The sequence below is a fragment of the Rana temporaria genome, chromosome 4 (genome assembly GCF_905171775.1).
Source record: "Rana temporaria chromosome 4, aRanTem1.1, whole genome shotgun sequence".
Lineage (NCBI taxonomy): Eukaryota > Metazoa > Chordata > Amphibia > Anura > Ranidae > Rana > Rana temporaria.
The window spans coordinates 37825596-38113953 of NC_053492.1; the positions used below are offsets into that span (position 1 = coordinate 37825596).

Sequence of the window (288358 nt, forward strand, 5' to 3'; positions counted from 1 at the left end):
GGAAGGCCGCTGGCTCTGATAAACACTTCCACACAGCCAACCAGCTGCCGTTTTTCAGGTGGCCGGCGCTCACCATCTGGCCATCTGAATAGTCGGCGGCAGCGGCAACAATAACATAGATTCATGCAATGCATGAATCTATGTTATTGTAATCAGTGGCGGTGTGAGAGTCAGAGGTGGCGGCGCTCCGGCGCCCTCTATAGATGCCCCACCACTAAAAAAGTGTCACCTGCATGTCACTGGGAAAGCCTGGGTTTTCTCTTGTGTCAGAGGGGGACGGGGTCACATGACGGGTGGCCCCGCCCTCACCTACATAAGAGCTGTCACTGGCTCCCGCCGCATCATTCCCGGAGTGTCTCCGGTTGAGACAGGTGATGCACTGCGCTGCGGACATCTCATCGCTGGATCCTGGACCTGGATAAAGAGGAGATCTTCTCTTTGCTGGCCCCCGGAGAGGAGATCACCCATCGCAGGATACCGACAGCATTGGGGCGGAGACCGAGAGAGGCTTAACACCGCTGGAATCTTTTATTTTTTATTTTTTTATTTTTAATAAAGGACTTTCCCAACAGTGTCTGTGATTTTTTTTACAATTTGTTACACATTCTGTGTGAAATGGTAGGGGTACAATGTACCCCATTACCAATTCACATAGGGGGGGACGGGATCTGGGGCTCCCCTTTGTTAAAAGGGTGTTCCAGATTCCGATAAGCCCCCTGCCCGCACTCCCCCACAACCACTGGGCAAGGGTTGTGGGGATGATGCCCTTGTCCCCATTAACATAGGGACATGGTGCTTTGAGGAGTCACAGACCCCCAAAGCATCCTCCCCATGTTGGGGGCATGTGGACTGGTACGGTTCAGGGGGGGCGCTCTCTTGTCCCCCCCTATTTTCCTGTGACCTGCCAGGTTGCGTGCTCGGATAAAGGGTCTGGTATGGATTTTTGGGGGAACTCCACACCATTTTTTTTTTATTTGGGGTGGAGTTCCCTTCAAAATTCCATACCAGACCCTTCATGTCTGGTATGGAATTCCATACCAGACCCTTCAGGTCTGGTATGGATATTTGGGGGGAACCCCACGTAATTTTTTTTTAAATATGGGGTGGAGTTCCCCTTAATATCCATACCAGACCTGAATGGCCTGGTAATTGAATCTGGGGGGACCCCCACACATTTTTTTTTAATCAATGACTTTTCTCTGTATTACCAGGAGCCAACAATTCATTATAGCCACGAGTGGTTTTAAATGACTTTTTTTCCTTCATAAATTACACTTTGTGCAGGGACAGTTCTAAGCACGGGAAACAAGCGCTGCTTTACATGCATACTATACACACCCCCTAGGTTCAGAATTTAAAGGAATATTTCACTTGTATTGTTTCACTTTAAGCATTATTAAAATCATTGCTCACGAAAAAAACGCAGTTTAAAAAAAAAAAATTTGCATTGATACATGTCCCATGGAGCAGGACCCCGGGTCCCCAAGCACTTTTTATGACAATAACTTGCATATAAGCCTTTAGAATTAACACTTTAGATTTCTCCAATAGACTTTTACAGGGTGTTCGGCGGGTTTTTGAATTTGCCACGAACACCCAAAATAGTTTGCTGTTCGACTCGAACTCGAAGCTCATCCCTATAGGCAAGGTATTGTCAAGAAAAGGGCACAGGTAGCTGGGCACTGCCCTATGGTACATGGATCATTTCCAAAATACATTTTATTAAATATTGTTCAGCTGGCATAGGGTAAACCTTTTTTTGCAATTTCAAGGGCTACATGGGAAAAACACCAATCATTTAATTGCTTTCTTGGGAGATGTCTTTACACTGTATGTGGTATTACAAAGCAGAACCCTTTTCACAGAGTGTCTGTGGCCCATGTTCTGGCATCACATATTTTGCACGTGTAATACATTTTTTTTTATATTTCAATCTATTTGTTTTTATTTTTTCCACAAACTAACAATAGAAAACAGTAATATGTATACATGTAGCGGATGGTTGTTACTAGTTACTAACATCCACCATATCACCCTACTGCCAGACCTCCCTCGATTACCTCAGACACTGAATAGTCATTTGTGTTGTTTTGTTTTTGTTTATTGGGGGATATTACTTGGTTGGTGGAAAGGAAATATGAGATGCCCATAGAACATGTTACTTTGGCATCATATTTAAAGCGGGGGTTCACCCATAAAACAAATTTTTAACATTAGATTGGGGCTAATTGTGGGAAGCACAATCTGGTGTTTTGTTTTAAATCAATGCAGTACATACCGTTTTAGAGATAGATGTTCTCCGCGGCTTCCGGGTATGATCTGCGGGACTGGGCATTCCTATTTGATTGACAGGCTTCCGACCGTCGCATACAGCGCGTCACCAGTTGCCGAAAGTAGCTGAACATCAGTGCTCAGGCGCCGTATAGAGCCGCACCAACGTTCGGCTTCTTTTGGCAACTCGTGACGCGCTGTATGCGACGGGCGGAAGCCTGTCAATCAAATAGGAATGCCCAGTCCCGCAGATCATACCCAGAAGCCGCGGAGAACATCTATCTCTTAGGCTGTGTACACACGGGCAAACATGTACGATGAAACCGGTCCGCCGGACCGTTTTCACCGTACATGTCTGCCCGGGGCTTTCTGTACGATGGCTATACTAACCATCGTACAGAAAGCCGCGCGTAAACAATACGCGGGGCGTGTCCGCGGTGTCGCTGCGTCGATGACGCGGCGACGTGGGCGGGCCTGCCAGTTAAATGCTTCCACGCATGTGTCAAAGTCATTCGACGCATGCGAGGGATGGCGGGCGCTCGGACATGTACGGTAGGTCTGTACAGACGACCGAATATTTTCGAGCGGGCAGGATTCCAGCGGACTGTTTTAAAACAAGTCCAGGAATATTTGCCCGCTGGGAAAAGGCCCGGCGGGCAAATGTTTGCTGGAATCCTGCACGCTCGGGCCTACACACGACCGAACATGTCTGCTGAAACTGGCCCGCGGACCAGTTTCAGCAGACATGTTTGGTCGTGTGTACGGGGCCTAAAACGGTATGTACTGCATTGATTTAAAAAAAAAAAAAACACCTGATTGTGCTTCCCACAATTAGCCTCATCTAATGTTAAAAAAAAAATTCGGGTGAACCCCTGCTTTAAGAACTTAGTAGAATAGGTTGATCCTTAAAAAACTGACGAACTCTAATATTTACAGTCACTTTCCCTGCATAACCCATGCAGACTATTGCTCCTCCTCTGCATCAACACCTGCAGACTGTTTCTCCCAGGACTTCTCTCCTCTAAGTTAGGGCGGCTCATGCATGAGAACATGTGGTTGCCATCATCCCTTGGAAGTTATAAATTATATTGGAAACTCTATTATTGGGATTATATCAGCAACAAACAACAAAATTATAGAAAAAATACATTTATTTATACAAAGACATAATAGTATATCACATAATTTGGTTGAAACATTAAAAACATGAAGTTTGTCAAGAAAAATAGATACAAATGATACAATAGCCAGAATTAAAAAACCTCCCGGTCGACCCGGAGACAGAAGAAGAGCAGCTTACCAACGCGTTTCAAACAGTTAAAAACATTTCTTCATCTGGGATATTTGTTTGTATCTCTGTGTCTGTAATAAATCATAAAATCAGCCCTCAAAATTTCTACTCGCCTACTAGCATTTGGCGAGTGGATTTAAGCTGGGGGTGAGTGATGACAGGGCTACATGACCAATCTCCCTCCAATCTGTGCCTACACTTAGAGTCCCGATGAGATTGGCGTCCGAAGAGGAAAGGTGCATGCTCGGAAAAAGTAGTCTGGTGAGCCACACACAGGCAGAGCAGTACACAGGTGCTCTCTTTACAATTCTTATTAAGCCATGGGACCCAACAGTATGACCTCTCTGAGCCTGCCCCCCCTCCCCCGACCAATGTAGCTGGAGAGCAGAAAGTAATGAGTGAGGTGGAGGATTGCGAAAATTACCACTCCGGTGTAGCGCTCACTGAAAGTTGCCCTGACATGACAGCGGCAGCCTTCCAGTTTGTACAGTTTTCTTCTCATTGTGCTCTATGTAAGTGTTCAGCAGTTCAGCCTGAGCACTGTGAACAGACTGGTCTCAATGTGTGTTGTGCGGTGTCAGTGTGCGCTGTGCTATGGTGTCAATGGCTGTGCAGTTGTGTGGATCTCAGCGCTGGATTGTACTCCCTCCCGCTGTGCTGCACCTCCTCTCCTCACTGCCAGCCTGAATAAAAGTGGGAAGTGGGGACATGCAAGCGTGGAGCCGCACACACAGGCTCCTGATGATGAGATGAATGGGAGAGAAAGAGAGAGGATGGATGGGAGTTGCAGAGGAGACAGCAAGAGAATGGGGAAGAGACCCAGTTCTAGTGCCCTGTCCCTCTGATCTGCCCCCAGTGCCCTGTCCCTCTGGTCTGACCCCAGTGCCCTGTCCCTCTGGTCTGACCCCAGTGCCCTGTCCCATTTTGTTAAAGTTGTTGTTGGTAATATTTAATTTTGTAACTTGATTCTGCATAAAACATTTAACAGTGTCATTCCATGAGACAATCTACGAGGGCGTGTTTACGGGTGCAATTAGGCGCAGGGCAGTGTATGAATTAGGTGGGGCAACTGGTGGCGAGTAACTCTTGAGGCCTGGCTAGTAGCTCAGGACTTGAAATTTTGAGCCCTGATAAAATCATTAAGTAACAACAGGTATTGATTCACATCTCCCACACCCCTACCGGTGTAAGTAAATTGTGACTCACTTCTTTAAATTCTTCAAAAACAAATGCACTTCCCATGCAGGATGCGGTGTTGATATTGGGTTCCCTTTTCTAGCATACCTCATTTTTCCCTAAGCTCCATGTTATTGGATAGTCATCCTGTTCCCCTATAGCAGTGTTTCTCAATTCCAGTCCTCGGGCCCCCCCAACAGGTCAGATTTTCAGGATTTCCCTCAGATGAAAAGGCTGTGGTGATTACTAAGGCAGTGAAACTGATCAAATCACCTGTGCAAAATAATGGAAATCCTGAAAACCTGACCTGTTGGGGGGGCCTGAGGACTGGAATTGAGAAACACTGCCCTATAGGAAGTGAGGGGTCCTGGGCATACAGAGAGATCAAAAAGGGAAACCAATATCAACACTGCAGCCTGCATGGGAAGTGCATTTGTTTTTGAAGAATTTAACCACTTCATTACTGGGCACTTAAACCCCCTTCGTGCCCAGACCAATTTTCAGCTTTCAGCGCTGACGCATTTTGAATGACAATTGCGCGGTCATACAACACTGTACCCAAATTATATTGCTATAATTTTTCCCCCACAAATAGAGATTTCTTTTGGTGGTATTTGATCATCTCTGCGTTTTTTATTTTTTGCGCTATAAACAAAAACAGACAGAAAATTAAAAAAAAAAACACTTTTTGTTATAATAATATCCCAATTTAAAAAAATAAATAAAAATTTCCCTCGGTTTAGGCCGATACGTATTCTATATATTTTTGTTAAAAAAATCGCAATAAGCGTATATTGATTGGTTTGCGCAAAAGTTATAGCGCCTACAAAATAGGGGATAGATTTATGATTTTTTTTTTACTAGTAATGGCGGCGATCTGCGATTTTTTTGTCAGGCCTGCGATACTGCGGCGGATATATCGGACACTTTTGACACAATTTTGGGACCATTCACATTTATACAGCGATCAGTGCTTTAAAAATGCACTAATTACTGTATACATGTGACTGGCAGGGAAGGGGTTAACACTAGGGGGTGAGGAAGGGGTTAAATGTATTCCCTGGGTTCTTACTGTGTGTGGAGGGGGACTGACTGGGGGAGGTGACCGATGCTGTGTCCCTACCGTGTTTTCCCGAAAGTAAGCCCAACCCCGAAAATAAGACCTATATGGATTATCAGGGTGGGCTGCAAAATAAGCCCTACCCTGAAAATAAGCCCTAGTAAATCTTATTAAATACCCTGTAATGCTTTTGTAAATAGCCGTTGTCTCCGTTTGCAGCTGAGTTCAATGTTTTTACATGTTTACAATCACCGCTGACCCGCCGGAGATCCTCTTCTCTCCTCCCGTATGATGTCTGTGCCCCTTCCTCTTCTGCGCATGAAGCGGGGTGACGTCAGCCGATATCTCGGCTGTTCTCTATCCTCCACTCCTCCCACCTGGCGGTGGCCCCTCTGTCTTCAGTACACAGATGTCAGCGGCAATCGTGGCTCTTCTTTTTCCCTCCTCTCCTCCCGCTGACGTCTGCGCCCTCTCCCTTTTTACCGTAGTGCACAGAGCGCGCAGGCGAAACATTCTCTTTTCTCATCTTTCCTCATCTCAGAGAGATTTTAAGGTACTTTTATACAGTATTAAACAGGACTGACTGAACCGTAATAGAACTGATTACTTAACTATCAATTCAGAATGATGTAAAAAATAGACTTCTGACCTGACAATGTTGTGGTGGGGGGGGGGGCTGGGTATGCAGGGGGTGAGGGGAAGACGGAGGACACAGAATTTTTTTATTTTAAAGCGGAGTTCCGGCCACAATTTCACTTTCTAAATATAAATACCCCTGTAATACACAAGCTTAATGTATTCTAGTAAAGTTAGTCTGTAAACTAAGGTCCGTTTTGTTAGGTTGTTACAGCATTTAAACACTTTATAAAATAGAAATTGACTGGGGCCATCTTAAGTGTGGGCATCATGAAGCCAGACTGTATGACTTCCTGGATTTCAGCCTTTCAGATCTAGCACATGCTCAGTGCTGCACAAGCACCTGTGCTGTCCAAGTCACATGATTCTTTGAGACTGGGGAGTGCACAGACTCCTGGAAAGTTACACACACTACATTCCCAGGAGTCTGTGCGGTGTAGGTTAGGAAGCATTAAGCACCTGGGTGCAGGAAGTGGGAAGATTTATTCTGCCTAGCAACAACACTTTGAAGGCATCTAAAAAAAAAAAATTTTCATAAAGGACTAATGACATTTTTTTAAAACTACTGATGTAATGTTATATTTATGGGTGGAACTCCACTTTAAGAGGGAAATTGAGAGGGATAGATGACACTGCACAAACACTGGGGGTTATTTACGAAAGGATAATCCACTTTGCACTACAAGTGCAAACTACAATTGGAAAGTGCACTTGAAATTGCATTGGAAGTGCAGCCGCTGTAGATCCAAGGGGGACATGCAAGGAAAAAAAAATAGCATTTTAGCTTGCACATGATTGGATAATAAAAATCAGCAGAACTTCCCCTCATTTCAGATCTACCCCTCAGATTTACAGCGACTGCACTTCCAAGTGCACTTTTAGTGCAAATACAAGTGCACTTTGCACTTGTAGTGCACAGTAGACTTGCCTTTCGTAAATAACCCCCACTGTGTTGTCTATCATGTTTTAACCACTTGCCCACCGCGCCATAGACATTTTACTGCTACAGTGCGGTGGAGTTATTCTGGGAGGACGTCCCTGGGACGTCCTCCCAGAATCCTTCACTCGCGCGCCCCCTGACGGAGCGATCACTTGTAAACAAACCGGCGTCATGTCATGACACCGGTTCCTCCCTCTCCTCTCTGTACCGTTCGGTACAGTGTGAGGGGGGGGGAGCGGGTGTCAGCAGCAGCACTGACGGCTGGATCTGTGACAACTGCAGTCACAGATCCAGCCATCCCAGCTCAGCTATCCCTGCGCAATACTCTGCAATACCCCAATACTCTGAAATACCCTGCGCGATACTCTGCAATACCCCAATACTCTGCAATACCCTGCGCAATACTCTGCAATACCCCAATATTCTGCAATACCCTGCGCGATACTCTGCAATACCCCAATACTCTGCAATACCCTGCGCGATACTCTGCAATACCCCAATACCCTGAGCGATACTCTGCAATATCCCAATACTCTGCAATACCCTGTGCGATACTCTGCAATACCCCAATACTCTGCAATACCCCAATACTCTGCAATACCCCCCATACTCTGCAATACCCCCCATACTCTGCAATACCCCAATACTCTGCAATACCCAAATACTCTGCAATACCCATTTTTTTAAAGCGCCCCTGTCCCCGTGTGCTCGCATGCAGAAGCGAACGCATACGTAAGTCCCGCCCACATATGGAAACGGTGTTCAAGCTACACATGTGAGGTATCTCTGCGAACGTTAGAGCGAGAGCAATCATTTTGGCCCTAGACCTCCTCTGTAACTAAAAAAATGTAACCAATAAAAGTAATTAAAGCTTTCACATTATGAAAAAAACGTTTTTTTTTAAGCACAAAACATTTTTTTTTAAAAACACGCGTTCAAAAAAATTCTGCGAAAAAAACATGCGAGATAAAAAGTTGTAACGACCGCCATTGTATTCTCTAGGGTCTTTGCTAAATAAATGATGATTTTTACATGTAGGAGAGCAATGTCAAAATTGGCCTGGGTGCTCCAGAACGCCTGAAGGTGCTCCCTGCATGTTGAGCCTCTGTATGTGGCCACGCTGTGTAAAAGTCGCACACATGTGGTATCACCATACTCGGGAGGAATAGCAGAATGTGTTTTGGGGTGTAATTTGTGGCATGCATATGCTGTGTGTGAGAAATAACCTGCTAATATGACAGAAACTAGATTTTTTTTTTTTTTTACAGAATTTTCAGTTTTTCTTTTATAGCGCAAAAAATAAAAAACCCAGAGGTGATCAAATACCACCAAAAGAAAGCTCTATTTGTGTGAAAAAAAGGACAAAAATTTCAAATGGGTACAATGTTGTATGACTGAATAATTGTCATTCAAATTGTGAGAGCACCGAAAGTTGAAAATTGGTCTGGTGAGGAAGGGGGTTTAAGTGCCCAGTGGTCAAGAGGTTAAAGAAACAGGATTTTTTTTGAAGCAACAACCAGCCAGACAAGACCGTAAATAAATAAGCTCTACCCTGAAAATAAGCCCAAGTGTGTTTTTTGTGACCATAATTAATATAAGACCCGGGCTTATTTTCGGGGGAAACTCGGTATGTACAAGGGACACAGCATCGGTCTCCTCTCTCCCTGACAGGATGTGGAGCTCTGTGTTTACACACAGAGCTCCACGTCCCTGCTGTCACCGCCGATCGCGGGTACCTGGCGGACATCACGGCCGTCAGGCCCGCGCATTGGCTTCCCAGCGATGCGCCGGGCACAGTGTTTCCCCGCTGCGCGCCCCCAGCAGCGTGCATGGGGAATGTAAACAACAGGACGTCCAGGGACGTCCACCCGGCACTTGAGAGCCGCGCTGTGGACGTCTTTAGTCTACAGCGCGGATCTCAAATGGTTTAAGAAGTGAGTCACAATTTACTTACTCCGGTAGAGGTGTGGGAGATGTGAATCAATGCATGTTGTTAGTTAATGATTTGTTGATTTATTATAGACAGAGATACAAATATCCCCGATGAAGAAATGTTTTTAACTGTTTGAAACGTGTTGGTAAGCTGCTCTTCTTCTGTCTCCGGTTGATCTGGAGGTTTTTGAATTCTGGCTATTGTATCATTTGTATCTGTTTTTCTTGACAAACTTCATGTTTTTAATGTTTCAACCAAATTATGTGATATACTATTATGTCTTTGTATAAATAAATAATTGTTTTCTAAAATGTTGTTGTTAACTTCTCTCCTCTTGCACAAAACTTCCACTGTAAACTATTATGGCGCGTACACACGGTCGGAATTTCCGACAAAAAATAACTTGCTTGTAGGCTCCTTCGGACATTTGCTGTCGGAATTTCCGACAACAAAAATTTGAGGGGTGGTTCTCAAATCTTCGGACAACAAAACTTGTTGTCAAAAATTCCCAGCGTGTGTACACAATTCCGACGCACAAAATTCCACGCATGCTCGGAATCAAGCAGAAGAGCCAAACTGGCTATTGAAATTAATCTTTCTCGGCTCGTCGTACGTGTTGTACATCACCGCATTCTTGATGTTCACAATTTCCGACAACATTTGTGTGACCATGTGAATGCAAGATAAGTTTGAGCCAACATCCTTCGGAAAAAAATCCACGGTTTTGTAGTCGGAATGTCCAATCGTCTGTACGCGGCATTAGTCTTCCTTTCCCATCATCTTCACTTGACAAAATAGATCACTCTGAATAACCCCACATGTTGGCTGTAATTGGCTGTGCAGTTACTAGGCCAGAGGTCTGCAGTACCTCTCCCCGGTGGCCTAGTAATTTAGCAGCTTGTATTAGTTGGTGGACTACTGATCCCAGCTAGCCCGACCTGCATCGATTTGACACAAATCCCACAGTCTCTCCTCGCACCCAGCTCCCCTGACATGTCTCTTCCAGAAATCCACTGTGTCACACTCACGACCTTCTCCTGCCCCAAGTACATGATGGAGAACTTTAACTGGACATGCGTTCCAATAGCTTCTCCAGTCCCTCTGTTCTAGGACACCTCCTCCATGACCATGTAAGGATGAGGCTCCCTCCCAGCTCTCCCGGGCTCCTCCTCTGGGCCACGCACCTCTTAGATGGGGATGGGGCTCTTGCTGCTATCTAGCACTACATTCTCCACGTCTCCCGATCGACAACTCCCCTGCAGTGGGCTGGACCTGAGCTTATATGGGAGGCCTACCCCCTGCCAATTCCAGTTGGGGATTGGTCAGAGCTCCTCACATGAGCTCCCTATCACTCCAGTCCTGTGAACTGACCCTCTTCCAGAACATTCTCCCTGGAAGCAGGGGGCGCCCAAGAACTAAATCACAGGTGGTCACACCCACTGCTACACTAACCACTACCTGCCCCCAGATCAAACAAGCAAGCCTAGCCTGAAGCATAGGGCTGCCTAAATATACCTGCACTGGCAGCTTACCTCACAATAATCCTCACTCTAGCACCTACCTATGGTAGAGGGTGCTACATACAGTAAAGGAGCCACAGCTCCAAGATGTATACCACTGTGACAGATGTGAGAGGGTCGCCCTGGTGTAAAAGGGAAAGATTTGGGTTTCTAGAGAACTGGGCTGACTTTTCATTGGGGTACAACCTATATGCTAACCACTTTAGCCCAGAAGGATTTGCCCCTTAATGACCTGAGCACTTTTTGCAATTTGGCACTGCGCTACTTTAAATGCTTAAAGACTGGCCACCATCACAATGGCTCTCCTACGCGAATCAGCCTATGTAAAAGAGGCATTTACTCGTTCTGACAGGAGACATGACATGGATCTACTATTCCCGGTGGTCGGGAACAGTGATCTCTGTCATGTCCCAATAAGCCCATCCCCCCACAGTTAGAAACACTTATAGGGAACACAGTTAACCCCTTGATCGCCCCTTAGTGTTAACCCTTTCCCTGCGAGTGACATTTACACAGTAATCAATGGCTATTTTCAGCTTCTGATTGCTGTATAATTGTCAATGGGTCCCAAAAAAGTGTCAAAAGTGTCCGATCTGTCCACTGCAATGTCGGATTCCCGATAAAAATCGCAGATCGCTGCCATTGTTAGTAAAAAATAATAATAATCAAAATTACATAAAAATTCCATAAATCTATTCCCTATTGTCGACGCAATATTTTTTGCGCAAACCAATCAATATATGCTTATTGCGATTTTTTTACCAAAAATATGTAGAAGAATATATATCGGCCTAAACCAGGCATGTCCGAAGTCCGGCCGCGTTCCAGTTTCATGTGGCCCCCCTAGTAATTTGGAGATGGGGGCCACAAAAGATATATACTGTTTTTATCTATAAATCAGGGGCGGGTAAAGCATGCAGAGTTTCACGCATGCGCAGTGTATATAAAGCAAAAAAAAGCATGTTTCGTAACTACATTCTGTGTGCGGAAGAAGGAGTAAGCAACGAACGTGGGATCGAAGGTAAAACATTTTTACTTGACTCATCAGTGATGAGATTGTGGCCTATATATGGTGATAAAGATTAGTAGAGACTTGACTGACATTAGTATTTTTGGCTTCTGTTTTGACTTGCAGAAAGAATGAATTGTTTCTAAGAGCCAGATTTCATGGGGGAGTTCTTGGACAGGTGGAGGGAGCTGCCTGCTCTTTGGGAAACAAAAAATCCACTAAATAAAAAAAAAGGAACAAGGAAGGCAGCACTGGAGACCCTGCTTGCATTTGTGCAGACACGGATCCCCACAGCAACCATCCGTGAGGTGAACACCAAAATTCAGACCATTAGGGGCACATATAGGAAGGAGCGCGGTAGGGTCCTAGAATCTGAGAAGTTAGGAGCAGCAGCAGACAAAATATTTGTCCCCAGTCTGTGGTACTACAGCAAATTTAGCTTTCTGGATGACCATCTGGAAGTGAGGCCATCACTGTCTACCCTTCCCTCCAGACTTCGCTCCAGCCTTCCCTCCAGCCAACCCTCCACCATTCCCTCCACCCCAGCTGAGCCTTCTTCGGAGGAACAACCTGAGTTCCTGGATGAACCGGATTTGGAGATATGGAGCCCGGTATAGTATTTTGCAAAAGATTTCTTGTACTAATATAAGTTGAAAGGTTCTGTAAGGTTCGGTTATGGTTCCGTTGCCTAGGCTGGACTTTGGACAGGTGGATGTATAGCCCCCCTCGCCGGCGGGGCAATTAAGACACAAACGAGTTATGCTGTATCAAGATTGCAACTTGCTATATTTGTCACAGAGTTTATATACACATACAGAAGTTCCCCCTTTTTTACATGTTCAGAGAAAAGGGGAACAAGTTCACAAGTTTCAGCTAGCCGTTTAACACATAATCTATTTGTATCTATGACAAAAACCACAAAGCTTAAATGGTAGAAGAAAAACAAGAATAAAGTACATATTGCAATGTCTCTAAGAGACCTATGTTATACAAAATGGAACCTTAAATCTAAAATGGAGTAGCCAATGTCAAAACATATAATATTTCATTATTTCATATTCCTTATAATCCCTCCTCTGATCCCAAAGAATGTTTACTTTCTTGGGATCACTCACTATACCAAATCTGCCTTTTTTAAACGTGACACCAGTGTTTTAGTTACCGTATGCTCCCTGGGAATACAGAACCTGAGCGGTTTCCCTGCTGTGTCATTATAGAAAAACATGGTTGCTTTAATTTTACAGGTTAGGTCTGTCTCTGCATAACCCGTTATGGGGCCTTTGGGAATACTCCTCACCCAGTCAAATTGGACACAACAAAGCTTCCAAATATTACCTTTTGAATCCCAATATTGATCTCTGGTTCGCCATCTAAATGGTATGAATCTTTTCCTTACTATGACTAATTTTGGGTCTTGGCCTTTTCCTATCTTATGTATCCCATGTATCCCATGTATCCCATGGCAACCTGGGGCGAAGTAGCAAACCCCAGAAGCGGTCACCACAAACAGTATAAGCAATAGTCCACAATATTTCCCTCCTCGTATCATTCTATTGTACACCCCTGACCGTTGTCCCATACAGTTTCTATTCTGATTGGCAGTTAAGTGCTGGTTTTCCCGGACCCTTGCTCTATGGGAGGAGCCATCAGGGTCTCTGGCTTTACGTCCTCCTTGTTCTTGAGCCCTCGCTCCAAGGGGGGAGCCATCGGGGCTTCTGGGGTCTTTATCTTCAAGGGACCCTTTTTCAATCTGCTCGCATGAATCCATGGTCCTAGGCCTTCAACCTTTACGGCTGTTCGGGAGACCTTTTCCACCGTATATGGATCTTGGTAAATGGGGCCCGTCTTTCTCCTTATGGCCAATTGCTTAACCAATACCTCGTCTCCAGGTATGAACGGGTGAGTCGGATCTGTGGAAAGAGGAGAAAAGGTGACAGCAACTTCTTCTTGGGTATGTTGGATAGTACTTACCAGATGTTGCATCCAAGTTTCCTGTTGAGAAAACAAATCATTATCCTTTCCTACACTATTCTCAGCTGGAGGGTGTCCCATGAGTATCTCAAAAGGAGAGTACCCTCTAGAATTAGGGGTAACCCTTATCTGGTAAAGCACACCTGGAAGATATAAGGACCAATTTTTCATAGTACCTTGAGTTGCTTTGTTTAGTTTGTCCTTAATGTTTCTATTCATTCGTTCCACAATCCCAGCACTCTGAGGGTGATAAGGGATGTGCAATTTCCATTGTATCCCCAAAGTCTTGGAGAATTCCTGTGTGAGTTTAGAGGTAAAAGCTGGTCCCTGATCAGACCAGATATTCACTGGGAGTCCAAATCGACTCACCCAATTATTTATAATAGCCCGTACCGCTATTCCTGCTGTTTCCCCAGTAGTAGGTACTGCCTCCACCCACCCGGAAAATTTATCCACAATTACCAAAAGATATTTGACATTTCCTTTCTGTTTTGGCATATGTGTAAAATCTATTTGTAAGTCTGTGAGGGGACCCAATGGGGGGGGCAGGTTCCCATGTCTTCCCATTGCTTTGCCCTGTACATTATTTTGTGCGCATGTAACGCATGAGCCTGTGAAATCTTGTATTATTTTTGTGAGTCCCTCCGTTTGAAAATGATCTCTATACTGTTTTTGGATGGCCTTCTGACCTATATGTCCTGGACCATGAATGTATGAAATGATCAATGGTGCCGCAGACTTAGGAATACCCATGATTCCCTCCTTATTTGTCCAAAGACCCGAAGGATCTTTGGCCAAATTATGCTGCATCCAGTCAGAAATATCAATAGGCGAAGCCATGGACTGTAAAAGCATAACCGTAGTTTTGAAGTCTGGTGCACTAAAATCACTCATGTAAAACATAGAGGTTACAGGGGTGTCATGTGCAGGGATAGTATCCGCTGCTTGTTTGGCTACTCTGTCAGCAAATGCATTGCCAAGTGCTTCCGTGGTCCTACTCGTAGTATGAGCTTTCACTTTAATCACTGCAATCGCTTTAGGAAGGTGTATGGCATCTAGCAATGTTTCGATAAGGGTTTGATGTGATATAGGTTTCCCTTCTGCGGTTAGATATCCGCGTTGCTGCCAAATCTTCCCAAAATCGTACACAATTCCATGAGCGTACCGACTGTCGGTATATATATTTATAATTTGGTTTGCAAACAGCTGACAGGCGCGTATTAGCGCAGTAAGTTCAGCCTCTTGCGCAGATTTTGCGACTAAGGGTTTTGCTTCATGAATAATGTCAGGAAGTTGGACAACTGCATAACCAGTACGGTAGGTTTTATCATCGGGGCGCGTACAACTACCGTCCACGTATATGTCAATGCCCCCTTCTAGGGGTTTCTCCTTTAAATCAGCTCTTGGGGAGGTTGTTTGGAAAATTAGGTCTTCGCAATTATGTTCGGGCACTGGTTCTGATTCAGGCATTAGTTTAATGAGGGAGTGCAGAAACCGTACTATAGGAGTTGTGGATGGACAAGTTTTAATTTCAAAATTTTGTGTGTTTAGGAGAATTATCTCATACCTACTTAACCTCTGAGCTGTCATATGTTGCGTGTTCATGTTTTGCATCAGTTGTGTGACGCTGTGAGTTATGAAAAGGGTCATGGGTGATGCCAGAACAAGTTTCTCTGCCGCCTGTACTGCTAAGGCACAGGCGGCCAGTGCTTGAAGACAAGCGGGCATACCTTGAACTTGAAGAGGTAGTTTCTTTGAAATATACGTTAGAGGTCTTTGCTTACCACCATGCTCTTGGGTCAGAACAGCAGCCATGGTATTCCCCACAACGAGGCAATACAGTGAGAAGGCCCTACCATGTTGTATCAACCCCAAAGCGGGTGCATTACGAAGTGAACGCACCAGCGTGTCATAGGCAGTGACCATCCCAGGGGTCCAGGTAATTTGTTTGGGGGCTGTGGCGAGTGTAGCCTTCCTAAGGACTGAGTCATGAAATGAACAGTCTGGAATCCATTGCCTACAGTACACTATTGAGCCTAGGAAAGACAGCAGTGAGCGCTTGTCGCTCGGCCTGCTTAGTGCCGATATGGCCTCTACTCTGGCAGGGGATACCCCACTTCTGGTACCAGTTGAAAGGTTCTGTAAGGTTCGGTTCTGGTTCCGTTGCCTAGGCTGGACTTTGGACAGGTGGATGTATAGCCCCCCTCGCCGGCGGGGCAATTAAGACACAAACGAGTTATGCTGTATCAAGATTGCAACTTGCTATATTTGTCACAGAGTTTATATACACATACAGAAGTTCCCCCTTTTTTACATGTTCAGAGAAAAGGGGAACAAGTTCACAAGTTCACAAGTTTCAGCTAGCCGTTTAACACATAATCTATTTGTATCTATGACAAAAACCACAAAGCTTAAATGGTAGAAGAAAAACAAGAATAAAGTACATATTGCAATGTCTCTAAGAGACCTATGTTATACAAAATGGAACCTTAAATCTAAAATGGAGTAGCCAATGTCAAACATATAATATTTCATTATTTCATGTTCCTTATATAAGTAATGATGTAAAATAGATGTTACTATTGCTAACAATGCTGGGGTCAGAATGATTGTCTTTTCTATTTGTTAGCATTCAATTTGCAACAGTCATGAGCTGAAAAATGTGTGTGATTGATGAAGCAAAAAATATATGTCCCTTTTTATACACAGAGAGAGCTCAGCCAGGATGAGGGTGGAGAAATTGGCAGCCAGGAGGAGGCAGGGGTGAGTATCAGCCAGGAGGAGGCAGGGGTGAGTGTCAGCCAGGAGGAGGCAGGGCCCAATGGCAGCCATGAGGTGCCCAGGCTCAGCACAAGATCCCAGATACCTCCCCTCTGCATTGCAATCAGAAGAACACTTACCCTCATTAGAAAGGCTACTGCGGCACTCAGAGAGCCCCCCATAACTGAAGAGGGCTATGGCGCCCTAATGGCAGACAAATTGTCAAAAATGGAGATGGGCTAACGTCTCCTGAGTAAAACCCTCATTTTGAAGGTAATAAACAGGGGGTTGATGGGCCAGCTTAACCAATCCACTGGCCTCCTCCTCCTCCTTCTGCCACAAGCTCACCTCCAGAGACACAGTCTCCGACAGAAGTGTCTAACAAAGGGTGCAGAGAAGACTGCAGAGAAGGCTGGAGGGAAGGTTACAAGGAAGACAAGGAAGTGATGGCCTTGCTTCTGGATGGTCTGACAGAAGGCACAGGCTGGTGTAGTATCACAGACTAGGAACATATATCTCACCTGCTGCTGTTCCTGACCTCTGGGAGTCCAGGACTAGATTGTGCTCCCAACTATATGTGCTTCTCCACAAATCTCAATTTTGGATTCATATTATTTGATGTGTGCCCTGGGGTCCAAAGGATGCACAAATTGAAGCAGGATCTCCAGCATTGCCTTCACCTTTAATTTGTTATTATGAGCTAGAATAAATAGAATTTTTGTTTATGGTAAATACTTGACCATGTGTTTTTATTCAAAAAGGAGAGTTTGCTAGAGAGTAGGCAGGGACATTTCAAAAATACAATGTCAAATTAACAATGGACACCATACAACCTCCTTGAGGGTAAATAATACTAAATCATAATGTTGTTGTAGTAACTTGACACACTAAAAATAAAAAATAAAATATGGAGATCAGTAGAAAATATTTAAAAATAATAACCAAAAAATATTTATTATGGAGAGCTGGCTTTCAAAAACAAAAGATTATTCATGAGATCCCGAGAAATAATAAATAAACAAGTTTCTCATAGCTCTCTGTGAATATCAGCAGCAAAAAAAGTTAATTATTGTAGCATTATAAAGAAAAGAATGCGCTGCATTAAACAAGGCAATAATTTACAGTGTGACGAATGTGCCATCTCCATTACGAATGCTAGTTTTACTGGAACAAGCTCTCCCGTCTCATACTTGATTTTGAGCATGCATGTTTTTTTCCCTCGGAAAATCATACACACCAGCAGTTTTCGCGACGAGAAAAAGACTGACGGGAAACACAACGGGAAAAAATAGAGCAGGTTCTAATTTTTTTGGCAGGCAGTTTTCTCGTCGGGAAAACTGCTATGGAGCATACACATGACCAGCTTTCCCGACCAATCTAAAAAATGGCAGTTTTCTCGTAAACCGCTCGTGTGTACGAGGCATGACTCATTATCTTCACAGAACAAAAAAAATGGTGGACTCTAATCTTGACAGACTCTTCACCTTCTCCAGCCTCTGCACTTTCCCTGCAGACTTCTACCTCCAGGCCTCTTCACTTCACCCTCACCTTAACCGCTTTAGACATCCTGTCCTACCATCTTGAACAGGCTAGGCCTCACTCTGAATAATTCCTAGCCAAAACTTCACTTGATGAATGATAGGCCAGGGGCCTGTGGTACCCCTACTTGATGGCCTTGAACGTTTAGTTAATAAAGCATACTTGACGATGGACTACTGATCCCAGCAAGCCCAACTTGCAAATCCTGAGTCCTCAGACTGCAGCGACTTGACACTAAGGATGAGCCGAACACCCCCCAGTTTGGTTCGTATCAGAACACGTGAACACCATTAACCACTTAAGACCCGGTCCTTTAGGCAGCTCAAGGACCCGGCCAGGTTTTGCGATTCGGCACTGCGTCGCTTTAACAGACAATTGCGCGGTCGTGCGACGTGGCTCCCAAACAAAATTGGCGTCCTTTTTTCCCCACAAATAGAGCTTTCTTTTGGTGGTATTTGATCACCTCTGCGGTTTTTATTTTTTGCGCTATAAACAAAAATAGAGCGACAATTTTGAAAAAAAATCAAATTTTTTTACTTTTTGCTATAATAAATATCCCCCAAAAATATATAAAAAAATGTTTTCCCCAGTTTGGGCCGATACGTATTCTTCTACCTATTTTTGGTAAAAAAAAATCACAATAAGCGTTTATCGGTTGGTTTGCGCAAAATTTATAGCGCTTACAAAATAGGGGATAGTTTTATTGCATTTTTATTAATTATTTTTTTTACTACTAATGGCGGACACTTCGGACAATTTTGACACATTGTTGGGACCATTGTAATTGCATTTATAAAAATGGGGGGAACTAATGCGCAAACCAACCTAGCAAGGGCACAGAGAACTAAACCAATAAATGAAATAACAATTAATGTACAGGCATAGCCCACTTTTAAGTACACAATGGGACCGGGGCATATATGTAAAGCGAAAATGTACTTAAAGTGAAGCAATACCCTTTTTCACTTGTGTGCACTGCATTGCAATAGTCATTTACAAGCATAACTGATATGAATAATGCATTGATTGGTACTGGCTGGCGGGCACCTCTGGGCTGGCAGGCACGATAGGTACCTGTAACAATGAAAATAACAGTGGGGGGGGGGTCAGGGGCTGTAGTGTGGGTCCAGGGCTGGTAGTGGGGGGTCAGGGCCAATAGCAGGGGGGCTATACAGTACAGTACTGTACTTACGTTTATGCAGACTGTGGCTGGTGAACAGCTCTGGGCTGGCGGCACCTCTGAGCAGCGCTGGGATTGCTGACAGAGAATGCTGGGCACCTCTGGGCCGACAGGCAATGCTGGGCTGGCTGGCAGGTACCTCGGAGCCGAAGGGCAATGCTGGGCTTGCTTGCTGGCAACTCGCAGGAAGTTTTGCCTCTTCCCTCACAACTCTGGGCGGTAGCTCCGCCCCTCCAGATCATACTGCAGCTGCGCGGCGCGGGAATGTCCGTAATTGTGAGGCACTTTACGTACACTCGCGGGCATGTCTGTACTCGCGAGTGTACGTAAAGTGAGTGTCCGCAAAGCGGGGTATGCCTGTATCTACTAAGCAGCAGCCACGACTAATAGTGCTCACACACTGATAACAGATTAAGAATAGGGGGGTGTAATGGCACTTGCTAATAATATAATGAATAATACTAAATAATCATAACAACAATTCCTGTTGATAAAAAGAAAGTGTTTCCAAGAATAGTAATACGAACAAATACCAATTTCTAGTGAGTAAATACACCAATTCCTGTGTGTCTAAATGTGTACCACTCCAGATGTAATCCAAACCACCCAGCATCAATCAAATAATGTGGAGGGTGATGGGAGTGAAATAATAACGTGCCAATAAAAGCACAGTGTTGATGGGGTGAGAATAAACAGTAAAATAATCATGAAAGATATGATAATTATAGCAATAATTCTTCATAAACCATAAATAAAATAAATGGTAATTAAATGTGAATAAGCAATAAAATCCAGAAAGTGCTCCATCCACTAAAAGTGCATTGTGCAATAATATGTGAAATAAATAGTAAATATAGTCCAGTAAAAATGGTCTTGTAAGCAAAATTCCTTAATAATGAAATAATGAACTGTTCAATATCATGCATGGGTGAAGAGGACCCAATCCATAAAATTCCTGCAGTGAAGGTGTCCCATACAATCCACCACGGGATCAAACAGAAAAAAGTGACATAAATATTAAAACATGCCTATAAAAAAAACGCCTATAAAAAATGTGTCCAGTGCACAATCGTGCAGAATAAAACAAATCCAATGTTTGGAAATTAATGATTGAAATTTCCTTTCTAAAGTGCATAAGTGCTCCACTACTATTCAAAATCCACAAATGATGCTTCAGTGCATGATGATAAGCGTGCACACGTGCTTGCAAACACAGAAAAAACGCTAGGCTTTCCACAGTGTAGATGTAAAGATGAGTGTTTCTGCAAGCCCCTTACCTTAAAGAGGCTTGTAATAAGCCTATAGTATTGCTGATAGGGCTAGGAATGCATGTCCCACAGCCAGCCTGCTGCTCCAATCCCACAAATGAAGGCTCACAAGGTCACAGTGATGGCACTCAAACAAAGAACAGGGAAGCCTCCATAGCGTAAAACCATTAACAATTTATTAAAATAAAAAACAAATTTCACTCACAAACAGAGCTGTAGCAACAACTTGTTAAGTACAGAGATTGTCTCCGCTCTGCGGCCGTGAGCGGATGATGTCACCAACAGCCCTCCTTCTTCCTCACGTGTATCATGACCACACACTTCACTTAGTCATAGGATCACATCATCATGCACTGAAGCATCATCTGTGGACTATGAATAGTAGTGGAGCACTTATGCACTTTGGAAATTAATGATTGAAATTTCCTTTCTAAACATTGGATTTGTTTTATTCTGCACAATTATGCACTGGACATGGATTGGGTCCTCTTAACCCATGCATGATATTGAACAGTTCATTATTTCATTATTAAGGAATTTTGCTTACAAGACCATTTTTACTGGACTACATTCACTATTTATTTCACATATTATTGCACAATGCACTTTTAGTGGATGGAGCTCTTTATGGATTTTATTGCTTATTCACATTTAATTACCATTTATTTTATGGTTTATGAAGAATTATTGCTATAATTATCATATATTTCATGATTATTTTACTGTTTATTCTCACCCCATCAACACTGTGCTTTTATTGGCACGTTTGTCTACCTTAACAGGTAATTTTTTATTATTTCACTCCCATCACCCTCCACATTATTTGATTGATGTTGGGCGGTTTGGATTACATCTTGAGTGGTACACATTTAGACACACAGGAATTGGTGTATTTACTCACTAGAAATTTGTATTTGTTCGTATTACTATTCTTGGAAACACTTTCTTTTTATCAACAGGAATTGTTATTATGATTATTTAGTATTATTCATTATATTATTAGCAAGCGCCATCACACCCCCCTATTCTTAATTTAAAATGCATTGTTTACTGTGAAAATGACAATTGCAGTTTGGGAGTTAACCACAAGGGGGTCGCTGAATGGGTTATGTATGACCTAATATGTGTTTCCAACTGTAGGGGGGTGTGGCTGTAGGTGTGACGTCATCAATTGTGTATCCCTATAAAAGGGATCACACGATCAATGACGGAGCCACAGTTAAGAATGGGGAAGCTGTGTTTACACACAGCTGTCCCCGTTCTTCAGCTCCAGGGACCGATCGTAGGACTCCAGCGGCGATCGGGTCCACGGCTGGACACTAGCACAGCACGTACCTGTACGTGCATGTGCCCAGCCGTGCCATTCTGCCGACGTAAATGTGCAGGAGGCGATCCTTAAGTGGTTAAAATCAAAAGTGCCAATTTTAAAGGCTTGCATGGTATTGTCATAAAAAGTTTTAAAAACTTGAGTTTTTTCAGGAACAGTGATTTTAATAATGCTTAAAGTGAAACAATAAAAGTGAAATATTACTTTAAATTTCATACCTGTGGGTGTCTATAGTATGACTGTTAAGTGGCGCATTTTTCCCGTGTGATGAAAAGTTTGCAGAAATTTAGAAATTTTGGCATTTATCGTGAAAATATGACTAATCATGCCAAAAGAACAGTCTTTTTTTCAAGGATAGTGATCACATGAAGCCATTTATTTTTGTCTCCTTTTAACTACTTATCCCCCGGACCATATTGCTGCCCAAAGACCAGAGTACTTTTTGCGATTCGGGACTGCGTCGCTTTAACAGACAATTGCGCGGTCGTGCGACGTGGCTCCCAAACAAAATTGGCGTCCTTTTTTTCCCACAAATAGAGCTTTCTTTTGGTGGTATTTGATCACCTCTGCGGTTTTTATTTTTTGCGCTATAAACAAAAATAGAGCGAAAATTTTGAAAAAAATGAATATTTTTTACTTTTTGCCATAATAAATATCCCCCAAAAATATATAAAAAAACTTTTTTTTTCCTCATTTTAAGCCGATACGTATTCTTCTACCTATTTTTCGTAAAAAAAAATCGCAATAAGCGTTTATTGATTGGTTTGCGCAAAAGTTATAGCGTTTACAAAATAGGGGGTATTTTTATGTCATTTTTATTAATATCTTTTTTTTACTAGTAATGGCGGCGATCAGCGTTTTTTTCCGGTACTGCGACGTTATGGTGGACACTTCGGACACTTTTGACACATTTTTGGGACCATTGGCATTTTTATAGCGATCAGTGCTATAAAAATGCATTGGATTGCTATAAAAATGCCACTGGCAGTGAAGGGGTTAACACTAGGGGGCGGGGAAGGGGTTAAGTATGTCCCTTGTGTGTTCTTACTGTGGGGGGGTGGCCTCACTAGGGGAAACACTGATCTTCTGTTCATACATTGTATGAACAGAAGATCAGCGTTTCCCCCGCTGACAGGACCGGGAGCTGTGTGTTTACACACACAGCTCCCGGTCCCCGCTCTGTTACGAGCGATCGCGTGTGCCCGGCGGCGATCGCGCCTGCCGGGCACACGCACGGGAGTCGGGGGCGAGCGGGGGGCGCACGCGCACGCCCCTAGTGGCGGCTCAAAGAGCCAACGTAGAATGACGTGGTCTCGCCCAGGAGAGCCGACCTGCCGCCGTAGAATGACGGCGGCTGGTCGGCTAGTGGTTAAAATCATAATGATAACAGAAATCACCCAAATGGCCCTGATAAAAAGTTTACGTACATTCTGGCCTTGGTACAGACACAGAAGGTGGCACACACAGGTTAAAATGTCAATTAAAAGTTAACTTCTCACATTTGTGGCTTTTTAAATCACAATTAATGTCTGTGTATAAATAGTCAATGAGTTTGTTAGCTCTCACATGGATGCACTAAGCAGTCAAAAGACCTGCGTAACAAAGTAATGGAGCTTCATAAAGATGGAAAATATAAAACTATATCCAAAACCTTGAATATGCCAGTTAGTACTGTTTAATCCCTTATTAAGAAGTGGAAAATTTGGGGCTCTTTTGATACCAAGCCAAGGTCAGGTAGACCAATAAAGATTGCAGCCACAACTGGCAGAAGAATTGCCCAGGATACAAAGAAAAACCCACAGGTAACCTCAGGAGAAATACAGGCTGCTCTCCAAAAAGACGGTGTGGTTGTTTTTAAGGAGCACAATTCAACGATACTTGAACAAAAAAGAGTTGCATGGTTGAGCTGCCAGAAGGAAGCCTTTACTGTACGTGCCAATGCCACAAAAAGCCCAATGAGGCATGTCAAGGTGTTGTTCGGCATATTGTAACCAGGCTTTTTTTGTGGAACTTGTACAGTAAAGGCTTCTTTCTGGCAACTTGACCAAGCACCTTTTTTTGTTCAAGTATTATTGTATTGTGCTTCTTAAAAACACCCACACCATCTTTTTCCAGAGCAGCCTGTATTTCTCCTGAGGTTACTTGTGGGTTTCTATTTGTATCCCAAACAATTCCTGTGGCAGTTGTGGCTGAAATCTTTCTTGATCTACCTGACCTTGGCTTGGTATCAAGAGATCCCCTAATGTTCCACTTCTTATTAAATGATTGAACAGTACTGACTGGCATTTTCAAGGTTTTAAATATCTTTTTATATCCTTTTCCATTTTTGTAAAGTTTTATTACCTTGTTACGCAGGTCTTTTGACTGTTCTTTTCTGCTCCCCGTGGCTTAGTATCTAGCCTGCTTAGTGCAGCCATGTGAAAGCTAACAAACTCATTGACTATTTATACAAAGAAACTAATTGTGATTTAAAAAGCCACAAATGTGGGAAATTAACCTTTAATAGCCATTTTAACCTATTTGTGCCACCTTCTGTGTCTGTACCAAGACCAAACATTCCAGGGTATGTAAACTTTTGAACAGGGCCATTTGGGTGATTTTTGTTATCATTATGATTTTAAAAGGAGCCAAAAAACTATCAAGAGGGTTTTATAAGAAGTTGTAGCTTGTGGGGGTTTTTCATTCCGTGGAGAGCTGCAGGAAAAAACGCCATACTTTTCTCCAATGGATGTTTGTTGTCCGTGTAAACTTGAAGGATCCAGGGCACCTGTATGGTTCCAAATACATACTGGTGGAAGATAGGAGTCTTTCCTCTATAGTGGCAATACATACCAGCCCCAATTGAAGACAGGAGATACCATTTGCATGCATAATTACAGTTGTATTTAAAGCTTCTTTCTGGTGAGTGGGGACCCAGGAGGGGAGCACGGAAAGTCACCTGAGAAATATTCCAGCTTGTCACACAAGTCCAGCACACCATATTTGATGGACTTTAAAATTATTGCATTTTATTTATTTGCACTGTTTAGCATTGATCACTTTATTATGCCACCATACATGTTGGTATGGGCATTTTAATGGTAGATTGGTTTAGGACAAGTGAATGTTAGAAGTTATATGGTTTACAGGAGCAGCGCTGAGTTTAAATTTATATCTTTTTATCACATGGGGTTTTTCACCTTACGGGATGTTGGCGCTGCTTATACTTGTTGGTAAATGTCCACGAGATGTCCTATGTATTGTAAATTATTTGTAGGGGAGCTTCAATTACTAGGAGAGACCAATGGGGATGGGTCTCCTAGACCTGTGCGTTATTGTATCCAAACGTCCAGGTGCTACCCCCTATTAATGCTTCTAATCAACACTGGTGACCCAATGGTCTGTTGGTTCTTCCAGTGAGAATAATATATTTGTATTCAGAGGGTAGGAAAGCATCCGGTAAAATTAAATTTCTGAGCTAACAACGTCCTGTATATTTGATCTATTTCGAATGCTTAATTCAAATTATAATGAAAAAAGATTTTTTCGGTGATTCCGGTGTGTAACCCCAAAATACAGTGTGCAATGGGTGCACAAATCCAAATGATGGATACAAGATATTATAGATCTCCACAAATAATATAAAAAGAAAGAAAATAATGATTGTGTTGAATGATTAGGTGTCTCCCAGGACACCGTGCATTGAGTGATGTTCCAAGTCTAAGCCCGTATTTAACTAAATAGATAGGTGTGGTAAAAAATATATGTAACAAAAATATTATATTAGAAATGCATAGTCCAGGACCCTGTGCAGGCCAGAAGGGTACTGTGTGTTTAAAGGCTCCCGTGTAAATCTGCTCTGCCAAGGAGCGTGTTTAAAAAAAGTAAGTGTTAGGAAAAAATAAAAAGAGAAATGACAGCAATAATTATGACCAACAATCAAAGTCGTCGGGTAATGAGCAAAAATATGTGCAAAGCAACAAATGATTAATATATATATGTGCCGTCCCTAAATAGGGAAATGAGAAAAAATGTATATATCTTTGCAAGACATATGAATACTAATATATAGTGGAAATCCAAGTATATATGGAGAGAAACAGCATCAATAAATAAATAATCATATAAAAAGTGATATAAACCGTCCAGGCTAAACCATATAAAAATAAATGAACTGGGAACCCTCACTGGGTAATTGTTACAAGTTCTCTTAGTTAGCCAAGGTCTCATGAACTAATCAGAAAGTTCAATGTGGAAACAATGTATCACTGGTGACAGAGTGCATGTAGAAAGAAAAATAGTGACTTCATGTGATTTTCTTCTTGATGGATTTTAGCGTGACTTTTGTGCTCCCCCTGCTGGGTCCCCACTCACCAGATGTTGGCACCCCAAAGGGCAAAAGGCAGTGGTGGTGGTACCTCGTTGTTAGTTGTTGCGCTGGTTGTTAATTCTATAGCGTAGATGCCAACATCTGGTGAGTGGGGACCCAGCAGGGGGAGCACAAAAGTCACGCTAAAATCCATCAAGAAGAAAATCACATGAAGTCACTATTTTTCTTTCTACATGCACTCTGTCACCAGTGATACATTGTTTCCACATTGAACTTTCTGATTAGTTCATGAGACCTTGGCTAACTAAGAGAACTTGTAACAATTACCCAGTGAGGGTTCCCAGTTCATTTATTTTTATATGGTTTAGCCTGGACGGTTTATATCACTTTTTATATGATTATTTATTTATTGATGCTGTTTCTCTCCATATATACTTGGATTTCCACTATATATTAGTATTCATATGTCTTGCAAAGATATATACATTTTTTCTCATTTCCCTATTTAGGGACGGCACATATATATATTAATCATTTGTTGCTTTGCACATATTTTTGCTCATTACCCGACGACTTTGATTGTTGGTCATAATTATTGCTGTCATTTTTATTTTTATTTTTTCCTAACACTTACTTTTTTTAAACACGCTCCTTGGCAGAGCAGATTTACACGGGAGCCTTTAAACACACGGTACCCTTCTGGCCTGCACAGGGTCCTGGACTATGCATTTCTAATATAATATTTTTGTTACATATATTTTTTACCACACCTATCTATTTAGTTAAATAAGGGCTTAGACTTGGAACATCACTCAATGCACGGTGTCCTGGGAGACACCTAATCATTCAACACAATCATTATTTTCTTTCTTTTTATATTATTTGTGGAGATCTATAATATCTTGTATCCATCATTTGGATTTGTGCACCCATTGCACACTGTATTTTGGGGTTACACACCGGAATCACCGAAAAAAACTTTTTTCATTATAATTTGAATTAAGCATTCGAAATAGATCAAATATACAGGACGTTGTTAGCTCAGAAATTTAATTTTACCGGCTGCTTTCCTACCCTCTGAATACAAATATATTATTCTCACTGGAAGAACCAACAGACCATTGGGTCACCAGTGTTGATTAGAAGCATTAATAGGGGGTAGCACCTGGACGTTTGGATACAATAACGCACAGGTCTAGGAGACCCATCCCCATTGGTCTCTCCTAGTAATTGAAGCTCCCCTACAAATAATTTACAATACATAGGACATCTCGTGGACATTTACCAACAAGTATAAGCAGCGCCAACATCCCTTAACCCCATTTCTTTACTATTTCCAGGTCTCTTTGAGGCTTGTCAGGGAGGCAGCAGCTTAATATTATTTATTCCTAAGCGCGGATCCCTTCCCCTTATTTTTCACCTTACACTATAGCAGCAGCTCTATCCTATATTTATATATACTTTTTCCCATCACATATTTCATTCCCATGGCGCGGGTTTTCTTTCCTTTAATTTTTTTATATTTTGGTGACAGCTGTCTGTGAGGGCATTTTTTTAAACATTGGAGACTTCCTGTTGTGCCTCTAGGACAGGTGCATTCACACTTTTGAATGCACCATAGTCTGCATCCAGGCCTATCACTCGGATGTGATCACAGCATGTGAGTGGGAGTGGTTAGCTGCCATAATCGCAGGCAGAGAGGATACACAAGTGTGAATGCAGCCTAAAGGGAATACTCATCAAAAGGAAACGAGAAAAAAAAAAAAAGCACAGGTAAATTATTTCCCATTTTGTTCTAAGCTAAAAGTTTAGCAGCAGATACACTTTGGGGTGGATTCAGGTAGGGGCGCGCAAAACTGCGGCGGCGTAACATATGACATTTACTTTACGCGGCCGCAAGTTTTACGGGCAAGTGCTTGATTCACAAAGCACTTGCCTGTAAAGTTGCGGCGGCGTAGCGTAAAAGGGGCCGGCGTAAGCGCGCTTAAAATTCAAATGATCCCGTAGGGGGCGTGGATCATTTAAATTAGGCGCGTTTCCGCGCCGAACGTACTGCGCATGCGCCGTCCCTAAAATTTCCCGACGTGCATTGCGTTAAATGACGTCGCAAGGACGTCATTGGTTTTGACGTGAACGTAAATGGCGTCCAGCGCCATTCACGGACGACTTACGCAAACGTCATAACATTTTCAAATCGCGACGCGGGAACGACGTCCATACTTAACATTGGCTGCGCCTCCTAATAGCAGGAGCAGCCTTACGGCGAAAACGACGTACGCAAACTACGTAAATTACGACCGCCGGCCGCACGTACGTTTGTGAATCGGCGTAAGTATGTAATTTGCATACTCTACGCTGACAACTACGGGAGCGCCACCTAGCGGCCAGCGTCAGAATGCATCCTAAGATACAACGGCGTAAGAGATTTATGCCAGTCGTATCTTAGGCTACAGTCGGCGTATCTACCTTTCTGAATACAGAAAGTAGATACACCGGCGCTACTTAGCAATTACGCGGCGTATCTATGGATACGGCGGCGTAATTGCTCTCTGAATCCACCCCAGTGTTTTTAGAAAATTGAGTCAAGTTTGATTACTATAAAGCTAAACTAAAAAGTTATTTTATTACATGTATATCCATCTATCTACTAATCGATGTATCGATCCTACCAACATGTAGCCCAAGACCTCACTTTTTACGGCATCTTCTGGCTTTCGTGTTTGCTGTAGAGGAAATAAACAGAAGATCAGATATCTTACCTAACATCACCCTTGGATACATGATATACGATGCCTGCATGTTAGAACATAAAGCCATACAGAGCGTGCTGAGTATATTATCTGGGATGGAGGAAGCCGTTCCAAAATACAGCTGTAACCAGAAGAACAGAGTGATGGCTTTCATTGGACACTTCACTTCTTCTTCATCACTTGCCATAGCTAGAGTGACTGAGATCTACAGATACCCCCAGGTAAGATTACTAACATGCCATTCAATGATCCCTACTTTAGATATGAACCCTACTTACACTGACTAGTAGGAGGGTGATAGGCAGTGTGTGGGTGTGGAGACACAGACATAAAAATGTAAGTTCACTCTGGAAATTGTTGACATTTTAACAATATTTGAACAAGTAAACATTAAACACTTCAGCCCCCTTAATGACCAGAGCATTTTTTGCGATATCGCACTGCGTCGCTTTAACTGACAATTGCGTGGTCGTGCGACGCTGTACCCAAACAAAATTGACGTCCTTTTTTTCCCACAAATAGAGCTTTCTTTTGGTGGCATTTGATCACCTCTGCGTTTTTTTGCACTATAAACAACACAAAAACATTTTCTTTTTTTTACTTTATGCTATAATATATATCCCCCAAAAAATATATATAAAAAAACGAATTTAGTCATCAGTTTAGGCCGATATATATTCTTCTACATATGTTTGGTAAAAAAAATCGCAATAGGCGTATCTTGATTGGTTTGCACAAAAGTTATCGCATCTACAAACTTCGGGATAGATTTAGGGACTTTTATTTATTTTTATTGTTTTTACTGGAAATGGTGGCGATCTGCGATTTTAAGCAGGACTGCAACATTGCGGCGGACAAATCTGACCCCAAATTTGGGGAGCAGTGACATTACTACATTGATCAGTGATATAAAAATACACTGATCAATGTAAAAATTACACTGGCAGGGAAGGGGTTAACACTAGGGGTGATCAAGGAGTTCCTTCAGCGTGTTCTAACTGTAGGGGGGATGGGCTTACAGAAACATGAGAGATCACGGTTCCCGATCACTGGGAACAATAGATCCCTGTCATGTCTCTAGGCAGAATGTTCTGCCTCTCCATGCCGCGACCGCGGGCCGCCGGCGGCAATAAAGTCTGCGCGCGCCCGATATACTGCTTTTATGGACTGACGTACATGTACATGTACATGTACATGTACGTCAGTTTGTGCAGGAGAGCCAACCTGCCGCAGTATAGCTGCATGAGCAGGTCGGCAAGTGGTTAAATATTTTCCTGAACAGTGCCTACAGATAAAGGGGGTTTAATTGAATAAAAAACTGACAAAGGGAAAAACTGCCTTTTCAATAATTTTTCACAAAAATATGAATAGATGTTGGTGCACTATGGAACAAGGAAGGCCCACTCTTGGTCTCAGAAGCTGGTATTGCCCTCTTTATCAGAACTGGTCTCTGACATCAACTGAATTATTTGACAACTTCATGCAAAATGTGGGTTTCTGGGCTACTGGCCTCATGGACCTCCTTACAGATTTCCTGGTTTGGCAGGATACATGCTCTCCACATGACCTACTTACCAAAACTCCTCTATTTGTTCCAAATACTACCGGTTTTGGTCCAGAATCACATTGTATGAATTGAGCAACGCAAATTACTGCATGTCATTTGTCAAAGTTTGCTCCCCTGGTTTTTCTCCATGTTACTTCTGAAATGCCAATCTCTGTTCATTTTGCTGGAGCTCCCTTTCCATTCTATAATCTTCTCTGGACACCTCAAACCTATAGACCCAGGATTCATGACCCAATCTTGCTGCATTCCTTACATGTAAGGGACATTGAAATATTCCTGCAAACTGATCACTTCTTATGTACTTCTTTCTGGTGCCCTAAACACTCCGCAGTTCCACTCTGCATATGAGCCTTCGGATGGTGGCGCAGAAGAGGACTCAAATATGTCTATGAACTTGCTCTTGATGGAATGAAATTTTTCCAATACTTACAGAAACACTGACAACTGCCAACAAACAAGTCCTATCAGTATATCCAACTTAAGTACCATGTCCGTAGCCTGCTTCGTTGCCATTCACCCGAACAAACTCCCTTTGAAAATCGTTGTTGAGAGGGTCCCCATTTGAAAATGCAGAAGTGGGCAGTTGACCTAGGCAAGACCCCTGACCATCCTGCAAGTACTAAGATCTGGTTAGCTGCTTCAAAATCTTCCCAGAATATCTTCACTCAGGAAAATGTCTACAAGCTACTTTCTCAATGGTACATGTGCCCCGGACCACGTTTCTAAATATAACCCAACAGTATTCCCCATGCACTTCTGAAGCTGTAGGAAATTAGGCATTTTATTTCATATTTGGTGGCCCTGCCCCAAGGCAATTAGGTTTTGGGGACAGGTATATAACATGATCAGATCGGTCCTTAAAGCGGGGGTTCACCCTATCGACGGGAAAAAATATTTTTTTTTTCTTTTACCTTAAAATCAGGCATTGTAGCGCGAGCTACAGTATGCCTGTCCCGAATTTTTTACCCCCGTACTCACCTTGTAGTCGTCCATCGAAGATACCGGGGAATGGGCGTGCCTATGGAGACGGAGGATGATTGACGGCCGGCTCTGGCGCGTCACGCTTCTCCGGAAATAGCCAAAATAGGCTTGGTCTTCACGACGCGTGCGCATAGCCTGTGCGCAGGCGCCGTGAAGAGCCGAGACCTACTCCGGCTGTCTTCGGGGAGAGTGACGTGCCAGGGCCGGCCGTCAATCATCCTCCCTCTCCATAGGCACGCCCATTCCCCGCGGGAGCCGAAATCTACGATGGACGACTACAAGGTGAGTACGAGGTTAAAAAAATCGGGACAGGCATACTGTAGCTCGCGCTACAATGCCTGTCTCGATGGTAAAATGTGTCGGGGGGGTGAACTACCGCTTTAAAGTAGTTGTAAATAGGGTTGAGCGAACCCGAACTGTAAAGTTCGGGTTCGGTACGGACTTTGGGTTTTTCCCGAACCCGGACCCGAACCCGAACAATTGGAAAAAGTCTGGGTTCGGGTTCGGAGTTCGGGTATGTTTTGGCGCGCTGCACGGCAGCCAATCGCCATTCGTGTTACTACTGTGACTGGGAACTGATCACAGCCATGCCTACTTATGGCATGGCTGTGATTGGCCAGTGCAGCATGTGGCCCATCATGTGACGTGCCTCTATATTAGATAGAGGCACACAGCACAGATCGTCACTCTGCTTCACTCATGATAGGGAAAGGATGCTGGAATCTGCTGCTTAGGGAAAGTGTTAGTTGTATCTGGCTCGTTTTCACTGTGCTTCACTTATGTCAGGGAAAGGCTGCTGAATCGGATCAGGGACAGTGTTAGGTCTATGCTCCTATGCTGCTCCAGAAATATCAAGAAGCACACTTTATTTCTTTGATATCTGCATCATCTTATGGCATCTGGCTCGTTGTCACTGCTTCACTTATGTGAGGGAAAGACTGCTGAATCTGGGACAGGGACAGTGCTAGGTGTATGCTGATCCAGAAATACGAACAAGCACTCTATTCCTGTGACATCTGCTGTGCTTCATATAGTTTAGGAATTTTGTTCAGCTATAGGGGCAGTTTGCAATCTATAGGTGACTGAGTATTTCAACAGCAGTACACCTGCCACACCACCTGTGATATACTGTGTTTCTGGCAAGTACATAGTCAGGCACAGGTTCCTGAAATATTTTTCCTATAGGGGCAGTCAGCACTCTATAGGTGACTGAGTATTTCAACAGCAGTACACCTGCCACACCACCTGTGCACCTGTGATATGCTGTGTTTCTGTCAAGTACATAGTCAGGCACAGGTTCCTGAAATATTTTTCCTATAGGGGCAGTCAGCACTCTATAGGTGACTCTGAATATTTAAACAGCACTGCACCTGTCCCCTGTGATATACTGTCTGTGCAGTACATTGTTTAGGGCTGGGTTCCTGCTTCTTGACATAGGTGGAGAAATATATAGGTGAATCTCTGCCTATTTCACCAGCTTACACTATTTTTGTATTTAAAATTTCTCAAAATTAGGGCAAGACCCTAAATTTGAGAAATATGAGGAAAACGTCAAATAAGGGACATGGCTGCGGTCGTGGTGCTGCTGGTGGAGCTCCTGTTACAGGGAGAGGACGTGGTCGATCTGTGCCAGCTACAAGCACAAGTGAAACACCTTTCTCAGGTGCGAGTAGCCGACAGAGCCTGCAGCGGTATTTGGTTGGGCCTAATCCAGCTCTACGAATGTTGAGGCCAGGAGCAGAACAGGCGGTAGTAGATTGGGTTGCTGACAGTGCCTCCAGTTCCTTCACATTGTTTTCCAACCAGTCTTGTGCTGAAAGCTCAGAGTTGGCGCCTGCAGCCGATGTCCACCATCAGTCTTTCACCTCACCCCCTTGCAAATCAGCCAAGCAGTCTGAGCCCCAAAGCATGCAGCAGTCTCTTCTTCTTTTTGATGAGTCTGTTAGCATGTGTTCCCAGGGCCATCCACCTAGCCCAGCCTCAGAAGGGGAAGAGATTGAGTGCACCAATGCCCAACCACTTATATTTCAGGATGAGTTCATGGGGGGACCATCACAGCATGTCTTGCATGATGATGATGAAACACAGTTGCCAACTGCTGGTGCTTTTGCAATTGTGCAGACCGACAAGGAGGGCAGTGGTGAAGACTGGGTGGAAGATGATGTGCAGGACGATGAGATCCTCGACCCGACATGGAATCAACCTCATGCAGGTGACCGATGTAGTTCGGAGGAAGAGGCAGTGGTCGCACAGAGCCACCAGCACAGCAGAAGAGGGAGCAGGGTGCCAAAGCAGAGCGTCCGTCCCCTAGACAGTACGCCTGCTACTGCCCAACGCAGCAAAGGACCGAGCACACCAAAGCCAGGTCCAAGGAGTTCCCTAGCATGGCAGTTCTTCACACAATGTGCTGATGACAAGACACGCGTGGTTTGCACGTTGTGCAATCAGAGCTTGAAGCGAGGCATAAACGTTCTCAACCTGAGCACAACCTGCATGACCAGGCATCTAAGTGCAAAGCACGACCTGCAGTGGAGTAGACACCTCAAAAACCAAGAAAGGTCTGTGGCTCCTCCTGCTTCCTCTTCTGCATCAGTCTCGGGCCTCTCTGCCTCTTCATCCACCTCCGTAGTGACAGTGCCACCTGCCACCCCTCAATTAGAGGACCGGCAAGCAACAATACCACCTGGGTCACCAAACATCTACACAATGTCCCATGGAAGCATTCAGCTCTCCATCTCCCAAACACTGGAGCGTAAGAGGAAGTACCCCTCTACCCACCCGCGATCCCTGGCCCTGAATGCCAGCATTTCAAAATTACTGGCCTTTGAAATGCTGTCATTCCGTCTGGTGGAGACGCAGAGTTTTAAAAGCCTGATGGCATTGGCTGTCCCACAGTACGTCGTGCCCAGCCGTCACTACTTTTCCAGGCGGGCCATCCCTTCCCTGCACAACCAAGTGGAGGACAAAATCAGGTGTGCACTGTGCAACGCCATCTGTGCCAAGGTCCACCTAACTACGGATGCGTGGACCAGTAAGCACGGTCAGGGACGTTATATCTCCCTAACAGCGCACTGGGTAAATGCAGTGGCGGCTGGGCCTGAGGCGCATAGCAGTTTGGCGCATGTCCTTCCACCACCGAGGATTGCAGGGCGCTTCAGTTTGCCTCCTGTTCCTAACTCCTTCTACTTCGCTTCCTCATCCTCTACCGCCTCCTCATCCAGTCAGCGTAACAAATTCACCACCAACTTCAGCACAGCCATGGGTAAACGCCAGCAGGCAGTTTTAAAACGTTCCTGTTTGGGGGAAAAACCACACACCGCGCAGGATTTGTGGAGGGACATGGAACAACAGACCGATGAGTGGTTGGCGTCAGTGAGCCTCAAGCCGGGCCTGGTGCTGTGCGATAACGGGCGAAATCTCGTAGCAGCTCTGGGCCTAGCCGGTTTGACGCACATTCCTTGCCTGGCGCATGTGCTGAATTTGGTGGTGCAGAGTTTCCTGAGAACTTACCCCGATATGCCACAGCTGCTGCAGAAAGTGCGGGCCGTCTGTGCGCACTTTCGGAGTTCTCACCCTGCTGTTGCTCGCCTGGCACTTCGGCCTTCCCGCTCACCGCCTCATATGTGATGTGCCCACAAGGTGGAACTCCACCTTGCACATGCTGGACAGACTGTGCGAGCAGCAGCAGGCGATAGTGGAGTTCCAGCTGCAGCACGCACGCGTGAGTCGCTCTGCGGAACAGAACCACTTTACCACCAATAACTGGGCCTCCATGCGAGACCTGTGTGCCTTGTTGCGATGTTTTGAGTACTCCACCAACATGGCCAGTGCCAATGACGCCGCTCTCAGCGTGACTATCCCAGTACTATGTCTCCTTGAAAAAACGCTACGGGCGATGATGGAACAGGATGTGGCACAGGAGGAGGAGGAGGAGGAGGAGGAATCGGGATAATTTGCAAGGCTTTCAGGGCAGTCATTCACAAGTGGCTCCGAGGGTGGGTTCATGCACCAACAAAGGCCAGGTACACAATTGTCTAGCAAGGGCACAGTTCTGGAGGATGACGCGGTGGAGGATGAGGAGGAGGAAGACATGGAGGAGGAGGAGGAACCATGTTCACAGCAGGATGGCATCCAGACCAGCTCATGGCCATCACTGGTGCGTGGCTGGGGGGATACAGAGGACACAGATGATACACCTCCCACAGAGGACAGCTTTTCGTTGCCTCTGGGCAGCCTGGCACACATGAGCAATTACATGCTGCAGTGTCTCCGCAACGACCGGCGTGTTTCGCACATTATGACAGGTGCTGATTACTGGGTGGCCACGCTGTTGGATCCCCGTTACAAGGACAATGTACCGTCCTTAATCCCCTCACTGGAGCGTGAACGCAAGATGCGCGAGTACAAGCGCACGCTGGTAGACGCGCTGCTGGTGCAATTCCCACCTGGCAGCGGGGGCACAGTGGAAGCAGAAGGCGAAGGCAGAGGAGGAGGAGGAGGTTGCCAACACAGCAGGGGCACCGCCAGCACCTCAGAAGGCAGGGTTAGCATGGCCGAAATGTGGAAAAGCTTTGTCAGCACGCCACAACAAACAGCACCACCAGCTGATATGGAATGTTTTAGCAGGAGGCAGCATTTCAGCAACATGGTGGAGCAGTATGTGAGCACACCCCTACACGTACTGAATGACGGCATTGCCCCCTTAAACTTCTGGGTCTCCAAATTGGGCACATGGCCTGAGCTTGCCCTTTACGCCTTGGATGTGCTGGCCTGCCCTGCGGCCAGTGTATTGTCTGAACGTGTATTTAGCACGGCAGGGGGCGTTATCACAGACAAGTGCAGCCGTCTGTTCAGAGCCAATGTGGACAAGCTCACGTTCATTAAAATGAACCAGGCATGGATCCCAGAGGAGTTGTCCGTACCTTGTGCAGAATAGACACCGGGCCGGCCTTACCCAGCCATTGTTTTTTTCTGAGCTTTCTAGGGTTGCTATCTCATCCCTTTCAAAGCAAAAACATATTAATTACACAGGTTCTCTGGCTGATTAAGGTGCTGCTAATTAAACTCACTTGGTGCCTTATCGACATTAAATTAGTCCCAGAACCTGTGTAATTACTGTTCAGGTTTAAAGGGATGAGGTAGCAACCCTAGATCTGTCTCACTCTTTTGGGGTTTACCCTAATTTAAAAAATAAATCAATTAAAAACCAAAACCTGCTGTGTTGGCTACCTCCTCCTCCTCCTCCTCCTCCACCGCCGCTTCCACCTTCAGTCACATTCTTAGGCTTGCGCACTGCAACTGCTTTATTTAAGTCCCACCAGAGGTTCTCAATCGGATTTAAGTCTGGTGACTGCGATGGCCACTCCAAAATGTTCCAGCCTTTAATCTGCAACCATACTCTAGTGGACTTGGCGGTATACTTGGGATCATTGTCCTGTTGAAAGGTCCAACGTCTCCCAAGCCTCAGGTTTCTGACGGACTGCATCACATTGTCATCCAATATCTCCTGGTACTGAAGAGAATTCATGGAACCTTGCACACGCTGAAGCTTCCCTGTACCTGCAGAAGCAAAACAGCCCCAAAGCATGATTGCCCCCCCGCCATGCTTCACAGTAGGCAAGGTGTTCTTTTCATCATAGGCCTTGTTCTTCCTCCTCCAAACATAGCGTTGATCCATGGGCCCAAACAGTTGTAATTTTGTTTCATCGGTCCACAGAACACAATCCCAAAACGTGTGTGGTTTGCCCACATGACTTTTGGCATACTGCAATCGACTCCTATTCTTTGGAGACAGCAAGGGGGTGCGCCTGGGAGTTCTGGCATGGAGGCCTTCATTACGCAGTGTGCGCCGTATTGTCTGAGCAGAAACTTCAGTACCCACATCTGACAAATATTTTCTCAGTTCCTCAGCAGTCACACGTGGACTTTTCTCCACTCTACGCTTCAGGTAGCGCACAGCAGTGGAAGTCAGCATCTTCTTTCTGCCACGACCAGGTAGCGTTTCAACAGTGCCTTTTGCCTTAAATTTTGCATTTACTACTGTATTACAAAACCAATTGATGCCATATTAGTTGCATATGGTTCTTTATGAAGTCCTTGTAGGATTTCATTCTGAATACAATTACAAATGTACACTAAATTCCCTAAAACCCTTTACAGCATTGGGGGGTTCAATAATTTTGAACAAAACTGTATGGACCTCGTCCTCAAAGGTCAAAAATCATTATATTTTTTTTTTTATGTTATTTTAAGTTATTTCCCTATCCACATTTATTTCCAGAGTACTTGCCATGCTCTTCCTGACATTTTGCTGCCATTTTCAGCCCTCCAGCCCTTTCCCTTAGTTTTTTAGAGACATTTTTGTAGTCAAAAGTCCGGGTCCCCATTGACTTCAATGGGGTTCGGGTCAAAGTCCGGGTTCGGGTTCGGTCCCGAACCCGAACTTTTTTTTCAAATTTGGGTTTGGGTCCGAACCCGAACATTCAGGTGTCCGCTCAACTCTAGTTGTAAACCTCAGCCATGAAATGTGAACAAAGCACATGCTGTATATTTGCAGAAAGCACATGCTGTATATTTGCAGAATACTTTTTTTTTAATCAGCATTTCAGAAGGGGTGTACAAAAGAGAAGACTGCAGATAAACAAGTAAAACATATGTAGGAGGATTTGTTTCATCTCTGTGTATCATATGAAGCTATTTACTTCACTGGATATATGAGAAGGTAACAACCACTTTACTAATAATTTAACCTGAAACTCCTGGGAGGCACTTTTGCACGGATTGATCCCATCATTGACAAGGAACCAGTGGAAGCTGGTGGGACTTGTTTTTCTAGCTGCCTGCCCACCCTCGGTTAGAGCATGGAAACATCCATTTCTCTATTTTTATAAAATGCAACTAAGGCTCATGGGCAGGATGGTACACAAGAAGTTCACCTCCATTCTAGATGGACACCCCCGCCCACTTTCTCAAAGTTTGGGATCCTTGGATCACCTATAATACCCAGGTGACCGTTCACAGGACAATGCTCCTAAGGGTCCTTTCACACGGAGCGGACCGTTTTCGTGTCCGCTCCGTGTGTGTCCGGCAGCTCAGCGGAGATCATCCGTAATCCCCGCTGAGCTGTCGGCGGATAGGGCGTAAACGGACTTGTAATAAACGGACGAACGGTCCGCTAGTGTGTAAGAGGCCTAATTTGACCTTATTTAGCAACTTGATGGTGCAATCTTCTGGCTGAACCCTGTAGGAGAGACTCCTCTTTTTTCCTCTCTCTTCCTTCCTCCCAGGCAAGCCTCCTCTGTAATGTTTCTTACTCTCACCTCTTATTTCCCCCCCCCCCCCTTTTTTTTTCCTCATCTTCTTTGCACATTGTGTTTTTGGCTATTGTCAGCAGGAGCAACCCTGATCACCTGAGATATCATACCTTCTCAACCAAGATTTTCGTGCATACTGTTGGGTACTGTGTTTTACCTCTAACTTCGCTGATATGGGCAATTGTGTCCTTGCAACCCATTCTTGTCTAAAATCTTGTCCCATTATTAGTACCATTTTCCTGTATTATTGCTTGCAGTTAATGCCTTTTTCTATTGTAAAACTTGGAAAACCTAATACATTTTTTGTACAACAAAATGTGGGTTTCCTTGCATGTCATCAAAACCCTCTCATCTAAACCTCGTCAAATTTTTTCTACCCTTAATTCCTTACTACACCCCCCACTGCCCCCACCCATCAACTTGCTTACTGCTCAACAGATTGCCAACCATTTCAAAGGCAAAATAGACACAATTCGCAAAGAGATATCCAGCATTCAAATTCCTCCCCTACCCAACACAGTGGGTCCAACACCACATTCAATACTCTCCTCCTTTTGCCCAGTTACCACAGATGAAGTTGATAAACTCCTCTCCATGGCCCACCTCACTACCTGTCCCCTGGACCCTATCCCCTCTCAATTACTGCGACCACCTTCCAGCTCTATCCTTAACTCCCTAACCCACATCTTCAACCTCTCCTTTCTCCTCCGTCACCTTTCCTTCCTAGCTCAAACATGCACTGGTTACACCCATACTTAAAAAACACTCACTAGACCCCTCCTGCTTGAATAACTTAAGACCCATCTCCCTGCTCCCGTTTGCCTCCAAGCTCATCGAACGCCTTTTCCATGACCGAATGAGTCGCTACCTCACGGACAACAACCTTCTCGACCCTCTACTGTCTGGCTTCCGCCCACAACATTCTACTAGAACTGCCCTACTAAAACTCACCAACAATGACCTACTTACTGCTAAAACCAATGGCAATTACTCCATACTTATACTTTTAGACCTCTCTGCTGCCTTTGACACAGTTGACCACCTGCTCCTCCTCACCAACAATCAACAAACAAAAAACAATAAACTTTTTATTTCAACTTTAGTATAAACATTTGGTACATTAATGTACAAACATGAAAATGTTGTGCCAGCATTTGACAATATAGTTAGAAGGGCCTTGCTCAAATGAGCTTACAATTTACAAGGGCAAGACACTAAAAATTTGACACATTAAACAAAACACATTAGAAAAGCAGGGATACAAATAAAGCTAACAACAAGCATGACTAACCTTTTTTGTGACCGGAAGTCCTCACCCCAAACCACTCTTGCAAAATCACCCCCCCAAAACACATACTCACAATCTTCCACACCCTCACAATCTTCCACACCCTCACAATTCCCTTTCCGACACACATCAAAAGTGTACAAATCCCTCCTCTTCGTAAACAATCTTGTAGTCAAACACTCTTGCAAACCCATCCATACAATCTCTTTCTGTTCATTCGTCACCCCACGCACTCTCATCTTCCACACTTCTGCCGCCACTGTCACATTCTCTTCTTTTAAATTACATACACTCTCCCTTTCCATCAACCATTTGTTAACCCTTCTCTTATCCCTTTCTCCTTCTCCTAAGTCTGCCAACTTCAACTCAACCCTAAACCTTTCCAATACCAAATAGTCATGCGATACTACACAAGCTAACGGTACTCTTGATTCCCTCCCCAACAACCCCCACCTCTTAACTAACCAGTTCCCTGAAAACACAATCATTCTAGCACACAACCCTTCATTCTTCAAAATGAAAAAACAGTAATGCATCAACAGAAATACTCTCAGATCCACAAACCCCAGTCCCCCGCTACACTCCCGCTTGCACACATCTTCCCTCTTTATCCTATCCTTTTTAGATCCCCCAAAAAAGGTAAAGATCAACTTATTCATTTTTCTCAGTCTTCCTGGAGGGAAGATATTACTCTTATATAAGACCACAGGCAAAATTACCGCTTTACTAATCAATCTTAGGTTTTTTTTGCTACGTTCTCGCCCCAACTCATTCCAACATACATCCCCCTTTCATCCTTTGATCAAACACAATCCCAAGAACCCTCACTCCCTCCTCAACTCTCACAATCTGCTCCTCCAGACATTCCACCTGCCTTCCATACACACTCATACTACATCTACTCCAATTTACACTCATTCCTGAACACACACAAAGGATTGATAAGAGCAACTTCACTCTCCTAACCCACACTACTGACATCATCTATGTATCCTAGACATGTAACTTCCCTCCCTCCACTTCCCGGCGCCAAAAAGTCCTGCATCACTTTATCCCCCTGTATGAGTTTTAAAGCGGAGTTCACGCAAGAAAAAAAAAATATTAAAAGCCAGCAGCTACAAATACTGCAGCTTCTGACTTTTAATAAAAGAACACTAACCTGTCCAGTGCACCCGCAACATCTCTCTGCTACCCCACCGCCATCCTCGGTGAGGGAATCAGGAAGTGAAGCCTTGCGGCTTCACTGCCTGGTTCCCTACTGTGCATGCGCAAGTAGCGCAGCGTGTTCCCAGTGGTTCCCGCTGTCTCCTGAGACCAGTGTGTTTCCCAGAAGACCGCAGGGGGATGAGAAGTGAAGCGACTCCCATGGGAGTCATTCCCTTAAGTGGGTGCAAATACCTGTATTATACAGGTATCTGCACCCCCTCCCCCCTGAAAGGTGCCAAATGTGACACCGGAGGATGGGGGGGGGTTCTGAAAAGCGGAAGTTCCATTTTTGGGTGGATCTCCGCTTTAACAAGGGGTGTATAAAACAATTAAACAAAATAGGGGACAAGGGACAACCTTGCCTAACCCCAGATTTCACAGGGAAAAATCTACCAAACCTCCCATTAACTAAAACCCTACTCCCAATCCCACCATATAACCCCTTTAACCCCCTGAGTGGTATTCCCAAGTCTGGCTCGGGGTGAAATTTCAGCACCAATAGCGGTATCCCCAAGCCAGACTCAGGATCGCATTGCAGTATTCACAGGCAGAGGTTACTTACCTTGTCCCTGGATCCTGCGATGCCTCCCTGCTGTGTGATCGAGCTGTGTCTCCTCGCTCGATTCACACAGTGCCGAGTGCCGCCGAGCTCTGTTCCCTGCGGCGTTGTGACGCACGATGGCAGAGATCGGCGCCAAATTCAAAAAAGTAAATACATAGTACACATACAGTATACTGTAATCTTACAGATTACAGTACTGTATGAAATAAATAAACACTGGATCTGGCCAGTGGGACTAATAGGAATCTGTCTCCTGCTCTACTTAAGGCTTTATCTGATTTACAAAATCACCCAAACCTGATTTTAAAGCCGGCTGATAAGGGTGGAAATGTGGTTGTCATGGATGTCGGGGCATATGAATCTATGTGCCTCGACATCCTTGACAACAGAGATTGGTACAGACTAGGGATGAGCCGAACACCCCCCTGTTCGGTTTGCACCAGAACTTGCGAACACACCAAATGTTCGTGTGAACTTTAGAACCCCGTTAAAGTCTATGGGACTCGAACATTTGAAATCTAAAGTGCTAATTTTAAAGGCTAATATTCAAGTTATCGTCCTAAAAAGTGTTTGGGTACCTGGGTCCTGTCCCAGGGGACATGTATCAATGCAAAAAAAAGTACAATGTACCCCATTACCAATTCACATAGGGGGGGGCAGGATCTGGGGGTCCCCTTTGTTAAAGCCCCCCGCCCGCAGACCCCCACAACCACCGGGCAAGGGTTGTGGGGATGAGGCCCCTGTCCCCATCAACATGGGGACATCCTCCCCATGTTGAGGGCATGTGGCCTGGTACGGTTCAGGAGAGCGGGGGGCCGGACTCTGTCCCCCCCTCTTTTCTGCGGCCGGCCAGGTTAACGTGCTTGGATAAGGGGTCTGGTGTGAATTTTTGGGGGGACTCCACGCCATTTTTTTTAAATTTGGGGTGGAGTTCTCCTTAAAATCCACACCAGACCTGAAGGGTCTGGAATGGATATTTGGGGGGAACCCCACGTCATTTTTTTAAAATTGACGGCGGGGTTCCCCTTAATATCCATTCCAGACCTGAAGGGCCTGGTAATGGAATTTGGGGGGACCCCCACTCTATTTTTTTTTTTTTATGAATGAATTTGCTCTGAATTGCCAGAGCCGACAATTCATTATAGCCGCAAGTCCGGTTTGAAAAGACTTTTTTTCCTTTCAGAAATGACACTTAGTGCAGGGACAGTTCTATGTACGGGAAACATGCGCTATTTCACATGCTAACTTTACATCCCCCCTAGGTACGAAATTTAAAGTAATATTTCACTTTTATTGTTTCACTTTTAGCATTATTAAATTCACTGCTCCCGAAAAAACGGCCGTTTTTACAACTTTTTTTTGCATTGATACATGTCCCCTGGGACAGGACCCAGGTCCCCAAACACTTTTTAGGACAATAAATTGCATATTAGCCTTTAAAATTAGCACTTTAGATTTCTCCCATAGACTTTAACAGGGTGTTCCGTGGCTTTTCGAATTTGCCGCAAACACCCCTAATTGTTCGTTGTTCGCCGAACAGGCGAACAGGCAATGTTCGAGTCGAACATGAGTTTGACTCGAACTCGAAGCTCATCCCTAGTACAGACCCATCTCTAGAACACTGATTGATAATTTCATTAAAGAGTATGTCAATTTAAATTTTGGAGCCTATCAGAGAGGCATTATTGATTTGAGTACCTGGGATTTTTTAAATGTCAAGGAATCTAAAATCCCTACATTCTATGCTCTCCCCAAAGTACATAAGTCTCTTGAACATCCTCCAGGACGACCCATTGTCTCTGGATGTCAGGGTTTGATGGAAAATGCCAGCGCTTTGATATACAGATATCTGCTTCCCCATGTAATTTCCCTTCCCTCCTATGTGAAGGACACAATCAATCTACTTCAAACCATTGATGGCAAATCCATTCCTTCTGGAGCCTGGCTGGTGGCTCTCGATGTAGAGAGCCTCTATAATTCTATCCCTCATGTGAGAGGTTTGAAGGTTATTTCCATCGAGCTCAAAGCACGTGGCATCTCTTTTGATTCATACAATGATTTTGTTCTGAAGTTATTGAAGTTTATTTTGACTCGAAACTTATTTATGTTTGGCCCCCCCCACTTCCTCCAGATACAGGGAGTAGCTATGGGGACCAAATGTGCCCCTAGCTATGCTAACCTGTATCTGGGGGGGTGGGAGAAGGAGATCTTTTCAGACTGTTGCCTGTCTAATTTGCTTTTGAATGTCATTGAATGGCATAGATATATAGACGACATTCTCATCTTTTGGTCCGGTACCAGGGATGAGCTCACACAGTTAATGGATCTGCTGGCAATTAACTATTACAATATGAGGTTCACTATGGAGTGTGGCCAGTCCATGGTGAGCTTCTTGGATTTGCAGATCCATGTTGACTCAACTGGTCGTTTGCATTTGTCCCTATATCGTAAGCCCTCAGCGGGCAATACCATTTTTCATGCAACTAGCACACATCCTGAACCTCTTTAAGACAGCATCCCATACAGCCAGTTTCTCAGACTCAAGAGAAACTGTACTAGGGATACGGACTTCCATGTCGCAGCAAACAAACTGCATTTGAGATTACACTCTCAAGGTTACAGGCGATCCCTGCTTAAACGTTCCTTTAACAAGGCCATTAAACTGGATTGATCTGCTCTTATTCATTCCACTACAAAAAACAGAAGGACACCAACTCTGTTAAAATCATGATGCAGTTCTCACAACAACATGTGCAAATGAGAAAGATTTTCAAGAAGTTCTGGCCCCTGCTCACAGCTGATAACATTATTACAAAATATGTTAAACCCTACCCTGAAATCACCTCCAAGCGAACACCCTCTCTTAGGGATCGTCTTGTAAAAAGTCATTATACACCCAGATACCCAGATGTCCATCTCTACTGGTACCTTTGCCTGTGGACATTGTGACATCTGTCCATTCATCAGCAATAATAATGTCACTCCTTTACCAAACGGTAAAATTCACAAACCCAAATTTCGGATTACTTGTCAATGTATAGGTGTTGTCTGACTAGTTGCCAATGTGGATGCTTCTACGTTGACAAAACTAAAAGGCCCTTTCTGAAACGCATTAAAGATCACGTCAACCCGTTGTATAAAAGTCTGATGACCACTGCTCCCAACAGACATGTAGGCTGCTTACATGACTTCGATATTAACTCCATAAACTTTGCAGCATTAGAACATGTACCCTTGCATGTCCGTGGCGGAGGCATTGATCAGACCTTGCTTCAGCTCGAAACCAAATGGATACATGTGCTAGATGCCGTTAAATTCCCTGGTTTGAACGAATATATTAGTTTCAAGCCCTTTTTATGATAAAATTGTGTAAATCTATTATTTTCACTGCATCTGGTAATTTGTCCGCATTTGGGAGTTGTGTGGTCTGGCCATTCCATCCTCCCACACATTTTTCCACCTTGTTCCCTTCCCCCTCATTTGACCATTGGCTCGCCCCCCTTTAGTGACCAACCATGCCCCATTTTCCACCTCTGGGGTACACATTAGTTTAGGCTGACATAACTGACTAATCCTCATCACCTTATTAAATCAATATTTTTATTTTATATAACATTTTCATATATTTGCTAGACTCTTGACTCTGTTTAAAATTGGTACAATCATTGTATATTTGATGTTCCTGTGATGGTATTAGAATGATATCTCCGTCAAACATTCCCTTCTTCCCATAAAGAAAGTCACCCAATATTCCACGAGGAGGAATATTCCTGGAATCGCCCAATAAGCCACACATGAGTCAGAGCTTACTGCTGGAACAAGACACTTTAATGGCAGCATGCTGCTGGTATATATGCAGTTTACAAGATAAATCCTCAATCACAGAACAATGAACTCTCCACCCCCTTTCCACACACAGTGGGGGCTCCTATACAGATTATAGGCAGACACTTTGGCGCCGACTCTGAAGACACATTTCTTTAGATAATGACATCAGTGAAGGTAATTACTAGTTGTAACAGAATACGTTATCTAGAGAGCTTGGCCCCGCATATAGAAGAGGTAATTACCACAATGAAGCAATCAGAATACTTAACATGAGCCCCTTATCTAATCACAGTAAACAGTAAACACAGGTCTCCTTCACACACACAATAGATCAATTACCCTTTCAAATAGGGAGCTGGCTGAGGAAGGGACATTAACATTTCAACAGAGGAATGAGTCACACCTGAAATCACCTGTTACCTCTAACACACACACAATTACTAGCAGGGAGAATTACACTGAAGCATATCCTTCATAGTTCCTAAGTTATATTATTCATTGTAGTATTTCATTACTGTCCTGTCACTTTAATAATTGTCTTCTTTTGCTCCTACCGGAGCTACTCCATACGCTTGAAGACGCATTTGACTCGGGTACCTTACCTAGATCTATGTATGAAGCTGTAGTGGTGGTAATATTGAAACCGGGAAAGGACCCTGAAAAAAACGATTCATACAGATCTACAGTTGTGTTCAAAATTATTCAACCCCCCAATGCTGTAAAGGGTTTTAGGGAATTTAGTGTACATTTGTGATTGTATTCAGAATGAAATCCTACAAGGACTTCTTAAAGAACCATATGCAACTAAAATGACATCAATTGGATTTGTAATAAAGTAGTAAATGTGTATTTTGTGAATTCTTCATTTACACAATTATTCAACCCCTTAAAGACTACCACTCTGAAGAACAGAGGTTCATTGAAGTGTTTTCAATCAGGTATTGAAAACACCTGTGGATGTCAGGGAGCAGCAATAAAGCCTAATAAGCACCAATCAGGCAGCTTTAAAATGACTGTGATACTCAGATCCTTCTAGACATTTACTGGTGTAGTTACAAACATGGTGAAGTCAAGAGAATGGTCGGGGAAGACAAGAGAAGAGGTGATTACTCTTCACAGGAAGGGCAATGGCTATAAGAAGATTGCAAAGATGTTAAACATACCAAGAGACACCATAGGAAGCATCATTCGCAAATTCAAAGCAAAGGGCACTGTTGAAACGCTACCTGGTCGTGGCAGAAAGAAGATGCTGACTTCGACTGCTGTGCACTACCTGAAGCGTAGAGTGGAGAAAAGTCCCCTTGTGACTGCTGAGGAACTGAGAAAAGATTTGTCAGATGTGGGTACTGAAGTTTCTGCTCAGACAATACGGCGCACACTGCGTAATGAAGGCCTCCATGCCAGAACTCCCAGGCACACCCCCTTGCTGTCTCCAAAGAATAAGAAGAGTCGACTGCAGTATGCAAAAATCATGAGGACAAACCACAGAAGTTTTGGGATTGTGTTCTGTGGACTGATGAAACAAAATTAGAAGTGTTTGGGCCCATGGATCAACGCTATGTTTGGAGGAGGAAGAACAAGGCCTATGATGAAAAGAACACCTTGCCTACTGTGAAGCATGGCGGGGGGTCAATCATGCTTTGGGGCTGTTTTGCTTCTGCAGGTACAGGGAAGCTTCAGCATGTGCAAGGTACCGTGAATTCTCTTCAGTACCAGGAGATATTGGATGACAATGTGATGCAGTCCGTCACAAACCTGAGGCTTGGGGAGACGTTGGACCTTTTAACAGGACAATGATCCCAAGCATACCTCCAAGTCCACTAGAGCATGGTTGCAGATTAAAGGCTGGAACATTTTGGAGTGGCCATCGCAGTCACCAGACTTAAATTCCGATTGAGAACCTCTGGTGGGACTTAAAGAAAGCAGTTGCAGTGCACAAGCCTAAGAATGTGACTGAACTGGAGGCTTTTTCCCGTGACGAATGGGCGAAGATACCCGTAGATCGCTGCAAGACACTTGTGTCAAGCTATGCTTCAAGTTTAAAAGCTGTTATAACTGTAAAAGGATGTTGTACTAAGTACTAAGATTGAATGTCAATTGGGGGTTGAATAAAACTGATAATGATGTGAGCACAGAAAAGACATTTGTGGTTATTTCATTATAAATGTTATGTTATATTTGTCTGACCTACACGTGCCTCATTGATTTAATTGTAAGCAGGATGACTGAATGATCAAAATCAATGTCAAACTGGGCAAAACAATCAATTTCAGTGGGGGTTGAATAATTTTGAATACAACTGTATTTCACTGTTGAATACGGACTTGAAACTCCTCACGAAAGTAATTGCTATGCGACTTTCTGCGGTGGTGGCTGCACTGGTGCATCCGGATCAGTCCGGTTTCATACCAGATAGATCTACGGCAAATAATTTGCGACGACTTTTTCTTAATATGCAGATCCCCACTGACAATCATGGACATAGAGCGATACTTTTGCTGGATGCCGCTAAGGCTTTTGATAGTGTGGAGTGGGAGTATCTGTGGAAAGTGCTGGAGAAGTTCAGACTGGGCAAGAATAATATCTCTTGGATTAAGCTGCTGTATAAAGCACCTAAAGCGTGTATTCGAATAAATAACACCCTTTCACCCTCCTTTGAGTTACATAGGGGAACGAGGCAGGGTTGCCCCCTGCCCCCCCTGCTTTTCGCCTTGGCCTTAGAACCTTTGGCGGCGGCTATAAGGGGGAATCCAGAAATACAGGAATTTAGGCGGGGAGAACTAGAGGACAAATTGGCATTATATGCAGATGATGCGCTGTTGTTTCTAGGTGACACGTCTACATCCCTGACCCACCTTATGGAATTGGTTCATACCTTTGGAACCTTCTCCGGTTTTAAAATTAATTGGGATAAGTCTACCCTTCTTCCACTAGATCCGCTCTTGGGACCTTTACCGCAGATTGCTGACCAGATTAAAATTGTAGATAAATTTAAATATTTAGGTATTATGGTTCACCCTAATTTAGATCAATATATCAAACTGAATGTGGAACCCATTCTTAAAAAATTTCAGGAAAAAACAACGAGCTGGATCAAGCTGCCGCTGTCTGTTGTGGGGCGCTGTAACTTGATCAAAATGATCTGGAACCCTCAGCTACTCTACGTGCTCCATAATGCTCCTATATGGATCCCCGCCCAAGTGTTTAAGAAATGTAACACTATATATCGAGCATTAATATGGAGGAAACTGATTCCAAGAATTAAATTAGAAACCTTACAGGAGAGGAGGGACTTGGGAGGCTTAGCAGCACCAAACCCATTTCTTTATTTTATCGCGGCACAGTTACAACATTTGGCAGGATGGTTGTGCCCGGGATCCTTGGACCCCACCAGAAATATGGTGAGAGCCCAGGTAACCGGAGATAACTTGGTGGAATGTATAGAGGCGGGGGAACTGGGGGCTATCGACCAGTACCCCACACTTATACTTATAGACAAGATTTGGAACAAAACTAAACACCTGCAATACAGTATATGGGATACACTAGCTGGTCACGTATATGGGGGAATAGTAATTATCCAGAACTTAATAAATTACAAAATTTTATTGATTGGGAGAAATGGGGAGTAAAATATATTTCACAACTATACGATGGAAGGGTGCTTAAGGACTTTCAGTCGTTACGTGAGGAATTTGACCTACCTAATACACTTTTCTTTCAATATTTACAACTGCGACATGCTATTTCTGCGCAGGCTACAACAACTACATGGGAGCTTACTAGGCTGACAATGCTTATGAAGTTAACTACGGCACCCTCCAGGAAAGGACAAATTTCGTCCTTGTATAGTGCCCTTCTTGGACATGTTGCTACGGCGATGACGCTGAAGTGTAGAGCTGGCTGGGGGGACGACATAGGATATATTACTGATGACGAATGGAATACAATACTAGGTAATGTCCCCAAGATAACATTATCATCAACTCAGCAGCTAACTCAGCTTTTTATTATTCATCGTACATATCGTACACCTGAAAAGCTATATAAATGGCATAGAAGGGAGGACCCACTTTGCCCCCGATGTCTAGTGGACAACGGGACCCTTGTTCATATGCTCTGGAGATGTCGGAAGCTGCAGCGCTATTGGAGGGCGGTGGTGGACACCGTTAATAGCATATGGCACCTTCAACTTCCTATGGATCCTAAGATATGTTTGTTGGGGTGGCTGGATGGAGAAAGGTATAGCCCAGATACCCTTATTGCTATCCTAAGGTCCCTGTTTTTGGCCAGGAAGCTTATTGCTAGGAAATGGTTGTCGGTAATGGCCCCCACACACACAGAGTGGATAGTATCGGTTAAGGAATCTCTGGTTAGGGAACAACTTACATACAAACACAGGGGTAATGTGGGGAAGTTTGAGAAAATATGGGATCCCTGGCTGAATACTCCAGGGCTGGCACCACTGCGGCTGATGCAAAGTAGAACCCCTGAAGATAGAGATGCAGTGCCCATTAGACCGGCGTAGAACAAAACAGGTTTGAAGGGTAGTAGAAGGAAGGTAGAGAAAAAGAAGGGAAAAGGGGGAGGAATAGAAATACCTATGAAGGGTACACTTAAGGTTCTTAGATATAATGTACCCAATATAGTGCTGAAGAACATAGAGGTGCGGAATGGTTATATATGTGTTCATGAAGACAAGTGAAACCTGTAGTGTAATATAATATGTAATATTCTGAACTGAATTTTAAAGAAAAAAGTTGTGTCCTACTAAGTATGTTTTGTATGTCAAAAACTTAATAAAAAAGTATCTGATTAAAAAAAAAAATTGTCTTCTTTGGCTCGGATCTCTGGTTAGGCATTAATACCTACATACAGATCCCACCACAAGTGGGAGTCGGATGAATCTCAACTGGCCCCATTTTGGTGCACAGTATACCCCCTTTCCCCACCCCTCATATATCCCTTCCTTTTGTCCCACATGTTTTAACCTGGTCATCCCTCGTTCTGGTGCGTTCCTATCCCCTTAGCGAATTATGTGGCGGGTGGCAGTGTTTACATTTGGCCATGAGCAATTTTATGTGCAGCCTTGTCAGCTGTGGTCATTTTCTAGCACGGATGCCGCATTTTCCTTTCCTTCTTTCATCCCTATATAATGGTTATTGTGCTTGTTCTGCTTTCCCTTCTTTTCCACCTCCTGGGTGCGTGCGCCTCCTTGTCACCCACAGCCCTGCCTTACACGCTGGCTAAACGTCAATCCGTGACGCCGCTATGCGATTGCAGGGGAGTATGGGGCTTGTAGGCACGATGTGCGCACACGCGGCCTTTAATCCGATGTACCTGTGACATCATCACGTCACCGTCGGACGCCGCGGGGGGCTTTAAAAAGCCCTCCCTCTCATATCCTCACCGCTGCTGGCAGGGACACTGACACCTGGACACGCATCTTGTGCGGTAAGCTTCGTTTTTGCCACACAGCTATTTTTCATTGTAGCTATGTCTGGCATTTCATTAACAATATTGGACTTATTTATTTTCCCTTTTACCTCTCTCCCCCTTTTTTTCTCCCTAAGGAATCCCTTTTCATCTCCATATACGGGGCTGTTCTGGTGCTGTTGCCATCCAATGCACATTACAACTCTGACCCTGCTCTGTAATTAGGCCATCTGTGACCTGACTTGTAAGTTCTGTCTCATACAACTGCAAATAGACAGGTCTTGCCATCATTTTGCTACCTCACTCTCATTAGTGATTATGATATATCTCCCTTTTTCTCTCTCTCTCTCTTTTTTTAGACACTAACTGTCTACTGTTAGTCCAGTGTCCCTGCAATCGTTCCTTGTTTGTGTTTTTAATCACTAACTCCCTGAGGTAGGTTCTGGCCATGGTGCAATACATACTCCCTCTTTATATTATGACTAATATTGTATTCAATGAATTTTTCTCACATTATGTGGTATGTGGCCCTATCCTCATTATTACCCATTTTACTGTCCACCTTAGCCGCAGCTTTGGGATACTGGATCCGTACCCACTCCGAGGGGACACCTCACCAGGCTGCATGGGGAGCAAAGGGTAGGTTTTTTCATTCTATCTATCCCATAGGGATATCCTGTGACCTTGGTTCTTGATGCCGCGCCACATGTCCTAGCCAAACTATTTATGTTTTGAATTGTTACTCAAAAAATAATTAAAACGTACTGTATTCTATGTAATTGATGAAATTGTTAAACTATTTTTGTTCTATCTCTTTAGAGCCTTTCACTGAGATGGTCTAGTCTTAAATCCCCTGACGAAGCCAATGATTGGCGAAACTAGTTGGGTAGACTTGATCTGTGACCTGTATCTCTATGTACTGCTCCCAGATCTGTTTTGCTCTATTGTCATTTGAACCATATTTTATCTTTTTGTAACTCAATAAAAAAAAAATATTTTTATAAATAAATCACATTGTTTGGTTTCTATTTTGGCACCGCAATAATCCTGTATCCTCCAAATCCCTTAATTTAAATACACACCTCCTTTGTCCCTAGTGGTCTGCCCAGTGTCCTACATGCACTTTTATATTATAAATGCTGTTCTTTCTGCCTGGAAACTGGAGATTGCCCATAGCAACCAAAAAGTGTCCCTGTATGTCAAAAGTGGTCTTAGACCAGCTAGAAAACAGCTATAATAAATTTGAATCACTTGAAAATTCGTCATAAAAAAATAAAAGTAATGACAGAGACAATTCTGCAACTGAGCAAATTTCAGTGTTTTGGATTTGATTATATTATTGTACACTTTTTTTTATAATTACATTATTATTTGTTATAATTATTTATAGTTATTTATTATATTATAATTTATGATTTTGTTTTTCAAACGTTATCATACCCGGGATGTCTACTAGACTCTTGTTTGGACAGATTTAAGTGAGTTATTCCTAAAAATTACAGGCCTGCAATATAAAACGCCAAATTTCCCTGCAAAATAATTGTACCGCTTTCAGCACCTAAAATCTGACATAATCATACCGCCAGGGAGGTTAATAACTCTATTCACCTGATGAGGTACACCCATCCTATTTAATACTATTCAATACTTCCTACAAGAACCCATGATTGGCCTTATCATACGCTTTTTCTAAATCAAAAGATGTAAGAATCACCACATTATTCCTATCCTTAGAAAACATGAGAATGTCCCTAATCAAAATTAGATTCTCAGTAATCATCTGCCCAAGCACAGCGCATGTATGTGATTCACCAACCATTTTACCAAACACTAGATAATCTCCTGGCGATAACTTTTGCAAATACCTGATAGTCTGTATTAAGGAGGTAGGTAGGAGATACAGTTTTGTTCAAAATTATTCAACCCCCCAATGCTGTAAAGTGTTTTAGGGAATTTAGTGTACATGTGTAATTGTATTCAGAATGAAATCCTACAAGGACTTCTTAAAGAACCATATGCAACTAAAATGACATCAATTGGTTTTGTAATACAGTAGTAAATGTTTATTTTGTGAATTCTTCATTTACACAATTATTCAACCCCTTAAAGACTACCACTCTGAAGAACAGAGGTTCATTGAAGTGTTTTTAATCAGGTATTGAAAACACCTGTGGATGTCAGGGAGCAGCAATAAAGCCTAATAAGCACCAATTAGGCAGCTTTAAAATGACTGTGATACTCAGCTCCTTCTAGACATTTACTGGTGTGGTTACAAACATGGTGAAGTCAAGAGAATGGTCCAGGAAGACAAGAGAAGAGGTGATTACTCTTCACAGGAAGGGCAATGGCTATAAGAAGATTGCAAAGATGTTAAACATACCAAGAGACACCATAGGAAGCATCCTTCGCAAATTCAAGGCAAAGGGCACTGTTGAAACGCTACATGGTCGTGGCAGAAAGAAGATGCTGACTTCGACTGCTGTGCGCTACCTGAAGCGTAGAGTGGAGAAAAGTCCCCGTGTGACTGCTGAGGAACTGAGAAAAGATTTGTCAGATGTGGGTACTGAAGTTTCTGCTCAGACAATACGGCGCACACTGCGTAATGAAGGCCTCCATGCCAGAACTCCCAGGCGCACCCCCTTGCTGTCTCCAAAGAATAAGAAGAGTCGACTGCAGTATGCCAAAAGTCATGTGGGCAAACCACAGAAGTTTTGGGATTGTGTTCTGTGGACTGATGAAACAAAATTAGAACTGTTTGGGCCCATGGATCAACGCTATGTTTGGAGGAGGAAGAACAAGGCCTATGATGAAAAGAACACCTTGCCTACTGTGAAGCATGGCGGGGGGTCAATCATGCTTTGGGGCTGTTTTGCTTCTGCAGATACAGGGAAGCTTCAGCGTGTGCAAGGTACCATGAATTCTCTTCAGTACCAGGAGATATTGGATGACAATGTTATGCAGTCCGTCACAAACCTGAGGCTTGAGAGACGTTTCAACAGGACAATGATCCCAAGCATACCTCCAAGTCCACTAGAGCATGGTTGCAGATTAAAGGCTGGAACATTTTGGAGTGGCCATCACAGTCACCAGACTTAAATCCGATTGAGAACCTCTGGTGGGACTTAAAGAAAGCAGTTGCAGTGCGCAAGCCTAAGAATGTGACTGAACTGGAGGCTTTTGCCCATGACGAATGGGCGAAGATACCCGTAGATCGCTGCAAGACACTTGTGTCAAGCTATGCTTCACGTATAAAAGCTGTTATAACTGTAAAAGGATGTTGTACTAAGTACTAAGATTGAATGTCACTTGGGGGTTGAATAAAACTGATAATGATGTGAGCACAGAAAAGACATTTGTGGTTATTTCATTATAAATGGTATGTTATATTTGTCTGACCTACACGTGCCTCTTTGATTTAATTGTAAGCAGGATGACTGAATGATCAAAATCAATGTCAAACTGGCCAAAACAATAAATTTCAGTGGGGGTTGAATAATTTTGAATACAACTGTAGGTACACACCTTTTTAAGCACTTGCCATGCTCTATATAGTAAAATGACATCAGCAAAGTGGTTGTGTTATCCTGACTGGATGTCATACGATGTGGTCAGGATAACAAGCCTCTGTGCACCCCCTGGGGTGCGCATTGTGGCGATTGTTGTTGCGGCGTGTCAGTCTGACTCACCGCAACTCCAATCTAGGTAAAGAGTCTGTCAGTGAACAAAACAGGAACCCTCTATTATCTGCTACTGAAAAATTAGCCAGCGGGTGGCGCACTCCACCAATCCCCTGCGGTTCAACTTTTAATTTGACCAACAATTTCAACTTACCGTTTTATAACCCCATAATGGTTGGTTACCCTGAAACCTTCTTTCACAGAGGAACAGTACCTTCTCAAGAAAGCCACAATCAGTGCAATGTCTGTGTAAGGGTTAAAGAGATGAACCACCAAAGGCTTCCCCTCCATAGCATATTATAGCAAATCAATCTGGAAGGGCCTAATAAGTTCATTACTTTCTTTTTCTATTTCCCTGCAGACATCATAATGCCTTGGTGTTGCATGATCTTGAATGCAAAGATATGGCGTACCTCCACTCCAATGGTCTTCACCAGCAATTCCTCCACAAGGCAATCCAAATTCACCTTCCGAATATAATCAGGCCAGACCTGAAAGCACAGGGTATTCTGGATATCATCTCTCTCCATCAGCTGATTGAAACTTGGCTCCTTTCGACAACCTGAAGCCTTATTGCAATCTACATAGTGCAAAGAAAAATTCAGGTCTGTTCTTACCCGCCGACAAATGCAGGTCTTCAAATAACCTAGCTAGGATTGCTCACCCGCCCAGTAAAGGACACACCCACCGATGTAATTGTTTCTGTCTCTTGAGGTAAGCCTCAAGTTCTCACACCTGTTCATTAGGAATAGGGATGAGCTTCATGTTCGAGTCAAAGTCATGTTCGACTCGAACATTGTATGTTCGATCGTTCATCGAAATAACGAACGTTATGGGCCGTTCGCGCCAAATTCGAGTGGCGTGTCACGGCCCATAATTTAGTGCGGCATTGCAGTGCATTACTGGCTGATTGGCCAAGCATGCACTATGACCGCATGCTTTGGCCAATCACAGCGCGAAAAAACTGAGAGACTTAATTGGCCAAAGCCAGGGTGGCTTTGGACATTTATGGCTCAGGGGGTTTAGTACACGCCCCACACTATATAAGGCCACCTGGAAGTTGGCCTTGTGTAGTGTGTTGCAGTGGTGGCGGTGGTGAGGAGATGGCCGTACTAATCTCAACAAGAGCCTGTCTTCAGGTAATCCGCGTACCCGGAGTGTCACCGTGGGGGAGAAAGGACGGGATCATCCGATGAATCCACCAATTGGGGACACAGCACAATGAGGTCTGGAAGGACAGCCGCTCGTTCCGTCCAATCGTGATGACGTCACATGTCTGAGACGCCGCTCTTCGATCGAAGCAATGAAGCAGAGTTGTAATTGCTGCCCTCTAGTGGAAGATCCATAGGTTGCACACTCACATGCAATATAGTGGAAGCTGCCAGCGGGAAAACAATGTTTAAAATTAAGTTGATCTTGAAAAATTGATGGATGGATTAGACTTCCATTGCTATAGGGGGATCAGGTGATAGCCTTGACGACGCGTTTCGCGCTTCAAAGCGCTTTTTCAAAGTCCTTCCAGACCTCATTGTGCTGTGTCCCCGATTGGTGGATTCATCGGATGATCCCTGCAGGCCATTAGTATGTCTGAAAGGACAACAAGGAGAGGCAGAGGGTCATAGCCGATAAAAGAGGGTAAGCAGGCTCTGCGTCTAGAGGCAACAGTGCTGCTGGTCGTGGACACGGTGCATCCTCATCAGCACGTGGCGGTGGGACACACTCGTCCTTTTTTCGGCAGCTGCCCGTGTTGAGCCGCAACATGCCGAAGACTTGGTAGAGTGGATGACTAAGCCGTCCTCATCCTCCTCATCCTCTCTTACCCAGGCTCAGGGTACTTTGTCTGGCAAAGCAGATGCCAATGCGGCCTCTTCCCTCTGCTCAATGGCATCAGTCACTCTTTCCCTAGCCCCACCATGTCCTCCTGAGGAGTCCCCCGAACTGTTTGACCACAGTGTTGGGTATATGCTGCAGGAGGATGCACAGCGTTTTGAAGGCTCTGATGATGGTACACAGCTAGAGGAAGGCATTAGTGTGAGCCCAGAGAGAGGGGGTGCCCAAGAAGGACAGCAATCTGGCAGTCATGTTCCCCCAGCTGCAGCATACTGCCAGGTTTTCTACAGTGATGAGGAGGAAGGGGATGATGAGGTCACTGACTCCACGTGGGTGCCTGATGAGTTCCAATGAGGCAGGATGTCCTCCAGGGGCCAGCTTAAGGGCAGCACGCCGACTGCATCACAACGCAGAGCTCCACATGTGCAGAGCGCTGCTGTCTCTCCACATTATTCCAAAAGTTCTTTGGTGTGGGCCTTTTTTGAGATGAGTGCATCAGATCGCACAGCTGCTATTTGCAACATATGTCGCAAAGCGTATCTCGCGTGGCCAAAACATCACCCGCTTGGGCACCACATGCCTGACCAGACATATGTCGATCTGCCATGCAGTTCATTGGCAAGCGTACCTCAAAGACCCACACCAAAGAACAAAGCGGACCTCTCCTTGCTCCTAATCTGCTGGGATCTCCAACCCCACTATACCTTCAGTCCTCTCTGAAGCCTGCACTGATAGGACTGAAGATGTAGAATTAGGTGTGTCACAGCCAAGTACTTGCGGGCAATCTACTATCAGTACACCAACGTCTGATTGTACCAGGCAAATTTCCCTGCCCCAGCTTCTGCAGGGCCAAAATAAGTTCTCTCCCAGCCATCCACATGCCCAGCGGTTGAATGCTAGCTTAGCTAAATTGCTAGCACTTCAACTGCTGCCTTTTCAGTTGGTAGATTCTGCCCCCTTCCGTGAGTTTGTGGAATGTGTGGTACCTCAGTGGCAGGTTCCAAAACGCCACTTTTTCTCACGGAAGGGGATTCCGGCTCTCTACCGGCATGTGGAAGACAATGTCCATGCCTCGCTAGACAGGGCGGTCAGTGGTAAGGTGCATATTACCGCTGACTCATGGTCCAGCAGGCATGGACAGGGACGTTACCTATCTTTCAAGGCGCATTGGGTGACTCTGCTGGCAGCTGGGAAGGATGCAGGACAAGGTACAGTAGTGTTGGAGGTTGTTCTGCCACCATGCCTCCAAAATGCTACTACTGGTGATTGTGATACACCTCTCTCCTCCACCCCCTCCTCTTCTTCTTCCTCTGTGGCCTCTTCCTGTGCTGATGTGTCCTCAGAACCAGCGGTGCTCCCTAAGCGTTCAAGGGGCTACGCAGGAATGTAGGCAAAGAGATGCCATGCAGTGCTTGAGCTGGTGTGCTTGGGGGACAGGAGCCACACTGGGGCAGAGGTTCTGTCAGCTCTGTAGGGGCAGGCTCAGAGGTGGTTGACGCCATGCCAGCTTAAGCCAGGAATGGTAGTTTGCGACAATGGCACCAACCTCCTTTCCGCCCTGCGACAGGGACAACTGAGCCATGTGCCCTGTTTTGCTCATGTCCTTAACTTGGTTGTGCAGCGGTTCTTGGTCAGGTACCCGGGCTTACAGGATGTCCTGAAGCAGGCGAGGAAACTTTTCCTGGCGGTCATATAATGATAGTGCTCGGCTGGCAGACCTCCAAAAGGAATACAACCTGCCCAAGAACCGCCTAATCTTTGACATGCCCACCAGGTGGAATTCTACATTGGCCATGCTGCAGCGGCTGCACATGCAGCAGAGGTCCATCAATGAGTATCTGTGCCAATATAGCACCAGGACAGGGTCAGGGGAACTTGTTTTTTTATTCCCCACGCCAGTGGGCGATGATTAGGGATGCATGCACTGTCCTGTCACCATTTGAGGAGGCCACGAGGATGGTGGGCAGTGACAGTGCATGCATCAGTGACACTGTCCCTCTTATCCACCTGTTGGAGCACACGCTGCATGGAATAATGAACAGGGCCCTTGAGGCAGAACAGAGGGAGGAAGAGGAGGACTTCCTTACCTCTCAAGGCCCCCTTTATCCAGAAAGTGTTCCTGCTTGCCCGCCTATCACACAGAAAGAGGACGAGGAGGAGGAGGATTGTGTCAGCATGGAGGTGGAGCCTAGCACTCAGCATCAGCAGCAGTCTTCAAGGGATCAATTACAGTCACAAGAAACCCATGGACTTATACATGGCTGGGACGAGGTGGCTGCGGATCATGTCATCCTCAGTGACCCAGAGGACTCCGCACCGAATGCCTTAGCAAACCTACACTGTATTGCCTACCTGATCCTGCAAAGCCTGTGGAAGGATCCTCGTATTCGTGCTATCAAGGAGAGGGATCATTACTGGCTGACAACCCTCCTTGATCCATGTTGCAAGGGTAAGGTTGCGGACCTTATCTTGCCGGTGCAAAGGGAGCAGAAGATGAAACATCTTCGGGAGGCCTTGCAGAAGCGTCTGTGCAACGCGTTCCCAGAGACTGGGAGGTTACAAAATCCTGGTCCTGGACAACATGTTGCTGAGGCTTCGGTCAGTCACAGAAGGAGTGGTGGAGAAGGTGGCCGTCTTTGACCGATGCGTTCAGACAATTTTTTAGTCCGCAGCCACAAGGTATGACCGATTCCAGCAACCATCGCCAGCATCTGTTTTACATGGTGCGGGAATACCTAGGGGCAAGATCAGACTTGGACACCTTTCCCACCGAAAATCCTCTGGCTTGCTGGGTCTTGAGGATGGATCACTGGCCAGAGCTTGCACAGTATGCAATTGAGCTACTGGCCTGTCCTGCATCCAGCGTTCTTTCGGAACGCACATTCAGTGCTGCTGGAGGCTTTGTAACCGATCACAGGGTGCGCCTCTCCACCGACTCAGGCGATCGACTGACCTTCATAAAAATAAATCAGGCATGGATCACCACCAGCTACCAAGCACCTGATGCTGATGTAACTGAATATTTTTTTTTTAAATGTCAGATCCCTTCAAGACTGCCTATGGTGATGCTGAGTGACTATCCTGTTATGCTGGGTGACTATTCTTTTCCTCCTTAATGATCATGCTGATAGCTTGTAAGAACATTTTTGGTTCTGGGCACCGCCACCAGTGTCTAAGGCCCAATTTTTCTGCCCTTGTTTAACAGGGGCGTGCAATTGCAATTTTTGATGTAATACTTTGCAGCAGGGCTTATTCCTGCGCTCCAACTAGAGTATCTGTGAGGGGTTGCAGTGTTGTGGCACCAGCACCTAAGGCCTAATTTTTCTGCCCCTGTTTAACAGGGGTGTGTAATTACAATTTTTGATGCAATACTTTGCAACAGGGCTCATTAGTGCACTCCAACTACAGTATCTGTGAGGGGTTGCTGTGTTGTGGAACCAGTGCCTAAGGCCCAATTTTTCTGCCTTTGTTTAACAGGGGCATGTAATTACAATTCTTGATCTAATATTTTAAGCAGGGCCCATTCCTACGCCCACCAAAAGTAACTGTGAGGGCTTACAGTGTTGTGGCACCAGCACCACCACCACCAACAAAGGCCCAATGTTTCTGCCCCTATTCAACAGGGCCATGCAATTACAATTCTTGATGCAACACTTTGCATCAGGGCTTATTCCTGTGCTCCAACTAGAGTATCTGTAAGGGGTTGCAGTGTTGTGGCACCAGCACCAGTGCCTAAGGCCTAATTTTTCTGCCCCTGTTTAACAGGGGTGTGTAATTAAAAATGTTGATCTAATATTTCACAGCAGGGCCCATCCCTGCGCCCACCAAGAGTAACTGTGAGGACTTACAGTGTTGTGGCATGTAATTACAATTCTTGATATAGTAGTTCACAACAGGGCGTTCCAGCGCCCACCAAGACTTAGGCCTTGTACACACGATCAGTCTAAACCAATGAAAACGGACTGAAGTTCAGTTTCATCGGTCCAAACCGACCATGTGTGGGCCCCATGGGTCTGTTATCCTTCAGTCGAAAAATTTAGAACTTGCATTAAAATTGAACCGATGGACGCCTAACCGATCGGTCAAAACCGACGGTTAGTACGCAAAAGCATCGGTTCAAAACCCGCGCATGCTCAGAATCAAGTCGACGTATGCTTGGAAGCATTGAACTTCAATCCGTTTTCATTGGTTTAGACTGATCGTGTGTACAAGGCCTAACTGTGAGGGCTTATAATGTTGTGGCAACACCAACACCTAGGGCCCAAATTTCTGCAGAGAATATACGGCAGGCCCCTACTTTCAAACATCCAACTTAGAAACGACTCCTACTTGCAAACGGAAGAAGACAACAGTAAGTGAGAGGAAATCTACCCCTAGGAAGGGAAATTCTCTTCTGTAAGAGGTGTCTCCTGTCCACTGATGCTTTATCACCAATTCTTGTTTCACAAAAAAAAAACACAGACAGCAAAACAATGTTACAGGGGTGATAACCATTCTCTATGTTTTCCAAAAAGCTTAAAAATAGATTTTTTTGGCTGGAGCTACACTTTAAAAAAAGTACCAGTTCAAAATTACAAACAGATTCTACTTAACCACTTCATTACTGGGCACTTAAACCCCCTTCGTGTCCAGACCAATTTTCAGCTTTCAGCGCTGACGCATTTTGAATGACAATTGCGCGGTCAGACAACACTGTACCCAAATTATATTTTTATCATTTTTTTCCCACAAAGAGCTTTCTTTTGGTGGTATTTGATCATCTCTGCAATTTTTATTTTTTGCGCTATAAACAAAAAAAGACACTGAAAAAAATAATTTGTGCAAACATGCAAACACTGTTAAAGTCTATGGGACACAAACCTTAAAAATGAAAAGTGCTAATTTTAAAGGCTTATATGCATGTTATTACCATAACAAGTGTTTGTGGACCCGGGTACTGCCCGAGGGGACATGTATCAATGCAAAAAAAAGTTTTTAAAACTGACATTTGTTCAGGAGCAGTGATTTTAAGAATAGTTTAAGTGAAACAATAAAAATTATAAAAATGAAGTATTCCTTTAAATATCGTGTATGGGGGGGGGGGGGTGGGTCCCCTTAGTCCCCCTGTAAAGTAGCACATTTTTCCCATGTTTAGAAAAGTGTAATTTTTTTATTTTAAATTGTTCACGGCTTTAATGTATTGCCAGATCCCGGCAATATAAATAAAAAAATATTTTAAAAAACCAGCGTGGTTTCCCCCCAGTCCATACCATGCCATTTGGGTCTGGTATGGATATTAAAGTGGAGTTTCCATCCCAATTTTTTTTTCATTATTGTGCTCATTAGACCTAAAAAAGAAAAAAAAAAGAAAATGTTTTTTTTTTTTACTCATCTGGAAATGCCTGTTGCTATGCGGTCCCACGAAATATGCTCCTGGGAAATGTGTGTCATTTAACAGGATGCAGTGCGCTACCCAATTATCACTCCCCATCCAAGACTTCCAGGAAGTATGTGCTTGTGGGCTTCACAATGCCCACAAGCAAAATGACAACGGTGTGGACATAGGGCCAGATTTAGGTAGGAGATACGATGGCGTATTTCCAGATACGCCGTCGTATCTCCGAGTGTGAGGCGTTGTATCTTGGCGCTTGATTAAAAGAATCAGATACGCCAGAATTTGTCTAAGATATGACCAGCGTAAGTCTCCTACGCCGTTGTATCTTAACTGCATATTTATGCTGGCCGCTAGGGGCGTGTACGCTGATTTACGCCTAGAATATGTAAATCAGCTAGATACACCTATTCAAGAACGTACGCCCGGCCGTCGCAGTACAGATACGCCGTTTACGTAAAGCTTTTTCCGGCGTAAAGTTACCCCTGCTATATGAGGCGCAGCCAATGTTAAGTATGGATGTCGGGCCAGCGTCGAATTTTCTGTCGATTACGTCGTTTGCGTAAGTTGTTCGCGAATAGGGCTGGGCGTAATTTACGTTCATGTCGAAAGCATTGGCTTTTTGCGGGTTAATTTGGAGCATGCGCACTGGGATACTTTCACGGACGGCGAATGCGTCGTTCGTAAAAAGCGTCATTTACGTGGGGTCACGATGATTTTGCATAAAACACGCCCACATCTTACAAATTTGAATTAGGCGGGCTTACGCCGGCCAATTTACGCTATGCCGCCGCAACTTACGGAGCAAGTGCTTTGTGAATAATGCACTTGCCTGTCAAAGTTGCGGAGGCGTAGCGTAAATAGGATACGTTACGCCCGCACACAAATACGCGCTCCCTACCTGAATCTACCCCTTTGTTTATAAGACTATCTTTTTTGAATAACAATGTGGAGCGGCGGCGGATTGTAAAATAGTAAGTGACCGGATTTATATTATAAAAACGCAGGATTAAAGGACATACATTTAAAAAATGCTAATTTTGTTTGGAACTCCACGCCAATTATTATTATTTTTTTTAATGCTGTTTTTTTCTTAATTATGTCATAGGGCTCCCCTTAGCCACTTCAATACACTATATTATATATTGTACACTGCACTATATACCCTGCACTGTATTATATATACCGTGTTTCCTCGAAAATAAGCCCGGGTCTTATAATTATTTTGGCAACAAGACACAGTAGGGCTAATTTTCAGGGTAGGTCTTACCATGTAATGTGATGTCTTCTCTCACCCTCTCCCTGCCTGTCAGGAATCCCCAGTGGGAGTTAAAATGCTTGTAAAATGCTATAATCCACTCTATTACAGTAATATATAATGTACAATGTGTGTTTCTGTAATATACTAACTGAAAATTGAGTACTGTCCGAGGCTACAATCACATCAAGTAAAAAAATCTTCACAAAGGTAGAAGAAAATCTTCAAAAAAGGGTCCACAACAGGGCCAACAATAGCGTCCAACTTTTTTTAGAACTTAAAACTATTCACACATTTAACTTTGTTTCTGTGAAGAAAGACCTGTAATATAGAAATGTTTATATATATTAGCATGGTTTATTGATAATAGCAAGCATTCAACTCAACTGGTTAGTTTAACTTGGAACCAAGCATGCAAGGTTCAACCATAAAAATGGGTTAGTGTAACTGGTAACACAACTGAAAAAGTGTTTAGGGCAGCCTTTCTCAACAAAGCTTCAGAGAAACCCTAGAGTTTCCACAGAGGTTGGAAATGAGCTGTGGCTGATTGACCTCCTATATGATGGCATTTGCTTTGATCCAGGGCAATTTGATCTATTTAGCCATCTGAAAGGTGGCATTCTGACCACCAATGTAAGAAAGACATTCTTCCCACTGACCACTAGACATGTGCATTCGTTTTCGTTAGAATGCATTTTCGTCCGAAAATCTGTTTTTTTCGTTATCGTTTTAACAAACGATAACGAAACTGCAAGAAACGAAAACCGAAAGAACCGACATAAAAAATGCTTTTTTTTCGTTTTTGTTGCGGTAAAAATTCGATATAGAGAGATTCGACATTATAGGGAAAAGATTCGACATCATAGAGAAAAGATTCGACACTATAGAAATAATAGATTCGACATTACAGAGAATAGATTTCGATTTATGAGAAAATAGATTCGACATTATAGAGAATAGATTCGACATTATTACTAGTCATACAACATTAGAATTCTTGTAGGCGGAATATTCGAACAGAAATGTACGATTCAACGTAAAGATTCGACAGTCCGTTGAATATTTTTTGACCATTAGACAGGAACCAACAAAGATTCGACGTTCCGGCGAATATTCTTTTGACCATTCGACAGAAACCAAGTATTATTGGATTTTCGGACGAAAGCTATTCCCCAACGAAAAACGAAATAAATCAAAACGATTTTCGGGAGTAACTAAATAAATTTATTTTCCAAACGAAAACGAAAAAACGAAACAAAATATTCCAGTCTGCACATGTCTACTGACTACCAATATAGACTTCATTCCTCCCAATGACCCCTAATGGATAGGTTTTAGTAAAAGTTCCCCAAGACCTGAAAATGTATTAAAGGATTCCTCTGGGGTAAAAAGGTTGAGAAAGGCTGGTATAGTGTAACTTATAACAGAACAGATATAACTGCAAACTTACTACGGTCATTAAAAATGACGACGCCTTGCTTTTGCTTCAGCAAAGTCATCTACAATGCTTTCAATGTTGAGTCTTCTAGCTCTCTCATTTTCTATGCTTAACAAAGCAAGTCCAGTGAGTCTTTGTTGAGACATGGTGTTTCTCAAATAACTTTTAATTCGTTTTAATTTTGAAAAAGACCTTTCTGCAGTTGCTACGGTTACTGGGAGTGTGAGGAACAGCAGTAATGCTATGCAGACATCTGGGACAGTAGAAGACAGTGCACTGTTTTCAACAAGTAGTAGGTGAGCAAGATCCTTTACAGTGGAACAACTGCGAACCTCTTCTTGAAGTGCTGAACGGAATGAAAGAAGCTGCCCAGGAAAATCTGGTGATAGATCCTCCTTATAAAATTCATGCAGTTTTGATGCTGCTGCAATCAGATTGTCATCAGATTGAGAAGCAAGAATGGCAGGCTGAACTATCTCAAATCTATGATGGACTGCATTCATTCCAGTAAATCGGTCTGACAGCTGGTTTATAATCATATCCAAACATCTATAAAATACAGTTGTTTTAAAGCGTTCCTCTGGATCAGATAATCTTTCATCAATACACAGCTCATCAAAGTGGCACTTTACTTTTTTTAATCTTTTATTTGAAAACTTTACTTCAATTCCCCACTTTTCTGCAAGTGTCACTGCAGTTTCTTTGGCTTCTTCGAAATGATCCCTGTAGCTGGAAAGGGCTGTAACCGCATTCTGAATGAGCTTCACTGCTCCAGACAGATGTCTTTTGATTGCAAGGCTTTTGAAATTGCATTCACATGGTTCAAGATTTTAGTTTGCAGGGCGATAAGAAGCACAAACTCAAAAGATTCAATTTTCTTTTTTAGATTTGCAGCGTCAGCTCTTTCTTTTGGTTTTGACGAAAGAAGGATTATTTTTGACAAAGCTTGCATAATGTCTAGAAAACGGAAACAAAGTGCAAGCAGGGAATCATGTCTAGAAGACCACCGTGTAGGGCAAAGCCGTTTCAGTGTGACAGAGGATTCAGATGTGAATGATGAGAGAAAGGCTCATCTGCGTATGCTTTCCCCAAAGAAGGTGTATAAATTATGCACCACATCAAAAAATCTAGAAACTTCCGGTATGTCAGAAACAGCATCCTGAATGACAAGATTTAAATTGTGTGCTGCACAATGAACATAGAGGGCATTTTTTTCCATATTTGCTATCCTAGCCTGCACACCAGAATAAACACCACTCATTGTTGCTGCACCATCATACCCCTGACCACGACACTTTGATATTTCAAGGCCCTTGCTCTCGATGCAGGCAACAATATTGCTAGCAATCTGTGCTGCACTCTGATCTTCAATGGCATGGAACCCTAAGAAAGCCTTATTTATTGTTATACTGCAGGCTCGCCGATTCGCATCTCTTTCCACAGACACATATCGAAATATCTGACTCATCTGATCTACGTTGGATATGTCCTGGGTTGTGTCCATTATTATAGAATAAAATTGTGTTTTTTTTATTTCAGAAACAATTTCACTTTGCACTTTATTGGACAGAATTTCTATTAACTCATTTTGTATTTTGGGGCTCAAATATTTAAATGTGCCTTGGGGTAACTGTAGAAGTTCCTTTAAAATTGGGTCATATTCGGCAAGTAGCTCTATGATGGAGAGAAAGTTTCCATTGTTAACCTCTCCCAGGCGCTCTCTATGACCAAGAAAGGCTAGATTAGCCATTGCCATTGTTAATGTTACATTAACAATTCTTTGTAGGACCTGCCTCCAAAAGTTTTTTTGCTGTCATATTTTTTTTTCATTTTCCTCATCAATTGTTTTATTACACCTCCACTGATCGTAGAGTACACATGCTTCCATGTGAAGTTGTGAAGACTCATGGATCTGAATTTTAGCAGACAGCCTCTGCCACTTCTGGATCCCTTTTGCCCATGCAGGTTCAAATCCTCCTTTTTTACGGTCTGCAAACAGCCAGCATGGTTCACAGTACGCTGCATTAAAGGGGTTGTAAAGGAAAACATTTTTTTTTCATAATAAGCATCCTTTACCTGCAGACATTCCTCTTTTCACTTCCTCATTGTTAGTTTTTGCTCAGAAGTTGCTCTATTTCTTCTCTGTTCTGTTCACTTCCTGCTTGTCTGATTTTACTGACCACCGTGACGGGAGGGTTTACTGCGGTGGTCAGTAACATGCTCACCCCCTCCTGGGAACTACATCTGTGCGGCAGGATGCTATCTATGTGTTAGACTTCAAGGAGGTGTGAATTACTTGGCGTGCCGCAATTCATACTGGTAAATGTAGTTCTTACATGAACAAGCGCCGCAAACCAGGAAGTGAATGAGATAACAGAAACTAGAATGCCGAAGGTGATATAGATGAAGGAATTTAATGGTTATTTACTCATTTTTTTTAACAGAATCATTACACTTTTCTGTCTGTCAACCTTGCAGACATTAATTTTAGGCAAAAAAATGTTTCCTTTACAACCCCTTTAAGCTTTGGAGAGTAACAAAGCCACATTAAAGGTAGTTTAAGCCCTGTCTTGGTGACTCGCTCAAAATAGCTTTCAGAAAAGCATCTCTTAGTATCATTATCCCGGGGGAAAGGTCCTGGAGGTCTGCATGGACCATGAGCCAATATAACCCTTTTAACATTTGGATCCGTTATTGTGACTAGGTAATGTCCCCTATCAGTCACATATTTCTCACCAACAATACTACTTTCAATAGCACCACCTGAAGATGCTCTACTGCTCTCCAAATCGTCATCTTCACTAGTATTTGGGGTGGTGCCAAGAGGTTGGTCTTGTGTAAAGCTACAGCCTTCAAGTGGATTACTGTTGTCCTCTCCTAGTGAAAATTCAGTAGAGCAAGTTTCTTCACTGACTGTCACCTCACTGATCCGTGCGATATTTACACTTTCCGGAATACTTTTTTCAGTTTCCTCACTATCTCTAGAACCTTCAGCCACAGTTTTAGGGGTGGAAAAGAAGCGACTTATTTTATGCAGTTTTTGAATTTTTTATTGCTCTTCCTTAGCCTTTTTACGTTTCTGAGCACCACTCTTGGACTGTGTGGATGACATTATGATGGAAACGTTTTTTGTTTTTTTCTGTAAATAAAAGTATAATAGAGTCATATTATACAAGCTCTTCAGGAAAGGCACTCCATATATAATACCTAGGATTACATGAGATGAACAGATACACATTTTATAGTCTAGCATTGTTCAATATTCACAATGAACAGGACAACTAGGGTAGTATTAACCGATATGTTGTAAACTATTATTAACTTTTGTATATAGTCATAGTTCAGCCCCAGTACAGCTATATTTCTGGGGCGGCACAATGAATTTTTCAAAACATTTTCAAAATTTATGTATGGAGCCATTAAATCACACTTTCATAGAAGTGACCCAGAATTAGCCTTGGTCATTCCAAGTAAAAACTAGTCAAATTAGACAAAGCTTTATAGTAAATGGACTCCCACCATGGTGCAGCATGACCATTTTCTGGGATTCTATTCCATATTCAGTCTTATGTCCAAGTTAAGTGCTCTATCTTTTTATCTGCAAATTGCCTAAATTTGTGCGATAGTGCATAAACTCTCTAGTTAGGTTTTACTCTGCATAAAAGGAACTAAGCTGTGGTCACTAAAAGCACACAAACACCAAAGAAAAATAATGCTTCAGTATTCAGTATCACATTGTTTTTTTCCACAGTACAATGCTAGATAACCATTGTCACTCTATTTTGGATTACCTTTTCCCATAAAGCATGGCTGGCTGAGCATCATGGAGAATACAAACAGTCCACAACTGCCATTGTTTAGTCATTAAATTAAAAAAATATATATTCTGTATAATTTATTTAGTTTTTTTACTATTTTGCCCCCCCCCCCAATAAAAAATGAGATATCTAATATCCTTTACTAACTAAATAATGCCCAATTCATGCTGAAAAAAGGTATAATCCACCTGGATACACAAAGTAGTTGTGATGATATGTACAGTTTTACTAACACATGTCAAAGGTGCAAAATTAGGCATTAACATTTTTTCCCCCTCAGTCATTAAGGGGTTAAACATATTCATCAACTTTTTGTGTTTCAATTATAAAAGAATTGCTATGCAATTTTTTAATTTCCTATGTCGCCATAATGCAGTATTTTCCTGAAATACACCGTTATGACCACGAGATGGAGCTGATCATCAGGATTAATCAGGTCTTTTAGTAAAGTGGCTGTAAATCCCGTTTGCTAATTTTTACCTACCGATAAGCCTATAAGGCCTATAATAAGGCTTACCTGTAGGTAAAAAGAATATCTCCTAAACCTGTACAGTTTAGTAGATATTCCCCTTGTAATGCGCCGCTGACTTCAGCGGTGCATGAGCATCGGGTATTCTTGGCTGAAAGCCCAGCAGACGCCGGACCTTGCTGCAAAGGAGTTGCATGCGCGCGGGAGTGACGACATAGCGGCTCCAGCCACTCACAGCACTGGAGCTGTGATATCCGGAAGACACGCCGAGGCAACATGTCATCTCCCTCGGCGTGGACCGGCTGAGATACCGACGCCTCGTTCTAAGGCATGGGTGCTCAACCTGTGGCCCTCCAGCTGTTGCAGAACTTCAAGTCCCATCATGACTCTGACTTTGGGAGTCATGATTGTAACAGTCAGTAGCTTGCAATGCCTCATGGGAATTGTAGTCCTGAAACAGCTGGAGGGCCACAGGTTGAGCACCCATGTTCTAAGGTAAGTATTTCATAATGAGCTAGTATGCGGTGCATACTAGCTTATTATGCCTGTTGCCTTACAGGTGTAAAAAAAATAAAAAATAAAAAAAACTGTCAGCGGGTATACAACAGCTTTAAAGTGGAGCTCCACCCTATTTAAAGACATTGGCTTAATCAAAAAACAGACAAGAATGCAGAACGGAACAGAACTTTATTTTTTTTTCTGTGACAGTACCTTTGTTAGCAGCAGCTGTCACTCGGCTTCCTGTCTCTCCTTTGCGGGTTTTCTTCGGGCAGAGCATCATACCCTGCAGAGGTTTCCTCGGAGTTATCGCGGGATTTCCTAAAGCGCGACGCTGGCTCGTCACATCAGGCTCCCCATCACAGATTGATCTGGAAGTGACGTTCCGTCGCCGCCATCTTGCTACACCCCACACTCATGCACAGTAATGATAGAGTGAGAAGGGTCAAGCGGTGTAGCAAGATGGCGACGACAATGGGACGTCACTTCCAGAGCAATCTGTGATAGGAGAGCCGAATGTGACGCCCGTTTAGATGGAAATCCGGAAGTCGACGTGCTTGTGGGCTTCACATTGCCCACAGGCAAAATGGAAACTGCATCTATTGCATTTTATAAGTTCTTCTTGTGCACAAAAACGGACAGGGGATATTTACAGACACCAAATAAGTGAGTATTACTTTTCATTGCAAAATACAATTGAATGCCCCAAAAAAATAAAAAAAATAAAAAATTGGCCGCGGGACATCCGCTTTAAGAGGGAAGTTTTAGGGGGAAAAAAACTTAAGATTTTAAATAAAGAACTGTGAAGCAAAATAACGGTCAGTGACCACCTGAAGACCCCCAATTGCCATGAATGCAGCACCCACCATTGCCAGGAATGCAGCACCCGCCATTGCCAGGAATTGCCAGGCATGCACTCACCATTGCCATCAGTGCAGCCTTGGAGGGGCAGGGAGGGGGCAGGACGAGCCCCAAGGATTACATACAGGAGAATTTCCTGTTTACAGGGCGGCCTCTTTAATAGAAAGTCCCACCTCCTTTGATGGACAGATCAGTCATCCAATGGCAGTGCCGGAGAAGGGACTTCTTATTACAGAGGCTGCCGTGTAAACAGGATATACTCCTCCTGTGTGCACGTTACTCATCCCGCCTCCTCCCTGTCCCCTCCGAGGCAGCCAGCCTATATATCTTTTGTGGCCCCGACGCTGGGAGATCGTCAGGGGCCACAAAAGATATATATGTTTAGATACCCAGAGGGGCCGTTCAAAACCGGACGGCCCACGGGCCGGACTTTGGACATGCCTGGCCTAAGAAATAAGAGTCTATAACATAGTCATATGAATCTGGTACGGATATTGGCTCATCATACCTGCAAATCTGCCCGTTGCAAGTCTTCAAGCGGCTTGTGAGGGTCCACCAGAAAGGCGAAGCTCTACCTGACCTTCCAGGAATTCTAGACAGAGAGTTGAAGTTGGTTACTTGAGAAAATGTAAACGAGAAAATGTAAACGATCATCTTGTAAAACAACCCATTCAGTTTAAAATGGAAATGAAAGGCAAAACCTTTGTATATAGATATATATTAAAAAAAAATCCCCTTTTTTTAACAAAATTATCACATTCCCTCTGTTCTCAACTGCATAAGATCTGGGGAAAGGAGAAGCAAAAGCACCTTGATCTTCCCAGTGTATGGCTGTGCGGGGGGGATGTGTCAGGACAATATTGATCATTGGAGGAGAGCACACTCAGTTACCAGCCTAACTAGAGTACTGACCATGCTGTACGCTCCTGCCTAGTGTGGTAAGTTTTTAATAGGAAAACAGAGGGACTGGCCATATCACCAGCGATTTCACGTAAATTAAGCAATACATTGGTTGCTGATCCTATGAAGCAATCATAGGATCAATTAAATCTGACCTGGGGAATGTGATCAGGAACAGTGCTGATGGGGAGGAGGGATGGGATCAGTGGAAGTGCTGGTGTTGAGGGGGGGGGTGGGGTTGTATTTGAGGGGGGGTGGCTGCGGTGGTGCCATCCTCTCCCACCACCACCTGTGCCTCTTACTGATCCCATCCCCTCACCACTGATCTCATCCCTATCCCCCTATCACCTCTGTTGTAGAAGGAATGAGGGGTATAGGGATGAGATCAGTGGTAGGGGATAGGATCAGTAAGAGGCACAGGTGGTGGTGGGAGAGGATGGCACCACCACTGCCATCAGCCTCAAGTACCACCACTACCACCCCTCTTTAAGTACCACTGCTGCCACCCCCCCTCAAGTATTACCGCTACCACCCCCATCAAGTACCAGCGGTGGACTGGTAGTACTTGTGGGAGGTGGCAGCGCTGGTGCCATCCTCTCCCACCACCACCTGTGCCTCTTACTGACCCCATCCCCCACCACTGATCTCATCCCTATCCCCCCATCACATCTGTTGTAGAAGTAATGGGGGGATAGGGATTAGATCAGTGGTGGGGGGATGGGATCAGTAAGAGGCACAGCCAGGAGGTGGAGGAGGATGGTATCAATTGCTGAGCTGAGTGATCTCTGACTGTCACTTTTGATTGACTTACCGTCAGTCTATCCCCCACTTTCTGTTCTGTGGCCTGGGTCACTCTATCACCGTCACTGTGCGGCTGTGCTGTGCCTTCTCCCGCCAGGATGCCTTGCCTCATGCCTGGGACACCGGGTAGCTACACGCGCGCACGCTGCTGCAGAGTCCGCCCCGCCTCCCTACATCTGTCTGTGTCTCTGGATAGGTGGGGGCGGTCCACAATCTCAGTCAGTGTGAGACGCTGCCTCAGCCTCTGCATTGTTTTTCTCAGGCTCAGCGGCAAAAGCACGCCCCGTGGCTGAACGAACAGCACGCAGTGCGCACCGCATCAGCCAACAAACACTATGTGTGACAGTCACGTGGGCCCCCCGGACTTACAGGGCCCGGTCGCTGCTGCGACTATGAAAATTCCGCCACTGGCACCACCACTGCCATCAGCCTCAAGTACCACCACGGCCACCCCTCTTTAAGTACCACTGCTGCCACCCCCCCTCAAGTATTACCGCTACCACCCCCATCAAGTACCAGTGGTGGACTGGTAGTACTTGTGGGAGGTGGCAGCGGTGGTGCCATCCTCTCCCACCACCACCTGTGCCTCTTACTGACCCCATCCCCCACCACTGATCTCATCCCTATCCCCCTATCACATCTGTTGTAGAAGTAATGGGGGGATAGGGATGAGATCAGTGGTGGGGCCTGTGGGGGGATGGGATCAGTAAGAGGCACAGCCAGGTGGTGGAGGAGGATGGTATCAATTGCTGAGCTGAGTGATCTGACTGTCACTTTTGATTGACTTACCGTCAGACAGTCTATCCCCCACTTTCTGTTCTGTGGCCTGGCTTGGTCACTCACCGTCACTGTGCGGCTGTGCTGTGCCTTCTCCCGCCAGGATGCCTTGCCTCGTGCCTGGGACACGCTGCTGCAGAGTCCGCCCCGCCTCCCTACATCTGTCTGTGTCTCTGGATAGGCGGAGGCGGGGGCGGGGATGGTCGCACGGTCCACAATCTCAATACAGTGTGAGACGCTGCCTCAGCCTCTGCATTGTTTTTCAGGTCTAGCGGCACGCCCCGCGGCTGAACGAACAGCACGCAGTGCGCACCGCATCAGAAACAAACACTATTGTGTGACAGTCACGTGGGCCCCCCGGACGCGACCGTTGCGACTATGAAAATTCCGCCACTGTACGGATTGCACTATATAATCTGAACTGCAGTATACAAACTATACAGACTGCACTATATACTCTGCTGAAAATTGGGCCTTAGGTGTTGGTGGTGGCAGAACTCGGGCCCTTACCACGTGATCAGCAGACAGCCAATGACAGCTGATCACGTGATGTAAACATAAGATCGGTAATCGTTGCACCCCTGGGAAAAAAAGCTGATCGCCGCCTTCTGTGTAAGGGACATCGGTCCCGAAGAGGAAGAGGCACAACTGCCTCATCTGTGCCCAGCAGTGCCACCTGCCAGTGCCCACACAGTGCATATCATTGCCCACCAGTGTATATCAGTGCCACCAATCAGTGTCAACTATTAATGCCCACGAGTGCCACCTAGGAATGCCCACCAGTGGTGCCAATCAATGCTTAATCAGTGCCACCTAGCAGTGCTGCCTATGAGTGTCACCTACCAGTGCCCATCACTCTCCATCACTGCCACCCAAAAGTGCCCGTCACTGCCACCTATCAGTGCCCATCAGTGCCAGCTATCAGTGCCTTCTATCAGTGCCTATTGGTGTCCTTCAGTACAGTGTAGCAATCAAAGTGTGACAGCGCTGAAAGCTAAAAATTGGTCTGGGCAGAAGGGGGGTTAAAGTTCCCAGTAAACAAGTGGTTAAATATTATTTTAGAGGTTGCTTGCCCCCTTTTAGTGGCCTATGAGCATCTGCCTCTCCTTGGAGGCCTTCCAGGACTAGACAGGCAAAGCAAGCAACTGCTTGGGGCCTCGAGCTGGCCAGGGGCCCCCAAGCAGGAGCCTGTTCATTCCGCTGCAGGGATGGGGGCTTTCGTTTGCTGAGGGGAGAGAAGCAGGGGGGAACTGGGCTGTGTGGCTGCTGGATATTTCCTGCGATGTCTGTTACTTTTAACTTTTTTTTTTTTTTTCGTCCCTCTCCGCTTGCTTGAGCAGATCAGCGTCAGTGTATCAAAGCTCCTCCCCTCCTCAGTCCATTCTGTAAACAGTACACACACACGAGGAGGAAGAGGAGGAGGGGGAGAAGGGACGCTCTGATCTCAGGTCTGCTCTAAAGTTTTTATTATGCTTTGCTTTGTAGCTGGAGGAGGAAGGGGGGAGAGTGTCTACCCCCTACCCATCCCCCTTGCACTGGTTCCTTTCTCTTACAAAGCCCCCCCAGCACATACAGTATCTGACCCCCCTAGCACATGTGGGCACAGAGGTTGTATATGATGGACACAGTCGCTGCATTTGATGGGGCACAGTGGCTGCATATGATGGGGCACAGTGGCTGCAATTAATGGGGCACAGTGGCTGCAATTAATGGGGCACAGTGGCTGCATTTGATGGGTCACAGTGGCTGCATATGATGGGGAACAGTCGCTGCATTTGATGGGCACAGTCGCTGCATTTGATGGGGCACGGTGGCTGCATATGATGGGGCACAGTGGCTGCATATGATGGGGAACAGTGGCTGCATTTGATGGGGCAGTCACTGCATTTGATGGGCAAGGTGGCTGCATTTGATGGGCAAGGTGGCTGCATATGATGGGGAACAATCGCTGCATTTGATGGGCACAGTCGTTGCATTTGATGGGGCAAAGTCGCTGCATATGATGGGGCACAGTGGCTGCATATGATGGGGAACAGTCGCTGCATTTGATGGGGCACAGTCGCTGCATATGATGGGGAACAGTCGCTGCATTTGATGGGCACAGTCGCTGCATTTGATGGGCACGGTGGCTGCATTTGATGGGCACGGTTGCTGCATTTGATGGGGCACGGTGGCTGCATTTTATGGGGCATGGTGGCTGCATTTGATTCGGCAAGGTGGCTGAATTTGATTTGGCACGGTGGCTACATTTGATGGGGCATGGTGGCTACATATGATGGGGCACGGTGGCTGCGTATGATGGGCAGGAGACCATTTGTGAGGTCAGGCACTGATGTTGGACAAGAAGGCCTGGTTCGTAGTTTCCAATCTAATTCATCCAAAAAGGTGTTCTATCGGGTCGAGGTCAGGACTCTGTGCAGGCCAGTCAAGTTCCTCCACCCCAAACTCACTCATCCATGTCTTTATGGACCTTGCTTTGTGCACTGGGTGAACGTAAACTGTATCGCTATGCTGTGGTTCCTGTAGGCTTTGCGTGCGGGGGGGGGGCTGGGGTTTGGGGGCCTCCATGTCCATTTTGCTTGGGGCCCCCAAATTCCTTCAAACGGCCCTGCTTTTGCGGAGGTGAAAAACCTGGTCAGTCAAACCCAAGGCAACATCATCGACCTTAAAGAAAAGAAAAAACTGCGCCAACACTAAAAACCAGCGTTGAAACTGGAAAAATTGTTCAATATAAATTGAAACATAAAATCAAATATTGAAAAAATTAACTAATAAATGAAATAGTCCAAAATAAGGTAAAATTAAATGTCCTGATGAAAAAGACACTGAATAATGCAGCAATGGACTGTACAACTGGATTCTGATGACACCACGGTGAGAGGTATTAAAAATCAGTGAAGCCACCACCACATAGATAGCCTCTTACCAGATGGCTAAAAGGGAATAGCCTTAAACCAGATACACCATTCTCCAGAGGAATCCTAATCACAATCATCCACGGGGAAGATCACCAGGGGAGAGGAGCCTGCTATCAACGAATCCAATCCTCCACACAGAGACAGAGTGGCAGCCCTTCCGCTCAGAGATCACATATTCCCCAGAATAAAAAACAAACTGATAGTGTGATACCGTTTTGGGGGTGGTTATTAAATAAAAAAGATTGTACTTACAATGTTCTAAAAACAACAGGCGTAAAAACAAAGTGCCGGCCGGCAACGAGAGCCCTTCCTCGTACACATAGAGCGCATAGAGCGCGGTAGCGTCACTGAATGCACGTCCCAGACTGAATGCACGTCCCAGACACGTTTCGTCATAGGCTGACGTTATCATTGATAACGTCAGCCTATGACGAAACGCGTCTTGGACGTGCATTCAGTGACGCTACCGCACTCTATGAGAACGAGGAAGGGCTCTCGTTGCCGGCCGGCACTTTGTTTTTACGCCTGTTGTTTTTAGAACATTGTAAGTACAATCTTTTTTATTTAATAAACACCCCCAAAGCGGTATCACACTATCAGTTTGTTTTTTATTCTGGGGACTAGGTGATCTCTGAGCGGAAGGACTGCCACTCTGTCTCTGTGTGGAGGATTGGATTCGTTGATAGCAGGCTCCTCTCCCCTGGTGATCTTCCCCGTGGATGATTGTGATTAGGATTCCTCTGGAGAATGGTGTATCTGGTTTAAGGCTATTCCCTTTTAGCCATCTGGTAAGAGGCTATCTATGTGGTGGTGGCTTCACTGATTTTTAATACCTCTCACCGTGGTGTCATCAGAATCCAGTTGTACAGTCCATTGCTGCATTATTCAGTGTCTTTTTCATCAGGACATTTAATTTTACCTTATTTTGGACTATTTAATTTTTTAGTTAATTTTTTCAATATTTGATTTTATGTTTCAATTTATATTGAACAATTTTTCCAGTTTCAACGCTGGTTTTTAGTGTTGGCGCAGTTTTTTCTTTTCTTTATGGTATTTTTTTGTATATGCACTGTTTATTGCTGCCTTCGGTATTAACATACCTACATAATTTTTCATAATTTATTCTGTTTTTGGTTAGCGCGAATTCTTTTTGTCCTTAACATCATCGACCTCATCCCATATGCAATTTTTCTGGAGTGTGCCCTGTGAAGAGTGCTGGATCACGCCGTAGATGAGCATGAAGAGGAAGAGATGTGCTCACCATCACCACCAGAAGCAGCCTTGTCGTCGTCGATTGCTGGACCTGCGGCAACACACATTGAGTGAGTGAGGAAGAAACTTATATAGCGCAGCAGCATGCGAACTGAATCGCCTCTGGGTGCTCGTTGTCCCTTTCTCCTTTGTCCTCAAAAGAGATGGGTTTTGATCTTTCTCCTAAAGGCCAAGTGATTCTCCTACAACCGAATGCTGGTTGGTAAAGCGTTCCATAGTCTAGGTCCTTGGACCGCAAATCTTCTTTCTGAGAGAGAGGAGTCTGAAGAAGAGGAGTCAGAGGAGGAAGGTGGCTTTGAGGAAGTGGAAGACCAACCATAGCAGGCGTCCCAAGGGGCTTGTTGTCACCTTTCAGGGACCCTTGGTGTTGTACATGGCTGGGTGGAGGAAGAGATATTCAATGACATCAGTGAGGACAAGGAAGGGGACATGGCTAGCTTGGTATCCAACCTTGTGTAAATGGGGAGTTTGCGGTTGTGCAAATGGACTGTTTGCGGTTGTTTGCTGTGTGTTAAACAGGAAGTTTGGTCTGCCATTGTGAACCCTAACCCTGTTACAGACAGGGTTAGGGTTACAGCTAGGGTTAGGGTTACAGACTGGGTTAGGGTTACAGACTGTAACCCTAACCCTAACCCTATCTGTAACCCTAACCCTGTCTGTAACCCTAACCCTATCTGGAACCCTAACCCTAACCCTGTCTGTAACCCTAACCCTATCTGTAACCCTAACCCTGTCTGTAACCCTAACCCTAACCCTTACACTGCCTGATCGATACAACATCATACCTGATGTTTTAAAGCACGTTATTCCAAACAATTTATGAATGTTAGGTGATTTATGCCCTTTATGGATTATAAAAGGACTCTGCGACAACTACGTAATTTTCCATGGGAGTTTTGCCATGGAACCCCCTCCGGCATGCCACAGTCCATGTGATAATCCCCTTGAAACAACTTTTCCATCACTATTGTGGCCAGAAAGAGTCCCTGTGGGTTTTAAAATTCGCCTGCCCATTGAAGTCTATGGCGGTTCGCCCGTTCGCGAACATTTGCGGAAATTCGCGTTCGCGAACCAAAAATTTTAGGTTTGCGCCATCACTAATGAAGACCTGGCCGTCCCTCTAAACTTTCAGCTCATACAAGGAGAAGACTGATCAGAGATGCAGCCAAGAGGCCCATGATCACTCTGGATGAACTGCAGAGATCTACAGCTGAGGTGGGAGACTCTGTCCATAGGACAACAATCAGTCGTATACTGCACAAATCTGGCCTTTATGGAAGAGAGGCAAGAAGAAAGCCATTTCTTAAAGATATCCATAAAAAGTGTTGTTTAAAGTTTGCCACAAGCCACCTGGGAGACACACCAAACATGTGGAAGAAGGTGCTCTGGTCAGATGAAACCAAAATCGAACTTTTTGGCAACAATGAAAAACTTTATGTTTGGCATAAAAGCAACACAGCTCATCACCCTGAACACACCATCCCCACTGTGAAACATGGTGGTGGCAGCATCATGGTTTAGGCCTGCTTTTCTTCAGCAGGGACAGGGAAGATGGTTAAAATTGATGGGAAGATGGATGGAGCCAAATACAGGACCATTCTGGAAGAAAACCTGATGGAGTCTGCAAAAGACCTGAGACTGGGACGGAGATTTGTCTTCCAACAAGACAATGATCCGAAACATAAAGCAAAATCTACAATGGAATGGTTCACAAATAAACATATCCAGGTGTTAGAATGGCCAAGTCAAAGTCCAGACCTGAATCCAATCGAGAATCTGTGGAAAGAACTGAAAACTGCTGTTCACAAACGCTCTCCATCCAACCTCACTGAGCTTGAGCGGTTTTGCAAGGAGGAATGGGCAAAAATTTCAGTCTCTCGATGTGCAAAACTGATAGAGACATACCCCAAGCTACTTACAGCTGTAATCGCAGCAAAAGGTGGCGCTACAATGTATTAACTTAAGGGGGCTGAATAATTGTGCACGCCCAATTTTTCAGTGTTTTATTTGTTAGAAAAGTTTGAAATATCCAATAAATTTCGTTTTCTACTTTACTTTAAATTACAGTTTTATACATTTATGTTTGAAGCCTGAAATGTGTCAAAAGGTCGCAAAGTTTAAGGGGGCCGAATACTTTCGCAAGGCACTGTATATACACACACACACACACACACTAGTTTGACTGTAATTATATATATATATATCAAATACACTGCCACTAACTGACCTGCCTGCCTAACCTAGCTCAATCTCTCTATCTCTGTCCACTAAAACACACTATACGGGTGCTGTGTAAGCAGCCTTATATAGTCTGGGGTGTGGACTTAGTCCCCCTGAGCCATGATTGGCCAAAGGAAACCTGCCTTTGGCCAATTATGGCTCTTGCTGAGGAGTGTGCTGTGATTGACCAAAGCATGCAGCTCAGGTGTTTGCTTTGGCCAATCATCATACATCAATGCACTATGATCTTGCAGTGCATTATGGGGCACTCAAATTTACCACAAATGCCCCATAAAATTTGCTGTTCGGCGAATGGGCAAATGACCGATGTTGGACTTGAAATCGAAGCCCATCCCTATTTACAAATGAAAAAAATGCCTCAGCATTGATATCTGTGCAGGGTAAAGTTCAAAATAACACCACATGTCCAAGGATCTGCCCATGATCAGTGATCCCAAAAATCTTCAAATCAAACACAATTAAAGTATGTGTGGAGCACCACACCAGACTTAGGCATCCATATCTGGGCTTGCTTGATATATAATGTGATTTCTTGGGGTTCCATTATGTGAAACCCATCAAAAATGTTAGCACTGGTGAAAAAGAAACATTAACACCACCACATCAAACCTCTAGCCAGGTAGCAGGATTGGGATTTGAACTCAGAAACTCAGGGCCAAATCCTCAGCCAGGCGGCGTAACTTAACTTTTTCCATTTAAGTTACACCACCGCAAATTTCCCAAGTTAGTGCCCGATCCACAAAGCACTTACCTGGGAATTTGCAGCGGTGTAACTTAAATTCCGCCGGCGCAAGGCGTTCCTCTTCAAATGGGGGCGATTCCCATTTAAATGAGGCGCGCTCCCGCGCCGGCTGTACTGCGCATGCTCGTGACGTCATTTTCCCGACATGCATAGCGCGAAATTACGTTACGCCGAGCTTTGTGGATCGCGACGGGTCAATAAAGTTGCGTCGAAAAAAAAAAAAAGATACGGCAAAAAAAAAAAAATTCAAAACAAAAAAAAAATCGCGTCGCTGGACAGAAAGGTCTGCTTTTACATGGTGTACTAACTTTACACTTTGTAAAAGCAGCCCTAATTTTGCGTTTGCAAACTAAATCTTACGGAGAAAAACGAAGCTGAAAAGCTTCGTGGATCTCCGTAAGTGCTAATTTGCATACCCGAGGCGGCATTTCGACACGAAATGCCCCCAGCGGCGGATGCGGTACTGCATCCTAAGATCCGGCAGTGTAAGTCCCTTACACATGTCCGATCTTCTGCCTAACTATGGGAAACTGATTCTGTGGATCAGTTCCATAGTTAGAAACAGGGATACGACGGCGTATCAGTAGATACGCCGTCGTATCTCTTTTGAGGATTTGGCCCACAGTTCTGCTAGGCAGAAGTGCTAGCCTGTTAACCACTGTTGCTGCAACATGTTTTTAGGCTGCATCTCTGGTGTAAAACAGTCCTAAGTCCCAGGGGTACAAGAAGTTAATCAATGCAGATGTGCTGTGGAAGGCCAGAGAGCAAGTGACCAACCTGTTTCTGGCATATGCCACCTGTTTTGAAGGCTGGTTATGGCTAATTACTGTCAGCATGCTGAGAGCTAAACAGCTGTCACTGTGTGGGTTTTGGCTTGGTAAGAGACTGCATTTAGTGCTGATGGGGAAAAGTTAAGGCTGATTAGAGTCCTAGTTGTAAAACATATGACACAATTTGCAATGGTGGTGGAACCCTCCTACACATAAATACTACATTTAGACATGTGTAAGGACCTGAGTCAGGGGTTATGTTTAACAACATAGGGAGATCAGACAAATTCTCTACATTAATGGATGAAAAATATGGACAACAGTGGGACTGTAGCGGTGCTATATATCAAAAGAAATAACAGGAAGTTTTTAATAATTTAAAAAAAATATATCATAGACACATGATACATTACATAGCCAAAGCATTTGGTTAAAAACACATTGGATTAAACATGCATTTTCCGGGTCGCTGGGGATCCCGTATAGATACAGATAGCTGGTTATAAGATGGGATCACAACCAAGATGATACTGCCCAATATATTTCGCCTTTTAAGGCTTCCTCAGGGGTGAGGTTGAGATCAAACACAGCCAGCTCTATTAATAGTAAAAAGATACATGTTACAAACAAAAAAAGGTAAAGTCACAAAAATACAGAGATCAAAACAGTTCAATTTGCTTTCACATAGAGCGAGTATGCTGACGTGCTATCCCGGGGAGAGGGGAAAAGAAAGAGAATTCTCCTTGATCCTGCCAAACACTGGGAAGCCGATATTAAGCCACAGCCACAGGAGAGGGGGAAGCGGCGTGGGGCCTAAATCCAATCAATGCTGCGTGCAGAGGCAAAAGGTTCATCCACAGGAGGGGAGAAGGAGACCCAGCTGTAGGAACACATAGCACCTAATGAGCATAGTGGGCCTAATCCACAGCCAGCCGGTGTAACTTAAATATTCGGATTTAAGTTACACCGCCGGAAAATTTCTACCTAAGTGCCCGATCCACAAAGCACTTACCTAGAAATTGTCGGCTGTGTAACTTAAATCCGGCCGGCGCAAGGCGTTCCTAATTTAATGGGGCGAGTCCCATTTAAATTAGGCGTGCACCCGCGCCGGCCGTACTGCGCATGCTCACGACGTAATTTTCCCGACGTGCTTTGCGCCATTTTATACGTTGCGCCGGGTTTTGAGAATCGCGACGGGCGTAAAAAAAAATACGAGTTGCGGCGGGAAAAAAAAAAATTGAAAAAAAAAAAGACGGCGACGTGGGATAGAAGGGTCTACTTTTACAAGGCCTAAACAGTTTAGGCCTTGTAAAAGCAGCCCTAATATTGCGACTCAAACTAATACTTACGGAGAAAAAACGAAGCGTAAAAGCTTTGTGGATCTCCGTAAGTGCTAATTTGCATACCCGAAGCGGCATTTCAACGAGAAATGCCCCCAGCGGCGGCTGCGGTACTGCATCCTAAGATCCGACAGTGTAAGTCCCTTACACATGTCGGATCTTCTCCCTATCTATGTGAAACTGATTCTGTGGATCAGTTCCATAGATAGAAACAGGGATACGACGACGTATCAGTAGATACGCCGGCGTATCCCTTTTGAGGATCAGGCCCCGTGTTCCATGATAAAAAGTTGACCAACAAGCAAAGTGTCCAATAAAATCACTTACTCAATTCAATGTATGAAAGCACCTATGGGGGCAGCCAAAGGGACCAGCACGGTCGGCTCAGCACAAATCCTGGGCCAAACCTGTTCAGTCACTGGGTAAATATATAGAAGGAGATAGAGGAAAGGACTTGTCAATGTATAAATAAATATAGGCATGAAAAACATATCGGGGCAGATCCTAAAAGAAATTACACCGGTGTATCTCTTGATACGCCGCGTAATTTCAAATTTGGCGTGTCGTATCTTTGTTTTGTAATCCACAAAACAAGATATAACGGCATCTGTGCTAGATCCGACAGGCGTACGTCTTCGTACGCCGTCGGATCTTAGATGCAATTTTTCGGCTTCCGCTAGGTGGCGTTACCGCCACCCGTCGTAATCCGCGTCGAGTATGCAAATTAGCTATTTCCGACGATCCATGAACGTAACCGGCCGTCGCATTTTTTTTACGTAGTTTCCATTCGGCTTTTTCCGTCGTATAGTTAAAGCTGCTATATGGTGGCGTACTCAATGTTAAGTATGGCCGTCGTTCCCGCGTCTAATTTTGAAAATTTTACGTCTTTTGCCTAAGTCGTCCATGAATGGGGCTGGACGCCATTTACGTTCACGTTGAAAACAATGACCTCCTTGCGACGTCATTTGGAGCAATGCACCCTGGGAGTTTTTACGGACGGCGCATGCGCAGTTCATTCGGCGCGGGGACGCGCTTCATTTAAATGAAACACGCCCCCTACCCGCCCAATTTGAATTCCGCCGCGAGAGATACACTACGCCACCGTACCTTACGGCGCAAATTCGTTGAGGATTCAAACCAACTCAAAGTAAGTTACAGCGGCGTAGCATATTTGATATCTGTGCCGGGCGCAGCGTATGTATGTGGATCTGCCCCATCATGTCCAATTAATAACACTAAAAAATAAAAAGGGATGTCAGACAGTTGGTGCAAGGCACAGAGCAAGCCAAGAACCCCAGTCCCAAAAGGGAAGTTGAGATAGGGTCACTGAGAAAGGGAAAACAAGCGGATCATTACCTAGATTCCAGATATTTAAGGAGAGGCTGTCCCCATGTATCCATGCAGCACAGCAGATGGAAAGTGCTGGCTCCTTTTAAACCCCCTCCCGCACGCCCGAGCGTCTGACGTCATCGGGCGTGCGCGGACACAACCCTTTCTCTTTCCCCTGAAATTTTGCCCTGGAGTGGGTCCCCCTCCCCATGCCCCCCCTCCCTCCTCCCCCATGCCCCCCTCCCTCCTCCCATCCCTTTCCTACACATTCCAAGGTATCCCCTAGGGCAGGGATATGCAATTAGCGGACCTCCAGCTGTTGCAGAACTACAATTCCCATGAGGCATAGCAAGACTCTGACAGCCACAAGCATGACACTCAGCGGCAGAGGCATGATGGGACTTGTAGTTTTGCAACAGCTGGAGGTCCGCTAACTGCATATCCCTGCCCTAGGGGCTAGTTTGGTGACCGGTTCCTCTACTACCATACTTTCATTCACTCCTCCTACCCCCCCCTCCCCCACTCCACCCTCCTCCCACCACTCACACCATCTCTCTTGGTATTCCACTCTAGACCCATTTCTCCCATTCTTGTGAGTGCAAGCCACCCTCCCACCCCCCCACTACTTCAATGAATTGATCCCCTTAATCCCCCCGTCTTTACTTTTAGTTATAAACTAAGTGTCCCCTCCTTCCCCTGCTGATAATTGGTCTTTTTTTCCCTCCATCCATAGTACTGCACCCTCTGGGATGTCAAAAAAGAATGTCCTGCCCAGTGCTGTCACCCGTAGCCACGCTGGGTATAATAAAGCGTATGAGAGATTGACCTTCTGCATTTTCCGTTTAACCTCAATAAAACTCGCCCTCCGCTTCTGTAAATGAGGGAAGAAATCAGGATAGAATGAGACCTTAGAACCTTCAAAGAAAACATTCCCCATCTCTCTACTTTTTCTCAATAAAGACTCTTTGTCACGATAATTTAAGATTTTCAGTAGCATCGATCTTGGTCGCCCTCCGGAGGGGGGTGGTTTAAAAGGAACTCTATGCGCTCTTTCTATCATAAACGCCTGCGAAAAGCTCTCTTTACCAAATAATTTTATAAACCAGTTTTCTAAAAATTCTATAGACTTAGACCCCTCACATCTCTCTGGTAGCCCCACCAACCTAACATTATCCCTCCGAAGTCTATTTTCTAATTCGTCCATTTTTTCTTCAAATTTGTCTACTTGGGTCTTCGTGTTCTTAACATCTTGTTTGACAGGGTGCAATTCGTCCTCTATTTGGGATATCCTCCCTTCTGCCTCCGATATCCTTTCATTAGTTTTCTGTTACTCCTGTCTCACCGAGACCAGTTCCTCTTTTATACCCGTCACATAATTCCCCCAATGTCTTTTTACATTCATTCACCACCAAAAACACATCTTTTATTGTGGGGACATCTTCTGGCGGGGAAGTTACAATTGGGTCTATATCTGCCGCGGCTGAAGTTTTATTAACAGATGTTTTGATTACTGCTGCACCTACTTGGCCCTGGCTTCTTCTATCTGCATTTGTTTTAGCGTGGGGCCTGGGGTGCCTGAGATGATGAGCTGCTTTTACTTGGGGTTTGCTCTGTTGAATGAGCGTATTTTTCTGGTTTAGTCGCTGCAACGGCAGCTACACCCCCCTTTTCCTTTGCCGACCTTAGTGATTGCAGGCCCGACATTATTATGGAAAGAGAAACAGACTCCTTTCTCTTCCTTTAATTTATTAAGGGTAAATTCCAGATGGAAAGTGGTCCTCAAATACAGTAGGTGTTTGTGATATTGTGTTTTCCCATCGGGATCATGCTCTGTACCTACCCATGTGATACCTACCCACGTGGGTGGGTATCACATGGGTAGGTACCAGAGCATGATGGGATTGTGAGGTCTATATAAATCCGATGCAAGCCACGCACTTGTCATTGCAGCGAGGAAAGGCGACGTGTCAACATCGGGAGAAGAAGAGAAGTGAAGAACATGACGTCACAGCACGGAAGAAGAACTCACAGCACGGAAGGAGAAGAAGACGTACAGCACGGAAGAAGACACCGGACAGCGAGAGGAAGAACCGGGGTGCGCCGAGTCAACAGCGGAGAGCGGCGAACATAGAAGGAGACCCCCGGAGAGTTGAGAAGACCCCCCGGATAGCGGAGAAGACCCGTCGGGATAGCGGAAGAAGAAGCCCCCCTGCCGAAGACGCCGGAGGAAACCCACCGGGGGGTGGGGGCTTTTTTAAAAGCGACCCCCCCCCGGCGGTGGAAGAGAACCAGACGGCGGCCCCCACCCACCCGAAGACGTCAAAGAAGAAGCCCCCCCTGGTAAACAGAGCTAATAAAGAAGACAGGGGGAGCCTCCGGAGCAGAAAAATAAATTATTTTAAAAACCCTTGTGTGGTGTGTTTATTAACTTTGAAATTTTTCCTACAGGTGAATGGTTAGGGGTACGATGTACCCCATATCCATTCACTTAGGGTGGGGGGCCGGTATCTGGGGGCCCCCTTATTAAAGGGGGCTCCCAGATTCCAATAAGCCTCCCGCCCGCATACCCCGACAACCAACGGCCAGGGTTGTCGGGAAGGGGCCCTGTCCTCATCAACATGGGGACAGGGTGCTCTGAGGTGGGGGGGCCGCAGTGCACCCCCCTGCCCCAGAGCACCCAACCCCCCCATGTTGAGGGCATGCAGCCTGGTATGGCTCAGGAGGGGGGGGGGGCGCTCGGTCGTCCTTACTCCCTTCCTGGCCGGCCGGGTAGCGTGCTTTGGATACGGGTCTGGTATGGATTGTAGGGGGACCCCCTACGCCGTTTTTTTCGGCGTAGGGGGGGCTCTCCTTACAACCCATAACAGACCTAAGGGCCCGGTATGCTCCTGAGGGGGGAACCCACGCCGGATTTTTATTTAAAATCCGGCGGGGACTTCCCCCTCAGGATTCATAACAAACGCTGCACACGTGTAGAATTGGCGGGAATCCAAGTCGGATCTCCCGTCGCTTCTATGACGGCTCTGTCTCCATCGCGGCAAGCCAGCTCGGCGCTGGCTCCCGCGATGGGGCTCGTAGGTGGTCAATCTCGCCGAGAAAGGGAGCGAGATTGACACAATATCGCGTTCACCTACTGTAATCCTTGAAAGAGACTTAAAGGTATTTAGTAGTCATATGGTAGCTGTATGCTAGCTGTATGTTAGCCTTGTACCCGACTGTCCCCCAAAAAAAGGAGGGAAATGGGCGACAAAAAGGAGCAGCAAAGTGTACCCAAGAGAAAAAAAAAAAGAGAACAATTAGCTGGTCCCGACCGTTTGGTTTTAACTTTGACTTTGGCTTTGGCCCGCCAGGTCTTTATTACTACACACTCAGAGGGAGAAAAAACAGATCTTTCCCTCTCACCTCTTAAAGAAATGCTTGGTGCAGTTTTTAGTTTGATCACTCAATCAGTTAATTGGTTAACGGACCATCACACAGTGCTCGGTGCAGTTTTTAGTTTGATCAGTCACTCAGTTAATCAGTTAACGAATCTACACACAGTTCCATGCATAATACACCCCCGCACCAGTATTTGTATTGTGTTACTCAGGGGACAAAAAAAGTAGCGGAGTATATCATGTATATGACAAAGAGAATTAATAGTCCCGGCTGTTTTTTTTTCTGGGCAACCCTTTTTCCACACAATCAGAGGACAGAGCAGTTCTTTCTTTCCCACTTCCATGTACCGAGGGAGGAAGAAGTAAAGTGCATAGTGCAGATTTAATCGGTTAGCAGATTGCTACTACACAGTTCCGTACACAATGCACAAGTACTATAGTGGATTACTCACTCCGTCCATTCCCAGTTGTCTTTCCACGGCTCCACCACTGTCAAGCTTGTCTCACTGCTATAGGAACCGTCCTCTTTCTTTGCTCACACACTCCTCCATTCTATAAGCTGCAGGGTCTCAAGCACCCCTCTTTATCTTCACCCGAGCCTGTGCCCACTTACGGCGACAGGACGAGGGAGGCAATGAGGAATCGATAGAGGAAACCTCGGTAACCACCGACGCCGGCTCCTCTGGCCTCCGGCTTACGCATACCGGGATTTGCTGGGCCGGTCATGTGGTCCACTCAGCTGACCGCGGTCCTCCAATCGCGGGCTCCCGTTTCGTCTTGGATCTGCTGCCGGATCTCCACGGACTTCCAGGGGAACACCAGGGCAGCCTCCCGCAATTCAGAACGGGGGACGGGGACCCTCCCGCCCGACACACCACCAAACCAGAAGGTACGTCCAGCCAGAAGGTACAGAAGCTACGTCCAGCCAGCTTTCAGTCGGCGTCAATACCGACAGAGGGACAGAGGGATTCACACAGGAGGCACATGCGGCACATGTGGGGGATTAAGGCAGTGAACTTAGCATGCTTGGGATAGGCAGGTAGGAGCCTTCTCGCCTCTCACCACATCTCACATGTCGGCCTCACCCCGCACACCTCCACACCTGCATCCGGTCACGCCCCTCCCCCAAAAAAATATAAATACACATATATAGCCGGATTCAGAAAGACTTACGCCGGCGTATCTAATGATATGCCGCGTAAGTCCATGGATGTGCCGTCGTATCTATGCGCCGTATTCTTGTACTAAGATATGCCTGAATTTCGGCTTCCTACGACCGACGTAAGTCTCCTACGCCGTCGTATCTTGTGTGCATATTTACGCTGGCCGTTAGGGGCGCTTCCATTGATTTACGCATCGAATATGTAAATGAGCGAGATACGCAGATTCACAAACGTATTTGCGCCCATCGCAGTAAGCTACACCGTTTACGTAAGGCGTAACCTATGGCGTAAAGATAAAAAACCTCTATAGGTGGCGCAGCCAATGCAAAGGTATGGACGACGAGACAGCCGTCGGATTTTACGTTGTTTACGTAAGTCGTACGTGAATGGGGCTGGGCGTAGGTTACGTTCACGTAGTTGCCATTGAGCCGTCGTATATTAGGGCGTAAATTTGACGTGATTCTGAGCATGCGCACGCATGCGCCGTTTGTTCGGGAATTCATTTACATGGGGTCACGGCTAATTTTAATACAACACGCCCACTACCTTCCTAATTTGAATTAGGCGGACTTACGCCGGCCCATATACGCTACGCCGCCGTAACTTAGGGAGCAAGTGCTTTGTGAATACTGTACTTGCCTCTCTATGTTACGTCGGCGTAGCACATATGAGCTGCGCTATGCCTGCTTAAATATACGCCGCTCTACCTGAATCTGGCTCATACTGCATTTCTTTCGACATATAGGTGATGGAATTTCATTGTGAAATGTGTGTCACCAGCGAAAAAATATATAAATGTGTAAATGTGTCTTTAAGTAGCAGATTTGCTGCGGTCATAGGTTTCCCACCAATAATGTGAGGTGAACAATATTAGAGGAAAAAGAATAACTGTGCTAACCCTAATTGGTATACATATCTTACCACATATCTACAACAGTAAATAATATTAATCAATAACCCATCAATAATTAATCATAAAATCAATCAAGTGCATATTGAGTGAACTACAATGATATAGGAAAAACAAAAATTCTTCCACAATATAAAATATTGGTGAATAAATGAAAATCGTGTGTTTAACAAAGGAGAGTCCCAGTATTCCTCTTCAAGAACTGGTTATCCAAATCGTGAGACACCACCACCTTCTAAAATGAACACTCACCAGAAACAAAATGAAAAAAAAAAAACGCCTTTGGTTTATGCCTGGGTTAACCAGTACACTCATAAGAATATATCTGAAGACTTCCAAACGGTATGACAGTAATCACTCCATGCATCTCCACATTGGTTGATCTTAGGATCTCAATAAAAGAAAACAGCCATCATTGCTCAACATATTATACTTTATTCCATCAATTAAATAGATGTAACAAATTATCACTCACAAATATAGTCTTTCCAGCAATACTTTTGGAGCTAACATGCGCCGTTCCTTCCCCAGCACGCGATCCAAGCCTTGATATAGTGCGGGTTGGGGCAGGAAGTGATGTTGGTGTTACCCAGAAGCCTCTACACATTTTGCATGCAATCATGTGTCTTCAGGAAGCTATAACCACCATCTTAGTTTAGATATTTATGCCCTTACTTTTGATTAATTGGCCAATCAATTTGCTGCGGAACCGGAAGTACTGTAAGTTTACCGCCATCTAAATTACTGGTGTTCTATGCCCTTTATTAGATATAATAGTTTCCTCATATTTCCTTTTCTTATGAAATCGGAACTTAATGCCCCAGTCAGTGCTCATCTGTTCCTTATCTATATTGTTGTGCAGTAAATATATACTCGCCCCAAAGGGATGCTGGAAGGACCTTACAATCTTAGCACATATATCATACTTTACAAATCATTAAAACTCTAATACAAATTTAATAAAACTGCCAAAACCTTTTTTTATTTATTGGTTTCCTTGCGTATGCTACCATTATTAGAAATATGTCTATTTAAACTAAGCTGAAGCACCAATAATACTCAAGAGGTGACCATTAATATAAAATAAATTAAATCCAATAAAAATTTTTTTTATATATATATATATATATATATATATATATATATATATATATATATATATTTAAAATGATGATGGAGCTATAGATTTATAATCTATTAATCGTCTATAAAACAATTGATATCCAATTCTACATTCAACCCATTAGGTTTCATCGTGTTCAATTAAGAAATCCAATATGTTTTGTTACGGGACACCTCCCTGCGTAAATTAGAATTTCTCCAATTTTGATCTACTTTGTTTATAGCATAACATTTAAGGTGTCGTGGTTCTCTATTATGTGTGTTTCTAAAAATGCTTTGAGTCACTATGATGCCTGAACCCCTTCATTATGTTTTTAATATGTTCCCCTAGCCTAATGGAGAGTTTTCTTGTTGTTCTCCCCACGTACTGCAGCCCACAGCTACATTCCAATATGTAGAGTGGGTACTACAGCACGTGATGAGTTTTTCAATATTATATTTTAACATGGTTGTGTTTGATTGGAATTCCATTGTTTCTTTTGTTCCTTTTTTACTAGTTCTACAGGGTTTACATTTGCCACACTTAGAAAACCCCTTCTGGTCAAAGAAGGTTGTCATTAATTTAGGTGGGTTGGGTACATTTTTCACAATCCCATCTTTAATTCTCCTTGCCTTTCTATAAATGAACTTAGGTTTGGATGGTAGAATCGTGCTTAAATGGGGGTCATTACAGATAATTGACCAATTTCTCTTTACAATTCCCTCTAGGACTCTGTACTCAGTGTTGATGCCTGTCACAAATGGCACTTGATTTCTCTCTGCCTTTTTCATTGTTTTTTCTTGTAGCATAATATCTATATTCAGACTTTCTACTTTGTCTCTGGTGCGCTCCAATTCTCTCCTTTCATAACCCTTGTCCACAAATCTTTCGATTAGGACGCTTATTTGTGTGAGATAGTCTCCCTTCAGGTCACAATTATGCCTAATTCTGATGAATTGGCCTTTGGGTATAGCTCTTTTCCACTGGGGATGATGGCAGCTGCTGAAAGGGATGTAACCATTACGCTATGTATCCTTAAATCGGTGGTTCACCTGAAAAAAAAATGTTTTAAAAGCCAGCAGCTACAAATACAGCAGCTGCTGACTTTTAAAAAATGGACACTTACCTGTCCAGGTCGTCTGCGACGTCGGCAGTCGAATCCGGGTGGTAGCTCGCTTTCGGCTTCCCCCATCCTCGGTGAGGCAATCGGGAAGTGAAGCGCTGCAGCTTCACTGCCCGGTTCCCTACTGCGCATGAACGAGTCGTGCTGCACCGTTCCCACTGGTCCCCATTGTGTTCTGGGAGCCGAGTGTTTCCCAGAACACAAGGGGGGGGGGGGGGTGACACGGAGGGTCCAGACTCCCGTGGGAGTTTATACGAGGAAGTGGTGCAAATACCTGTTTTATACAGGTATCCGCACCCCCTCCCCCTGAAAGGTGTCAAATGTGACACCGGAGGGGGGGAGTGTTCCGAAAAGTGGAGGTTCACTTTTGGGTGAACCTCTGCTTTAACCACTTGCTGACTGCCGCATGACTATTTACGTTGACAGAATGGCACAGGCAGGCAGATTGGCGTACAGGTACTCGATGTTCCCGGGAGTCCCACGATTGCGGTCGGCAAGTGCAGAACAGGGGAATGCCTTTGTAAACACTGTCACTGTCACTGATGACCGTTCCCTGTGATTGGGAACGGTCATCAGTGACATGTCACATGTAGCCATGCCCCCTAAAGTAAGAATCACTTCCTAGGGAACACCTAACCCCTGCAGCGCCACCTAGTGGTTACCCTGTCAGAACCATTGACGTATCTCGGCATAGAGCCTACACATACCGTCAGAATGTTTATTCTGAACTATAAAATATTATCATATTTATGAAAATATGTAAATCTGTGCTTTGGGAGATATACAATTTTCCTACCATACAAGATATCAAAATTCTTTTATCCGTGCTATTTTGAGGACAAGCAATACAAATGAATATTTAAAATATATATATTTATTAACTAAAGATATGGTGCAAAAACTAAAATCAGGTACAATTTGTGTTAAAACAAATACGATATGCTTCTACAATAGAGATACATAATGTTTAGATATTTACATTATATGACAAGGTATATTCATAGCTCTTATTTAAATCATCTTGGCGTATTTAACCACTTGACCACTGGGCACGTAAACCCCCTTAATAACCAGACCAATTTTCAGCTTTCGGTGCTCTCACAATTTGAATGACAATTACTCAGTCAAACAACACTGTACCCAAATGAAATTTTCGTCCTTTTTTTCACACAAATAGAGCTTTCTTTTGGTGGTATTTAATCACTGTTGGGTTTTTTATATTTTGCGCTATAAGAGAAAAAAGACTGAAAATTCTGTAAAAAATAATAATTTTTCTTTGTTTCTGTTATAAAATTTGGCAAATTTAGTATTTTTTCTTCATTCTTTTGCTTAAATGTGAAAGATGAAGTTACGCCGAGTAAATAGATACCCAACATGTCACCCTTCAAAATTGCACACGCTTGTGGAATGGCGCCAAACTTTGCTACTTAAAAATCCCCATAGACGACGTTGCAGGGTATTGTGGAGTATTGTGGGGTATTGCGGAGTATTGTGGGGTATTGTAGAGTATTGTGGGGTATTGTAGAGTATTGTGTGGTATTGCAGGGTATTGCGGAGTATTGCGGGGTATTGTGGGGTATTGCGGGGTATTGCGGGGTATTGCGGAGTATTGCAGGGTATTGCGGGGTATTGCGGGGTATTGCGGAGTATTGCGGGGTATTGCGGAGTATTGTGGGATATTGCGGGGTATTGTGGGGCATTGCGGAGTATTGCGGAGTATTGTGGGGTATTGTAGAGTATTGTGGGGTATTGTAGAGTATTGTGTGGTATTGCAGGGTATTGCGGAGTATTGCGGGGTATTGTGGGGTATTGTGGGGTATTGCGGAGTATTGCGGGGTATTGTGGGGTATTGCGGAGTATTGCAGGGTATTGCGGGGTATTGCGGGGTATTTCGGGGTATTGCGGAGTATTGCGGGGTATTGCGGAGTATTGTGGGGTATTGCGGGGTATTGTGGGGCATTGCGGAGTATTGCGGGGCATTGCGGAGTATTGCGGGGCATTGCAGAGTATTTTGGGGCATTGCAGAGTATGGGGGCATTGCAGAGTATGGGGGCATTGCAGAGTATGGGCGCATTGCAGAGTATGGGGGCATTGCAGAGTATTGCACAGGGAGGGATGGATGGATGGCTGGATCTGTGACTACATGTGTCACAGATCCAGCCCGCAGCAGCAGCAGCAGCTGCTGCTGCTTCCGCTCTCTCCCCTCTCCTCTCTCACACTGTACCGTTCGGTACAGAGAGGAGAGGGAGGAACCGGCGTCATCACATGACGCCAGTTTGTTTACTAGTGATCGCTCCGTCATTGGACGGAGCGATCACGTGGTAAATCGCCGCTATCAGCGGCGATTTACCGTGATCAGCCGGCGGTCACGGAGACTCCCGTGTGCGCGCCCCACAGGGCGCGCGGAAGCGCGATTCTGGGAGGACGTACATTGACGCCCTCCCAGAGTTAAGCAACCGCCTTGTAGACGTATTTCGTCTATAGGGCGGTTGCTAACTGGTTAAAACCTTTTAGTGACATAACCTTGACCTTGTATTATCTCTTCTCAATGACAAACAGATCTCTTGCTACTGCTTCTTAAAACACAAGGACAAGATGTCCTGTGGACAGTTCTTGGTAATTTGGCCAAGAATGTATTTTTAACACACAAGGCTATCTCTACTGCATCACCTGTTTAAACATATCCCAACATTAGGCCGTTCACTAGGACTCACAATGATATTGTGATCGATATATGTAACAAGTGTCTATATACAGTACGTCTATTTGTTACTTCTTTAATTGCCTCTGAAGAATCTTATACTCCAGTTAAAGATCTCTCAGATCCAATTAACACTTGCTAAGATAAGTGGCCACATTTGGTATCGGTTTAAACTACCTATTGCATAGAGGATGTCAGATCATACTTTACCAGTATGTAAGAGTTCTGCTTGAGAAGGGAAAGTGAGAATCCTGATGAAGGATTCTCTGTGAACCCCTTACATGTTTGCGGTCACTCTCTGCCTTCCAGCTTCCTTCAGAGATCAGAGCAGCTCCAGCCATCAGCCCTCCAGAGCTCAGCTCCCATCAGCCTTGCCATCTCTCTCCCACCAAGCTTTTTCAGAGATCCCCCTCCTGTCTTGTGTAATCACTTTTTATCTCCCCAAAGAAGTGGGTGTGTATATCACTATCACATGACTGGCGATGTCACATGACAATATGTTTTGGTGGGTGACCATCTTGAACCATGCCGATATTAACCTGTTGGGGGCAGTGGTGTCTAAGGAATAATTCCTAATTTTCGGGTCAATCAGAGTTGATCATGACTTACGACCCCCTTGACTTTATCTTGGTATAGCACCATCATAAATTGTCCTGTATGTCAAACAATTGTCAGACATCTTGGCACTTCTAGTGAATTGTGGGTTGGGAATGTTTACATATCATTAGCTCATACATCTGTTTAATTCTTAAGACAAGTGAAAACCTTTGAAGTATCTTTACAGGAGAACCTTTTGCTTCCCAGATATAGATTCTCAATGCCAAGTGATCTCACATTTGTGTATGTATATGTGCTTAGCGAGTTATACTACATGAACTACTAATACACATATATTGTTATGGCATTATAAAGACACAATACTATTTAAGATATACAATTCCACCGGGATTGTGAATGAGCCCCTTTGGTCTCATCGTACAAAGACCAGACTGTGTAGCTTGTATCGTGCTGTGCCAGGCTTTTCATCTCACATCTCATCAGTGTCAAGCCTTCTAATTTATGATCTGGGAGATGGCACATACAAGGTTTCTACACCCCCCTGTGAACACAGGGCCAGATTCACAGAAAAAGTATGCCGGAGTATCTGCTGATCCTCTGGCATACTTTCAAATTTGCCGCGTCGTATCTTTATTTGTAATTCACAAACAAAGATACGACGGCATTTGGCTAAGATCCGACAGGCGTAAGGCTTCGTACGCCTTCGGATCTTAGGATGCAATACTTCGGCGCCCGCTGGGTGGAGTTTGCGTCGTTTTCCGCGTCGGGTATGCTAATTAGCTGTTTACGGCGATCCACGAAGGTACAAGCGTTCGTCGCATTCTCTTTTTTTTTTTTTTTTCCTCCTTACTTCAGGTTCCACCTCGTAGAGTTTCTTTAGAGCGCTCAGCTTGTTTATGCCAGCCCACATAGCGTCTCTATTTGGTTTTACATCATTAGTAAGGGTGTGCTTTTGACTATATTATACTCATTTCTTTTTTTCTTTTTTCTTTTTTTTCCTTTCTTTCCTTTTCCTTTGTTTATCACTTACATTATTTTATTTGAGTTTTTTTTTTTTTTTTCAAGTTTAAATGTATGAAAGAGTACAAAATGTGCTGTCCTATTTAATTTCCCCTAGCCTCCCCCCCCCTCACCAGATATAGCCTCTTTATAAAGTTCCTCCAGGAACTCCTATGTCAGCCCTCAGATTTTCAGCATAACTCCATGACCTCTTGAAAGCCCTCCAGTCTTCCCATTTCTTACTTTGACTTATACTATTCCCCTCTAGCCCTTCCCTTAGTTCTTCCATCGTGTATGTCTCTTCGACTGCGTCGATCCACTCCCAAATCGTAGGGCATTCTGTCTCTTGCCATTTTATGGGAATTAGCCTCTTAGCTGCGTTCAATAGGTGTGGGACCATTGATTCTTTATATTTTCTTAGCCCTACTTCACCTCCATGGAATAGCACCGTCCATGGGTCTTTTTTTATTTTATTTTTTGTAATCTCTTCTACGAACTCCAAAATCTTCTCCCAATATGTCTTTACTTTGGGACACTCCCGCCATAGGTGGGCCATAGTACCTGGGGTCTAGCATCCCCTCCAGCAATTTTCTGATTGACCCTCTTTAAATTTGCTTAATTTGTTCGGGGTTATATACCATCTAGCGATGCATTTGTAATTTATTTCCGCCGTTCGGCTATCTACTGCTGAGGAGTGTATCAGTTTCAAGATTTTCTTCAATTGGGATCCATCGTGCTGTGTTTTAAGTTCCCTCTCCCATTTTTCAATAAATGGTGGTATCTCCCTCTCGTCGGTCTCTATTAACATCCTATATACCTTTGATATGGTACCTTTAGCGCTTTCCGATAAACATAATTTTTCCATCTCTGTTAACTGTTCCCCTGATCTCAATGGGGTTGGTAATTTCTGGACGAACCGACTAAGTTGTTGATATCTCCATTTATTGATTTCCATCAAACTCTTTTCCTGTGTTAATTCCAAATATGTTACCAAGTGTCCATCTTTAATTATATCTCTTAATTGTGCCGATTCTTTCTTTATCCAATTTCCTCCCACTTGTGTTTTCCCTGGTGCAAAATATTCATTGTTTTTCAGTGCTATAAGGGGTGAATTGAATTCCCTCTCCATTTTTTTGTTTACTGTGTCCCAGATTCTAAGTGCGTTTTTTGTTATCCCGTGTATTTTCGTGCTTAATTTTCTAAATTGGGGGGGGGGGGGGGGTTCCATATTATTGTGTCTAGTCTCACCTTGGATAGTGCATTTTCCAGATTGACCCACCTTTTTTCTTTGTTGGCCCTGGCCCACTCCACTACTCACGATATGACAACTGCTTCGTAGTATTTTTTTATGTCCGGTACAGCAAGTCCACCTTTATTTTTTGGTTGTTTTAGAGTCTGTAGGGAGATTCTGTGTTTCTTATGGTTCCAAATGTAGTTCATAATCAATTTTGTAAGCATATTGAGCATGGGCTTTGGTAGGGCCATAGGGATCATTTGGAATTTGTATACCATTTTAGGTAATAGGACCATTTTACAAAAATGTATTCTCCCGATCCATGAGATTGGTCGATTTTTTACTCTTTTGATTTCAGCCTTTATTTTGTCCAGTAAAGGTAAATAATTAATCTCGTAGATTTTCTTATTTGTATTTGCCAGACGGATCCCTAAGTATTTGAGTTCCTTCACCCACGGGAATTGAAACACTGTTCTTAATAGTCTTTCTTCTATCCTATTGATGTTTACATTCAGGATTTCTGTTTTAGAGAGATTTAATTTAAAGTTTGAGATTTCCCCATATTGCTCACAAAGAATCATCAGCTTGGGAATTGATGTTATGGGGTTCACTACGTAGAAGAGGACATCGTCCGCAAATTCAGATAACTTGTGTTCCTCTTTCTCAATTTTGACTCCTTCGATGTTTGGATCTTTGCGGACCCTGGCCAGTAGAGGTTCGAGAGACAAAACAAACAGGAGAGGGGACAAGGGACACCCCTGCCTTGTACCGTTCTTCATCACAAAGGGTTCAGATAGGCTACCATTTATTTTTATCCTGGCCGTTGGAGACCTATAGAGGGCCCCGATCCATTCTAGCATCCTCTGACCGAAACCCATATTTTCCAAGGTTCGTGTCATGAGTCCCCAGTCTACCCTGTCGAATGCCTTCTCAGCATTGATCGACAGGAATAGACCTGGGGACCCATTCTCCCTCATTTTCTGGAGGATCAGCAAGGCTCTAACTCCGTTATCCCTTCCCTCTCTTCCTTTGATGAACCCCGTCTGATCTGGGTGGATCAGTTTACCCATCTCTGTTTTGACTCTTTCTGCCAGTACTTTTGAAAACAATTTAATGTCTGCGTTTAGCAGAGATATAGGTCTATAGCCTGAGCAGCTTTTTATATCTTTGCCTTCCTTGGGGATAACTGTGATAGTTGCCCCCGAGGCTTCTCTGCTTAAACTGTAGTCTTTTCCAAGACCATTAAAGTATCTGCAAAGTACTGGGAGAAGGATCTCCTTAAATTTTTTATAGTACAGGGCTGTAAGGCCGTCCGGCCCTGGGCTTTTACCTGGAGCACTGCCTGCCAAAGCTGTTTGGATTTCTTTAACTGTTATAGGCCGGTCCATCAATATCCTGTCGTTTTGATTTATTTTTTGTCAGTCCAGCTTCTTCTAGGAATTTTGAAGTCTTGTCTCTTTTTTCCTCCTCTGGTCGGGTCGCCTGTTCTACTGCATACAGTTTTTCATAGTATGTTCTGAAGGTTTCTGCAATTTCTTTTGTTGTGTGAACCTCCTTTCCTTTCTCATTTTTGATCTTCTCAATGTAGTTCCTGGATTTCTTTTTCTGTACCATCCTGGCAAGGTGTTTATTTGTTTTATTTCCCCACATATATCTTTCCTTAGCAATAATGTTAAACTCTCTTCTGGTTTCCTGATCCATAAGTTCTTTAAGTTCATTTCTTTTATTCACCAGGTCCTGGTATAGTTCTCGTTTCGTTTCCGCTGTTTTATGTTTTCGTTCCAATTCGTATATCTCCTTTATTAATTTTTCCCTTTTGCTGTTTTTCTCTTTTTTTCCCTAGCTCCTTCTGATATTAGGGTCCCTCTAATTACTGCTTTGTGGGCTTCCCACAATGTTGCTGTTGATATTCCCTCTGTATCGTTTAACCTGAGGTATTCTTCTAGGTCTTTTTTTACCCTTGTTAAGCTAGTTTCCTCCATCAGTAACCCCTGGTTGAGTCTCCAAATCTGGATCGGCCTCTGATTTCCCGCAATTCTCAGGGATACACTAATTGGAGCATGGTCGGATACTGTGATTACTTAAATTCTTGTTTCGACAACCATCTCCAGTATACTGTGGTCTACAAGAAAATAGTCGATCCGTGAGTAACCTCCATGTACCGGTGAATAGAAAGTATAGTCTCTGTGTCCAGGATTTGAGATTCTCCAAACATCGATCAGTTGGCTTCTGTGTAGGCTATTTTTTTTATCTTCCTGATCTGTGTGTTCCTGGTTTCCTGTATATGTGAGGTCTTGTCCATTTTTGGGTCCATACAGAAATTTAACTCTCCTCTTAGGATGACCTTTCCTGCCCTGAAATCGCTTAGCCTTCCCAAGATCTCTACAATATATTTTGTTGGGCGGTCATTTGGGGCGTATATGTTCACGAGGGTGCATTCCATTTCTTCTATTTTCCCCTTTAAAAAAAGAAACCTCCCTTCTGGGTCCGTCAATCTGTCGAGTAGTTTAAAACGTGTCCCCTTGGCTATCCCTATTGCCACTCCTCTGGCTCTTTTAGAGATCGTATCTCCATAGTACCAGATTGGATGCTCTTGGGAATATAACCTAATATTGGATTCCCTTGTAAGATGGGTCTCTTGTAGAAATGCTATGTCTGTTCTATATCTTTTCAGTTCCTTTAATATTTTATGCCTCTTGACCGGACTATTAAGGCCTTTTACGTTATAGGATAAGCATTTAACTACTGGCATTTAATTTTCTTCCTTATCTTCCTCCCTGTGTCTGACCTTTCGTTCTCTCTAAACTTTCTCCTTTTGGCCAATCTGGTGAGGGCCCCCCCTTCTCCTTCCCGCCCCCCCACACCTCCCCTCCAAACCCTCCCTCCTCCTCCCTGCACCCCCCCGTCCACCCTCCCACCCCCCCACACCTCCCACTCCCCCCTCCCCCCTTTTGGCCACCAAATGACCTCTGAACCAGCTAACATATCCTGGCCCAGATTTCTCCCGGTGGGGTCTGGGATTGCCTCCTACCGCTCATTTTCTTCGAGCGATAGGGATAAAGGTCTTTCTCACCCTCTAGGAAGGACACGGACCATTCTCCCCTTTTTTTTCTCTCTTCTCCCTCCCTTCCCTTTTCCTTTTTCCCCCCTATTCTTTCCCTTTCCTTTTCAGCCCCTATCCGAGCTCTACACCCAACCAGGCAGGTCAGGGGTCTGAATTTCTAATTTATTGCAAAAATCTTTCAGGTCTTCGGGAAATCTCAGAGTTGCGGACCTCCCATCCTTTGCTGCTATTAGACAGGCTGGGAACCCCCAGTTGTACTTTATTCTCTGACTTACAAGCTGGTTTAACAGTGGTTTTAAGAGCCGTCTCCTTGCCAATGTATCAGGGGCAAGGTCCGCGAAGATCTGGAGCTCCATGCCTTTGTACACTAATAAGGATACCCCCCTCAATTTCTTCCAGATCTTATCTTTATCTTCATATAGCTGGAACCTTACAATGATGTCTCTAGTGCGCTCTGTCTCGGCTCTTTTAGGGTTTCCTACTCTGTGCACTCTTTCTATCCCGATTGGCTCTTCTGGTGTTCGTTCTAATAGGGGGTTAAATATTTCTTGTATTATTATGTTAAGTTCCTCCCCTTTCTCTTCTGGTAGCAATCTTATTCTCAGGTTCTGTCTCCGGTTTCTGTTTTCCTGGTCCTCCAGTCTGTACATAATCTGTCTCTGTTGTAATTGCATCTGCTCCATTTGCTCTTTTAAGATGTTTGATTCTAATTCTTGCTTGTCTGTCTTCTCCTCCACTGACTCCAATCTAGAGAGAAGAAATCCGAGATCCGTCCGTAGGGTCTGTATTTCCCCCTTGATCGCATTCTCTAGTCTCAGCAACATCTCTCCCATTTCTCCCCTCGATGGGATCTGTAAAGCTGGCCGCTGTTCATCCATCCTGCTATTTTCTGCGTCGCTTTCTATAGCCCCTTCTCTTGAGTCCATAGATATTTCTCTCGAGTCTCTGCCCTGAGGTTTCCTGTTTTCAATTTTTTTTTCCTTATCTTTATTTATCTGTTGTTGCTTTGTTGCTCCTTGTGTTCGTGGGCTGTCTTCTTTGACCATGAACGATCTAATGGAACTTGTTGCTGCTTTATCACTTGGTGTCTTCGGGGGTCCCCCTTTTGTAGATCTGCTCGCCATCCTGTTCATTATTCGTCCTCCTCTTCTGATTCTCTTCCCCAGCTTGACCCCCTGTTTCCTCTCCCCTTATCTATTTCTGTTCTACTTTTTCTTCCCCTTCCTCTCTTTTCCTTTTCCCTTTTTTAGTTGGTTTGACCCCCTGTATTTTTAAAACGCCCTTACGGGGATAACTCTCATACCACCTCCCCCACGACCTTGTCCACGTATTTCATATTAAAAGGAGGGGGGGAAGATGGAGGGCCTCCGTTCTATTCCTATATGCTTTTCTAAGGCTGGGGGTACCCCTCCCCCTCTTACACTTCTCTCACTCCACCTGCCCCAGTTCCACAATTGAGTTGACCCCAAGAACCAGGGTGGAGATCGGGTAGGTAGTCGTGGGAGGGAGAGCACTGATGAAAGCGGGGGAAAATAGTAGTCAGGTGGACAACCAGCCAAGGAATTAACAGCAATGTCACAAGACAAAGAAAAAAAAAAAAAAAAAAAGAAGAAGAAAAAAAAAAAAACGGGAGAGAGCCGTGAGCCCCTTTCCCTCTGTATATATGTATATGTCTAGCTGTACTCTTATATTCCCATGTATGGGGTGTCCTATTTATCTCAGGTGTATCGCATTTGTTTTCTGGGTACTTAGTTCAGGATTTCAATAGGGCTCGGGGACCAATTTGCGTATTATTGCGTTCAATGTCCTACCAGTCCCATAGGTTTTTGTTTTGGGTTTTCCAGCGGTGCAGAGTTAGTACTTAAAATACCTTGTTCTATGGGGTTACCTTTACCCCCTTCTTGCCCCCTGGAAGCGATCCAGATCCGGGTCTTCTCTCAGATATACCTCCTGAAATGCTTTACAGAGCAATTTACCAATAAACTTGTTTTCATTATTCGGATCACAGTCATTTACCTTCTATTATGACAATTTGTAAATTTAGGTTTAACCAGGTTTAGAGACTTGCCAATACTTTTTCAGATCCTGCTTCTCCCCTTGTAGATGTCTCCTACCTTACCTCCGTGCTTCCATCTTCCTCCTTTCCTCTGTATGGAGAGTGGCTGTGCTCTGGGAGCTGGCCTTATTACCTGTGTCATCCGTGTTACCGTGTTACCGGAGTTGGAGCTGCTCCATGTGAGCCCAGCAAGCTCAGTCCGTCCACAGCATGTCCCGCCTCCTGTCTCGTGCCGTCCGTCCCACCCTGCTCCTCACCAGCTGTTTTGAAGACTCCCTGGTGTGGCAGCGCAGCGGTACACAGCGTGTGTCTTTAGGCTCTCACTCCTTCTGCTGCGGTGGAATGCTGCCTTTGGAGCGGTCCCCGGCGTGTGGCGTGCTGGGGTGAACACCGGCGTCTCATCCCTTCAGGCATTCATCCAGCGCTGTCCTTCCCAGCGGCCGAGCAATCCCATAGGTGTCCACTCCCCCCACCTACTAAAGCACGCGCGTCCTCACGTGCACGTGCGCGCCATGGATGCTTCGTCGTCGCATTCTCTTATGTCGTCGCTAGTCGGCTTTTCCCGTCGTAAAGTTGCGATTGCTATTTAGGTGGTGTAAAATTTGACAGCCCATGTTAAAGTATGGCCATCGTTCCCGTGTCAAATTTCAATTTTTTTTTTTGCGTAAGTCGTCCGGGAATACGAAAGTACGTAACGCACGTCGCCGTTCAAAACATTATGTCGGGTGACGTAATTTCGCGCAAAGCACGGCGGGAAATTTCAAAACGGAGCATGCGCAGTACGTTCGGCGCGGGAACGCGCATAATTTAAATGGTACACGCCCCATTTGAATTAGGCGGGCTTGCGCCGGATGGCTTTACACTACGCCGCCGCAAGTTTACAGGTAAGTGATTTGTGAATCAAGCACTTACGCTGTAAACTTGTTGCGGAGTAACGTAAACGGGATACGTTACGCCACCGTAATTCTACATGAATCTGGCCCACAGTGTCTATTCATGCCTGAGAACCTATGTTTAAACTTTAACAGGGAAAAATGGCTGTGCTTCAGTTCATCATATCCATGTATATGGAATACTATGAAACATATATTATGTGCGACTTTATATGTATTCTTTTAACCCCAAATGTTCTGACAACCTCTTCACTGCCAATGTCATTTTTACTGTAATCAGTGCATTTTTTTATCAATAACAGTTTTATTTAGAGATTTTCAATACATGTATACAAGCAAGACCATCCTCGTAAGCAACAATTAGTGGAGTGGCCATTAACATATTTGACAATATCCAGAGCTCTGTCTGACCAACTATGTGTCCTCTCACGAGGGAGCGAATAGTTCGTACTGAGGAAAAGCTACATAAACCAGTTAAGTGCATGGACTGAAATAAACATTTCAGTGCAACAGTGTACTAATGAACAATCTCGAGTCACTAGTGGGCTCACGGGAAGAGAAAAGAATAAGAAGAGAAAGGAAACAGCAAAAAAAAAAAAAAAGTGAGGAAAGAGAAGAAAGGCAGAGAAGAAGGGGGAAAGGGAATGGGATGGGAAGTCACCAGTGTGGTTCAACTACCTGGTCAGGATGCCTCCTCCCGACGGTGCCACAGCTCCCAGACCTTGTCGTGGGCCTCCAGTCTGTCCTGCATTCTGTCTGTCATCTTCTCCATTAATTCCACATCCTTTATCCTGGCATATAAGGCCTCAGGGGGGGGGGGGGGGGGGTGGAGCGCTTCCAGTGTAAAGCCACCAGACAGCGCGCCGCTGTGAGGATATGCCGGGTCAATTTCTTGTAGGGTGCTGGGATGTTCAGTGGAGGTAATCCTAATAAGTACAATTTTGGAGCACAGGGGGAGCGTCCTGTCTAGAAGTCGGCCCAATAACTGCTGGACCGAGTTCCAAAAAGGGATGACCAGTGGGCAGCTCCAGTAAACATGGATATGGGTTCCCTTGTCTCGCTGACAGCGCCAGCAGCGGTCTGAGGTAGTCGGGTATATGGTGTGGAGAACGTCAGGTGTCATGTACCAGAAGTAAAGGATTTTATATGCGTTCTCCTTATATAAAGTGCAGATCGAACTTTTTGCTGCTTGAGACCAGATCACCTGCCATTGTTCCATGGAGATCTCCTCGCCTAGGGCCTTTTCCCACTTAATCATATATAATCAGTGCATTTTTATAGCCCTGATCGCTGTAAGAATGACAAGGGTGTCAAAAGTGTCCAATGTGTCCCCATAATGTCGCAGTCCCGATAAAAATCGCTGATCGCCGCCATAACTAGTAAAAAAATCAACAATAAAAATGCCATAAAACAGTCCCCTATTTTGTAGATGCTATAACTTTTGTGCAAACCAATCAATAAACCCTTATTGCGATTTTTTTACCAAAAATATGTAGAATATGTATCGGCCTAAAATGTGGGAAAAAAAAAAATTTCTATATATTTTTGGGGGATATTTATTATAGCAAAAAGTAAAAAATATAGATTTTTTTTCAAAATTGTTGCTATTTTTTTGTTTATAGCGCAAAAATTGTAAATCGCAGAGGTGATCAAATACCACCAAAAGAAAGCTCTATTTGTGGGAAAAAAAGGACGTAAATTTTGTTTGGGAGCCACGTCGCACAACCGCGCAATTGTCAGTTAAAGCGACGCAGTGCAGAATTGCAAAAAGTGGCCTAGTCTTTGACCACCAAAATGTTCCGGGGCTTAAGCGTTTAAAGTGCTTTCTGCTATTCAACTGCCCTCTATTTGAAAAAATCTCCAGGTCTAGAAAGTTAATAGTTGTTTGATGTACATTTACAGTACACCTGATTCCATATTAATTTGTGCCTATATGTTTTACAAATTTGTTTAGGTCATCCTGGCTGCCTTTACAGACAATCAGTATGTCATCTATAAATCTTTTGTATACCTTTATGCAGTGTTGCAAGTAATGGCGTTTAAATAAACGCCGTTACGTAACGATTGGCCTCCTGCAGGTAACTAGTAATCTACCTGATTACTTTTACCCTCTCGGCAACGCCAGTCCCACTACATGGGCAGCGTTACCGAGATTACCCCCCGTCGCCGTCGCCACCGCATACCGCAACGCCGCAGCCTAGTTAATTAGGGTGCAGGGAATATTACAGCTTTCATTTGAATAGCTGTGTGTTCCCCGCCACGCCGCGTATAGACACTCCCCCTTGCTCGGGATTGGATGGGTGATCTGTCTATCAAAGTGCAGATCACCCGTCCAATCCCGAGCAAGGGGGAGTGTCTACACGCGGCACGGCGGGGAACACACAGCTAGCCTATTCAAATGAAAGCTGTAATGTTCCCCGCACGGTGATTAACGCGGCAGCGGAGCGTCGTCGTCGTCATCTAGGTATGGGGACATCATGGCTGCTATATGTGGGGGACATCATGGCTGCATCTGTGGGGGACATCATGGCTGCATATGTGGGGGACATCATGGCTGCATATGTGGGGGACATCATGGCTGCATATGTGGGGGACATCATGGCTGCATATCATGTGGGGGACATGGCTGCATTACATGTGGGGGACATGGCTGCATTACATGTGGGGGACATGGCTGCATATCATGTGGGGGACATGGCTGCATATCATGTGGGGGACATGGCTGCATATCATGTGGGGGACATGGCTGTATTTGGGGACAAAAAAGTATCGGTATTCTTTTTTTTATTTTTATTTTTTTTAAATGTGGTCCACCTTTAAAATCCTTTCTAGATTTCTAGGTTTGGTATAGATTTAAAAAAAAACATGCCCTGCAGTAGAAAAGTCACACAAAGAAAAAAAAGGCATATGATTAACCATAATTGCATTGTCGAATATAAAAAAAATCTCAGTTACTTTTCCGAGTAACTAGTTACTTTGCCAATAAAGTAACTGAGTCACTAACTCACTTACAATTACAAGTTACTTGTCTGAAAAAGTAACTAGTTACTTTTTTAAAGGAAGATGAACAACACTGCCTGTATGTGTGGCCAACACTTACCAAATATTTCCTCCTTCTCCCATTTTTTTAGGAATATGTTGGCCACACTTGGAGCATATTTATTACCCATACCCACCCCCTTTATTTGTCCGTAATACTTGTGTTTGTGCCAAAATAAATTGTTCCCCACAGCCATCCTTATGACCTCCAATATGAATTTTCTGTTTTAGCTTTAGATCTGGCTGGTTCTGTAATGCCCATGCTACTGCTGCCAGTGCATCGGTTTGTTTTATATTGGTTTATAACAATTCCACGTCTATGGTCACCAATAGTGTGGAATCGTCTACACTTACCTGCTTAACTGTGTTAATGACATCCTTGCTATCCTTAATGAATGCATGCCCTTTCCCTGCTAGGGGTTGTAGGAATACATCCAAGTATTCCCCTTGTCTGCCGGCCTTACCACTATATCTTTCAGTTTTTCTAATTTCTTAATACCCTGCCACACTCTGACCTTCTTTTTAGCTTGTTTCGGTTTGAAACATTTAACTTCCTTTTCCACCATTTTCTTAAAAACTTCTATATACTGGTTAGAATTGGATTTTGGGTTGAACGTAGATTTGTTTTTTAACTGACTATGTGTATAGTCTGTACTATTCTGTTGTTTTATTGCTTCACCTTTTAAAAAAAAAAATAAAAAATTCTAATTAAATTTCTAAACAAATGTTTGTAGATCTATAAAGGCTTCAAATTGATTAAAATATTAGCTTGGTGCATACTTAATTCCTTTGTCTAAAATGAATAACTCTTCCCGTGAAAATCTTATATTTGTTAAATTAAACATAACCTCTCCTAGTTTTCTTTTTGCTTCCCCCTCTACAGCCTCTCCGTCTTGTGGGTTTCTTTTCCTTGGTTGGTTGGCATGGGTGGCTTGTAGGGCTCCCTCCAGTCCTTCCTTTCCCCTTGCCATTGTGGGGGTCTGTAATGTTGACTATAATAGCCTCTACCGCTGCCTCTGGGACCTCCTCTCCAGGGTCTAGAGTGGGGACCCATCGGTGGTTGATAGGTATAGTGGTTAACTACAATTCCCCCTACTTCTATTTTGTATGGGGGTGGCCTTATTCTGAGCTAATGTGGTTTGGGTAATTGTGCTGGGTGTGGAGTCTGATGTTTTATTTTTACTAGTAGTGGGTATATTTCCTGTTGCAGTATTTGCTCCTTCTATATTGGGCCATTGTACTTCCATATCTTCATTCAAACAAGTTTTGTTTGAATTAATTGGTATGTCATCTTCCTGCCATTTGTATACCTTTCCCACTACATAATCTTTTTTGTCTCTTTGATATTTGACTTTTTTATTTTTTACCTCATTATCCAATTTCACTAGATACTCTTGTAGTTTTCTGGCTCTAGTTTTATAATCATTGGTTTCCACGTGTGGTACCATACTGTAACAGGCGACATCATCGCCCGGCGCCGCGTGAGTTCCACTGTGGAACATGAAAGTGCGCTGCAAATTAGTGCCTTATGCACTACAGCTGTCCTTCTCCTTTAAACAGAACAGGGTGCAGACTGCACACTGTTCTATTATTGTCAGTACTAGCCACGCTACAATACTGGTACCTTTGCTCCCACACTGGACATCAACTCAGGCTGCAACATTATGGCCAGCTAGCAAAGGTCTTCACTACGTCCAGGCTGCCATTGCTGGGGACAACCTAAGAGATTTTCCTTGCTGACACCCTACACTACGGAATCCCTTGCTGCTAAACTCAAGCCCTGCAAAATGGATAAGTAACAATTGTTTCACTTGTAGTGCCTTAGAAAGACCTGCTACGTATATTGCTTCTAAACATTGCTGTATTTAACTCTGGCTTATTAGATACTAAGATACTGCTTGGGACTGACTGTTGTGCCTGTTGGCTGTTTGTATGTCCCTTTAAGATACTCCACAGCACTCTCAAATTAGCTGAGTTATATTTGCCTCTCTTACGCAACTATTAGTTGCCTACACTATCCTCATTTACTACATGCTTGACATACGTTTTTACTTGTTTATGGGCCCATAACCCCTTTACTGAACATGTTTGCCTTACCTTTTCTATGATAAGGGTTAAAGGAATTTCATACCTGCACCCTTAATGGCCCAATGCATTACTTTATGATTAAAGTGATATGATGTAGAGAACCCCCAAACTCCTGTTCTCTGATTGGAGTGACGCCTGGTGTCCCGTACTGATAATCACTTGCATAAGAGAAGTACAATGGAATCTTTAATACAGTTGTGCTCGTTGATTTTCATTGTAATCTTTCTATGCTAGTGGTTGGAGGCATGTTGTAATACCTCCGCCCTTAGTAGCTCAACACATTCCTATATGTGAGAGAGATGATGTAGTGACCCCCGAAACTACTGTTCTCTGATTGGAGTGACGCCTGGGGCCTAGTACTAAAATCTCACATAACATAGGGAGGTGCATTGAATTCTTTCCCTATCCGCAGTTGTGGTTCACTCCCGTTCAATGCAGTCTGTGACACATACTCTCCTTAATACTATTGATGTTGCTCTCTATTTTGGTAAATGTTTTCCTTCTCCTTTCGATTATGATGTCCAATAGTCTGTTCTCACATCCATTGAAAAAACGATACCACGTTTTGGCAAGTTCCTCATCTACTAACCCATCATTGGGTCTATTTTTAGATCTATTTGATTGATGGAATAAAGAAGAATATTTTACGCAATGATGGCTGTTTGCTTTTTGTGAGATTCTAAGATCAACCAATGTGGAGATGCATGAAGTGATTACTGGCATATCGTTTGGAAATCTTCAGATATATTCATATGAGTGGAGTGGTTAACCCAGGCATAAACCAAAGGTGTTTTTTTTTGTTTTTATTTTGTTTCTGGTGAGTGTTCATTTTAGAAGATGGTGAAGTCTCACAAATTGGTGGAAGTTTTCCAGTCTTGGATATGGATTTGTGCATGTGGGATTCGGATAACCAGTTCTTAAAGAGGAATACTGTGACTGTCCTTTGTTAAACACAAGGGCCCGGATTCACAGAGAACGGGCTCACATTACACCGCCGTAGCGCATCCCAATGTATGCAGCGCAGAGAGGCAAGCATGGAATTCACAAAGCCAATGCTTCCCAAACTGCGCTGTTTCGAAGACGTAAGTCCGCGTAGGTGGAAGTGGGCGTGACCCCATGCAAATTATGGTTGAACGAACTGCGCATGCGTCGTGTCGTGGACGCATCCCCGTGCGCATGCTCATAACCACGTCGGAACAACTACCCAAGATATGCCGGATCACTGCCTACACCATGAACGTAATCTACGCCCATCCAGACACACGTCCAACGTAAACTACGTAAAAAACGCCGGCTTCTGTTCCCTGATGCAGACCTTTACATGTCTGCTGCTGAGTTACACTTCCTTTATGGGGCTTAACTTTACGCCGGACGTACAACTTACACGCACCTCTCGTAGCCTGCGTCGGGCGGGCGCAGGTTCGTGAATCGCCGTATTTTCCTCATTTGCATATTTGAATGGCTAATCAATGGCAGCGCCACCATGCGGCAATCGTAAATGTGCACCCACCCTACGCCGCAGTAGGCAAGTTACGTCGGCGGGATTAAGCCTGTTTTTAGGCGTATCTTAGTTTGTGGGTACGGCGCACAGATATGACGGCACATATTTGCACTTACACTGCGTATCTGAAGATACGTCGGCGCAAGTGCTTTGTGAATCCGGGCCAAGATTTTCATTTATTCACCAATATTTTATATTATGGAAAAATGTTTTTTCCCTATATAATGGTAGAATTTCATTAGTTAGGAGTTCTTGATTTATTCTGTGAAGTTTGGTGGTTCTTGGTGTGTGAGTGTAGAATAGTGATGTCATCCTCTGATTTTTGGGAATTTCATTTTTATTTCTGATGTTGGTACACATTACATTTTTTGGGCTCAAATTGTGATAATTTGGAAATACTAAAAACACAAAATTGTGACTCTTTTTAAATTAGCATCAGCAATGATATTGTTTGTGGTTTGTGTGAGTTTGGGTAAAGATTTTTGTGAGATAGACAGCAACCAGTGAAAGTGACAGTTCTATTTCTACATTCTAGCATTCTTAAAAACAATAGATGATGAAGAAGCATCATTGTTGCTAAGACAATTTCTTTGAGGGAAAGATACATTTCATCTCAACATGAAAAGGATTTATTTTGGGAAGTTACATTTGTACTAATAACGCTCTTTAACTGCTTGCCGACCAGCCGGCAGGTCGGCTCTGCTGGGCGAGATCACGTAGATCTATGTCATCTCGCCGTTCAGCCAATAGGGGCGCTATAAAAATGCCAATGGTCCCAAAAATGTGTCAAAAGTGTCCGAAGTGTCTGCCATTAGGTCGCAGTACCGATAAAAATCGCAGATCGCCGCAATTACTAGTAAAAAAAAAATATTAATAAAAATGCCATAAAACTATGCCCTATTTTATAGACGCTATAACTTTTGCGTAAACCAATCAATAAACGCTTATTGCGATTTTTTTTTATGAAAAATATGTAGAACAATACGCATCGGCCAAAACTGAGGAAAAAAATATTTTTTTTAGATATTTTTGGGGATATTTATTACAGCAAAAAGTTAAAAAATATTCATATTTTTTTTTAAATTGTCGCTCTATTTTTGTTTATAGCGCAAAAACTAAAAACTGCAGAGGTGATCAAATACCACCAAAAGAAATCTCTATTTGTGGGAAAAAAAAGGACGTAAATTTTGTTTGGGAGCCACGTCGCACAACCGCGCAATTGTCAGTTAAAGCGACGCAGTGCCGAATCGCAAAAAGTGGCCCGGTCATTGAGCAGCAATATGGTCCGGGGCTTAAGTGGTTAACCCAGCGCTCATTTTGGTATTTACTATAACTCTTGGTAAAAAAGCCATGGGAGTTAAAATGAGAGTAGTTTTCATGTCTGAGCATGCTGAGTTGTGCTGGCACCTAGTTGTAGAGAAGGGAAAATTGTCTCTTATATTTCATTATAGAAATCCCTTTTTCACACACTTTAATAGCAGATTATGTTTAGACAATATACTGCATATTTCGGTACCATTTAGGCAAATATATCATACTCTAAACATTATTTCCATGTACAATTCTCCAGGTCCTAGCAAGAGTAAGGGTTTGGTTGCAATTTGTTTTCTGGGAGCTATAGTAAATTCTATTTTGGAAGTATTTTTTTCACCAGCGCTATAGAGAATTCTGTTTTAGCGCTAATTACCACGTTCACTGTAATTTGACCGCCAATTAGAGTGCAGCGCTATAGAAAAATGAACCCCACTATGTAGCCCTTTGTGACTATTGAGCAATGATTTGTCTTTATATAGAAGTCAAGTGTGGTCTGTTATCTGAAATTGCACATTTCCAATTTGTATTGTCCTCCTCAGGTCAGCTATGGAGCAATGGATCCTATATTTAATGACAAGCTTCGCTTCCCCTCCTTTTACCGCACAGTTCCTGATGAGAAGTCCCAGTACAGAGCCATTGTCCTTCTCCTCAAACACTTTGGCTGGAACTGGGTGGGAATTGTGACAACATATGATGAGACCAGCCAGAGACTCAGCACAGAGCTACACAATGTGATCATACAGAGCGGGTTATGTGTTGAATTCAATACAATTGTTTCAGTATTTGAAAAACCTGAAGTATTTGAAAAAAAGTTATATGAGATTGAAAAATCAAAATGTAACGTTATCTTATTTTTTGGAGAAAATGATTACCTAACGGGTATTCTGATGTTGAAAAACTATAGCAAAGGGAAAGTTGTCATCACTTCCCCAATTGTCACCGTGAAATTGTCTGTCTCAGATATTGTAAATGGCTCATTACATATTGCCCTACACAAGGGGAATATCCCAAAATTCAAAGATTATCTGCTGAGCGCCGGTCCTAGGAAATATCTAAATGGAAAATTTAAGTATAATGTCTTGAGGAGCTATAAAGATGAAAACAATTATTTATCTTGGCGCTACTCACCTGATCAGGTAGAAACCATTATCCAGGAAGACCCTGCTCTTTATGACGTAAACAATTTCCGTTACACATTCAGTGTTTACTCTGCAGTGTACGCTGTGGCTTATGCATTGCATGACTTGTATTTATATAAAAGTCAAGTACGGTCTACTTCATTGGCAACCAATCAATTAATCAAACCATGGGAGGTAAATATTTTGAAAGAAACATGCAATACTTTGTACTGTAAAAATCAAGCAATTAAACTATCAATAAATAAATAAAAATGTATTTACACAGTTTAAACATCAGAAAGTCCTAATTTAGTCATGAAAATTATATTGTTTCCAGAAATAATAGTGATGATATGCATTCAATTATATGAATCTTATAGGTTAAAGCTGGGTAAATGTTACGTTTTTTTTTTTTACTCAACAAAAAACAAAAAAAACAAAGAGCCTTGTACCAATGCAATGATGTGTGATGCAACAATCTCTCCCCATAAGACATTGTTTTCTGAAAGAGAGGACTCCCCCCCCACCAGAATACACTGATAAGGGGTCGCAGCAATCGGCTGCAAGTGCTGATTGGATCCTGGCTTCCAGCATGACCGTTTGACAGAAGCCCATCATTAGATTCTGCTGAACAGAGCACCGTACACACATACCAAACGTTGTATGGGTACTTCTGAACCAGACAATATCCACTCCGTGTGTACCAGGCTTAGGGTTATGTAGCGGGTACCCGCTCGACCCGCACCAGGAATGACACAGGCTCTCAGAAGGGTGAGAAATCTGTCAACTAGTGGGGGATATCTCCCCCTGCCTCTACTCACTCTGCAATGTGAGAAAGCGGGACTTGCTGGGACCCAGCTGCTCACTCTCTCCCCTCCCCTGTTTCCTTATTGGCAGGAAGAAAGCAGCCAATCATCAGCCAGCAGGATTGCAGCAAAGGATTGTGGGACATATCATCTCTGACACAAACCATCACATATCGCAGGGTGCCTTTGGCCAATCATAACTCAGGGGGCTAATTCCATGCCCCACACTATGTAAGGCTACTTACACAGAATAGTGTATAGTGTGATAGTAATGTGGAGGGGAGAACTTGAGCTAGATTAGGCAGGTTAGTTTGTGGCGTGCAGGCGGTTTAGTATAGATATATATATATATATATATATATATATAGGGGCAGATCCACGTACATCGGCGCATATATAGACCGGCGTAGCGCATCTCATTTACGTTATGCTAGCTCAATTTAGAGATGCAAGTACCGTATCCACATGGTATTTGCGCCCGCCGATGCGCCGGCGTAATGTGAATTACGAGGCGTAAGCCGGCGTAATTGAAAGTGGGAAGGAAGTGGGCGTGTTCCATTGAAATGAGCCGTGACCCCATCCAAATGAAGGGCCCAACGGACGGCGCATGCGCAATGATGCTGACTATGTTCAGCGCCTCTCTGCGCATGCTCAGAACTCCGCCCGGCGTAATTAGTGAGATACGCCCAGGGCATAAATAGGCCCAGACATGCGCCCCTCCAGTGCAAAAGTACATCCGTTTGTTTCCCCCCCCCCCTGAAGCAAGGTACCTTTGTCCTTTTTTGTGCAGGTATTTGTGCAGGTGATTGTGTTAGAGCCATGTCAGCTCCAGCAGCAGAGAGGAAGCACAAACACAATTATACCCGACAGGAAAAGGCCATCATTGTCAGGGCCATTTCCCTGAATGATCGTTATCTCCATGGGCCAGAGAGTGTCCACACCACGCAGGCCAGGAGGAGGGAGATCCTGCAAGAGATCGCAGATGTGAATGCATTGGGGAGGGAGACCAGGACCCCCAATGAGATCTTGAAAAAGAACAATGATCTGCAGCGCGTGGTGCGTGGTAAGATGGCGAGGATGGCCAGTCATGCCAGGGGCACTGGAGGGGGACCAGCCACTAGGGAGACGCTCAATGCTGAGGAGCGGGTGGTTGCCCAGTGCCTCCACAGGCATCAAGTGGACGGAGTGCCTGGATTTGACTCCATTGAGGAGGCCTTGAGGACAGGTAAGTAAGTTTTATTTCCTATCTGGTGTGTAGCATGTGTGGAGAGGAAGGGAACATGTGACAAGTGTGTGGATCCTCCAACCTGTGAATGTTTTGTGTCATCCACAGATGTGCAGGAGGGTGCTGGGCCATCTGGCAAGTCCTCACCATCCCCCGGACATCAGGCTGCCTCTGACCACCTGGAAAAGCCAGGAGTCCTCAGGGTAGGGGAGTGACCACACTTCTCCTCAGGCCCCGTACACACGAGAGGATCCATCCGCTGGAATTGATCCGCGGACCGGCTCCAGCGGATAGATCCCCTGGTGTGTACAATCCAGCGGATCTGTTTCCACGGATTTTTATCCCCTGGGATGGATTCCCAGCGGATAAAAATTTGAAGACATGCTTTCAAATCTATCCGCTTGAATCCATCCCAACGGATTGATCCGCTGGTCTGTACAGACTCACCGGATCAATCCGTCCGAATGAATCCCCCGCATGCGTCGTAATGATTCGACGCATGCGTGGAATTCCTTATATGACTGCGTCGCGCACGTCGCCACGTCATCATCGCGGCGACGGCGCGACACGTCATCGCGATGGGATTTCGGCGCGGTTTTCGATCCGATGGTGAGTACACTCCATCGGATCAAAATCCTCGCAAATCCTAGAGAGGATTTATCCGCGGAAACGGTCCGGTGGACCGTATCCGCGGATAAATCCTCTCGTGTGTACTAGGCCTCAGGAGGAGGTTGAGGAGGAGGAGGAGGTGATGTCTGCCAATGAGGCGAGGCTCCATTTGGAGTAGTCTTCCCCTGGTGCTGGCACCAGTCAGGCCTCCATCAGGGGTAGCCCCTCCCACTCCTCCCCCAACAGGGCTTCCCCCCCAAGGATCTCCCCTTCTTCTAGACCCCAAGCCTCATCAGGACCCAGGAAGGCGACCCGGAAGACAAGGGGGGTGGCAGAAGTTCTGCTGGAAAACATCCGGAGGGACCAGGCCCGCCAGACCCGCCATCTGGGTGAGGTGGTGAGGAGAATGGGCTACATGTCAGACAGCATGGCCTCCATAAAGGAGTCTGCGCAGGATCTGGCCTGCAACTCCTCAGTTCTGGTCACTCTCACAGCAGGTTTGGGTGAAGATGTCCGTGCCCTCACCGAGGCTGTCAGGGCCAATACGGCAGCCATCCAGGCGGGGTGAGGCTGCATGAGGACACCAATGTGGTCCTCACCCGTATCGCCCTTGCGTTGGAGGGCAGGCTGCCAGGTGGGCTTAGAGGTGCTTCTCCTGATGTCCCCCCCAATGAGTCTCCCCTGAGGGGCCGGGGCCATGGCAGGCGTGGGGCACGGCAGCGCCGGTAATTTTTTGTTTTGTTTTTGACTCAGGTTATGAGTTTTTTATGTTTTTTTTGCTATTTTGACTCAGGTTATGAGTTTTTTTATTTTTTTGTAGCCCAGGCAGGCTACAGTGTATGAATGTGGGGGTGACATTCCTGCCGGAAAAGGGGTGTCGCCCTCGGGTTGTGGAGAAGAAGGGATCCCCAGGACCAGGGAGAAGTGATCCCTAGGTCCGTGTGAATGGTGTATGAATGTCCAGCAACATAATTGGAGCCTTGTCGTGGCGTTGCTGCTCACAAGTCCAGAATGGGCTTGAGCTAATCCAATTTGATGTGGATGTGGGGTGGGTGTGCTAGGGACCACAGTGGTGTGCATGCATGCATTCTCATTGTGCCATGATTAATGTGTGGGTTTAACGTGCAAAGATGCCTACTGCGAGGCATCTCCTGACTGCTCTTCCCTCAGAAGACGGGGTAGCCTCGGTCAGGGGGAGATTGTCTGGTTCGGGGGTCAGGTCATCACGTATGCCAATCTCCAGGCCCTTTCTCATGGCGAAGTTGTGCAGCATGCAACATGCAGCGATGATCTGGCACACAAAGTTTGGGGAATACAACAGGGTCCCCCCGGACTTATCCAGGCATCGGAAACGGGGCCAAAGATGTGTTCCACCACTCCACGGGTACGTGCGTGTGCATCATTGTATCTTTGCTCTCCTGGGGTTTCAGGATTCCGGAATGGAGTCATGAGATGGGGTCCAAGTGCATATGCAGAGTCACCTGGAAGGGAAAAGACAGGAGGATGTTAGTCGTGCATGTGCCCCTCGTGATGTTTGCATCATGGGGGGGACAGACATGCCTGACACCCATGTCACTTACCAACCAGCCAGCTGTCCCCATACGCGTTCTGTTCAAATTCTGTTGGGATGGGGCTTTGACGGTATATGTAGCTGTCATGGCTGGACCCTGGGTGTTTGGCACGGACGTGCCATATGAGGCATTGGGCATCGACTATCACCTGTACGTTGATGGAATGCCAGTGCTTCCGATTGCGGTATATGTGCTCTGTGTCACGGGGGGGCTGTAGTGCCACATGTGTGCAATCAATGGCCCCCACAGTGCGTGGGAATCCTGCAATTCTGTAGAAATCTGACATTGCCTTCACCCGCAGGTCCTCCTGGGTGGGTCTGATGATTTGGTTGGCCATGCGTCTGAGGATTGCGGGAATAACCTGGTGCACACATCTGCTAATGGAGGATTGTGACATCCCAGCCACAACTCCACTTGTCCGCTGAAACGAGCCACTGGCAAGGTGTAACACTCCTGTGATTAATTTGATTGGAATAGGATCTCAATTGCGGAGGTTTCTCAGATATAACCACTACTTCACTCTTTTATATGGTTGTGATACATTTGCCTATATGTCTCAGTTTACTGCTCCCTGCTAGCCAGGTTATTGATGTGCTAATGTCCCCTCACTATTTCTAAAGGTTAATTGATCTATTGTGTTGTGTGAAGGAGAGCTGGGTTTAAGTGGCTTGGGTTAATTATTCTGATTGCTTCATTGTGGTAATTATCTCTCTATATGCGGGGTCGAGCGGTCTGGTTGATGTATTCAGTACAGCTAGTGCTCAGCGTCATTGATGTCATTGTCTAAAGAAAATGTGTTTCAGCATCGGCCCCGTCCTGTCTACCTAGTCATCTGTATGGAAGCCCCAGTGTGAGGGGGGCGGAGATTTGTCATTGTAACAGTTTTGGAAATTACATATAAGCTGTGTGATATAACATTAAAGTCTGTGTTGTTCAAGCAGTAAGCTGGTCTCATGTGTGGCTTTCTGGGCGATTCCAGGGATATCCCTCCTCGTGGAATATTGGGGTGATTTTCGTTATGGGAAGAAGGGAACGTTGACGGGGATATCATACCGATACCGTCACAATTGGTTGGTAGCAGTGGGATTTTTCCCTTCTATTCCCCTTCACACCCGGATTCCAAGCAGACACTGGAAGAACTACTGGAAGTTCGTGGAAGGATTGCTAGCAACAAAACCAAGCGGGTCATCATAGCAGAATCAATGGAGATAGACCAGGAGGACGGGATTGCAGCAACGCCAGCAGTACAAGAGATGGAGACACCAGTGATTCAGGAGGAGGAATCGCCAGCCAACAAGCTAATGAGAGAGAAGCTAGCGTGGTTCGGCCCGAACCCAACGCCAGATGTGGTACTGAAAGTGATGGACATGTTAGTAAACGCAGAGCTACAGAAGGATAAACAAATAAGGGACGCAGAACTACAGTTAAAACTGGCAGCAGTCCAACAAGCAGCCGCACCTTCTACGAACAGTGAGTACAGCACAGCAGACGCAAGGAAGATTCCGTTTAGCGCTTTTAAAGCTTTTGATGAAAAGGACTGTGAGATTGATAACTTCCTGGCGGATTTTGAGCGACAATGTAACCTGCACCGAATAGCTAGAGGAGACTGGGTTGCAATATTGTCAGGCAAACTGTCAGGCAAAGCTTCTGATGCTTTCCGGACCGTGCCAGATCAGGATATTCATAGCTACGCCCGGGTTAAAGAAGTGCTCCTGGCTCGTTATGCAGTAACCCCAGAGTCCCACCGACAGAAGTTCAGGGACTCACGCAAAACCACGAAAGACTCTTACGCAGAATGGGCATGCCAATTGTCCCGGTCGGCCTCTAACTGGGCTAACAGCAGCCAGGCCACCACCGCAGAGGACATTTTGCAACTAATGCTCCTGGAGCAATTTTACAATCACATCCAGACGGACGTCAAGGATTGGGTGAGAGATCGCAGGCCCATGACTCTACCAGAGGCCGCGAAGTTGGCGGATGAATATGCAGATACTCGCAAGACGAACCAGGTCACACCACAGGAACAACCTCCACCACAAACGGTGCCCTCACACCCACCAACCGCTAGATACCAACCTCCTAACAGACCGGTGACATCTAGCCCTCGCTATCATCGCCAGGAGGGCAACGAACAACGCTGCTTCCGGTGCAAACAGCTGGGTCACTTCAAGCAGAATTGCCCCATGAATGACAACACCAGGTCAAATTGGTCTCAACCTGGGTACCGCCCACCAGCAGCAGCCCATTGTGTAGACTCGGCTTGGGATCCAAAGGAGCTGGGTCAGGAAGAACCATTGGGCACCCCTTACGAAGCCCTCATGGTACAATCTGTTATTACGGACAACAGGGAACACCATTGTCAGCTGGTCATGGGCGACAGCCCTGAGCCGGAGGGGCCCTGGAGGGAGCTGGGCAGAAAGAGGCACCGCCGGCCACCCTTCAAGAAGAAGAGGTCCTGGAAGCCGTATAACAAGCTGACCTGGGAGGAGAAGAAGCGACTGGAGGAGAGGGAGTCGCAGCGGGCGTCCCAGATGCGTGCCGAGATGTTCGCCAAGGGCCCACCGGTGGCCCCTTACACCACCACCCAGTTCCTGATGATGAAGGACCACGTGGAGAGCCTGCAGGACATGAGCAAGCAGGAGCTGATCCGTGAGTACATAGAGCTGGAGGAGTGCATAAGCCGCATGGAGGAGGAGAACAACCACCTGAGGTCACAGCAGCATGAACTGGAGATGGAGCTGGAGAAGCTCCAAGAGGAGAACCGGCGGCTGCGGAGGGAGCAGGGGGTGGCTGACCTTATGGGGCTCTGATTCCCCTCCCCCCCCCCCGGACTCTGAGCACCAGTGCTACAGCATTTGAACAAATATAACTTTTTCTTTTTATGAATCTCCTGGGATTGTCACTTCAGAGCCATAACCTGCCCCCTCCCATAGTGGGACACCTAGACGGCGGCGCACAGACCCATTCGCTGTCTTCACACTGACTTCTGGTGACTTTGCAGATCGCACAAAGACTTGGGGACTGACCGGCGTGTGATCTGACGACCCGGTGACATACCTGAGTCTGAAGCAGTTGCCAAGGGAGGTCAGTCATGCCAAACGGAGTTAACCTCTGACTAATAGCTCTGAACCCGTCAACCCTACTGGACCAGGGAAGGTCCAACCGGGTTTGCCGGAGCAGGGAGCAAAAGGGGGGCCATTGTGATACATTTGCCTATATGTCTCAGTTTACTGCTCCCTGCTAGCCAGGTTATCGATGTGCTAATGTCCCCTCACTATTTCTAAAGGTTAATTGATCTATTGTGTTGTGTGAAGGAGAGCTGGGTTTAAGTGGCTTGGGTTAATTATTCTGATTGCTTCATTGTGGTAATTATCTCTCTATATGCGGGGTCGAGCGGTCTGGTTGATGTATTCAGTACAGCTAGTGCTCAGCGTCATTGATGTCATTGTCTAAAGAAAATGTGTTTCAGCATCGGCCCCGTCCTGTCTACCTAGTCATCTGTATGGAAGCCCCAGTGTGAGGGGGGCGGAGATTTGTCATTGTAACAGTTTTGGAAATGACATATAAGCTGTGTGATATAACATTAAAGTCTGTGTTGTTCAAGCAGTAAGCTGGTCTCATGTGTGGCTTTCTGGGCGATTCCAGGGATATCCCTCCTCGTGGAATATTGGGGTGATTTTCGTTATGGGAAGAAGGGAACGTTGACGGGGATATCATACCGATACCGTCACAATGGTCAAAGAGTTTAGGGTTTTATTCATCACAACCTCTATATGAGAATCACAATGTATAACAAAGCTTATTACTGCATAAGCTATCATATGTGTGTGGAAGCAATAGAAAGGTCTATGGTTAGCAATAGTAAGAGAAACAGCAGCAATGTCTATGGTTTGCAATAGCACAGAAGCAGCAGCAATGTTAATGGTATCCTGTTTGTTAGAGTTAGTGTCACAAGTATGCAGCATAAGGGTTAATAAGCACAAAGTCTATAGATGAGTACTGCAGGAATTAACTTAGTAATGTTATGCTCATATAGGAATACTTGCGGTTCTGTTGCAATCTGCGGTTGTAGAAGATTGGATAGAATCCTGGAGTAGGTGTGTGGACTCTGAGTAATGGAGATGCTTTTGCAGGGAATTCCTGAAGTTTGCAGGATTTGCTGGGAGCGCTGTAGCCAGGTGGAAGTCCTGTTCCTATTAGGTGGTGAGGATCCGGTAATGAGGCTCATAGACTGAGCTCAGAGGCATCAGGGGTACTTGGCAGCAGATCGAGGCGTGAGGCAGAAGGTCCCAGGTGACGGCAGGGGTCCAACAAAATAGCGGAACACCCTGCCGTCATCACTGCACGTTTAAATAGCCCGTGCGACGCAGGAAACTCGCTGGGGCGCGCTTCCGCGTTCCAGCGTGGAACGCAAGCCGCGGCGCACAGGGAGTGATGCTGCAGAGTCAGGGAGATGAGCGCAGCTCTCTGTATCAGGTGAGGCTGCGCTCGTTTTGCTCAACATAACGCCAATAGCGTTACACAAGGAAATGGAGTGTTGCCAGTACCTTGACCAGTGGCTTCACTGCATGTGATCATTTTGTCTGGCTTGTGATGTCATCTTTCAGGGTTGTGGTTAATTCCATGATGACAGCAGGGCTGAATCTGTAGATGCGATACACCTCCGAATCACCCATGCCAAAGACGTTTATGCGAGGTCGGTATATCCTCTCCCGTGCCCTTCTCCTCCTCCGTGCCCTCTTCCTTCTGCACGCATCTAAAGCCAGTAGTATAGCTATGACCATGGATGCCCCTGGCATGTTGGCATACAGATTGTTGTCCTGCAAGTGTGGCTGCTCAGCTCGTCCCTAACGGTGCTGCTGAAGCTGACCTTTAAACGTCTGGTGCAAAGATAAAGCTGCTTTTATGAGGGGTAACTTTAGACCGGACGTACAGCTTACGCGCACCGCGCGTAGCCTGCGCCGGACAAACGTACTTTTGTGGATCGCCGTATCTCCCTCATTTGCATATTTGCATAGCAAAACAATGGTGCGCCCAGCGTATTTTTGCGCCCACGATGCGCCGATGTAAAAAAATGACGCTGGACGGAAAAACCTATTTTTCAGGCGTATCTCGTTTTGTGGATACGGCGCATAGTTACACTTACGCCGCGCATCTCGAGATACGCCGGCCTAAGTGCTTTGTGGATCTGCCCCATACAGTGTAGTCAGTGTAGACTATATATACAGTGTAGGCAATGTTTTAATATATATAAAGAGTTGAAAAATATGCGCTAGAAAACACGAGACACCAAAACTAAAATTTTCATGTTAATCACTCTTTAATGCATGTGATTCACTTTTCAGAGTTGTTTAACTAAATAATGTTATAAAGTGTTAAGCATGACCAAAAACAGTCAACCAAACTAAATAAACATATTGGACATCAGGTGTGGCAAGTTAAACCCCCAAAACATTTTGAAAAAATTTGTGATTACAAATGTGACTCGCTTGAATAAAAAGTCAATACCAGAAAGTCTTTGCAAAAAAATCAACACAATAAAGTTCAAAAGTAGGTTGTGTGTATCACTCATTGAAAGTCAACACAATAAAAGTGAACAGTATAAATCACTCTTTAGGTGACTAAATTACTTTTCATATCTTCTTAATGTGACAGTGATTCGCAAACAAGACAATTTACCCGATACCCATTCACATAGGGGGGGCAGGGATCTGGAGGTTTCCAGGGGGCTTCCAGATTCCGATAAGCCCCCCACCCACAGACCCCCACAACCACCGGCTCAGGGTTGTGGGGACGAGTCCCTTGTCCCCATCAACATGTTGAGGGCAAACGGCCTGGCATGGTTCAGAAGGGGGTGGGCACGCTGTTTTTTTTATATTTTGGTGTGGAGCTCCCCTTAAAAATCTATGCCAGACCCAAAAGGGACTTATTTAACATCTATATTGCCAGAAGCCGGCAATACATTGCAGCCGCGAGCAAGTTTAAATGACATTTTTTCCTTCAGAAATGTAATTTTGCTGCGGCACTGTTGTACACATCACACAGATGCACCACTTTACAAGTAGACCAAGGGGACCCCCCAGGCATGATTTCCCCCTGGGGGACTCCCCAGGAATATTTCATTTTTATTGTTTCACTTTAAGCATTATTAAAATCCCTATCCTGAAAAAACTGTTGGACATAAGCCTTTAAAATTGTTATTAATCTGTCGATTGTTAAAGTGTCTGCCTCTGCACTCTGGGTTACTCGTCTTGAGGAGTCCCCTGAAAGCAGCCAGATAGTACCATGGTGTTCTATTGCCTTTGATTCTCGGTCATCATTCCAGTTAACCTACTTGAAATATATTTGTCTACTGTTCAGCTACAGTATCTCACAAAAGTGAGTACACCCAACACTGTATCAAATTGGTCCCAGAAGGAAGCCTCTTCTAAAGATGATGCACAAGAAAGCCCACAAACAGTTTGCTGAAGACAAGCAGACCAAGGACATGGATTACTGGAACTATGTCCTGTGGTCTGATGAGACCAAGATAAACTTATTTGGTTTTGTGGTGGCAACAGGTGAGGAGTACAAAGACAAGTGTGTCTTTCCTATGGTCAAGCATGGTGGTGGGGCTGCATGAGTGCTGCCGGCACTGGGGGGCTACAGTTCATTGAAGCAACCATGAATGCCAACATGTACTGTGACATACTGAAACAGAGCATGATCCCCTCCCTTCAGAGACTGGGCCACAGGGAAGTATTCCAACATGGTAATGACCCCAAACACACCTCTAAGATGACCACTGCCTTGCTAAAGAAGCTAAAGGTGATGGACTGGCCAAGCATGTCTCCAGACCTAAACCCTATTAAGCATCTGTGGGGCATCCTCAAACGGAAGGTGGAGGAGGGCAAAGGCTCTAACATCCACCATCTCTGTGATGTTGTCATGGAGGAGTGGAAGAGGACTCCAGTGGCAACCTGTGAAGCTCAGATGAACGCCATGCCCCAAAGGGTTATGGTAGTGCTGGAAAATAATGGTGGCCACACAAAATATTTAGGGGCAGATCCTCGTACAGCGGCGCATTTGTGCGCCGGGCGTAGCGTATCTAAGATACACTAGGCCGCCGTAACGTAATTTTTTTTTTCAAATCCTGAAAGAATCCCCGGCGACGTAGTGTATCTTTGCCGGCATAATGGCGCCTAATTCAAATGGATGTAATGGGGGCGTGTTTTATGCAAATACGTCGTGACCCGACGTAAACAACTTTTTTTTTAACTGCGCATGCGCCGTCCGTGGGGGTATCCCAGTGCGCATGCTCGAAATTAAACCAGAACCAGCCAATGCTTACGACGATGACGTCATTCTACGCAAATTCCTATTCGCGAACGACTTATGCAAACGACGTAAAAAATTCAAAATTGTACGTGGCAACCACGGCCATACTTAACATTAAGTACGCCTCATAACAGCAGCTTTAACTATATGTAAAAACAACGTAAAAAAATTCGCCGGCCGGACGTACATTCGTGGATCGGCGTAAATAGCTAATTTGCATACTCAACGCGGATTTAGATGGAAACGCCACCTAGCGGCCGGCGAAAAAATTGCATCTAAGATCCAACGGCGTACTAAGATGTACGCCTGTCGGATCGATCCCAGATGCCGTCGTATCTTGTTTTGTGGATACAAAATAAAGATACGACGAGGGAAATTTTAAATTACGCCGGCGTATCAAGAGATACGCCGGCTTAATACTTTTGTGGATCTGCCCCTTACACTTTGGACCCAATTTGGACATTTTAACTTACAGGTGTACTCACTTTTGTTGTCAGCAGTTTTGAATGGCTGTGTGTTGAATTATTTTGAGAGGACAGCAAATTTACACTGTTATACAAGCTGTAAGGATGTAAGGGGTGTACCCACTTTTGTGAGATACGTATTTCTTGCATGATTTTCCCATCATTGATTAGAAATTTGTCAATTTTCTTTAACATTTTCAATTTTCTTTAACATTTTCAACATGCCCGATCACTCAAATTTGATGGCCGCATGAAATTCGGCTGTTGCTGTGGCCCCACTAATGGTAAAAAAAAATAGAAGATCATTCAAAGGTGCGATTTTCAAACAAAAAATCGTTCGGAATTTGACTTGTGCATGAACGGCCTTAGCTATTATGTGTTTATCAAGCTTTTTCCATCTTTTTTCTCCTAGCTCAATCGATTCTTGAAAAAAAAAAATGTTATCACACCTGGAGGAGATCCCATCTACTTTGACAACAAAGGAAAATCACCTGCAAGATATGAATTGCTGAATTACATTGTTTTTCCCAATCAAACTGTAGAAGCAAAACAAGTTGGCTACTTTTCTGAATCGGAAGGTGGTTGCCAGTTTCTGATTAATGACAGTGCAATTCACTGGGATCCAATCTTTTTGCAGGTATAAAACTAAAGAAAAACATGTCCTTGAAACATTAGCACAATAAAATTCCATAGACCAAAAAGAAACGCAAATCCTGCACTTATGAAAAAGGAACAGCAAATAGATATCATAGAAAAGTCAGAAAACAAAAACCAAATCAGCGGGTCCCCTGCAGATTAATGCCATAATGTGCTAGAGTGCACAGCATACTAGCACATTATGGTAGACTTACCTTTCAAAGAAACCCTCCACCGGTGCGCTGTCTGCACTGCCAGGGCTTCTATCTTCACCTGGTCTACCTTCTAAGTTTGTGTGTCGTTTAAATGGCCAGCCTGCGATGACGTACAGTATGACATTATGTTTTTTTTTATGCTGTACATACCTTGGTACAGCTAATTCACCCGTGGCTTCCGGGTTGCGAGTCCCGCCGGAGTGGGCATTCCTAACATGCTGGTGATTGACGTGATGACAAAAAACGAGCTCCCCCGTCACGTAAGCTGCGTCACGATTGGCGAAAGGAGCCGAACGGCGAGTCGGCGCTATACTGCGCCTGCGCACCGCCGTTCGGTTCCTTTCGGCAATCGTGACGCAGCTTACGGGACGGGGGGAGCTCGTTTTTGGTCATCATGTCAATCACCAGCATGTTAGGAACGCCCACTCCCGCGGGACTCGCAACCCGGAAGCCACGGGTGAATTAGCTGTACCAAGGTATGTACAGCATAAAAAAAACATAATAGGCATAATTGTATTGTAATGTGGGGGGCCAATGTAATACTAGAAAGTCGTTTTTTAGGGTGAACCTCCCCTTTAAGTCTTTGTTCACTTCTGTGACCAGCCGGCCACACCATCGGATTGTTTCTCGCTCTCGCAAGTGAACATAGTAAGCCCAAGAAACACTGGTCTATGAGGCGTGGGGGGGCAGTATGCACAGCAGAGGAGTGTGGAGGGTATGACAGAGGGTGGTATGTATCGGAGAGGAGTGTGGAGAGTATGACAGAGGGTGGTATGTACCGAAGAGGAGTGTGGGGGGCATAACAGAGGGTGGCATGTACTGGAGAGGAGTGTGGAGAATATGACAGTGAGCAGTATGTACAGTAGAGAAGTGTGGAGGATATGACAGTGGGCAGTATGCACAGCAGATGAGTGTGGAGGGTATGACAGAGGGTGGTATGTATCGGAGAGGAGTGTGGAGAATATGACAGTGGGCAGTATGTACAGGAGAGGAGTGTGGAGGGTATGACAGTGGGCGGTATGTACAGTAGAGGAGTGTGGATGGTATGAAAGTGAGCAGTATGTACATGAGAGGAGTGTGGAGGGTATGATAGTGGACAGCATGCACAGGAGACTAGTGTGGAAGGTATGACAGCTGGCACTATGTACAATAGAGGAGTTTATGAATGTGGGCAGTATGTACAGGAGAGGAGTGTAGATGGTATTATACTGAGCAATATGTACATTAAATGGGTGTGGAGGGTAAGACAGTGAGCAGTATGTACAGAAGAAGAGTGGGGAGGATATGACAGTGAGCAGTATGTACAGGAGAGACGTGTGGAGGGTATGACAGTGGGCCCTATGTATAGGAGAGAAGTTTGGAGGGTATGATGGTGGGTACTATGTATAGGAGAGGAGTGTGGAGGGTATGACAGTGAGCAGTATGTACAGGAGAGGAGTGTGGAGGGTATGACAGCCAGCACTATGTATAGGAGAGGAGTGTGGAGGGTATGACAGTGGGCACTATGTACAGGAGAGAAGTGTATGACAGTGGGCACTATGTATAGGAGAGGAGTGTGGAGGGTATGACCGTAAGCAGTATGTACAGGAGAGGAGTGTGGAGGGTACGACAGTGAGCAGTATGTACAGGAGAGAAGTACGGAGAGTATGTACAGGTGAGGAGGATGAAGGAATCTGGGAAAGAAAAATGTAAAGGTTTGTGGAAGTATATTTAGGAAATGCGTAGTGGTTAAGCGGTACATACATGGATTGAAATTACGCCAATTAAGCAGAGACCAGCCATAGTCGATCTATGTATGGGCTAGCTGGTTTTACACAGGTCAATCTATTATCTGACTTGAGTACAACCAGCCTGTCATGTTTTTCCCAAAACAATCAGTGCTGCCAGCTATAGTTAACAACACTGATCATTTTATTCACAGCCAGAACACAATAACACTGCAGGAGTGATTCCCCCATCCACAGGTCAGCAGGTGAGAGGGTGTGTGGGGACAGGCTGGGGAGAGATACTAGTCAGTCCCTGGGAAGGCCCTGGCTAGTATCAGAGCCAGATACACTCAGGTTACATACGTCACGATCGTTAGAGCGAGAGCAATAATTCTAGCACTAGACCTCCTCTGTAACCTGTAAAAAAAAATAAAGCATCAGTATTTTTAAAAAAAATTTTTTAAAGCATCCGAGTAATTTTCTAGCAAAAAACATATGATATGATGATTTTTACATGTAGGAGAAAAGTGTCAGGCCTGGGTGGCAAGGGGTTAATTACCATAGGTAATATACAAATAATTATTATAAGCCCTGTGATCTAATTTTCTCAGTCTGCTGCTGCAGTAGGGTGCCCACGTGTCCCGGATTGCACGGGACTATCCCGCAATTGCTATGTATGTCCCAGGTCCCGGACAGTTTCATTCCGGGACAATACAGTATCCCGGAATGAAATGGAGGACACAGCCTGTCAGCCAGTGCAGCCACTGCATTTCCTGGACTGGTTGCTAGGGCCGGCCCCGCTTGGCGTCTAGTAAACAGTGCTGCACAACTATCTGTGGCTCCACCCCTCCTCCGGCGCCCAGCGGCATTTAGCAGGGAATGGTATTCGCTCTCCAGTGACTGATCTGAAGCTTCACACTGGCTGCACACTGGCTGCTAACTTCTCTCTCCCTCCCGCACTTCTTTGGGCATAACAGCAAGTAGAAGAGCCGTGCCAGTGAGTACACTTGATATCACAGGGATCCAGCCTGAGCCTGACAGCCACAGAACAGATGCCTCTAATGCTTCCAACGCATTCACCCATCCTCTCCCTGTGCTTGATTATGGAGGTGAAGTCCGCTCCAGCCAGCTACTGTCTCTGATGTTTTTCCAACCACTGCACAGTGCCTCTCTGATCCTCCCCCGTGCTCTCCCCTTCCTCTACTTGGGCTTGATAACAGAAGTCACTGCAATGGCTCCTTTTCAGCCTCACAGACTGCACACCTCCTGTCCCTGCTTTCTCTGCATGCCTGGTTGCTGTGAATCTCTCTAAAACACCACAGTAGAAGAGGGGGCACATTTAGGTCTGGTTCACACTGCTGCAATGTCAAACATCACATGTGATTCGCACCGCACTGCTGTGCAAATTTCATGTGATGTTTGTGTGATGCAAATTCAGCCATACAGATTGTATGGCTGAAATCGCATTCGGACCAAACTCACACAGGACCCATTTTTTGGCCCGCACCAGAATCGGATTGCATGGGTGTGAACACCCATGCAATCCGATTCCTGTCCGAATTCACAGTTCGCACTCAGGGCCGAACCTAGGGTCACAGGCGCCTAGGTACAGAAAAAGGGATTTTTAATACAGCTTACCTGTAAAATCCTTTTCTTGGAGTACATCACGGGACACAGAGCGGCATAGTCATTACTATACGGGTTATATGGAGTACCTTCAGGTGATGGACACTGGCAATCTCAAACAGGAAGTCCCCTCCCTATATAACCCCCTCCCATAGAGGAAGTACCTCAGTTTTGTAGCAAGCAGTATGCATCCCAAAATCTTCCCCATAAGAGGGGTGGGAGCTCTGTGTCCTATGATGTACTCCAAGAAAAGGATTTTACAGATAAGCTGTATTAAAAATCCCTTTTTCTTTATCGTACATCACGGGACACAGAGCGGCATAGTCATTACTATACGGGATGTCCGAAAGCAATGCTTTAAGGAGGGGAGGGAGACATCTCAACCAAGAAGATTTAATTCAGAAAGTAACCATTTTAAAATCATAATAAATCCAAATTAAATCCAACGAAAAAATAATTAATCTGATTAATTTAATTAATTCATTAATTAACCAAGGGTGCCCCAGATCCCGAGGATCTCAAATTGCAGCCTGCAGTACTGCCTGACCAAAGGCTGCATCTGCACTCCTTCTAACGTCCAACTGGTAAAATTTTGTAAACGTGTGGACTGACGACCAGGTTGCCGCCTTGCAAACCTGAGCCATAGAGATCTGGTGGTGTGCTGCCCAGGAGGCGCTCATGGCCCTGGTAGAATGGACCTTAATAGACAAAGGAGGGGGCAACCCCTTCAAGCCGTAGGCCTGACTGATTAACTGCTTAATCCATCTAGCGATGGTAGCTTTAGCTGCCGCCTGACCCATCTTGGGTCCTTCCAGCAGGATGAACAATATATCCGTCTTTCGAATCTTTTCTGTAGCCTTGAGGTAGGCCTTCATGGCCCTGAAAATATCCAAGGTATGCAGCAAGCCTTCCTTTCTAGAAGTGGGCTTTGGAAAAAAGGATGGTAGGATCAAATCCTGGTTTAAGTGAAAACTGGACACAACCTTTGGCAGAAAAGACGGATGCGGACGGAGAACCACCCTGTCTTTATGCAGAATGAGGTATGGTTCTCTACAATAAATAAATGAAAAAGATGAGTTGGGGGATGGGAATTAGTTTAAGAAAAAACCGAAGAATATAGTTAAGAGGGTTACTATTAGTAGCAGTAATTGACCATGAGACTTAATTAGAAATATATCAAAAGTATGAAATTTATTTAACACAGTTCATACGGCTATAAAAGATTTTTTAATAGTATTATTATCAGATATAAGATCTAATAGATATTTAAAGTTCCTGAACACATGTAACGAGACTGACAAGACTAACAATGACTACAATTAACGACGCCCGACTGCGCGTGCTAGAAGTTCACACAACAATGACATGCATCATCAATTTATAGCAGTTTTAAATAGCCCTAGCATGAATCATGGGGACTATATAGTAAGTAATCATACGTGGGAATCCATAGCGGTCTCACCACATTAATGATATTTGAAATGCCAAATAGATGCAATATATGGTGGGTGAACCTAAGTTTAGGGAGAAAAAGGAGAGAGGGGGAAATGTGTAGTGTGTCTTATGTCTGTCAATACCCAGAATGAATTGAATATATAATGCAATATTGTTTACAAATATAGTGGAAGTCCATACGTAATATTAGGCAGAAAATATGTGATGTGATACTAAATAACTTTTGAAAGTTCCTGCTAAATTAGTATCCTCTAGAGCAAATTGGACAATGATACTTTGTTGGTAAAGTTGAGTACTCAGTATCAATATTGGCTTGATCAAGCAAAGTAATTTATATATATATATATTGCTGAGAATGTCCAGTTAAGTTTCCATTTCTAAATCAATTTCTGGTAGTGCAATAATAATGTTAGTATTATTTGAACGACAGGCAAAAAATCAGGCATCATGGGGAACTGCTGTCCATCACGTATATTGAAGTGTCAGTATAATTTATACTGCTTGCAATTAATCACCCATTCGTTACCTTAGTATAGATGTAGTTTGGTCTTTGATCATCCGATCTTATATAGGTAAAATTACCGACCTTTATTTGTTGTTCATCTATTTTGTAACGATATCCATGGTTGTGTTGTAGCAAGTTTTCCAGCAGAATTCAAATGGTCCAGATGGTCATTGCTGACCTTGATGCGCTGATTGTAATAATACAACTACCTAAGTGTACAAAATTACAATATACCAACATTTTACATAATACCTAAGATCCACAAGGATCTTAGAGAACCACCAGGTAGACCTATTGTCTCTGCCTGCCAGGGACCTCTTGAGTGCACAGGAAAATACCTTGATGGACTACTTAAAGAGATGGTCAATAACCTACCATCATTTGTCCAGGATACACAGCACGTACTAGGTAAGCTCCAGGACCTCAGTGCTGAACCAATACCGCCGAGCACACTTCTTGTTAGTATCGATGTGGAATCATTGTATACCTCGATACCACATGAAATAGGAATTACAGCGGTACAGACTTTCTTGGATGAAGCCTACCCATTGGCAGGCCCCCAAAATGAGTTCATCGCTGAGATGCTGGAGTTTGCTCTGAACAATAACAACTTTCAATTCATGGGCACATACTATCGCCAGATAAGAGGTACGTCCATGGGTGCAGCATGGGCACCTGCTTATGCATGCCTGCACTTAGGACTCTGGGAGGCAGAGGACGTATACACGACGTCGATGTACCGCCGCCATGTAATCACCTGGTGGCGGTACATCGACGATGTGCTCATGTTGTGGCGAGGCACTATTGAACAGCTTCGGCTGTTCATGTGTGAACTAAATGATAATCAACGAAATATACGCTTGACATACACCTCACACATACATGAATTATCGTTCCTCGACTTGAGAATTAGACTAGAGGATGGACACATTAATACCAGCACCTACCGTAAGGACACAGCCGCGAACACGCTGCTTCATGCCACAAGTCACCATCCTGCCTCGCTTAAAAATGGTATTCCAATAGGACAATTTTTGCGCATCAAGCGCAATTGTTCCAAATCAAGCGACTACTATCGCGAGAGCCAGGATCTTTACAATAGATTTCGCGAACGTGGGTACTCTCACAGACAAATAAAAAATGCCCGCAAAAAAGCAGCAAATAGAGAGCGCAATGAATTACTTACAATTAAAAAAGATTCAACAGACAAATTGCCCCAAAATTCAATTCAACCTATACGGATTATCACTCCTTTCGGAACACAGTGGGAGGAAGTACGAACTGTCCTCGAAAAACATTGGGGCATTCTAACTAATGCCCCATTACTAGCAAAAATAGTGAGTGACAAACCAAAGCTTGTGGCACGCAGAGCCCAAAACATTGGCGATAGGCTAATTAGATCAGAATACATACGGGCCTCTGATCCCACATGGCTTACAAATTATCCTCGCTCCCAAGGGATGTTCCCTTGTACCAAGTGCCACATTTGCCCATATGTCGACCGAACGTCCAAATTCCAGGATTCTATGGGAGAAAAATCTTTCGAGATCAAGGGTCTAATCAATTGCCTTACGGAACGTGTGATCTATATGATCACATGCCCCTGTAATAAAATTTACATTGGGAAAACCAAACGCCCATTGAAGATACGAATTGGCGAGCACTTGAGGGAAATAAATGAGAAAGAAAAAATTCCAGAAAAGCCCCTAGCAAAACACTTCGCCCAATTCCATAACCGTGACTCCCGAGGATTAACAGTAAAAGGCATTTACCAGCTAAAACTATCGAGCCGACGTGGCGACTTTGACAAAATACTGTTACAAAAAGAAAAATTCTGGATCTATCGTTTAAAATCGCTTATGCCGGCCGGCCTAAACACAGAATTAAATTTACAGGTCTTTTTGAACCCATAGTTTTTCAACTATAAACGTATTTAAAATCAAAATTAAAATTAAATTTAACATCTAATAATACCGTCGCGCAATCCGAATAAATCACAAATTTACTGGTTATCTAATAATCCAGTTGATATTATCCTCCTAGTATCATAATAATAGCTCTTTCTAGTTTCTTTTTCTGATTGCATGAATAACTGCACCATCTTACTCTATGTCTATAATCTTTCAATGTTTATTTCCAACTGCATTTTCCAACACTGACACTTATTAACTAGATAATTATCCCTACTGACAGAACAGCTTAAAACTATTTCCCAAAAAAAAGGACAATGCCTGTCAGCATTGATGAATACATGTCAGATGTTTATGACTTCGATTCAGTAGTGCAAATTTACATTATAGACTGTTTCATTTAAAATTTAAAGTTCCTCCACAACAGTGTACCGCATTGTGCCAATCATTGACACAAACCTGAGAATGATTGCGATCTCAGTTTGACACCAATTAAGACATCAATACAAAACACCCATTGACTAACTGTGTAGCACGTCCAGGAAGAAGCTACGCCACTAAGCACGGCGAAACGCGTCGACGTCACAGCTAGACGCCCGCTACGCCTATACCGGCGTTCAGCCGACTGACGGGAGAAGGAGAGAACGGCTCTCTTGATAGAACAACCAACAAGCCGTCGAACGGAAGAGACGGCCCATGACAGACAAACTACTCGCAAGTTTGCTTCAAGGCACAGATGCAATCTAGTGCCAATAGAGCGGCCTCCTCAACAAAACACTGAAAGGAAAACAACATCCCGGGAAATTATTACAATCAGCGCATCAAGGTCAGCAATGACCATCTGGACCATTTGAATTCTGCTGGAAAACTTGCTACAACACAACCATGGATATCGTTACAAAATAGATGAACAACAAATAAAGGTCGGTAATTTTACCTATATAAGATCGGATGATCAAAGACCAAACTACATCTATACTAAGGTAACGAATGGGTGATTAATTGCAAGCAGTATAAATTATACTGACACTTCAATATACGTGATGGACAGCAGTTCCCCATGATGCCTGATTTTTTGCCTGTCGTTCAAATAATACTAACATTATTATTGCACTACCAGAAATTGATTTAGAAATGGAAACTTAACTGGACATTCTCAGCAATATATATATATATAAATTACTTTGCTTGATCAAGCCAATATTGATACTGAGTACTCAACTTTACCAACAAAGTATCATTGTCCAATTTGCTCTAGAGGATACTAATTTAGCAGGAACTTTCAAAAGTTATTTAGTATCACATCACATATTTTCTGCCTAATATTACGTATGGACTTCCACTATATTTGTAAACAATATTGCATTATATATTCAATTCATTCTGGGTATTGACAGACATAAGACACACTACACATTTCCCCCTCTCTCCTTTTTCTCCCTAAACTTAGGTTCACCCACCATATATTGCATCTATTTGGCATTTCAAATATCATTAATGTGGTGAGACCGCTATGGATTCCCACGTATGATTACTTACTATATAGTCCCCATGATTCATGCTAGGGCTATTTAAAACTGCTATAAATTGATGATGCATGTCATTGTTGTGTGAACTTCTAGCACGCGCAGTCGGGCGTCGTTAATTGTAGTCATTGTTAGTCTTGTCAGTCTCGTTACATGTGTTCAGGAACTTTAAATATCTATTAGATCTTATATCTGATAATAATACTATTAAAAAATCTTTTATAGCCGTATGAACTGTGTTAAATAAATTTCATACTTTTGATATATTTCTAATTAAGTCTCATGGTCAATTACTGCTACTAATAGTAACCCTCTTAACTATATTCTTCGGTTTTTTCTTAAACTAATTCCCATCCCCCAACTCATCTTTTTCATTTATTTATTCTATGCCTTAAAAGGTTACGGTAACAGCATCGATATTTATCGGATGACCCCACTTAAGTATCCTCTATCTGAGATACTTAGTACACTAGTGACTTTACTTGCGCTTTCCCATCCCCCCCCTTTTTCCCTAAAAACATTATTTTTGATGGTTCTCTACAAGACAAGGCTGCCAGCTCTGATACTCTTCTAGCAGAGGCCATAGCAACCAAAAATACTAACTTCCTAGTCAGTAACACCAACAGAACCTCTGCCAGAGGTTCAAAGGGCTGCTTTTGTAGAGCCGACAAAACAAGATTCAAATCCCACGGGCAAAGTGGAGATTTGATAGGGGGATTAATGCATAAGACCCCCTGCAAAACAGTTTTAACTAGAGAGTGAGTGGCCAAATGCCTCTAAAACCACACTGACAAGGCTGAAAATTGTCCCTTGATAGTGCTTAAGGCCAAGTTTTTGTCCACTCCTAGCTGGAGAAAACTTAACACTCTGTCAATGGTGTACTTGCGAGGGTGCCATCTTTGGGACTCGCACCAGACCACGTAGGCCCTCCAAATCCTGCAATAAATTACTCTGGAGACTGGCTTTCTAGCCTTAATCAGAGTAGAAATCACCTGGCTGGATAGGCCTCTACCCCTGAGGATCAGGGATTCAGCCGCCAAGCCGTCAAATTTAGATGCCGTAAGGCAGGGTGGAGGATCGGGCCTTGCGAGAGTAGGTCTGGCCGAAGTGGAAGGGTCCAGGGCTCCCCTACTGACATTCTCACGATTAGTGAGAACCATGACCTCCGGGGCCATGCTGGGGCTATCAGAATAACTGGCTTGTTCTCTACCCTGATCCTGCGCAGCAGGCGGGGCAGCATCTGCAACGGGGGGAAGGCATACAGTAGATTGAACTGATGCCAAGGGCAAACCAACGCACCGGTTCAACAGGCCAGAGGATCCCTTGTCCTGGACATGAACCTGTTCAGCTTCTTGTTGAACCTTGATGCCATGATGTCTACGTCCGGAAATCCCCATTTCTGGCAGATCTCTTGAAAGACCTGGGGATGGAGCGACCATTGCCCTGGAACCAGCTGCTGGCGACTTAAGAAGTCCGCCTGTAAGTTGTCCACTCCGGGAACAAAAATCGCCGAGATGCATGGCACATGTGCCTCTGCCCACAGGAAAATTAGATTCACCTCCCTTTGGGCGGCCCGACTCCTCGTGCCCCCCTGGTGGTTTATATATGCCACAGCCGTGGCATTGTCGGACTGCAATCTCACTGGAGACCCTTGTAGCTTGGGTGTCCATGCCTTTAAGGCTAACCGTGCAGCTCTGATCTCCAGAACGTTGATGGGCAGAAGTCTCTCTGATCCTGCCTACGTCCCCTGCTGAGTCTGCCCATCCAAGACTGCTCCCCAGCCCTTTAGGCTGGCATCTGTGGTCACTATCTTCCAGATGATGGGACTGAAAGATTTTCCCTTCATTAGATTCTGAGGGTTTAGCCACCAGCAGAGACTTTGACGGACCTTTGACGAGAGGGTCAAGGGAAGATCCAGGGCTGTTGGATCTTTGTTCCAAGCTGACAGAATGGCCGCCTGTAGGACTCGAGTGTGAACCTGAGCATAAGGTACTGCCTCGAAGGTGGCCACTAGCTTGCCCAGCAATCGCATACATAAGCGAATAGTTGGTTCTCTTTTGCTCTGAACCAACCGGATTAACTCTCTGATACCTTTGGCCTTTGCTAAAGGTAGGAACACCCTCTGCCGTTCCGTGTCTAGCAGCATGCCAAGGTATTCCAACCGTCTTGTGGGTTATAAGGCCGATTTCTCTTGGTTTAGAACCCAGCCGAATACCTCGAGGAACTGAACCGTAAGGGCTACTGCTCGATTTAGGCTGGAAGCAGAGTGGTCTATGATAAGGAGGTCGTCCAGGTAAGCTAGGATCGAAACACCTTGGGTCCTTAGATTGGCTAAGATGGGGTCCAGGACCTTCGTGAACACCCGGGGGGATGTTGCTAGCCCGAAGGGGAGAGCCACAAATTGGTAGTGGCGTCCTGCGATTGCAAAGCGCAGGAACTTTTGATGCCCCTGAAAGATTGGTACATGTAGGTATGCATCCTTTATGTCTATTGAGGCTAGATAATCGTCTTGCTGCAAGGCAGCTGCTGCCGACCGTACGGATTCCATCCGAAAGGAGCGAACCCTTAGGTAAGAATTCAGGCCCTTTAGATCCAGGATTGGCCTGACGTCGCTGTTGGGCTTTGGTATGATAAATAGGTTGGAGTAAAAGCCTAGCCCACATTCCTGGGCTGGTACCTCTATAATTACCCCCTGGTATAGAAGACGATCCAAAGCTGGCAGCAGACATGCCTTCTTTACCTGATCTTTTGGAACTCTTGATTCCTGAAAATGAAGAGGAGGAAACTCCAGAAATTCTATCTTGTAGCCTGTGGCGACCAAGGAAAGAACCCACTTGTCGGGGATATTGGCTTCCCAAATTTCTGCAAAGAACCAAAGCCTTCCCCCCACCCGATTGAGTGGGGGCGCCCCTTCATAAAGCTGATTTGGGGGCTGATTTTGCTGGCTTACGAGACCATGGTCTCTTGCCACCTGAGGCCTGTCATTGCGACTTATTACCAAAGTTTGATCGTGCAGGAGGCCGTCGATACTGCCTGGAGGTCGAAGGCCCCGGAGTTGGCGACAACTGCTGCTTAAGCGTGGGGCCTCGAGATCTCTTCTTGACCGGCAAAAAAGTGCTCTTGCGACTAGATATCGTCTGAATGTATTTATCCAGATCTTCTCCAAAAAGTCTTCCTCCGTGAAAGGGGAAGCCTGCGAAGAGTTTTTTACATGGAGTCTCGGCCGACCAATTCTTTAGCCACAAGAGCCTTCGCATGTGTACCAAGAACAGTGACAAACGGGAAGCCTGCTGGATGGAATCTTTTATAGCATCCACCGCAAAACACAGGGCTCTGGGGAGGTCGGCATATTCTCGTGCCTGCTCGGCCAGAATGTCCTTTAACATCTGTTTTGTCTGGTCTTTTAACGCTTGACAAATGCCAATAGCAGCTACTGCAGGCTGCACCACTGCTCCTGTCGTAGTAAAGGAAGCCTTCAAGAGAGTTTCTAGTAATTTTTCGACCGGGTCTTTGAACATTTGTATGTTCTCCACCGGGCAAGTCAAAGATTTATTTACGCAGGAGATGGCTGCGTCCACAGCTGGGAGCGCCCATCTCTTGGAAATTTTTTCTTCCATAGGGTAGAGGACAGAAAACCTTTTAGGAGGTATGAATATTCTGTCCGGCCGTACCCAATCCTTAAATATCAGATCCTCCAAGAGAGGATGGACTGGAAACAGAGCATTACTCAGTGGCGCTTTTAAGGAGCCCAAAGAAGATACCGTAGGGACTTGAGGCCCTAGCAGAGGCCATTTAAATGCCGAACGGACCATGTCTGTTAAAGACTGGATCCACAGACTCTCCGCTTGGGAGGCTGAAAATGTTTTTTCTATGGTGGACTCTTCAATATCTGAACCTTCCAGGTTCTGCTCCACTTGATCCTCCTGAGATTCGTATTCCTCAGGTGAAAGAATCTCAGCATCCGAGGATACGAGTTTAGGCGATGGGGATCTAGCCCGTTTTTTGCCTGGAAAAGAATTTGCAAACATAGCTGTCAATCTTTGTTCTAGTCCCCCCAGAGAGGTAGCTAGCATATCCTCTGTGATGAACACAGGGTTGGGTAGGTTAGGGCCAGCCGAAGCACCAGACGCACCCGATGGCTCATCCGAGGCAATCTCCTCTGGATTATTAGACAAGGATAGATCTGGCATAGCCTGACTGAGATCCTCAGAATCAGAGGGGAAACCCTTTTGTTTTTTAGCACCTTTTGCAGCCCTGGTTCCTGAGCCCTTGGGAGCCATGATACAATACCGAGGTACCCCGCAAAACAACAACCAACTGTTGTAGCAAGGAGTAAAACAAATAATATAGCTAGGGTAAATAGGTATTTCCTAATGTCCCTGAGCTGCTGGGAAAAACAGTCTATATCTTTTTTTTTTTTTTTAAACTGTTCCCAATATTGTGCTGCTTGCCAGCTGCTGCAAGAGTCTAGGCTTTAAGGAAAAAAACTGTCCTTGGAGAGCAAGCTCCGGACCCGAAGTACTCTTCTTATGCCACTGGGTGTCAGCCTACACCCTAGGAGCACCACCGCTCTGTGTCCTTCCTTCAGCCCTTCAGCTTACAACTGAGCCGAAGAAAACATCGAGGAGGGGACGCCACCTTCCTCCTGACGTAATTGACGCCTCCCCCCCACCGCGCATGCGCACAACGGTGCGCATAAATATGAGCACCATGCGCACCCGCACGTGCGTGCACCCGCACCTGCACGCGCGCGTCGCAGCATGGAAGGAAGCATGTCAACGCTGGAGGATCCACTGAAAGTGAACAGCACAATCTGCGGTGGAACAAAACCCTGGCAGGTAAGACAACTCAGGCCAATAGACCTTTTGTCATGGGTAGATGCAGGGTTGCAGCAGAAAAAAAGCACACAAAAAGGGGGACCAGGTACTGGGGTAACTAAGACCATCCTGTCTTAAACAGACATAGTGGAGCTAATTTGCCAATGCAGAGCATACCCAGGCTGAACCTCCAGAATCTCCCCCGGGGGGCCTGCCGACTGACCAAGTCCCGCAAACCCCCCCCTTACCTGCTCCAAGCTGCAGGACAGTTGCATAGCAAGTGATCCAATCTTCCCCCTTCTCCGTGGGTAGCGTACTAGACCTTCAGGTACTGGGGTCGAAGAAGGAACACCTACTGCCCTGGACCTATACAGCACCCTGGCAACAGGAAAAACTTTTGATTTTTAACAAAACCAAAGCCCTGGGCCCAGGGTCCAGCCCTCCAAGGAGAGCATTATAGGCAACACCCCACGACTTGGGGCCCGGGTACTGTCCACTTTAGCTCTGAGGCACTTTGGACAGATCCGTTTAGCCTGCCTTGGTCCTAAGGACGTGGAGCAAAGCTAAATCGTGACCAACACCTAAGACACTGGCAAAAAAACTGAGGTACTTCCTCTATGGGAGGGGGTTATATAGGGAGGGGACTTCCTGTTTGAGATTGCCAGTGTCCATCACCTGAAGGTACTCCATATAACCCGTATAGTAATGACTATGCCGCTCTGTGTCGCGTGATGTACGATAAAGAAATATTTCTGGCGCCCCCACATGGGTGTGGTCATTTTACTAACTCCTCCCCTTTACAAACATTTCTATGCAATGACTCAACCACAGAAATGCTCCCCCCACAAAGTCTTCATTACGATGGGATCCTTACATGATCTCTTAACAATAAAGAAAATACCGGAAGAGAAGCAGAGTACTTTATTGGGACCTGGAGGGGGGCCTCTCTGATGGATACAGAGAGGGCTTCTGTTAGAGAGTGTGTTAGAAAGACCCCCAGACATACTACAGACATGATACAGGAGATGGTCAGAGACTGCAGACATGATACAGGAAATAGTCAGAAAATGCAGACATGATACAGGAGATGGTCAGAGACTGCAGACATGGTACAGAAGATGATCAGAGACTGCAGACATAGTACAGGAGACAGTCAGAGACTGCAGACATAGTACAGGAGATGGTCAGAGACTGCAGACATGATATAGGTGGTGGTTAGAGACTTGCAGACATAGTACAGGAGATGTCAGAGACTGCAGACAATAGTACAGAAGATGGTCCATCAGCTTTAGCGTTAAAAATAGCACCTGAAAAAAGCCTCATTTGCAATCCCAGTGTGATAGCCCGGGTGCTTTCACACTGGAGTGATGCGCTTGCGTGATGTCCAAAAATTTCCTGCAAGTAGCTTCTTTGAAGCACTTTCGTGTGTGTATACACTTCGGCGCCCCCACCTCTGCAGGCGCCTGGGTGCAAAGCACCCTGCCTAGGATCGGCCCTGTTCGCACTGCAATATGCAAACTTTACTGGAGGTGTGATTAACATTGTATTAACACCCCCAGCAGTTCGCAAAGGGCAGTGTGAACTGCAGTGTGAACCGAGCCTAAGAGTACCTGTCTTGCTCAGCAGTAGCCTGGCCTGTCATCACAAATCCTGCTACCCGCACCTGCGATTTCTGCGGGGAAGCAAGCAGCGAGTACTTCTGGCTCCCTTGCCAGCCTGGCCAACCACAACTCACAAATGGCCACCAGTAAAACACTTTGGGAAAAAAAATTGTCTGTGATTCTGAACTGTGCATGCGCAGTCTGAAGCAGTGGTGTATTTAGGTTTTGTGCTGCCATAGGCCTGACTAAACTCGTGCACCCCCTTATTTAAATATGATCCACCCCTTCCTGTATAGGCCACACCCCTTTCTGTTTAAGACCCCCTGAAATTTTCGAGTGGGGACACTAGTTCTGTGGGCCTGGGGGGGGGGGGGCAATGGAGTCCCTTAATTTTCATACATTTCCTCTCACTTCCTGTTTGGCTATGGGGCAGGAAGTGAAGGGAAATCTCCGCAATGGGACAGGGATGGTAAAAAAATAAACTGACAGTTGCTATAACCCTCCCTTACTTAAAAGTTGTTGCCTATAGTTCTACTTTAAGCACAAGTGTCTAAGAATTTTATGGAGAGGACTAAGAAGATGTAACCATGCCAATGGTGCAGCAGAAAACATATAGGATAGTGAGGAAGGTTTGTGTTTCAGAATGATAGGGCAGTCAAATTTAGAAACCGCGCCCCCCCCTCACAGAATGCGGATAACCGATCGTGTCAGAACGCGGTGACGTAAAACACAACGACGTGCTAAAAAAAATGTTCAATGCTTCCAAGCATGCGTCGACTTGATTCTGAGCATGCGTGGATTTTTAAACAATGGTCGTGCCTACTTACGATCGGTTTTGACCTATCGGTTAGGAATCCATCGGTTAAATTTAAAGCAAGTTGGCTTTTTTTTTAACCGATGGTTAAATAACCTATGGGGCCCACACACGATCGGTTTTGACCGATGAACCGTTTTCCTCTATTTAACCTATCGTGTGTACGAGGCCTTACAGTGTAGCGCAAGCCGGCGGGGACTCTTTCCGTGCTGCCCCCCTGAAAAGTGCTGCCCTAGGCCTGGGCCTTGTTGGCCTAGGCCAGGATACAACGTTGGTCTGATAACGTCTGGTTTAGTGAACTGCTGGGCTCAGACTCAGATTAGGCAGTGGGATGTGGTTTAAATTCACACACCCCACCACACAAGTAGAGACCGAGCCCAGCAGCTCACTAATCGGCTGGCTCCAGACTGCACATGCACAGTTCAGAATCATGAGTTGTGACCAGGCTAGGAGGTATTTAACCACCTGCAAACCACACTAATTTCATGATACTCCCCTGTCCCAAAAATCAGCCAAAAAAAATCAAAAAACATATTTGGGGGGGGGGGGGGGGGGCTGGTGTGTGTCTGAATGGCAGTTTGGAACTGTGGTCACCCTATGCTGCAGAGTGTCAGCTTGTAATTCAACTGGCCGCTCTGTGTGTGGCGTCTGACAGGCTGCGCAAGCAGCCCTGTATCTCTGGAACCATAAATGGGAGCCCCATATTTTAACCAGTGGTGGGGAGGGTCTTCAGCTACATACCCCCCGAATGTGGGGTCTCTGTGACCACTGGTCGCCGAGCTACAATCCTCAAAGTCAATTTATTTTTTATTTTTTTGGGCAAATGGGCGTATTTCGAGGAAGGGGCCTGGAGCTGCAGCTCCAATTGTCCCTATGTTAATCAGGCTCTGACTCTAGGTCCTTCACACACCTAGCAACGCCCTTTCTGAGAGGAGTGACTGCAAAGTAACTTCCATCAGAAGCAGTGCCGTGTAATGTTGGTTGGACCTGGGCAAACATTTTTTTTGGGCCCCCCAAAGCCCCCACTCTGAGACATACAATAAATAGCAGCTAGACTCAAAAACAGTTCACTGCAGCAGATCAGGCAGCAATTGGTTGTCAGAGGTTACAGCACATATTACAGGTCAGTGATTAGTTGCTAGAGCTTACAGCACATAATTTCTGCTTGCTGATTGGTTGTTAGAGGTTACTGCACATTATTACTGCTCACTGATTGGTTGATAGAGGCTACTGCACATCCTTACCACTCACTGATAGGTTGCTAGAGGTTACTGCACATCAAGTGCAGTGATGAGGGGTGTGCTATGTACAGAGTGCAGGGTTGAGAAGTGCGATATGCATGTAGTGCAGGGCTGAGGGTGCATTGAGTGCAGGGCTGAGGGGAGCGATGAGTGCGGAGTGCACGGCTGAGGGGTGTGATGTGCATGGAGTGCAGGGACCCCAGATGATGCAATCTTTTGTGAAACGCGTCGGGACTTTGCTGCTGCCATGCGCTATCTTTTATTGACGTCCTATTTATACACCTTAACTGTAAGTGTTTTTAACCGTTATTAAATTTCAACATTGTTACGGTATTACACTATGTGCCTTCGTCTTTTCTTTATGCATTTTGCATACGGTCTGATCGTCTGAGTTGCCGTTACTCCCCCTTGTGCTTGTGCATGTGATGTCTTCAGGATATCCCCACAAGTTTATATCCAGATCCGGTTGATGTGGTTTCCATCCATTTACATTCAGCTTGTATTGACCATTTAGGCGTACGCTTATTTGGGTTCAATACCTCTGGTAAGCCTCCGCTTCTGGTGGTGGTTTTTTTTCACTTTTATCTATTTTGATTCACCGTGGTGTTTGGAATTAATTATTTATTTGGTCACTCATCTATCAACCATTTATCACCATTTCATCACATAGGGACTTTTTCATTTGCTCATACTGTTAATTGGTGTTGACACAGAATTTTATTATTTTATTTTAGCGCCACAAAATTGTTTTTGTATACTGTACCACTTTCTTGTTTCACTAGATTGTTTGTGGCTGCTTATTAGTTGGATAGCGCAGATTTATTTTTGTTTCAGGGATGAGGGGTGCCTGTGTATGAGGTGCGCTGTGTACATCTCCCCCCCCCCACAGTACAAAGCTCTCTTTCCCAGTTCAGAGCTCCCCCAGTTCCTCCCCCCCACCTAGAAAATTCCAGAGTAGAGCTGCAGAGTACTCACAGTGTGTCCATACAGGCTGCCAGTCAGGAGGAGCTTCTCTCTGTGTAGCTTCCCTGCCCCTCTTTCCCCTGCTTTCCTACAGCGTTTGGCTCTTGTGTAGATTCCCCGCCCTGGGCAGCTGTCCTTTTTGCCCTGCAGTAAAGACGGCCCTGATCAGAAGGAACAGGCACCTTACTCTGCGACCAAAAGTGTTAACCTTTGGGATCTAACACAAAAGATACAGCTTCAATGGTACTTGACTTCACTCTGACTTTCCAAGTTTGATACCCCTACTTCTCCACTCTGTTGGAGGAAATGCAGAGCTATAGGCACATTATACCACATACTGTGGGATTGTCCACATATACACACCCTCTGGAACAGAGTGTTTGACTTACCAGCGCAAATACTACACTTAAGAATTAATATATCCCCAGGATTGGCTTTACTATCCTTGGGAATAGAATCCCTTCATATAACCAATAGAACAATAGTCATTCATAACCTACTGAGCGCTAGACTATCCATAAAGAGACATTGCAAAAATTGTGAAATACCCACGATAAAAGTTATAACAACAACACATACACACACCACATACAAATTAATGTTTTCATCATCTCAGGGCAGATATCACATTGGCCCAGATTGCTTCCAAAAAAGGACATGGGGTTCCCCCCAAATATCCATTCCAGACCCTTCAGGTCTGGTGTGGATTTTAAGGGAAACTTAAAGTGGGGGGATTTATCTAAGTGGAAGCAACTATCCTTACCCCCTATCTGATCACTACCTTATTAACTTCACTCTCTCCTTCTCCTCCACCTCCTCTCCACCCAAACGCCTAACGGTTTCTCGTAGAAACCTTCACCATATCAACCCTTCTCTTCTATACTCTGCGACTGACCACCTCTACGACAAAATCGCACCCCTGTCCTGCACTGACCTAGCCACTTCTGTCTACAACACTTTACTTCTAGCATCACTGGACAGACTTGCCCCCCTCACTACACGCAGAATAAGACAACGCCCCCTTCAACCCTGGCAAACAGATGATACCAGAAGTCTGAAAAAACACAGCCGTGCTCTTGAGCGCCAGTGGCGCAAGAGCAAGTCCAAGGAAGACTTCGTCCAGTATAAATCTGCCCTCCAAAAATACAATTCCAGCCTCCTCACTGCCAAGCAGACCTATTTCATCACCCTCATTAAAAACTTATCATCCTGTCCCCGCCAACTCTTCTCTACCTTCAACTCTCTACTTCGTCCCCCACTGCCTCCACCCACCAACTCACTCACTGCCCAGGAGATCGCCAATCACTTCAAACAGAAGTTTGATACAATGCCCAAGGAGATCTCTACTGTTCAGATACCCTCCACACTTCCCATCTCATGCCCACAGGTACAATCTTTACTTCCCTCTTTCAACCCCACCACTATAGACGAGGTCGCTAAATTACTTGCCAACGTCCATCTTACCACCTGCGCTCTGGACCCTGTTCCCTCGCAAATGCTACGTTCACCCTCTGACTCTATTCTACATTCTCTAACCCACATCTTCAATCTCTCCCTCTCTTCTGGCATCTTCCCTAACTCTTTGAAACATGCACTAGTCAGCCCCATACTTAAAAAGCCCTCACTGGACCCATCCAATCTTGACAGCCTACGTCCCATCTCCTTGCTCCCCTTTTTATCCAAACTCCTTGAACGTCTAGTCTACAACCGACTGAGCGTACACCTTGCTGATAATAACCTTCTTGATCCCTTTCAGTCTGGATTTCGTCCTCAACATTCCACAGAAACTGCTCTCCTAAAACTTACAAACGATATACTAACGGCAAAAACTAAGGGACACTATTCTGTGCTCCTACTCCTGGACCTCTCTGCCGCCTTCGATACGGTTGACCACCCACTCCTCCTCAAAAAACTTCACACCTTTGGTCTCCGTGACTGTACTCTTTGCTGTTTCTCTACTTACTTATCCAACCGTACCTTTAGCGTTACTTACAATTCTACTTCCTCCTCTCCTCTTCCTTTCTCTGTTGGGGTCCCCCAAGGTTCTGTTCTTGGACCTCTCCTATTCTCAATCTACACCTCCTCCCTGGGTCAACCTCACGTTCAATCACTGTCCAAATCTTGCCGCTTCAACCTTCGCAACATCTCCAAAATACGCCCCTTTCTAACCAATGACACCACAGAGCTCTTAATTCATTCCCTGGTCATCTCTTGCCTTGATTACTGCAACTCCCTCCTCATTGGCTTACCTCTGCATACTCTAACCCCCCTTCAGTCCATCATGAATGCTGCTGCCAGACTGATCCACCTTACCAACCGCTCTGTCTCTGCTTCCCCTCTCTGTCAATCCCTCCATTGGCTTCCACTCACCCAAAGAATTAAATTCAAACTACTAACTACTACCTACAAAGCCATCCACAACTCTGCCCCCAGCTACATCACTGACCTAGTCTCTAAATACCAACCTAATCGTTCTCTTCGCTCTTCTCAAGACCTCCTACTCTCTAGCTCTCTCATCACCTGCTCCCATGCTTGTCTCCAGGACTTCTCCAGAGCCTCTCCAAGCCTATGGAACTCCTTACCCCAATCTATCCGCCTATCTCCTTCTCTATTAGCTTTTAGAGGATCCCTGAAAACCCTCCTCTTCAGAGAAGCCTATCCTACCCACACCTAACAACTGTATTTGCATTTGAGTCCATCTGATCATCCCCCACAGCTACTACCCATTGTTCCACTTGACCCTCCCTTCTAGATTGTAAGCTCTAACGAGCAGGGCCCTCTGATCCCTCCTGTATTGAATTGTATTGTGACTGTACTGTCTTCCCTGATGTAAAGCACTGCGCAAACTGTTGGCGCTATATAAATCCTGTATAATAATAATAATAACTCCACCCCAAATGAAAAAAAAATGGCGTGGAGTTCCCCCAAAAATCCACACCAGACCCCTTATCCGAGCACGTTAATCTGGCCAGCCGCAGAAAAGAGGGGGGGACAGAGTGCGCCCCCCTCTCCTGAACCGTACCAGGCCACATTACCTCAACATGGGCAGGATGTCCTCACGTTGATGGGGACAAGGTCCTCATCCCCACAACCCTTGCCCGGTGCTTGTGGGGGTCTGCGGGCGGGGGGGCTTATCAGAATCTGGAAGACCCCTTTAACAAATTGGTAATGGGGTACATGTGAATTGGTAATGGGGTACATTGTACCCCTACCATTTCACAAAGGAAGTGTAAATAGTTGGAAAAAACACACACACCGTAGAAAAAAGTCCTTTTTTAATAAAAAAAAATAAAAAAATCCAGCGGTGGTAATCCACTCGGTCCCGGCTTCCTGCTCCAACGTTGTCTGTATCCAGCAACGGGTGATCTCCTCTCCGGTCCAGCGATGAGAAGATCTTCTGGCATCCAGAGCTCCAGAGCACAGCATCGGAGGCCGCCTCTCCTCCACCGGACACAGCCCAGCGGAATGACGCGGCTGAAGCTTTGACATTTCTTATATCGGGGAGGCGGCAGTGGCAGCTGGTGAAGTTTTAGGATGGGGGGGTCGCCAGACTCCGCCCTTCCTTTTTGACCCCTCCCACTTGGTTCAGCAAAATAGTGGGCGTAGCTCTAAGGTGGTATGGAGAGAGAGAGAGAGACCAGATACTACACAACAATAGAAATGTATGTGTATTCTAGAAAGTTTAACATTCAGCAGATAAAGATACTTCAATCATCCCGGCACCATGGTTGTTATGGTGTCAGGATGATTGAAGCACATTATTTCTATTATTACATTGTAATATAAAATGAAATCATTCAACTCACCATAATGCAGAATCAGTGGGAGCCCCGAGCGTGTCGCCTGCCATCAGGTGCCCACAGCGGAGTTCCTCCTTACATACAGCCCTGTGTCACATCAAATGCAGCCCTGTGTCACATCAAATGCAGCCTTTCCCCCCATCAAATGCAGCCTCCCCCATCAAATGCAGCCTGTCCCCCCCCATCAAATGCAGCCTGTCCCCCCCATCAAATGCAGCCTGTCCCCCCATCAAATGCAGCCTGTCCCCCCCATCAAATGCAGCCTGTCCCCCCCATCAAATGCAGCCTGTCCCCCCCAATCAAATGCAGCCTGCCCCCCCCATCAAATGCAGCCTTCCCCCCATCAAATGCAGCCTGTCCCTCATCAAATGCAGCCTTTCCCTCATCAAATGCAGCCTGTCCCCCATCAAGTGCAGCCTGTCCCATCAAGTGCAGCCTGTCCCATCAAATGCAGCCTGTCCCCCATCAAATGCAGCCTGTCCCCCCCATCAAATGCAGCCTGTCCCCCATCAAATGCAGCCTGTCCCCCCCATCAAATGCAGCCTGTCCCCCCCATCAAATGCAGCCTGTCCACCCCCATCAAATGCAGCCTGTCCACCCCCATCAAATGCAGCCTGCCCCCCCATCAAATGCAGCCTCCCCCCATCAAATGCAGCATTCCCCCCATCAAATGCAGCCTTCCCCTCTATCAAATGCAGCCTTCCCCCCCATCAAATGCAGCCTGTTCCATCAAATGCAGCCTGTCCCTCATCAAATGCAGCCTGTCCCCCATCAAATGCAGACTGTGTCCCATTAAATGCAGCCTGTCCCCCATCAAATGCAGCCTGTCGCCCATCAAATGCAGCCTGCCGCCCATCAAATGCAGCCTGTCGCCCATCAAATGCAGCCTGTCCCCCATAAAATGCAGCCTGTCCCTCATCAAATGCAGCCTGTCGCCCATCAAATGCAGCCTGTCCCCCATAAAATGCAGCCTGTCCCTCATCAAATGCAGCCTGTCCCCCATCAAATGCAGCCTGTCCCCCCCCTCATTAAATGCAGTCTTTCCCCCCATCAAATGCAGCCTTTCCCCCCATCAAATGCAGCCTTTCCCCCCATCAAATGCAGCATTACATTACAGTTAATAAGCGGTGGGTGCCACCGAACGAGAGACAAATAGATAACTTATCTCAGCTGCGTGTGTTGTCCTCCAGGCTCCTTGTGTCTTCTTCCACTGGTCCGCTCCGTCCTCATACTTCCTGTCTTCTCTCTCTGAGAGAGAAAACAGGAAGTGACATCATGTAACAGATGTCAATCAAACTGCCTGGCCGTAGTAATAGATACTACGAGCGCCGGGCAGAAGCTGTGGCGCTTCCGAAAGCGCCAAAAGGCGGGATAAAAGCCCGCAAATGAATCGCCGCATCTGCAATCTCATGATTGCATTGACGTGGCGCTTCCCATAATGCACGTGGCCACATAGTGCTATTACTGAAGCAAAAGGATGTTTTTTTGCATTTTTTTTAAGGGGCAGTATTAAAAAAAAAATATATATATATATTTTTTTGTGACTACAGGAGGGGGGGCCCCCCTATGGACGGGCCGCCACTGGGAGGCGGGGCCACCCATCACGTGACCCCGCCCCCTCTGACACAAGGGGGAAGACTGGGCTTCCCCAGTGACGTAGCAGAGGGTGCGTCAGAGGGTGCGGGGTCACGTGACAGGTGGCCCGCCTCCCCTATATAAGAAATGTCAAAGCTTCAGCCGCGTCGTTCCGCTGGGCTGTGTCCGGCGGAGAGAGGCGGCCTCCGATGCTGTGCTCTGGAGCTCTGTATGCCGGAAGATCTTCTCATCGCTGGACCGGAGAGGAGATCACCCGTCACTGGATACAGAAAACGTTGAAGCAGGAAGCCGGGACCGAGTGGATTACCACCGCTGGATTTTTTTCTTTTTTTTTTAATTAATAAAGGACTTTTTTCTACGGTGTGTGTGTGTGTGTGTTTTTTCCAACTATTTACACTTCCTTCTTAAAATGGTAGGGGTACAATGTACCCCATTACCAATTCACATAGGGGGGGGGCGGGATCTGGGGGTCCCCTTTGTTAAAGGGGTATTGCAGATTCTGATAAGCCCCCCACCCGCAGACCCCCACAACCACGAGGCAAGGGTTGTGGGGATAAGGCCCTTGTCCCCATCAACATGGGGACATCCTCCCCATGTTGAGGGCATGTGGCCTGGTATGGTTGAGGAGAGGGGGGCCGCTCTCTGGCCCCCCTCTTTTCTGCGGCCGGCCAGGTTAACGTGCTCGGATAAGGGGTCTGGTGAATTTTTGGGGGAACTCCACGCCATTTTTTTTTTAATTTGTGGTGGAGTTCCCCTTAAAATCCACACCAGACCTGAAGGGTCTGGAATGGATATTTGGGGGGAACCCCACGTTATTTTTTTTTTAAATTGACGGTGGGGTTCCCCTTAATATCCATTCCAGACCTGAAGGGCCTGGTAATTGAATTTGGGGGGATCCCCACGCTATTTTTTTTTAATGAATGAATTCGCTCTGAATTGCCAGAGCCGACAATTCATTATTGCCGCAAGTCAGTTTTAAATGTCTTTTTTTCTTTCAGAAATTACACTTTGTGCAGGGACAGTTCTAAGTACGGGAAACATGCGATATTTCACATGCTAACTTTACACCCCCCCATGGTACAAAATTTAAAGGAATACTTCACTTTTAGCATTATTAAAATCACTGCTCCCGAAAAAACAGACATTTTTAAAACTTTTTTTGCATTGATAAATGTCCCCTGGGACAGGACCCGGGTCCCCAAACACTTTTTAGGACAATAACTTGCATATTAGCCTTTAAAATGAGCACTTTAGATTTCAAACTTTCGAGTCCCATAGACTTTAATGGGGTTCTAAAGTTCACACGAACATTTGGTGTGTTCGTGTTCGCAAATTCTGGTGCGAACCGAACAGGGGGGTGTTCGGCTCATCCCTAATCATGTATAATGGTATATTGGTTTTCATCACAAAATGAAACATCAGACTGTGTAATTGTTTGGTTCTCATAGTTTGAATTACTTATTATTATTTTTTTTTACTTTTTTTGGTATCTTTTATTATTATTATTTTTGTTATCACCTCACCTTTTATTAAGTTTCTCAATAGTTTATGTATTCTTTTACAAGTTTATCATCATACTATTTTTTAATGCGACACACATTGGGGCTGATTTACTATGAACAATGTGCTGCGCCGGTTCATGCCTCAATTGGTGCGCCGGATAAATCATTAATTGAGCGTGTGAACTGGTGCAGCAGCGGGCGCAATGCAATAATAAATATGTAAATGGTAGAAGCCGCGGAACACCCTTTAGAAGTCTATGGCAGAAATCAAAAGTGTTAATTTTAAAGGTTAACCACTTAAGCCCCGGACCATATTGCTGGTCAAAGACCAGAGCACTTTTTGCGATTCGGCACTGTGTCCCTTTAACTGACAATTGCGTGGTCGTGCGACATGGTTCCCAAACAAAATTGGCGTCCTTTTTTCCCCACAAATAGAGCTTTCTTTTGGATGTATTTGATCACCTCTGCGGTTTTTAGTTTTTGCGCTATAAACAAAAATAGAGCGACAATTTTGAAAAAAATGAATATTTTTTACTTTTTACCATAATAAATATCCCCCAAAAATATATAAAAAAACGTTTTTTTCCCTCAGTTTAGTATTCTTCTACATATTTTTTGTAAAAAAAAAATCGCAATAAGCGCTTATTGATTGGTTTGCGCAAAAGTTATAGCGTTTACAAAATATGGGGTAGTTTTATGGCATTTTTATTAATATTTTTTTTTACTAGTAATTGCGGCGATCAGCGATTTTTTTGGTACTGCGACATTATGGCGGAGACTTCGGACACTTTTGACAAATTTTTGGGACCATTGGCATTTTTATAGCGATCAGTGCTATAAAAATGCATTGATTACTATAAAAATGCCACTGGCAGGGAAGGGGTTAACACTAGGGGGCGGGGAAAGGGTTAAGTATGCTCCCTGTGTGTGTTCTAACTGTAGGGGGAGTGGACTCACTAGGGGAAATGACTGATCGCTGTTCATACATTTTATTAACAGACGGTCAGGCATTTCTCCCCTGACAGGACCGGGAGCTGTGTGTTTACACACACAGCTCCCGGTTCTCGCTCTGTAACGAGCAATCACAGGTGCCCGGCGGCAATCACGCGTGCGGGAGTCAGGAGTGAACAAGGGGCGGGCGTCCCTATTGGCTGCTCGGCGAGATGACGTATAGCTATGTGCTCTCGCCCAGCAGAGCCAACCTGCCACCCTATAACTGTGGCGGCTGGTCGGCAAGCAGTTAATATGCAAGTTTTTGTCATAAAAATTGTTTGGGGACCCAAGTCCTACCCCAGGGGACATGTATTAATGCAAAAAAAAGTTTTAAAAACTTCAGTTTTTTCGGGAGCAGTGAATTTAATAATGCTTAACTGCTTGCCGACCAGCCGCCGCAGTTATACAGCGGCAGGTCGGCTCTGCTGGGCGAGATCACGTAGCTATACATCATCTCACCGAGTAGCCAATAGGGGAGTGCATGCGCGCCCCCTGACGCCGACGCGCGTGCCCAGCGGTCGCGATCACCGCCGGGCACCCGCTCGTTACAGAGCTTGTTACAGAGCGAGAACCGGGAGCTGTGTGTGTATAAACACACAGCTCCCGGTCCTGTCAGGGGGAGAAATGCCTGACTGTCTGTTCATACAATGTATGAACAGCGATCAGTCATTTCCCCTAGTCAGTCCACCCCCCCTTCAGTTAGAACACACCCAGGGAACATACTTAACCCCTTCCTCACCCCCTAGTGTTAACCCCTTCCGTGCAAGTGGCATTTTTACAGTAATCAATGCATTTTTATAGCACTGATTGCTATAAAAATGCCAATGGTCCCAAAAATGTGTCAAAAGTGTCCGAAGTGTCCGCCATAATGTTGCAGTACCGATAAAAATCGCTGATCGCTGCTATTGCTAGTAAAAAAAAAATATTAATAAAAATGCCATAAAACTATCCCCTATTTTGTAAACGCTATAACTTTTGCGCAAACCAATCAATAAACGCTTATTGCGATTTTGTTTACGAAAAATATGGAGATGAATACATATCGGCCTAAACTGCGGAAAAACTTTTTTTTTGTATATATTTTTGGGGATATTTATTATAGCAAAAGTAAAGTAAAGTAAAAGTATAGCAAAAGTAAAAAATATTCATTTTTTTCAAAATTGTCGCTCTATTTTTGTTTATAGCGCAAAAACTAAAAAACGCAGAGGTGATCAAATACCACCAAATACCTCTATTTGTAGGAAAAAAAGGATGCCAATTTTGTTTGGGAGCCATGTCGCACGACCGCGCAATTGTCAGTTAAAGCAATGCAGTGCCGAATCGCAAAAAGTGGCCTGGTCTTTGACCAGCAATATGGTCCGGGGCTTAAGTGGTTAAAGTGAAACAATAAAAGTGAAATATTCCTTTTAATTTCGTACCGGGGGTGTATAGTATGCCTGTAAATGAGTGCTTGTTTCCCGTGTTTTAAAATTGTCCCTGCACAAAATGACATTTTGAAGGAAAAAAAGTCATTTAAAATCACTCGCGGCTATAATGAATTGTCGGCTCCCGGCAATACAGAGAACAGTCATTGCTAAAAAAAAAAAAAAAAAAAAAGCGTGGGGGTCCCCCCAAATTGAATTATCGGGCCCTTCAGGTCTGTTATGGATATTAAGGGGAACCCTGCGTTCAAATTTTGAAAAAAAATATCCATATCAGGTCCTTCAGGTTGGAAGAAGCAGAGGAAATACCCGAATGCAGAAAAGAAGAGCGATTCAGTTCGCATGCGCCGCGCTTTATACGTTTTTCATTCATTCATTCATTCAAGAGGATGGAAGAAGAAGAAGAAGCGCAGAAAGAAGACATTAATAAAGGAATTGTCAAAAACCGTCTATTGTCTTTTTTTAAAATTTTTACACTTTTTTTGTGAAATGGTAGAGGTACAATGTACCCCCATTACCATTTCACACAGGAGGGGGGGATCTGGGGGTCCCCTTTGTTAAAGGGGTCTTCCAGATTCCGATAAGCCCCCCACCCGCAGACCCCCACAACCACCGGGCAAAGGTTGTGGGGATGAGGCCCTTGTCCCCATCACAGACCCCCAAAGCATCCTCCCCATGTTGGGGGCATGTGGCCTGGCATGGTTCAGGGGGGGTGCTCTCTCGCCCCCCCTCTTTCCCTGCGGCCTGCCGGGTTGCGTGCTCGGATCAAGGGTTTGGTATAGATATTTGGGGGAAACCCCACGTCATTTTTTTTTTATTTGACGCGGGGTTCCCCTTAATATCCATACAAGACCTGAAGGGCCTGGTAATTGAATTTGGGGGGACCACCACACTTTTTTTTTTAAATCAATGACTTTTCTCTGTATTCTTTATAGCCACGAGTACTTTTAAATTATTATTTTTTTCCTTCAGAAATGACATCTTGTACAGGGACAGTTCTAAGCACGGGAAACATGCACTACTTCACAGGCATACTACCCCCCCCCAGTTACGAAATTTAAAGGAATATTTCACTTTTATTGTTTCACTTTAACCACTTCCATACCGTGCCTATTCTGGCACTTCTCTCCTTCATGTAAAAATACTCAGAACCCCCAAACATTATATATATATTTTAAGCAGACACCATAGGGAATAAAGTGGCGGTCATTGCAACTTTTTATCTCCAACGGTATTTGCGCAATAATTTTTCAAATGCCTTTAAAAAAAAAAAAAGTTTTATGAATTAAAAAATAACAAAACAAGTTAGTTGGGATAATGTGAAAGATGATGTTTCACCGAGTAAATAGATACCTAACTTGTCATGCTTTAATATTACACACACTCATGGAATGGCGCCAAACTTCGGTACTTAAAAATCTCCATATGCGATGCTCGAATTTCTTTTACAGGTTACCAGTTTAGAGTTACAGAGGAGGTCTAGTGCTAGAATTATTGCTCTCGCTCTAACGCACGTGGCAATACCTCACATGTGTGGTTTGAATGGCGTTTACATGTGGGTGGGACTTATGTGCAAGCTACTAGGGACATGGCATTTTAATATTTTTTTCTTTACGTCATTTTTTTTTAGTTTTGCACAGAGCGAGAGAGAAGGGGGGTGACACAGAGAGAGAGAGAGGAGGGGGGTGACAGAGAGAGAGAGAGGAGGGGGTGACAGAGAGAGAAAGAGGAAGGGGGTGACAGAGAGAGAGAGAGAGGAGGGGGGTGTGACACAGAGAGAGAAAGAGAGGAGGGGGTGACACAGACAGAGAGAGAGGATGGGGGGTGACACAGACAGAGAGAGAGGAGGGGGTGACACAGAGAGAGGAGGGGGTGACACAGAGAGAGAGAGGAGGGGGGTGACACAGAGAGAGAGAGGAGGGGGGCGACACAGAGAGAGAGAGGAAGGGTGTGACAGAGAGAGAGAGGAGGGGGGGTGACACAGAGAGAGAGAGAGGAGGGGGGTGACACAGAGAGAGAGCAGGGGGTGACACAGAGAGAGAGAGGAGGGGGGTGACAGAGAGAGGGAGAGGAGGGGGGTGACACAGAGAGAGAGGAGGGGGGTGACACAGAGAGAGGAGGGGGGTGACACAGAGAGAGGAGGGGGGTGACACAGAGAGAGGAGGGGGAGTGACACAGAGAGAGGAGGGGGTAACAGAGAGAGGAGGGGGGTTACACAGAGAGAGGAGGGGGTGACAGAGAGAGAGGAGGGGGGTGACAGAGAGAGAGGAGGGGGGTGACAGAGAGAGAGGAGGGGGGTAACAGAGAGAGAGGAGGGGGGTAACAGAGAGAGAGGAGGGGGGGTGATTGACAGGAAGGGGGCTGACAGAGCAGATGAGACCGACCTTAGGGAGACACACAGCAGGCGGAAGCAGGAGCAGGCGCGCCGCGCGGCCAATCGCAGACCTTTATGTTGACCTGTTCGGCCAATCACAGGACACGCGCTGGTCTCAGAGACACAGCAGGCGGGAGCAGGCGCACCGCTGCGCCAATCGCAGACCTTCATGTTGAACCGTTCGGCCAATCACAGGGCACCCGCTGGGCACAGACTTCACCGCACAGTGTCAGTGACATGACACTGATACTGTAGCGGGCACAGAATGCACGGCGCCACTCCAGATGCAGCCGGGGCCAGAGATCCGCTGCCACTGGCCACATTACGGTGGAATTTGTGCCCGGGTTTCCGCGAGCTGTGATGGCCGGACGGCGCCCCTGTTGTCCATGGCGCCCTGTGTGGCCGCACTACAAGTAACAGAAATGTAACTTTTCCATTTTGCAGGCTTCAGTATAGATACTAGAGATGCTGCAGTGAAGGTTGTTCAGTAGGGCAGTCTGTTAGGTTGTCCCCAGCAATGGCTTTAAGTAGCAGTAGCTGTAGATGGTGTTTAAAGTAGTAGTTGAGGCTGAAGCGGTGTTCCGGCATGGGGAGTAAAGGCATCCATGTCTGTACCGTAGGCCGAGCTACGGCTAACAATAATAGAACCCTGTTCATCTGTTTCCTGAATGCCTTTATAGGCCGAGAACAGCTGTAGGCAATAGTAGTGAATTAAAAGGACCGCCGTAGTGAACGCTGGAACGCAGGGCGGTGCCAGGCGATGACGTCATTGCGCGAAAGCGCCTATCTATTAGTAAATGTAAAGGTAACACGGAGCACAAAGCGCCTGTTACATTCTGTCAAGAGAAAGAAGTTCAGAACAGCCTAGTGTGCATGAGGCCCAATTCTTGATCTAATCCTATTACTTGTTCTTCATCACTTGGCCGTTTGCCTTTACCCTATTCATTAATAGAACTCTTGAACCAACACATTTACTGTATTTAGTTTTTTTACTCTACCCACTGCCCTATATGTTGACTTAACCCAAACAATTTTTACTGCTGACAAAGCACTTCCAATATAATGTGAAAAGCAACCTTTTATCCCCATTCAGGTGTAATTCTTGTCATGTTTTTTACTTTTGCCCAGACTCCTCGCTCGGTCTGCAGTAAGAGCTGCCTCCCTGGATACAGGAAAGTCCCCCAGGAAGGGCGGCAGAGGTGTTGCTATGACTGTGTGCCGTGTGCAAAGGATGAAATCTCCAACCAGACCGGTCAGTGATATGTGCAGACAATCTAATTTTGCTCTGCTGGAGAGATTATATTACCTGAGAGAAAATGTTGGAGTCTTAAGTCATATTTGCTGCACTTAACACATTTTCTTGCTGTGTCCAGCAGGCCATTGTAGGTGAAGACAGACAGGACAGTCAGTGAGCAGTATGTAGTGACATGACAGTCAGTGAGCGGTATGTAGTGACATGGTGGTCAGTAAGCAGTATGTAGTGGAGGGATGTTCGATGTGAAATATGTAGTGGCAGTATGTAGTGGCAGGGTGGTCAGTGAGCAGTATGTAGTTGTAGGCTAGTGAACAGTATTCAGTGGCAGGGCAGTATGTAGTGTGCAGTATGTACTGTAGTTGTGGGAAATGAGCAGTATGTAGTGGCAGGGCAGTCTGATGATTGGTATGTAGTGGCAGAATGGTCAGTGTGCAGTATGTAGTGGCAGGTTAGGGAGGTATGTAATGACAGCGTGGTCAGTGAGCAGTATGTAGTTGTAGGGTAGTGAACAGTATGTCGTGGTGGGGCAGTCAGTCAGCAATATGTAATGGCAGAACAGTCAATGAGCGGTATGTAGTGGCATGGTGGTCAGTAAGCAGTATGTAGTGGCAGGATGTTCAGTGTGCAGTATGTAGTGGCATGGCGGTCTGTGTGCAGTCTGTTGTTGCAGGCTAGGGCAGTATGTAGTGGCAGGGTGGTCAGTGAGCCGAATGTAGTGGCAGGGTGGTCAGTGAGCCGAATGTAGTTGAAGGGTAGTGAACAGTGTATGTAGTGGCAGGGCAGTTAGTGTGCAGTATGTAGTGGTGGGGCAATGAGCAGTAAATAGTGGCAGGGCAGTCAGCAGTATGTAATGACAGAGCAGTTAGTAAGCGGTATGAAGTGGCAGGGCAATCAGTGTGCAGTATGTAGTTGTAGGGTAGTGAAGAGTATGTTGTGGTGGGGAAGTCAGTCAACAGAATGTAATGACAGAGCAGTCAGTGAGTGGTATGTAGTGGCAGGATGGTCAGAGAGCAGTATGTTGTGGCAGGGTAGTCAGTCAGCAGTATGGAATGACAGAGCAGTCACTGACCGCCCTGCCACTACATACCTCTCACTGACTGCTCTGTCATTCCATACTGCTGACTGACTACCCTGCCACAACATACTGCTGACTGACCATCCTGCCACTACATCCCACTCACTGACCGCCCTGCCACTACATACCTCTCACTAAGAGGGATGTAGTGGCAGGACAGTCAGTGGGCAGTATGTAGTAGCAGGGCAGTCAGTGTGCAGTACGTAGTGGTAGGTTAGGGTGGTACAGTATGTAGTGGCAGGGTGGTCAGTGAGCAGAATGTAGTTGAAGGGTAGTGAACAGTATGTAGTGGCAGGGCAGTTAGTGAGCAGTATGTAGTGGTGGGGCAATGAGCAGTAAATAGTGGCAGGGCAGTCATCAGTATGTAATGACAGAGCAGTTAGTAAGCGGTATGTAGTGGCAGGGCAATCAGTGTGCAGTATGTAGTTGTAGGGTAGTGAAAAATATGTTGTGGTGGGAAGTCAGTCAACAGTATGTAATGACAGAGCAGTCAGTGAGTGGTATGTAGTGGCAGGATGGTCAGTGAGCGGTATGTTGTGGCAGGGTAGTCAGTCAGCAGTATGGAATGACAGAGCAGTCAGTGAGAGGTATGTAGTGGCAGGGCGGTCAGTGAGTGGGATGTAGTGGCAGGACAGTCAGTAGGCAGTATGTAGTGGCAGGGCGGTCAGTAGGCAGTATGTAGTGGCAGGACAGTCAGTAGGCAGTACATAGTGGCAGGGCAGTCAGTGTGCAGGACGTAGTGGTAAGTTAGGGTGGTATGTAGTGGCAGGGTGGTCAGTGAGCAGTATGTAGTTCTAGGATAGTGAACAGTATGTAGTGGTAGGGCAGTTAGTGTGCAGTATGTAGTGGTGGGGCAGTCAGTGTGCAGTATGTAGTGGCAGGGCAGTCAGTGTGCAGCATGTAGTGGCAGGGCGGTCAGTGTGCAGTATGTAGTGGCAGGGCAGTCAGTGTGCAGTGTGTATTAGCAGGCAGTTAGTGAACAGTATGTAGTGACAGGGCGGTCAATAAGCAGTATGTAGTGACAGGGCGGTCAATAAGCAGTATGTAGTGACAGGGCAGTCAGTGAGTAGTAGGTAGTGGCAGGGCAGTCAGTGTACAGTATGCAGGGGCATGTTAGTATGGTATGTAATGGCAGTGTGGTCAGTGAGCAGTATGTAGTTGTAGTGTAGTAAACAGTATGTCGTGGTGGGGCAGTTAGTGGGCAGTATGTAGTGGTGGGGCAATGAGCAGTATGTAGTTGCAAAATGGTCAATGAGTAGTATATGTAGTGTAGCCACTTACCTCAGGGCTGAGGAGATGGAGGACTTCTTTGGCTGCTTCATTCTGGCTCCTCCTCTTCTTTCCTCATCTTCAGATGCAGAATCATCCAGAATGAAACAGCCACCTGTTGCAGGAAATAGAAAACTTCACAGGCTGCTTCATTCTGACTCCTCCTCTTACCTCATCTTTAGTAGCTGCAGGATCACCTAGAATGAAGCCGCCATCTGTGGGAGAAGTGTGTAAGCAGCTGTCAGTGATAGGGCAGTCTAGTGCTGCAAGAGCAAGTGGTAAAGTAATCATATGTGTTCATACTGCAGTCGAATTGTTATGTTTTTGTATGTATTTATGTTTAACACTTCTGCCTCTAGAGTGTCTCCAACACCATTTTGGAGGAGCCCTGTGTTCTGATAGGACGCACGAGATCTCGAGAGATTTGGGCGACCATTTTTGGGTGGTTTGTTTTTATAGTAAAGATCAGGCAGGTTTTAGGCAGAACACGTGTGGATGTAGATAGGGACAGAGATCCTGCTTGTGAGGGAGAGATAGGAGAAGTCAGGGAGAGTGTTCCGGCCTGTGAGGGATAGTTCAGGGGTCCTACGGAGTCCTGCAGTGGTAACCTTGGTTGGATGAAAGACTCCCAGCTGCTACGGGTAACGTGTTTCCAGCCTCTTTCAATACGCATTGTGTGCTGGGGTATATAATGTACCATTAAGTGGGAAGTGCCTGTGATACTCAGAAATCCACATCGCTTAGAACAACAGTATCTGTACTCAGGGCCGTCTTTACCGCAGGGCAAATTGGGCAGGTGCCCTGGGCCCTGTCACTGTTGGGGGCCCAAAGCAACCCCCTTTAAAAAAAAAAAAAAAAAAATTTTTTTTTTTTTTTTTTTTTTTTTTTAGGGGTCCGGAGGCCCCCAGGGGCCCGGAGGACCCCAGGGCCCCAGATGGCAACCCCCTCTTTTTTTTATTTATTTTTAAATTAAAAAAAAAAAATTATATATTTTTATTAAACGGACAATTTTTTAATATATTTTTATTTTATTTTTTATTAAAGGGGCAATTTTTTTTAGAGGTCTGGGGGTCCCCAGGGGCCATAGTTCCCCAGGGCCCCGGATGACAACCCCCCTTTTTTTATAAAAAAAAATCTTTTTATTTATATATATATATATAAAAATGTTTATTATTATTATTATTATTATAGGACCCAGAGGCCCCGGATGGCAACCCCCCTTATTTTTTATAAAAAACATTTTTTTTATATATTTTATTTCTTTTTTTTCTTTTTATATATATATATATATATATATATATATATATATATATATATATATATATATATATATATATATATTTTTTTTTTTTTTTTAATTAAAGGGCTCAGAGTTCCCCAGGGCCCCATGTGGCAAACACCCTTTATCTTTTTTATAAATGTTTATTTTTTTATTTTTGTTTATATATTTTTTTATTTATTTTTTATTTAAGGGCCCAGGATGGCAACCCCCCCCTTTTTTTATAAATGTTTCTTTATATATATTTTTTATTAAAGGGCCCAGAGGTCCTGGATGGCAACCCCCTTTTTTTTGTAATTTATTTTTATTAAAAAAAAAATATTAAAGGGCCCAGAGGTCCCCAGGGCCCCAGATGGCAACCCCCTTTTTAAAATATATTTTTTATATATATTTTTTATTTCTTTTTTTCTTTTTATTAAAGGGCCCAGAGGTCCCCAGGGCCCCGGATGGCTACACCCCTTTTTTATATATATTTTTCTTTATTTCTTTCTTTATTTCTTTTTTTGTAAATGGCCCCCCGCTTCTAAATTTGCGGCAGCCCCCCCCTGCTTTATTAATTTCAGGCGGCAGCACCCCCCCATCCCTGTTCTCTGCTCCAGGGGGCTCATGCCTGAAGCTGTGTAAGTGGCCTCATAATTCCTGATGGCGGCCCTGCCTCCCGTTAAGCCCCTGTGCTGCCCACAAATCAGGCTGAAAATCATCAGCGGCACGCAGCCAGTGACAGTACTGCTTCCCTTCCCAGTGTTTTAAAATGTACAGCACCCCTGGCTTCCCTTTAGATGCGCACTTCTCCCTTCCTGCCACTGGGTGCTGCTTGCATATAAAAGTGAATTAGAATGTGATTTTATAACATCCCCAGTTTGCTCTTCCTGAGGCTGACTTCTTCATGTCCTGCTCCTCAAGGTATGTCACTGTTTGCTAATCTATATTGTATATAGAAGTTTTCTGTAGAGTGTGCCCAAAGTCTTTATAATATTTGATGATTCACTGCAGGTCTGGTCAGTGTTTTAAAAAGTTCCTCTATTTTACACATGGCATGGCATGGGGGTCACAGCACTGTCTGTCCATTCTGCTTTAGCACCATGGGACCCCATGCCATGCCATGTGTAAAATAGAGGAACTCTTTAAATAACAGACCAGACCTGCAGTCCAAGCTGAGTAAAGCCTCAGAGCAGATGACATTACTGTCTGTATTTAACTGCTTGACGGGCTTATTTTGGGCCTGGCTGGTTCACATGTATGTGTTTTGGCGGCCCACATTTGCGCAGGCACAGCAGCCCATTCATTTGAATGAGCCGCCATGCCTGCGTTTCCTGCAAAGAAAAGCGCATGCCTCATGTAATAGGCTGCGCACACGGCATGCCTATGCCCATCAAGCACTAAAATACAGCACTGTCTGTCCATTCTGCTGTCTGCTGTGACTTATCTGCAGTTCCCGCACTGTCAAACTTGCTGCATTTTTAGACGTTTAGGTCACGCTTTTAAAAACACAGTGCGTTTGTGTGTGCAAGAACTGCAGGTAAGTAGCATGGTGCAAAAGCAGAATGGATTTCAAGGCAACTGTATTTTTAAAATGCTGAATGCACCTTTTTTCTGCAGGAAACGAAGGCATGGCAGCCTATTCAAATGAATGGGCTGCTGTACCTGCACAAATGAGGACCGCCAAAACATACATGTGAACCAGCCAGGCCCAAAATAAGCTGGAGGGGGGCCCAAAAAAAATGTTTGCCCTGGGCCCAAACCATATTAAAGACGGCCCTGTCTGTACTGCATATCTGTGCCTCCATGCCTGGAGAGGAACCATTTGCCGTTTGATTGTAAAGACTGTTACTACTACCGCCTCTCGGTAATAAACGTTACCTTGTTCAAAGAACTTTACGTGTGTCTCCCTCTGTGAATCGCCGCACCCCATCCCCGCTTACAAGTGGAGGAGGCAGCCACACCTCTGGCTTCATTCACCAACGATTTTTAAGCTAACTCAGAGGAAAGGGTACAGCAAAAGCTACCTCCCGCTGGACACCCATGCTGACTGGATCAGCACCCAAGTACATTTACCTGCAATGACAGGGACACTCACTGCAGCTTTCCCAATGGCTGGGATCTTAGGACAAAGCAATCACTGGACAGTATTCTATGTAGCTGTACCCCTGTAGGAGCTTCTTGAATATTTGTACCCAGGTCTCCCACTATTCACTCCACAGCCAGTTACACTGTATTTTCACACAGCCAGGTGCGCACACTCTTCTGCTCGTTGTCTCCAATGACCAGTCTAGGGGTGTGTTTTTATGTTTTATTTGGAGAACTTGGATAGGAGAATGGAATTAGTAGGATACTCCAAATTAACTATGCACAAGCGAGGACAACTCTCTCTGTAGAACTGTGAAGCAGATAAAAATCGCAGATCGCCGCCATTACTAGTGTAGCACTACCCCCTCAGGAGCCGCTAATTGATTACGGATCGGCGTATTAAGTTACCTCTAATCGTTGTCTAGGGTGATAGTAGTGAGTAGAGCAGTAAACGAATGTCCAATCAGCGAAATAGGTTTTCTGAATGCTTTATTTCTCGGCCCAACACGACCAACATCAATATGAGGTAGGACAGGAAAGGTTGATGAAGTAAAGAACTTTGCTGTATCAGGCTTGGATGAAGAAGAAAGCAATCCTGCTTTCAGTAATAGTAGTACAGTTCGTCGCCACTTCAGCCAGAGTGGGTGAAGTGCCCCCGGACAGACCCCCTGCCACGGGCCTGGCAGCCGAAGTGTCACTTTAAGGATGCTGGGAGGAGCAGGTCTCTGCCACAGACCTGGCTCTGAATGGAGCCTCTGCCACAGGCCTAGAACTTGGATGAGCTAAATGGTTGAGCTTATCCTCCGAGTATATTTGCGCTAGGGTCACCGGTTGACAGTGGAAGTGTACCGGTCAATGTCCCGGTCACCAGATTCCCGATGGTTCGTTGAAGCAGTTTTGGACAACCTGCCTCCGGGTTCTCCTCAAGCCAATCCCCCACCGAACGGCATACAGCCTGGGATCTCCTCAGTAGAAGGGGGACCCAGTCAGTCACTGGGGCCCCTTTGTGGCATCAGTTGCTCCAGGCCAGGGGGGCCCAGAGTCTGGAACTCTGCGTTGTGCGCGACCCCAGGCCAGGTAGGTGGGGCCCGCGATGTGCGCACACCCTAAAGGTGGGTGCCGCACCTGGAACCAGGAACTCGCGAAGAACCAAGAACAACGGCCTCCACCACAGAAATACTCCTCCCAGCATGCCCTGCGAGGCAAAACTCCTCTAATTGGCTGCTAAGGAAAAGCGGCTCCGCCTGGACCTCTCTGAAGCCACCTGCTGCCCAGGGATGGTACCGCATCCCTAGAACGCAGTCTGACCCACAGAACAATCCAGATTTGGCGACAGCCAAATTTAACATAATTCGGAATGAGAGCAAATTATATCTCTCATTCCCCCACTAACTTTAGCGTAGTGCCTTTACTGAAAATAAGGGGGCGCTACACTAGTAAAAAAAAACAATAAAAATGACATAAATGTATCCCCTATTTTGTAGGCGCTATAACTGTTGCGCAAACCAATCAATATACACCCATTGCAATTTTTTTACCAAAAATATGTAGCAGCTTTCTCCTGTTGCGCTGGCGCTGCTCTAAATTTAGGGGAAAGTCTGTGTTAGTTGACTCAGACATGTGTAATTTTGAGTAAATTTGGCCTCTGCCCATGCTTGGGAGGGGTACTTAAGGGACAGACGTCATTGGACGAGGGTTGTCGATCCTGGGTCCGTCGTCCCACCACCCCGTGTGTGGCCCTCCTGGCCTCGGGTGCGTATTCCTGTAATCCTGGCTCCGGGACCACGTTGGTCCGGGGTTGTGATCTACTTAAAGTAGGCCCAGTAGTCAGACTGGGTCTGCGCTTGCAGAGTGATCCTGTGCTGTTCGTCCTGGAGGGAGGAAGCCGCTTGATGAAGGACCTATCTTGAAGAGAACCAAGCACGGGGCTGGTGTCTCAAGAGAGGCCTTGAACTTCATCGAAGGATGCACCGTAAAGCCCTGTACACACGATCGGTTTGTCCGATGAAAACAGACCGATGGACTGTTTTCATCGGACAAACCGATCGTGTGTGGGCTCCATCGGTTTGTTTTCCATCGGTGAAAAAAAATAGAACATGTTTTAAAATTTTCCTATGGATAAAAAAACAATTGAAAAAAACGGAAAGCATTGAACTTAATTTTTCTCAGCACGTCGTAGTGTTTTACGTCACCACGTTTTGGCACAGTCGGATTTTTGACCGATGGTGTGTAGGCAAGACTGATGAAAGTCAGCTTCATCGGAAATCCATCGGATTAGATTCCATCAGATATCCGATCGTGTGTACAAGGCTTTATTGAAAGGATTGATGGTGATCGCCTGTCAGTCCTAAGTTCTGCAAGAAGTTAATCTGGAGAGATCCGGGTGCTGAATCCTGTGCTACAAGGATTTTGGACCAAAAGTGTCTCCATCTGTGGGAAGGTCTGTGGCAGAGACTGTACCATATTCCGTGCGCCATTCCAGCTGCTAGGCCAGTGAGAAAAACCTATCCCGGTGCGCAATACCCACTCTGGCTAGAGTGGCGACGAAAGCTGTATAGCTGGAAGCAGGAGTGTTTCCGGATCTAACTACTACCCCTGAACCTATTTACCTGTTACCCTTCCATCCCTTCAATCACTTCTTTTATTCTTTTACCAAGTTCAGCAAATAAATCTTTAAAAAGGAAGTGTAAAGTGTAGACATTGAACTTTCTCTACTCTCATCCATCACCCTGGACAGCGAGGAAATAGAGGTAACATGCTGCCCGAAAATATCCAGTAGCTCCTTCGGGGGCAGTGCTACAAATATGTGGAAGAATACATATCGGCCTTGTAACGGAATGACCCGTGACAAACAGAGACTTTGGAAGGATGAGGGGTACTCCTGTACCGGCGTCACCAAGGAGTCTTATGTCTAGGGTCACCTTATGTCCGATAGGGCCATAGGGTGACTGAGAAATTATATCCTAAATTACAGGACAGGGGACATTACTGATAGCTCATATTGCAGGAGATATTGCAAACTGTTGGTTTATTCTATGACTCATCTCTCTGTGTAGACTGTTGACATGTTAAATGAGGCTGGCTCTTGAAAGGCCTTTCATTGTGTGATAACACTGTTTTAGGCTCCATTCACACCTAGGCAGGCAAATCGCGGTACAAATAGCTGCGTTTTGTACCGCGATTTGCGGCGACAAAACGCCGGTATTGTCCGCCTAGATGTGCCCCAGATTGACCCCCTCTATGAAGATGCTTCCCATCTCCTAGCCGAACGCCGAAAGCCACCTGAAAAAAAGGTCCGGGACCTTTTTTCAGGCAGCAGGCGTCAGGCGTCCGGCGTTCGGCGTGGAGATGTGAACCATCTCCATAGAGGGACATGTGTTTTCATCCCTCTGGCGGCAGCGGCGTAGCACTACAGGCTAAAGCCTATTGAAGCTCAGAGGTGTGAATACCTTTCTGTCGTTTAAAGATGTGGATTGAGAAGAAATCATTGTGTGATGGTGTTTTGTTTGAATTCTGTTAATTAAGGAATGTGACTTCTCAGGTGGAGTAATTAGGTCATGATAATTATAGAACGGCGCCGACATGTCTGGAATGTTTAGCAATTAGCCATCTGAGGGTGTGATGGGTGGGTGGAGAGTTTGATTGTTCCTGTGATCACTGAACCATGCCTTGAAAACTGTATATAAACTTGAGGGCTAACCATTAAAGTTATCTTTCATTTGAAACCAGAACAGAGCTGTGTGTCTCGTGTCTGGGGGGAATTCTTATGGGTCGTGTTCGTTTGCCTGATTGTGGAGTGTCGATAAGCTGTCTTGGGTGGAATGGAATATCATGAACGGATTTAACCCCTGTCCCATCTGGGGTTCCGTTACAGTGGTGGCACAGCAGTGGGATGTTTCCATCATCAGAAGGACGGCTACAAGGACACAGGACAATGGAGACGCTGTATGAACGGCTGAAGCTCTCTTCCCTCAAGGACTTACTGGAGAGGCGGGGCAGATCGGCCTGCAATCGTAAGAGAAGGGACATTATTGCAGAGCTTGTCCAAATGGATAGAGCTGAAAGGCCCAACGTAACATAAAGGCCCAGCATAACAGACAGGACACCCGAGGAAGATTTTTTTGATCGGGCTGTTAAACGTGGACTGGCACAGTATGGACCTAATCCTCCACCGGAGATCATAGACCGGGTTATAGCGGCTGTGGATGCCACTTGGCTACAGCAAAGAGGTGCTGCAGCAGCATAAGTCACAGCAGCACCAACTGAAGAGAGGGGAGAGGTACAGATGCCAGTCACCATGGAAGTGGAGTTCCAGGGAGCCGGGGCAGTTGGCCCCTCTCTCCAGCAACAAGCTGTGGTGGTAAAGCTTTTACTCCCAGCTGAATCACTGGCAGCAGGGCAGGATGCTACTGGCTGCTGCACGCAACTGCAGCTTGAGCTGACATCGGGGGATGGGACTGTGGTCTCCCCTCACAGCAACACAGCGGAAGAGCTGGCAACAGAACAGAGTGCCACAAGCCTCTGCTCTCACCTAGCAGGAGAGGGAGTTCCTGTGGGAGTGGATGGGACTGTGGTCTCCACTCAAAGCGACCCAGCAGAAGAGCTGGCAACAGAGCAGAGTGCCACAAGCCTCTGCTCTCAACTAACGGAAGAGGGAGTTCCTGGGGCAGTGGATGGGACTTCAGTCTTCACTGACACAACCCCAGAAAATGGTGCGTCACCGAGACAGGAGGATGTCGGCTTTGCTTTGCAAGCATCGGGGGATTTTCACCTACCAGTGGATGGGACTTCAGTCTCCACTGGTATACCCCAGGGATGGGGGCCAGTTGGCCCAGATCCCCAACAGCATGATGGACTGAGCCCAGTCACCCTGTCTTCTCTCCAGCGGCTGAAAGGACTCCAGAGAGAAGGGCAAGTCCAGGCCTCTCCCCAGCGGCAGGCAGGTTCTCTGAGAGAGGCAGAGGTTGGCGGGGTGAGTAATGCTCTGTTTGTAGCAATTTATTTGGGGTACGGTATGGATACCAGCATTGAAGGACTGGTACTACTGACCAGGTGTGAATACCTTTCTGTCGGAGACGGACCGCTGTCTAAAGATGTGGATTGAGAAAAAATCATTGTGTGATGGTGTTTTGTTTGAATTCTGTTAATGAAGGAATGTGACTTCTCAGGTGGAGTGATTAGGTCATGATAAATATAGACCGGCGCCGACATGTCTGGAATGTTTAGCAATTAGCCATCTGAAGGTGTATTGAAGCCCCCCCCCCAGGGTGTGATGGGTGGGTGGAGAGTTTTATTGTTCCTGTGATCACTGAACCATGCCTTGAAAAGTGTATATAAACGTGAGGGCTAACCATTAGAGTTGTCATACATTTGAAACCAGTAACAGAGCAAGTCTCATTATTCTGGTGGATGGTTGGATGGTTGGAGTGTCATATAAGCTGTCGTAAACGGTGGTGACCGTTACAGGCCTAAACTGAGATTTTTTTTTAATGGGATATTTATTATAACAAAAAGTAAAAAATATTGTGTTTTTTCAAAATTGGCGCTCTTTTTTTTGTTAATAGCGCAAACAATAAAAACTGCAGAGGTGATCAAATACCACCAAAAGAAAGCTCTATCTGTGGGGAAAAAAATTATCAAAATGTCATATTGGTACAGTGTTGCATGACCCCGCAATTGTCATTTAAATTGTGACAGCTCTAAAAGCTGACAATTGGCCTGGGCAGGAAGGGGGTGAAAGTGCCCTGTATTGAAGTGGTTAAAGCAGGGTTGGGTTATAAAAAAAATATTGCAAGCTTTGAACTTCTCACAGAGAACTGTTTAACCACTTAACCCCCGGACCATATTGCTGCCCAAAGACCAGGGCACTTTTTGCGATTCGGGACTGCGCCGCTTTAACTGACAATAGCGCGGTCGTGCGACATGGCTCCCAAACAAAATTGGCGTCCTTTTTTTCCCACAAATAGAGTTTTCTTTTGGTGGTATTTGATCACCTCTGCGGTTTTTATTTTTTGCGCTATAAACAAAAAGAGCGACAATTTTGAAAAAAATGAATATTTTTTACTTTTTGCTGTAATAAATATCCCCCAAAAATATATAAAAAAAAAATTCTTCCTCAGTTTAGGCCGATACGTATTCTTCTACATATTTTTCGTTAAAAAAAATCGCAATAAGCGTTTATTGATTGGTTTGCGCAAAAGTTATAGCGTTTACAAAATAGGGGGTATTTTTATGGCATTTTTATTAATATATTTTTTGTACTAGTAATGGCGGCGATTAGCGATTTTTTTCGGTACTGCGACATTATGGCGGACACTTTGGACACTTTTGACACATTTTTGGGACCATTGGCATTTTTATAGCGATCAGTGCTATAAAAATGCATTGGATTACTATAAAAATGCCACTGGCAGTGAAGGGGTTAACACTAGGGGGTGGGGAAGGGGTTAAGTATGTCCCTGGGTGTGTTCTTACTGTGGGGCGGTGGCCTCACTAGGAGAAACACTGATCCTCTGTTCATACATTGTATGAACAGAAGATCAGCGTTTCCCCCGGTGACAGGACCGAGAGCTGTGTGTTTACACACACAGCTCCCGGTCCCCGCTCTGTAACGAGCAATCGCGGGTGCCCGGCGGCGATCGAGCCTGCCGGGCACATGCACGGGAGTCGGGGGCGAGCGGGGGGGCCCCTAGTGGCCGCTCAAAGAGCCGCCGTATAGCTACGGGCTCTTGCCCAGGAGAGCCGACCTGCCGTATAATGACGGTGGCTGGTCGGCTAGTAGTTAATCCATCATCCAAAAATGGAAAGCGCATGGCACAACTGAAAACCTACATGGCCTTCCACCTAAACTGACAGGCCGGCAAGGAGAGCATTAAGTAGAGGAGTAGTCAAGAAGCCCGTGGTAACTAGTGTTGAGCAGAATATGCCATATTCGATTTCGCGATATATCTCGAATATATATTCGAATATTCGAGATATATTCGCTAAATTCGAATATTCGTGATATTTTATCGAAATTAATTGATTGCGATTTTTCGCTATTGCGAATGCGAAAATAATTGCGATTTTTTAATAACTGCGGTAGGAGCGCTCTGATTGGCTTAGAATATTCGTGATATTTTATCGAAATATCGCAACATGCGAATGCGATATTTATTGCGGAAATTCGAGATATGCTGGAGGAGCGCTCTGATTGGCTCAGAATATTCGTGATATTTTATCGAAATATCGCAACATGCGAATGCGATATTTATTGCGGAATTTCGAGATATGCTGGAGGAGCGCTCTGATTGGCTCAGAATATTCGTGATATTTTATCGAAATATCGCAACATGCGAATGCGATATTTATTGCGCAATTTCGAGATATGCTGGAGGAGCGCTCTGATTGGCTCAGAATATTCCTGATATTTTATCGAAATATCGCAACATGCGAATGCGAAATTGATTGCAGATATTTCGAAAACTGCTGTAGCAGCACTCTGAAATCGAATATGTATGATATTTTAACCAAAAAACATATTGCGATTGCGATTTTTCGATCGCGCATGCGCAATTGCGCGAACAACACGCGACCATTTCCTGGAGCCTTGCCAGTTTCCAACTTATGATCGCAGCGCAATCACACAGCAACATGGTTGGAAGCAATTTCACTAAGTCTGAGGAAAAGTTGCTGATTTGTGTAAGTATTTTGACCACTGTTATTTCATCATCTTCAACTGCATTTTAGTCTAGTTTAAAAGTTAGTATATATGATCAGATATTAGTATTTCACAAAAAATGTGTCTCCTGCTTTTACAAAACTACAAGTCCCAGCATGCCTGGACAGCTGCAGACACCCTGGTTGGCAAATGTGTATTTAGGCACTTTTCCTTGTTATTTAGCATAATGAATTTAACATTTTATTGGACATAGGACGTATGCGAACGTCCTGACTTCAGTGTCCTCAAGGCCCAAGGACGTTCGAATACATATTGCCCTTTAGATGTTGCAGAACTACAACTTCCAGCATGCCTGGGAATGCTGGCACTTCTAGTATTGTAAGTTCTGCAGGCCCCCGTTTTTCAGGCCTTTATGCACGGGTCTCTAAACTGTGGCACCCTAGATGCAGCAAAAGTAAAATTCTTAGCATGCACTGACAGACCGTGGCTGATGGGAGTAGTAGTTTTGCAACAGCTGGAGGTGGACTGGTCTTGAAACCCAGAGTTAGGTAACAAACCCGTAGTGTTTTGCAACCATCCTGCCTCCAGCTGTTTTTTTCCTGTTGAAAAGCCTGTGGCGTGCAAAACACAACCCAAAAACTCCACCCGGTGCAAGAAAAAATTTGCACACACCTAAAGACTGACATCACAAAAAACTGCGGCGGTTGCATACGTCAGTGGTCCTCCGAAAAGGTCCCGTCTCTGACCCCCCGGGGCGTTAGGCTCCTGACAGGGAAAAGAGTTACTGTGGTCCATACAGCCGAAGCCATATGGACCCATCTCGGTCCAAGCAGCGCAATCAACACGCGAACAACACGCGACCATTTCCTGGACCCTTGCCAGTTTCCAACTTTTTGATCGCAACGCAATCGCAGAGCAAGATGGTTGGAAGTAATTTCACTGTATCTGAGGAAAATTTGCTGATTTGTGTAAGTATTTCGACCACTGTTATTTCATTATCTTCAACTGCATTTCAGTCTAGTTTAAAAGTTAGTATATATGATCAGATATTAGTATTTCACAAAAAATGTGTCTCCTGCTTTTCCAAAACTACAAGTCCCAGCATGCCTGGACAGCTGCAGACACCCTGGTTGGCAAATGTGTATTTAGGCACTTTTCCTTGTTATTTAGCATAATGAATTTAACATTTTTTTGGACATAGGACGTATGCGAACGTCCTGACTTCAGTGTCCTCAAGGCCCAAGGACGTTCGAATACATATTGCCCTTTAGATGTTGCAGAACTACAACTTCCAGCATGCCTGGGAATGCTGGCACTTCTAGTATTGTAAGTTCTGCAGGCCCCCGTTTTTCAGGCCTTTATGCACGGGTCTCTAAACTGTGGCACCCTAGATGCAGCAAAAGTAAAATTCTTAGCATGCACTGACAGACCGTGGCTGATGGGAGTAGTAGTTTTGCAACAGCTGGAGGTGGACTGGTCTTGAAACCCAGAGTTAGGTAACAAACCCGTAGTGTTTTGCAACCATTCTGCCTCCAGCTGTTTTTTTCCTGTTGAAAAGCCTGTGGCGTGCAAAACACAACCCAAAAACTCCACCCGGATGCAGTGAAAAATGTGCACACACCTAAAGAGTGACATCACAAAAAACTGCGACGGGTACATACGTCAGTGGCCCTCCGAAAAGGTCCCGTCTCTGACCCCCGGGGCGTTAGGCTCCTGACAGGGAAAAGAGTTAGCAACGCATATCTCCCCTATACGTGTATCCTGTGTTGTTAATAATATATTCATAATTATGCAAATGATAATGGCTGCTATATTTATGCAAAAAAGGTGGCGACCGAAATGGCAGGATATAAAATCTGTCATGTTACCCCTGTCATTGATTAATAAGGCGAGAATGCTTCCAATTGTTGAATAGCATACATTTACGTCATATATCCATAAGGCTGTCAACCGAAGTATTACAATATACTTTGTTCTTCATCTTGCAGAAGTTCCTGGAAACAGGATACGATAAGCTGCGGAGGCAGCCAGAGAAAAGGGCTGTGGTCAGCGCCCTAATCGCTGACTTTGGCGGCCAACACGACCACAATGCAATTGTGAAGAAGTGGTCTGACCTGAAGAGGCGCCAAATGGATCAGGTCAGACGTCTTCGGGCTAAATATCATCCAGGTAAGTTATTGTTGACAGTTATGTTTTTTTTTAAAAAGTGTATTTTGTGCGTGAACTCGAAAGAGAGAGGAGCCGGCCTGCAGGAGTTGGGAGGCCTCCCCCAGAGGCAATCTGCCACCTTTCTCCATGCCCCGGTTGGCAATGGCGGGTGTGAGGGGGTCCTCCCAACCCAACCTCGCATAGCACACCCACCAGGGGCGGGGCTGAGACCACCAAACTCAATTCACAGGTAGCCGAGAGCGGGATCCGAACCCCTAGCTGCAGAGGTGAATCACTTGTCAGTGCAGTGGCAATCGCGTGGAGCCACCGCAGCTCCTTTGGTGACAGTTATGTAAGGTCATATGTAATTCATGTAAGGTCAGATGTTGTTAACCAAGATGCCATGTTGTGCTAACATATATCACCACCAGCCAAGGTATTCATAGTACTGTTGAAAAAAGACATGGGACAGCAGACAGGAACACAGAAGTTATGTGGGAACATAATTTTCCCATTGCTTTGCATGGGACTTTAAAGAAAAACCCCGACCATGGCAAGTGGGGGTGGGTAAGGTTTAAACCACCTATCCTATGTTTGTGGCTGACATATAAGTAACCTGTGTGCCAAGTTTCATATAAATATCTTTAGCCGTTTGTACGTGATGCTGGAACATACATACATACATACATACATACATACATACATACATTTATGCACACACACACGTTGAGTTTTATATATATAGATTACCACTAAATTCCTGTGTTAGGAGTGGGGTTGTTATAGTAATCCCGTGTGCTCCATCAGGCCCTTTTTTTTAACATGAGATGGTCTGAACAAAACAAAGTAGACAAAAACAGCTCATTTTAACATGGTTGCATCCCAGCTCACGCTCAGTCCCCTGTAGTGCCCACAAGACCCTTTAATATAACATTGTCCCATTGGTTAACTGTCTATATAAATCAATTTGTATTCATATACAATACAGCAGAGTACACAGAATTTGCATACGTCATTAGAAAACATTTTTATAATATATGAACATTGTGTTATTATAGGAGCTCCAATGCCAGTTGTCCGCGCCAAGCGCAGAAGGCGCCAGGCCGATGAGGAGGAGGAGGAGGATGCGGCAGAGGAGGATGCGGCAGAGGAGGAGATGCATGAGGAGGAGCAGCCAGGGCCCTCCCACTCCCCAACCCCAGCTCCTGTTGAGGAGCAAGCTGAGGAGCTTCCCCCCCCCCACCACCCCAACTTCTCAAGCAGAAGAGCAGGAGGAAGAGAGCGGTCCTGTGAGCCTCATTCAGGAAGGTAAATATGTGCACAATGATTAATAACATTTCAACAACAAAATGTAGATATAAAAATGGACAACATATAAAGCGCACCTGTCAGATTGTAGAACCATAATATGGTATTGATGCTAGAAGTATACAGGTATTGCATAATTATTAGGCAAGTTGTATTTTTTGAGGATTCATTTTATTATTGAACAACAACCATGTTCTCAATGAACCCCAAAAACTCATTAATATCAAAGCTGAATTTTTTTGGAAGTAGTTTTTAGTTTGTTTTTAGTGTTAGTTATTTTCGGGGGATATCTGTGTGTGCAGGTGACTACTATTACTGTGCAGAATTATTAGGCAACTTAACCAAAAAATAAATAGATAGTCATTTCAATGATTTATTTTTAACAGTGAAACCAATATAACATCTCAACATTCACAAATACACATTTCTGACATTTAAAAACAAAACAAAAACAAATCAGTGACCAATATAGCCACCTTTCTTTGCAAGGACACTCAAAAGCCTGACATCCATGGATTCTGTCAGTGTTTTGATCTGTTCACCATCAACATTGCGTGCAGCAGCAACCACAGCCTCCCAGACACTGTTCAGAGAGGTGTACTGTTTTCCCTCCTTGTAAATCCCACATTTGATGATGGACCACAGGTTCTCAATGGGGTTCAGATCAGGTGAACAAGGAGGCCATGTCATTACTTTTTTTTATTTAATACCCTTTCTTGCCAGCCACGCTGTGGAGTACTTTGACACGTGTGATGGAGCATTGTCCTGCATGAAAATCATGTTTTTCTTGAAGGATGGTGACTTTTTCCTGTACCACTGCTTGAAGAAGGTCCAGGGCCGTCTTTACCGCAGGGCAAATTGGGCAGGTGCCCTGGGCCCTGTCACTGTTGGGGGCCCAAAGCAACCCCCTTTAAAAAAAAAAAAAAAAAAATTTTTTTTTTTTTTTTTTTTTTTTTTTAGGGGTCCGGAGGCCCCCAGGGGCCCGGAGGACCCCAGGGCCCCAGATGGCAACCCCCTCTTTTTTTTATTTATTTTTAAATTAAAAAAAAAAAATTATATATTTTTATTAAACGGACAATTTTTTAATATATTTTTATTTTATTTTTTATTAAAGGGGCAATTTTTTTTAGAGGTCTGGGGGTCCCCAGGGGCCATAGTTCCCCAGGGCCCCGGATGACAACCCCCCTTTTTTTATAAAAAAAAATCTTTTTATTTATATATATATATATAAAAATGTTTATTATTATTATTATTATTATAGGACCCAGAGGCCCCGGATGGCAACCCCCCTTATTTTTTATAAAAAACATTTTTTTTATATATTTTATTTCTTTTTTTTCTTTTTATATATATATATATATATATATATATATATATATATATATATATATATATATATATATATATATATATATATATATATATATATATATATATTTTTTTTTTTTTTTTTTAATTAAAGGGCTCAGAGTTCCCCAGGGCCCCATGTGGCAAACACCCTTTATCTTTTTTATAAATGTTTATTTTTTTATTTTTGTTTATATATTTTTTTATTTATTTTTTATTTAAGGGCCCAGGATGGCAACCCCCCCCTTTTTTTATAAATGTTTCTTTATATATATTTTTTATTAAAGGGCCCAGAGGTCCTGGATGGCAACCCCCTTTTTTTTGTAATTTATTTTTATTAAAAAAAAAATATTAAAGGGCCCAGAGGTCCCCAGGGCCCCAGATGGCAACCCCCTTTTTAAAATATATTTTTTATATATATTTTTTATTTCTTTTTTTCTTTTTATTAAAGGGCCCAGAGGTCCCCAGGGCCCCGGATGGCTACACCCCTTTTTTATATATATTTTTCTTTATTTCTTTCTTTATTTCTTTTTTTGTAAATGGCCCCCCGCTTCTAAATTTGCGGCAGCCCCCCCCTGCTTTATTAATTTCAGGCGGCAGCACCCCCCCATCCCTGTTCTCTGCTCCAGGGGGCTCATGCCTGAAGCTGTGTAAGTGGCCTCATAATTCCTGATGGCGGCCCTGCCTCCCGTTAAGCCCCTGTGCTGCCCACAAATCAGGCTGAAAATCATCAGCGGCACGCAGCCAGTGACAGTACTGCTTCCCTTCCCAGTGTTTTAAAATGTACAGCACCCCTGGCTTCCCTTTAGATGCGCACTTCTCCCTTCCTGCCACTGGGTGCTGCTTGCATATAAAAGTGAATTAGAATGTGATTTTATAACATCCCCAGTTTGCTCTTCCTGAGGCTGACTTCTTCATGTCCTGCTCCTCAAGGTATGTCACTGTTTGCTAATCTATATTGTATATAGAAGTTTTCTGTAGAGTGTGCCCAAAGTCTTTATAATATTTGATGATTCACTGCAGGTCTGGTCAGTGTTTTAAAAAGTTCCTCTATTTTACACATGGCATGGCATGGGGGTCACAGCACTGTCTGTCCATTCTGCTTTAGCACCATGGGACCCCATGCCATGCCATGTGTAAAATAGAGGAACTCTTTAAATAACAGACCAGACCTGCAGTCCAAGCTGAGTAAAGCCTCAGAGCAGATGACATTACTGTCTGTATTTAACTGCTTGACGGGCTTATTTTGGGCCTGGCTGGTTCACATGTATGTGTTTTGGCGGCCCACATTTGCGCAGGCACAGCAGCCCATTCATTTGAATGAGCCGCCATGCCTGCGTTTCCTGCAAAGAAAAGCGCATGCCTCATGTAATAGGCTGCGCACACGGCATGCCTATGCCCATCAAGCACTAAAATACAGCACTGTCTGTCCATTCTGCTGTCTGCTGTGACTTATCTGCAGTTCCCGCACTGTCAAACTTGCTGCATTTTTAGACGTTTAGGTCACGCTTTTAAAAACACAGTGCGTTTGTGTGTGCAAGAACTGCAGGTAAGTAGCATGGTGCAAAAGCAGAATGGATTTCAAGGCAACTGTATTTTTAAAATGCTGAATGCACCTTTTTTCTGCAGGAAACGAAGGCATGGCAGCCTATTCAAATGAATGGGCTGCTGTACCTGCACAAATGAGGACCGCCAAAACATACATGTGAACCAGCCAGGCCCAAAATAAGCTGGAGGGGGGCCCAAAAAAAATGTTTGCCCTGGGCCCAAACCATATTAAAGACGGCCCTGAGAAGGTCTCTTCCATAATCTGGCAGTAGGACTGGGAGTTGAGCTTGACTCCATCCTCAATCCGAAAAGGCCCCACAAGCTAATCTTTGATGATACCAGCCCAAACCAGTACTCCACCACCACCTTGCTGGCATCTGAGTTGGACTGGAGCTCCCTGCCCTTTACCAATCCAGCCACGGGCTCTTCCATCTGGCCCATCAAGACTCACTCTCATTTCAGCAGTCCATAAAACCTTAGAAAAATCTTTCTTGAGATATTTATTGGCACAGTCTTGACGTTGCAGCTTGTGTGTCTTGTTCAGTGGTCATCGTCTTTCAGCCTTTCTTACCTTGGCCATGTCTCTGGGTATTGCACACCTTGTGCTTTTGGGCACCCCAGTGATGTTGCAGCTCTGAAATATGGCCAATCTTGTGGCATCTTGGCAGCTGCACGCTTAACTTTTCTCAGTTCATGGGCAGTTATTTTGCACCTTTGTTTTTCCACACGCTTCTTTTGTTTGATGATCACGCTTCAGAAGCTTTGCAACTTTAAGAGTGCTGCATCCCTCTGCTAGATATCTCTCTATTTTGGACTTTTCAGAGTCTGTCAAATCCTTCTTTTGGCCAATTTTGCCAAAGAAAAGGAAATTGACTAATAATTATGCACACCTGATATAGAGTGTTGATGTCATTAGACCACACACCTTCTCATTACAGAGATGTACATTACCTAATATGCCTAATCTGTAGTAGGCTTTCGAGCCTATACAGCTTGGAGTAAGACAATATGCATAAAGAGGATGATGTGGTCCAAATACTCATTTGCCTAATAATTCTGCACTCCCGGGATGTGTTAGACACATAACAAGTGTATACACATGATAATGATTGATTAATAAGCAAAAAAAAATATTTATTTATTTGGTAACGTTATTTGAAATCCAAATGTTTTTTTATTATATCCTAAAAGCATCAAGAGATATGAGGAGGCAAAACAGACTCATCGAAAAGACGCACCAGAAGATCCTTCAAAACCAGCGGAAGATGAGCTACCTCACCCAACAAAATGCTCTGCTAGAGCAGCAGCTATCGGGTCAGATTGCGGAACTGCACCGCATTCAGAAACGCATTGATAGCTATATTTAAATTTATTTTTGTATTAAAAAATCTTATTTTTTGGAAATGTTTCATTTCTTTTTGAGATAGAGTTGTAGGTTTTTCAACACATCTAACTTCACATCAAACAAATCAACATCAACACATTTAACTTCATAATAAGCAAAAACATTTTATACTATTATTTTATTTAACATTAACCTAGGACAAACTAAAGCACACGACACAGACACGACGAACACAAAATAAACTGTTGAAAAATGAACATAACAAAAGCAACAATATATATATATATACAAAGAGAGAGAGAGGGAGAGCAAGAAAGAGAGAGAATGCAGATGAGCTCTTGCAGTCAGCCCAATGGTTGCAGTATAAATGCCGCAAAACAGGGTTTAACATAAGGTTCATTGTTATAGTTACACTTGCTGTTTAGATCCGGTCTGGTAGTCCGGTCTGGTAGCTTGTAGCGGAGGCTGTTGGTGGATCCGCTGTGCCAGAGAGGTCATGAAGCTTTACTCAGCATGGAGGCAGCAGCAGGAGTATTAAAATATAATATAACTAGACAATGCATTTCCTGAGGAAAATGCGAGTGGGAATGCTGAATAGCTTAATTGGTGAGCCCCTTGCCAAAGACATTCACCATAACCACTACACTATCTTTAGGACACACAGCTTCTTTCTCTATCTGCAAAGTATAGCGTATGCTGACTTCCTGGTCGCCCCTCCCCCCTCAATAGGTTTCCCCTCCCCCCCAGGTCAGTGAGGAGGAATATTGCACTGAGGTCAGGAAAGTGATTTATAGAAAGAAATAACATTACAAACGCTTTTAATTCACAGATCTAATACATGATTTAAGCCTCCAAACAAAGCTTAATAAATCCTCAAACGTACATGCAATTGATACAACGACTACACCGTTTGAAATACACGGCCCTTGTAAACGCATCGATATGAAATTTATGTAGATAAACTTAAAAATGTGGCCATGTCTGCGATTTAGAAAAGAGCGTCTTTGTGAGTTCTGCAGCAACATTTTTTAGATAATTTAACATGAGAGTCTATGAGACATAATTTCTGGCTGTTGCTCCAATAATTAAAACTAAAATACGTATCGCAGAATTGGTCACATTGCCATAAACCAGACAAGCATAGCTACGTTTTGATATAAAAATTGTGTATGAAAAGTAGATCTTGTGGGCGTGAGACCAATTTGTTTCCCCTTTTTGTAAAGATATTTTTAATTACAAAGATCTCCAATGTTAAGGTCACATGACAGACTCTAAATCCCCTCCATAGGATTACATTATAACCTATTGCATTTTTGTGAAAAATTCGCAAAACGTAAATTGCGTTTTCACCAAAAAATTGTAAACGATAACGATCTGAAAAGTCATAGCCGGATAGCTAAATATTTTGTGACCGCTTTAAAGTTTTTTCAGTGTCTGTAAGTGAAAGTATGAAGTAGCTGAAACTTTTGGCATGGCATGTGAATTCAAAGGGGAAAAGGATGTTCTCATTGACTTCAATGTTTAAAAAAAGGGTCTAAAAGCTTAAAATTTATAAAAGTGTAAAAAGTAGAAAAAAACTTGAAGAAGTCCCATCATTAGCTGAACGAGACGAACATTTTTACAGTTGAATGGTCTCAATAGCTGAAAGTATGCCGAAGTTACGCAGAACCAAAAAACGTAAGGAATAATAAGATTACTAAATTTACGGATATCAATACTGGAAATGTTTATTAAAGCATTCACACTAATTAAGATTAATACATTTACGGGTATCCATACTAGGAATGCTTATTAAAGCATTCCCACTAAGTATCACACAGGCATGATTTACAAGCAGTAGTGGTAATAGTAATACATAGCATAAAAACACTTGGGGAATACTTTACAGCATCAGTAGTGGTCATAGTAGTCAATAGTGTACCAAAAAATTGGGACACAGGTGTCTTGACTGAGCTGTAATAGTAGTAGTAGACATTGACAATACAGTGTCAAATCACTCGGGCAAGAGGTGCCATGATGAACAGCAGTCTTAATAAGAGTATATAGGGTGTGAAATAACTGCTGACATAGGTGTCTTGACTGGGCAGCAGAAGCAGCAGTAGTAGTATTAACAGTAGTAGTTGATACAGAGTCATATCACATGGGCAGGAGGTGCCATGATGAACAGCAGTAGGAATAGGAGTATATAGAGTGTCAAATAACTGCTGACATAGGTGTCTTGACTGGGCAGCAGCAGCAGAAGCAGCAGTAGTATTAACAGTAGTAGTTGATACAGAGTCATATCACATGGGCAGGAGGTGCCATGATGAACAGCAGTAGGAATAGGAGTATATAGAGTGTCAAATAACTGCTGACATAGGTGTCTTGACTGGGCAGCAGCAGCAGAAGCAGCAGTAGTATTAACAGTAGTAGTTGATACAGAGTCATATCACATGGGCAGGAGGTGCCATGATGAACAGCAGTAGGAATAGGAGTATATAGAGTGTCAAATAACTGCTGACATAGGTGTCTTGACTGGGCAGCAGCAGCAGAAGCAGCAGTAGTATTAACAGTAGTAGTTGATACAGAGTCATATCACATGGGCAGGAGGTGCCATCATGAACAGCAGTAGGAATAGGAGTATATAGAGTGTCAAATAACTGCTGACATAGGTGTCTTGACTGGGCAGCAGCAGCAGAAGCAGCAGTAGTATTAACAGTAGTAGTTGATACAGAGTCATATCACATGGGCAGGAGGTGCCATGATGAACAGCAGTAGGAATAGGAGTATATAGAGTGTCAAATAACTGCTGACATAGGTGTCTTGACTGGGCAGCAGCAGCAGAAGCAGCAGCAGTAGTATTAACAGTAGTAGTTGATACAGAGTCATATCACATGGGCAGGAGGTGCCATCATGAACAGCAGTAGGAATAGGAGTATATAGAGTGTCAAATAACTGCTGACATAGGTGTCTTGACTGGGCAGCAGCAGCAGAAGCAGCAGTAGTATTAACAGTAGTAGTTGATACAGAGTCATATCACATGGGCAGGAGGTGCCATGATGAACAGCAGTAGGAATAGGAGTATATAGAGTGTCAAATAACTGCTGACATAGGTGTCTTGACTGGGCAGCAGCAGCAGAAGCAGCAGTAGTATTAACAGTAGTAGTTGATACAGAGTCATATCACATGGGCAGGAGGTGCCATGATGAACAGCAGTAGGAATAGGAGTATATAGAGTGTCAAATAACTGCTGACATAGGTGTCTTGACTGGGCAGCAGCAGCAGAAGCAGCAGCAGTAGTATTAACAGTAGTAGTTGATACAGAGTCATATCACATGGGCAGGAGGTGCCATGATGAACAGCAGTAGGAATAGGAGTATATAGAGTGTCAAATAACTGCTGACATAGGTGTCTTGACTGGGCAGCAGCAGCAGAAGCAGCAGTAGTATTAACAGTAGTAGTTGATACAGAGTCATATCACATGGGCAGGAGGTGCCATGATGAACAGCAGTAGGAATAGGAGTATATAGAGTGTCAAATAACTGCTGACATAGGTGTCTTGACTGGGCAGCAGCAGCAGAAGCAGAAGCAGCAGTAGTAGTATTAACAGTAGTAGTTGATACAGAGTCATATCACATGGGCAGGAGGTGCCATGATGAACAGCAGTAGGAATAAGAGTATATAGAGTGTTAAACAACTGCTGACATAGGTGTATTGACTGGGCGGCAGCAGCAGCTGAAGCAGCAGTAGTAGTATTAACAGTAGTAGTTGATACAGAGTCATATCACATGGGCAGGAGTTGCCATGAAGTACAGCAGTCTTAATAAGAGTATATAGAGTGTTAAACAACTGCTGACATAGGTGTATTGACTGGGCGGCAGCAGCAGCTGAAGCAGCAGTAGTAGTATTAACAGTAGTAGTTGATACAGAGTCATATCACATGGGCAGGAGTTGCCATGATGTACAGCAGTCTTAATAAGAGTATATAGGGTGTGAAATAACTGCTGACATAATTGTCTTGACTGATCCAAAGGAGTCATGGGAGAAAATCATGTGGTCAGATGAGACTATAATATAATTTTTTGATCATAATTTCACTAACCGTGTTCGGAGGAAGAATAATGATGAGTACCATGCCAAGAACGCCATCCCTAATGTGAAGCATGGGGGTGGTAGCATCATGCTTTGGTGGTGTTTTTCTGCACATGGGACAGGGTGACTGCACTGTATTAAGGAGAGGATGACCGGGGCCATGTATTGCAAGATTTTGGGCAACAACCTCCTTCCCTGAGTTAGAGCTTTGAAGATGGGTCGAGGCTGGGTCTTCCAACATGAGAATGACCCAAAGCACACAGCCAGGATAACCAAGGATTGGCTCTGTAAGGAGCATATCAAGGTTCTGGCGTGGCCTAGCCAGTCTCCAGACCTAAACCCAATAGAGAATCTTTGGAGGGAGCTCAAACTCCGTGTTTCTCAGCGATAGCCGAGAAACATGACTGATGTAGAGAAGATCTGTGTGGAGGAGTGGGCCAAAATCCCTCCTCCAGTGTGTGCAAAGTTGGTGTAAAACTACAAGAAATGTTTGACCGCTGTAATTGCAAAGAAAGCCTACTGTACCAAATATTAACATTGATTTTCTCTGATGTTGAAATAGTTATATTCAGCACTGTAAATACATCAGGTCCGGGGCTTCATCAGGGAATGCATGGCAAGGGACCCTTCAGCGCCCTGAACCGACGACGGGTGCCAGAAAGTCACCGCCGATCCAGGACTCATTCATCTTTATGAATGTGAGTCTGTCCACGGAGTCTGTGGACAGACGGGTCCTCTTGTCCGTGACCACCCCACCTGCCGCGCTGAATGTCCGCTCAGATAGTACGCTGGAGGGGGGGCAAGACAATAACTCCAGCGCATACTGAGCGAGCTCGCGGCAGGTGTCCAATCTGGCAACCCAGTACTCCATGGGGTCGTCGGTGCTCATACTGTCAGAAGCACCGACGGACGCCATGTAGTCTGCCACCATGTGGGCCAGCCGCTGGTGGTGACTGCTGCTGCTGCTGCTGGTGGTGGTACTGGGTCGCTCGGTTTGGAAGAACATCCTCATCTCTTCCATTAGGTCCCCTGCTCGGCTGCAGCTGGGTGCAGCCACCTGCTGGGTGAGATGAGGGGGGACAACTGGAGGCCGGGGAGTTGCCTGCTCCAACCGTCTGACAATGGCTGCCTGCAGTTCCTCCATCCGGTGCTGCCTCCGGCTGGCTGGGATGAACTGCTCCAGTTTCCCCTTGCACCTGGGATCCAAAAGGGTGGCCATCCAGAAATCATCCCTCGTCTTGATGGTCTTAACCCGGGGGTCCCTCCTGAGGCATCTCAGCATGTGGGCAGCCATGGGGAAGAGCACAGCCCGCTGTGACTCCTCAATGCTGGCCAGGTGAATGAGGTGCGACTCTTCATCCCTGAGGCGCTGCTGGTCAAACTCAGACATGCCCAACCCCCGGACTATCGGTGCCCCCAACACCGGCTCTCCCTCCTGACCAGGCCCTGACTCCGGGACGACACCAGCAACCACCTCCTCCTCCTCTTCATCATCATCCTCCTCCTCCTCCTCCTCCTCGTCCTGGCCCTGGTCTCGGTGGAGCATTGCTGACTCCTCCTGCTCCACCAAGGCACTCTCCCCAGCCTCGAGCAGGCGATCTAGTGTCCTCTCCAGCATGAACAGTATTGGCAGCACGCTATTGAGGCCAATTTGCTCACTGCTGACCATCTTGGTCGCCTGCTCGAAGGAGGACAACACTTGGCAGACCTGGTTTATCTGCCCCCACTGCGCACAGGCGATGAAAGGGAGTTGTGGTGAAGCCCTCTCAGTGCCTAGTTCCATCAGGTACTCCCTCACCGCCCTTTGCTGCTCCCACAACCTCTTCAGCATGTGGAGGGTGGAGTTCCACCGCGTCACACTGTCCACAATCAGCCTGTGAAGGGGCAGATTGTACTTCCGCTGCAATTTGGACAGGGACGCGGTAGCGGTTGGGGAGCGCCTGAAGTGGCTGGCAATCCTACGCGCCTTTGCCACAATGTCACTCAACCCTGGATAAGTGCGCAGGAACTTCTGCACCACCAGGTTGAGGACATGTGCCAGACAGGGCACGTGCGTCAGACTGCCAGCATGGAGGGCGGCGAGTAGGTTGCTGCCGTTATCGCAGACAACCATACCTGGCTGGAGCCTTCGGGGTGTCAGCCACTTCTGGACCTGAGCTTGAAGTGCTTTCAGCACTTCTTCTCCAGTGTGTCTCCGGTCCCCTAAACTAACAAGCTGGAGCACGGCCTGACAGCGCACGTGCCCCACACTTGAGTAGCTACGGGGGCGCTTGCTGGGAGGCTCAGCAGCTGCGGAGACAGTGGCTTGAGGGAGACCAGCAGTTCTCCCCTGGACACCCCGGGGCGGCACCACAAGATCGGTTGCCGACGATCCCTCACCGACGCCTCGGAGGGAAACCCAATGGGCCGTGAAGCTGATGTAGCGTCCCTGCCCATGCCTGCTGGTCCAGCCATCCATTGTCAGATGAACCCTGTCGCTGACAGCGTGATCCAGCGACAGGGTTACATTCTGCACAATGTGCTGGTGTAGGGCAGGGACACCAGTCCTGGCAAAGAAATGGCGGCTGGGGACACGCCATTGGGGTTGGGCCTGCTCCAACATCTGCCTGAAGGGGTTGCTGTCAACTATGTTGAAGGGCAGCAGATGTTGGGCAATAACCCTTGCCAGGAGCCCATTGAGGGAACGCACACGTCGGTCTCCAGGGGGGAAGGGAGTGGTGCGGTCAAAGGCGTCTGAAATCGACGCCTGGCGCCGGACGGCAGTGCGGGACACAGACGTGGAGGGTGCTGTGGAAGTAGAGGTCTGGCTGCCGGTACCAGTACCTCTACTAGAGGGAGCGGGGGGGCATGACCTGCTGGAAACAGATGAAGATGTGGCAGGGGCTGCTGTACCCTGCTCACTTGTGGTGGTGGCGCTGCTACCACCACCACGCTTCATCTCGTCATACAACGCCCAGTGGTTTATCCTCAGGTGCTGGTTCAGGGCTGTGGTACCCACCCGAGCCAAACACTTCCCTCTCTTCACCCTCACTTTACAAATCCGGCAGATGGCCACGGTAGGGTTGTCTGCCACCAGGGTAAAGAAATTCCAGACAGGTGACTTCAGCACCGCCCTCCTGTCAGATGGGGTGACGCTTACTTGCACCTGCTGGGACTCGGTGCGCACAGGTGGAGCTGCCTGCTGCTGCTGCTGCTGCTGCTGCTCCTCCTCCTGACACCTCCTGCTGCCATCACCAGTGGAGACCCTGACGATGGTCTCCCTGGTGGTGACCTGGCGCACCGTTTCACCAGGGTGCCTACCTTCCCCGTCGTCACTGACGTAGTGAGCCGACGCGTCAGATGGCAACCATGATGGGTCACCCTCTTCGCCCCCAGAGATGTCAGACCAAGGGCTGAGATGTGTTGGTCTGAGGGAACCACGTGACATGGAGCCTCTAGCCTGGCTCCGCTGTCCCCTCACCCACGCCTGGGTCTGACTAGGTGCTGCTGTTTCCTGCACCAAAACAGCAGCACCAGTTTGAAGGGATGTCTCTGGGATACTGCCAGCAGGTATCCCATCCTCCTCATCCATCCCTTCAAAAAGGTCCTGACCATCAGGACAGAGCTGGAGGTCTGCCTGATGCATGGCCTCCCCCAAGAGATCCCTCTCACTGTCGCTGTCGAACAGTAAGATGCTGGACTCTTGGGGGCTGGGGGGGGGTAGTACAGGCAACGGTGTAATGGTGGTACTACTGTGAGTCGGGACCGACGACTCAGTGGCACTGCTGTGCCCCATGTAGTCCACCACTACTTGAGCCTGAGATGGCAATATCGGGCGGCTGCCCGATGGGAAGAACTCCCGGATCAGGCGTACTCCCCTTGCACCCGATCCTCTACCACTAGTAGGGGCACGAGAGGTACCCCGTGCTGGCAGCGATCCAGCACTGGGAGTAACTCCCCTACCCCTGCTGCCACGGCCACGGATGCCGCTCATTATTGCTGATATGTGTGTGGGGGGGGTAAACTTTATTGGGGGGGGAAAATGTGAACAAAATGTGTTTTTGTGTTTTTTTTACAAGACAGGCACGCAGACAAAGACGTACACAGACAGCTACTAAACTATAAGAAAAGTAGTACACCAGACAAGGACTACAAAATTAAAGAAAAAAAAAAAGCACTAAACAAACAAACACTAACTTTTTTTTTTTTTTTTTTTTTAAACACAAAACACAGACACTAAACACACACTAAGCTAAGCTAGATGAAATAAATGTACACTAACAGTGTGTACACTTACTACACAAAATTTAACTAAACTGAACACAAAACTTAGCTTTTATAAAAGCTCTTTAGGGAAAACTAAACAAAATGTGAACTGAGATGCCTATCAAATATCACTGAACAGCGAACCTGCAAGATCTAACAGTAACACAAGATGAACAAAACTTAGCTTTTAGAAAAGCTCTTTTATAAAGCTCAGCAAAATGTGTTCTGAAATCTCTTGCAAATATCACTGAACAGGGAGGATTGCAGGATCAAACAGTAACACAAATGAAAAAAACAGCACAAAACAGCACAAAACGTAGCTTTGAAAAAAGCTCTTGGGTCTATTGCTTTGAAAAAAGCAGTTGATATACTGGAAAAGATCCACTGGAATCACTAAATAGCAATGCTGGTGATGATCTAAATCAATCAAGAACAAAGACACAGGAAACCAGGAACACAGAAACAGCCTCCACACTCTATAGCCAGCTTCTGAATCTGCAATGAAATGGTGCTGGGAGTGAGCTTATATAATGTCCATGCAGGCAGGTTCCTATTGGTTGCTAACCTGTGACGAGTGTGGAAGGAGAACTCTGATTGGCTCTGATGCAAAAGGGCGGAGCAAATAATCGCGCAATATTCCTATTGCCGAATATTCGCATTGCGAATATTCGGCAATATAAAATGATCGCTTCAGCTACTCGGCCCAATGGCTCTAATCATACCAGCAATGCTTTCAGACGTCTATGGAGATCACTAGGATGTGATCTGTTTTAAAAATGAAACTGTAAAAATCGCTCTGATGCGGAAGATCGGGGCGAGGAAAATAATCGCGCGATATTGCGTTTGCCGAATAATCGCATTGCGATCTTTCTGGAAAATTCAATGAACGCTTCAGCTACTCGGCCCAGGGTCTCTAATGATACCAGCAATGCTTTTAGACGTCGATGGAGATATCTAGGATGTGATCTGATTAAAAAAAAAAATTGTAAAAAATCGAATATTCGGAATTGCGAATATTCACCGCGAATTTCGAAATATAGCGCGATTTCTCGAATATGCTATATTCGAGTCGAATATTCGCAATGCGAATATTCGTGAGCAACACTAGTGGTAACTTTGGAGGAGCTGCAGAGATCCACAGCTCAGGTGGGAGAATCTGTCCACAGGACAACTATTATGCAGCGTACAGACGGTCGTTTTATGCGATGTAAAAAAACAACGTTTTTAAAAACGTCAATTTCATTGACCGTGTGTGGGGGAAAACGTTGCTTTATGTCTTGTAAAAAACTACAAAAAAAAAATTGAAGCATGCTTCAATTTTATGTGTCGTTTTTCAAAACGTCGTTTTTTGTGTCACAGAAATTGACCGTGTGTAGCAAAAAACGATGTTTAAAACAACGTTTTTGAACCCGCGCATGCCCAGAAGCTAGTTATGAAGCAAGCTTCAATGGAAAAAACGTGGGGAACGTAACCTCGCTTTGCTAGAGCATTGTGAAAAAACGATGGTGTGTAGGCAACGTCGTTTTTGAAAATTGAAGTTTCAAAAACGTCGTTTTTTACTTCACAGAAAACGTCGTCTTTTTTTTTACATCGCATAAAACGACCGTCTGCATTAGTCGTGCATTTAATAAATCTGGCCTTTATGGAGGAGTGGCAAGAAGAAAGCCTGATGAAAAAAAGCCATAAGTAGTCCCGTTTGCAGTTTTTGAGAAGCCATGTGGGGGATACAGCAAACATGTGGAAGAAGGTGCTCTGGTCAGATGGGACCACAATTTAACTTTTTGGCTTAAAAGAAAAATGCTATGTGTGGCAGAAAACTAACACCGCACATCACTCTGAACACACCATCCCCACCGTGAAACATGGTGGTGGCAGCATCATGTTGTAGGGATGCTTTTATTCGACAGGGAAGCTGGTCAGAGTGGATGGATGGATGGAGCCAAATACAGGACAATCTTAGAAGAAAACCTGTTAGGGTCTGCAAAAGACTTGAGACTGGGGTGGACACATATTCATGTGTTAGAATGGCCCAGTCAAAGTCCAGAGCCAAATTCAATTGAAAATATGAATAAAGAAACTATCTTAAGCGCTAGCCAATAGTGAAAATTATAAAATAAATAAACTAAATGTGCATTCTGGCAAGCTGCTGCTCAAATCTATATGTGCTAACGACAAAATAATGGATTGAATAAATGAGAAATGACGAGCGCAGTCAAGTGCACTAAACAGTGAACAACACTATAAATAATCTAATAAATAAATAAATGTGCAAACAATGCGTAAATGAGAAATGTGATCAAGTTAAAATTAATGGATACATTCCAATCAAACACTAAAATTAAAATAAATTAGAAATTGACAGCAAATGTCAACATTCATCAAAATCGAAAATAAAGATTCAGTGCAATCCTATGTGAAAATAAATAAATGTTCCAAATAAAAATTATATGTGATTTTTCACATATGAAAAAAAGTCCAATCCAGAACAGCTGTCAAACGAAAATCATCAAATGGCAACACAGGTGTGTCTTCCTAAATGGTGGGCTCACAGAGCGCTTACCTCCCTCTTGTGGGAAAATCGGCTAGAATAACTTCCAACCAGATAGATGGAAACTGCAACTTCCTGGGTGCTGTATTGTAGATCCTGGTCTTCAAAACCATGGAGGCTCACCGTAGAATGCAGTTATTAACCAGAAAACACAAACACGGAGGTATCCATCGTGAAGTATGTCAAACAGGAGGAGGATTTATTAAAGACTAAAAACTGCTTACACGCATAAAATATCAAAACGCTGGATAACAGAGCGTTCCGGTTGGACGGGGTTCCGCGTCACTTTCCGGTCACGTCCAGCTATCATTCCTTACGCGTTAGGTCACGGCACGTGACTTCATCAGAGGATTCTGATAGGCTAGAAGGTGTCTGTTTATAAATACTAGAAAGCGGAAATGGAACGGTGGCCATCTTTGAAGACTAAGGCCCAGATTCTCAAAGAAGCACCTATCTTTAGGCGGGCGTAGCATATCTCAGATACACTACGCCTCCGTAACTTAGTGCGGCAGGCCCCGTATTCAGAAAGGACTTGCGCTCTAAGTTACGGCGGGGTAGTGTAAATGGGCCGGCGTAAGCCCGCCTAATTCAAACTAGGCTGGTAGGGGGCATGTTGTATGTAAATGATTGGTGACCCCACGTAAATGACGCGCTATACGAACGGCGCATGCGCGCGCATGCTCAGTATCATGTTGAATTTTCAAAGAAAATTATGCCTGCTCAATGCTTAGTCGACGTGAACGTAACCTACGCCCAGCCCCATTCACAGACGACTTACGCAAACAACGTAAAATACGACGCTGTTCGTACGCTTCCGACGTCCATACCTAACATGACTTACCCCTGCTTTATGAGGGGTAACTTTACGCCGGTCCAACGCCTTACGTAAACGACGTATCTTGATACGCCGGGCGCACGTACGTTCTTAAATCGGTGTATCTAGCTCATTTGCATATTCGACGCGTAAATATACGGAAGCGCCCCTAGCGGCCAGCGTAAATATGCACCCCAAGATATGATGGCGTACGAGACTTACGCCGCTCGTATCTAGGCAACAGTGAGGCGTATCTGATTCTATGAATCAGGCGCAGAGATGCGACGCCTCACACTCAGAGTTACGACGGCGTATCTAGAGATACGCCGTCGTAACTCCTTTGTGAATCCGGGCCTAAGTGTCTCCACATGACACCGCAGCCATTTTAATTAAGGGAAAACATATGGGCAAAAAGACTGGAATATATTCAGATTTTAATTAATAACCTAATTACGACCAATATCAACAAATAATATAGATATTCATCAAATGCTAATGGAGAATAGGTCAAGAACAATGCGGTTACGGTACCAATGTGGACAATAAACCCATCTCTATTCATCATATTGTAATAAGGTTATGGATAGTCACCACTGAACAATTAAAAATAATATAGAAAATAATTTTTATAATTGAAAATATGTGGCAAGACTGGAAAATTGCTGTTCACAGATGCTCCCCATCCAATCTGACAGAGCTTGAGCTATTGTGCAAAGGGGAATGGGCAAAAATGTCACTCTCTAGATGTGCAAAGCTGGTAGAGACCATGGGTCAAGTCCTGGGGAAAAAAGTGTGGGAACTCCCACCCGAGATCCACTCCCCCACCAAAAAAAAAATGATACGCTCATATGCATAATTACTAAAGCGCATGTTTTTTTTTTTAAGCAAGTTCTTTCTAAATCCCGCGATAACTCGCAATGTCTCCTGGGAACAATGACAAAAGCTCCCAGGAGACATTGCGGCATCGAGGAAGTGATGGAATACCCGCACACTACCCGATGAATCCATATACAGGAAGCGGCCAGTAACATAAAGGATTACTAAGGTTCGCCTGCCCCTGACAGCGAGTAAAGCTGGCATCGCCGCTTAGTGAAGGATTGGCTCGGGTGGCTCGGCTGCTTTAGTCCTGCAAAGGGAACTGCATTCCTGCTGTGAAAAAAGTGAAGGAACTCCGTTCCCACGCGTTCCCGCAGGACTTGAGCCCTGGTAGAGACATCCCCAAAAAGACTTGCAGCTGTAATTACAGTGAAGGGTGGTTCTACACAGTTTTTTTTCTGATAATTGCACATCTTTTTTGATATGTATATACATATATATATATTGTTTTTGGATTAAGTTCTTAATTTTTTAAGTTTGTTGCATTTTTTTATTTCAATTATATGTATATATATATATATATATATATATATATATATATATATATATATATATATATATATATATATATATATATTTTTTTTTTTATCGCCACTTATCATGCATTTTAACCACTTGCTTACTGGGCACATAAACCCCCTTCGTTCCCAGGCGAAATTTCAGCTTCCGGCACTGCGTCGCTTTAACTGATTTGCGCGGTCGTGCGACGTGGCTCCCAAACAAAATTGACGTCCTTTTTTCCCCACAAATAGAGCTTTATTTTGGTGGTATTTGATCACTTCTGCGGTTTTTATTTTTTGCGCTATAAACAAAAAAGAGCGACAATTTAAAAAAAATATATTTTTTTTTTACTTGTTGCTATAACAAATCTCCCATTTTTTTTTTAAAACATTTTTTTTTCTCAGTTAAGGCCGATACATATTTTTCGACGTATTTTTGTAAAAAAAAAAAAAAAAATCGCAATAAGCGACTGGTTTGCGCAAAAGTTATAGCGCCTAAAAAATGGGGAACAGAATTATGATTTTTTTCATTATTTTTTTTTTACTAGTAATGGCGGCGATCTGCGATTTTTTTTATTGGGACTGCAATATTGCGGCGGACGTATCGGACACTTTCGACACAAATTTGGGACCATTCACATTTATACAGCGATCAGTGCTATAAAAATGCACTAATTACTGTATAAATGTGGCTGGCAGGCAAGGGGTTAACACTAGGGGGTGAGGAAGGGGTTAAATGTGTAGCCTGGGTGTGTTCTAACTGTGTGGGGGGAGGGGGGTGACTGGGGGAGGTGACCGATGCTGTGTCTCTATGCACAAGAGACACAGATCAGTCTCCTCTCCTCTAACAGCACGTGGAGCTCTGTGTTTACACACAGAGCTCCACGTCCCTGCTGTTACCGGCTGTGTTCCCGACGATCGCGTGTACCCGGCGGACATCGCGGCCGCCAGGTACACGCATCGGGTCCCCAGCGATGCGGCGGCACAGTGGTTACCCGCCACGCGCCCCCCAGTGCCGCGCGCGGGTAATGCATTTCAAATGACGTCCAAAGACGTCCACTTGGCACCTGAGAACCGCGCTGTTGACGTCTTTTGTCAATAGCGCGGGTCTCAAGTGGTTAATAACTATTAGGACGAGCGCAGAATTTTCCTATTTTTCACATCTATGACACCATGCACAGGTCTCTTTCTCTCTCTCACTCTCGTGAGAGTTTGCCAGGAAGGGAGGGGGTGAGTCAAAAATTGGGCCAATGAGAGCTGCAGAGCTGTAGGTGTGCCTCTGTGTGTCTGTGAAAATCCAGGAAGTGAACAGGCAGCAGCTTCTGCTTCCCACAGTTAAAGTGGTTGCAGCCAGACTCAGTGGAGGGAGATTTCTGCAGCATATTTGGCACTCACAGAATTACAGTATATATATAAAATAATATGCAAAGTGGTATGAGGGAAGCTTCAGAATGGCAAAGATGTTTCTATTACAAATGATGTGAGCAGAATGCAGTTCCTCTAAGCAGAAAAGCCAAAAACTATATACACTCTCTAGTACCTATCTAAAAGGATGCTACATCTAAAAAGTGTGACTGTCCCAGCAAATATGGGACTGTTGACAAGTATGCCTTATCCCAACAGGAAGACAGAGCAAATATTTATATTCCCAAATAGTAGGCCTGCATAAAATCTTCTACTCAATCTGGATGCCTATTAGAAACTCCGGGGCAGATTCACGTAGAGCCGCATAAAATTGTGCGGGCGTAACGTATCTGATTTACGTTACGCCTCCGCAACTTACACGGGCAAGTGCTGTATTCTCAAAGCACTTGCTCCGTAAGTTGCGGCAGCGTAGCATAAATCGGCCGCCATAAGCCCGCCTAATTCAAATTTGGGGGGCGTGTTTTATGCAAAACTACTGTGACCCGACGTGATTGAAGTTTTTTCGGAATGCCGCATGCGCTGTCCGTGGAATTTCCCAGTGTGCATTGCTCCAAAGTACGCCGCAAGGACGTCATTGGTTTTGACGTGAACGTAAATGACGTCCAGCCCCATTCACGGACGACTTACGCAAACGACGTAACTTTTTCAAATTTCGACGCGGGAACGACGGCCATACTTAACATTGGCTGTGCCTCATATAGCAGGGGCAACTTTACGCCGGGAAAAGCCTAACGTAAATGACATAACTTTACTGTGTTGGCCGCGCGTACATTCGGGAATCCGCGTATCTAGCTAATTTGCATACGGCCACCTAGCGGAAAAAAAAAATGCAGTTAAGATCCGACGGCGTAAGAGACTTACGCCTGTCGGATCTAATGGATATCTATGCGTAACTGATTCTAAGAATCAGGCGCATACTGTAGATACGACGGCGCAACTCAGAGATACGACGCCGTATCTGGAGATACGCCATCGTATCTCGGTTGTGAATCTGGGCCTCCATGTTTAAAACCTCACTGAGCCTAGAATGTATTGAGCTGATCTAAAATGAAAGTTGAACTAGAATAAAAACATAAGACCTACCTCAAGTTCGGTAATATTACTTACTTTTTAACTGTTTCGTATTTTATTGTATTGTAACTGTACTGCCTCCCTTTGAAGTGCTGCACAAACTGTTGGTGGCGTGCCATATAAATCCTGAATAATAATAATATTGTGGCTGGTCTCCCAGAATAAGAGAGAGAAAATGGCCTGAATTAGCATTTTATAACATACCAAACACCCCTACTTTCTCCTCTCACTCACCCCTAGATAGTCCTCTGTCTAATCCATAATTTTCCTGGATTGTGCTGAGATCATCAATATACTCCAGCAGATGGTGTTGTCACACTGCGGGCACATTCCTTGACCCAGGTCAATATTAGGGCCACAGCTCGCCCTTTGATTTCTCAGTGATAGACAGATCATTAGGTATTCTCATTTTCACCTCCACAGGAGCTCTGGGGGTGCTTTTACTATCAGTCCGCCTCCATAAACCGCAGTAGGAGGCTATGTGAAAAAATTCCCCAAGGAGATACATGTTTATGTAATCCTGTTCCACTGGTTTTTGGTGTCTGATATTAAAAAAATGTTGTACAGTGCAACTTCAGCACAGTCCCAATGTATCTGGTGTGAACAAACCCTTACATAAGGATTCTCACCTAGTTGATGACTGGAAGGTAAAAAAATAAGTGTAGTGCTAAAGAAGAAGAAAAAACTGTGCGAATAAGTCTCATGGCAAATGACATAAGGGGCCAGATTCACAAAAGAGATACGACGGTGTATCTCAGATACACCATCGTATCTCGGATTTTTACTAGTCCTATCTATGCACCTGATTCATAGAATCAGATACGCATAGATAGGGCTGAGATCCGACAGTGTCACACTGTGTTACACTGTCGGATCTTTTTTTTGATTTAAAAATGGCGCCGGGGCGTTCCCGCTGATTTACACTGAATAATATGTAAATCAGCGAGATACGCGAAATTCACGAACGTACGCGGACCCGACGCAGTGTTCTTACGTCGTTTCCGTAGCGCGGTACCCGTCGTATACTTACCCCTGCTAAAAGCAGGGGTAAGTATTGTTAAGTATGGCCGTCGTTCCCGCGTCGATTTTGAAATTTCCTACGTCGTTTGCGTACGCCGATTCACGAACACGCGCGTCGCAAGTCCCGCTCACGTCGCAACCACTGACGTCCTATTGACGTCAGTGGGAGCAATGCACGCCGGGAAATTCCCCGGACGACGCATGCGTATTTAAATCGGCGCGGGAGCGCGCCTGATTTAAATATGACACTCCCCTAGCCGCGGAATTTGAATTCCGCTGGGGGAGTTAAGAACCGCCGTCGCAAGTTTGGAGGTAAGTGTGTTGTGAATTTGACACTTTCCTCACAAACTTGCGAGGGCGGATCTTAAAACACATAGGTTACACGGATCTAAAGATCCGCTAACCTTTGTGAATCTGGCCCAAGAACACCAAAAATGCTCATATAGTCCACAGTGTAAATAAGTAGAATGAAAGTCTGTAAAGTGATCCAAATATTTCAATTGAAAGTGACTGTGTGATCAAATAATTGATAGAAGATCCACCACCAAGTACAGTACCTGCTGCCGATATTGTGTCAATCTTGCCTCTGTTATCGGCGAGATTGACATCTGCGAGCCCCGTCGCAGGAGCCAGCGCTGAGCTTTGTCGCTCCTCCCGCTCGCCGCCCCCAATGGATTCCTATGGATGTGCGGGGCATCTCGTGGGGGCGGCGAGAGTGAGAAGCACAGCCTCGCAGCGGTGATTTGCATCGCAATCCCATCGCGCTGGAAACACAATATCGGCGGCAGGTACTGTAGTAATATTGAGAGGCTTACCAGAAGGATCGGACCCAAGTAAGTGTACACTTATCAGGCCGATCTTGTAAGGTAATGATAACTAGGATCCAAAACGACTCCAATTCTGAATAGGTCTATGGAACTCCTAAGGCATTCATATGGATGTTACTCAATACGAAACCAATTCATAGGAAACCAGTCAGATGATACTGATAGACACTTCCAAATGGTGATGATAGAACATCCAGGCAATTCAAGGTGTGCAAAGCAAGAGAAAAGAGACAAGGATGCACATAGCGTAAATCCGTAAAACGTTACCTTGCAGTATTTACTTATAAAAAGTTTACACTCACATTTAGGTGAACATAACAAGCACGTTAAAATAAGTCCGGCAGTGGGGTCAATGTTGGACTGCCGGACTTATTTTAATGCGCTTGTTATGTGAGTGTAAACTTTTTAAAAATAAATACGGCAAGCTAACGTTTTACGGATTTACGCTATGTGCACCCTTGTCTCTTTTCTCTTGCTTTGCACACCTTGAATTGCCTGGATCTTCTATCATCAGTGGGGTAGATTCAGGTACGACTTGCCCATTTCTTACGGAGGTGCAGTGTACCGTTTTAACACTGCGCCTCCGTAAATTTCCTGCGCTACACTTGATTCACGGAGCAGTAGCTCCGTAATTTGCGTGGGTGCTCCTGAAAAATGCCCGGCGTAAGCGCGCGTAATTTAAATGATCCCATAGGGGGCATGGATCATATAAATTAAGCGCGTTCCCGCGCCGAACTTAGTGCGCATGCTCCGTCGGGAAACTTTCCCGATGTGCATTGCGGCAAATGACGTCGCAAGGACGTCATTTGCTTTAACGTGAACGTAAATTGCCTCCAGTGCCATTCACGATTCACTTACGCAAACGATGTAATCTTTTTAAATCGCGGCGCGGGAACAATGGGTATACTTAGCATTGGCTGCCCCTGCTAATAGCAGAAGCAGCCTTAAGCGGAACCCGACGAACGCAAACGACGTAAAATGCGTACGCAGGGCGCGCGTAGGGTTGTGAATCAGCGTTAGTATGCAATTTGCATACTCTACGCTGACCACTACGGGAACGCCACCTAGCGGCCATCGTAAGAATGCAGCCTACGATATGACTGGCATAAGAGCCTTATGCTAGTCATATCATAGGCTGCAGTCGGCGTATCGAGCTTCCTGAATCAGGAGCAGTCGATACGCCGGCGCAACTAAGCAATTGCGCTGCGTAACTATGGTTACGCAGATGCAATTGCTTGTTGAATCTACCCCAGTATTTGGAAGTGTCTATCAGTACTATCTGACTGGTTTCCTATGAATTGGTTTCGTATTTTTGGTGTTCTTATGTCATTTGCCATAAGACTTATTCGCATGGTCTTTCTCGTTTTTTCTTCTTCTTTAGCGCTACACTTATTTATTATGTTTGACTCGTTTTGCAAAATTGATCTATTGTGTGGTGTTGGCTGCTATTTACTGTAACTTGAGTAGCGCGGTGAACATATGTACATATTGGGCCAGATTCACGTATCTGGGCGCATCTTTGTGCGGGCGTAGCGTATCTTATTTATGCTACGCCGCCGCAACTCAGACAGGCAAGTGCAGTATTCACAAAGCACTTGCTCCGTAAGTTGTGGCGGCGTAGCGTAAATGGGCTGGCGTAAGCCCGCGTAATTCAAAGTAGGCTGGTAGGGGGCGTGTTGTATGGAAATGAACCGTGACCCCACGTAAATGACACGCCTAACGAACGGCGCATGCGCGCGCATGCTCAGTATCACATCTAATTTTCTCCCTAAGTTACGACGGCTCAATGCTTAGTCGACGTGAACGTAACCTACGCCCATCCCCATCCACGTACAACTTATGCAAACGACGTAAAATACGACGCTGTTCCGACGTTTCCGACGTCCATACCTTAACATGACTTACCCCTGCTTTATGAGGGGTAAAGTTATGCCGGTCGTACACCTTACGTAAACAGCGTATTTTAATACGCCGGGCACAAGTACGTTCGTGAATCGGCGTATCTAGCTCATTTGCATATTCAACGCAGGAAATATACGGAAACACCCCTAGCGGCCAGCATAAATATGCACCTAAGATACGACTGCGTAAGAGACTTACGTCAGTCGTATCTTGGACAAATTCTGGCGTATCTTATTCTTTGAATCGGGCGCCGAGATACGATGCCTCACATTCGGACTTACGACGGCGTATCTGGAGATACGCCGTCGTAAGTCCTTTGTGAATCTGGCCCATAGTATATATATTTTTGCATTTTGATGACTGGAAGGTACCTAGGGGTGGAAGCCTGTTCTCTCTTGGCGTTGTAATAGAAATATTAAGCTTCTCCTTAAAGCGGAGCTCCACCCTAAATTGGAACTCCCGCTGATCTGAACCCTCCCCCCCCTCTGGTGTCACATTTGACACCTTTCAGGGGAGAGGAGGGTGCAGATACCTGTCTAAAGACAGGTATTTGCACCCACTTCCGGCCACACCGTCTCGGACAGACTGCGGGCATGACGTCAACTCCCCCCCCCCCCCGTTGTGTTCTGGGAACACTCGGCTCCCAGTACACAGCAGGAGCCAATCGGCAGGCGTAGCACGACTTGCGCATGCGCTGTAGGGAACCGGGCAGTGAAGCCGGAGCGCTTCACTTCCTGGTTCCCTCACCGAGGATGGCGGGGGGCAGCAGAGTGATGAGCGATAGCTCGTCCTCTGCTGCGGACGGCGCTGGACTCCAGGACAGGTAAGTGTCTTAATATTAAATGTCAGCAGCTGCAGTATTTGTAGCTGCTGGATTTTAATATTTTTTTTTCAGCGGACATCCGCTTTAAGCAAACAATTTCCTTGCGCTTAAAAGCACAAATATTGCTCTCTTGTATAATGCCGGGTTCAGCACGCTGGTTTATCTCTCAGTAACACAAACACAAATGCTGGTATTACATTGAGCTTAGCAGAGTCCTCCCTAGGAAAGCCTGCTCCCTTTATTTACAATGTCAACATGAGTAACAAAAGAAGGTGGTGGCTTTCACAAAACTGCCAATCAGACATTTTGTATTCTTTCAAAAGAACCAATCACAGACATGTATATATTCAAATAGAATGCTAGCAGTGATGTGTGCAAACGGCTGAATATATGGACCATGCTCTCTGTGAGACAAAAGAACACTAGGAAGCATGGCTCTGTACAAACTTCACCTGTTTCACGCTAACCGGAAAAATCACCCCGCGTCAACATGGACTCCCCCGCCCATTCTGGGTAAAACTGTTACCCCTAGCACCAAAGTCAGTCTCGGAGTCATTTTCGATACCTACATGACAATGGATGCACAAATAGGATCAGTAGTTAGCGGATCCCACCATCTGCTGCGCCTACTACGCAGACTCACGCCCTTTATCCCGAAAGAGGACATTGCAGTCGTGGTGGGAACAATCATCAATTCCAGACTCGACTACGCAAATGCCCTCTATCTAGGACTCCCCAAATACCAAATCACTCGTCTGCAAGTCGTTCAAAATACGGACGCTCGACTAGTGACTGGAAAAAAACCATGGGAATCAATCTCACCTTCACTGAGATCCCTTCATTGGTTGCCAGTAAAAGACAGAATCACTTTCAAGGCACTCTGTCTAATACATAAGTGTATTCAAGGCAACGCCCCCCAATATCTATGCGAAAAAATAAAAGCCCATAACCCCAATCGCATTCTGCGATCCACCAATCAAAACCTACTCCAGATACCCAAAGCCAGATACAAGTCCAAAGGAGATCGAAGATTTGCAGTCCAGGGACCTCGCCTGTGGAATGCACTACCAACCACCATCCGACTGGAGTCGGACCACTTGGCCTTCAGGAGAAAGATTAAAACCCATCTCTTCTGAGGTCAAGGGGTTCCTTACCCATGAAATGGATACAGCGCCCAGAGGCGATTCAGTTCGCATGTGTTGCACTTTACAAGTCTCTCACTCACTCACTCAAAGCCGTGTGCAAACCAACTCACGGCTACCATTGCCGCAAACCATACTTAATCATGGATCAGATAACCATAATTTTCGTATAGTTATGCTATAGTTCCCATGTACGCAGATCTGTTCGCTTGGAGTCATTTAATGCAGTTGACAAGAAGTGGCCAGTCCCTTGCTGAAACATAAATGAACATCCCTAAAATGAGCAAGCAAATCTGCTGTGTCCATGGGAAGGTTTTCGCGCCAATGGTCTTCCACCAACGTCTGTATGTGGGAATACACTCACATGAGCGCATTACAGCAAAACCGACACTGCGGGACATCTGACAACATACATTTATAAAAATTTCCACAACAGCGTGTGAACCTTATGTTAGCAACACCTCCATAATCTACATAGTGAACTGAAAAAATATGCTTTGGGCCACTTTGCATTTCACTAATAATGAATTCCAAGTAATTTACCCTGCTCTTCTAAACCACTAATGGAGTAAATGTTTGTTTTTTTTAAATATGTTTTTTGGGTATTTTCAGTAAAGAGAAAGAAAAAAAACTGAAATAAAAGTATTACATATACAAATCATGTAACTGTGAAGGCTGTAGGACGGATTAGGTAGCCTTCGTACAATAGAACAAGCGTAACTGTAATATAACATCAGCCTTGAGAGCATGGCCAAATTCAGAAACGAATATTGCACCTGGTATAACTAGAGTAGCTAACCAATAAACTGCATCAAAGAAACAACCTGAGGAGTAGAAGCGAGTATACATTCTAACCGGTTGAGGGAATAGAGACTATTAAGCCCTGTACACACGATCGGATATCTGATGGAATCTAATCCGATGGATTTTTTTGTTGGATATCCGATGAAGCTGACTTTTATCAGTCTTGCCTACACACTATCGGTAAAAAATCTGACCGTGTCCAAACGCGGTGACGTAAAACACTTCGACGTGCTGAGAAAAATTAAGTTCAATACTTCCGAGCATGCATCGACTTGATTCTGAGAATGCATGGATTTTTGAACGATGGACTTCCACACAGACGATCGTTTTTTTATCCATAGGAAAAATGTAAAACATGTTCTATTTTTTTTCACTGATCGAAAACAAACCGATGGGGCCCACACACGATCGGTTTGACCGATGAAAACAGTCCATCGGTCTATTTTCGGACAAACCGATCGTGTGTACAGGGCTTTAGGGTTAATAACAAGAACACAGTACAACTCAAGTAGAGCAGCAGAAAAGCAAATGAAATAAAAGGAATGCTAAGGGGGACTTGCGAGTTCTGGTGGTGATCAGGGTACTTTGGATCCTAAGTCTGCACGCAAGTATCAGTCCGTATACCGCAAAGGTGACATATGTTGAGAGATTTCTTCTGGAGAGAAGGAGTGCTCCATATAACGTTGACATCTGGAGTTAAAGCGTTTCAGGGATTTAGCGCGCTGGGTAATAGTATCCAGTTTTTCCATGAGAAATAGGGTTTGTTGTACAGCAGCAATATGAGGTGGGGTAGGATGAATACAGGCTTGCATGAGGACTCTGCGGGGCTATCAGAAGGCAAATATGGGTCCACTGCGGAAGTGGGGAGCAGGTAATTGCAGAGGAAGAGGACTTCAATGAATCACAGCTAAAGAGATATATCAATGGGTCTTTGGGGAGGAGTCTTTGTTGTATCTTGTTAATATATTTCAGCACCTGGTCCCAGAAGGTGGAGATAGCTTGGCAGGTCCACAACCTATGAAACAGAGATGGTCGGGAGGTGTCGCACCAGGGGCAGATAGAGAGGGAGGGATACTCTTTATTATGTTGGAAAGGTATGTATGCAACGATTTTGAACTGAGTTTCTCGCCATTCTTCGCAGACCACTAGGTAGCAGATTTTTTGGTATCCTGCAAGGATCATTTTTGGGGCGTCTCGAACATCAAGGATGGAGACCCAAGGTTTAAAAGGAAGGATACGGTACTTCGAGGCCTGGTGGGTGATAAGGTTAGAGTATAATGCCGCGTACAGACGGTCGTTTTTTTGTGATGAAAAAAAACGACGTTTTAAATCATGAAATAAAACGACGTTTTTGAAACATCATTTTCAAAGACGAAGTTGCCTACACACCATCGTTTTCTCACAATGCTCTAGCAAAGCGAGGTTACGTTTCAACACTTTTTTCCATTGAAGCTTGCTTCATAACTAGCTTCTGGGCATGCGCGGGTGTAGAAACGTCGTTTTAAACGTCGTTTTTTGCTACACACGGTCAATTTCTGTACAGTAAAAAACGACGTTTTGAAAAACGACACAAAAAATTCAAGCATGTTCGAATTTTTTTTTGTCGTTTTTTTGAAGACATAAAACGACGTTTTGCCCACACACGATCATTTTAAATGACGTTTTTTAAAACGTCGTTTTTTTTCATCACAAAAAACGACCGTCTGTATGCGGCATTAGAGTTAGGTTAGAGTATTTTTCTGAAATAGAGTATTGAGTATCTCGCTTGAGCATTGCATCAATAAATGAGTGCTGTCAAGGATTTTGTCATGGGTTGGAGCAGGATTTGAGGTAGCTGGACAATTGGTAGTAGTGAAATACCTGTGACGGTGTTAAGGAGTATTGTTGGGTCAATTCTGAAAAAGGTCTGAGAGTTCCTTGGGTAGGATTGAAGGGGTTGGAGACAGTCTGTAGACCTGAGGCAGACCATTATGCAAATGCTTTATGTGTCCCTGAGGGGAAGAACATTGGGTTGCCAAGTATAGGTAGGTGTGATGAGTTGGTGTAGGGTAGCCCAGGAGCTTCCAAACCTCTCTCCAGGCTATAACAGCATCTCTAATCAGTAAATTTGATTTTAAAATAGGAGGTAGAGCGTGCAGCTTGGTCTGAAGAATGAACGGGAACACCAGGGCACCCTCCAGCAAATAATTAGAATATCAAGACCTATTAGACAACCAATCAATGCCCTGTCGCAATAGGCAGGAAAGATTATATAATGTTATATTGGGCAAGCCCGCTCCACCCTCACTCTTTGGGAGACTTCATTTTTGAAGGGCAATTCTGGGTTTCTTGCCACGCCATAGAAACGCAAGCAAGGCAGTATGTATCTTTTGAACATCTGTATGTTTCAGAAGAAGAGGAAGGGTCTGCATTGGATACAATAGTCTTGTGAACCAGACCATCTTGAAAAGGTGTCTTCTCCCAAAAAGTGAAAGGGGCAGGGTTGACCATGCTTCCAACTCCCTTACAATCTTGTCTATGACAGGGGGATAGTTAAGACTATACAAAGAGCAGGGTAATCTACCAATGCGGATACCTAAGTAGGTTATAGAATGCTTCGCCACTAGAAATGGGGATGAGTCAATCCAGCTGCGGGACAGAAGTGGGTTAAGGGCCAGAATGTCGTTCTTATCAAAATGAATCCTTAGTCCAGAGCAGGCTCTGAAAGTCACAAATAGTTATTGGAGTAGTGATATTGTCAGCTGAAGGGTTAGTTGAGAAGAGAAGAATGCCATTGGCAAATAGAGCCGATCGAAGAACTTGGTTGCCCACCGTGACACCACTGACCCCCGAAGGGGAATTAAAAATTCTGGAAAATGGCAATGTTGAAGAGAAAAGGAGAGAGAGGGCACCCTTGACACGTGCCATTGGTGATGGGAATGTCAGGAGACAAAAAAATCAGGGATGGCAAGATGGGCAGTTGGAGAGGTATACATCTTTTGAATAAAATGCAAGATGGGGCCTGACATGCCGAACGCCCTCATGACTAGGGATGAGCTTTGAGTTTGAGTCAAACTCATGTTCAACTCGAACATTGCTTGTTAGCCTGTTCGCCGAACAGCGAACAATTTGGGGTGTTCACAGGAAATTTGAAAAGCCGGGGAACACCCTGTAAAAGTCTATGGGAGAAATCTAAAATGCTAATTTTAAAGGCTTATATGCAAGTTATTTTCATAAAAACTATTTGGGGACCTGGGTCCTGCCCTAGATGACATGTATCAATGCAATTTTTTTTTTAAAAACGGCAGTTGTTTGGGGAGCAATGGGGGTAATCCACAAAGATCCGGCGTAACTTAATTTTTCCCATTTAAGTTACACTGCCTTAAAATTTCTACGTAAGTGCCCGATCCACAAAGCACTTACCGAGAAATTTTTGGCTGTGTAACTTAAATTCCGCCGGCACAAGGCGTTCCTCTTTTCATGGGGGCGATTCCCATTTAAATTAGGCGCGCTCCCGCGCCGGTCGTACTGCGCATGCTCGTGACGTCATTTTCCCGACGTGCATAGCGCGAAATTACGTTACGCCAAGCTTTGTGGATTGCGACGGGTCAATAAAGTTGCGTCGGAAAAAAAAAAAGATACGGCGCGAAAAAAAAAAAATCAAAACAAAAAAAAAATCGCGTCGCTGGACAGAAGGGTCTGTTTTTACATGGTGTAAACAGTTTACACTTTGTAAAAGCAGCCCTAATTTTGCGATTGCAAAAACTTACGGAGAAAAAACGAAGCTGAAAAGCTTTGTGGATCTCTGTAAGTGCTAATTTGCATACCCGAGGCGGCATTTCAATACGAAATGCCCCCTTTGGCGGATGCAGTACTGCATCCTAAGATCCGGCAGTGTAAGTCCCTTACACATGCCGGATCTTCTGCCTAACTATGGAAAACTGATTCTGTGGATCAGTTCCATAGTTAGAAACAGGGATACGACGGCGTAACAGCAGTTACGCCGGCGTATCCCTTTTGAGGATCTGGCCCAGTGATTTTAATAATGCTTAAAGTGAATAGTAAAAAACACTAAATATGCAAATAATAAATATGCAAATAATAATCAAAGGGGCCGAAAGCTCCAGATGATATAGTGAAAAAACTCTGTGCAAAAAAAATGTATATTAAAGCGGAGGTTCACCCATGGAGAACACATTTTCCCCTTAGATTAATGCTCGTTTTGTCTAGGGGAATCGGCTAGTTGTTTTAAAATATGATCCGTACTTACCGTTTACGAGATGCATCTTCTCCGTCGCTTCCGGGTATGGGCTGCGGGACTGGGCGTTCCTTCTTGATTGACAGTCTTCCGAGAGGCTTCCGACGGTCGCATCCATCGCGTCACGATTTTCCGAAAGAAGCCGAACGTCGGTGCGCAGGCACAGTATAGAGCCGCACCGACGTTCGGCTTCTTTCGGCTACTAGTGACGCGATGGATGCAACCGTCGGAAGCCTCTCGGAAGACTGTCAATCAAGACGGAACGCCCGCTCCCGAAGACCCATACCCGGAAGCGACGGAGAAGATGCATCTCGAAAACGGGTAAGTACTGCTCATATTTTAAAACAAATAGCCGATTCCCCTAGACAAAACGAGCATCCAGCTATGGGGAAAAGAGGAAAAAAATGGTACTCAGAGCGGGGGGAGAGAAAGAGAACAAAAGGCCTCCAATAGTGTAGTAGAGTAAGACTCAGGGGGAAGTTTATTAGAAAATTCTGTGCTTACATCAAAGTAACTAAAATCGTGCAGTGATGCACATAAACGAGCGGCGTCCTCGGCGCCTGCTTACGTCACTCCAGGTGTACGTCCGTCCAATCCCTACGCGTTACGACACAGGGTCAGGGTCGAAGACACGTTTAAATTTTTTTTGCAGAGTTTTTTCATTATATCATCTGGAGCTTTCGGCCCCTTTGATTATTATTTGCATATTTATTATTTGCATATTTAGTGTTTTTTACTGTCACTTACCATGCCTGCGTGATATTTTGCACAGAACCCCCTTTTTTATTCGATTTCTGTATTTGTGTGTTGTAAACTCGATTAGGTTTTGCTGCACTTTATTTATTTTGTTTTTGTTACCTACATTGAGGGAATCATAATAGCGCAAAGGCACTTGTCACTTTAATGCTTAAAGTGAAACAATAAAGGTGAAATATTCCTTTAAATTTCGTACCTGGGGGATTGTATAGTATGCCTGTAAAGCAGCGTTTGTTTCTTGTGCTTAGAACTGTCCTGAAGGAAAAAAGTCATTCAAAACCACTCGCAGCTATAATGAATTGTCGGCTCCCGGCAATACAGAGAAAAGTCATTCATAAAAATAAAATTTGGGGGGACCCCCACGCATTTTTTTTAACAGGCCCTTACCAGGATGAGAAAGCGCCCCCCCTCCTGAACCGTACCAGGCCACATGCCCTCAACATTGGGAGGATGCTTTGGGAGTCTGTGACCCCTCAAAGCACCATGTCCCCATGTTGATGGGGACAAGGGCCTTATCCCCACAACCCTTGCCCGGTGGTTGTGGGGGTCTGCAGGTTGGGGGCTTATCGGAATCTGGAATACCCCTTTAACAATGGGGACCCCCAGATCCTGCCCCCCTATGTGAATTGGTAATGGGGTACATTGTACCCCTACCATTTCACAAAGAAAGTGTAACAATTGTAAAAAAAAACACAGACACCGTTGGGAAAGTCCTTTATTAAAAAAAAATTCTAGCGGTGGTAATCCACTCTCAGTCTCCGCTCCAACGCTGTCGGTATTCTGCAATGGGTGATCTCCTCTCCAGGGTCCAGCGATGAGAAGATCTCCTCTTCATCCAGGTCCACCAGGATCCAGTGATGACGATGAGATATCCACACTCTGCAGTGCAGCGCATTACCTGTCTCATCTGGAGACACCTCGGGAATGACGCGGCTTCAGCCAGTGACAGCTCTTATGTAGGTGAGCGCAGGGCCACCCGTCACGTGACCCCGTCCCCCTTTTGACGCAAGAGAAAACCCAGGTTTTTCCAGTGATGTCACGTCACTGGGAAAGCCTGGGTTTTCCCTTGCGTTAGAGGGGGATGGGGTCACGTGACGGGTGGCCCCGCCCTTACCTACATAAGAGCTGTCACTTGCTGAAGCTGCGTCATTCCTGGGGTGTCTCCGGTGGAGACAGGTGATGCGCTGCGCTGCGGAGTGTGGACATCTCATAGCTGGATCCTGGTGGACCTGGATGAAGAGGAGATCTTCTCATCGCTGGACCACCCATCGCAGGATACCGACAGCATTGGAGCGGAGACCGAGAGTGGATTACCACTGCTGAATTTTTTTTTATTTTTTAAATAAAGGACTTTCCCAATGGTATCTGTGTTTTTTTTTACAATTGTTACACTTTCTTTGTGAAATAGTAGGGGTACAATGTACCCCATTACCAATTCACATGGGGGGGGCGGGATCTGGGGGTCTTCCAGATTCCAATAATCCCCCCGCCTGCAGACCCCCACAAGTACCAGGCTAGGGTTGTGGGGATGAGGCAAGGGTTGTGGGGATGAGGCCCTTGTCCCCATCAACATGGGGACATGGTGCTTTTAGGAGGTCACAGACCCCCAAAGCATCGTCCCAATGTTGAGGGCATTTGGTCTGGTACGGTTCAGGAGGGGGGGCGCTCTCTTCCCCCCTCTTTTTCTGCGGCCTGCCAGGTTGCATGCTTGTATAAAGGGTCTGGTATCGATTTTTGAGGGAACTCCATGCCATTTTTTTTTTACATTTGGGGTGGAGTTCCCCTTAAAATCCATACCAGACCTGAAGGGTCTGGAATGGATATTTGGGGGAACCCCACGTAATTTATTTTTAAAATTTGATATGGGGTTCCCCTTAATATCCATACTAGACCTAAAGGTCCTGGTAAATGAATTTGGGGGGACCCCTCGCATTTTTTTTATGAATTACTTTTCTCTGTATTGCCGGGAAATCGGTCTATAGGAGCCAGGGAGAAGAGGGTCTTTTCCCTTCTTGGCTATGAGTTTGATGTGTGCTTGAGAACCAGATGGTAGGGACCCTCAGCCCATATAGATTTATAGAAATGTAGCTGGATTCAAATAGACCGCCGCATGTTTGCGGCGGCGAAGCGTATCGTATTTACACTACGCCGCCGTAAGTTAGCTAGGCAAGTACTGTATTCAGAAAGTACTTGCCTGCTAAGTTACGGTGGTGTAGCGTAAATGTGGCCGGCGTAAGCGCTCCTAATTCAAATTATGCTGAGGGGGCGTGTTTTATGTTAATGGGAGGTGACCTGACATGATTGATGTCCGTTTACATATCCCGGTGTGCATTGCGGCAAAGTACGCCGCAAGGACGAATTGGTTTCGACGTGGACGTAAATTACGTTCAGCTCTATTCACGGACGACTTACGCAAACAACGTAAAATTTTAAAATTTCGACACGGGAACGACGGCCATACTTAACATTACTAGTCCAGCTATTTGATGGAATACCTTTACGCCTGAAAATGCCTTACTTAAACGGCGTATCTTTACTGCGACGGGCGCACGTACGTTCGTGAATAGGCGTATCTAGTGATTTACATATTCTACGCCGAGCGCAATGGAAGCGACACCTAGCGGCCAGTCTAAATATTGCACCCTAAGATAAGATAAGATTCGATATTGCACCCTAAGATACACCCTTAGATAGGTTTAAGTGTATCTCTGTTTGAGAATACACTTAAACTTAGGACGGCGCAGATTCCGAGTTAGGTCGGCGTATCTACTGATACGCCGGCCTAACTCTATGTGAATCTAGCTAATGGTGTAAGGTGTCAGAGATAAACTCTGAGGTCAATTTGTAAAATTTGCCAGATAGTCCATCTGTTCCAGGGGCCTTCCCCTCAGGAAGAGAGAGAGAGAGAGACTTGTAAAGCGAAACACATGCGAACTGAATCGCCTCTGGGCGCTGTATCCATTTCATGGGTAAGGAACCCCTTGACCTCAGAAGAGATGTGTTTTAATCTTTCTCCTGAAGGCCAAGTGGTCCGACTCCAGTTGGATGGTGCATTCCACAGGCGGGGTCCTTGGACTGCAAATCTTCGATCCCCTTTGGACTTGTATCTGGCTTTGGGTATCTGGAGGAGGTTTTGATTGGTGGATCGCAGAATGCGATTGGGGTTATGGGCTTTTATTTTTTCGCATAGATATTGGGGGGCGTTGCCTTGAATACACTTATGTATTAGACAGAGTGCCTTGAAAGTGATTCTGTCTTTTACTGGCAACCAATGAAGGGATCTCTGTGAAGGTGAGATTGATTCCCATGGAAGGAATTTAATAGTGGAGCAAATGTCTTCTCGAGAGATGGGGGCATTTAAAGTCTCCAATTGCTCAGGGGTTAGTAAGGGTAGTTTGGTTTTTGCAAGTAATTTTTCCACCCCATCTGTGTCAATAGGATCCTCAGAGTAGAGAGATGTGTAATAGTTGGTCAGGATGGTGCTGATTTCAGAGGACATATTAGTTATAGCACTAGAGGGGGAGCGTAAAGTTGGAGGGTGGCGACCAGAACATAATTTCGCCAGAAAACTGCCAACCTTATTGCCATACCTATGGAAGTGTAGGGTAGAGTGAGACTGTCTGGTGAGTTCCTGCTGTGCTGACCAATGGTCAAAGGTGTGCTTAGCCTCTTGCCAAATAGATATATTAGCTGGTGAGCGATTTGAAGATAAGGCACAATAGGCCATACGAAGAGAGTTGCTAGCTTTGTGATATTGGATGCGGGTTTGTTTTTTATATTGTGAGGTTTAAGAGATATATGCCCTCTGATGAAAGCTTTACCTGTTTCCCAAAAGAGGTTAGGGTTAGAGAGATGAGCCCATTAGTTTCGGCAAATTCCACCCATGCTTCCCGTAGGGTGTGCTTAAAGTCATCATTATCAGTCAAGTAAGAGGGGAATCGCCAGGTGTTAGCCGCGTGGGGTAATGTTACTCCAGAGAGATGGACACTAATGGGGGAGTGGTCAGAGATAACCATGTCCTCAATCGTCGACATTGTCACTAGGGGAAGTGCACCCGTGGAGCATAAAAAGTAGTCTATACGAGAGAACGAGCCGTAGGTGGGGAGAAAAAGGTGTATTCCCTATCGATGTGGTGAGAAAAGTGCCAAATATCTGTGAGGCGAAGAGAGGAGACCGATTCAGCTAGCATAGTAGGCACGCCAGTCAACGGGGATTGTCTTGTGGGTCCCTGCGTGCAATCTTCAGAGATGTGAATGACAGTGTTAAAATCCCCCCTATAAGATGAAGGTGTTCAGGGGTCTGAAGAACCCAAGAGTTGAAATCTTGGAAAAAGGTTTGCCCGGGAGAGTTAGGTGTATAGACATTAGAGATAGCAATGTCACGGGAGGCAACCGTTAGGTGAACAGTGAGTTTGTGACCAACCAAATCCATCTCTATGGAGCGTAACTGTCAGGGCTCCATTCCCGGCTCCATTGAGCTCCCGCGCATGAGCGGTACGGCTGCGCGCCGTGTGCGTGGAAGCGCGCACGTGCAGGTATGCGACAACCCTGGGGCCAATCAGAGGCCGGACACTCCTATTTAAACCAGCAGCCTTCCCTGAACAGGTTGCTGGTTTGTCTTCAGCTCCTATGTGTTTACCTGTTGCCGTACCTGCCTGTTTTGACCCGGAATTCCTGACGACTCTCCTCTCACCTGGAACCTCTGACCCTTTGGCTAATGTTACCTGGATTGCTGTTGTCTCCTGCCCCTTGACCTTGGCTTGCTCTCATGGACTCCCTCTGAACTCTCCTGCCCTTGACCCTCGGCCTGTGACTCGGATTTGCCTTCATCTCCTGTGGACCCTACCAGACGTACCTACCAGTTCCTGCCTGACCAACGCTTGTCTCCAGTCTTCTGCACCTGCCCTGCTTCTGTCAGCTGCACCAAGTCTGCCTGCCAGCTCCCGGCACCGGTGCCTCCTTGTGCCGTCCCTCCTCTGTCCCAACTCCAGGGAGTGGTCTGCACAGGGTCGCAAAGGTGAGCCGCCCTCAGCATCTCGGTCTCGGTGAGTACAGGCTCTGACAGTACAAACCAGCCAGATGTCTGAGACCGACAGGGCGCGCTCACCCTTTGAGACGCTGTGCCAACAGGTCTCCGCCTTAACAGAGGCAGTCCAGAAGCTTCAGGAAGGCTACCTCCAGATTGATGGCCGCCTCCAACAACTGGCCGGTTCCCCAGGTCCATCCGCTGCAGCCCTAGCCTCTTCACCTGGACCTTCTACTGCCCAAGCTCCTGCAAGCCCTGCCATGATGGGGAGTAATCCCGAACCCCGGGTCTCCATGCCCGAGCGATTCTCAGGCGACCGCCGGAAATACCGGGCTTTCAAGAATGCCTGTTCCCTTTACCTGGCCTTGCAACCTAGAACTTTTGTGACTGAAGCTGTTAAGGTTGGATTCGTAATCTCTCTCCTTTCTGAGGAGCCTCAAGCATGGGCACACTCCTTAATGGAACAACGCAGTCCAATACTTGACTCTATGGACACCTTCTTCACCCACATGGGGAAATTATACAACGATCCTCTACGTGCAGCCACAGCGGAGGGTACTCTGCACAGCTTAAATCAAGGGAGACGGCCGGTGGAAGACTACACCGCCGAATTTAGAAAGTGGTCTGCTGACACAGGCTGGAATGAGCTGGCCCTCAGGTACCAATACCGCCAGGGCCTCTCTGAGAACCTAAAGGATGAGCTTGCAAGGTGGGCACCCCCTGCCTCTCTGGAGGATTTAATCCAAACCGCCACTCAGCTGGATAGGCGCCTTCGAGAACGTCGTTCGGAGAGTTTCCGGTCCAACCGGCCTAACTGGGTTCCACCAAGATATGCTCCAGTACCTCCGCCTCACCCAGCTCCACCAAACACCTCATTACCCGACCCAGAGCCGATGCAGCTTGGTATAGTACGGGCCCCTCTGACTCCAGAAGAGAGACTCCGGAGGCGTCAATCTAACCTCTGTCTGTACTGCGGAGCCGCCGGACACTTTTTGCGCACTTGCCCAGTAAGGCCTTGTAAGTCGAAACCTCCATCTGCTATCAATTTCCCTGTTACCAGTTTGCCTCAGACTTATGTTATCCTCTTTCTTTCCCTACAGCTCCCGGAAGGGGCAACACGTCTGCCGGCGATAATTGATTCCGGGGCCTGCAGCTGCTTCTTGGACTCATCCTTGACCCAAAAGCTGCGTATCCCCTGCCGTACCAAGGATTTTCAGCTGCAAGTTCATCTGGCTGACGGCTCTCTTCCCCGTTCCGGATTGATTACCCAGGAAACCCTTCCTCTTTGTGCCATCTCAGATTCTGGGCACCGGGAGTTCCTCTGTTTGGACTTGATCCCGTCCCCCATGTTCCCTATCATTCTGGGTCTCCCCTGGCTACAAGTTCATCTGCCCTGCATTGATTGGCTCAAGAAAGAAGTCAGCTTCCCTTCCACCTACTGTTCCCAGCACTGTCTCGCACCCGTTCCAGTCTCCTGCTCCACGTTAGCTACTCCACCTGAAGACCTACAGCATGTTCCTCCAGCCTACCTAGACTTCAAGGATGTCTTTGACAAAAAACAAGCCGATTGTCTCCCACCACATCGGTCATATGACTGCCCCATTGACCTCTTGCCCGGATCTGAAATTCCCTTTGGGCGCATATTCCCCTTGTCAGAGACTGAGTTGAAGACCCTCAAGGCCTATATTGAAGAAAATTTAAGTAAGAAGTTCATCCGTCCCTCCTCCTCGCCAGCGGGGGCGGGGATCTTCTTTGTCGAGAAAAAAGATGGATCGCTTAGACCCTGCATTGATTATAGGGAGTTAAACAAAATTACCATCAAGAATCGGTACCCGCTGCCTCTAATCCCCGAGCTCTTTCAAAGGTTCCGATCAGCTCAGGTTTTTTCTAAATTGGACCTCCGGGGCGCCTACAATTTGGTCCGAATAAGGGCAGGAGATGAGTGGAAGACTGCGTTCAGGTCCAGATTCGGGCACTTCGAGTATCTGGTCATGCCCTTTGGGCTTTGTAATGCGCCCGCCACTTTCCAGCATCTAGTCAATGACATTTTTCGACAATTTTTAGATGACTTCCTCGTAGTCTACTTGGACGATATTCTCATCTTTTCAGCCACAAAAGAATTACATCGGCAACATGTCAGGCAGGTTCTCACCATCTTGAGACAACACCGGCTTTATCTCAAATCAGAAAAATGCGAGTTCGAAAAGACATCAGTGCAATTTTTAGGATTCATCATTTCTGTGAATGGGGTAGCCATGGATCCCCAGAAAATCAGTGCTATCCAGGAGTGGGCACCTCCAACAGACAAGAAGGGCGTTCAGCGCTTCATTGGCTTCGCCAATTTTTATAGACGATTCATCATCGGTTTTTCATCAATTGTTTCTCCCATCACCAAGTTGACCCGCCAGGGGCACCGCTTCCAGTGGCCACAAGAGGCTCAGGAGGCCTTTATCAAACTCAAAGCGGCCTTTACCTCGGCACCTGTACTTTGTCATCCGGATTCTACGTTACCTTTTGTTCTAGAAGTGGACGCCTCGGAATCTGCTACAGGCGCTATTCTTTCCCAGAGACAGGGACCGAAGTCGCTTCTTCACCCAGTAGCCTACGCCTCTCGGAAACTAAGTCCTCCTGAGCGCAATTATGACGTAGGCGATAGAGAACTACTGGCCATAAAATTTGCACTGGAAGAGTGGAGGTACCTGCTGGAGGGGGCAGCGCATCCCATTATCATTTTCACTGACCACAGGAACCTGGAATACTTACGGTCTGCAAAACGCCTTAGGCCCAGACAAGCCCGTTGGGCTCTTTTTTTTGCTCGCTTCAATTTCCATATTACCTATCGTCCTGGCGCAAAAAATGGAAAAGCTGATGCTCTCTCCAGGATGTTTCCAGAGACGCCCGATACTTCCGAGCCCAGCACGATCCTGTCACCTCAAAATTTTTTGCTTCTCCCTCAAACAGATTTGTTGACTGCTCTAAAGACCGCATGCCAACGGTGCCCTGATCATGAGGTTTCCTCCTTGGAGAAAAAGGACGACCTGCTGTGGTCTCGTGGGAAGATTTTTGTTCCAACAGAGGCAAGACAGTTAATTCTCAGCACCTTCCATGATCGTAAATTGGCTGGCCATTTTGGTGCTCGTAAAACTTCCGAACTGAAATCTCGCTCCTTCTGGTGGCCTAAATGGAGGTCCGACTGCAAGGATTATGTCTCTTCCTGTATTCGCTGCCAGCGGAGTAAGGGGCCAAACACGAAGACCTGGGGGCTGCTGAAACCCCTTCCTATCCCAGAACGGCCCTGGATTGACATCTCCATGGACTTTATTGTCGACCTGCCTCCTTCAGCCGGGTTTACCACGATCCTAGTCGTGGTGGACCGTCTGTCCAAGATGGCGCATTTTTTGCCCATGGTGGGTACGCCCTCCGCGGCAGACACAGCCAAAGTCTTTTTTAAAGAAATTATCAAGCTCCATGGAGTGCCCAAAAGCATAGTATCTGACAGAGGTACTCAATTCACATCCAAATTTTGGAAGGAACTTTGCAGAGCTTTGGAAGTGGCGATCTGTCTGTCCTCGGCCTATCACCCTCAAAGTAATGGCCAGACAGAGCGCACTAATCAAACGCTAGAACAGTATCTACGATGCTTTTGCTCAGTCTCCCAAGACGATTGGTCCTCCTTGTTATCTACAGCCGAGTTCGCTTACAATAATTCCATACATTCTTCCACAAACCAAACCCCGTTCTGGGCTAACTTCGGTTTCCACCCTTCCTTTTTGCCGGACTCCATCCCGGAAACATCTGTGCCAGCGGTCCAGGAACGTGTGACCTGCATCCAGCAAAACTTTCAGAAGTTACAGGAAAGCATGCAGCAAGCTCAGCAGGACTATAAGAGGTTCCATGACAAGGGGAGGAAGGATTGCCCTGTCTTCAAAGTGGGTGAGAAGGTCTGGCTATCCGCCATCAACCTCAAGTTACCTATTCCCTCTCGGAAGCTGGGTCCAAGGTTCATCGGGCCATTTGAGATCAGGCGAGAAATCAACCCAGTAGCTTTTGAGTTGGCTTTACCCAGGTCCTACAAGATCCACCCTGTGTTTCACGCCTCCCTGCTTAAGCCCGTTGTGTCTGACCCCTTCAACGGTAGAGAAGAACTGCCGCCACCACCAGTGGAGATTGAGGGGGAAAAGGAATTTGAGGTGGAGGCCATCTTGAATTGTAGGAAGAGAGGAAGACAATTACAATACCTCATCAAATGGAAGGGGTATCCCCCTGAAGACAACTCCTGGGAGCCTTCCCGAAATCTCCATGTCCCTCGTCTGATTCGGGCCTTTCATGCGGAGCACCCTGAGGTGATGGACAGTTTGGGCGTCCGGAGTCCGCCCCTTGGGAGGGGGCACTGTCAGGGCTCCATTCCCGGCTCCATTGAGCTCCCGCGCATGAGCGGTACGGCTGCGCGCCGTGTGCGTGGAAGCGCGCACGTGCAGGTATGCGACAACCCTGGGGCCAATCAGAGGCCGGACACTCCTATTTAAACCAGCAGCCTTCCCTGAACAGGTTGCTGGTTTGTCTTCAGCTCCTATGTGTTTACCTGTTGCCGTACCTGCCTGTTTTGACCCGGAATTCCTGACGACTCTCCTCTCACCTGGAACCTCTGACCCTTTGGCTAATGTTACCTGGATTGCTGTTGTCTCCTGCCCCTTGACCTTGGCTTGCTCTCATGGACTCCCTCTGAACTCTCCTGCCCTTGACCCTCGGCCTGTGACTCGGATTTGCCTTCATCTCCTGTGGACCCTACCAGACGTACCTACCAGTTCCTGCCTGACCAACGCTTGTCTCCAGTCTTCTGCACCTGCCCTGCTTCTGTCAGCTGCACCAAGTCTGCCTGCCAGCTCCCGGCACCGGTGCCTCCTTGTGCCGTCCCTCCTCTGTCCCAACTCCAGGGAGTGGTCTGCACAGGGTCGCAAAGGTGAGCCGCCCTCAGCATCTCGGTCTCGGTGAGTACAGGCTCTGACAGTAACGTGTGATGGAAATTTTTCTGGAGTAGAATTACAACTCCAGCCTTACGCCCTACTGCTGGTGAGCCATATACCTTACCTACCCACAATTTGGAAAGGCGAGAGAAGTCCTCTATAGCCAGATGGGTCTCCTGTAGGAGCGCAACATCTGCCCGCAGACGCTTAAAGGGTTTGTAAAGGATTTTTTTTTATCTTAATAGCTTCCTTTACCTTAATGCAGTGCTATTTTCATGTCCTCATTGTTTGTTTTTGCTCTCAAGTTGCTGTAATTCTTCTCTGATCTCCACACTTCCTGGTTGTCTGTTTCCTGATAACCACAGTGGTCACTAACTTCAAGGAGGTGTGATTACTGTGTGTCTAAAACCCCTCAGTAAGGATGAGCCGAACACCCCCCTGTTCGGTTCGCATCAGAACTTGCGAACACAGGGGGCGTGGCCAAGACCGGCATGTGAGAAGACGTGTGTCTCACAGCTCCTCCGCAATACCTGCTATTGATCCTCTCCCAGCAGCGATCCGACGGTTCTGACCGGCTGTTCCGCTGGCTACTCACCCGGACATCCTCCCGGTTCATCCGCCGGCTCACTGCACCCGTGGAATGGCTAAAAAACTGGACGACTGGCCCCCGCTCGAGATCCAAGATGGCGCCGCCGCGGCCCGGACTCTCCGCACACCACGAGGCGCCGACAAACTCAAAGGGGAGACCAGCAAAAAAGCTGCAAAGACACAGGGTAAGGAATACCCTAGAGATATGACCTTTTTTACCCAGAAGCTTGGGGGCCCCCAGGATCAAGACACAGGGGGGGGAGCAGAACGGGCCATGGACTCGGGGCAGGCCTTGCAGGGACAGGCGGATGGCGGGGCCTGGAGATGTGTGGAACGAGTGGATGGGGTGGAACAATCCCCCTCCATGCCTACAGACCTGGAGACAGGGGCTGGGGAAGCAGAGCAACCGATGCTGGCTGAAATACTTAGAGCAGTCCATGTATGCACGGCGTCAGTGAACACATTGAAAGAACAGTTTGGGGGCCTCAGAGAGGAGGTATCCCTGCTAAGGCAAGACATGCAAAAAATGAGGGAGCGTACTACAGCTGTCGAGAGCAGGGTGAGTGAAGTGGAAGACAGGCTGCCCCCAGTTGCCCGTGAGGCTCATGCGGCCATTCAACTGGCTAGAGACACTAACAACAGGGCTGATGACATCGAAAATCGTTTACGCCGCAATAATGTGCGCATAGTGGGGTTGCCGGAGAAGACAGAGGGCCGGGACCCCACCTCCTTTATTGAAAGCTGGCTAGTGGAAATATTTGGGAAGGCCTTCTCCCCATTCTTTACTGTGGAAAGAGCGCACCGCACACCCGGCCGCCCACCGCAGCCTGGGGCCCCCCCTAGGCCTATCCTGGCTAAATTGCTGCACTATAGAGACAGAGAGGCGGTGCTGAGGCACGCTAGAGAGAAGGCCAACGTCCAGGTTAATGGTGTCCGGGTGTCCTTCTACCCGGACTTTTCTGCTGAGGTGCAGCGTCGCCGGGCGAAATTTTCAGATGTGAAGAGGCGTCTTCGCGCACTACAACTACCTTACGCTATGCTGTACCCTGCTAAGCTGAGAGTCACTGCCAACCGGCAAGCCCAATTCTTTGAATCAGCCCAAGACGCTGCACAGTGGCTCGACCGCAATGAACAGGCCCTGCGTCTCCGTGAGAGAGAAGAGGAAGGTGACTGACCCTACAGAAGATGAAGCAGGTTGTTACGTTTTAAGTTCTGGTTTCGGTGCACTGCCAGCACTTTTACAGTGGGGGGTTTGATTCGGTTCCCCTCTTCCCCTGATGGGGGTGGTGGGTTTGAAGTCCCCACCCGTTGATTTTTGCACAAAGGTCCCCTTTTATTTTTGTTTCACCCCTTCATTTATTACCTACTTACCTTTTCCTGGATGACTATGTTTTTGTCATGTTCTGCTGGGAGACATTATATCAGGATGTGAACTCTGTGTTGTCTTGTAAAGGTGCAAGAAAAATGCGATTTCTCCACAAAGCATGTGGAGTAAAAGTGCCTTATTATGGTCCGCTCCATGTTGGAGCCGAGGGGTCGGCCCTGTTGGTGACCTGGACTTTTTCTTTTTTTTTTGTTGAACTAGAGTACTGTTTCCGGAATACTGGCCATGAATATGGGTCTGGCCCGTTGGCAACCCAGGCCTTTTGTTTGCTGAACTTTTACCTACTACACCGAGAACTATGTTTGCTCACTGCCGCACTGAGGTGTCATGACTGTCCTCTCCTGACCACTCCTGGGCCTCTAGGTACTAGCCTAAGGCCGATGCAGTCACTTCCAATGTCTATATCCTTTAATTCATGCATTTTATTTTCCAATGGCTGAAATACCTATAGTATCGTGGAACGTGAGGGGCCTTGGTTCTCCACTGAAGCGTATGATGGTATCTACTTGTTTGAAAAAATATCACCCTATGATTTTATGCATGCAGGAAACACATTTAACCGCAGAATCGCAATGCTGTCTTAAATATGCCTGGGTGGGTAAGGCCTACCATTCTACTCACACCTCTTATTCCAGGGGTGTGAGTGTAATGATACACGCCGCTGTTGAATTTCAGGAATTGGATGTCTGTATTGATGCGGAGGGGCGATTTATTTTTTTGCATTGCCGGGTGGGTAAGCTGATTTGTATATTAGCATGTATTTACATACCCCCGCCGTTTACAGTGGCGGTGCTCCGTTTGCTGCTGACCTATTTGGAGAGCAGGCCGGACCTTCCGCTGTTAATTGTGGGGGACTTTAATTGCTGGCTGAGTCCCTCGCTGGACCGACACCCCATTTCTGGGGTTTCGTCCACTCCGAGGGACTCTCCATTGCTGAGATTGCTCACCGAGGTAGGATGGATAGATGTATGGAGGGCAAGGAATCCATTGGAGAGGCAGTTTTCCTGCTTTTCCAAGACTCACGGGACATTGTCTAGGATAGATCTGGTGGTGGGCAACCCCGCAGTGCTCCCATCCATCTCGGAAGTGACGTATAGGCCCCGCAGTGTCTCTGACCACTCACATGTGGTGACTAACTTGATTATCTCCCCACCCTCTACACTTCCAAGATCCCCATGGAAATTTAACGCCTTTTGGCTGGAACTTTTTCTGTCGCACGAGGAGGTGGAGCGGAGCATGCGGGAGTTTTTAGATAGAGAGAGCTTTGTTGAATCACCATCCGAGCAATGGGACGCATTTAAAGCATATGTAAGGGGACTCCTTATCCGGGAAATTACCAGGGTGAAGAAGGATTCTTCGGGGCTCAAAGAGGACCTTGAAAAACAGGTCGCGGCCCTGGAGGAAGCTTTCGTGCAGACCCCCACTGAGGCTGCGAGGGAGGTGTGGCAGTCAGCTCAATCAGCTTATGAGCGGCTGCTGGCCTCCAAGGCTGAAAATAAGCTATTCTTCTCCAGACTGGCTTTTTTTGAGGAGGGCGAAAGTACAGGGCGTATGCTTGCTAGAATAGCTAACTCCCAGCAGAGAGCTCCCAGTATTGGTGCAATTAAAAACAGAGAGGGCAAGATAGTGAATTCCCCGGACCAGGTCCTGGCAGAACTGGCTAGATTCTATGAGACTTTGTACCTCCCGACGGAGCTATTCACTCGGACAGAACTACTGACTTACAAGACATTGACTCCCCCCGACTGGGTAATGTGCAAAGGAAGGCCTTGGATGCCCCCTTCACTTTAGAAGAACTGCAGGTAGCGCTGGCTGCATTCCCTAACTGTAAGGCTCCGGGGGCAGACGGATTGCCCATTGAAGTGTACAAGCACTATGCAGGCATTCTCCTGCCAAGGTTGCTGGCGGTATTTAATTCGGCCAGGGAACGACAGTCTTTACCTCCCTCCATGACCACTGCCAATATTGTATTGATACTCAAGCCTGGTAAGGATCCGTTGGATCCAGGCTCCTATAGGCCGATATCACTGCTCCAGAGCGACATTAAGCTGCTGGCCAAAATGTTAGCGATCAGGTTGAACGGGGTCATTACAAGCTTGGTTCATCCTGACCAAGCAGGATTTATGCCTGACAAGTCGACGGCTGTCAACCTGCGTAGGTTGTACCTTAATATGCAATCCCCGGCAGATAATGTAGGACAGAGGGCCTTGCTCTCACTGGACGCTATGAAGGCCTTCGATAGCGTGGAGTGGGAGTACCTATGGGAGGTCCTGGAGAGGTTCAGTTTTGGGGGGTCCTTCGTCTCTTGGGTCCGTCTGCTATACTTTAACCCGAAGGCGGCCATTCGGTCGGCGGGGGCGGTCTCGCACACTTTTTCCTTGGGAAGGGGCACGCGACAGGGGTGCCCGTTGTCACCCCTGTTGTTCGCCTTGGCGATAGAACCCCTTGCAATTAAAATCAGAGCCAGCCCAGAGATAGTGGGGTTCAGGTACGGGGATAGACAAGAAAAAATAATGCTGTATGCTGACGATACCATGATTTTGTTAGGAGATGTAGAGGACTCACTGACGGGGGCTATGACTGTGATACGGGAGTTTGGTACATTCTCAGGGCTACAGATAAATTGGACCAAGTCCTCACTAATGCTTATTGATGAAGGGGGGGCTCCCCCGACCTCTTCCACGGTACCCCTGACTACCTCATTCAAATATCTGGGTATCCAGGTGACGCCCAGGATATGTGAGTATGGAAGACTGAATGTGTCCCCATTGCTCCAAAAATTTTGTGACCGTATCAAAACGTGTAATTCTCTCTGCCTGTCTGTTGCAGGCAGGGTAAACCTGATCAAAATGATCCTTATGCCCCAGCTGCTTTATGTACTGCATAATGCCCCCACGGTAGTGACCCTGAAGATATTTAGAATTGTCAACTCCTTGTTTCGCTCACTCATCTGGAAGAACCGCACCCCTAGGATTAAGCTAGAACATCTCCAGTGCCCGAAGGATCAGGGGGGGCTTGCCCTCCCTAATCCCTGGTTATACTACATAGCTGCCCAGCTACAACAGCTGGTAGGCGTGGTTCGCACTGGGGAGAGGGGGGCGGGGGAGGGAGGAGGCTCCTCTGAAATGGTGATGCTCCACACAGTTGGGAGGGAATCGGTGGCGCCTGCCCTGGAAGCACTGGCCTTCGGAAAACCAAACAAACAATACCCCACTTATAACCTCGCGCAAAAAGTATGGAACAAAGTTAGGTATCTACAGGGAGTGACGGGGTACACGGAATACAGCCCTATTTGGTCGAATGATTTGTATCCCGAATTGGCCAAGCTACAGCATGGGGCGCTTTGGAGGAGGTATGGGATAGTCAAACTGGGACAGATATTTTGTAACGGGCAACTCCTTCCGTTTGAGGCTTTGCGGGACCTTTTTAAGCTACCACAGTCGATGCTGTTTTATTATATGCAACTTAGCCATGCAGTGAGAGCTCAGGGGGACGCTTCGGAATGGTCCCCCTCCCCTACCCCTCTGTTTAATTTGATCGCGAGAGCGACTACTACTAAGGGATTCATATCGCAATGTTATAGTATGCTGCTACAGGGCTTCATGACTAAGCACCCGCTGAAAGTGAGGGCCAAGTGGGAGGGAGATGTGGGCCTGATGGACGGCGAACAGTGGGATGAGGCTCTGCAGGCTGTACCAGTTTGTTCCCTAAATGTGTCCCATAAAGTATCACAACTATACCTGCTATTGAGGGTGTACTACACCCCTCACAGACTGTTTGCAATGGGGCTACGGCCCAACCCGCTATGCACCTGGTGTAAGAGGGATCATGGTGACCTGATCCACCTACTGTGGAGATGTCCGAAGCTTCACCCCTACTGGGTGGGGGTAGTGGACACCATTAATAGGGTGTTCAAGATATCAATGCCTATTGACCCAAAACGGTGCTTGCTTCTTATTTTGGAAGACCTGGAATGGGAGGAGGGTACTAGAGTGGCGGTCATTAGATCTTTATTCCTAGCTCGGAAACTTATAATGTCTCATTGGATAGCGGAGGAACCTCCCAGTATGAAGGAGTGGATCAATATAATGGGGGAAATGCTCCGAAAGGAGAAGGTGATCTACCAACATAGAGGATGCTCCCAGAAGTTTGAGAAGCTGTGGGGCGGGTGGCTAGATGTACCGGGCTTGGCCCCGGTCACGGGTAGAATACTCGGTTGAGCACAGCAACTTGAACCCTGGTCGGTCACGGTGGACGGCCTCTGGATTATGGGTGACGTTCCTGGGAGGTGGGGGAGGCCGGGTGGGGTCGGGGGGAGTGGAATTAACCATGTATGTGGGCGGCGAAGTGTTATGGTTTACAGCTGCTGAAATTTGTATTGGAATGTAATCTGATGCTTGATGCCTGAAAATTTTCTCGATGTACGTAAGTTTTTACCAGTGCTTCAATAAACTTTTCTTTTGGATAAAAAAAAGAACTTGCGAACACACCAAATGTTCGTGTAAACTTTAGAACCCCATTAAAGTCTATGGGACTCGAACATTTGAAATCTAAAGTGTTAATTTTAAAGGCTAATATGCCAGTTATTGTCCTAAAAAGTGTTTGGGGACCTGGGTCCTGTCCCAGGAACCATGTATCAATGCAAAAAAAAGTTTTAAAAACAGACGTTTTTTTCAGGAGCAGTGAATTTAATAATGCTAAAAGTGAAACAATAAAAGTGTAATATTACTTTAATTTTCGTACCTAGGGGGGTGTGAAGTCAGCATGTGAAAAAGCGCATGTTTCCCGTACATAGAACTGTCCCTGCACAAAGTGTCATTTCTGAAAGAAAAAAGGCATTTAAAACCGGCTTTGGGGCTCTAATGAATTGTCGGCTCTGGCAATTACAGAGATGATTCATTCATAAAAAATAAAAATAAAAAAGCTAGGGATCCCCCCAAATTCAATTAACAGGCCCTTCAGGTCTGATATGGATATTAAGGGGAACCCCACCGTCAATTAAAAAAAAATGATGTGGGGTTCCCCCCAAATATCCATACCAGATCTTTCTGGTCTGGTATGGATTTTAAGGGGAACTCCACCCCAAATTAAAAAAAAAAAATGGCGTGGAGTTCCCCCAAAAATCCACACCAGACCCTTATCTGAGCACGTTAACCTGGCCGGCCGCAGAAAAGAGGGGGGGACAGAGTGCGGCCCCCCCCTCTCCTGAACCGCACCAGGCTACATGCCCTCAACATGGGGACAATGTCCCCATGTTGATGGGGACAAGGGCCTCATCCCCACAACCCTTGCCCGGTGGTTGTGGGGCTTATCAGAATCTGGAAGACCCCTTTAACAAAGGGGACCCCCAGATCCTGGCCCCCCCTATGTGAATTGGTAATGGGGTACACTGTACCGCTACCATTTCACGAAGAAAGTGTAAATAGTTAAAAAAAACACACAGACACCGTAGAAAAAAATCCTTTATTAATAAAAAAATAAAAAATAAATCCAGCGATGTGAATCCACTCTTGGCCCGGCCCCCCGCTCCAACGTTGTCTTCTATCCAGCGAGCGACGGATGATCTCTCCAGCGACTGGTGATCAGCGGTCCGGTCCAGCGATGAGAAGATCCATGCATCCAGAGCGCAGCAGGCAGCTCCTCTCTCCGCTGGACACAGCCCAGCGGAATGACGCGCTGGAGCTGTGACATTTCTTATATAGGGGAAGCGGCCACCTGTCGCGTGACCCCGCCCCCTCTGACGCACCCTCGTACGTCACTGGGAAAGACCGGGAAATACTGCTTCCCCTATATAAGAAATGTCACAGCTCCAGCGCTTCATTCCGCTGGGCTGTGTCCAGCGTAGAGAGGACCTGCCTGCTGCACTCTGGACGGATGGATCTTCTCATCGCTGGACCGGGGCGCTGATCACCCGTCGCTGGAGAGATCATCCGTCCGGGCCAAGAGTGGATTCACATCGCTGGATTTTTAATTTTTTTTTATTAATAAAGGATTTTTTTCTACGGTGTCTGTGTTTTTTTTAAACTATTTACACTTCCTTCGTGAAATGGTAGAGGTACAGTGTACCCCATTACCAATTTACATAGGGGGGCCAGAATCTGGGGGTCCCCTTTGTTAAAGGGGTCTTCCAGATTCTGATAAGCCCCCCGCCCGCAGACCCCCACAACCACCGGGCAAGGGTTGTGGGGAAGAGGCCCTTGTCCCCATCAACATGGGGACATCCTCCTCATGTTGAGGGCATGTGGCCTGGTGCGGTTCAGGAGAGGGGGGGCTGCACTCTGTCCCCCCTCTTTTCTGCGGCCGGCCAGGTTAACGTGCTCGGATAAGGGTCTGGTGTGGATTTTTGGGGGAACTCCACGCCATTTTTTTTTTAAATTTGGGGTGGAGTTCCCCTTAAAATCCACACCAGACCTGAAGGGTCTGGTAAGGATATGTGGGGGGAACCCCACGTCGGTTTTTTTTTTGGGATGGAGTTCCCCTTAATATCCATATCAGATCTGAAGGGCCTGTTAATAGAATTTGGGGGGACCCCCAGCTTTTTTATTTTTTATGAATGAATCATCTTTGAATTGCCAGAGCCAACAATTCATTAGAGCCGCGCTTTTTCACATGCTGACTTTACACCCCCCCTAGGTATGAAATTTAAAGTAAAATTATACTTTTATTGTTTCACTTTTAGCATTATTAAATTCACTGCTCCTGAAAAAACTGCCATTTTTAAAACTTTTTTTTGCATTGATACATGTTTCCTGGGACAGGACCCAGGTCCCCAAACACTTTTTAGGACAATAAATTGCATATTAGCCTTTAAAATTAACACTTTAGATTTCTCCCATAGACTTTAATAGGGTGTTCCGCGGCTTTTCGAATTTGCCGCGAACACCCCTAATTTTTCGTTGTTCGCCGAACAGGCGAACAGGCAATGTTCGAGTTGAACATGAGTTCGACTCGAACTCGAAGCTCATCCCTACCCCTCAGCACCAATCAGTTTCGTTTTCCAAACCATCACTGCCCTGTATTGGCTCTGTTGCTCTGTACAGCAGTGAGGCAGGAAACAACATGCAAAAATGAAATTCGAAACTACAGGTACATTATATGATTGATTTTTATCTATTTTAATCGTTTTTTAAAAGGAATCAGTTAACTATTATGTCTCTATACCCTGTAAAAGGTAATTTCAGCATAATTTTTTTTTATTTACAACTCCTTTAACCACTTGCCTACTGTGCACATACACCCCCTTCCTGCCCAGACGAGATTTAAGCTTCCGGCACTGCGTCGCTTTAACTGACAATTGTGCGGTCATGCGACGTAGCTCCCAAACAAAATTGGCGTTTTTTTTCCCACAAATAGAGCTTTCTTTTGGTGGTATTTGATCGCCTGTGCGGTTTTTATTTTTTGGGCTATAAACAAAAAAAGAGCGTAAATTTTGAAAAAAAACACAATATTTTTTACTTTTTGCTATAATAAATATCCAATTTTTTAAAAAATATATATTTTTTTCTCAGTTTAGGCCGATACGTATTCTTCTACATATTTTTGGTAAAAAAAAAAAAAACAATAACCTGGTTTGCGCAAAAGTTATATTGCCTACAAAATAGGGGACATAATGATTTTTTTTTTACTAGGACTTTACTAGGACTGCGACATTATAGCGGACACATAGGACACTTTTGACACATTTTTGGGACCATTCACATTTATACAGTGATCAGTGCTATAAATATGCATTGATTACTGTATAAATGTGACTGGCAGGAAAGGGGTTAACCACTAGGGGGCGGGGAAGGGGTTAAATGTGTATCCTGGATGTGTTCTAACTGTGGGGGGTGACTGGGGGAGGTGACTAATCTGTGTCCCTATGTACACGGGACACAGATCGGTCTCCTCTCTCCCTGACAGGACGTGGAGCTCTGTGTTTACACACAGAGCTCCACATCCCTGCTCAGTTACTAGGCAATCGCGGGTGCCTGGCGGCCATCGCGGCTGCCGGGCATGCGCACGGTGTTCCCAGTGACAAGACAGGTGCGCGCGCCCTAGAGGCTTTAAATGAAAGGACGTCATATGACGTCCTGTCGGAACAATAGAGCATTCCGCCCACCGTCATTTGATGGCGGGCGGATATTAAGTGGTTAAGGTGTCTCAGAATTTGCATGCATTTATTGGGGGATCAAAGCCCCTTAACATTCCATGATATTACCTTTAAGTGATTCCCTGATCCAAAGCAGCCATATCTGTTGTATTAGATAGACGTGAGTAATGCCGCGTACACACGGTCGTTTTACGGTATGAAAAAAACAAAGTTTTTAAAAACGTCATTTAAAATGATTGTGTGTGGGCTTCACATTTTTCGGCTTCTGAAAATTCGAACATGCTGCATTTTTTAACGTCGTTTTTTAAAATGTCGTTTTTTAAAATGTCGTTTTTTAAAATGTCGTTTTTCGGGTTGTAAAAAATGATCGTGTGTGGGCTAAAACAACGTTTTAAACCCGCGCATGCCCAGAAGCGAGTTATGAGACGGGAGCACTCGTTCTGGTAAAACTACCATTCATAATGGAGTAAGCACATTCATCACGCTGTAACAGTAAAAAACGATTTGCGCTTTTTTGGCTAACAAGCAATCAGCTAAAGGCAGCCCAAAGGCGAATAGAACTTCCCCTTCAGAGTGCCGTTGTACGTGTTGTACGTCACCACGCTTTTTTCATCATTTTTCAAAAACGATGGTGTGTGGGCAACATCGTTTTTAATGATGAAGTTGGAAAAACATTGTTTTTTGAACATGCTGAAAAACAACGTTTTTTTTCCTTCCCGAAAAACGACCGTGTGTACGCGGCATTAGCCCGAATGGGGGTGGCAGCACTCCAGACTTTGCCCCATCGGATCCGGTATCAGTAACACTTTGGTTAACTATTCTCTGTTCTCTCCAGTTATTTTTAGTACTCCACCAAACACATAAAGTAACAATAAAGGGTAGGACAAGCCTCCAAAAACCTGTAAGGGACTTCACATTTTTCGCCATGGAGAACATTTCTAAAAAGAAAAACATTTCTATAAGAAAAACACCCCTGCCAGAGAGCAATCTCCCTGGGTATGCATATATGAGCTAGATCTGAGGAGTAGAGGGAAGTGGGAAGCCAAGAATGAGTGTTGGAGGGGAAAGATAGGGAAGAGGAGAGGGGAGGGGAGGGGAGGGAAGAAGAGAGGGATGGGGAGGGAAGTGGAGAAGGGAGGGGAGGAGAGGGGGGATAAAGAAGAAGGGGAACCGAATTTGAGGAAGGGATATAAGACAGGCAGTCTAGTGTAGTGCTTCAGGCAGCAGTCAATTGGGCCCTTAGGGAGGAGGCCTCAACCCTTGTGGGAGGCAACTAGCTTTTGAAGTCCAGGATAGAGGATGGTAGAGATGACTGGTTAAGAAGTAGAATAAGCAAAGACTAGCAACAGCCAATTTTGGTAGAGGCTGGCAGTCAGCGGTGCACAGATTTGTCTTCTAGGGGTCCAAAGCACACCCTCTTGTAGGGGGGTTTCTGAGGACTTTACTGACTTCTGAACGATGAAGCAGGTCTTCTGGATGAGGTGGGATCGTGGGAGATAGAGGGATCTTCTTGTTCCATGGCTGACGGTTATACAGTATTAAGGTAGTGCTCTGCTTCAGATGGTGAAGTGAAAGAAAGGCGCTCCCTGTGTCTGGTTGGATATACAGGATTGCTGGGTATGCTAGGATAAATTTGTTATGATAGTTATAAAGAGATGAGCAGACGGCTGAGATGGCCTTGCGCTTGCGCATAACTTTAATAGAGTAGTCTTCAAAAAGTAGTAGAGCAGGGATAAGCAATTAGCGGACCTCCAGATGTTGCCAAACTACAAGTCCCATGAGGCATAGCGAGACTCTGACAGCATCAAGCATGACACCCAGAGGCAGAGGCATGATGGGACTTGTAGTTTGGCAACAGCTGGAGGTCCGCTAATTGCTTATCCCCGTAGTAGAGGATGGTCAATTTTTGGAGTATGGCGTGTTTGTCCGTGTAGTTAAGGTACCTGACAATCACTGGTCAGGTTTGGACCACGTTTCTGGCAGCTGACCAATGCGATGTGTGTGTACAACAATGCACAGCGTGTGTAACCCCAGCTGCTCTGGGATGGTGGAGGAACAGATAGTGGTGAGCTTTGAAGAGGAGTACAATTCAGGGAGCCCAATGATGCGCATGTTTTTGCGTCTCGAACAATTATCTAAATCGTCCACTTTTTCCTGTAGTTTCTTCTGGACAGTGGAGAGCCTGGCAATAGCAGAAGACATAGCAGTGGCATCATCCTATATGGTGGAGATTCGCTCCTCTGTGTGATCGATACGCCAAGCTTGGAGCTGGAGCTCATTATGGAGGTGTTCTAGCCCTTTAAGGACCGCTTGATCTACTGCCTGAGTGATTGTGGAGGTCAAAAGTACCACCACACCCTGGGCAATGCTGGAAGGGGAGGCTGGATCCGTCTGAGCAGGTAGTGAGTCTGCCTGCATGATCGTGGGTGTAAGGGCTACATTCAGCACAGCAGAGGGAGCGGGCGCCATATTGGCTACAGTGTGTGCTGTGTCCCCTAGGTCCAGGGGGAGCAGGGGCCGCTCGAGCCGCAGATCGCTCGACAAAGCGATCCATGAGAGTTCCCTTTCACAGGAAAGAGGAGGCAGGGGGATACCTCGGGCGATGGCTGGATTAGTATGCAGGGTTCAGGGAGCACGGTGGGAGCAGAGATCACCTAGCTCCTCTGCATGCGGTGTCGGAACCGGAAGTCCGAGTAAATGGTTTTTAATATATTACAGTTAATTTACAATACAATTTATAGAGAAAGAATCTTGTTCACATGTATATCTAAGTAACAATCAAAAAATATATTAAACAGACAGCATAGCTGTTCATTATAATTCTCTTTTGCGTCTCTACAGATATGAAAAACTGTTTGAAATGTCCAGAAGAACTGTGGCCAAATGAAAGAAGAGATACTTGCATCCCCAAAGAAATTGATTACCTGTCTTATGATGATACACTGGGGGTTTTTATTCGTATTATTGCTCTGTTATTCTGCTTTGCATCAATTGTAGTGCTTTTTTGTTTTATCAAGCACCGATCCACTGTAATAGTAAAAGCCAATAACCGGACCCTCTGCTTCACCCTTTTACTTTCACTGGCCTTGTCCTTTCTATGTCCTCTGTTGTTCATAGGACGTCCCACCAAGATCTCCTGCCTCCTCCAACAAGTGGCTTTTGGAAACATTTTCACAATTGCTGTTTCTTCAGTTTTGGCCAGAGCAGTCACTGTTATCCTTGCCTTTAAAGCCACCAAACCACACATGACATTAGGCAGATGGTTGGGAAAACATTTCTCAATGTCTCTTCTGGCTATCTGCTCTTCTGGGGAGATTGTGATCTCTGTCTTCTGGTTGATCTTCTCTCCACCATTCCCAGATTATGACACCCAAGTAGAGGAGGGGAAGATGATATTACAGTGTAATGAGGGCTCTATCACTGCTTTCTACATCGTGATTGGCTACATGGGATGTTTGGCTGTGTTCAGCTTTATTGTAGCATTTCTAGCCAGGACACTTCCAGACATGTTCAATGAAGCTCAGTACATCACATTCAGCATGCTGGTCTTCTGCAGTGTTTGGATCTCTTTCGTCCCAGCCTACCTCAGCACCAAAGGGAAATACATGGTGGCTGTGGAAATTTTCGCCATCTTGTCCTCCAGTGCTGGACTTCTGGGCTGCATCTTCATTCCTAAATGTTACATCATTCTAATTCGACCGGAGCTGAATGTGAAACCTTCTTTAGTAACAGAAAGTAAAATAAATTACAAACTATAATTATATGGAATACTTTTTCGATTGTATTTAAATAAAGCAGTATGGCACACAAATAAAGGATTACCAATACAGCTTTTTTTTTTCTATACTGAATTAATGTATATGTTAGTGTAAGGCCCCGTACACACGTCCGGATCGATCCGCTGGGATTGATCCGCGGATCAGTTCCAGCAGATAGATCCAGTCGTGTGTACGGCCTAGCGGACATTTTCAGGTGGATAAAAATCCATCCGACGGATTTTCAGCGGATAAAAATGTCTTAGCATGCTAAGAAATCTATCCGCTGGAATCCAGTCCAGCGGACTGATCCGGTCGTCTGTACAGACTCACCGGATCAGTCCGTCCGCTCCCATCCCTCGCATGCGTCGTAATGATTCGACGCATGCGTGGAAGTATTTACCTTCCGGGGTCGCGCACGTCGCCGCGTCATCGTCGTGGCGACGGCGCGGCACGTCACCGCGGATGTATTCCGCTGGGATTTTGATCTGATGGTGAGTACAGCCATCAGATCAAAATCCGCCAGAGGATGGGTAAATACTAAAAACTCTCTCTGATTATGATACACAAGTTTTGCACCTAAAATGTGCCATATGTCTTCTCCAGAGTAATCGAATTGCACTGTCATAGAACCTGCAAAGACTGAATACATTGAGAGGGGGATATAGTTCAAGAACTTTAACCTTATATGGATAGCATGACCTTCCCATCCAGTCAAATGACCCTTTGCCACCTTTTATCTTCATACCTAGTCCACCCTTTTCGAAAATTTCTGTAAAATGTGGCCTCATAGCCCACAACCTGTGGAAAAAGAAAATATGGACAGCCGCACTCCAAAAAACCTTGATGGTTGTCTTTATTTGAAAAAAGGAAAAATGCACCACCAGTCACAGCACACTACACAGGAGTAAAACAGCTGACGTGTTTCGCACTATAAATTAGTGCTTAATCATAGCCCACAACCTGTGTCCACTGTCCCCGCAAGTTTCCCACCAGACCTTTCTCCCTACCTATTTGAGCCTGGAACATAGCACGCTCCCTTAGAGCTCTTGGTTTGACCAATGACAAAGGCCTCCTACCAATACACCTATATCCTTTCAGATCCTTTGTGCTAAAGCTTCAACACACAAAATATCTCAGGTTTATGCATGGCTAATATGTTCTCTAACCACACTTTTGAATAGCCTGGGGGAAGGCCTTAAATCACCCCCTTTCAACCAACAATGAAAGAAGGTTTCACATTCTCACAAAAAAACTCAATCAGCTCATAAATTCAAGAACTTGCTTATAAATTATTTAATTATAATGAACTATCACATTACAGTGCATCCGTAAAGTATTCACATCGCTTCACTTTTTCCACATTTTGTTACCTTTTTCCAAAATAGATTAAATTTACTATTTTCCTTAAAATTATAAAAACAATACCCCTAATGTTAATATATGTGCAATCAGTGCTACCTGCAATAATATGTTCCTATTAACAAAATATAATTAATAATCAATAACTAAGATTAAACACCACTATGTGCAAATATACGCCGGGAAAAGCCTAACATAAACGGCGTAACTTTACTGCGTCGGCCAGGCGTACGTTCGTGAATTCGCGTATCTAGCTGATTTACATATTTCGACGCGTAAATCAGCGTACACGCCCCTAGCGGCCAGCGTAAATATGCAGTTACGATCCGACGGCGTAAGAGACTAATAGATATCTATGCGTAACTGATTCTAAGAAGCAGGCGCATAGATACGACCGACCGGACGCAGAGATACGACGGCGTATCTGGAGATACGCCGTCGTATCTCCTCTAAGAATCTGGCCCACTGTGTTTAATATGGTGCAGCCTTATTGAGCCAAACCAATACTATTCCAGTGTGACAAAAAATATTTGTTGGGCATAATACATTTTTAATAAAATGTCTTTCAATAAACAATCCACCACAGTGCTCTTCAATATCCAGTATTCCACCTGCTCCACGAAAGTGAACAACCATCACCAGGTGAATTCACCGCTCACCTTACAGCAATTAATCTGAGCTTAGTTGTCCTCCTTTCCCTCCTGGGATAGAGATCTCCTCACAGCCGGTAATCCAGGCTCTCCTATGCCTCTACTGCCGTACCCTTGATAGTATTTCCTCCTTTTCCTCCTGGGGTAAAGTGCTCCTGGTACACTCTCCTGATACACAGTCTCACTCGAACCACATGAGACATAAAAGCATCTACAGTGCCTTGAAAAAGTTTTCATACCCCTTGAAATTTTCTGCATTTTGTCATGTTACAACCAAAAATATTAATGCATTTTACTTGTATTTTATGTGATAGACCAACACAAAGTGGCACATATTTGGGAAGTGGAAAGAAAATGATAAATGGTTTTCAACATTTTTTACAAATAAATATGTGAAAAGTGTGGGGTTCATTTGTATTAAGCCCCCTTTACTCTGACACCCCTAACAAAAATCTAGTGGATACAAGTGCCTTCAGAAATCACCAAATTAGTAAATAGAGTCAGCCTGTGTGGAATTTAATCTCAGTATAAATACAGATGTTCTGTGAAGCCCTCCGAGGTTTGTTAGAGAACCACAGTGAACAAACAGCATCATAAAGGGTTAAGTTATGAAAAAATATCCCAAGCTTTGAACATCTCATGGAGCACTGTTCAAACCTACCAAGTCATGACTATCCACCTAAACTGACAGGCCGGGCAAGGGTAGCATTAATCAGAGAAGCAGCCAAGAGGCCCATGGTAAATCTGGAGGAGCTGCAGAGATCTACAGCTCAGGTGGGAGAATCTGTCCACAGGACAACTATTCGTTGTGCATTCCACAAATCTGGTCTTTATGGAAGAGTGGCAAGAAGAAAGCTATTGTTGAAAGAAAGCCATAAGAAGTATGTTTGCAGTTTGCGCCATGTGAACATGTGGAAAAAGGTGCTCTGATCACATGAGACCAAAATTGCATTTATCTTTTTAGTCCCGCCCCCAGTGGTTCCCCCATTTCTTGATTCTATATCCATTGGGATGTGGCACACCTGCATTAGTTTTCTCTATCAGATCCCTTCTCTCTACTTCATAATTTGGTAGCAAATACCAGTCCCCACACTTTCTGATATAAAATGATCTATAATACTTGGTTACATATGTAGCGCTCACCCCCGAAGGAGCCGCTGAATTATCGGGTCTTCTGTCTCACCTCTGTGACACACCACAAACAATGAATCCACAGCACACCAGCACACCTTGTGAAGTTTTATAACAGATTTAATGACTGTGGGATAGAGCAAAAGCCCCTAATGTCTCCCCACTCTAATATAATACAACTAATAACAGGATGAGATAATACGTTTAGATTGAATGCAATGAACAGTAATATATATATATATACACTTAGCAGTATCGACCCCACCCTAAACTACTGGCCAGTAGTACTGTCCTAGGCTAGCCAACGTTGGGGCCCTGGCTGTATGGCAGATGTAGGAAATACACTTGTTGCAATGGCCAAAGGCCGCTCACCACTTCCAGTGTCTCTTTGGGAAAGGAGGATGATTGTCTGCGGAAGCGAATGTCCCTCTCTCCTCAGACCGACGTCTGTGAAATGGATGCAGTCTTTTAAAGCCTCCGGCAGGACATCTCAGATCGTCCAGGGGCCGTCTGGGGAATCTGGCAATAACCTCCGTCAGCTCCGTCGGCTCCACTCACTCAGTTGGGCAGGCTGGGTTACTCCGGTGGCTGGATCGGCCCTGCGACCAGGCCTCAGTTTGTTTGCTCAAAACACAGTCTCTCCCTGTTTCAGTAGACGAACATCAGTCTCTCCAAGCACTACTGCATAGAGCCTGTGTCTCAGTGGCAAACACACAGCTCTGACACAAGCCGTCTTAAATCACTCTGCAATGCCGATCTGTCTTCCCTGGATCACTCTCCCAGACTCACCCCCCTTCTTCCTTCCTCTCCCCCAGCCTCCTGGGAAAAATGCCGTTCTCCCGCCCCTTGCTGTAGAAATGTATCGATATATCTGCTCTGTACTGCAGTCTCCACAATCTGTGCTCTCTGGCTCCACCTGCTGCAATATATATATATATATATATATATATATATATATATATCTTCTTAAATGGCTGAAAATCACAACAGGGCTACATTCTCCCCCTACTTAAAGTCTTTGGGGTCCCCCCCAAAGGGTAAACTGTATTTGTAAGTTCTACAGACAATATATATAGTATGAAAGGCACATATAAAGTTTATACTAGACCATCTGAATACCTTTACTGCGCATAGATAGATGCAGTCTATGACAACGTCTAGCAAGTGGAGGGGGCAGAGGAACACTCCACCAAGGTGTGCTGATGGTCGGGTTTGGACACAAGTCCTTTGATACCTCTGTGGTTAGGGTGGACACTTCGGGTGATCTGCGTACAGTAGTGATGGCTTCCTCTGTGCTGTTCCCTGGTGAGTCATAAGTGAGTCTCTGAGGAGGTCGCACCAGTCGTTTGGACCTTGATTCTAAAAACCCGGATGGGCCTTCATCTGTTGAGTCCTCTTCTACTTGCTGCGTTAACTGAGGGAATTCAGTTTCCTTTTCAACTGGCTGAACAGGGGCATCTTCTAGCACTGAGGTTTCCGGCAAGAGACTTTCCACTTGAGAGGGTACAGAATTATCCTTGTTTGCTTGAGGCACAAATTCAGGGGCATTTGGTCTCAAATTGCTCAAATCTGGCTCAGGAGTCATAATAGTTGGATGAACATCCATAGGTTCAGATGGCCACATCCAACTCGGACACACATCTTCCTCATCAGAAAGTTGGATTAAGGGATGGTGGCGCTGCTTATGCTTATTATTAAGTGTCCACAAGATGTCCTATATGTTGTAAAATATTTGTAGGGGAGCTTCAGTTACTAGGAGAGACCAATGGGGATGGGTCTCCTAAGCCTACACGCTATTGTGTCCAAGTGTGCAGGTGCTACCCCCTATTATTGCTTGTGATCAACACTGGTGACCCAATAATGTGTTGGTTCTTCCAGTGACAATATTGTGTATGTATCCAAAGAGTGAGAGGACAGCCAATAAATTGAATTTCTGATCTAATGATGTCCTATGTACTTTATCTAATTCAGATAATTGCATCAAAATGTGTTGCAAAATAACTAAGGTGATTCCAATGTGTAACCCCAAAGTGATAGTGTGTACAGTGGGTGCACAAATCCAAATGATGGATACAAGATTCTGTAAGATCCAAAATTGATATAGTAAAAAGAAAAAATATTAAAATATAAAGGAATAATTAAGTGTCTCCCAGGACACTGTGCAAGCAAGTGATAATTCAGAGTCTAAAACCCTTCAAATTTGCAAAAGAGAAAAGTGTTGTTCAAAACATAAAAATAAATACAAATTGGTGGTGCATATTCCAGGACACTGTGCAGGCCAGGAGGGAGCCGTGTGCTACGGGCCTCTGTGTATGTCAGCTCCGGCCAAAAACGTGTTAAAAAATAAGTGTTAAGAAAAAATAAATAAAAAGAAACAACAGAGATGATTATAACCAACAGAGGACCTGACAGGTTATGAGCCAAAATATGTGCAAAGCAACAATTAATTATTATAAATGTGTGCCGTCCCTGGGTAGAGCTCAAAAAGAAAAAATGTGATATTAAGTAGTGAAGACCCCAATAGGAGTGAAAAAAAACAGCATAAATGTACAAATAATCATATAGGAAATAAAATGGAACGTCCGGGCCAGAACATATAGTTAATAAAAATAGACTGGAAACCCTCACTGGGTGTAAACAAATATTTGCTACAAGTTCTCTTGGTTAGCCAGGGTCTCAGGGACCAATCAAAGGTTCAGTATGGAAACAATGTATCACTGGTGGCAAAGTGCATACAGAAGGAAAAACAAAATAGTGACTTCATGTGATTTTCTTCTTGATGGATTTTAACGTGACTTTTGTGCTCCCCCTGCTGGGTCCCCACTCACCAGATGTTGGCACCCCTAGGGGCAAAAGGCAATGGTGGTGGTACCTCGATAGATGTTGTTGCGCTGGCTTTTGTTTCTAAACAGCAGGAAATATCTTTCTCACCTCTCCAGAGGGGGGAGGGAAGGAAATCCAATCAGCTTCCAGGTGTCCAGAGAGTAGCAATCAAAAAATAAAAAAAGGAATCCACATAGTGTGACACTGTGTTTGCAAGAGAAAAGACCGACCGTCTTTATTTAAAAATATATATATATATATATCTGCTGTTATAGGTTGTGAGACAATCCCACCATCAGTCCCAATCACTCATGGGATGGATATATATATTTGCAAGCAATAGCTTAAAATTCGTTTCCAGGAAACAGTTAGCAAAAATAAAAATAAAAATAAAAAAGGACCATTAAGAAAAAAGAAAAGATACAAGATTTAGATAAAATAAAATTGGGCCACAAAGGCGCGATTAGCCCTGCTAGCCGTTTGTGCTCACGAGCTGGTTAGCGAGGCCTGTGTCTCACGATACCGCCGTGCAGACAGCAAAAGGCGTTCGTGGCTTTCCGTCCAGGCAGATCGCGGCTCGGAGGACAGCGCTAGAGTCAGCTGGGAGGGCGTGCGTGCGTACGTGTGTGCTTGCGTCTGGGTCACCTGACGCGTTTCGTCGTATGACGTTCTCAAAGGCGATTCCTTCACATCTTCCTCATCGCTGTCGTCCTCACTTTCTCTTGTAGAAGGTGGCTGTTGGGACTGAGTAACAGGTGCTTAACGGGAAGTGGATGGAATGGGTGAAGGAGACTCATCTCTATCTGGTACCCGCACAGCTTCATTCAGAGGTAGGAGATGATTCCGATGCCAATTCTTCAGTGGCCCGGTCTTTCCCTCTGGTCGAATCTGGTACACTGGCAGGCCAGGCAATTGTTTACAGACGATGTAGATCTGAGAGCTCCATCTATCAGCTAGTTTGTGCCTGGCCGAAGCACCCAAATTTCTCAATAGAACTCGATCACCTGGCTGTAAATCCTGTACCCGAACCCTCAAGTCATAGTTCCGTTTGTTTCTTTGTTCTCTACTCCCGGATGTCAAACGGGCCTTCTCAAATGCAGAAGCCAGGTTTCTCCTCAGTCTATCCACATAACCCTGGTGAGAGGCAATAGACGTCTGGTCAAGGGAGAGGCCAAAAGCTAAATCTACTGGTAATCGGGCTTCTCTTCCAAACATGAGGCGGTACGGTGAGTATCCTGTCACATCACTTTCTGTACTATTGTAAGCATGCACAATGGTAGAGATATGCCGACTCCAGTGCTGTTTCTCCCTGATCGACAGTGTTCCCAACATATTGAGTAGAGTCCGATTGAATCTCTCCGGTTGTGCATCACCCTGGGGGTGATAGGGGGAGGTTCTTGACTTCTGAATCCCCAGTAGATCCAAGAGCTGCCTGATGAGTCGACTTTCAAAGTCTCTGCCTTGATCAGAATGGATCCTCTGAGGTAGACCATAATGAACAAAGAACCTTTCTACTAGGACTTTGGCTACAGTAGGAGCATGTTGATCTTTGGTTGGAAAAGCTTGAGCATAACGGGTAAAGTGGTCTGTCACCACTAGGATATTTCTCTGTCCACTAGTGTCAGGCTCTAAGCACAGGAAGTCAATACACACCAGGTCCATAGGCCCTTGACTCTGTAGATGGCTCATTGGAGCAGTCCTAGAAGGTAAAGTTTTCCTCTGGATACATCTTAGACAGGAATGGCAGTAGCTTTCAACTTCGGATCTCATGCAGGGCTAATAGAATCTGTCTCGGACCAGTTTAAAAGTTCTCTCTGCTCCTAAGTGACCATGGTCATCATGCAAAGCTTTCAGCACATTTTCTCTATGCTTCTCTGGGAGGAACAACTGCTGCTTTTCTTCTAAGTCATCCGAGGGGCCCCTTCGGTAGACCACCCCGTCTAGCAGTTTCAACCATTCCCACTCTTTGGCAGGCCCTCACTCCTCAGCTGTGTAGGGTTACAAAACATTTTAGGGACACCGGCAGCCATGACTCCTATGGCCTCTGCTCCAATCATTCCTTTGGTTCGGCACTCCACCCCTTGGCATAGGGCTTGAACTCCATCTGGAGTCAAATGAGTCCACTCTGTTTCTGGGACCCCTGTGCTATAGGGTCTCCTGGATAGTGTTGAGCAGAATATGCCATATTCGATTTCGCGATATATCTCGAATATATATTCGAATATTCGAGATATATTCGCTAAATTCGAATATTCGTGATATTTTATCGAAATTAAATGATTGCGATTTTTCGCTATTGCGAATGCGAAAATAATTGCGATTTTTTGATAACTGCGGTAGGAGCACTCTGATTGGCTCAGAATATTCGTGATATTTTATCGAAATATCGCAACATGCGAATGCGATATTTATTGCGCAATTTCGAGAAATGCTGGAGGAGCGCTCTGATTGGCTCAGAATATTCGTGATATTTTATCGAAATATCGCAACATGCGAATGCGATATTTATTGCGCAATTTCGACAAATGCTGTAGGAGCACTCTGATTGGCTCAGAATATTCGTGATATTTTACAATACAAAATAATTGCGAATATTCGGCAAATGCGGAAGGAGCACTCTGATTGGCTCAGAATATTCTTGATATTTTACAATACAAAATAATTGCGAATATTCGGCAAATGCGGAAGGAGCACTCTGATTGGCTCAGAATATTCTTGATATTTTACAATACAAAATAATTGCGAATATTCGGCAAATGCGGAAGGAGCACTCTGATTGGCTCAGAATATTCTTGATATTTTACAATACAAAATAATTGCGAATATTCGGCAAATGCAGAAGGAGCACTCTGATTGGCTCAGAATATTCTTGATATTTTACAATACAAAATAATTGCGAATATTCGGCAAATGCAGAAGGAGCACTCTGATTGGCTCAGAATATTCTTGATATTTTACAATAGAAAATAAAAAGTGTTTTGCATTGGTGGTGATTCTTTACTCTATCCATCTGTCACAGCCGTTTGTCAATCAAACACCTTGAAGATTGAACACGTTCATGCTGCATGCTTTGGACTTTTTTTCACTTCACATATCAAAGACATTTTTATGAAAGATTATTTTTCTATTATTGGGACTATATTTCTTTATATATTTGTTTCACTGTGTATTTCACAAGTTATTTGCGCTTGTTTATTTTATAATTTGCCCACATGTCTTGTCACTAGACATATTTTTTATTCTTGTAGAGCGACTCCATTTTCTGTCTTGTATTAAATTATGTTGTATAACATTTTTGAGTTGCTGCTGTATTCTCCCCTTTTTTTAAGGTATGCGCAATTTTTTCCTTCTTACAAAAAAAATAATAATATCAAACATACAAATATTCATAACAGAAACATACACAAAGCCCCCCCCTTTTGCATCAGAGACAATCAGAGTTCTCCTACCACAGTTATCGAAAATTCGCAATCATTTTCGCATTCGCAATAGCGAAAAATCGCAATGTTTTTTTTTTCAATTTGGCAACATAAAAGGATCGCCTCAGCTTAGCTACTCGGCCCAGGGTCTCTAATCATACCAGCAATGCTTTTAGACGTCGATAGGATGTGATCTGTTTTAAAAATCAAATTGAAAAAATGCGAATATTCGGAATTGCGAATATTCACAGCGAAATTCGAAATATAGCGCGATTTCTCGAATATTCGCAATGCGAATATTCGTGAGCAACACTACTCCTGGATAAGGCATCCGCGTCTTGGTTATTGACCCCAGGGCGATATTTGAGGCTGAAGTGGAATCCTGACAGGGCAGCCAACCACCGGTGTCCAGTGGCATCCAGTTTGGCCGTAGTGAGAATGTAAGTGAGTGGGTTGTTGTCAGTTCTGACCACGAAATTGGCCCCGTACAGGTAGTCTTTTAGTTTGTCCACCACTGTCCACTTCAAGGCCAGGAACTCCAACTTGTAAGTGGGGTAATTCTTCTCAGAAGGGGTGAGACCCCGACTCACATATGCCACCGGTCTCAGGAGGCCATCATATTCCTGGTATAGTACTCCTCCTAGCCATTCTCTGCTAGCATCCACATGTAGTTCATAAGGCTTGGCAGGATCAGCGTAGGCAAGGACAGGAGCCTGTGTTAGACTTCCTTTCAATTGGAGGAAAGCTTTTCCACATTGGTCGGTCCATTCCTCCTGGATTGATTCACGAGGCTTCCTAGTTCCGTGGGCTGATGAACCAGGCTCAAAGGGCATTGATTCATCTTCTGCTCCTTCCATTCTTAGAAGCGTGTTCAGAGGCTGAGCTATCTTGGCAAACCCCTCTACGAACCTCCTATAGTATGAGCAGAATCCTAGGAAGGACCGGAGTTCAGTAATATTACGAGGTCTCGGCCATGAAGCCACAGCTTCCAACTTCTTAGGATCAGTGGATATGCCTTCTGCTGAAACAACATGTCCCAGGTACGTGACTGAAGGCAGACAGAACTGACACTTCTCTAAGGAAAGTTTCAATCCTTCTTCATGCAGCCGCTTCAAGACCTTTTCCAACCGCTGCTCATGTTCTTCCAGTGTTCTTCCAAAGACTATTAGGTCATCCAGATACACTAGTACCTCGATCAGGTGCATGTCTCCCACCGTCGTTTCCATTAGTCGTTGGAAAGTTGCTGGGGCTCCTGTGAGGCCTTGGGGCATTCTATTAAACTCAAAGAATCCCAGTGGGCAGATGAAAGCAGTCTTCTCTTTATCTTCAGGATGCATGGGTATCTGGTGGTACCCACTTTGCAGGTCAAGTTCACTAAACCACTTTGCTCCGGACAGACACTGTAAGGCATCTTCTATTCGAGGAGTAGTGTATTGGTCGGGAATGGTTCTTTGGTTGAGTGTGCGGTAGTCTATGCACAAACGGATGGAACCGTTTTTCTTGCGAACTACCACGATGGGTGAGGCATAAGGACTCCTGGATTCTTGGATTATCCTGGTCCTTTTCAATTCAGCCAGCTGTTCCCTTAGGTCATCTAGATGTCCCAATGGGACTCGCCGTGACCTTTCTCGAAAGGGCTTGTCATCTTGGAGGCGAACGCGGTGCTGAGTGCTCCTAGCACACCCCACATCAAACTCATCCTTGAAGAATAAATCTTGCCACTTGAGGAGCTGAGACTGAATTTGCTTCCTCCACTCAGGCAAGACAAGGGCATCTTTAGGATAGAAACGTTCAGCTGGGATCTCTCTGTCTACTCCCTGTATCAATTCAGTGGATGAGAGGGGTGTGGCAGTGGCCACTTGTCCAATCGGCATCCGTGCCTTCAAGGTCACTGGGGAGTCTGATACATTGCATACACTTACAGAGACTCTCCCACGGGCCCGCTGTAGAGCTCTGGTGGATATTAATTCAGGCACCAATTCCACTCCAGATCTCTTCATATTTCTGGGATCAGTTTCCAGGACCACATAGGGGCCTGGTTGTGACCAATTCAACTTGACTGAGGCCCGGAAACTAGTCATTTCTCCTGGCTGTAAGACCTTCTCTGCTCTTTCTAATATCCAAAGCCGTCCCACTTCTGCAGGGGCCCTCTGTTCTTGAATAATCCGCTGGTAGATTGGCCGCAACATCGGGTGCATCTCCTCTGAAGTAGAACTCTCTTCCGTCACTAATGGAGTTATAAGGCGTCTCACCAAGTCAGTATTTGTTCCCACAATTATAGAACTTCGATTAGCTCCTGGTGGGCGGGGACATACAATGGCTAAAGCGACACAGATCCCTGGTTGTCCAACAATTGCCGAACTGAACTCCAGCTTCACTTGTCGACACCCATCATATGGAAGCTTCTGAGTCCCAATACCCCAGATTTCGAGATCTTCTAACTCCATCAGGGGTAGATGCTTCAAATGCTTCTGGTAGAAGTCCCGGTAAATCAGTGTTACTTGAGCACCTGAATCGAGGAGAGCCTTCGTGTAAACCCCTCCTACTTGAACTGGGATAATGGGTGAAGGGCCTATCAGCTGGTCAGGGAACTTCTTCGGAGTAGTAGAAGGCATAGACCCAGTCGGCTGCACTCTAGCCCTCTTCCTCGCTTGTGGTGGTTGTTTTCTTCCCCCTACCGGGTGTTTAGGTTGTGGGTGTGCCTGGCCTCCCTCTGACACAGGACCAGACGCCAGGGGAGGGGATCTTTTTGTCGTAGCAGGTGAGGCTCTGGGTAAAGACTTGGGCCTCTTATTGGTATCCTGGGAATCAGAGCAGTCTTCAGTAGTTGGGCACCCAGTTTGCTCCCTCACTGGGGCCCTCTGTAGTTTCCCGCCGGTCGATAACTTCCTCTTGAATTCGATGGGCTCGGACAGGTATTTCGATAATGACCCACTCCTCCGCAATTATAGCAGATGTTTGACGGTTTCTTGATAGGCACCACCTGAGTGGTAGATTCAGGAACTGGTTCTGAAGTGACTTTTTCAAGGGGCGACTTGACACCTGCAGACAATAGGGTTAGCATTTGCGTCAGCTGGTAAACTTGAGCCTTTAATTGCTCCACTTCTGAATTCCCATTCGACACATTGAGCGTTCGAACCTCAGCAGGAAATGAAAATCCTGAGCCCTTCTTTTTCTCCTCTAGGATAGCCTCTTCCTCCTTCCAGAGTATCGCAAAGAGGTACCCCCTTGTAAGGTCTTCAACTGGATCCAGATAGGATCAGAACTCAGAGCGCCTCTCAGGATCTGTTTCGTTCTAACTTGATCCATATCCCTGGCTTCTATTCCTTTCTTTAGTACAATCTGGTATAGCATTTTGTTTAGTCGTCGAATATACTCGGAAAGCTGCTCATTTTCCTGTTGAAACATGTGTTCAAAAAGGAAGATTAGATCTGTAGCTTTCTCTGTGCGCCCAAACTCATCTTGTAGCATGCGAAGATAGTCATATGCTGTACAAGACTCCTGACTGAATTTCAAATTTCGGATGGCTTCTGCTGCAACGCCTTTCAGACTTTCAGTAATGCGTTGTTTCTTTTGAGCCTCTGGAACATCCCATTCTTCCAGTGCTTGCATAGCCTGTTCCATCCAGGTTTCATACTCTTCTTCTCCAGGAGGTACAGGCTGCACTCCAGAAAAAATTCTCAACTTCCTGTAGCCATAGTTCACAGATGGTGAGGAAATGTTTCTAAAGCTCTCTACCAGTTTTCCTATGTCCATGAAGAAGGAAGCTGGGGGGTAGTTAGTGGTTGGTACAGAAGTGGTAGTTACTTCCACTGTGTCTGACATGGTCTGGCTTGGTCCCTCCAGACAACTTGCTGAGGTGAATAGAGGGAATAACCGTGCTTTAACTTCTCCGGCTAGCTGGATGCTATCACCCTGGAAGCAGGTTGGGACTCCTTTCTTCCATTCTAGTAGGGCATAGGTATGGGAGACTTTTTGATCAATTTTCGTGTCTATTACAAACACTTTCTGGACAGGTGCTAGTGTAGTTACTGCTTGACGGATCTGTTCCTCTGTCCATTTGTCAGCAGGAATGTCCATTACTATACTCAGCCCTAATTGGCCATTTTGTTCTTTGCACCACTCTGCTGCGGTGTTTGGATCCATTGCTGGCTCGTTTGTGCGGTTATCACTTTGCGAGAGGTATCAGAAGAAATCCCGGATGAGCACCCACGTGTAGCGCTCACCCCCGAAGGAGCCACTGAATTATCGGGTCTTCTGTCTCACCTCTGTGACACACCACCAACAATGAATCCACAGCACACCAGCACACCTTGTGAAGTTTTATAACAGATTTAATGACTGTGGGATAGAGCAAAAGCCCTTAATGTCTCCCCACTAATATAATACAACTAATAACAGGATGAGATAATACGTTTAGATTGAATGCAATGAACAGTAATATATATATACACTTAGCAGTATCGACCCCACCCTAAACTACTGGCCAGTAGTACTGTCCTAGGCTAGCCAACGTTGGGGCCCTGGCTGTATGGCAGATGTAGGAAATACACTTGTTGCAATGGCCAAAGGCCGCTCACCACTTCCAGTGTCTCTTTGGGAAAGGAGGATGATTGTCTGCGGAAGCGAATGTCCCTCTCTCCTCAGACCGACGTCTGTGAAATGGATGCAGTCTTTTAAAGCCTCCGGCAGAACATCTCAGATCGTCCAGGGGCCATCTGGGGAATCTGGCAATAACCTCCGTCAGCTCCGTCGGCTCCACTCACTCAGTTGGGTAGGCTGGGTTACTCCGGTGGCTGGATCGGCCCTGCGACCAGGCCTCAGTTCGATCGCTCAAAACACAGTCTCTCCCTGTTTCAGTAGACGAACATCAGTCTCTCCAAGCACTACTGCATAGAGCCTGTGTCTCAGTGGCAAACACACAGCTCTGACACAAGCCGTCTTAAATCACCCTGCAATGCCGATCTGTCTTCCCTGGATCACTCTCCCAGACTCACCCCCCCTTCTTCCTTCCTTTCCCCCAGCCTCCTGGGAAAAATGCCGTTCTCCCGCCCCTTGCTGTAGAAATGTATCGATATATCTGCTCTGTACTGCAGTCTCCACAATCTGTGCTCTCTGGCTCCACCTGCTGCAATATATATATATATATATATATATATAAGAAGGCCAGTATGGTGGCCTGAGTTTATGGGAGGAGCCCGGAGGGTATTTAAGCAGCCCACTCACACATGCTCTTTGTCGGTTCAGTGTGCGGTACTACACGTCACTGGGCCGACTCTTCCCAGCTCACCTCATGTCCGTGAGTCTGCGCATTCAATCACATTCGACATCGCAAGCGATTTGCGGCTTCTCCCTTCATGGTCTTCGCCGGCGGTTCCCGCTTACTTCGCAGGTAGGATTCAAACCTTTTCGTATCTTATGCAATCTTGCAATTCGTTATGCTTCCTATCCTGCATCCCTTTTGGGAAAAAATCTGCCTCTGAGTTACTTTTGCTCATGTTTCAACATCATTCGGCTCAGGCGTAGTACATTTGTAACTTCCTTCTGCCAAACATACGATTCATTTGTAAATCCATTTGGAGATTGACATGTGTTTGTATGGGTTCTTTGGCAGATTGAGGTGGTAATTGGACTCACATGGTGCCTTGTCTGCACTTGATTAGCCTGGGGGGATGGGTGGTTGGTAGGTGTTCGGTTTCAAAGCAAGGGGTAGCACCAATTCGTATCAGATTCGTTCAATACTCCTTACTATCAATTCGTATCGGATTCATTTCATGCATTTTACAACCATTTTGTATCAGATACATTGCATACTTTCTACCTTTTTCATTCATTGTTTCCCCCATGTCATGTGTTTTAGTTCCCGCAGTGGAACTTACGAATTGTTTGTACATGGTTCTTCTCTCTCATTTATTTACCAAAGTTATTGCCTGTGTGTCATGCATGGCGCCACACCACACGCTTGGGATGTGTTGCACATCCACTCCAGTCCAAAGCAAACCCAGTCGCACGTTCACTGTCCCAGGTAGGATTCGTTAGCTTGTTTGTCATGTCAAATTTGTGGCCACTCATGGTGTCACCTGTACCATATGTTTGGTTCCCGCAGTGGAGCTTACAAAGCATTGATACGCACTTCTCGTGTTCTATTTTCTACACCAAACCTCATTGTTTTGCCCCATGCACGGCATCACGCTACACGTTCCCGACATGTTTCACTCCAGCCACAGTCCGCCGCAAACTCACTCGCATGGCCCACTGTCGCAAGTAAGATTTGTTATTACATTCTTTATGTCTTATGAATTTGCTACCATTCGTTGTCTCCCATATCGTTCATTAGTGGCCCCTGCGGAACCTACGATTCAAACAGGCGTTGTCCTTCTACCTTATACTGCTTGCTTACGGTACAAACAAACCAGGTGTTTCTATCCTTTCTCAGTAACCCAATTCTTATTGATTGAGACCTTGCAACCATGCAAATCATCTCAGCAGTCTGATACCCTTGCTGAGACCCTTGCAACACATCACCCTTACAAAATGCAAAAGAAAAAAAAAATGCAAAAAGGAAAAAAAGATATAAAACGCAAAAAAAAAACAAAAAAAACAATTGCCGCCACGTAATCTCAGCCCAGCAACCTGACACCTGTTGAGACCGTTGCAACAACGCAAAATTCGTCTCCACAGCCTGACACCCTTGTTGAGACCCTTGCAAACGCAATACCGTCTCAGCAGCCCCACACTCATCAAGACTCTTGCAACCACACAAAATCGTCTCAGCAGCCTGACACCCTTGTTAAGACCCTTGCAAACGCAATACCGTCTCAGCAGCCCCACACTCATGGAGACTCTTGGAAAGCACGCAAAATTCGTCTCTGCAGCCTGACACCCTTGTTGAGACTCTTGCAAGCACACAAAATTGTCTCAGCAGCCTGACACCCTTGTTAAGACCCTTGCAACACATGACCCTTACAAAACGCAAAAAGAAATATAAAAAGTGCAAAAATAAAAAATAAAAATTGTCACCACACAATCTCGGCCCAGCAACCTGACACCTGTTGAGACCATTGCAACCATGCAAAATCGTCTCAGCAGCCTCACACCATTGTTGAGACCCTTGCAAACGCAATACCGTCTCAGCAGCCCTACACTCATCAAGACTCTTGCAACCACGCAATACCATCTCAGTAGCCCCACACCATTGTTGAGACCCATGCAAACGCAATACCATCTCAGCAGCCCTACACTCATCAAGACCCTTGCAACCACGCAATACCGTCTCAGCAGCCTCACACCATTGTTCAGACCCTTGCAAACGCAATACCGTCTCAGCAGCCCCACACTCATTGAGACCCTTGCAACCACGCAATACCGTCTCAGCAGCCTTACACCATAGTTCAAACCCTTGCAAACGCAATACCGTCTCAGCAGCCCCACACTCATCAAGGCCCTTGCAACCACGCAATACTGTCTTGAGCAACCTCCCACTCGTCAAAGACCTTTGTGACCATGCAGTCTCGCCCCAGCAACCTGGCATTCATTGAGACCCTTGCAGCCAGACAAATCATCTTTGGCCTCATGTACACTGCTGTTGGTAAAAAAAAAAATGGGTTCAGACAGATGTTCAGAGGCATTTGAAACGCATTCGAAACGCCAATGCCTGTAACAGCTTGTAAACACTGCCAGATGCGGTAACTCATGTTTACCAGCGTTTCATTCACAGTCGTTTTCATAAAAAAATAAAATAAAGGGGAATATTGTCTCAGCAACTTGACACTCATTTGAGACCCTTGCTAAATGTAATATCATCTCAGCTACCTCACACCCGTCTAGACCTTTGCAACCACACAATCTCATCTCAGCAACCTGACACCCGTTCAGACCTTTGCAGCCATACAAAGTCGTGGCAACCACACAATGCCATCTCAAAATAAACCTCATAATCATCGAGACCTTTGCAACCACGCAATATCGTCTCAGCAAACCAGACTGAGACCCTTGCAACCACGCAATACCATCTCGGCAAACCAGACTGAGACCTTTGCAAACACGCAATGCCGTCTCAAAACAAACCTTCATACTCCAGGCCCCTGCAACCACACAATATCGTCCCAGCAACCTGACACTCACTGACACCCTTGCAACCGCACAATATTGTCTGCAGTAGTATAAAACACTTTGCGGCAGGCACCTACGTGCAAACCCGAATACAAACTAAACTTGCAAACACACCTCAGTGACAAACAATCAGCCACACAAACACACAGTGGCACCCAGTTGGCCATTCATCTTCAGTGGCGCGCGGGCCACTCATCTTTTCTCTGTGTTTTTTCCCTGCGGTTAGTTCAGGTTTTCATCCAGCACCAGCGAGTGCACGTTGGCCTGCGAGTGCACGTTGGCCTGCGAGTGCATGTATATTGTCTTGTTGAGCACCTGTGTATTGTCTTGATTTTCTCACACCAATGCAAGATCCAGTCCAAGTTCTCAAACTAGACCAAGCATCAGTAGCAGACTTAGCTATGTGGGACAACTTCCCCACCTGATAGAACAGCATTTCAATCTTCATCCCGGCAGTGTCAGCCGAGCCACCAAAGGCTTTTGCAGCCATTTTTAGGCTGCCACTGGTTCTCCAAAACTTGGCCCCCAGAAATTCTCTTAAATTTTTGCTTCACCCAGTCTTCATCACACCTCGTGCTCCACCCCATCGTGGCAGCTGCCCAGGTCTGGGACCACACTTGAACAGGACAGAAACTGTTCTTCACCACAGACAATCAGGCCACAGCTGACATCATCAATTAAGGTAGATCTAAGTCACTCCCCATCACTTCCTGCACAGACTCGCGCAGCTGTCACTCCATCACCAGTTAATATCTTATGTAGACCTTTTCCAGGCAAATGCAAAAAGCAGCTGATGCGCTTTCCTATTCCAACCTTGGAATGGATGTTTTTTCCAGCAAGAGCCTGGAGCCGTCCCAACAACTATCCCTGTCCCACCATGGACATTGCTGACGATGGACTGAAGTCACATCTCATCAATGCAATCCAACTTATTAACCACTCCTTGGCACGCAACACACTGAATGCCTATCGCACTGCTTGGAACACTAATCGCACATTTTTGGCCCCTTGCCCCGGAGCAGCAATAGGCAACGTTGGACACATCCTAGCCTTCATATCGTATTGCCACATGCAGCTGACCATTTCTCAATACTATCACGCCATATCTAGATGGCATCCAGCATTTCCTGTCCCTGCAGGACCCCAGTAAACCGTCAGTATTCTCGAGCCCATGCAGTCAAGTCCCTCCTACAGGGCATACAGAAGCACCAACCTGTAGTCAGTGGCAAGCGCCTACCTTTCAAGAGTCCCCTCTTTAGGGACATGTCTAAAATACTTACTCATTCCCTGTTTTGGGCTTTGCCCAGACTAGTCACCCAAACAGCCATCTACCAGGCCTTCTACAGTTCCCTACAACCTAGTGAATTTAGTCAGCGGCTCCGGCAGTCACACACTGCTCCGACGCCACCCGACTCGCTTTCGAACCACTACACTCTCACAGTCTGCAAACGCAACAAACCAGCCCCTGGGGTTGACATCAATCTGTTTCAGACTGACAACGCCTGACGCCCAGTGACAGTGCTCGACCCACTACTGCTCCATCTACCCAGCCAATCTGATGGTAGCTCGTTGCTACCCTTTCTAAACCAGCTGGCTGAGTGTCAGCCAGTGTGTCAAGCATGTCAGAGGCTTCAAACCCCAGTCAGTTCTCTGGACATTCTTTCCGAATTGGAGCAGCCTCAGTTGCCTCCCAACAGGGAGTACCAGACTACGTAATCAAGATACCAGGCTGATGGAAGTCTCCTTGTTTTGCCACATACATCCCAAATCCTCATGAAGGAATGGCACAAGCCTTTACCAAGCTGGCTCAATAAATACAAGAAATCAATATAAACTATTTCCCTATCTGAGCCTTTTGCCCCCTTTTCTTGGCATACTGACCAGACCACCAAGGCACACTTCAGGTCTATTTATGTTGTAAGTTTTGTCGCGTGTTTATGTGATCCACATCTCTCTCTCAGAGGGTAACCACCATAAATAAGAAGCCCAGTATGGTGGCCTGAGTTTATGGGAGGAGCCCGGAGGGTATTTGAAGAAGCCCACTCACACATGCTCTTTGTCGGTTCAGTGTGCGGTACTACACGTCACTGGGCCGACTCTTCCCAGCTCACCTCATGTCCGTGAGTCTGCGCATTCAATCGCATTCGACACCCTCCCGCCCTTCCCTTTTTCAGGGAACTTCTCAGCATATCCTTCTTCAATTAACTACCCATTACTTACCTTGGGTATGCCCCCTTTTCTTGGCATACTGACCAGACCACCAAGGCACACTTCAGGTCTATTTATGTTGTAAGTCTTTTCGCGTGTTTATGTGATCCACATCTCTCTCTCAGAGGGTAACGACCATAAATATATATATATATATATCCTCTTAAATGGCTGAAAATCACAACAGGGCTACACATATTTTTAAATTTCTCTTATTTTTCTTTTTTTTTCAGTTTTTATGTAAAAACTGCACTCTCTAAGAGTAGGGGTGAGCTTTGAGTTCGAGTCGAACATTGCCTGTTCGGCGAACAACGAACAATTAGGGGTGTTCGCGGCAAATTTGAAAAGCCGCGGAACACCCTGTTAAAGTCTAAGGGAGAAATCTAAAGTGTTAATTTTAAAGGCTAATATGCAATTTATTGTCCTAAAAAGTATTTGGGGACCTGGGTCCTGTCCCAGGAAACATGTATCAATGCAAAAAAAGTTTTAAAAACTGACGTTTTTTCAGGAGCAGTGAATTTAATAATGCTAATAAGTGAAACAATAAAAGTGTAATATTACTTTAAATTTCATACCTGGGGGGGTGTAAAGTACGCATGTGAAAAAGCGCATGTTTCCCGTACATAGAACTGTCCCTGCACAAAGTGTCATTTCTGAAAGAAAAAAAGGCATTTAAAACCGGCTTTTTCCCGGTCTTTCGCAGTGACGTACGAGGGTGCGTCAGAGGGGGCGGGGTCAGGTGACGGGTGGCCGCTGCCCCTATATAAGAAATGTCAAAGCTCCAGCACGTCATTCCGCTGGGCTGTGTCCAGCAGAGAGAGGAGCTGCCTGCTGCGCTCTGGACGGATGGATCTTCTCATCGCTGGACCGGACCGCTGATCACCCGTCGCTGGAGAGATCATGCGTCGCTGGATAGAAGACAACGTTGGAGCGGGGGGCCGGGCCGAGAATGGATTCACATCGCTGGATTTTTTTTCATTAATAAAGGATTTTTTTCTACGGTGTCTGATTGGATGGTTGTTATGTCTGCGTCCCATTTTTCGCAACGTGTTTCGTGTACATAAGACACTCATCGGGGGCTGATGCTTTGGGATATCTAAAAAATGTATGGTAAAATATAATTACTAAAATGGGTTGATGGTTTAGAAAACATAATAAGCGATGAGGCAGTGAAGAACATCTAAAGTACTTACATGGGAACAGTGTGACAGTGTTGGCTGTCACCAACGTCACACTAACGTCTTCCGTGATTTGGCATTTATACAATCTGATATATTGTATAGCCACTGATCAGTCCCTGATGAGTGTCTTATGTACACGAAACACGTCGGGAAAAATGGGACGCAGACATAACAACCATCCAATCTGCCAACATTGAACTTTTTGGTTTTACTGGTTCTTAATAACACAAGTGGAAAGGTCTATTGCGCTACTGCGAGTGTTGAAAGTGTAAACCAAAAAATTATATGTAAATAGTGAACCAAAACTATTGAATATCAATGGTAAAAAAGTGAAGTAAATACTAAAGCTGCTATATCTATAGGTGCACAAAACCAATGACGAAGTAAATAAAAGGGTGATAAGCGCTAAAGTATAGGTGTATGACACAGTGGGCTGTAGGCCAACACACTAAAACTAATAGTGAAAAGATGGGTTAGGAGAGCCCAAAAAGTGAGGGTGACTGACCCACTGAAAGCAAATACTCATAAACAAATATTAAAAATCTATAATAAAGTCTATAGGTGATACGACAGATGGATAATCTTGAAAGAAATTTCCAATACAAGGATCATCTGTATAGGTGGATGCGATCCGATAACTTGTCTCCTATTGCCCTTACCTTAAACCAGTTGTATATGCGCAAAGGGCAAAGGTGTTCTCCTCCTATTGGATCAGCGCCGTAACTCCTGGATCAGCTCCAATAGTCCTGGAGGGTTGGAGGTCCTGGGGTCCGTGTGTCCGTGGTGCCAAGGATGGATCCAGGGGAAAGCCAAAGGATGCAATGAAAAGGTGTGCCACAATGGTGAAGTAAGTTGTGACCAGTAAAAATGTATTCAAAAATATATATGTTCCAAACGATAAAAAAGGGAATTTAAAAACTCGTAAATTCGCGCTATAGCGCTACAGCATATGATAGCGTGGGACGCGGCGTGACTATCAGCCGACTTACTTCCGTTGGCCTCCGGCTGTTTGCATAGGTCTCACTTCCTACCCTGTTACGTCACCGTCTTGTGACTTCTTCAGGGATGGTGATTGGCTGTACAGCCTGACCTTTTATTGAACGTGACCGGAAGTAAACAAAGCGCCATGTTTTTGGAGTCCATAGCAAGGACTTAAATACAAGGCTGAACAGAGCCATTACTCAAAACAGTTCTAGCTGGGGGATTACTAATAATTGTATATATTCTTCCTCAATGCTGTATAAGATGATGCATTTACATAAAAAACGACTATAGAACCAGTCTATAGTAGTATGTGCAATAATTAAATTGGCTCGGGATATACCCTGCATAGTAAAACAATGGGAACATATAATTAATAGCTAAAAGGAGTGATATCCATTTAAAAGTGAATGAGCGGTGGCTCAGATGGGGCCATCCATTATTACACCATGTAAAAATCACCATATAGGTGAAGACCCGTTATGTGGATCACATATACCAGGACAAGCATAGGGATGATGGGCTGGACAGCTCGCATTCAGCCAAAGGCCAACAGATCACAGGTGTTAATGTATATAAAAATGCAATACACATAATAGTGAACAATATTAGCGTATAACGATACACTATCTCTAAATATGGATAACCGTATCTCATATATCCATGTCTACCCTAAATAAATGGGAGAAAGGAATCAAGCTATAATATGAACCAGGAAATGATAATGGAGATAAAGACTATGTGAAAAATAGATTAGGATGAAATAAATATAAAGGTAAAAATAAAATAAAAATAAAAATAAAAGAGTAAAAATCTGAATAAAAATAAAAATGAAAATGAAGTTAAAAATAAAATAAAATAAAATAAAAATAAAAATAAAAATTGAAATAAAAATAGAAATAAAGATATAAGGATGAAGATAAACAATAGAGTGAAAAATAAAAAAATAAAAAATAAAAATAGAAAATTAATTAGTGAAGAATAGATGATAAATAAATGGATACAGAGTGAAAAAAGGAAATAGATTTAAATGTTCAAAAATTACTCAAGAAACAATTCAGGTCAAAGTCCACGTTGAGGCCTGTAGGGGTTAATGTGTTCAAAGTATGAATCCACCGGGATTCTGTTTGGCTAATGGTCATCACCATGTGACTGCCTCTCCAGGATGGTTTATATTTTTCTATTCCCCAGAACTGTAGTGTAGTGTCTTGGTTGTGGAACTGTGCGAAATGTTGCGATACATTGTGTTTTGGGTAACCATTTGTTATATTGCGTACATGTTCTTCTATTCGCACTTTCAATGCTCTTTTTGTCCTACCCACATACTGCAATTTGCAGTCACATTGAAGTACATAAATGACCCCTATTGTGTGGCAACCTATAAAGTCCTTGATCTGATGCGTATGGTTGGTGTTTGTACCCAAAAATTGTGTCCTTTTCCCCTGGAACAGTCTTGCGTGTCTGCATGCATAGCAGTTCCTACAGGGAAAGAAACCTTTGCCATCAAAAAATGTATAGCTCAATTTAGGAGGGGGGGCAATTACTGATTTAACCAACTTGTCTCTGAAAGTGGGAGCTCTTTTGAATACAATCTTTGGTCTAGTGGGAAGTATCTGTTTGAGGTCTCTGTCGCTAAGTAGTATATAAATAGAAAAATTAGTGCAGCGCAAATAACACATTAAAATAAAATAATACATCAATAGATCAATTTTGGTGAAGTCCATAAAGTGCAAAGTGATAAGGTGCTCCAAAAAATCAATGGTGATAAAAAGTGCAATAATCTTCAACAGATCCGTGACCCACAGGAAAGGGTTATCCTCCACCAAGAGTAAAGGGTGGCCTCTCACCTCAATAATTCGACCTGTGGCTAGGTCAAAAGGCAAGAAGCAAAACCTCCAAAGATAAGTAATCAGCTTTACATGGGTTCAATTCCAAAGAATCCACCAGATGGCACCAGCGGGCAATAAGCAAGGCAACACTCTCCCATACAGCATTTAAATGGACCGAGAAAGGAGTAAGAAGGACAATTCTAAGTGCTCACTGCTTAAAACGTTTAATAGAAATAAAAGCATAAGGTATAAAAACTCACATGGTCCTGCACTCATAGACCGAGTGCAGGTATAACAGCAATTACCGGAGCGGAGCGTCCGGATCAATGTACACAGCTTGTTTTAGGTCTCTGTGAGGCAAACGCGGGTGACGTCGACGTAGCTCCTCCCCCTCGTACGCGTTACGTCCCAAAGTGGGCGGGACTTCATCAGCGTGGGGCGGGGATCTCCGTGAACGTCCCGCAGCGCAATATATACCATGTGGTTGCCATAGCAACATTCACAGGGACTAATTAGCCAGCGCCATCTTGTGTCCACACAGCAGAGTACAAGATAGAAGATATAAAAATCTTAAGGGCCAAAAAATCACAATACAATTAGCCTAAGGCTGGCGCCATCTAGTGTTTAAAGAGAAAAGCACCAGACAAAGGATATTAAATCCTAATGGACATCAGCTAGGCAATACAAAAATTAAGAGCAAACAAATAAATAGCAGCATAAATTAGACGTCAGCCGCCTTTACCTCATCCAGACCTCAATTATCACATGATCATCATTAAATATAACTGCATAAGAAATTATACAATAACAAAGCAGTTATTAAATAATTCAATAAAAACATTTATGATAAAATTAAAATAAAAATATATATAAAAATTTATATATATAAAAATATATATATATGGAAAAACGCAACGAGATTGTTATACGCCCCGCAGATAAGGGGGGGGGGGGGTTGGTGGTCCTTAGTAAGACTTATTATTTTGAGGAAATGGGTAGGCTACTTGGTGACCATGACACTTACCTCTTACTGCGAGGTGATCCAATGGTGAATTTTAAAAATGACCTCCATACTCTGATTGAGAGAGGCAAGGGATCTGGGATCCTCAATAAGAAGGAAGCTGCGTATTTAGACCCTTATTATTGTCGGACACCGATCATATATTTTTTGCCTAAAATGCATAAAAATGCAGAACGGCCTCCAGGCCGCCCGATCGTGAATGGGATCGATTCAGTCAGTTCACGATTGGGGCAGTATTTGGACATTTTTTTACAGCCGTTAGTCTGCAAATTGCCTGCGTATCTACGAGATACTAAGCAAATTATCCAAATTCTGAATTCAATCAAGTGTACATCTGAAACGATATTGGCGACAGCTGATGTGGGGTCTTTGTACACCATTATAGGGCATGATGCAGCCCTTGCATCGGTTGCATGGGCTCTGGATTCTACTGATCTAGATCCCGAGCATGTTCGTTTTCTTTTGGATAGCTTGTTTACTTAAAAACTATTTTTGGTTTGATAAGCAGTTTTTTCTTCAGCGTTGCGGAGTTGCAATGGGGGCTAGTTTCGCTCCCAGTGTGGCCAATCTTTTTATGGCCCACTGGGAGCGAGATGCGATCTTCCATGATATGCCACCTCAGCTCCGCTGCTATCGTAGATACATAGACGATATAGTACTTATCTGGGAAGGTGACATGTCATCTTTGAATGCCTTTATGATTAGGCTGAATTCTAACCAGTTGGGTATAGTCTTGACCTGGACCGTTTCTACGGAACAGGTGACCTTCCTAGATTTGGAGATATCTAAATCTGAATCTAGATTGGTGACAAAAAATCATTTTAAGATGGTGGATAGGAATGGATATATCCCATTAAATAGCTGCCACCATAGATTGTGGCTGTGTAACATACCTCGTGGCCAATTTGTAAGATTGCGAAGAAACTGCACCAGGGAGTCGGATTTCCTGGTGCAGTCTCGCGAGCTGGCCACTAGGTTTGTTGCTAAGGGATACTCCAAACCTTTGATAGAGCAAGAAATAGAGAAAGTCAGGACCGCAGATAGAAATCTGATGATACAAGATAACCCTCCCAAAGATGATCTAGTGAACACTAATTTCAAGATGCTATTGGATTTTAATGTCCAACATAAAGCATTTGAAAAAATTGTTGCCAAATATTGGCCGATACTAAGGGGAGATTCAATCCTTGGCCCTGCGCTTCCTGAGCGGCCTCAGTTTATCTATAAAAAAGCACCGTCTTTGAGAGATAGATTGGCCCCTGGAGTCACTGACCCTCCTGTTATTCCTCGTCCCAGGCTCTTTAACTTTTTGTCAGGGTTTTATGCCTGTGGCAGATGTGCCACATGTAAACATGCAAAACGGAACATTAAAAAACGTAAAACTTTTACTTCCAATGTAACCCACGTAGAATATTCGATAAAGCAGCTAATCACCTGTGCAACAGAGGGCGTAGTGTACATGCTCGAGTGTGACTGTGGGTTACAGTATATAGGGCGCACCTCACGTGAGCTGCACGTGAGAGTGGGCGAGCATGTGAGCAACATTAAAAGTGGCATTAAGACCCACAGTGTATCTAAACACTTTAGAGACCATCATCAAAGAGACCCCAAATGCCTCAAATTCTGGGGTATAGAGAAGGTCTCTAGACACTGGAGAGGGGGTCACTATATTCGACAATTAAGTCGACGAGAATCCTATTGGATCTATGAGATGAAGGTTTCTGTGCCGTTGGGATTGAACGTTGAGTTCGATCTCAACTGTTTTATATCTAATCGTTGAGAAATTTATTGGGGATTTTTATATATAATTTTTTTTTTATATATATAAATTTTTATATATATTTTTATTTTAATTTTATCATAAATGTTTTTATTGAATTATTTAATAACTGCTTTGTTATTGTATAATTTCTTATGCAGTTATATTTAATGATGATCATGTGATAATTGAGGTCTGGATGAGGTAAAGGCGGCTGACGTCTAATTTATGCTGCTATTTATTTGTTTGCTCTTAATTTTTGTATTGCCTAGCTGATGTCCATTAGGATTTAATATCCTTTGTCTGGTGCTTTTCTCTTTAAACACTAGATGGCGCCAGCCTTAGGCTAATTGTATTGTGATTTTTTGGCCCTTAAGATTTTTATATCTTCTATCTTGTACTCTGCTGTGTGGACACAAGATGGCGCTGGCTAATTAGTCCCTGTGAATGTTGCTATGGCAACCACATGGTATATATTGCGCTGCGGGACGTTCACGGAGATCCCCGCCCCACGCTGATGAAGTCCCGCCCACTTTGGGACGTAACGCGTACGAGGGGGAGGAGCGACGTCACCCGCGTTTGCCTCACAGAGACCTAAAACAAGCTGTGTACATTGATCCGGACGCTCCGCTCCGGTAATTGCTGTTATACCTGCACTCGGTCTATGAGTGCAGGACCATGTGAGTTTTTATACCTTATGCTTTTATTTCTATTAAACGTTTTAAGCAGTGAGCACTTAGAATTGTCCTTCTTACTCCTTTCTCGGTCCATTTAAATGCTGTATGGGAGAGTGTTGCCTTGCTTATTGCCCGCTGGTGCCATCTGGTGGATTCTTTGGAATTGAACCCATGTAAAGCTGATTACTTATCTTTGGAGGTTTTGCTTCTTGCCTTTTGACCTAGCCACAGGTCGAATTATTGAGGTGAGAGGCCACCCTTTACTCTTGGTGGAGGATAACCCTTTCCTGTGGGTCACGGATCTATTGAAGATTATTGCACTTTTTATCACCATTGATTTTTTGGAGCACCTTATCACTTTGCACTTTATGGACTTTACCAAAATTGATCTATTGATGTATTATTTTATTTTAATGTGTTATTTGCGCTGCACTAATTTTTCTATTTATTCACTTTGAGATATTTTTTTGAGTTATATCTGCAGTGCTGGCTTGCAATTTAGTTTAATTTGTATTTATCTTCCAGCGCTGAATCACTTTTTATTTTATTTGTTGCTAAGTAGTATATGCCAATGTCGTTGGATGAGTTTATTGAGGTCCCTATGTTGGCTATTATAATCGAGTACCAGACATGGTGCCGATTCTCCTACCTAAACTTTTTTGGTCTTGTTTTCCAACATTGGTTTTCTCTCCAGATTTTGTACATGTTGGATTTGTTGATTTATCCATAGTTTGTCATATCCTTTTTCTTCAAACCTCCTACCAATGAAACTAGCTTGTTCTCTAAAGTCCTCCTCCTTCGTGCAGTTTCTCTTAATTCTGGTTAATTGGCCTTTAGGGATGTTATACAGTCATGGTTTGAAGTGACAGCTATCTACAGATAGGTAGCTGTTAGTGTCAACCATTTTGAAGTGTGTTTTGGTGATTATTCTGACATCTTCAAGTGTGATATTTAGATCCAGGAAGTCAACCGATTTGTCATCAATCTTCCACACCAATTTAATGTTTTTGCCATTGTCGTTCAGCTTGTTTAGATAGTCTTCCAAGCTTGGTTTACTGCCATTCCATACTATGATTACATCATCGATGTATCTTTTGTATAGTGTGAGTTCCGCTGGCATGTCAGTGTACACCGCTAGTTCTTCCCATTGAGCCATAAAGGCATTGGCGACACTGGGAGCGAACTTAGCGCCCATGGCGATGCCTATGGCTTGTTTATAGTATGCTTGGTCATGCCAGAAGTAATTGTACTTTAAACAGAACTCTAGGCATTTTATCAGGTATTTCCGCTGTATACATATCACGTCACTGTGATTGCGTAGTAGCCACTTAGTGGCATGGCATGCGTCATGGTGTCTTACTATTGTATAAAGTGACGTGACATCGGCAGTAGCCAATAATGTCCGTCCCTCTAATACTGGAGTGGATTCCATTAGTTGGAGGACATGTTTTGTGTCCTTCAGGTACGCTTTGGTGTTTTGGACCGCCGGTTGAATGAAGTAATCAATGTACTGCCCCATCCTAGATGTGAGCGATTCTATGCCGTTGACAATAGGGCGTCCTGGTGGATTATCCTTGGTTTTGTGAATTTTAGGTACAGTATAAATCACTGGTATACGGCAGCATTCAGGTATGAGTGGGATTACCTAATAATTTGACATAAGTGTCCGTGTCAGACAGTTGTCTGGTAATTTCTCCCAAGTACTGTTCCTTGGATTGGATGACTATAGCTCCACCCTTATCCGCAGGGCGGATAACTATGTCATTCCTGGCTGTGAGAAGTTGAATGCCCTTCTTGATATGAATCGGGTCACAGCTCTTTTTGACCTCCAGATTTTCCAGGTCTTCCAATACTAGTCTTTTAAATATCTCAATATGATGGTTATCAGAGACTTGCGGGTTAAAAGTTGAGATGTTGCCTAATGTGCTATGATGAGAATTGGCAGTGGTTGTAGTGGGTTGGAATCTATTATTAAGGAAATATTTTTTCATATTTAATTTCCTTATGTATTTCCGGATCCCAATGTATGTGTCAACTTTGCTCAAATTTCTGGCTGGCGCATGTTTTAACCCCTTATCTAATACTGCCAATTCTTCATGTGTAAGTGGTATAGAGCTCAGATTTACCACGTTCTCTCCTCGTCTGATCTTTTTCTTTTGTTTTCCCTTTCCAGCTCTGTTTCCCCTTTTGGTTGTGGACTTGATCTTGCTCCTGTTTCTTGTGTCCGTTTCCTGGGTGAGCGGTAGGGTTCCTGCAGATGTCTTCGAGGGGAGAGATCCCTCCTCTCCCGGTCTAAAAAAGCACGTGGTTGCGCATATTGGGGGTAGTCGTAATAGTGACGTGGATCTTCCTGGTATTGTTCTTGATAGTGTCTTAATGGTTCATATCTATTGTGCATGGCTAATGGAGCCCTATTAGGTGCTATATATATTATATATATTATATTATTTTTTTGCTGCCTATACGATATCTGTACATATGGAAACTCATTTTTAATGTACTGTATCTATCCAACAACATTGACCACCACGTGGCGCTGAGCTATACACTGTTGTACCTCCAATGCCTGTATTGCATGGGCATATAATATATGTGTGTATGAATATGTGGAAATGATATGTACTATCATGTTGTTTTTTGTGATGTGTCATACATTTTTTTGATTAATAAATATGTACATTTTTTCCAACCTACCTACACCATGTCTGCAGCCACATTCAAAGTCCCAAACTCCTTTATTATTTCTCGTGAATTAGGGATGAAGGTGCACTACATATGTGCCTCATTCAAAGTCCCGCCTTTCCCCCTTTGTACCGCTTTCTCTCTTGTGGGCACCCACGTGACGTCTGTAGACATGTCATCATCGACGTCACCTTCCTCACCACTAACATTAGGGATCTCTGAGTAGGCAACAGCGGGGACTAACCTTCTTGGGCTGATCTGGGTACTGTCCTCAGACAGTAGTGGAGGCTGTTGTAACCTCCTCTTCCTGATCCATAGCCAAGAATGGCTGCGCATCGGAAATATCTTCTTATGGATCGGAAAATAATTCCTGTGACTCAAGCGGATGGTATATGGTGGTGGTGGTGTTGGTGGTGAGCCACTCAACCATGTCTGGTGCGTCCTTTGACGTAATCGAACACACCTTGTGCCACTTTCCACTTTGGCTCCGGCCTGGTGCTCCTGCCCTACCCCTACCACCCCTGCGGAAGGGCCTGCCTCTTCCTCTGCCTGTCATTTTTTAAATGACCCTGTGACAAACGTCTCTTGAGAAGCGCAGTATATGTGGAAGAATGTATATAACACCCCACTTCAATCTGTCGTTTTGGGGGGGCCACTGGTTTATCGCATCAGTTATGAAACTTTTTTTTCAGTAACTTTTGTCTCTGTGTGTAGCTGAGGTAAAGCAACAAAACAAAAAAATAAATTCTGCAGTACCCAAATACACTATTATGAAAGTATATTTTTATATAACACCCCGCTTCAATCTGTCGTTTGGGGGCCACTGGTTTATCGCACCAGTTATAAAACTTTTTTTTCAGTAAATTTTGTCACTGTGTGTAGCAGAGGTAACGCAGCGAAAGAGGCAAAAATTCTGCAGTACCCAAATACGCTATTATGAAAGTATATTTTTTTATATCGGCCAATCCCCCGTAGAAGCCCTTCTTGCGATGAAACGTACGTAGGGTGCCGTGACGTCATTGCGTTCCATCCTGTGAGACGGCGGTGTCTGATACACAGGAAGCGAGAGACAGCAGATGGAGAAGCCATGATTTCTGGTTTTATGATTATGCTGGATGATCTCTTAATAACTGTAAGTGCATTACCTTCTCATTACAGTTTTTCTCTATTGTTTTGGCTCATTTCTTGAAACAGAAATGACATTCTAAAAACTCTAAGGCCCCATACACACGATAGAATCCATTCGCATGAAAAATCCCAGCGAATGGGTTTCAGCGGATAGATCCTATGGTGTGTACACTCCAGCGGATCTGTTTCCGCGCATATTTATCCCCTGGGATGGATTCCAGCAGATCAAATATTCGCTGACATGCTAAACAAATCTATCTGCTGGAATCCATCCCAACGGATGGATCCGCTGGTCTGTATAGACTCACCGGATCCATCCGTTCGAAGGGATCCCCCGCATGCGTCGTAATGATTCGACGCATGCGTGGAATTCCTTATATGACAGCGTCGCGCACGTCGCGGCGACGGCGCGACACGTCATCGCCAGAGGATTTCGGCGTGGATTTCAATGTGATGGTGAGTACACTCCATCGCAGAGAAATCCTCTGAAATCCTCGAGAGGATTTATCCGCGGAAACGGTCCGCTGGACCGTATTCGCGGATAAATCCTCTCGTGTGTATGGGGCCTAAGATCATTTGGCAAAACAGTCTTACAGTTTAGCACAACACTATAACTCACGTGCAAAAGCTCACATCTCTCCCAAAACTGTTCACTCATGCTTCAAAACCATATTCCTTTCCCATATAAAGAGTCAGTGCCCTCAAAATGGCAAAGATTCTTCTCAATTGCTTTGGCTCATTTCTTGATACAGACCAGACGTTCTCAGCTCTCTTGGTACTTTTGCCAAAATAACCTGGATGGTTCGGCACAACACCATGGTTCACCTTCAAAAGCTCATATCTTTCCCAAAACAATTCACTCATGTGTCAAAAATAAATTTCTTTCTCATTCAAATAGTCAGTGCCCCCAAAATACTTCATCCCTTTGGCATTGTGTAAGCACTGCAAGTCAAAATGTTTAGATGTTTTGTCTCTATGGCAGAGGACCATTGAAATATCCCTCATGTCCACCTTTCAGTCTTAGCCCAGTCCTTCATTGACAATGGTTACTGTACAGTGTTTGTCTAGCTAACTGAATATAATTGTGTATAAAACTGAAAAAAAAAGGAAAAGATTTTAGGGTAAGACAAGGTTTGACATCACACATTGCACTCATACTGCCATGGAAAAAAAATCTTTACAGTGTTGTAACCATTATCATTCACACACAAAGTAAATTCTATACATCAGAGTAAAAAGAAAACTTATACAGCATTATATACGGAAATATAAATACACAAACATAAAACAAGGAAAATTACATTTAGCCTACAATGCTGTAAATAAAGCTGGAATTTTACAACTACTGTAACATCTCTTCACTGGTCGCTGTCCTCACCCTCCCTCTCCTGGGCACTGCCCTCACCCTCCTGCCCATCCACACGCTGCTGTCTGTCTGGCCACAGATTTTCATCAACATCACAGCGTATATCCTCCCTTACGATGCAATGAGGGAAGAAACGGCGTGCATGTCGCAACCATCCCCTACACTAATCTCCTGTAATATCCTCACAGACAGCATCCATTGCATGGAGCAGGGACCTCTGATCTTGAGCCCAATGCTCATACACTCTCCACCTTCAAGTGGAGAAAAAATCCTCAATAGGATTGAGGTAAGGAGAGTAAGGTGGTAGGAACACCATATCCATCCTTGGATGAGCAGTGAACCAGGCCCTGATAAGCGGGCCACGGTGAAAATTCACATTGTCCATACAATTATATATTGTGGTAGGTGAGGCCCTATGAGACCTCTCTCATTTTCAGGGATCAAATCCAAATGAAGGCGGTCCAAGAAGATGAGGAGCTTCTGTGTATTGGCCACACCATTCTCAGAAATGGCAGCACACATAGTTATATTGCCCCCTCGCTGGCCTGGGACATCCACCGTGGCCCGGTGGCCAATAAAATTACAGCCACATCTTCGGCCCTTGGCCAGGCTGAAGCCAGCCTCATCCACATACACGAGTATGTGAGAGGTCTCGTTTCCTTCCAATGCCATTATTCTCTACAATAGAGTAAAAAAATAAAACATCAAATCAGTCATACAGAAGAGCCATACACTACAGTTACAGACAGCTACATAGGAATGTTTTATGTTCAACACAAGTTCAATATACTACTGGCCAGTATTCCAGTGGTTCCAAACCTGGGGTACATGTTCCCTATGCAGAGGTACTACAGGGGTATTTGACAGAACGGGGAGGGGAAAAATGATCAACGACTAGACTTACTGAAATGTTACAGTAAAACCCACAGTATTAGATAGATTTTCATGGGGGGCACTACTGTAATTGCAGCTCTTTGACCCTTTTTCTTACTGTATGGTATGTTATATTCTGGTTTATAATTGTGGCCCGAATTTCATCAGGGACAGCATGGTGTCTTCGTGCTCCTTGGCCTCTTCCCCCTATTCCACCACCACGCACCCTTACTCCTCCTCTTCTTCTTCCTCTTCCTCGAGCAGGCAGTTGCCCTTGTTCATTTACTTGGCCAGGTGCCTCCATGTTCAGAAATTGTACTGGTTCTGCATGGTCAAGCTCTATATATACATGTTTGGCAGCATTCACAGTTATGGACAGCACCTGTCAGGTAACTAAACATAGCCAAACAGGAAGTGAGAGGAAATCTATGCAAATTACTGTAAGGAAATCCATTCCCCCCTCCCACAGGCTCTAAGAACTAGTATCCCACTCAAAAATGTCAACGCGGGTCTTACAGTTTTTCTCTATTGTTTTGGCTCATTTCTTGAAACAGAAATTACATTCTCAAAACAACATGGACAAACCTCCAAACCACTTGGCAATTTTTCACAACTGAATTGCTTTTCACATTCATTTCATCAAATTGCAAATGTCTCAGTACACGTCTCAATGTCTCAGTACATTTCTCAAATGATTAAGTACAGGTAGCCTACATTTAGCACAATTTCCAATTGAATAGATCATGTTGATCCAAACTGATTGTCAATTCTCAGTCTAAATGGTCGTTCTCTCCAAAACGTGTCAGCGTCATTTCATTGTTTAAGTCATCACATGCACAATAGTCTGTTCAATTGTCAAAATTATTCAGGAACATAATACCATGAATACCATATATGAATCTCTTGGAACATTTGATAAAATTATTACAGCAATTGACAGTCAGGTGCAACTAGAACTTGAACGAAGGAGAAGTTGGAGTTGGTCTCAGATGACCAATAAAACAGTATGTTTAGTTACCTGACAGGTGCTGTCCATGATTGTGAATGCTGCCAAACATGTAAATATAGAGCTTGACCATGCTGGACCAGTACAATGTCTGAACATGAAGGCACCTGGCCAAGTAGATGAACAAGGGCAACTGCCTGCTTGAGGAAGAGGAAGAAGAAGAGGAGGAGGAGTAAGGATGCGTGGTGGTGGAATAGAGGGAAGAGGCCAAGGAGCACGAAGACACCATGCTGTCCCTGATGAAATTCGGGCCACAATTATAGACCATGGCCTCACAATCAATGATGCAATTATATAATGTATAGGACAGGACACTGTGCATAGAGCAACAAATATGTTTATTTACTCATTTACGTATTCATTTAGTGTGTGTGTGTGTGTGTGTGTGTGTGTGTGTGTGTGTGTGTGATAGGCCTACAGTATTACAGTATCTTACCTCAGTGGGATGTTACGTATGATACTAACAATGACAAGAAAAATATTGTAGAAAATAAACTATGGAATAGTATGGAATAGTTTATTTTCTACAATATTGATGATACAGTTTACAGTAGTATTCCAGTATTAGAAACTGCAGCTTACTGTATGATGCAATTATCATTATAATCCTTATTTTGAAGAATATAACATACAATACAGTAAGAAAAAGGGTCAAAGAGCTGCAATTACAGTAGTGCCTCCCATGTAAATCTATCTAATACTGTGGGGGCAATATAACTATGTGTGCTGCCATTTCTGGGAATGGTGTGGCCACTCACATCCCCAGTCTTGGCCCATACAATACACAGAAGCTCCTCATCTTCTTGGACCGCCTTCATTTGGATTTACAGTAATCCCTGAAAATGAGAGAGGTCTCATAGGGCCTCACCTACCACAATATATAATTGTATGTGAATTTCCACTGTGGCCTGCTTACAGTAACGGCCTGGTTCACTTCTCATCCAAGGATGGATTTGGTGTTCCTACCATCTTACTCTCCTTTCCTCAATCCTATTGAGGAGTTTTTCTGCGCTTGGAGGTGGAGAGTGTATGAGCATCGGGCTCAAGATCAGAGGTCCCTGCTCCATGCAATGGACGCTGCCTGTGAGGATATTACAGGAGATCGGTGTAGGGGATGGTTGCGACATGCATGCCGTTTCTTCCCTTGTTGCATCGCAAGGGAGGATATACGCTGCGATGTTGGTGAGAATCTGTGGCCAGACAGACAGCAGCGTGTGGATGGGCAGGAGGGTGAGGACGGAGGCCAGGAGAGGGAGGGTGAGGATGGTGGGCAGGAGGGTGAGGACGGTGGCCAGGAGAGGGAGGGTGAGGACAGCGACCAGTGAAGAGATGTTACAGTAGTTGTGAAACTCCAGCTTTATTTACAGCATTGTAGGTTACTGTAAATGTAATTTTCCTTGTTTTTTGTTTGTGTGTTTATATTTATGTATATTATGCTGTATATATTTTCTTTTTACTCTGATGTATGGAAGTTACTTTGTGTGTGAATGATAATGGTTACAATACTGTAAAGTAATTTTTCCTTGGCAGTATGAGTGCAATGTGTGATGTCAAACCTTGGAGGCGACTCTTACCCTAAAATCTTTTCTTTTTTTCAGTTTTATACACAATTGTATTCAGTTAGCTAGACAAAAACTGTACAGTAACCATTGTCAATGAAGGACTGGGCTAAGACTGAAAGGTGGACATGAGGGATATTTCCATGGTCCTCTGCCATAGAGATAAAACATCTAAACATTTTGACTTGCAGTGCTTACACAATGCCAAAGGGATGAAGCATTTTGGGGGCACTGACTATTTGAATGAGAAAGAAATTTAGTTTTGACACATGAGTGAACTGTTTTGGGAAAGATATGAACTTTTGAAGGTGAACCATGGTGTTGTGCCAAACCATCCAGGTTATTTTGGCAAAAGCACCAAGAGAGCTGAGAATGTCTGGTCTGTTTCAAGAAATGAGCCAAAGCAATTGAGAAGAATATTTGCTATTTTGGGGGCACTGACTTTTTATCAGGGAAAGGAATATGGTTTTGAAGCATGAGTGAACAGTTTTGGGAGAGATATGATGAGCTTTTGCACGTGAGTGTTGTGCTGAACTGTAAGACTGTTTTGCCAAATGATCTTAGAGTTTTGAGAATGTCATTTCTGTTTCAAGAAATGAGCCAAACCAATAGAGAAAAACTGTAAACAGAAAGGGGTGTGGCCTTGACAGGAAGGGGTGGGTCATATATTATTTAGGGGTGCACGAGTTTAGTCAGGCCTAGGGCAGCACAGAACCTAAATACACTACTGATCCATGGTATTATGTTCCTGAATAATTTTGACAATTGAACAGACTGTTGTGCATGTGATGACTTAAACAATGAAATTACGCTGACACGTTTTGGAGAGAATGACCATTAGACTGAAGAAACGACAATCAGTTTAGATCAACAAGATCTATTAATTTGGAAATTGTGCTAAATGTAGGCTACTTGTACTTAATAATTTGAAAGATGTACTGAGACATTGAGACTTGTACTGAGACATTTGCAATTTAAAGACATGAATGAGAAATTCAATTCAGTTGTGAACAATTGCCAAGTGGTTTGGAGATTTGTCCATGTTGTTTTGAGAATGTAATTTATGTTTCAAGAAATGAGCCAAAACAATGGAGAAAAACTGTAAAACAGTTTTGTACCAACATAATACGCTATGAGAGATTCTGTCCTTATGTTTTTCGCAGCTATCTCTGGATCCATCTTTGAGTTGTTCCAGGCTGCTGTACAGATTGGTTTTGGGGAAACCTTCATCCCTGGGCTTAATAAAGATTGAAAACAGTCTTTATTTTTGGTAAGCAGGCAATTTTGTTCTATGGGTGTTTGAAGACACTACTTTGATTTGGGAAGACTGGCGTTTAATCACCTCACTCTTTGGAATCAATTTGACATCAATTTGGACACTTTGTCAACCCTTTACACGGATTTATTTTTTCATTAATGGGACTCTGGTTTTTCTTCTTTTATCACTCCCCTTTTTTTCTTTTTAAATTTTTCTTTTGTAAAGAGTGTTTTTCATTATCATTATTTACAGAATTTTCACAGTATTGTTCATTTAAATTGTGCAATTTCATATATGATTTATTGAATGTTAATTTATTAGCACCTTTTTATATATCTACATTTTTATGTACAGAAAAAAAAAGATTCTGCAGTACCCAAATACACCAGTCACAATGCTGCACAGTGCACAATACAAATCCACTATAATATGCTTTCTATATTAGAAAGTATATTATAAGTGTATTACACCACTATATACTGCACACCAAACAATAGTACACCTATACCAGTCCTTAAAAGGACTTTTGTGGACCTTTTAGCTAGCGATTTGTTTCAATACAGCCTGTCCCTGCTCCACACAGCAACCTCTCCCTACACTGACAAAAAGCAGAATGTAAAATGGCCACCAGATCAAGTCTATTTATAAGGTAGGGGGTATGGCCATGTTCTGAAGTTCTTCTCAATGTAAAATTGCGGATGGGCGTGATTATCGCCAGATGTCCGCCTGTTCGGTGAACCGCGAACAAGCAAAGTTCGCCGCAAACTGAATGCCGGGTGAACCGCCAGGCCATCTCTATAAGTGATATCATATATGTAGCGCTACCCCCGAAGGAGCCGGTTGATTTGGGATTGGCCTATTAAGTTACCCTGGCGTTGTCTAGGAGTGCAATTGTAGAGACAAACAGTAAGCGGAGGTCCAGACAGTGAATAAAGGGTTTTTCCAATGCTTTATTTTTCCAGGCCAACACGGCCAACATCAACATCAATTGGGAAGGGCAAAGTTGATGAATATAGAGAGAGGAAGAACCTTGCAGTATCAGGCCTGGATATTAAATAGAGCAGTCAGTACTGCTCTGCATAGTACTAATTTGTAACTCGTCGCCACTCCAACTGAGTGGGTAAAGTGCCCCCGGACAGACCCTTTTTCACAGGCCTGGCAGCCGAGACGTCACTTAGGATTTCTGGGAGAAACAGGCCTCTCTCACAGACCCAGCTCGGGCCTCTGCCACAGGCCAATTACAATAACTGAGCTAGATAGATAGATAGAGTGAATCCTCCCAGTAGATTTCTGCATCGGTCACCAGGTGACAGCAAACATACCTGTCAGTACTCTGGTCACCGGATCCCCAATTGGTTTGTTCAGGCTCTGTTGGATGACCTGCCTCCTGGTCCCCCTCAAACTGACTCCCCAATCAAACGGCACCCAGCCTGGGATCTTTTCAATAGAATCGGGAACCCAGACAAAATTGACTGGGGTCCCCTTGTACCTCCGGATGAGGTTCCAAGTAGTCTGCAACTATGGCCAGGTGGGCCACGCCAGCGGGGTCCATGGATGCGCGCACCCTGAAGGTGGATACCGCACCTGGAACAGGGACCCCGCGAAGATTTTAGAACACATGACACCTGTCACAGATATACTCCTCTCCAGCACGCGAGGGAAAAGCTCCTCTGATTGGCTGCTGGAGAAACTTACTCTGCCAGAACCCCTCTGGTGCCAACTGCTGGCCAGGGATGACATTGCATCCCTGGACCACAGACTGACCCAGTGGACATTTCTGGAATGACAGAAGTCCCAAAATTTAAACAAATAGTGAATGGGAGCAAGGTAACTCTCCCATCCCCCACTAACTTTCGCGTAGTGCCCATACTGAAAGTAAGGGGGCACTACATATAGATGTGTCAAAGGAAATATTGTAGGAAAATACGCTCACAACAGATAGATTTTAATTATTAACTAAATTAAAAAAGAAGAAAAAATGACATCATATTGTGTAAGCATTGAATAAATTAATTAAATTACACTTGGTTGATTTTATTAATTATATATATATATATATATATATATATATAAAAGAGAGATTTTATATATTTAAATATCTGCTAACACAAAAGGCAGAGGGATTTTTTTAGGATCCCCAATCGTCCACAGGCAGGCACGTCGTTAGGGGTGGGCTAAGGAGGCTGGAGCCCCAAATGTGCGGTCGAAAAGCCCAGAGTCTCGGTCATGCCGAAGATCATTAGTAGCCCCGAGCACCCGAGCGCCGCCGAGCACGGACCCGAAGCTTGCCCGAAGAGACACAGCAGGTCCCGCCTTCTGGAACCTGCAATGCACTCGTCCAATCCGGGACCGCGGGACGTGTGACGTCTATCATAGGCGCTGCAAGCTCAGAAGGCGGCAATTACAATGCCGCCCAGCGCGCCATGATGCGGCTCTCCTCCTCGGCTCCTGAGGGTGATATGTACAGGGTCACGGTCACCCCAGGAAAATTGGCCCTGACAGCGCTGCCTGCACCCCACATCCCAGCTCGCCTCATCGCTGATAGGCTCTCCTTTCCTCCTCGGCTCCTGAACCTCCTCGAGTCCTGGCTGCATCTGTACCACGGCTGAGGTAGGTCACCCAGTGATTGTGTATGTAGGTCAGTGTAGTCAGATCACAGGTCAGTGTAGTCAGGTCACAGGTCAGTGTAGACAGGTCACCAGTCAGTGTAGACAGGTCACCGGTCAGTGTAGACAGGTCACCGGTCAGTGTAGTCAGGTCACCGGTCAGTGTAGTCAGGTCACAGGTCAGTGTAGACAGGTCACCGGTCAGTGTAGACAGGTCACCGGTCAGTGTAGACAGGTCACCGGTCAGTGTAGACAGGTCACAGGTCAGTGTAGACAGGTCACCGGTCAGTGTAGACAGGTCAGTGGAGTCTGGTCAGTGGAGTCTGGTCACAGGTCAGTGGAGTCTGGTCACAGATCAGTGGAGTCTGGTCACAGGTCAGTGGAGTCTGGTCACAGGTCAGTGGAGTCTGGTCACAGGTCAGTGGAGTCTGGTCACAGGTCAGTGGAGTCTGGTCACAGGTCAGTGGAGTCTGGTCAGTGGAGTCTGGTCACAGGTCAGTGGAGTCTGAACAGTGGTCAGTGGAGTCTGGTCAGTGGCGTATGGTCTGGTCAGTGGTCAGTGTAGTCTGGTCAGTGTAGTCTGGTCAGTGGTCAGTGGAGTCTGGTCAGTGTAGTCTGGTCAGTGGTCAGTGGAGTCTGGTCAGTGTAGTCTGGTCAGTGGAGTCTGGTCAGTGGTCAGTGTAGTCTGGTCAGTGGAGTCTGGTCAGTGGAGTCTGGTCAGTGGTCAGTGTAGTATGGTCAGTGTAGTCTGGTCAGTGTAGTCTGGTCAGTGGTCAGTGTAGTCTGGTCAGTGGTCAGTGGAGTCTGGTCAGTGGAGTCTGGTCAGTGGTCAGTGTAGCCTGGTCAGTGTAGTCTGGTCAGTGGTCAGTGTAGTGTGGTCAGTGTAGTGTGGTTAGTGTAGTCTGGTCAGTGGTCAGTGTAGTCTGGTCAGTGGAGTCTGGTCAGTGGTCAGTGGAGTCTGGTCAGTGGTCAGTGTAGTCTGGTCAGTGTAGTCTGGTAAGTGGTCAGTGGAGTCTAGTCAGTGGAGTATGGTCAGTGGAGTCTGGTCAGTGTAGTGTGGTCAGTGGAGTCTGGTCAGTGGAGTCTGGTCTCAGTGGTCAGTGTAGTCTGGTCAGTGGTCAGTGGAGTCTCGTCAGTGGTCAGTGTAGTGTGGTCAGTGTAGTGTGATCAGTGGAGTCTGATCAGTGGTCAGTGGAGTCTGGTCAGTGGTCAGTGGAGTCTGGTCAGTGGTCAGTGGAGTCTGGTCTCAGTGGTCAGTGGAGTCTGGTCTCAGTGGTCAGTGGAGTCTGGTCAGTGGAGTCTGGTCAGTGGTCAGTGGAGTCTGGTCAGTGGAGTCTGGTCGTATTAGTGTATGCAGGTTATGTCAGTGTGTACTGAAACACACACTCACTTAGGTCAGGGTATGTGTCAGGTAGGTCACCCTGCGCCGCGCCACTCCACCGACCGCGCTACCCCCCCGATGCCGGCTTGGCTTCGGGCTGAAGCCACCTAGCAACGCCCCTGTCCACAGGGTTCTCTCCGTTTGAGCTATTGTATGGGAGGCACCCCCGGGGCCTACTGGACATTGCCAGGGAAACATGGGAGAGTGAGAGTTCCCCTCATCGAAGTGTGATTGAACATGTGGCCCCAATGCAAGATAGAATTGCCCAAGTGATGCCGATTGTGAAGGAACATTTAGCCCAATTGGCTCAACAAAGGATTTACAATCGTGGGGCCCAGGTCCGTTCCTTTGCACCTGGTGATAGGGTGTTGGTGCTGGTCCCCACAGTCGAAAGTAAATTCCTAGCCAAATGGCAGGGTCCCTATGAAGTGTTGGAGAAAATAGGGGTGGTGAATTATAAAATTAGCCAACCGGGAAGACGAAAACCTGAGCAGCTCTATCACGTGAACTTGCTGAAACCATGGAAGGATATCATTGTCATGGAAGGAGTCATTGGTCGCTAAGACTACCCGATTTTCTGCTCCATTTAACCTGGCTGTCCCTGAAGTTGGGATAGCGGAGACTCTATCCAAAACTCAGCAACAGGAGGTTAAAGAATTTGTGCTCCGTAATAAGGAGTAGTGTTGCTCACGAATATTCGTATTGCGAATATTCGGCTCGAATATAGCATATTCGAGTATTCGCCGATATATTTCGAATTTCGCGGTGAATATTCGCAATTCCGAATATTCGAATTTTTCCAATTTTATTTTTAGAACAGATCACATCCTAGAGATCTCCATCGACGTCTAAAAGCATTGCTGGTATGATTAGAGACCTTGGGCCGAGTAGCTGAAGCGATCATTGTATCTTGCCGAAAAATCGCAATGCGATTATTCGGCAATCGCAATATCGCGCGATTATTTTCTTCGCCCCTATCTTCCGCATCAGAGCGATTTTTTCAGTTTCATTTTTAAAACAGATCACATCCTAGTGATCTCCATCGACGTCTAAAAGCATTGCTGGTATGATTAGAGACCTTGGGCCGAGTAGCTGAAGCGATCATTTTATATTGCCGAATATTCGCAATGCGAATATTCGGCAATAGGAATATTGCGCGATTATTTTCTCCGCCCTTCTTTTGCATCAGAGCCAATCAGAGTTCTCCTACCACAGTTGTCATAGGTTTGCAACCAATAGGAACCTGCCTGCACGGACATTATATAAGGTCACTCCCAGCACCATTTCATTGCAGATTCAGAAGGTGGCTAGAGAGTGTGGACTGTTTCTGTGTTCCTGTGTCTGTGTTCCTGTTTGATCTTGCAGCATCAGCATTGTGCTTCATTGCTACTTTGCTAGTGATTTCAGTGCATATTCTACTGATTATAAACTGCTTTTTTCAAAGCAAAAGACCCAAGAGCTTTTTTAAAAGCTACGTTTTGTGTTGTGTTGTTCAGGTAGTTTAGCTTAGTGTTAGATAGATTTCTGTGTAGTAAGTGTACATACTGTTAGTGTACATTTATTTCAGCTAGCTTAGTTTAGTGTGTGTTTAGTGTCTGTCTTGTCAAAAACAAAAAAATAAAAATAAAAAAAAATATTATTTAGTGTTTGTTTAGTGCATTTTTTTTTGTAGTTGTAGTCCTTGTCAGTTAGTGTAAAAAAAAAAAAATAAAAAAAAATTAGCTTTAGTTTATAGTCTTTTCGCTTAATCATTCATGAAATATCGTCATTTTTGCGGCGAAATTTTCCCATAGGAGTGAATGAGGAGAGCTAGAGTGTGGAATGTGAAAACCGGAAAAATCAGCACATGATTTGTAAACTGCGACCACTCCCTCATTTTCAAGCCGACCTACACAAATCTTATATCAAAAAGTTCAGCTCTCCCTGCTGCCATCACACGTGTTTACGGCTAAGCGAATGATCAAACGGTTTTCACAATATGATAATTTGTTTGCAACCAACGACATCCATTATTTCAATGGAAGTCAATGGAGGTCAAAGTTTATAAAACTAAAATCTGCTGTTGAATTTGTAAACTTCGACTGTGCCTTTAATTTTATTATTTCAGAGACATACTATACATCAAAATTTAGGTCTGGGTCTTGTGATTCGTAAACTATAAAGATATTCACTGTGAGATTTATAGTTTTTAAGATCGAACAATTTGAAGGACAAGTATTCAAAAAACATTCCTCAATTTCTGCTGTGTTTACAGAGAGCCTGCAAACCCAAAAATTGGTTTCCTAGGAAAAGCTGAAGAGTTTAATAACACCTCACAAACAGTTGTGAGGTGAGTTGGTTCCTCCCACACAAGGCTGAGGGAACTTTCCTCTGTTAAGCAAGGGTCTCAAACTGGTGGCCCTCCAGCTGTTGTAAAACTACAGTTACCATCATGCCTCTGCCTGTGGGAGTCATGCTGGTAACTGTCATTCTTGCAATGCCTCATTGGACTTGTAGTTTTGCAACATCTCCCCGATGGGCGGTGCCGATCCGCACGAGGAGCTGAGAGACAGAGGCATACAGATCATGACTGCACGGAGCTGTTGTAACATCCGTGCGATGAGCCATAAATTTGGCTTCTGCAAACTACAAACGAGCTGAGAGGAGGGGGGGATGGAAGTGCTCCGGAGGTGAGAGATAAGCCTGTCATGCTTGATATATGGGTGAGTGTAGAGAGGTGGCAGCATCCCCCCCTTCCTGCTGCAGCGATCCTCTGTGTGTGTGTACTGTTTGTGCAGCCCCCAATGTGTAAGGCAAACTCTTTTACTGTCTAATTTCTTGCTGTGATTTCCCTATCATCTCTCCCCTCTGGAACCATCTACTGATCTGCAAGCAGTATATTTCTTGCTGATTGGAATGTCTCCCTTTTTTTATTTGTGCAGTGATGTTGACCTGTTTACTATGCAAGTTGCTGCCAAAAGACTCAATGGCTTTGTTAAAGTGATACTAAAGGGTATTATTTTATTCTTTAAAATTAAAATAAAAATAAAAATCATACTTACCTACTGATCTTCTGTATAATTTCCGCAGTCTCTGACCATTTCCTGTAGCATGTCCGCATTCTCTGATCATCTTGTGTAGCATGCACGCAGTCTCTTATCTCGTGTAGCATGTCCCCAGTCTCTGACCATCTCCTGTAGCATGCACGCAGTCTCTTATCTCGTGTAGCATGTCCCCAGCATGTCCCCAGTCTCTGACCATCTCCTGTACTATGTCCGCAGTCTCTGACCATCTCCTGTACTATGTCTGCAGTCTCTGACCATCCCCTGTACTATGTCTGCAGTCTCTGACCATCTACTGTACTATGTCTGCAGTCTCTGACCATCTCCTGTACTATGTCTGCAGTCACTGATAATCTCCTTTAGTATTTTGGGGGGAGAGACATGCGCACTTGCGTGATGCATTGCGGAATCGAATCGAATCGTGGACTTGATAATCGTAATCGCATCGAATCGTGAGACGGGTGAAGATGCGCAGCACTAGTTTTGATGGTGCAGTTTTGATGGGCTAGTTTTGGATGGAGCAGTTTTTGATGGGGCAATGGACCGAACTGGATCCACACACGGTTGGATCACATTTACATCTCCAGGGGCACCGTCTCCAGTCAGTAGTATTGGTGGAGGCAAGACCACGCAGCACAATTTACCCTGAAATTGTATCTTTTCTAGTTACATTACATTTTAATACTACTGCTGCTGCCTCCATGCTGAGTAATGCTTCATGACCTCTCTGGCACAGCGGATCCACCAACAGCCTCCGCTACAAGCTACCAGACCGGATCGTAACAGCAAGTGTAACTAAAACAATGAACTTTATGTTAAACCCTGGTTTGCGGCCTTTATACTGCAACCATTACCCTGTCTGCAAGAGCAAATCTGCACTCTCTCTCTCTTTCTTGCTCTCTCTCTGTATATATATATATATATTGTTGCTTTTGTTATGTTCATTTTTCAACAGTTTAGTTTGTGTTCGTCGTGTCTGTGTCCGCGAACTTTAGTTTGTCCTAGGTTTGTGTTACATAAAATAATAGTATAACATTTTTTTTGCTTATTAGGAAGTTAGATGTGTTGATGTTGATGTGTTAGATGTGTTGAAAAACCTAAAAATTTATCTCAAAAAGAAAGGAAACATTTAAAAAAAATATATTTTTTATTAACATAAAAAAAATTTAACGTAATTAAGCATGCGCTGCTGAAGCTCTGCCATCTTTGAATAATTTATTAATTGCTGCTGCTCCAACTGCCGATTCTGCTGGTCCAGGTAACAAATTTTTTTCTGATTCGAGAGGATCTTGTCATTCGTTCTCTGGATCAAAGCCTGCCTCCGCAGCATTTTTTGTGCAACTGTTAGGATATAAGAAAAAAACATTGTGATTTCAAAGACCGTTACCAAATAAATAAAATATTTATGTTGCTTATTAAACAATCATTATCATGTCTATAGACTTGTTATGTGTCTAGCACATACAGGGAGTGCAGAATTATTAGGCAAATTAGTATTTTGACCACATCATCCTCTTTATGCATGTTGTCTTACAAGCTGTATAGGCTCGAAAGCCTACTACCAATTAGACATATTAGGTAATGTACATCTCTGTAATGAGAAGGTGTGTGGTCTAATGACATCAACACTCTATATCAGGTGTGCATAATTATTAGTCAACTTCCTTTCCTTTTGCAAAATGGGTCAAGAGAAGGACTTGACAGGCTCTGAAAAGTCAAAAATAGTGAGATATCTTGCAGAGGGATGCAGCACTCTTAAAATTGCAAAGCTTCTGAAGTGTGATCATCGAACAATCAAGCGTTTCATTCAAAATAGTCAACAGGGTCGCAAGAAGCGTGTGGAAAAACCAAGGCGCAAAATAACTGCCCATGAACTGAGAAAAGTCAAGCGTGCAGCTGCCAAGATGCCACTTGCCACCAGTTTGGCTATATTTCAGAGCTGCAACATCACTGGAGTGCCCAAAAGCTCAAGGTGTGCAATACTCAGAGACATGGCCAAGGTAAGAAAGGCTGAAAAACGACGACCACTGAACAAGACACACAAGCTGAAACGTCAAGACTGGGCCTAGAAATATCTCAAGAATGATTTTTCAAAGGTTTTATGGACTGCTGAGTGAGTGAGTGAGAGAGTGAGTCTTGATCGGCCAGATGGATGGGCCCGTGGCTGGAATGGTAAAGGGCAGAGAGCTCCAGTCCGACTCAGACGCCAGCAAGGTGGAGGTGGAGTACTGGTTTGGGCTGGTATCATCAAAGATGAGCTTGTGGGGCCTTTTCGGGTTGAGGATGGAGTCAAGCTCAACTCCCAGTCCTACTGGCAGTTTCTGGAAGACACCTTCTTCAAGCTGTGTTACAGGAAGAAGTCTGCATCCTTCAAGAAAAACATGATTTTCATGCAGGACAATGCTCCATCACACGCGTCCAAGTACTCCACAGCGTGGCTGGCAAGAAAGGGTATAAAAGAAGAAAAACTAATGACATGGCCTCCTTGTTCACCTGATCTGAACCCCATTGAGAACCTGTGGTCCATCATCAAATGTGAGATTTACAAGGAGGGAAAACAGTACACCTCTCTGAACAGTGTCTGGGAGGCTGCGGTTGCTGCTGCACGAAATGTTGATGGTGAACAGATCAAAACACTGACAGAATCCATGGATGGCAGGCTTTTGAGTGTCCATGCAAAGAAAGGTGGCTATATTGGTCACTTATTTGTTTTTGTTTTGTTTTTGAATGTCAGAAATGTATATTTTAGAATGTTCAGATGTTATATTGGTTTCACTGGTAAAAATAATTAATTGAAATGGGTATATATTTTTTTTTGTTAAGTTGCCTAATAATTATGCACAGTAATAGTAGTCACCTGCACACACAGATATCACCCTAAAATTGGTAAAACTAAAAAAAAAAAAACAACTACTTCAAAAAATATTCAGCTTTGATATAAATGAGTTTTTTGGGTTCATTGAGAACATGGTTGTTGTTCAATAATAAAATGAATCCTCAAAAATACAACTTGCCTAATAATTCTGCACTACCTGTATACTTCTATCATAAATACCATATTATGGTTCTGCAATCTGACGGGTGCGCTTTAAATGTTGTCAATTTTTATATCTACATGTTATTGTTAAAATGTTATTAAGCTTTGTGCACATAATTACCCTCCTGACCGAGGCTCACAGCAACGGTCTCTTCCACCTCCTCGACCTTCCCTGCAGCCGCGATTTGACCAGAAATTTGGGGGGAGGGGGTAAGCTCCTCATCAGGCACCTCAACTTGAGCAGGAGCTGGGGTTGGTGAGTGGGAGGGCCCTGGCTGCTCCTACTCATCCCTCTCCTCCTCTGCCGCATCCTCCTCTGCCGCATCCTCCTCTTCATCCTCCTCCTCTGCGGCCTGTCGCCTTGTGCGCTTGGGGCGCACAGTTGGTAGCGGAGCTCCTATAATAACACAATGTTCATATATTATAAAAATGTTTTCTAATGACGTATGCAAATTCTGTGTACTCTGCTGTATTGTATATGAATACAAATTAATTTATATAGACAGTTAACCAATGGGACAATGTTATATTAAAGGGTCTTGTGGGCACTACAGGGGACTGAGCGTGAGCTGGGCTGCCACCATGGTAAAATTAGCTGTTTTTGTCTCCTTTGTTTTGTTCAGACGATCTCATGTTAAAAAAAGGGCTTGATGGAGTACACAGGATTACTATAACAACCCCACGCCTAATACAGGAATTTAGTGGGAATCTATATATATAAAACTCAACGTGTGTGTGCATGTATGTATGTATGTATGTTCCACCATCACGTCCAAACGGCTAAAGATATTTACATGAAACTTGGCACACAGGTTACTTATATGTCAGCCACAAACATAGGATAGGTGGTTTAACCCTTACCCACCCCCATTTGCCTTGGTCAGGGTTTTTCTTTAAAGTCCCATTCAACTCTATGGGAAATACATGTTACTTCATAACAGCTGTAGATATTTCGATAACACTTGGTCACATGTTACCTATACGTCCACTTAAAGTATAGGATCGTTAATTTATCCCTTAACTACCCCCATTGGTGAGGGTCGGGGTTTTTGTTTAAAGTCCCATGCAAAGCAATGGGAAAAGTATGTTCCCACATAACTTCTGTGTTCCTGTCTGCTGTCCCATTTCTTTTTTCAACAGTACTATGAATACCTTGGCTGGTGGTGATATATGTTACAACAACATGGCGTCTTGGTTAACAACATCTGACCTTACATTAATTACATATGACCTTACATAACTGTCACCAAAGGAGCTGCGGTGGCTCAACACGATTGCCACTGCGCTGACAAGCCATTCACCTCTGCAGCTAGGGGTTCGGATCCCGCTCTCGGCTACATGTGAATTGAGTTTGGTGGTCTCAGCCCGGCCCCCGGTGGGTGTGCTATGCGAGGTAAGCCTGCGCTTAGTACGCCCACCCCCCTCCCACAAAAACCACCACACTTACAAACGTACTCGATATTGGGTTAACATGCAGGCACTCTGACCACGCGGTCTCTAAAAAGAGAGGCGAAGGACTAACGGGGCTGGTTGAGCGGGCAAATCCTCTCACTCCCTTATAGGGAGTCCCTCTGCCCCGTTGGGCTTCGAAGCGGAGCAGGTAGGACGGTCTGTGTGGGAGGACCCCCTCACACCCGCCATTGCCACCCGGGGCATGGAGAAAGGTGGCAGATTGCCTCTGGGGGAGGCCTGCCTACTCCCAACTCCTGCAGTCCGGCTCCTCTCTCTCGAGTTCACGCACAAAATACACTTTGGAATAAAAAACATAACTGTCACCAATAACTTACCTGGATGATATTTCTCACGGATACGCCTGACCCGGGTCATCTGGCGCCTCTTCAGGTCGGACCATTTTTTGAGGATCGCCATGCGACTTGGTGCTTCGCCGTTTTGGGCGCGTAGTCCCTCAATTAGGGAGCTGACAACAGCCTGTTTTTCTTGCTGCCTCTTCAGCTCATCATACCCTGTTTCCAGGAACTTCTGCAAGATGAAGAAAAAAGTATATTGTAATACTTTTGTTTAAAGCATTATGGATATATGACGTAAATGTATGGTATTCAACAATTGGAAGCATTCTCGCCTTATTAATCAATGACAGGGGTAACGTGACAGATTTTATATCCTGCCATTTCGGTCGCCACCTTTTTTGCATAAATATAGCAGCCATTATCATTTGCATAATTATGTATATATGATTAACAACACAGGATACACGTATAGGGGAGATATGCGTTGCTATTCATCTGACCGCTATAATTTTTTTTGGACACTGATAATGGGCCTGTACAATAGATAATTTTTTTTCATCCCTATCTTTATATAGGAACAATAATATGTTTGTTTCTTTTGACTTTTTGATGAATTAATTTTGAATAAATAATGAAGTTGATGTTATTTAACAACTACAACTACCAGCATGCTCTGATACACCATGTAGCTCATCCGTCACCAGCTGTACAACAATTATACTTTAACTCCCAGCATGCCTGGACAGTTAATGGCTGTCCGGTAATAACGCTTAGGCATGGGGTTCACAGTAGTTTCCCGCTGAGGGTTTGAGCTGCAGCGCCGAATTTGCTTTAGCTAGAAGCACACTGTAAGCCACAGCCCATGTGAATGTACCCTGTACATTCACATTGGGGGAGAGGGGGGGGGTAATTGCAGCCAGTTGCATGCAGGGAGTTGTAGTTTTGCAACAGCTGGAGGCAGAATTATTTCACATTGGTCACTTTCCTCACTCTCCCATCTTCCTTTTCCCCACTTTCTTTTGTTATTTTTCCCCGTGTTCTGTTTTGTTTGTCACTCTTTTTGTTTTGGTGCTTGCACTTTATGTGTGGCGAGTAGGGTGCTGGTCCTCGGGCCGGTCTCTGAAAGTCTTGGGAGTTGGTAGACTCGGCCTTCTGGTTAGGTTCACCGGCTCTCATGGGGTCTCCCTTCGGGGGAGCCTCACCGAGGAGGGTTCTGTTTCGGCAGTCCCTCCGAGGATGTTGGGTCCTTGTGGCTTCGGCTGCTTGGACCGTGATGGGTCCATATGGCTTCGGCTGTATGGACCACAGTAACTCTTTTCCCTGTCAGGAGCCTAACGCCCCGGGGGGTCAGAGACGGGACCTTTTCGGAGGACCACTGACGTATGCACCCGTCGCAGTTTTTTGTGATGTCACTCTTTAGGTGTGTGCACATTTTTCCCTGCACCGGGTGGAGTTTTTGGGTTGTGTTTTGCACGCCACAGGCTTTTCAACAGAAAAAAAACAGCTGGAGGCAGAATGGTTGCAAAACACTACGGGTTTGTTACCTAACTCAGGGTTTCAAGACCAGTCCACCTCCAGCTGTTGCAAAACTACTACTCCCATCAGCCACGGTCTGTCAGTGCATGCTAAGAATTTTACTTTTGCTGCATCTAGGGTGCCACAGTTTAGAGACCCGTGCATAAAGGCCTGAAAAATGTGGGCCTGCAGAACTTACAATACTAGAAGTGCCAGCATTCCCAGGCATGCTGGAAGTTGTAGTTCTGCAACATCTAAAGGGCAATATGTATTCGAACGTCCTTGGGCCTTGAGGATCCTGAAGTCAGGACGTTCGCATACGTCCTATGTCCAAAAAAATGTAAAATTCATTATGCTAAATAACAAGGAAAAGTGCCTAAATACACATTTACCAACCAGGGTGTCTGCAGCTGTCCAGGCATGCTGGGAGTTGTAGTTTTGTAAAAGCAGGAGACACATTGTTTGTGAAATACTAATATCTGATCATATATACTAACTTTTAAACTAGACTAAAATGCAGTTGAAGATAATGAAATAACAGTGGTCAAAATACTTACACAAATCAGCATCTTTTCCTCAGATACAGTGAAATTACTTCCAACCATCTTGCTCTGCGATTGCGATGCGATCATAAAGTTGGAAACTGGCAAGGGTCCAGGAAATGGTCGCGTGTTGGGCGCGTGTTGTTCGCACGATTGCGCAATCGCAATATTTTTTTGCTAAAATATCATAAATATTCGATTTCAGAGTGCTCCTACAGCAGTTTTCGAAACATCTGCAATCAATTTCGCATTCACATTTTGTGAAATTGCGCTAAAATATCTCGAATATTCGATTTCAGAGTGAGCCAATCAGAGCGCTCCTACAGCATTTGGGGAAATTCCGCAATAATCATCGCATTCGCAATATTGCGAAATTTCGATAAAATATAACGAATATTCTGAGCCAATCAGAGTGCTCCTACAGCATTTGTCAAAATTGCGCAATAAATATCGCATTCGCATGTTGCGAAATTTCGATAAAATATCACGAATACTCTGAGCCAATCAGAGCGCTCCTCCAGCATTTGCCGAATATTCGCAATTATTTTGTATTGTAAAATATCACGAATATTTTGAGCCAATCAGAGTGCTCCTAGCGCTGTTGTCGAAATTTCGCCATCAATATCGCATTCGCATTTTGCGAAATTTCGACAAAATATCAAGAATATTCTGAGCCAATCAGAGTGCTCCTACCGCAGTTATTAAAAATTCGCAATTATTTTCGCATTCGCAATAGCGAAAAATCGCAATCATTTAATTTCGATAAAATATCACGAATATTCGAATTTAGCGAATATATCTTGAATATTCGAATTTAGCGAATATATCTCGAATATTCGAATATATATTCGAGATATATCGCAAAATCGAATATGGCATATTCTGCTCAACACTAGTTATTTCCCACTCTATATACTACTATTACCACTGCTGTTCATCATGGCACCTCCTGCCCAAGTGATATGACTCTGTATCTACTACTACTACTACTGCTGCTGCTCATTCAAGACACCTATGTCAGAAGTTATTTCCCACTCTATATACTACTATTACCACTGCTGTTCATCATGGCACCTCCTGCCCAAGTGATATGACTCTGTATCACCTACTACTACTACTGCTGCTCAGTCAAGACACCTATGTCAGAAGTTATTTGCCACTCTATACTACTATTACCACTGCTGTTCATCATGGCACCTCCTGCCCAAGTGATATGACTCTGTATCTACTACTACTACTACTACTACTACTGCTGCTGCTGCTCAGTCAAGACACCTATGTCAGAAGTTATTTCCCACTCTATATACTACTATTACCACTGCTGTTCATCATGGCACCTCCTGCCCAAGTGATATGACTCTGTATCTACTACTACTACTACTACTGCTGCTGCTCAGTCAAGACACCTATGTCAGAAGTTATTTCCCACTCTATATACTACTATTACCACTGCTGTTCATCATGGCACCTCCTGCCCAAGTGATATGACTCTGTATCTACTACTACTACTACTGCTGCTCAGTCAAGACACCTATGTCAGAAGTTATTTCCCACTCTATATACTACTATTACCACTGCTGTTCATCATGGCACCTCCTGCCCAAGTGATATGACTCTGTATCTACTACTACTACTACTACTGCTGCTGCTCAGTCAAGACACCTATGTCAGAAGTTATTTGCCACTCTATACTACTATTACCACTGCTGTTCATCATGGCACCTCCTGCCCAAGTGATATGACTCTGTATCTACTACTACTACTACTACTGCTGCTGCTCAGTCAAGACACCTATGTCAGAAGTTATTTCCCACTCTATATACTACTATTACCACTGCTGTTCATCATGGCACCTCCTGCCCAAGTGATATGACTCTGTATCTACAACTACTACTACTACTGCTGCTCAGTCAAGACACCTATGTCAGAAGTTATTTCCCACTCTATATACTACTATTACCACTGCTGTTCATCATGGCACCTCCTGCCCAAGTGATATGACTCTGTATCTACTACTACTACTACTACTACTACTACTACTGCTGCTGCTCAGTCAAGACACCTATGTCAGAAGTTATTTGCCACTCTATACTCCTATTACCACTGCTGTTCATCATGGCACCTCCTGCCCAAGTGATATGACTCTGTATCTACTACTACTACTACTACTGCTGCTGCTCAGTCAAGACACCTATGTCAGAAGTTATTTCCCACTCTATATACTACTATTACCACTGCTGTTCATCATGGCACCTCCTGCCCAAGTGATATGACTCTGTATCTACTACTACTACTACTACTACTACTGCTGCTGCTCAGTCAAGACACCTATGTCAGAAGTTATTTGCCACTCTATACTACTATTACCACTGCTGTTCATCATGGCACCTCCTGCCCAAGTGATATGACTCTGTATCTACTACTACTACTACTACTACTGCTGCTGCTCAGTCAAGACACCTATGTCAGAAGTTATTTCCCACTCTATATACTACTATTACCACTGCTGTTCATCATGGCACCTCCTGCCCAAGTGATATGACTCTGTATCTACTACTACTACTACTGCTGCTCAGTCAAGACACCTATGTCAGAAATTATTTCCCACTCTATATACTACTATTACCACTGCTGTTCATCATGGCACCTCCTGCCCAAGTGATATGACTCTGTATCTACTACTACTACTACTACTGCTGCTGCTCAGTCAAGACACCTATGTCACAAGTTATTTGCCACTCTATACTACTATTACCACTGCTGCTGCTGCTGTTCATGGCACCTCTTTCCCAAGTGATTTGACAATATATTGTCTACTGTTACTACTACTGCTGCTGCTCACGACACCTATGTCACAAGTTTTTTGACACTATAGACTACTATGGCCACTACTGATGCTGTAAAGTCTTGCCCAAGTGTTTAGATGCTATCTAGTACTATTACCACTACTGCTTGTAAATACTGCCTGTGTGATAATTACATAATATTTTAATACTACTGCTGCAGCCTCCATGTTGAGTAATGCTTCATGACCTCTCTGGCACAGCGGATCCACCAACAGCCTCCGCTACAAGCTACCAGACCGGATCGTAACAGCAAGTGTAACTAAAACAATGAACTTTATGTTAAACCCTGGTTTGCGGCCTTTATACTGCAACCATTAGCCTGTCTGCAAGAGCAAATCTGCACTCTCTCTCTCTCTTTCTTGCTCTCTCTCTCTATATATATATATATTGTTGCTTTTGTTATGTTCATTTTTCAACAGTTTAGTTTGTGTTCGTCGTGTCTGTGTCCGCGAACTTTAGTTTGTCCTAGGTTTGTGTTACATAAAATAATAGTATACATTTTTTTTGCTTATTATGAAGTTAGATGTGTTGATGTTGATGTGTTAGATGTTAAGTTAGATGTGTTGAAAAACCTAAAAATCGATCTCAAAAAGAAAGGAAACATTTAAAAAAAATAACATTTTTTATTTAAAAAAAAAAAAATAAACGTAATTAAGCATGCGCTTCTGAAGCTCTGCCATCTCTGAATAATTTATTAATTGCTGCTGCTCCAGCTGCTGATTCTGCTGGTCCAGATAACAAATTTTTTTCTGATTGGAGAGGATCTTGGCATTCGTTCTCTGGATCAAAGCCTGCTTCAGCAGCATATCTTTTGCAACTGTTAGGATATAAGAAAAAAACATTTGGATTTCAAAGACCGTTACCAAATAAATAAAATATTTATGTTGCTTATTAAACAATCATTATCATGTCTATACACTTGTTATGTGTCTAGCACATTCAGGGAGTGCAGAATTATTAGGCAAATGAGTATTTTGACCACATCATCCTCTTTATGCACAAGCTGTATAGGCTCGAAAGCCTACTACCAATTAGGCATATTAGGTAATGTACATCTCTGTAATGAGAAGGTGTGTGGTCTAATGACATCAACACTCTATATCAGGTGTGCATAATTATTAGTCAACTTCCTTTCCTTTTGCAAAATGGGTCAAGAGAAGGACTTGACAGGCTCTGAAAAGTCAAAAATAGTGAGATATCTTGCAGAGGGATGCAGCACTCTTAAAATTGCAAAGCTTCTGAAGTGTGATCATCGAACAATCAAGCGTTTCATTCAAAATAGTCAACAGGGTCGCAAGAAGCGCGTGGAAAAACCAAGTCGCAAAATAACTGCCCATGAACTGAGAAAAGTCAAGCGTGCAGCTGCCAAGATGCCACTTGCCACCAGTTTGGCTATATTTCAGAGCTGCAACATCACTGGAGTGCCCAAAAGCACAAGGTGTGCAATACCCAGAGACATGGCCAAGGTAAGAAAGGCTGAAAAACGACGACCACTGAACAAGACACACAAGCTGAAACGTCAAGACTGGGCCTAGAAATATCTCAAGAATGATTTTTCTAAGGTTTTATGGACTGCTGAAATGAGAGTGAGTCTTGATCGGCCAGATGGATGGGCCCGTGGCTGGATTGGTAAAGGGCAGAGAGCTCCAGTCCGACTCAGACGCCAGCAAGGTGGAGGTGGAGTACTGGTTTGGGCTGGTATCATCAAAGATGAGCTTGTGGGGCCTTTTCGGGTTGAGGATGGAGTCAAGCTCAACTCCCAGTCCTACTGCCAGTTTCTGGAAGACACCTTCTTCAAGCAGTGGTACAGGAAGAAGTCTGCATCCTTCAAGAAAAACATGATTTTCATGCAGGACAATGCTCCATCACACGCGTCCAAGTACTCCACAGCGTGGCTGGCAAGAAAGGGTAAAAAAGAAGAAAAACTAATGACATGGCCTCCTTGTTCACCTTATCTAAACCCCATTGAGAACCTGTGGTCCATCATCAAATGTGAGATTTACAAGGAGGGAAAACAGTACACCTCTCTGAACAGTGTATGGGAGGCTGCGGTTGCTGCTGCACGCAATGTTGATGGTGAACAGATCAAAACACTGACAGAATCCATGGATGTCAGGCTTTTGAGTGTCCTTGCAAAGAAAGGTGGCTATATTGGTCACTGATTTGTTTTTGTTTTGTTTTTGAATGTCAGAAATGTATATTTGTGAATGTTGAGATGTTATATTGGTTTCACTGTTAAAAATAAATAATAGAAATGGGTATATATTTTTTTTTTGTTAAGTTGCCTAATAATTCTGCACAGTAATAGTAGTCACCTGCACACACAGATATCCCCCTAAAATAGCTAACACTAAAAACAAACTAAAAACTACTTCCAAAAATATTCAGCTTTGATATTAATGAGTTTTTGGGGTTCATTGAGAACATGGTTGTTGTTCAATAATAAAATGAATCCTCAAAAATACAACTTGCCTAATAATTCTGCACTACCTGTATACTTCTATCATAAATACAATATTATGGTTCTGAAATCTGACGGGTGCGCTTTATATGTTGTCCATTTTTATATCTACATTTTATTGTTGAAATGTTATTAATCTTTGTGCACATATTTACCTTCGTGACCGAGGCTCATGACAACGGGCTCATCCTGCACCTCGACCTCTCCAGCAGCCGTGATCTCTTCATCACCAGTAGTTTGTTGGGGGGGGGAAGCTCCTCAACAGGAGCTGTGGGTGGCGAGTCGGAGGGCCCTGGCTGCTCATCCTAATCCCTCTCCTCCTCTGCCGCATCCTCCTCTGCCGCATCCTCCTCTTCATCCTCCTCCTCAGCGGCCTGTCGACTTGTGCGCTTGGGGCGCACAGTTGGTAGAGGAGCTCCTATAATAACACAATGTTCATATATTATAAAAATGTTTTCTATTGACGTATGCAAATTCTGTGTACTCTGCTGTATTGTATATGAATACAAATTAATTTATATAGACAGTTAACCAATGGGACAATTTTATATTAAAGGGTCTTGTGGACACTACAGGGGACTGAGCGTGAGCTGGGCTGCCACCATGGTAAAATGAGCTGTTTTTGTCTCCTTTGTTTTGTTCAGACGATCTCATGTTAAAAAAAGGGCCTGATGGAGCACACAGGATTACTATGAAAACCCCACGCCTAACACAGGAATTGAGTGTGAATCTATATATATAAAACTCAACGTGTCTGTGTATGTATGTATGTATGTATGTATGTACCAGCATCACGTCCAAACGGCTAAAGATATTTACATGAAACTTGGCACACAAGTTACTTATATGTCAGCCACAAACATAGGATAGGTGATTTAAGCCTTACCCACCCCCATTTGCCATGGACGGGGTTTTTCTTTAAAGTCCCATTCAACTCGATGGGAAATACATGTTACTTCATAACAGCTGTAGATATTTCGATAACACTTGGTCACATGTTACTTATACGTCCACTTAAAGTATAGGATCGTTAATTCATCCCTTAACTACCCCCATTTGTGATGGTCATGGTTTTTGTTTAAAGTCCCATGCAAAGCAATGGGAAATGTATGTTCCCACATAACTTCTGTGTTCCTGTCTGCTGTCCCATGTCTTTTTTCAACAGTACTATGAATACCTTGGCTGGTGGTGAATGGTGATATATGTTACCACAACATGGCGTCTGGGTTAACAACATCTGCCCTTACATTAATTACATATGACCTTACATAACTGTCACAAAAGGAGCTGCGGTGGCTCAACGCGATTGCCACTGCGCTGACAAGCCATTCACCTCTGCAGCTAGGGGTTCGGATCCCGCTCTCGGCTACATGTGAATTGAGTTTGGTGGTCTCAGCCCGGCCCCCGGTGGGTGTGCTATGCGAGGTAAGCCTGCGCTTAGTACGCCCACCCCCCTCCCACAAAAACCACCACACTTACACACGCACTCGAAATTGGGTTAACATGCACGCACTCTGACCACGCGGTCTCTAAAAAGAGAGGCAAAGGACTAACGGGGCTGGTTGAGCGGGCAAATCCTCTCACTCCCTTATAGGGAGTCCCTCTGCCCCGTTGGGCTTCAAAGCGGAGCAGGTTGGACGGGCTGTGTGGGAGGACCCCCTCACACCCGCCATTGCCACCCGGGGCATGGAGAAAGGTGGCAGATTGCCTCTGGGGGAGGCCTGCCTATTCCCAACTCCTGCAGTCCGGCTCCTCTCTCGAGTACACGCACAAAATACACTTTAGAAAAAAAAACATAACTGTCACCAATAACTTACCTGGATGATATTTATCCCGAATACGCCTGACCCGGTCCATATGGCGCCTCTTCAGGTCTGACCATTTTTTGAGGATCGCCATGCGATCAGGTGGGCCGCCGTGTTGGTCGCGTAATTCCTCAATTATGGAGCTGACCACGGCCTTTTTTTCAGCTTGTCTCCGCAGCTCGTCATAGCCTGTTTCCAGGAACTTCTGCAAGATGAAGAACAAAGTATATTATAATACTTTTGTTTAAAGCCTTATGGATATATGACGAAATCTATGGTATTCAACAATTGGGAGCATTCTCGCATTATTAAGCGTGACATGTTGGGTATCATTTTACTCGGCGTAACATTATCTTTCACAATATATAAAAAAATTGGGCAAAATTTATTGTTGTCTTATTTTCTAATTAAAAAAAGTGATTTTTTTCCAAAAAAAGTGCGCTTGTAAGACCGCTGCGCAAATACGGTGTGACAAAAAGTATTGCAATGACTACCATTTTATTCTCTAGGGTGTTAAAAAAAAAATATATAATGTTTGGGGGTTTTAAGTAATTTTCTAGCAAAAAAAACTGTTTTAGTCTCGTAAACACTGAATCTGAAAAATTAGCCCGGTGGTAAAGAGGTTAAGGACCCTGAAGTCAGGACGTTCACATACGTCCTATGTCCACATGTTAAATTCATTATGCTAAATAGCAAGGAAAGTGCCTAAATACACATTTACCAACCAGGGTGTCTGCAGCTGTCCAGGCATGCTGGGAGTTGTAGTTTTGTAACAGCAGGAGACAAATTGTTTGGGAAATACTAATATCTGATCTTATATACTAACTTTTAAACTAGTCTAAAATGCAGTTAAAGATAATGAAATAACAGTGGTGAAAATACTTACACTAATCCCAATAATGGGGGATTTTAACTACCCAGAAATTGACTGGATTAATGGCACTTCTGGGACAGTTAAAGGACAAAAATTTAAAAACCTATTGCAGGACAATTTTATGGTGCAGTTTATTGAGGCCCCAACTAGGAATGATGCTCTGTTGGACCTGATAATCTCAAACCATGCAGAGCTTATTACTAATGTTCAGATAAAGGAACACCTGGGTAGCAGTGATCATAACATGATTTCATTTAATGTTAACTATAAGCAAGAAATACATACAGGAAATATTAAAACACTAAATTTTAAGAGAGCAAATTTTCCAAGGATGAGGGCTGCTCTCCAGGACTTGGACTGGGAGGGACTATTGGCACATATGAACACAGAACAGAAATGGGAATTCTTCAAAAAGACTGTGTGGAACCTCACTGCAAAGTATGTTCCCATGGGCAATAAGTTTAAAAGGCTAAAAATAAAACCTATGTGGCTCACGGTCAAAGTTAAAAAAGCTATAAACAATAAGAAAGTAGCTTTTAAAAAATATAAAAATGAAGGAACACTAGTGTTGTTTAAATGTTACAAAGAATATAACAGGATATGCAAAAAGGAAATCAAGGATGCAAAAATTCAAAACGAACGACAGATTGCAAAAGATAGTAGGACAAACCCCAAAAAATTCTTTAAATATATTAATAGTAAAAAGGTGAAGTCTGAGCATGTAGGCCCCTTACAAAATAATCTAGAGTGGGTGACTGGGGACAAAGAGAAGGCAAATTTATTAAATGTTTTCTTCAGCTCTGTGTATACAATGGAGCATGGGGGAGCTCATGTCCAAAATGGGGGTGGGAGTGACACAGCCCCAAATCCACAATGGCTCAAAAGTGATATGGTCCAGAAATATTTAGACAGAATAAAGGTGGATAAAGCACCTGGACCTGATGGCATCCACCCACGGATCCTAGGTGAGTTGAGCTCTGTCATTTCAAAGCCACTGTATCTAATATTTAGGGACTCATTAAAGACAGGAATAGTACCACTGGATTGGCGCAGGGCCAATGTGGTGCCCATATTTAAAAAGGGAACAAAGTCTTTACCAAGTAACTATAGACCTGTTAGTCTAACTTCTATAGTTGGGAAGATACTGGAACGTTTAATAAAAGACCACATGGATGAGTTCTTGCAGGAAAAAAACTATTTAAGCAGCAGTCAACATGGATTCATGAAAGACAGAAGTTGTCAGACAAACCTGATTTCCTTTTATGAAGAGGTAAGTAAAACCCTGGACAGAGGCGTGGCTGTGGACGTGATATATTTGGATTTTGCAAAAGCGTTCGATACAGTTCCGCACACACGGCTCATGTGTAAGGTAAGGTCTACAGGATTGGATATATCAGTTTGTAAATGGATAGAAAACTGGCTGAAAGCCAGAATTCAGAGAGTCGTGGTTAATGATTCTTACTCTGAATGGTCCAATGTTATCAGTGGTGTACCCCAAGGTTCAGTGCTGGGACCCTTACTTTTCAATATATTTATAAATGATATTGGGTCTGAGATCAAAAGTAACATTTCTGTCTTTGCAGATGACACCAAGCTATGCAGTGGAATAACGTCCTTGCAGGATGTCTCCAATTTACAAGCCGACCTCAATGCTCTGTCTGATTGGGCGACTAAGTGGCAGATGAGGTTTAATGTAGATAAATGTAAAGTTATGCACTTGGGGGCTAAGAATATGCATGCATCATACATACTAGGGGGAGTACAACTGGGGGGATCTGTAGTGGAGAAGGATCTGGGGGTTTTAGTTGATCATAAGCTCAATAATGGCATGCAATGCCAAGCTGCGGTTTCCAAAGCGAGCAAAGTCCTTTCTTGTATTAAGAGAGGTATGGACTCCAGAGACAGAGATATAATTTTGCCACTGTACAAATCATTAGTAAGAC

The 288358-nt window shown here is 44.9% G+C and overlaps 1 protein-coding gene across 1 annotated transcript; it reads left to right on the forward strand.

Annotated features, from left to right (window-relative positions):
* The first annotated feature begins 15893 nt into the window (after positions 1–15893).
* Positions 15894–227569, forward strand: LOC120935601. Its single transcript, XM_040347650.1, has 12 exons — positions 15894–15948; positions 28794–29226; positions 44914–45179; positions 48515–49242; positions 101766–101897; positions 104566–104640; positions 111093–111866; positions 124076–124300; positions 130118–130454; positions 135092–135231; positions 155493–155616; positions 226621–227569. Exons 1-12 carry the CDS (start codon positions 15894–15896, stop codon positions 227535–227537), a joined length of 4206 nt encoding a protein of 1401 aa, XP_040203584.1. The 3' UTR covers positions 227538–227569.
* The last annotated feature ends 60789 nt before the right edge of the window (positions 227570–288358 follow it).

What these genes read in the sequence shown, in the direction of transcription:
- LOC120935601 (XM_040347650.1), top strand. Translation starts at nt 15,894, where the DNA reads ATGGCCTCTACTCTGGCAGGGGATACCCCACTTCTGGTACCAGTTGAA. An exon ending in AGATGCCGTTAAATTCCCTG is followed by an intron (nt 45,180 to 48,514) that starts GTTTGAACGAAT and finishes TGTTGTTTCTAG; the next exon opens with GTGACACGTCTACATCCCTG. An exon ending in ACCTTTATGCAGTGTTGCAA is followed by an intron (nt 104,641 to 111,092) that starts GTAATGGCGTTT and finishes TGTCCTCCTCAG; the next exon opens with GTCAGCTATGGAGCAATGGA.